Here is a 281801-nt window from a genome sequence, read left to right on the forward strand (position 1 = left end):
ATTGTTTATTGTTTTCATAGACACCTGCTCTAGGGCAAGGCAAGTGGCACTGGCCACTGACCAGATGCTTCTGGAAGCTTTGTCTCTCCACTTACTGCCAAACTCAGTGTTATTCTGACCTCTTTCACGCCACATCTTCACCCCTGAAGACCCTTGCAAATGCACTTTCCCCATGAATGGTTCCTGAGCACATAGTTTCAAGAGATTTCTCCCCCATTCTCTCTTGCCCTCTGACCCTCTCAGCCTGTGCTCCAAGCTCAGCCTTCATAGGGACTGTAGTTCAGCTCACTGAGGCTTGCAAGTTCACTCGTAAACTCCCAGTTGTGCTCTGAACTCCTCAAGGGTGTGGGGAACAGCCTTGCAGAGCCTTGAGAAGGCTTAGCATAACAAATAATAACAGGTACTGAATGATTACCTGGTTAATTTTTAGGAGAGGCTATGGGAGTCTCCTTTTTGCCTTCAACCTTTCCCAATCAGGGTCTTTTCCAATGAGTTGGCTGTTCGCATCAAGCGGCCAAATTATTGGAAGAGAAGGCATCAAGAGGATAAGATGGTTGGATGGCATCACCGATTCAATGGGCATGAACTTGGGCAAACTCTGGGAGATGGTGAGGGACAGGGAGGCCTGGTGTGCTGTAGTCCATGGGGTTGCAAAGGGTAGGACACAACTGAGCAAATGAGCAACATGGGAGTCTCTGTGATTCTCTTAGGTAAAGAAGTAAAGAAAACTCAGACAAGTGGCTGCTATCTCTGGCTCTTTCGCCAAGACTCACCTTTGCATCACATAATCCTACAGAGAATCTATAATCCTCTCCCCAACCTTCTGGAGGTCTCAGAGGAGATAGCCATTTCCCTGCACTAAATCCATGCCTTCAACCACCTGCCAGTCCTGGGCAGGGGACACGGAGTGGTAGGGGAAGCCCTGACCTGAGGGTTGGCTGAGCAGTCCAGGCTTTCTGGCAGCCTTGCCTGTTCCTTTGGCCCTTTCCCAAGTCTGGGTGCTCATACCAAGCACCATCCCAGGACTCCGTGATGAGGATCTAATCATACTGGTCACCACCAAGGCCTCAAATCTCCTCTAGGGACATATCTGCCAGCACAAACCCCAGTTCTCATTTCTTTCTTCCTGGGATCCTGCCTGATTCCTTTCCCCTATCTTACCATCCTTCCTGTCTGAGCACCTGTTTATCTCCAGCACCAACACCCACATGGCATGCCTGCTCCCATCTCTCACCCCTCCTCCCACCCCCAGGTCCCTGGGTCTTCAGAGTCAGCACCGACCCCCCACACAGCTTGCTTCCTCCCCTCCTTTTCTCCTGTCTCTCCTCCCAGCCAGGCTCCAGACACGGAGAGCATTGTGGCCCACTGCATGCCCTATCCTGGTCCCCAGACTGCCTGCCCACACCCGGGGACCAGACCTACCCCTGGCTCTGAGCATGCACCTGCCTGTCTCCCTCACTCAGCTGGGAGGACCCCAAAGGTGCCACCCTGTTACCTTGGTTCCTGATAACTGGCCCTGTGACCGTCAATCACCGTTAACTGAAGGTGGAAATGAATGGCAGTTGAGTTAATGGTGTTGGTTCTGTTCTCAATGCAGGAGATCAATCTACATTCACAATTAGGGGCTTCCCTGGTGGCTCAGTATTAAAGAATCCACCTGCCAGTGCAGGAGACACGGGTTCAATCCCTGGTCTGGGAAGATCCCACAAACCGTGGAGCAGCTAGGCATCTGTGTGCTACAACTATTAGCTTGTACTCTAGAACCCAGGAAACACAACTGTTGAGTCCACATGCCACAACTACTGAAGCTGCACACCCTAGAGCTCATGCTCCACAGGAGAGGCAACCTCAATGAAAAGCCCCCACTCTCTGCAACTAGAGAAAAGCCTGAACAGCACCGAAGACCCAGCACAGCCAAAAATAAATTAATAAAACAACATTCACAGTTCAGCCCCTGCCTGGAGGTCCCTGAGGCAGACTTGGAAGTATGGACTAGCAAAGGTGCTGTATCTGGAGGGCCCTAAGTCTACAAGACGAGGACCCAGACAGGGCAGTCGCTTGCCCAGGGTCATCTGGTGTGAGTCACAGATCAGACTGGACCCGACTCTCTGATTCCACCACAAAGGCACTGCTTCAGTCATGCCTTCAGAGTAGTAATATGCTTGCTTTGCTTCTAAAAGACCTTGTAATTCAGACCTGACTCTCCTCCCAGTGATTTCTAAATAGTGAGGGCTGTTCTTGGACTGCTAACTCTAGCTAGCATTGATGAATCCTCTGAGGAGGAATGCACACAGGCAGGCAGGGATGCTGGCATCCTGTTCGGTCCTGCAGGGTTCACAATCGCAACGTGTGCAAGGTTGAGATGACTTGAGGCATTCCACTCTGCCTCCCAGACCTGGCATTGTGCATCTCCCACCCTGCTACACCCTTCATCCACAGCCCGTTGGAGGCTGTTCTGGCTTCCCCCACCCCTGCCAGCATCATTCCTGTTGAACCTATTAGGGAGTTATTGTTTTTGCAGCAAACAGCTGATGCCTCCTGAAAATGTAGCATTTGCTGGTCTCTGCTCCATTTATCTTGTAGTTGGTACATTTTCTCTTCTTTATTAGCAGGGGCACTTACTGGAAAACTAGATCTCTGTCACTTAGTGGTTTCATCTGTTTCTCCTGTTCAGAACCCACCTGGAGTCAGAATCCCATCTCTGCGCCAGAACAATTGGTTGCTATGGAAACTACTGGACCACCCCGGGCACAGGCTTGTCTGCAGAGCAGCAGAGTTGCTGCACACAAGGGATGGGGGAGGGATAAGGTGTAACAGGATTCTGGACATGACCTGTTAGACTAGTGACTGACTTTTCTAGGTCACTCTTCTGCTCCTTTCCTCCCAAAACGCTGTGTGTGTGACTTCACTTATCCATACCCTGCCCCCAACACCCGCACCCCCCCCAGCCCCCACCACTAACCACTCCACCCAGATTTGAAAATCTTCCCCTACCTGCTCTCTTCTGCTGCCAAGTCCAGCTTAGAGCTCGCTCCCTCACTCTGTGGTTAACCGCACCTGAAAAGGCCTTCTTCAATCTAAACCTCCCAATGGCAGTGAGTTTGCATTTAATTTATTTGAATGGAATCACTTGCTTAGTTTCTCATTGTGCTATTTTTTTCCATCCTTCTTCTCAAGCTCCTATACTTTCTCTTCCCAATGGTATTCTGGCCCCGTCAGAGCACACCTGGGCCAGTTGTGTGCACCCTCCCACAGACCCCAGGCCGGGCTCTGCTGACCACACACACACAAGTGCAAGTGTTAGTCACTAAGTTGTGTCTGATTCTTTGTGACCCCACAGACTGTAGCCTATCAGGCTCCTCTAGCCATGGAATTCTCCAGGCAAGAATACTGGGGTGGGTAGCCCTTCCCTTCTCCAGGGGATCTTCCTAACTCACGGATTGAACCCAGGTCTCTTGCATCGCAGGCAGATTCTTTACTGTCTGAGCCACCAGGGAAGCTCTGCTGACCACAGGTTCTTGATAGATGCTACTCCTTGACTCCCAGAAAGAAGACAGACTCAGCCCGCAAATGTGTCCGATTAAATTTACCCAGTCTTATTTCTTGAGGATCAATAAGTCCGGAGTGATAGACAAATTGTATAGCTCTGGATATCATTTTGAACTTTTGACAAACGAATGAAAAGGAAAAACTCTAAAGCTTCAGTTGCCTGAAATACCCTTAGCTGATAATGAATGAAAAAGCAGTGCTTTGTTATTTAGAAACGTTTTATTTTTATGGGTTTTAAATCAGTTTCCTGTTTCAAGTTTTTCTTTGGTCTCATTTGCCTGTCACCTGGGACAGACGCAGGGAAACTCACCCCCGAGGCCCCGGACCACTTAGGTTGAACTGGCCAAACACCCTCTTCTGCATTTTCACGTGAAGGGCTATGCATGACCGCCCAGCCTAATGGCAGCTCCTTGTGCCTTGGAGAGCCTGGAACCCTTCCAGAGCACTCTTTAGATGAGGTTAAGCTTACAAACCTGAGTGTGGATTTGGGGTTACCCCTGTGTCAAACGGGCAACATCCCTTTATCCAGCGCCTGGGAGCGCAGGGCCAGTGAAGCCCGCTCTTGCTGGGTGTGGCTGCAGGTGAACAGACCTGTGCTGGATCACAGGGCGAAGGAGGCAACGTTGGATTTGGGGGTTCAATCTTTTTCCGGAAACTGCCCTCCAGTCCCCTGTGGTGGGAGTCAACCAGTGGACATGTCCCCCTTAGCTAAGAAAGGGGCAGAAGTCAGGGGGCCTCCAGGTGCGGATCAACCTTGGAGCTGGACGGAAGCCACTTCCCAGAAACTCACTGGAAGAACGCCAGGCACACAGGCTGCAGCTGCTAGGGAGGGCACCCTGCGCCCAGCAGTGAGAGCGTGGCTCTCCCAGCACTCATACCATGGCCGAGTCTGCTCGTGAAAAGAGGTGCTGCCCCTTGAAGGCCCCAGCACTCCAGAGAAGCTGGTTCGGGACTCTGCGTGAGCAATTACTCACGCCCCAGGAGAGAAGAGCCGGATGTGGGAGGGGCCTGCCTTTCCCCCACCCTCAGGGCTGTTTCCCTTGTTGCAGGGGCGGGTCCCCTGAGGCCTGAGGAGGTGTTGGCAAGGTGTCCTCACCAGGTGAAAGCCCAGGACAAACACCGAACCTGGATTCCTCTGGCAGTGGGGCTGCAGAAGAGCTGGCTTTGGTCCATGGCGGCTAGGAGAAGGGTCTCAGTCGGGGGGATACCCCTTTAACCCCAGGCTTGTCACCCCATGGGGAAGCTTGCCCTTCCCAGTGGGTGCGGAGAAACCCTCGCAGGAGTCTCAGCCCCTCTGCAGCCCCAGCTTGAGAGAAGGCCTCTGTTCCCCATGGGATGAGGGTGTGGGTAGTGACGTTGAGGTTCCCTCTTGCTCTGCCCTGACTGTAAGAGAAGAGGAAGTGCCCCAGTGGCATCGCCCATGGGACAAAGACCTTGCCCAGCCTCACTGCTCACGTTTATTACAGTTACTAAAGGGGTCTAGGGCACTCTCCAAAACTCACTCACTGCTCGAAGGAGAGGCCAGAACTCCAACTCAGGCTGTGTGGCCGCAGCTCAGGTGGTGCGGAGGCCACGGAGGGCTACTTCTGAGTTGGCCACTCCGGATACGGACCACAGGCTGGCTTTAGAGCCTTGAGGGGTGAGGGGCACAAGGGGGAATCCAAGACAGCCCGATTCCAAATGTTCCTTGAGCATCTGGGTGAGGTGCTTGGTCTTTTTCCAAAGAAATAATTTCTTTCTGGGAGAGAGGGAAAACAAAGCTCAAAAACCAGAGCCACAGAAATAGCCTGAGGCTGATCAGCCCTGACAGGCCAGTGGCTATGGTCTCCCACCGACAGCCTTGTCTGAAATAACAGAGGAGCCCGGCGCACCAGGCCCCATTTGCAAAATAGGTACCTTAAGCTCTGTCAGCCCAGATCCAGGAGTCAGACACTTCTTCAGATGCTGCTTCACGGGAGGGAGGGATGGAGGGAGAGGGAGAAAGAGAAAGAGAAAAAGAGAAAGGAAGAAGGAAAGAAAGAGCACAGGGAAGTGGAAAGGTGGGGCACCCAGCCAGGAGAAGAGGACTGGGCAACCAGAGTGCCTGGACCAGGTCTGGCTGGAGTTGGAGTAACTGCTTTATGGGAAAGATTGAAAGGTTAATATGAAACCAGCTGATGCTGAAAGAGAACAATTAGGAAGGTGTAAGGGGCTTTGTATTAGATTAATGGCTGCTGGAGGATAAAGTTTACAGCTTCCAGGAAAGAAGTGTGGCTCAGAAAAATCTTTTTCATTGACGGTTCTTGGTTGGGTTTTGCTGATATATTTTTTTCTTCTGGATAATTTAGAGAGAATGACCATTCATTCAGGTGAGATTCATTCTCTCCTTCCCTCCCCCACTCTCCCCTGCTTCTCTCTTTCTGTTTGGCAATGTCTAATTATCTTCAGGTTCTGGAATGAGTTTTAAGGTCCCACCTGTACCATTTCCCCCCAGCGAGACTTGTGATGCTCAATAAGAATATTCTCTTCAGTGCTGCTTGTGTTACGGGGGTATTTCAGGCCAGTAAGTGGTTTCACAGATCAATAGCTCAGCCCAGGAAAGATGTTCTGCATATGTGCTCAATTGCTAAGTCGTGTCCGACTCTTGGCTACCCCATGGACTGTAGCCCATCAGCTTCCTCTATCTGTGGAATTTACCAGGCAAGAATATTGGAGTGGGTTGCCATTTCCTCCTCCAGGGGATCTTCCCGACCCAGATTTTGAACTCGTGTCTCCTGCATCGCCTGCATTGGCAGGCGGATTCTTTACCACTGTGCCACCTGGGAAGCCCCAGAGATGTTCTGAGGTAAGACGTCAAAGAGCTAACTCAAGTGTGGGGAGCCAACGAAGGAGACTGGGGCAGGGGGTTCCCAAGCTTCTGCAACCCAGCAGCAACTCGGTTTCCCCCAGGGAGCTTTTAACATAACAGACTCCCAGCTCCACCTGGACCAACTGGATTAGAATCTCCGTAGGAGCCCTTGGGAGTCTGTATACAGAGTTCCCCAGGCAACCTCAAGACCAGCCAGTGTGGGAACCACTGGCCCAGGGGCACAAGGAAGAAAGGCAAGGGCCGGGGCCACTGGCCCTTTACAGTGTACTTGGTCATTTGTGTGACTTCCTAGGTCCCATCCCAGCTGGTGGGTTTCTTGGAACAGACACTGTGTTTTACTCATCTTTATGGTCCCTGCACAAGGCTGACCACATTCAGTTTTCAGGTTCACATTTTCAGAAGCCTGGATGGTAGAAACCCAGCTTGCACAAGACCACAGGATCCCTGAGATTGCAGGGCCCTTAGAGACCCTCCAGTGCAGTGGCTTGCAAACTGTGCCCTGGGGTCCCACCGCAGAACCCCAGAGACCACCACGAGGAAAGAGCAGAAGCCCATGGAGGGGGTCTTCAGGCTCCCCTCCACCCCCCCCCCCCCCCCGCAGCCTCTTCACCTCATACGGCTCTGTGTTACCTCTAAAGGGGAGCAGAATATGTCACCTAAAACATGCCACTGTGACCTATAGGTCATTTTGAATTAGGGTTTAAGAAACAGCCAGTGCAAAAAGACACCCTGACCCTCTTTTGTCCTCCTGAAAGCAGGAGATAAATCTCCCATTGAAAGGACCCTCCTTGTACCAGGAGGAAGGAAGGCATCCTTATCACCAGAGGCAGGAAATTTGGGGCCCAGAAGGCAGTATAAACAAACCCGGTTAGCTCTTCACCATTTATTCCCTTGGCTTGTCAACTCTTCCCAAATGTATTATTTCTTTATCCAAAAGGCCTAGAAGCTGCTTTTTCTGGTCGCTTCAGGTCTTCATTCTCCTGTGAAGACATTCATGTACATGTAAATAACTGATAAAATCCATATGCTTTTCTTTCATTGATCTGGCTCTGTCAGTTTAATTTTCAGACCCAGCCAGGCTCCCTAAGATGGTGAAGGAAAACTTCCCCTCTTGGTGCTTTTTTTTTTTTTTTTTTAAATAATGACCCAGAATGGAAACAACCCAAGCACCTCTGAACGGGTGGATACATTTTATTTATTTTTTAAAAATTTATTTATTTATTCGTGGCTGTGGCTACCAGTGGGCTTTTTTGAGTTGCAAGCCGTGGGGGCTACTCACTAGCTGCAGCGCACAGGCTGCTCACTGTGGTGGCTTCCCTTGCTGCAGAGCTGGGGCTGCAGGCGCGCAGGCTTCAGGAGTTACAGCGCTCGGGCTCAGCAGTTGTGGCACACAGGCTTGGTTGCTCTACGGCTTGTTCAGTCCTTCCAGACCAGGAATCAAACCCGTGTCCCTTGCATTGGCAGGATTCTTATCCACTGGACCATGAGGGAAGTCCTCCCTACGCTATTGCAATCACCTATTTGGCATTCCAGCTCCCACCCTCAGCAACCCCCAGTCCCAGTCCCATCTATTTTCCATCCAGTGTCCAGAATAATTCTGTCTAAACATAATGCTGGTCAGGTTGCTTTTCATTCAAGAGCCTACGTTGGATTTCCATTTCACTCACCCACAATCTGAGGTCCCATCCTTGCCCGGCTGCCCCTTGCTCATCTGCTCCAGCTACACTGTCGCCTTCGTGCACTGAACATACAGCCAGGCTCTAACCACACTGTTCCTTCTGCCTGAAACACTCTCCCCCCAGATGTCTGCCTTGCTGCTTCCTCTTTTCCTGACCACCACATACCATGAATGGTGCCCCATCCCATCAACCTCCAGTCCCCTCCTTTGCTCTGCTGAGTGTCTCCTCTACCAGGACATAAGCTCAAGGAGGAAAGGGACTTGGTTTTGTTCATACTGTATCCCCAGCACCGACAACAGTGCCTGGCGCATAGTTCGTTGTTGTTCAGTCCCTCAGTCGTGTCCAACTCTTTGCAAGCCCATGGACGGCAGCAAGCCAGGCTTCCTGTCCTTCACCATCTCCCAGAGTTTGCTCAAACTCACGTCCATTGAGTTGATGATGCCATCCAACCATCTCATCCTCTGTCATCCCCTTCTCCTCCTACCTTCAATCTTTCCCAGTATCAGGGTCTTTTCTAATGCGTCGGTTCTTTGCATCAGGTGGCCAAAGTGCAGGAGCTTCAGCATCAGTCCTTCCAATGAATATTCAGGACTGATTTCCTTTAGGATTGACTAGTTTGATCTCATTGCTGTTCAAGGGACTCTCAAGAATCTTCTCCAGCACCACAGTTTCAAAGCTCGTTCTTCAGTGCTCAGCCTTCTTTATGGTCCAGGTGCTCCATTAAATAAAGCTGTTTCCTGAAATAATCAGGTTGGTTTCCCATCTAAAATCATTCTGTATATTTTCTCCTTTATGCATGTCTATATTTTCTGAATTTTCTGCAGTCTATATCACTTTTAGTCACAAAGTGAGCAATAAATGAAGTCTTCTCCAGGACTGCTCTTTAGGGGGCCCTCTGGGGTCTGGTTGGCACCAGGTCTGTCCTTGGAACCATAAGGAAAACTAGGAGGAACAACTGGCTCCTGCTGGTGAACTGGGAACTTAGTCGTGCCAGGTAACAGCATCTTGTCTTGGAGTTAGTGGGAGAGCTGAGGAGGGGAGAGAGCAGTGAAAACATAACCAACAACAGCTGTGATACACACCCCTCTCTGCTCTGCGCAGTACACACACAGACACAAACCCTTCCAAGGCCCCAGCCCCCCAGGCCTGCCTCAGAGAAGGCCCTGCTGCCCTGGGCCGAGGTTTCGCTGGCACCACCTGCTTTCCTCCCTTGTCTTGTCTCTTTAGGGGCCCGCTCCGGGCCCGGTACCTGCCGCCTCCGCTCCTTTAAGCGACTTGAATCTAAAACAAAGGAGCAGCACTGAGGCTCTGGGGGCAGGTCTCAGGCCTGCGGGAGCCCCTCGTCTGTCTCTGTCAGGGGCCCTGCCTCCCCAATGTGGGTGGCACTCCCAGGTCGTCCCATGACTCGGATCCTGTTCACAGGAACTCAGCAGTTCCGGAAGAGAGCACAGCCTCACGCACTAGAAACGATTCCGGAAATGAAAGCTCCTTCACTTGGTCATTTTCTGGTGGAATGTTTTCTGATCTGCTTTCGTAAAGCCCATCTGAAACAGACGTCGGAAAAGAGAACTAGGAGGCCTCGTTTCCTCTCCAGCCCCAGAGCTTCCCTCCTGAGGGTAACTCAAAGTCCCAGAACCTGGCTCCTGCCTGTCTTCTTGTGAGGCACCAGCCAGGTCCCACCACCTCCAGGGACAGAGCTGCTGTCTCCTGGGCTAAGATGAGCCCAGGACACTAAAGAGCTCAGCTCTGTCAACTCCTACAGGGAGCCAGGTGGCAAATACTTTAGTCTTTCTGAGACACCTACAGTCTCATGTCTGTTGCTTCTGCTTCCCCCCCCCTCAAAACCATTCTTAGTTCTTAGAAATATAAAAACCATTCTTAGAAATATAAAAACCATTCTTAGTTCACAGCCCTCACAAAATACAGACTGTAAAGCTGGGCAAGGTACAGCCCTTGAGCCAAATGCAGCCCCCTACCTGCTTTTGTGAAATGAGGTTCTACGGGAACATAGCCACACTGGTCTATGTGGCCGCTCTCAGACTGTAGTAGCAGAATCGGGCAGTTGCAACAGAGTATAACTTTCCTGGTGACTCAATGGTAAAAAATCCTCCTGCCAATGCAGGAGATATGGGTTCAGTCCCTGGGTTGGGAAGATCCTCTGGAGAAGGAAATGGCAACCCACTCCAGTATTCTTGCCTGGAGAATCCCATGGACAGAGGAGCCTGGGGGCTACAGTCCGTGGGGTCTCAAAGGGTCAGACACGACTGAGCACACACACATACAACGAGAAGGCTGACAAAGCCTGAAATCGTTACTATCTGATCTTTTATAGAAGACATTTGCCAAGACCTGCTTCAGAGTGCTCATATAAATGACTCATAGGTATTCCAGCTTTTAAAGTACTTCACACACATTCCTACTTCTTACTGGAAACATTTTTTGACATTAGTAATTGTTCCATTTTACAGATGAGGAAACTGAGGACTAGAAAGGTTAAGGCTTGCCCAAGGTCACACTGCTCATGGGGATTTTGGACCAGACGAAGCTGCTCTGGAAAGAGCAATCTCTGAAGCCTGGAGTCTACCTTTTGATCTGCTCCATCAGGGAAGGAGGCAGTAAGCAGGTCCCTGGGTGCAGCCTCAGAGAGAGACACCAGGCATGGAAAGCAGCCGGGCTGGCCTGCACAGGCACTTCCAAGAGTCTCGTGAAATGAGCAGGGACTTCCTGGTGGTCCAGGGGTTAAGCATCTGCCTTACAATGCAGGGGACACAGGTTTGATCCCTGCTCTGGGAACGAAGATCCCACTTGCCATGGAGCAGCTAAGCCTGCAAATGCTGTGACTACTGAACCTCGGTGCTCCAGAGGCCCTGTGCACAGCTAGAGAGCCCGTGCTCTGCAAGGAAAGACCCTGAGTGCCACATTAATGAACAGAAAAAGTCCTCAACGTAAGTCCGTTTTGTGCAAGTCCTCTGCACAAAAAGTGCCGAGAATATCTTCAAAGGCTGTCTGTGTACAGGGAAGGCTACTGGCTGACTGGCTGGCAGGAAAGCAGCCCTTTCAAATCCACATTTGGCTTCTGTAAATAGTTAACAGGCAGTCACATCACTGTCAAGAGCAGGGAGCCGCAGCAATCCTCTCACAGAGTTCTGGAGAGGGCCTTGCACCCCACAGCCTCCCAGGACTGCTACTTCCCACAGAACTAAAGATGGCAACGCCATCACTGGCGTGAGAGAGACTCTCAGTGGACACTGGTGGCATTGCCACCCCTAAGAATCATTTCAGAAACACCCTCAGGTTCCTAGGAGCTCACTTCCTGGGCTGGGAGTATAAAGGGCTGGTGTCATCTTGGAGTAATCGTCCCAGTACACTCACTCACGTGAAACTAAATGATTGTTGTCCTACTCCAAACCCTCCCTGAGGAAGGCTGGTGTGTGCATGCTCACAATGCTGCCATTTCATAGAACGCATTAGGAGTGCTTCCTTAAAGACTTTGTGACCTTTCCTGCACCTTTGTCTTATCCATAGGGTGTGTCTGACTCCTGAAAACAGTTAGCCTTTGTGAAGCTTTGTTTGCATTTCCTTCCATCCAGCTTTGCTCCAGGACCTGTTTAGTGTGTCTCATGGAGTTGTTAGTTTTGGCTGTTGCCCTTGTTTATGGGTTTTTTTTTTTTTTAATTGGAATTAAACACCACAATTATAAATTAGGATCCCCAATATTTCTAGAAAAGTCAGACAACACTGGTTCTAAGTGTTGAAGTCAGTGGTGGAAACTAGGGAGCTGCTGCCCCTAGAAGGATTCTCCTGTTTGCCGCAGTCCTCACTGCTCCCTGTTGCCTCTTAGACACATGTGAGTACCATGACCCTCTCCTGCAGAGCACTCATTCCTCAGGGATGGAATTCCACATGTATTGATTTAACATACTCCTCAGAGGATGAGTTCAATGATGCCATCGTGGAGATATTTTAGTTTTCTATTCATTTTTAAAATCCTACTGCCTAGGTGCCTTAATTCATATTTGCTGAAGGAAAGCGGTGGCCAGAGGAGGAGGGAAGGGAAGAATTACTGATGACTTTCTGCAGCTGAAACAGAGAGAACTTAAATGACTTGCTCAGATTCGCAGAGCTAGCTAGTGACACAGCAGAAAGTCGGGCCCAAATTTCAAAGGCACATTTCTACTCCACTTTATCATTCTCTGTTCTGGTGCCTCTGCGGGCCCCTTTGGACTGTGAAGAAGAATTGCACCCTGAAAATTGTTATGGCTTTGGAGGCATGCCCGGCCTGGCACCTGAGAGCTGGTGTACTGGAACTGGGCTGCAGCTGGGTCCCTCTGCCACATGCAGGGGCAGCGCAGCCCTCTGCGCCCCCTCCATGTGGGCTCCTGGGGCACCATGGCCACACTTAGTGGACACGTAAGACCTGGGATCATCAATCTGTTGGAAGAAGAAATGTGACCATCTGCCACGTTCTTGGGATTCCCAGGCGACTCAGGCAGTAAAGAATCTGCCTGCAATTTAGGAGACCCGGGTTTGATCCCTGGGTCAGGAAGACACCCTGGAGAAGGAAATGGCAACCCACTTCAGTATTCTTACCTGGAGACTCCCATGGACAGGGGAGCCTGGCGGGCTACTGTCTGTGGGGTTGCAAAGAGTAGGAGATGACTGAGAACACACAGTATTAGGTTGATTTTGACATAAGACCTGTCAGAAGCATGTTATTCTCCATTTACAGACGAAGAAACAGGTCCAGAGATTGAGTTTCCAGAAGTCACACAGCCAGCGCTCCTGTCCTTAGTGTTGAGTCTCTGAACCCTGCTTCAGAGAAAGGGCCTCAGGGCGGGAAGGGAGGAGAAACCCGGTGTGTCCTGGGGAGGCGAGGTTCAGGAGCTCAGGCTTCCCACTGGGTGACTTTGGGCTCTTGTTCTGGAATTCAGTTTCCTCCCTCTAGAGGGAGGGGCTAGGTGGGATGGCCTCTTGTACTCTGTGGTTTTATGCTTCTCCAGCACAGGCCTGGGGTACAGGCAAGTGAGATAAGAACAAACACAATGGTGATCAAGGGTCATCCAAGAGATTGTTTAACCGATGACCCCAGAGCCACTGAATAGCCGAAGACCGTGTTTGAAACTTATCTCACCGGCATGTGCTTTGAACCTTGGGAGTGTCTCATTGTCCATGAGAAAAACGATTGTAGATGTGAATAGTCTGTGGGTGCTGTGTTAGCTTAATGGCAAAGGTCTGAGTGTCAGGCCCAAGCTCAAAAGATCAGGTCTTGGGTAGACGGCTGACCCTTTTTGAGACCCAGACGCCTTGTTTTTGGAAGATGCACACCTCACAGGGTGGCCAAGGGGTTAGATGAGTTTCCATAGAGGGAGCATCTAACACGGGACCTGGTAGGATTCCTACAAATCATCTGTCCTCCTCCCACTGTAGACGGAAAAAACCGAAGTGAAGAATGGAGCTAAACTGTGAATCCAAACTCAACAAGTGTTTGTGGAACCCCAGTTGGGTCCTGCCCTCCTCTTCCGCACATTGATGTGTTCACAACCAACTGAATAGGTACTGCTACTCCACTGCTGAGGGGCTTGCCAGGTGGCGCTAGTGGTAAAGAACCCGCCTGCCAATGCAAGAGACACAGGAGACGATCCCTGGGTCAGAAAGATCCCCTGGAGTAGGAGATGGCAACCCACTGCAGTATTCTTACCAGGAGAATCCCATGGACCGAGGAGCCTGGTGGGCTACAGTCCGTGGAGTTGCAGAGTCGGACACAACTGGATTGACTTAGCACGCACGCACACTCCGCTACTATTCAGAAGAAGACTGATGGTCAGAAAGGGCTTCAGCACGTAAGCAGAACTGAGATCTGAATGTTTGTCTGCTGGATTCGACCCCAAAGAGTCTTTTCACAGATTCTGAGAAACACCTCCAGGGCAGATGCTCTGGGGGCCAGGTCCCCTGGGAGGGAATTTAGCTTAGGGGTTGCTCTGGGAAGCTCCCCTGTTATATAGTTGTATTTAACATCCTCATATTCTTGGCATTGTGGAGGAAGGGCTGGAGCAAGGGTGCCCCTGCCCTTGGTTCTGGCTGGAACAACCAGCCTCAGGTCCACCTTGGGAGAGGGGATCTCTCAACTGCTTTCTATGGTTCAGTTCAGTCGCTCAGTCATGTCTGACTCTTTGCCACCGCATGGACTGCAGCACACCAGGCCTCCCTGTCCATCACCAACTCCTGGAACTTGCTCAAACTCATGTCCATTGAGTCAGTGATACCATCCAACCATCTCATCCTCTGTTGTCCCCTTCTCCTCCCGCCTTTAATCATTTCCAGCATCAGGGTCTTTAACAAAGAGTCCATTCTTCGAATCAGGTGGCCAAAGTATTGGAGTTTCAGCTTTAGCATCAGTCCTTCCAGGGAATGCTCAGGACTGATTTCCTTTAGGATAGACTAGTTGGATCTCCTTGCAGTCCAAGGGACTCTCAAGAGTCTTCTCCAACACCACAGTTCAAAAGCATCAATTCTTCAGTGCTCAGCTTTCTTTATGGACCAACTCTCACATCCATACATGACTACTGGAAAAACCATAGCTTTGACTAGACAGACCTTTGCTGGCAAAATGATATCTCTGCTTTTTAATATGCTGTCTAGGCTGGTCATAGCTTTTCCCCCTATGGTTAGTCAAGGCTTTTTTAGTATTGTCACTCCAGCTCCTCATAAGCATTACTATATATTTACATAGGATCTTGATGTTTACAGTGATTTCTCTTACCCACTGTGATGTGGGGGGAGAGTAGTAGTAATATTATCATCATTTTTCAGGTAGGACTAGGCTCAAGACGTCCCCTGACTTGCTGGAGGCCATGGCCCCCTCATCCACCTCTGAGAATCCTCTGCATCTTGCCAGCACGGCTCCTCTGCCCTTTCATTCTTTAGCCCTAAGGCCTAAGGGGTTCTTGTCACCCAAAGGTAGAGTTGAGGGGAGGGCTTACAGTCAGAGCACTCGTGAGTTCAGTGGTAACAAGGCTGCTCTTTCTTTCCAGGGATTGAGTCATTAATAGTTCCTTAAATATGCCCACCCTTCAACTTAGAGTGCCATTCAGTCTGCAGTGATCACTGCTGCCGTGGGTGTGGTATGAGAGGGTGGGTGAGTCACTTTACCCAGAGGCGTTCTCAGCCAGAGCAGTGTTCTGTGGGGGCTCACCAGCCCCGCCTGCCTGCCCTAGTCAGCCAGAGTGCTGAAACCTCTCCCTCTGGCCGCAGCAGTTCCTCAGGAAACTACCCCACCAGGCTGCGGCTTTCTGACTTTGCCTCACATTGTAACCCCTTCCTGGCCCAACTTGGAACACAAGTGTAGGCCTAAGCTCCAAGCTTCTGGCCTTGTCCACACCATTTGCTCCTAGATAATTCTCAGGCCCTGTCATCTATCAGCTAAGGTCTTAGGGTCAGGCACACCTGGGTTCAAATCTTGGCTCTACCACTTACTGGCAATGCAAATTCAACCATGTTGCTACACTGCTACAAATCACTGCTTTCCCATCTGTGTAATGGGAATAATAGTACTGCCTTACCTCCAAGAGAGGGGCGAGATGCAGCAGGCAATGTACTTAGCACAGAGACTGGCTCGTAGCAGATGTTCAATGAATTTCTCTGTGTATGTGTGTGTGTGACTGTATGTCTCTCCTGAGCACCCAGCTCCCCTCTACTGTGGTTCTGTTTTGTTTTTTTACCATATATCAATGTGAGTACCACAGGGCTAACCATTTGTATCTTCCCAAGCATCCTGATTTCACCCCTCCTTTTTCCTTTGGTTCTAACCTCTTCTATACCATTTTATTTTTCATAGCCTTTTGCAACTTTCATGCCCTCTGTCCGTTTTTAATGGTTTATAATAACAACATACTGTAGCAATATAACATTTTTCAGTCTTATCCAACAGGACAGGGAGTGGAAACTGATGGACTAGCTGTGAAACATTGATTGAAGCAATGAATTATTTTCTTTAAAAAAAGAATAAAAATTTGCAATTCACAGAAGAGCAAGTGCAGATGCTCAAAAAAATATGAAAAAGTGTCAGACTCTAGTAATCAGGGAAATGCAAATGTAAATAGCATTGAGCTGCTTCTTTACTTCTAACAGAATGATCACAGTTTAAGACTGATATTACTGGCTTGACCAAAAAGTTTGTTTGGGTTTTTCCATACTGTCTTATAGAAAGAACCCCCTGTATGAACTTTTTGGCCAACCCAATACCTATTGTTGGTAGGAATGCAGGGATAAAGGTTACTTTAATCATTGCTCTTGGATTCCACAGCTTTTGCAAATCACCCTGGCACCATCCATTAAAATTAAAAATACATAACATATACCTTTTGCCTAGCAGTTCCTGAAAATCTACCCCATAGAAATAAAAATATCAGAATATTTAAAATAAAAATAAAAATATCCTTATGCACCAAGATTTCTGACTATGTGCATAGGGATATAGAGTTAACTTTATATCCTGGAACTTTATATCGTGGAAAACAAGCAAAACCTAGAAACAGAGAAAATGCCCTTCGAAAGGGGTATTGTTGAATATATTATGACATGCCAGGGAATATTCTGCAGCCATTAAAAAGAATAAATTGGAGCTATGTCCCGTGACTCATGGGGATTGCCATGAATAATTGATGAGAAAAAGCAAAGTGCAGGACACTGGTTATAAAATTTTAAAGCTGAAATAATGCTAGTCTCCCTTCCCCACCCTCCCTACCCCAGATCCCCACTGTGCAAATGAGCCAATATACATGAGCATGGAGAAGAACATGGCAGTATCCTAACCCAGGGTCACTATGGTTTTGGAGGGGAGGATAGTTATATGGCAGGAGAGAGATGGGAGAAAGGAAGGGAGAACCCAATCTGAAGAATAAAGAAAAGAGAAAAAGACTGCATTGAAATGTATGTGTGTGTATGTATATATATATATATATTTAATAGGGGCTTCCCTGGTGGCTCAGATGGTAAAGAATCTGCCTGCAGTGCAGGAGACCTGGATTTAATCCCTGGCTTGAGAAGATACCCTGGAGAAGGGATGGCTACCCACTCCAGTATTACTGCCTACAGAATTCCATGGACAGAAGAGCCTGGCAGGCTACAGTACATGGGGTCACAAAGAGCTGGCCACAACTGAGCGACTAAGCACCGCACAGCACATAACATGTGCAGATTTATGTATTTATGTATTAATTAATCTGTGTAAGTAGATGTAAGAAGAAAATTTTAAATTATATATACAAACCTTGTATATTTTTGTTAACCTAAAGCAACCAAATGTACATTTCCTTCACCAATGGTGTCACAGACAGCCAAGATCTTTTCACTGAGAATAAGCCTGTTTTGGGGGGGGTTCGGCCCTTTCTGCCTTATGTACAAAAATCACACATTTAGTGCTTTGTCCTATAGTTTCTAATTTCTGTTTCTGTAGAGTGCAGTGAGAACCTGGACACTTGGAAAATAAGTTTGTACAGCAATCTTTTAGATATTATGCTTCCCCTTAATCTATTCAGTTCTCTTGCCTACACGCAATTCAACAGTAAACTTATTTTAGGATCTCACCTTTACTGTTTTCCCAAAACTGTCCCCTGGGTTCTTACAGAAACAATGATTCTCTTTCTCTTCTATTCACATTTCCTCAGTTTTGCGACATTTGTTAAGGTACAACTGGCATAAAACAGCCTTGGGAATACATACATCTCTCTGTAGGTGACATTCACGTGAACAGGCAGACGCCATTGTATGTGGCCTCCTGGAAGGTGTGGGCGCCTTCAGGTGGCATAGTCAATGTGCACCCCCACGTGCACTGAGAGAAGGCACAGGGCCATGGATCCTGGCCGGTAAGTTACCAGAAGCAGGACTTCATTGAAAACCCTTCTGTGCTGAATTGGTAATCCCTGCTGGATCACATCCAGCTCTCTGATCCTCACTCTGTCGATTATTCTATGACTGAAACGTCTAAGGTTGCACGTGGGTGTCGGAGTCATGGAAGTTTGCAGCCTTCTTCCTGCAATACATCCTGGAATGTTTTTGTTAATATGGCAAAACATCTGGGTCCAGTGGCCTGTCTAGGGTGGGCAGACCTCATGCTTACAGTCTTGTCTTGGGACAGGTGATGCAGGGCTGGGACAGGACTCTGGCCCACCTTCAAATCCCCTGACTGCCTGTGTAACTTTGGGAACGTCATCTTACATTACTACACCTGTGCCCTTGTTTGCAAAATGGTGTGATACTATTTAATTCACAGAGGCTCACATGAGATGAATGATTTTAAAAGTATTTGCAGAAGGATAAGATCATCTGGATTATTTTCATCTGTGTACACCCTATATGGTGTGATCACTCACCTAGAGCCAGACATCCTGGAATGTGAAGTCAAGCGGGCCTCAGGAAGCAACACTACGAACTAAGCTAGTGGAGGTGATGGAATTCCAGTGGAGCGATTTCAAATCCTAAAAGATGATGCTGTGAAAGTGCAGCACTAAATATGCCAGCAAATTTGGAAAACTCAGCAGTGGCCACAGGACTGGAAAAGGTCAGTTTTCATTCCAATCCCAAAGAAAGGCAATGCCAAAGGATGCTCAAACTACCACACAGTTGCACTCATCTCACACGCTAGTAAAGTAATGCTCTAAATTCTCCAAGCCAGGCTTCAGCAATACGTGAACCGTGAACTTCCAGATGTTCAAGCTGGATTTAGAAAAGGCAGAGGAACCAGAGATCAAATTCCCAATATCCGTTGGATCATTGAAAAAGCTAGAGAGTTCCAGAAAAACATCTACTTCTGCTTTATTGACTATGCCAAAGCCTTTAACTATGTGGATCACAACAAACTGTGGAAAATTTTTCAAAAAATGGGAATACCAGACCACCTGACCTGCCTCCTGAGACATCTGTATGCAGGTCAGGAAGCAACAGTTAGAACCAGACATGAAACAACAGACTGGTTCCAAATTGGGAAAGGAGTATGTCAAGGCTGTATATTGTCACCCTGCTTATTTAACTTATATGCAGAGTACATCATGAGAAATGCTGGGCTGGATGAAGCACAAGCTGGAATCAAGATTGCTGGGAAAAATATCAATAACCTCAGATATGCAGGTGATACCACCCTTATGGCAGAAAGCGAAGAAGAACTAAAGAGCCTCTTGATGAAAGTGGAAGAGAAGAGTGAAAAAGTTGGCTTAAAACTCAACATTCAGAAAACCTAAGATCATGGCATCTGGTCCCATCACTTCATGGGAAAGAGATGGGGAAACAATGGACACAGTGACGGACTTTATTTTGAGGGGGCTCCAAAATCACTGCAGATGGTGAGTGCAGCCATGAAATTAAAAGATGCTTGCTCCTTGGAAGGAAAGTTATGACCAACCTAGATAGCATATTAAAAAGCAGAGACATTACTTTGCCAAAAAAAGTCCATCTAGTCAAAGCTTTGGTTTTTCAGGTAGCCACGTATGGATGTGAGAATTGGTCCATAAAGAAAGCTGAGCACCGAAGAACTGATGCTTTTGAACTGTGGTGTTGGAGAAGACTCTTGAGAGTCCCTTGGACTGCAAGGAGATCCAACCAGTCCATCCTAAAGGAACTCAGTCCTGAATTTTTTTTTTAACTTCTATTCTTTGATGTTCATTTTTTTTTAAATTTTATATTAATTGGAGGCTAATTACTTTACAGTATTGTGGTGGTTTTTGCCATACATTCACATGAATCAGCCATGGGTGTGCATGTGTTCCCCATCGTGACCTCCCTCCCACCTCACTTCCCATCCCATCCCTCAGGGTCATCCCAGTGCACCAGCCCTGAGCACCCTGCTTCATGCATCAAACCTGGACTGGTGATCTATTTCACATATGATAATACATGTTTCAATGCTATTCTCTCAAATCATACCATCCTTGCCTTCTCCCACAGAGCCCCAAAGTCCGTTCTTTACATCTGTGTCTCGTTTACTGTCTCGCATACAGGGTCATCGTTACCATCTTTCTAAATTCCATATATATGCATTAATATACTTCATTGGTGTTTTTCTTTCGGGCTTACTTCACTCTGTATAATAGGCTCCAGTTTCATCCACCTCATTAGAACTGATTCAAATGCATTCTTTTTAATAGCTGAGAAGTATTCCATTGTGTATATGTACCACAGCTTTCTTATCCGTTCACCTGCCAATGGACATCTAGGTTGCTTCCATGTCCTGGCTTTTGTAAACAGTGCTGCAATGAACATTGGGGTGCATGTATCTCTTTCAATTCTGGTTTCCTCGGTGTGTCTGTCCAGCAGCAGTCCTGAATATTCATTCATTCATTCATGCTGAAGCTGAAACTCCAATACTTTGGCCACCTAATGCGAAGAACTGACTCATTGGAAAAGACTCTGATGCTGGGAAAGAGATTGAAGGAGGGAGGAGAAGGGGATAACAGAGGATGAGATGGTTGGATGGCATCACCGACTCGATGGACATGCGTTTGAGTTAACTCCAGGAATTGGTGATGGACAGAGAAACCTGGCATAGTGCAGTTCATGGGGTCACAAAAAGTCAGATACAACTGAGTGACTGAACTGAACTCAACTGTACTGAACCGAACACCCTATACGTTGTTTGTAACGACAGGATGGCATGAGGGACTCCATCCCTACAACAAGCAGCAAGATTTACAGCAAGGAGCCTACCCTTTGGAGGCAGATAGAGGGGATCTGGATGCACTTTCACCAGAATTTCACTGTACAATTTCACTGGTGCAAGCCACTTTATCTCTCTGAGCATTAGCTTTGTCATCTGAGAAGCGGAGAACAAGAATTGGAAAATCACATCTAGCTTGAGCAGTGATGGCGGTGGTGGTGGTGGTTTAGTCGCTAACTCATGTCCAACTTTTGCGACCCCATAGACTGTGGCCTGCCAGGCTCCTCTGTCCATGGGATTCTCCAGGCAAGAATACTGGAGTGGGTTGCCATTTCCTTCTCCGGGGTCTCTTCCTGACCAGGGTCTCCTGCATTGCAGGCAGATTCTTTACCAACTGAGCTACGAGGGAAGCCCAAAGTTGAAGAGAAACTGCCTATGGTGAGAATTATAGATTAGGGTCCAAAGATGTCTGGAACACAGGAGAGGCCAGACAGATGTCATTCTTGAGGACATGACTTAGTCCATAAGCTAAGATCTAAAAGAAACTTCATGTCTTTTAGTTTCTGTAACTCAAGTCATTTCTGACTCTTGAGTTCTCGTCTTGTTGGTAGAAAACTTCAACCCCAGCCCTTCTGGGGAGCCTCCCCACTCTGGCTCTGTGGACTGTGACTTTATGCTGAATGACCTGAGGGTTAAGGGTGCTTGACCTTGACCTTTTGCCCACACGGGTTAGGCTGGATCTCCTTTGCCCTGTCCATCTGACCTGTGGCTCTCTATTGCTTACAGGACACAGTTCGAGTGTGCAATTATCTTTGTGGCTTGGTACATAAAGCCAGGAAGCAGAGGAGTGCAACGCAATAGGAAAGAGTAGGGCCTATGGATAAAGCCAAGCCCATCTAAAAACATCCAAATCCGAAACAAATGGCTCACACCGTGAGGGCCAAACAAAACGAATGGGCCTCTCTTCTCCTCTGTAGTCACAGTGGGCCTTCCCTCACCTCAGCCTCGGCTGGGAATACTCATTCCCAGGGATCAGTTTTTCATCTTGTCCAAACTCTACAAGCAAGGCCTTTCCTCCCCATTTCTGGTGCTCCCTGTCCCTTCCTTGTTTTATTTTCCTCTAAAGCCCTTAGTGGTGTACTTTTCTTATTTATCCTGTTTAGTGTCGATTCCCCTCCATTAGAATGCAGACCCATGAAGGCAGGTTTTCATTTCTTTTATTTATTGTTATATCCCAACTGCCCAGAACAGTACCTGGCACATAGTAGGCACTCAATAAATGTGTTGAATGAAATAAAATGGATGGATTTTTGAACGAATGGACATACGGATGACTGAATGAATTCACTGTTGATTGGTCAAATTGGTTTCCTTTCTCCCCTTCCTATGATACTTGTGCTTTCAGAAGGTTCTCATCTGGGCTGCAACTAGGGTGAGGTCAGTGAGGCACTCACTTTGGGTACAAAACTTCACTGAGAACCAAAAAAGCTCAGCAATTAAATAAGGATATTTAATGCAATTGTTTGAAAAATCAAAATTAATGCCAAAAACTCTGTGATGAGCAAAATCTCAAATTTTTAAATGAAGACATGATCTGAAAGAAACTGCAATGAGCTAAACTGAAAATTATTAAAGATTGTCACTTGATCAAGAGGAATTCTCAAACATGGCAATGTTCTGAATTGAAAATAAGGTAAGCAAAGAGGCAGGATTTGAAAGTTTTATGAGTTTTTTTCATTAAAGCCAGAAAAGTAACAGTCTAATTAATTCTGGGGTAAGTAAAATATTTAAATGTAAAATAATGTTAGGTTTTAATATTAATTAAAACTTTTCAATTTTTTTTTTTTTTTTAAATAACACTGTGTAGTTTGTGAGATATTAGTTCCCTGACCAGGGATTGAACCCAGGCCCACAGCAGTGAAAGCAGAGAATCCTGGCCACTGGATTGCCAGGGAATTCCTTTTTTTCATTTTTTAAAAGCTGTTTTAATGTTCTGGAGAAATATGACTTGTTAAGAAAGACATGCACACATAGGAGCACGCATTTTTCTTTTGCTGTAGAATCTTATTTAGGTTGTTTCTCAGTAGATGCATGATCTCAGTAGACGCGTGTCAGCTAAGCAGCGTTATGAGTCATCCCTTCCCAACAGGCCTCCAGAGTTTTCACAACCTGAACTACTTTCATCTAAATGAGTAAGAGAAACCTCCATACTCTCCCCATGGTGGCTGCACCAATTCACATTCCCCCCAACAAGGTATGAGGATTCTCTTTTCTCCACATTCTCACCAACGCTTGCCTTTTTGATAATAGCCATTCTAATAGGCATGAAGTGATACCTCACAGTGGTTTTGATTTGCATTACCCTATGATTAGTGATTCTGAACATCCTTTCATGTGTCTGTTGTCCATCTGTATGTCTTCTTGGGAAAAATGTCTTTTCTGCTCCACTGCCCATTTTAAAATTGGGTGTGTGTTTTTGCTGTTGTTACTGTTGAGTTGTATGGTTTCTTTACAGATTTTGGATATTAGCGCCATACTGGATATATGATTTGCAAATATCTTCTCTTATTTGATAGGTTATCTTTTCATTCTGTTGATGGTTTCCTTTCTTGTGCAGAAGCTTTTTAGATTGACATAGTTCCATTTGTTTATGATCCAGCTCTCCCACTTCTGCATATTTATCCAAAGAATCTGAAAACACTAGTTCAAAAAGATATATGTATCCCTATGTTCATCACAGCATTATTTAAAATAGGCAAGAGATTAAAAACAACCTAAGTTCCCGTCAATGGATGAATGGATAAAGAAGATATGGTATATACACACACACACACACATATATAGATAGACAGATAGATACACACACACACAATGGAAAAAAATGAAATCTTGCCATTTGCAATAACATGGATGTACCTTGAGGTTATTATATTAAGTGAAATAAGTCAAACACAGAAAGAAAATTACCTATGATTTCACTACTATTTGGAATATAAAAACAAAAAAACCAACCAAACAAAAAACAAAATAAATAAACAAACCAAATCAAACACAAAGATATAGAGAATGGATTCCCTGGTGGCTCAGATGGTAAAGAACCTGCCTGCAACGTGGAAGATCTGAGTTCAGTCCCTGGGTCAGGAAGGTCCCCTGGAGAAGGAAATGGCAATCCACTCCAGTACTCTTGCCTAAGAAATCCCAAGGACAGAGGAGCCTGGTTCATGGGGTTGCATGAACACAACAGAGCAAGTAACACTAGGCTACCAAAGGGTAAAGGGTTGGGGGAAGGGGAGGACAAAATAGGTAAAGAGGATCAACTCTGTGGTGACAGATGGAAATGAAATGTTTGGTGGTGAGCATGCTGCAGTGTTTACAGAAGTAGAAATATGTCGTGCTCATGAATTTATGAATGTTATAAACTGATGTTACCTCAACGAAAAACACATTTAAAATAAATACTAAAAAGGGAAATGAGGGCTTCCCTTGTGGTTCCATGGTAAAGAATCCAGCTTTCAAAGCAAGAGACATGGGTTCAGTCCTTGGGTCAGGAAAATTCCACATGCCACGGAGCAACTAAGCCTGTGTGTCACAACTGCTGAGTCTGTGCTCTAGAGCCCAGGAACCAGAGCTACCGAGCCCACGTGCGGCAACTACTGAAGCCCACAGGCCTAGAGTCCGTGCTCCACAGCGTGAGAAGCCCCAGCAGTGAGAAGCCAGTGCCCGCAACTAGAGAGTAGCCCCTGCTTGCTGCAAACAGAGAAGAGCCTGTGACGCAAACAAGACCCAGCACAGCCAAAAATAAATGAGATACATTTTAAAAAATAAAAAATAAAAATGTAAGACATCAGAGGATCGCAGGAGTCTGGTGAAGGAGGTGGTCTTGATTGGGACACTTTTCAGTGATTCCCAAATCAAGACACATAGGCCGACGACTTTGATCATTAGTTTTCCGTTTTCAGGAAGGGATTTTTTTCCCTGATGTTTATTTATTTATGTGGCTGTATCGGATCTTTGTTGCAGCACACAAACTCTTAGCTGTGGCACGTGGGATCTAGTTCCTGGAGCAGGGATCAGACCCGGGCCCTCTTCATTGGGAGCCACTGGACCACCAGGGAAGTTCCCAGGAAGGAATCTTGAAAAAGAAATATTGAGAGAAAAAGAAAGACCAAGAAGAGGAAGAGCCTGGCAAAAGAGGAAGGGCTTTCTTACCACGCAGACGTCAGACAATAACACAGGCAGCCCGGGCAACCCACACACTTGCTCACTTTGCTCTCACTTCCACCATCGTCTATTCCTTCCATTCTGACCCAGAGGAATGGGTACCTCCCAAGATGACATGTGCCGCAACCCCACACAGGATGCTGAGCTGAGCCAGGCCCCTGACTACATGGCCCCAGCGGCCAGTGCCATGCTTCCTGGGGGTGGTGTACAAGCCTGACACTTGGTGAGGGGTTAAATCTGAGGGTGGATGTTAGGAGACCACCCTGGTGGCACCCAAAAGCACTGGAGCCAAGGCTGAGATTTCCGGGCTCCTGCTTCTGGCCCCTTCACTGGACTACCTGTTCAGTGGCTGGTCCAGTTCCCTTCCCTCTCTGAGCCCCAGGCTTTTCATCTGTCTAATGAGACCTGGGTTCAATTCCTGGGTCGGGAAGATCCTCTGGAGAAGGAAATGGCAACCCACTCCAGTACTCTTGCCTGGAGAATCCCATGGACAGAGAAGCCTGCCATGGGGCCGCAAGAGGTGGACACGACTTAGTGACTGGACCACCAATGAGACCTCTGAGGACCCCTACAGCTTTGAATCTAGAAGGTAGAACTCAGCATAATATTTGGTGCCTTTGATAGGCGGTCAACACAAGTGGTTAAAAGCAAGCCCTCCCTCTAGAGAATACCTAAATTATGGATAAATTTTTCCTTTGAGTGAACATAAAACTTGGAAAAGCATTTCCAGGGACTCCCAACTATATGTAGAAAATAGACCACAGGCACCTGTCTTTTCGCAGTGTGGTTGGTGGTCAAGAGGCCTCAGGGGCCACACTGCCTGGGTTTGAATCCTAGTCTGACTGACCTCAGACAAGTGCACGTCAGTTGTCTTGCTTCTGAGATAAGGAAAGTTCTAGGACCTGCTTGTCCCTTGGAGAGGGCTACCAGTGGAGACATTTTTTGGGAAGAGGGGCCAAGATGCAAAGATGGGTGTGACTAAAACCTAAGGTTGAAGGCTGAGGCTGTCGGGTAGACAGTTGATGGTGGAAAGGAGGTCCCAGTGGCTTTGCAAGAGGACGCCCCCAGGAGGAGGACAGGGGTGGGAAGCACGAGGCAGTGTGGAAATGGGAGCGCGGAAGAAGGCAGGTGACCGGGGGATGTGTACATGGGGCAGAGCCTGGCTGAAGAGGGAGAAGGGAGAGACACAATGGGACAAGCTGTCTCAAGATTCCAAATTAAACTCTGGTGTAAGGGGCTTTCATAGATTCACTTCAGCTAGTGTCTGAAGCTAGTTCTTTGCTCGATCTTCCAAACAGGAAGCTGCCTTTTGACCTGGTAACTTCAGGTTCTGGGTAGAGAAACATAGAGTCCCAAGAGGAAGAAGTTGCGTACATAGCCTTTCAGCCTCCAAAGAGCTGAGCCCAGGCTGAGGAGCCGATGGGGAAGTCCTGCTTCAGGGTAGGAGGCCAGTCCCCTTCCTATTCTTTTTTTTTGGGGGGCCAGCCACTAGGCTTGAAGGATCTTATTTCCCCGACCAGAGATCAAACCCGTGCCCCATGCAGTGGAAGCTCAGAGTCCTAACTGCTCGGCGTCTGATTAAAGCTCGGAGTCTTCCCCATCAGGGAAGTCCCAGTTCCTTAGTTTTTTTAGTAATGAGTTTTATTAGGACATAATCCACATACTATACAATCCACCTAATTTAAAGTGTACAGTTCAGTAATTTTAGTCTTTTCAGAGTTAGGCAATCACTTCTAGAAGGTTTTCATCATCCCCCCAAAGAAACCATGAGCAATCACTCCCTCCCCACACCCAACATCCTCCTCCCAGCCCTATTTGGAAATTTTGTATAAATATAATTGTATAACATGTGATCTCTTTTTAAAAACTGGGGCGAATGCATGTTCAGTTATGTCTGACTCTTTGCGACCCCATGGACTGTAGCCCGCCAGGCTCCTCTGTCCATGGAATTTTCCAGGCAAGAATACTGGAGTGGGTTGCCATTTCCCTCTCCAATATATTTGCTTTATAATGTTAGTTTCTCCTGTACAAAGAAGTGAGTCAGCTGTATGTGTACATATATCCCCTCCCTCTTGGGCCTCCCTCCTACCCCCCAGTCCCTCCCCTCTAGGTCATCCAGAGCACTGAGCTGAGCATGCCACACTGTACCGCAGGCTCCCACTAGTTAGCTATTTCTCACATGGCAGTGCACATGGGCTTCTTTCACTTAGTATATTTTTAAGGTTCATCCACTTTGTAGCATGAATCAGAACTTCAGTATTTTGAGTTTTGAAAAATGTTGTTTAATATTATACAAACACACCATAGGTACAGTCTGTTGTAAATATTATGTGGGTCAAGAAATAACAACGTTAACTCCCCTAAAGCCCTCAGACCCCTTCACAGTCAGTATTCCCTCCCCACCCGCCAACCACTTAGAGTAAGAATGACTTTTTCTTTACCATGTATCATCAAACATTTGCATTACTAAAGACCTTTGAGTATTATTCCATTGTATGGATAGACCACATTTCATTGGTCTATTCATCCATGTATGTGTATTTGGAGTATTTCCATTGTTTGGCTGCTGTGAATGATGACCTGTGAACATCCGTGTGCAAGTTTTTGTCTGGACGCATTTCTCCTGGGTATATTCCAATGGGTGGGATTGCTGGGTCTTATGGTTACCTCCTTCTTCCTTTGCATACACTTCCATTTTAAGACGTGGTATATATCCCACAAGTGGTCACAGGTCTGCCTGCTCTGCCACACTATGAGCTTCCTTCATCTTGAATACCCTGCCAAACCTAGTGCTTGTGTGTGTACGTGTGTGTGCAAAGTTACACAGTCATGTTTGACTCTTTGCAACCTCAGGAACTGCAGCTCACCAGGATCCTCTGTCCATGAGATTCTCCAGGCAAGAATACTAAAGTGGGTTGCCATGCCCTCCTCCAGGGGATCTTTCCGACCCAGAGATTGAACCTGCATCTCCGCATCTCCCGTACTGCAGGCAGATTCTTTAGCACTGAGTCACCAGGGAAGACCAACCTAGCACCTAGAGAGCACTAAACTATGGTAAGGGGCCCTCCACTGCTTCAGATGATGCTTACAGGCAAAATAAGAAGAGGTCTGTGAACTGACCATCCGATCTCACAAGAGGGTCTGGCAAACTTGATCTCAGCAAGATCTTGGTAAGCTTGGCAAGTAGTGAGAGTGAAAGCCTGACTGACCTGTGTTCAAGGAAGAATGGGGAGAGAAGAGTCAGAAAAAGAAAGTACAGATCATTCCTTTGAGGAACTTTTCATAAAGAGAGCAGAAAAGTGAGACAAGAGCTGGATGGGAAAGTGTAGTCAAGAGTATTTTGTTTTTTCTTAAAGATATGAGAAATGACAGAATGTATGATGTCATAGAAAGGTAAGAGCTGATGACGGGAGAGAGGGGTGGGCAAAGACAAGAGTGATGTCCTTATGTAGATGAGGAGAGATGGGATCCAATGCAGAAGCAGTGTGAATGATCCATCCCCTGAAAGTCACATTGAAACCCTAACTCCTGCTGTGACTATATTTGGAGGTAAGGGCTGGGAGGAGGGGATACAGGTTAAATGAGGTCATAAGGGGAGGCCCCCAATCCAACAGAACTGGTGCCCTTCTTAAAGGAACAGATACCAGATCTCTTCTCCCTGCCATGTGGGGACATAGCCAGACAGGAAGAGACCTTACCAGGAACCACACTGGCTGGCATCTGATCTGGGGCTTAGCCTCTAGATCTAGGACAAATACATTTCTGTTTTTTAAGTCACCCAGTCTATGGTATTTTGTTATGGCAGCCCAAGCAGACTAAGACAAGTGGAAAGATTGGTTTTAGGAGGAGTGAGACGAGTTCACCCACAGTAACAGGAGGGGAGGCAAGGCACATGGGTGCTGACGCAGCTGGGTGGGAGGTGTGGGAGGGTGGGGAGTGGGAAAAGGGGTCTCCTCAGTGCTTTTTTTCAGTGATATAGGAAGCACAATGAGAAGTTGAGAATGAGGACACAGCGTTATGGGTGTAAGAAGAGCAATGAGGAAGCAGCGAATGGACCAGCGTGATCCAACGAGGACATCTGAGAAACACTGGGAATCCCTTTGAGGTGTGCAGTCGCTGAAGTGAAACTCATCAGCCAGGTGGTTTGTTTTTCTCCAGAATGTTTAGCAGTTTGACTGGAGGGAAGGTAACTTGTACAAGTGACTATAACCGCAGCTGGGGGCTGGCCAAGTATAGGGGTAAAGAGTGAGGGTGGAGTTGTCCTGTTGAACACTGCAGACCCCAAAGAGTGAAGAGAAGGAGGGCTCAGAGGGGATGAGGGCCAGGGAAGAGGCAGGGTGGCCAGCTTGCAGGTCCTGGTGGGACCGCTGGAGTTTTGGATGAGGGCCCCTTGGGGGTGTGGTGTGGAAGACAGCAAGCAAAGAGGGCATGCTATCGCTAGTGAGGGGCTGCTAAGGGAGGGGGGGCTAAGATATTGAGGGGCTGCAATATTGCTGAAAAGGCCAGGAGCGGGGCCTAGGCGGTGCTGGGAAAGGAAGCTGAGATCCCTGGGGGAGACCATGCCAGGGTATTGGAAGCTGCAGGTTTTGAAAACACTCCAGTTCTGAAAGGGGCAGTGTTGAGAGTGGTTTCCACCTGGTGTTAAAATCTTCATGGCATGAGGAATAACAAAGATAACTCGGAAAAGGGCTATTGGGTGGTGTGGGTCTGCTGGCGTGAGCATCAGAGCTGGAGAAGGAGCAACGGTCTGGAAGCAGAGCTGAGCCAGGAGGATGCCGCTCCTCCCCTGAGCCCACTGTACAAAGCGCACAGGAGAGGAGTGCTGGCCCTCGAGATGGCTGCCAGGGCTCATGAGAACAGAAAGGGGATGTGGACATTCATTAAAGAGGATACAAGGGATTTTACTGGTGATAGATGGGGTCAGAAAAGTCCAGGGAGACCATATGGGGACCAAAGTCTGGAAGATGAAGGAAATTCTGGGAGTTGTTTCCCCATATATATACACATACTTACATTATTTACAAAGATTAACATCTCTAGAAAAATACAATTTATAATAAACAAGGAACAAGATAGCATCCAGTTATGTTCAGTGTGGGTGACAGAGTAGAAGCTAATGCCTGTTGTGTGTTAGTCCTTCTTTCTTCTAGGAAACATTACTTCTCATAAATGGTCCATTTCAGGCAGACTTTCAGAGTTTCCTCAAGGAGAAGGTAATATATGAATGGTAAATCAGATGCCTTCCCGAAGCGACTGAAATAACTTAATTACCATGTGTTCCATTTCATCTTCTGTTACTAAACAACAGGCACTATAAAAGAAATATCTCATATTAGAATAAAACACAGTCAATCTGTGCTGCAGTATATGAGTCTAAATGACCCTCTTATTCTAATGCAGGGAGCCCTTTTGTAATAAACCCATCAAAAGCAAGAGTTCTAGGGAGCAGAGGTGGAAGGAGACTGGTCTTGGGTCCTTATGGGATGGTAGCTGGAGATCTGCCAGGAGTGCTGTCCTGGTGCACAGCACAAATTCAGAGTCCCAGCTTCTCAAACCAACTCAGTCTTGATCTTTTTACACTTGTGCTTTTTGCATTTTGTTTTTCATCTGACATTTACTCTTCTATGTGACACATAAAAGGATTTTAACTTTTTGTTTCTTCAAATGTTTTCTAAGTATGCTGTCATTTTAAAAGTAACTTCTCTTCACTACTTTAAGATGGAGCTTTTTATCAGATGTGTAATTCCTGTACTAAATAGTACTTGATTATTATTTTCGTTATGATGTTTGCCAACTGTAGGATGGGAGAGAACTTATTTGACATCTTGCCATGTGCTGAATGGCTTGAAAGAGTAGACTTGCGGATAATGTGAGTGGAATAATGACGTTAGTGTAATTACTGAGCCTATGACATGAACTATTTCTTTTATGAAGAATTAGGGCTCATTTTCTTCATGCTGAATTGAATCCTGGTATCCCCAAATAACAGACCTGAGCTCGTAAGACCCATAGGTAAACCGTCACCCCTTCTAACAGCCATCTCCTTTGCCACAAGAATATCCTGGCCATGGTTTTCTTCTTTCAGCTTCTCTTCCTGATTATTCGTCTTTGTGGTGATGACAGAACACCCTTGAGTGACTCAGAGGAAATCAACTCAGCTACAGCCCTGCCTGACAAAGTTCCTTCGAACTGAGAAAAGGTCATTTCATGGCTTTTTTTTTTGGTCTTCCCCACAGTCTGTATTTCCATAGAACAGATCAGACCAGGGTTCCAAAAGACCTGCATGAGTCTGGTAAAAGGAGTTCGTAAAAAATTATTGCTGGACATGGAAAGATGTTCAGGATCATTAGTCATTAGCAAAATGCAAATTAAAACCACAACAAATTCTTGTTTTATATCTTCTAGTTTGGGGAAAGTTAAAGAAATTTGACAATAAAAAAAAAATTAGTGCTGGGATCAGAGGGGTTAGGTAAAGGAAATAGGCCTTTTCCTTACTAAGAATCTTATTGTTTAGTTTCTGAGTCATGTCTGACTCGTTTGTGACCCCACAGACTGCAACACGCCAGGCTTCCCTGTCTTTCACTATCTCCCGGAGCTTGCTCAAACTCATGTCCATTGATTTGGTGATGCCATCCAACCATCTCGTTCTCTGTCACCCCCTTCTCCTGCCCTCAATATTTTCCAGCATCAGGGTCTTTTCCAATGAATCAGCTCTTCGAGTCAGATGGTCAAAGTATTGGAGCTTCAGCATCAATCTTTCCAATGAATATTCAGGGTTGATTTCCTTTAGGATCTCCTTGCTATCTAAGGGACTCTCAAGAGTCTTCTCTAGCACCATAATTTGAAAGCATCAATTCTTCAGTGCTCAGCCTAATTCTTTGTGGTCCAACTCTCACATCCATATACGGCCACTCACAGAGATGTGACAATTTTGCATTTCTTTCTGGTTATGCTTGTCCCCCATTCCTCCCCCTGCCCTGCCCCTCCACCACATCTGTTAACCCTTTAATAACTGAGTTTAGGAAACTCCCCTCTGCAGCCACAGTGGGCTCTTTAAATCCAAAAGGCATTCTTAAATAGGTAAGAAACACACAAAATACAAAATCTGAACAGCCAGCAAAAATATACCAAGAAAAGTAAGCTCCTCTCCCGCACCCAGCCCCAAGCTACCTATTTATTCCTCAGGATGTTACCCTGAGATGTCAGTTTTCTCTTCCTAGCTCATCATCCCAGGGCAATATTTTTCATGAAAAATTCTCATGCCACAGAACCTACAAATGCCTCCCTACTCCCATATCACTCATTTTAATGCTCTTGACTTCCAAATATTTTCTTGCAAATATGGTCTCTTTCACCACTTCTTCAATTTGATGCAAAGCAGGCGGACCTCTTTATCAATAACGATGCTATGTTTGGTTCCCGCCTATGTCTCTGCCTCTGCTGCTTCTCCCAGCTGGAACGCCTTTCCCTCTCTGCTCTTGCTTTGAAGATCTAGCTCACATCGTACTCCTTTCAAAGTCTTCATGATTCTTGTTCTTCCCCTCCCCCTTGCTGGTTGCCTAGCCCTGATCATCCATTCCAGCCCATCACCATGGGCTTCTTGCCTAAGTCCTGTTTCTTACATGCCCATCCATTCTCCCCAGTGTGACCTTGTTTCTCAGAGGTAGGATCCCTAATATACGCTTTCTCTGAATCTCGTACAGCGTCTAGCCTCACTGGGTACACGGATCTCAAGGCATCGGCTCACACAGTGCCTGCCATCTAGTCATCTCCGTAAGAGTGCTTGTTGAAAGAATGAAGGAGCAGGTAAGGGAACGAGGCCTGGACTACCCCGTCACCTTTCTCAGTGGCCCTGGATGACAGCCCTCGCATGGACAACATGCCCTGTCACTGTTCATGAAGGCCACACCTCCACTGTTACCATCAGGATCTCAGCAGAGGCCCTGCCTAGGATCTCACCCTCACCTGCCCTCACAAGCACTGCTTCAGATCTGAACGCCTCCCCCACCCCACCGCCCCCGACCATAACCTCCAGGTCTTCTGCCGCTGCCCCCACACTGCTAGCTCACCTGCCTCTCACCTTATCCATGGGCTGTTGATCCCTTTCCACCCTCTCTCCACGGGGCCTCCTAGCCCACCAAGCCCTGGTGGCCTCAGTACCCCTGCCCAGCCTGCATCCTGCAGCTGGCTGAGCTGTCTTCTAGAATCCCTTGCCCCAGGCCTTCTGCAGTAGCTGACTTGCCAGGTGACTTGGTCACTGTCCTGGCCAGCAGCTGGAGAGAAACCTCCCAGTCCACCCAGTGGTCCAAGGTACCACTGCTCTCAGGCCAACACTGCCATGCAATGATGGCTCCATCACCCTACTCCAGCCACTCAGCCAGTGGCTTTCATGAAAGCCAGCCAACTCGCTCAGCCAAGCCAAAGGTCTTGGCCACCGCCCTCCTCCTTTGCCTCCCTGAGGCTCTAATGCATGGCCTCTTCCCTTGGATCCATAACGCGGTGCTCCTCCTGGACTCCTCCACCTCGCCCTCCACTTGAGGGCCTCTGGTTTCTATTTCTCGGTGACCTCAGATGCTCTGGCAAGCCGTTACTGTCCTGACAAAGGTGCTCCCCAACTTGTAACCTTAGCCCCAGCCCCTATAGCCACTTTTCCAATTAGGTGCTGGATATCTCTACCCACGTAATGTGCCTGCACCCCAAACTCGGCCTGACTGAGCACAAATCCACCTTTCCAAACAAGGGCTCCATCTGACTCCTGCTATGTCTGGCAGTGCTGCCAAGAGTTGAAATTCCTGTTGCTTTTGACTCCTTTCTTGAAGAAGAGCTATAACCAAAACAGCTATTTAGTGGGCACCATTATGAGCCAGTCCTCGTCCAGTGTGGGAGACCTAGGTTTGATCCCTGGGTTGGAAAGATCCCCTGGAGGAGAGGGCATGGCAACCCACTCCAGTATTCTTGCCTAGAGAATCCCATGGACAGAGGAGCCTGGTGGGCTACAGTCCATGGGGTCATCATGAGTCAGACACGACTGAGCTACTAAGCACAGCACAACATGAGCCAGTCACTCTGAAGCATTTTGATTACACCAACTTGCTTGGTGGCTTCCCTGGTGGGTCAGATGGCAAGGCGTCTGTCTGCAATGCAGGAAACCTGGGTTTGATCTCTGGGTTGGGAAGATCCCCTGGAGAAAGAAGTGGCAGCCCACTCCAGTACTCTTGCCTAGAAAATCCCATGGATGGAGGAGCCCCTGGTAGGCTACAGTCCATGGAGTCGCAAAGAGTTGGACACAACTCAGCAACTTCACTTTCACTTTCACCTTGCTTGTACATATTGTTATTTCTATGCTACTATGACCTAACCTATCATTATTTCTATACTACTGTTATGCCCATTTTCCACAGAAGAAACTTGAGGTGCAGTGGGGTTCCTTGACTTGTCCAAGTCCTATGAGAGATGGAGTTACCACTGAACCCCAGGGAGCCAGGTGCCAGACTGCATTCTCTGCTGAGACTCTGTTTATACAATATCCACACTTTCCCTGAAATCTATCCCTCTTTCATTTGTGCCACAATCACACTGATACAGCTTCTCTTCTGCTTGGCTAGATTAGTTCATTTATCCACTAACCAGTGTCCCCATGTTTTGCCTCTTGTCTGTTTATTCACTGTATGCTTTACCAATACAGACAACTTCCCAAAGCATAGCTCTGCTCAAAAATCCTCAGTGGTTTCCCAGAAAGAAATCACTGAACCTTTTGGTAGCTCTCTCTCAATATCCTGGCCTGGCTCAACCCCTATCCCATCAAAATATGTTGCCCCAAAAAGGGGTGACTTGCCACCCCAAACCCTGCCCTTTCCAGCCCTGAGCTTTACTCTTCCTCGAATTCCTAAAAGTCTAGCTCATCAGCCTCTGTCTCCTGACCACAGAGGGGATTCTGCAAGGACAGGGACTTCTGGATCTCCTTAAGGCAACTTCCTTCACCCATGGCAACCATTCATTGTGTTTGAATCCTATCTTTTGTTCATGATGCAGGCCCAGCTCTGACCCTGGCTCCCTAATGAACCTTATCCTTGGCTCCATTTTCCTGGGATGGAAGAAGGAGGGAGTATATTATTGGTGGTTAACAGGATAACCCATGGAGTCTGAAGACCTAGATTTGAGTCCCAGCGCTACCATTTATGAGTCACGTGACTTGACTTCTCCAAGTCTTCCATTTGATGTCTCTAAACAAGCTGTAACGATACCCCCTTGCAAGGCTTGATGAGAGGACTGAATGAGATGTTACATGGAAAGTGAATGGTTGGTACTTAATGAACTGTGGTGAGTAATCTGCTGATATTACTTATTACTGTTCAAGGCAACTAACTGACAGATAAGTAGAACCTGCGTCCCCAAGGAACAGGCCCTCTACATGGGGGTTGTTCTGCTTTTAATACATGATACATAACGTGCCCACTGAGCAGTCTATGGGTTACTTACCTAGGGCCCTGAGTTTCGTTGGCTACGACGTCCCAGAAAACCTACAAATGAAGACATTTTTGTCTCAATTAAAGAGCTGAAAAAAAAAAGCTGAAATGTGGGGTTGCTGGCTAGAGGCCTGAACTGGGAAAACTCAAGAACACAGCCCTGTCGAGCTGGTCTTTCCTATTCTCCTAAATGCTCACATCAAATTGGCTGCTGAGTTGAGCCAAAGAGTTGTTCAAAAATTGGTCATCAGATGATAGAAAAACAAAAACTGTCGATGAATGTTTTTTCCTATAGCAACTTTGCATGAAGCTAAAGACGGAGGGAAGGCTAGGATATCCTGGACCAGCGCTGCCCAATGGGGATATAATGTGAGCCACCTAAGTACTTATATATGCTTACTAGCCACATGATACAGTAAAAAGAAATGGATGAAATTAATTTTATTAACTACCCCCAATATATCAAAAATATTACCATAACATATAATCAGTATAAACATTATTAATGAGATACTTTACATTCCTTTTTAAATAAGAAGTCCTACAAATCTAGTGTTTATTTTATACTGATGGCACATCTCAGTTTGGACTCTCATATTTAACTGTTTGGAAAGCCACATGCGGCTACTATTTTGGACAGCACCAGTTTGGATGTTAAGATATGGTCTCACATGTATCCCTCAGTTGCCTCCCCATCAAAGGCACCAGTTAGCCTGGAGCCATGCTGATGATCCGGCAGCTGAGCCCACAAGGCTGAATGAGCTTGTAAAAGTGTCAACTACAACTAGCTGATGGAGCTGTGTACATTCAACTCTCTCCTGTTTTGATGGCTCCTTGCCAAATACCTTATCTTTCCAATTACTGGCTTTAGGATTGAGATGCTTGCTGAAGTAACTATTTGTTACTTTTGGCGGGGTGGGGGAATATATGGTGCTATCAGTATTGACCACTGGGGTAAGTTTCCTTCCATTGAATAAAGGTTTGTTTTTGTTTGTTTTAATAAGTTAAGTCAGTCAGTTGTTTTGGAGTTATATGGGTACACAGGGCTCTTTTTTTAGGCTCAGGAGTTGTGATCGTAGACATCTTACCCCCCACCCCCCAAAAAACACATATGAGTAGAAAATTATTTTGGTTTCTGGGTACCAATCTGTTAAAGACATTATTAACTATACTACTGCTATTTGGGGATTAAAAATAACTTTTTGAAACAATGCTTGAGTTCGTTGATGTTTTACTTATTGGTAATGATGCCTTAAAACCTTCTTCAGCTGATTTTTTTATAACTTGGATAGAGGAGATTCAGTTGACTGACAGTCGATTACTTAGAGATCTTCATGGTATTTGAAACCTATAATATAGAAATGGTATCTTTGGGAAATCACATTCTAGGGCCAATACCCCAGAACAGACTAGGTCAGTACTGGCCTATAATAGAACTTTCTGAAGTGATGGAATTGTTCTCTATTTGGTCTAACATGGTAGCCACTAGCCATCTGTGAGCACTTGAAATGTGGCTAGTACGACTGAGGAACTAAATTTTAAATTTTGTTTAATCTTCATTGATTAAATTTTGTATTTAGATTATTACATGTGGCTAGTACCACCATACTGAACAGTGCAGGTCTAGGGAAACTGAAATCTAGTTTGTGAACTTGATTCAAGACACAAGTATGAAATGACCTGGATCCAGGATGCCTTCACCTTGTGGAAACCTTACTCTTCAACAATCCGTATGGGAGCGACAAATTGTAAATTTCCTCTTGGCGAAGGCTGATACGGAAACTGTTAGGGCTTCAAGAACCCCCTAGTCTGAAATTTACAGACTGGTCAGCATCCTCTAGGACTTAAGCAGGGGTTTCTTGTCTCCAGGAAAGAATAGGCTGGGACAGGGTCACCAGTTCTCCAGGGCATATGGGTTGCCTTCCGGATTGGTCTGAGATCTCAGGAGGCTGAGGAAGGCAATACAGGTAACACCATGTCAGCTTTACCCTCTCCACATCACCTGACTCAATAAAAACTCCTTCTTACCTCGGACTTGCTTCTGGGTTGTAAGTCATGGGAATTATGACCACAGCAGCCGAGAGTAAGAGTTTTGCTTTTTTTTTGCAGAGCCTGGCTTGGAGACCAGGAGTGTAATGTACATTGAGACAGACCATAGACAGGAGGCTGTGGAATGGTCCAAGTATTATTGGCTGTGTTCCCACTCCTGTAATGGTCTCTACGGCCCAAGGATCCTACCGCCTCAGGATAATGCAGAATCTCAGGGAACCCCAGCCAACAAGTACAACAAAAAAGGTTTTGCGAAACAACTAAAATGTCAAACTTTGTTTTCATCTTCAAATTAATCATTTTCTGGCCTTGAAAAACCATTCCCATTTGAAAACTTTTTTTTTAAGGAAAAAAGTATACATACATTTTAAAAACAGCAAGCCACATATTACTGCTGGCAGTATGGCAAAAAGCACATACCTATGCCTTGCATAATCTGGAAAAAAAAAAAGAAATACAATTAGCTGAACTGACCAAAACAGATACAGCTGATCCTCCTTATATGCAGATTTCATATTTGTGATTTACCTATTCACTACAATTTATTTGCATTCCTCAAACCAATACCTGCAGTACTTTCATAGTCATACGCTGACACAGGCCACAAAATGCTGAAAACTGTTGTTCCCAACTGAGGGTCAAGGCGAAATTCTGCCCTCATGTTTTGGACCTTGTACTGTAGACACGATCCTACTTGTGATCTCTTTAGTGCCACGTGTTCCACATTTTGTGCTTTTTTGTTGCTTATTTCACCGTCTAAACTGGCCCTCAAAAACAGTGCTGAAATGCCAGAAGGACCATAATTGATGCTTAAATGAAGTTTATTTAACACATGTATTCTCTCTATAAGACACACAGTATTTCCCAAGCACAAGCAGGCTGTGTATGTCATAGAGAGAATACACATGTTAGATAAGCTTCATTTAGGCATCAGTTATGGTCCTGCTGGCTGTGAATTTCACCATTCATGCATTAATCACATATATTAAATACTGTGTCTTTAAACAGAAACACACATAAAACAAGGTTCTATATAGATTCCTTTTCAAACATGTGATCAGAGACTTACAGGAACCTAACCCTATATCTCCCCTGGGAGGAATGCTTCAATACTCACTAATTCTGTATTCACAGTGACTTAATAAAACAGAACTAGGTGAATAAGTGGCTTCCCTGATAGCTCAGTTGGTCAAGAATCCACCTGCAATGTGGGAGACCCTGGTTCGATTCCTGGGTCGGGAAGATCCCCTGGGGAAGGGATAGGCTACCCACTCCAGTATTCTTGGGCTTCCCTGGTGGCTCAGCTGGTAAAGAATCTGCCTGCAATGCCGGAGACCTGGGTTCGATCCCTGGGTTGGGAAGATCCCCTGGAAAAGGGAAAAGCTAGCCACTCCAGTATTCTGGCCTGGAGAATTCCATGGACAGTCCATGGGGTCGCAAAGTGTCGGATATGACTGAGCGACTCACTTCACTTTCACTGTGAATAAGTAAATTTATATGCACAAGGTTGATACATATCAGGTCCAGTGCTTTTTATTAAAAGCAGCAAGTATTTCACTATTTGGCCATCCCATCCTGCCACTGGCAGCACAACTTGGCATCGTGTGCTTGGCAGGGCAATGTGGCAGCCGTGCACAGCAAGCCTTAGAAGTGTTTGCCATGGAGCAGCTGACACTGTGCTAAATGATGTGCCTACAGTCTCCCTGAATCACTGCCACAACGCTGGATTAGTGAGTGATCTAATGTTTCAGAGACTCAGGTTTCTCTCGACCTGAGAAATATGCCTCCTGGGGCAACTGTGAGCATTAATTGAATCAATACATGTAAGAGGTTATTAGCTATTGTGTGCTTAGTTGCTCAGTCATCTCCAACTCTTTGTGACCATATAGACTGCAGTCCACCAGGTTCCTCAGTCCATGGGATTTCCCAGGCAAGAATACTGGAGTGGGGTGCCATTTCCTTCTCCAAGGGATCTTCCCAACCCAGGGATTGAAGCTGAGTCTCCTGCATTGGCAGGTGGATTCTTTAACAGTGCGTCACCTGGGAAGCCTGTTAGCTATTACCATTAACCTATTGGAATCTCTACTAATGTCCTTTGATTCTGCAGTTCCATCTCTAAGATGCTAACCTACAGACAGAATCAGTGATGTGCCTCTCTTCTCCGTCCAAAAAAGGCACAAAGATATTTACTACAGCCTTACAATATCAAAAAGATAAAACAACCAAAGTGTCCACAACAGAAAATAATGATGGTTCATCAGGTGGACTCTATCCACCTACCAAAAATCTAAGGGCAGAACACAGAGGATATGGCAAAACCACCACACATTGCTAAGGGAGAGGGTAGGGTCACTAACAGCAAATACAACATTGATAAGAGACAGGGGAGAGGAGGGGAGGGGAGGAAAGGGAAGAGGAGACAGAAAATGAATGAATGAATGAGAATATGAACACACCCCCTTTCCTCTTAGTTGGAGCACAGGTGGGTTAGAATGAATAGGCACTGGTTTGATTTGAGAGGTTCCTGGTTAGGAACTGTTAAGTTGTCCCACACACCTATTCTCTCCTCTTTAGTAAAAGAATTCAGATTTGCAGCTGGGCGTACTGCCACTCACCTAAAAAATTAGTTTCTCAGCCTTTCTTGTAGTGAGGTTTAACCATGTGACAAGTTTTGGGCAATGAGATGCAAGAAGGGTTGTGTGGTATTTCTCAAAAGCCTCCCTGGAAGGTGTAAGACACACTATTTTTCCCTCCCTGGGTCCCACTCCTGAGATAGCAGGGGAGGTGGCAGGAGCCAGACCATACTTGGGTTTCTGACAACTGCATAAAGCAGCAATGTGTGCCCAAGGCTGCCTACCTTCAATTATTATTATTACCTTTTTTAGTTGAGAAAAGTTAATCATTTATCCTTGCTTTCCATTAAACTGAGTTGACTCATTGGAAAAGACTTTGATGTTGGGAGAGATTGGGGGCAGGAGGAGAAGGGGATGACAGAGGATGAGATGGCTGGATGGCATCACTGACTCGATGGACGTGAATCTGAGTGAACTCCGGCAGTTGGTGATGGACAGGGAGGCCTGGCATGCTGCGATTCATGGGGTCGCAAAGAGTCAGACAGGACTGAGCGACTGAACTGAACTGAACTGAACTAACTTAAAATACTGTGTTAGTTTCAGGGATATAGCACAGTGAATTAGATACATATATAAAGGCTGAGTGCCAAAGAATTGATACTTTTGAATTGTGGTGCTGAAGAAGACACTTGAGAGTCCCTTGGACTGCAAGATCAAACCAGTCAATCCTAAATGAAATCAACCCTGAATTTTCACTGGAATGACTGTTGCTGAAACAAGCTCCAACACTTTGGCCACCTGATGCAAACAGTCAACTCATTGAAAAGACCAATGCTGGGAAAGATTGAAGGCAAAAATAGAAGGGGGCCAAAGAAGATGAGATAGTTAGATGGCATCACCAACTCAATGGGCATGAATTTGAGCAAACTCTGGGAGATAGTAGAGGACAGAGGAACCTGGTGTGCTACAGTCCATGGGGTGGCAAAGAGCTGGACATGATATAACAACAAACTTTGTATCAATGAAAGGGATGCTATTGTGACAATCTTTTCTCAAGGTATCAACAGGGAAAAGCATCTTACTTGAGCATTCAATTCTAAGGGCAAAGGTTAAAAGAAAACTGTGGGAGGGGAAAATGCTTAAAAATCTTAAAATAGCCCACATAATTCTATAAAGGATTTTATTTAGAAATTATTTCCTTCAATAATAGTAATAATAATATTTCCTTCAATATTTCAAAGGTAATAGAATTATTTCCTTTGGCCACCTGATGCGAAGAGCTGACTCATTTGAAAAGACACTGATGCTGGGAAAGATTGGGGGCAGGAGGAGAAGGGGACGACAGAGGATGAGATGGCTGGCTGGCATCACCGACTCAATGGACTTGAGTTTGGGTGAACTCTGGGAGTTGGTGATGGACAGGGAGGCCTGACGTGCTGTGATTCGTGGGGTTGCAAAGAGTCGGACACAACTGAGCGACTGAACTGAACGGATTTCCTTCAAGTATATTGACTCTTTGAACACCTGAAGCTTTTCAAGATTTCAACTTGCTTGTTCATTCTGTAGACAGTCAACTTCTTTCTCCTTGGTGGCTGTGCACACTGCACACACGTCAAAGCCGAAAGCGCATTGGTTTTGTTTCTTCTTCTCAGTGTAAAGCACACAAACTGCATTTCCACGCTGTACACCCTGGGTATTATGCAAAACCCGATAAGTGGAAGTAATGAAGGACTGTTTGCTCCAAGTATAATAACTGTCCTTAACTCTGCAAATGGATTTTTAATATTCTTGGCAATTGTGTTACTTGTATAAATGCTTCGAAAGACACCTCTGTGGGCTTGGTCTTTCCTGTTTTTAGAGACCCAATCTATCAGTTACGAATTGGAAGCCATTTCATACTTTTTCTGGAAGCATTTGTTTGTTTTACTGGAGAAGTCACACTGCTTTGTCTGAAAATGATATCATAACCTTAATGGCTTTATATCATTATCTGAAAAGTTTTTTAAAAGTTCAATATGTGGGAGACTTAGGGAGAATGGCTCAGGAGCCAAATAAAATTCAAACTTGTTTATATTCATTTGTTGGAAGATATCATTAAAAGGATGTGATTGTAAGTTGACTGGAGAACTGGACCCAGGCCATCAGAGGCCCAGCACAACCACTCCTGTGCTTGAAATGTACATGCTCCGAGCTAGTCCCACCATGTGAATGGTTTGTAAGGATGCAGGCTAGAGAGAGAACTTCAAGAGTTGTGAGACCATCAGGATGGTCTATGTGACTGAATCGTGATCTCTATATGAATTCTAAGATTTGGCAGGCAGACACAGAGGTCTATTCCTCTTGAGGTCACCCAAGACAAGCCTCCTAAGTGAGCTTCCTTGCTTATTAAACCTGCCACCACTAATCTGGAGTGGCTGCCTTCTTCCTCAGTCTCTCCTTGCCCTTTATGAAGGGTTATGACCAGTGGGCCAATTTACAAACCAACATCATTATATTCATTTTTTGCCTTTTTCTGTTTCATTTGTTTAGAAAAAAAATTATGCACAGAATCACCCTGCCCCAGCCTAAGGAGACTCACATTCTCTTGTCTGCCCTAGAATCCAGTCCACACTTTACAACTGTGGTATTATCCTGAAATACAGTATTGACTATACATTTCATCTCTTAGGCTTTAATGAACCACTTTCAAATTACTGATCCCTCTGTAAACTGGAAGTACAATATAAAAAATAGATAAGGAGAACTGTAAATTACAAATATACATGAAACTTAAGCAACATAAAAAGACCATAGCTGAGACAGATTGTCACGCTGTTAATCAAGTATTAGCCTACACAAGCATATTGAATATACTTTCTTGTGGCACATGTGCAAACTTGAAGAACATAATGGTTATGAAGAATATTAGGAAGCAGTGAATAAGTGTGAGTAATTAAGAGAATGGACTCTGAAGCTGGATGGCCTGATTTCAAAATCAGGTTCTACCACTTACAGGTTTGCGGCTTTGGACAAGCACCTTAAACTCCCAATCACATCTTGGTTTCCTCCATAAAATAAGGATAATTATTAGATTGTGTGGGAACAGAATTAACATACGTATTAAAATGGTGCTTGACACAAAGTACTAAAAAATACTAGATTTAGGTCTAAAAACAAAGTGGGACTTCCCTGGTAGTTCAATGGCTAGGACTCTGCGCTCCCAGGGAAGGGGGTCTGGTTTCAACCCCTGTTCAGGGAATTGGATCCCATGTGCTGCAAGAGTTTGAATACTGCAATTAAAAATTCCATATACTGCAACTAAAGATTCCACATTCTGCAACTAAGACTCTGTGTAGCCAAACAAAAAAAAAAATTTTTTTAAGTATCTGTGAAAACTATAACTCATTTTATGTTTCAAATTTGTGAAGTGAGAGTTAGCCACTAATCTGTGGTGTGAAATTCATGAATCACCAGTGGTCCGTGAACCCCATTTGTATATAGGACCTCTACCATAACCCATGCAGTCACTTACTCACCCTCTGGCAAACAGGTTGACAAAGAGACGGAAGCTGATGTTCTGAACAATGGATTGCTAACGATACACTGAACATTCTGTGAAAGATCACTTTCCGCTGAGACAAAGGCTTCAGATGAAATCGAGCCACGGTGACACTGTATTGTTGGCGGACATTCCCACAAATACCGTATTAGGTCACTATCATCGAGCTCTTTGGGGTCACCTTCCGGGATCGAGCAGGTGAGAGTAATATTTCCACCCTCAGTCAAGAAGCAAGATGCTGACGGTGTTGGAGGAGGTTCTGGGGGAAAAAAGGGATGTTTAGTACAGAAAAGAATAATATTTAAACTCCTCATCCACAAATTCGCAAAGAACTCCCAAACTTCCTTACGAGCTTGAAAAGATAAGCAGACTACTCCTTGAACACCAAGGGGAGAAAATTCTATTTTCTTCTGGATCAAATTCAGTGCAGATATGGGCCCTGAATCCCTTATCCTCAATTCTGAAATCCAAAGATGTCTGAAAGCCAAATGATTGTTCACAAATATTTGTCATCATGTTTTACTAAAAATACCTGCTTGAGTATAAGGTGCTCCCCATTAACTAAGTGAAGTGCTTCCTCACATACACAGAGATCATTTACATCAGCTTTCTAAAATCTGAAAAAGGCTGAATTCCAAGACATCTGACTCAAATGAGTTTGCTCAAGGTTCTGGGGAGCTATATTGTGGGCTGGTCCCACTCAGAGGTAGAGGAGGGTGTGGTACGCGTCACATGCCTGCCAGTCTAGAGGCATCACCCCCAGGTTTCTTCTGGAAACGCCTGCTACTGGCGAAGGCAGGTGGGCCTCTGAGGATGAGTAAGACACAAGTCATGATGCCCCATCATTTCTCTCTAAAGCCTCAAAGCTAATCAGCTGACCGTATCAACCACTGGTTTATTTATTAATTCATACCCCTTCTTGCATCTCTCCTTTCCACCTAAAACCAATCATAAGAGATTTGAGAAAAGATGTAAAAATATATCAAATATACAAAAAGCGGTCATGGACACACTTGGATAATAAAATTTCAATACCTTATAAGTTGCATGTGGATAAAAAAATTTCAATACCTTGGAAATACTAAAAAGCAAAGTCAAGTCCATCAAGACGACACGATACTATACTGTCACTTAAAATATCTTCTAAGACAAAGGAACTCAAGCTCCGACTAACAATCTAAAAAATAAACATGTACAACTCATCTTGCCCTCGTCTTCTCCGTCTATTTCTGGCTCAGTTAAATAAAACACCCAGCCTGTCTTGTTAGACCCGAGTTATACATGACTTTCCTTTCTGCTTGGGGGCTTCTTCAAGGTTTAGGTTTAATCTAGCTCTATTATTCATTACATGCTGTCTTAAGGTTTGTTCTTTCGTTAAAAGAACTCATACACACACACACCACACGAGTGTGTATTCACTGCAGAGTACCTGCTATCAGTAAGCAGGGTGACACATGGTGAGTCGTGGCAGAAACAGGCATCAGTAAAGCGTGCATTCAAGGGCAAAGGGATAAGGAAGGTGAGGGGATGCTGGGAAGGCCCAGAAGCCATGCTTCATGATTTGGCCAAGAACAGGTCCTGAGCAGAAATGACAGCGGAACCCAGAGCTCAAGGAGTCAACCTGGAGCCTCTTCTAATAATCACTTCAGAATCCCATGGTCTACTGGAAAACCACAGACCATCCTCACCATGGTCATTCAAAATCACATTTGCAGTCAGCCTTAAAAGAAAGGAAATTCAGACACATGCTACCACAGGGATGAGTCTTGAAGGCATTATGCTAACTGAAATATGCCAGTCATGAAAAAACAAATCTTGTACAATTCCACTTATAGGAGGTTTTTAGAGGAGCCAAATACTTAAAGAGACAGAAAATGGAATGATGGTTACCAGGGAACAGGGAGACAGGAGGGAGGGGGGAATTAGTGTTTAACGGGCACAGAGTTCTACTTCGGAAATGAAAAGTTCACCATGTTCTGTTACAGACTCTAGTTTCTGATCTAGTTCAGCCAATGTTGGGTCTTTCCAGGTGGCACTGGTGGTAAAGAACCCTCCTGCCAATGCAGGAGACATGAGATGTGGGTTCAGTCCCTGGGTGGGGAAAATCCTCTGGTGGAGAAAATGGCAACCCATTCCAGTATTCTTGCCTGGAGAAGCCCAAGGACAGAGAAGCCTGGTGGGCTATAGTCCATGAGGTCACAAAGAGTCAGACACGACGGAGTGACTGACTACACTCAGCCAATGTCTCGCTGCCCACAGGACTTACCACAATTATAATCTAACAAACATTAGTTACATCTGTCCCTTAAACAACCAGCAAGAAATGTGCCTACTTCATCCATCGGACAACTTAGTTAATTGATATAGTTATGAATTAAGAACACACTATTCTGTAAGAAATGAGAATTTCTTACACATATCTGGTGACATTTCTATATTTTCATACATACACCTTAATAAAAAGTCATATACCAGTCCAGACTTATTAAGGACAGAGCAGTTAATCCTATTTATATGAACATTACCAGCCCCCATGCAATAAAGGTTGTAAGAGGATGGGGAAGAACTATGAAATGTTGATGGTGGCAATTTTAAGGGGACTTTGAAGGAAGGAGGAAAGCCAGATGCTCACCTCTAGAAAAGCACAAAGATGCCCTGAACTCAGGAGGTACCAGGAAATCCCCCTGTCTAAAATATCTTTTCTGAAAGGTTCTGGTGTCTCCGGAAGGCTACTGAGTCTTATTATTTTAGTCTTAACAAACCCTCATGGAAGTATGACTTCCTCATTTCTAAAAAAAAAAAAGTAAAGTGTGACTAATCATTTTGACATTCAGATGTATATTTTTATAACCCAAATCTAAATTTTATTAACTCTAACTTGGAAATACCTTCTGGTTCTTTCCTTTCCAAACATCTGCTACCAACACCTCTGTCTACCAGGATGATCATGATAGCTTCCAACCTGGGGTCTCCTCTTCCTAATCCACCATAAGTTGCTATCATCTGATTAACCTTCCAAAAATACATTTCACTAAGGCACTTCTCTGCTCCAGTATGAGACACAATGGCTCTTGACTGCTGCTGCTGCTAAGTTGCTTCAGTTGTGTCCAATTTTGTGCGACCCCATAGATGGCAGCCCACCAGGCTCCTCCATCCCTGGGATTCTCCAGGCAAGAATACTGGAGTGGGTTGCCATTTCCTTCTCCAATGCATGTACACGTGCTAAGTCGCTTCAGTTGTATCTGACTCTGTGCGATCCCACGGACAGCAGCCCGCCAGGCTCCCCTGTCCACGGGATTCTCCAGGCAAGAATACTGGAGTGGGCTGCCAATTCCTTCCCCAGGCTCTTGACTGCCACAGGCTAAAACCCAGATTCCCAAACCAGAACTTGAAGTCGACACATTTAATATGGAAGCAATTGATCTGGATGGTGGGATATACAATTGATAGAAATGGGTGCCCTCAGACTGGGTGACTGGTTTGTCCAGGAGATTATGAACTCCTTTTAGATAAGTGAAGCTTGTTAAGGTGTGCAGGCATCCCCTTAGAACCAGTTGAGGCCAATATTACTCACTGCTTCCCGACTGAAACTCACATGCCCTGCATCTTACGCCTCCCCAGGCCTTTGCTGAGCTTCCTAAGAACGGTCCACTTGGCTTAATTATCAGAATCAAGCACCATTGTTGAGTTAGCGGGCAATTTTAAAATTTTAATTATTTTTAAATTATATTTTTAAACATTTCATGAAGTTTCAAAAAGAGAAATTGTTTTGAACTCAGGTTTATAAACTCTATAAAAGGGCTCTTAAGAAGCATTCAATTCTAATTTAAATTCTGAGCCAATCTTTTCATTTGTTTGCTCTCTAAACTGCCAGATCCCCAACTTGCAGGTTTTAAAGATTCTGTTTCTTCAGTGGCATCAACTGGTTCTAGGGGGATGCCTGCACACCTTAACAAGCTTCACTTATCTAAAAGGAGTTCATAGTCTCCTGGACAAACCAGTCACCCAGTCTGAGGGCACCCATTTCTATCAGTTGTATATCCCACCATCCAGATCAATTGCTTCCATATCTGTTGAGTGCCTATTACCGATTTAAGTCCTTTGTTAGGCTCTGAAGTCACAATAGTGACCAAGAGAGAAATTCTGTCTTCTTTCCAATGTCGCCAGCACTCAGTAGTTGAACTGGTGAGTGACAGCTGTTCATCCAGTTAGTCATCATATCCTGTTCCACTGAGACCACCACAAACAGGAGGTAGGGAGCTCAGACCTGAACTGTTATATTGCTCTCTTGTCTCTACTTCACCCCCTGGAAACCATCTTACACACTTTGTCACCGGCTGGATCTTCCTAAGACAGCCTTTAACCTAGAGGAAGTAGGCCTAGAACTATACTCACACCTCGGATAAGATGAGCGGAAACTGTGATGCATCAGAGGGGAGAGATGGGAATGGGTTGAGCTGTGCTATGCTGCAGCACAGAAAAGGCAGCTATGAGACAAAGCATTACTAGGACATTTGAGAACAGCAAGGGAAGATGAATGTTAATTGAACCTACTGTGATAATCATTTCACAATGCATGTGAATCAAACCACCATGCTGTATGCGTTAAACTTGTACAGTGATGAATGTCAATTATTTCTCAATAAAACTAGAGGAAAAAAACAAACATGTAGGTGTAGCCATCAGCCTCTGGAAGCCTGTAACAAGGCAAGTGCTTTAGAGATGAGGGAAAGAGAATAACCAGGAAGCATTCATGAGAAGCACAGAGGAACCTGAATCCTATCCCCAGTTCCAGTTTAAAGTGATAAGAGGAGGGAAAATAAAATCCCACCACATGTGTGGGGTGCAGGAGGAAGCAAGAACTCCAATTCACAGGTGTTCAAAGAGTTCTGAGCTCATGTTGCCACTACACCCTTTTTCAGAACATTCCCTGCGAAACAAGGGATGCTGCTGCTTCTCTCTACCTCAGTCACATACTCTCTTCACTGAGAGGATGACAGGGAGCTGAAAGTGGCTCCTGGGCACCAGAAAGAGAGAAAATCCCTGACAACACGTGATATAACTCATTGTTTTATTTCCCATAAACCATTGGTTAGTATTAGTCTCTTAAAATACTTGGAAATTTGCTATTTGAACAAACAAATTTATGGATACTCACCAATCACTCTGAGGTGGAACTGGGAGCTCTTTTTAACACTTGGGGATTCAATTTCATACACATCTTCATCTAATTTTGTTAACCCGGTGATGGTGAGGTTACCTGACACAATGTCTAAATGAACTCTATTTTTAAAAGACTGAAAAGCTTCGAGTCCAGATGTTTGATCCCATTCTACAACTTTATCCTTCCCCTTCTTCCACATAATCTCTGTAAACGGTTGAGACTCTGAAACGTAAAAGGTTACATTCCCATTCATAGCTCCATAAATATCTTGGGAAAAACAGCTGATGAAATCTAGAGAGGAAAAAAAAAAAAAAAGAAATTGATTAGGAAAAATAATATGACTTGATCAAAAATAGGAAACTAGCTTCCAAGATGCCTTTTTGGGAAAATGATTAAGTTTAGTGGTAAAAATTATTCATTAGCTACTTTTTGTACGAAGCTGATAAACTGCTGATAAAAAGTACAGGAAGTAGAACATGCTTAACCCTGTAGAGTTTATTCTTTAATGGGAAACGGGGTGGGGGGCCCTTCCTTGGTAGTCCAGTGGGTGAGAATCCACCCAGCAATGCAAGGGGATACAGGTTCGATCTCTGGTCTGAGAAGATTCCTACATGGTGCAGGGCAGCTAAGCCCATGCGAGGCAACTACTAAGCCTATTTGCCTAGAGCCTGTGCTCCACAGCAAGAGAAGTCACCACAATGAGCCTGCACACTGCAACGAAGAGTAGCTCCTGCACACCACACTAGAGAAAGCTGGCGCCCAGCCATGAAAACCCAGCAGAAGCAAAAGCAAAATAAATAAATAAATTTGAAAAAAAAAAAAAAAATAGGGAACTGGGGTCTGCCCAAATCCAAGAAATAGATTCAACATTTCTGGAGCACCATAGGTGGTTCAGCTGGTAAAGAAGCCACCTGCAATGCAGGAGACCTGAGTTCAATTCCTGGGTTGGGAAGATCCTCGGAGAAGGGAAAGGCTACCCACTCCAGTATTGTGGCCTGGAGAATTCCATGGAATGTGTAGTCCACAGGGTCACAAAAAGTTGGACATGACTGAGCAACTTTCACTTTCACACCAACTACATGCCAGGTACTGCGGGCCATGCTGGGAAAAGGGTGGCAAACAAGACAGGTATCGCTTCAGGCTCTCAAGGGAGAAGACACTGAGCAGGCAAGGAGAACCACCCAGACAAGGGCCTTTCCTAGGAGATCATGCTGACCTGACACAGGATAATAAAGCACTGGAAGATAAGAGGAGCCAGCGAGATAAGAGGAGGGGTAGGAGAGATGATCCAGCAGATAGGAGTCAGGGCATGAGTCAGGAACATGCTTGGCATGTTGGAGGAAATCAAAGCAGTTCCAAATGGCTGGAAGGCTTCCCTGGTGGCTCAGATGGTCAACGTCTGCCTACAATGCAGAAGACCAGGGTTCGATCCCTGGGTTGGGAAGATCCCCTGGAGAAGGAAATGGCACCCCACTCCAGTATTCTTGCCTGGAAAATTCCATGGACTGAGGAGCCTGGTAGGCTACAGTCCATGGGACTGCAAAGAGTCGGACATGATTGAGCAACTTCACTTCAAATGGCTGGAACAGAGCAAGGCAGGGGAATGGGTGGGCAATGAGGCTGGAGAGGCAGCCAGGGGCCAGATCACAGAGTCCGGGAGTGAGGGGCTGGGCAGAGTCAGGCAAGATAAGCTAAGGATTTGGGATTTATTGTAACTGCAAGGGAAAGTCACAGAAAGGTTTTAAACAGAAGACTGGCATGATATAATTTAAATTTCAGCAGGCTGACTTTGTCTGCAGGGTGGACGCTGGTTGATGAGCAAGTGTGAAGGCAGAGAAGCCAGAAGATAGGTCAGTGGGGTAGCAATGAAAGAATGGTGGGTCGGGAGACCAGACTAGGCTGCTGGCAGCGGGAAGGGACAAGTGGACAGACTTGACATTTGAGAGAGAAATGAACAGGGTTTAGTGATTGGATGACAGGGGCTAACTGTGACTGTCAGGCCTCTTTCTTGGCTGACCACTAAATGAAATCAGAATGACTAAGAAGAAAGTTGGGGGATGTGATGAAGTTTAAGGTCTCAAGGATTGAGCGCAATGGCACGCCGGAGCCAACTGTAGGTATCCCTGCAGGACTCCATTCAGTGAAGTCTGGTTGATAGCTTGAAATCCACCACAGTGGGAGTATTTACAGCAAAGAAATTGACTCATGCTTCAAATCAGAGCCTCCCGCCTCCTCCACATCAATCCAGTTGGCAAACATTGACTATCACTATTAGATTGGGATATTCTTGATACCCCCAAACGGGCTTAAAAACATCTTGTTCCAGACTTGACTTTCTTAAGAGAGAAAAGCAGCTGTTAAGGGAAAGACATTCAAGACAAATTAAAACTTCACTGTTTGAAATTTTTGGAGGTGCAATCAGGATAACTGAAAGAGTACAAGAAAAATAAAAAAATAGTAAATGGACCAATTGTGGGCTTTCTTGGTCAAGCACTATTTCTCCCACACAACCAGAGCCCGTGAAAAGGCATGAACAGGAGTAAGATTTGAGGTGTGAGAGTCTATCCACACACAACAGCGGAGGCTGGAAATGTCTTGTAAATGAACAAACGGATGAGAGTAAGCAGGGTGGTGGAGGAAGAGAAGAGGTCTGAGTTCAATCGCTTCTTCCTGGCTGCATAATGCTGCCTTCTGTCTTTTCAGGGGCGGGGGGTGGGGGGGGCAGTGTGAGGCAGGGGGGTGTTTCCTGGGGTTGAGCACAGGAAAAAGAAAAGTCAGAAATGGAGCTAATGGTGGAAAATGGGGAGACCAGTTGAGGAAAAAAATCACAGTCATTTTGAGTTGAAAGAAATCCCCATGATTAAATCACCCCCATTTCACAGGTGCAATGACAGGGAACTAAGAAAAATGAAAGTGTTACTGAGTGCTTACCATTTGCCGTTACATGTTCACGTACTCTTGTGTCCCTTTTTAATCCTCTCTACATTCCTGTGCAGTCGTGTTGCTAGTTCTGTATCACGGATGAGGAGACAGGGACCAGAACAGACCTGACCTGGCCCAGCCCCTCACTCACTCACAGGGGCCAGACACTGTGATCTGACCCCTGTCTGCCTCTCCAGCCTCATTCCCAGTCCGTTCCCCTCTTGCTCTCTTCCTTCCAGCCATTTGGAACTGCCTTTATTTCCTCCCACATGCCAAGCACCTTCCTGACTCAGGGCCTGCCTTCTTGGAGGCACTGCTTCCTCTACCTGCTTCATCATTGCTCCTCTCCCGTCCTTACCCAGCCATCAACTGACTGATGGATGCTAAGCAGAAGCAACTGATAAGACATCCACATGGAGCTGTCCTGGGTCCACAGGTCTGGGGCTCACAGGGGAAGGTACAGATTTGGGAATCATCACATTTGCAGAGGCTAGTCTACCCTTTCCTTCCTATAGTAAAGACTTTTCTGTTGCACCTCCAAGACTGATCCTAAAGTAAGTTACTAATACAATCATTTCCAATGAAAAAGGACAGGAGAAAGGAGAGTGAGTTTTTCCTCAAGGTAACACACTGTGAACAAATGAATAAATGAGCAAACATCAGCTAAGGAAAGGAATCAGCAGTGAGTTGATTACTTTGCTGATAACAGTGAGAGGTTAGAAAAGGGACCACTGGGATGCTTATCTTACTATGCCAGAGGGCAGAATGAAAAGAGCCCCAACTTTCAAGCCAGATGGACCCAGGATAAATACTTAAAAGTTCCTGCCATGCTAGATTTCCTCAGCCTAAAATGAAAATCATAATGGCTCCCAGAAAAGATTGCTTTGAGGTCTGAATAAGACTGAGAGAAAAAATAATAATAATAAAATAAATAAGACTGAGAGTCTACACAATGGCTAAAAAAAAGTAGGCTTTCAACAGGGTTTTCTTTCTTTTTCTTTCACTGATTCACTGTGAGACTGTGTGAGAACTGGGCATAGAGTGCCTTCTCGCTGTTGCAAAGTAGAGAGAGATAGAGGGAGAGGAAAAATGCATCAGTGATTGCTTAAACAGATATTCTATACTAGACAGATTTTTTTTTAAACTATTGGAGATGTATTTGTTTTCAAGAATATTGAATGATATTTTCTTTGTAAGATATGAACATACCTAGTACCAATATGTAGAGTGGTAATTTCCAATTGCAAAGACTCTTGTAGTCTTACAAAGTATCATCATTACACCCAGTTTGGTAGTTCTCATAGGGCTATAAGTCCAAAGTGGAACTCAAATATTTTCAGACAGTGACATGATTTTTTATTTAGAAAATATAGTCACCATTAACTACTGGGTTAATGAAATGGGCCTCCCCACCCCCCTCAACTCCCAGCCACAAAATCCTTTGCTCATTTTTACTTGAGTCCTGAGATTCAGGTTGACTGCTATTTTCAGTTTATTTAATCAGACAGTTCTATAGCACTTACTATCTGCTGGGCAGTTGGAAGAGCTCTACAAATATGTATTCAGAGAATCCTCTTAAAAACAATATTAAGCAGGTATTGTTTTTAAAAGCCTTTGACTGCATGGATCACAACAAACTGTGGAAAATTCTTAGAGAGATGAAAATACCAGACCACTTTACCTGCCTCCTGAGAAACTTGTATGCAGGTCAAGAAGCAACAGTTAGAATAGGATATGGAACAATGGACTAGTTTCAAATTGGGAAAGGAGTCCATCAGGGCTGTATATTGTCACTCTGCTTATAACTTCTATGCAGAGTACATCATGTGAAATGCCAGGCTGGATGAAGCAAAGCTGGATATTGTTTTAACCCTGTTTTGCAGACAGGCACACAAAGATTAACTGGCTAATTAGGTAGTGACACTGGACTTGAACTCTGGCTGACTCTTCACCACTGCTTCTTCCTTGGCTCGTATGTGTGTGCTCAGTTACTCAGCCATGTCCAGCTCTTTGCGACCCCATGAACTGCAGGTTGCCAGGCTCTTCTGTCCATGGGATTTCCCAGGTAAGAATGCTGGAGCGGGTTGCCATTTCCTTTTCCAGGGTATATTCCCAACCCAGGGACTGAACCTGCATCTCTTGAGTCTCCTGCTTTGGCAGGCAGATTCTTTACCACTATCTAGGAAACCCCTTCATAATTGGCTTGCTGTATGGTATAAGGTTATTAAAGACAGTGCCATGATACAGGGTATCTCAGGATGTAATTTCTAGAATGTATTGGAACAGCAGTTGTCAGGAATGAGAAAGTCAAACCATTCTAGTTGGGAGTCAAGCACATCTCTAAAGCCTACAGGTAAGGCACAAACTCAGGGGTCCCCAAATCACTGAATGTCAGGGCTGGACAGATCCTCAGAGAACCATGCCCTGTTCCACACCCATCTTCAGATACATGAGGAAATTGAGAAGGTTTGCTTGAGCAAGGTATCAGTGAGCCCAGATCTTCAAAATGTTCCATGGGAACCCAAATTCAAACCCAAGTTTCACAATGCTGTTGCTTTCAAAAAAAAATTTAGATATTCAATGAGAAATAAGACAGGGCTTCATAATTAAAGACCAAGGGAAACTAAGTTGAAAGGAAGGTCTAAGAGTCTGTACTTCTCACATATGATAGCAAGGCATATGCGACGTGTGAAAAAAGTAAGGAGGGAAAGGGGACGAGAGAGAGAGAGTCAAATGCAGGAAGGAAGAAAAGCCAAAGGGGGCATGCAGGGAGAAAACAAGGAGCAAACAAACAAGTCATAAGGACACAAAATCATAGGAGCCACTGAGAAGCCTTTGAGAGCTGGCAAATGAAACCCTGAAATAGAGACCAGCGATTCAGCAGAGAAGCCATGGACAAGCCAGGTGTGATACAAAAGGGACAGGTGGAGACGACAGACCCAGCAAGCCTGGCTCATCTAGACAGGGCTCCTCAGCTCCTCCCCGTGTGGCACGTGGAAATTGCCAGATTTCCTCAGTTTCCAAGAAATGTTGATGCTCAAATTTTACGTGAACATAAAAATCAAATTTTATGGAACGACAAATTTTATGGAATTAGTTGGCAACTAATTCCAATCTGAGTGGAGGGCTGAATCAGGTCAGCCCCAAAGACAGGGTCATTTTCTATCTCTGCTGCATCCCCATTGCCCAGCACTTGAAGGACATTCAGTAAATAAATATTTTTTGAGTGAATTAACTAAACTGATTTAAATATAACTTTAATGTAATACAAAACGTAGGGCTTCCTGACAGAATCACAAAATTTAATAGTCACCCCAAATCCTGAGATTTTTGCAAGACCCCATATCATTGTGGATATCAAGACCTTGGTGCTGAGAAGGATTGAAGGTGGTGGGGGGGAGGGGGACAACAGAGGATGAGATGGTTGGATCTCATCACCGACTCAATCAACATGAGTTTGAGCAAGCTCCGGGAGTTGGTGATGGACAGGGAAGCCTGGTGTGTTGCAGTCCATGGGGTCACAAAGAGTCGGATACGACTGAGCAACTGAACTGATATCATTGTGCCAATGAAGAATCAAGACTCGGCAAGAAGAGGTGGAGATGGTTAACTGAAGCTGTGGAATAAATGGCCTGGGACCCCTCATACGCAATCAGAAGAGACCTCTTTCCTCCTTACTGTCTGCCTCCAGCACCAAAGCAAGACTGGAAGGTCTGTCAGCTCCCCACTCTCCATCCCCTTCAAGTTTAGCTAGGTTTCACCTACCACATGTTGTGGGCTTCAGGGCACTGCACCAGATAAGCATACCCACTCAGGACATCAGCCCTTAATCAATGTTAACACCTTGTCTGAGGTTTGAGGACATGCAGTTTTTTTACTTCCATTATTTAAACACAAGCTAACAAGTCTTCTGGATTTTGAAGAAAGGTGTTTTTCTGGGTTTTTTTTTCTTAGAAACGAACAATATGATTTTAAAATACTTCCTTCTCTTCCTAAAATTTTTTCAAGGTTCCACATGGCTGCAGATTTTAGCAGTTAAAACAAAAATTCATTTGATGAGTAGAAAAAAAAATCCCCTGAAAGTTTCAGTACCCAAACATATAAATCTTGGTATTTCCCCCTGTATGTATGACATCATAACGACAGTTCAGTTAAAGATTCATTCAAGCCAGGAGCTAGGAGGGGCCTGGGCATTTTTGTACCCGAGTGAGCAGCTGGATGTCTCCAGCAGACGAGCTTGTGGCCACGACCTTGTTCCTCTCATTTCAGCATCAGAGCACACTTTCAGTTGACACCCATTTAGGGTAGTGCAACAGCGGCAGCTGGGAAACTAAGTCTCTGGAGACATGAGCACACATGCTCACAGTACAGAGAGTGGCCACCCTCCTCAAATGTCTTGGTCACTGTGATATCGAATAATCTGCTCCCTGAAGTCCACAAAAATTCTATTCATCAGCCCCATGCCCCAGTTCTGGCATAGGAAATATGCTCACTGGATACAAAGCTGTTGTTGTTCAGTTGCTAAGTTGTGTCCAACTGTTTGGGACCCCATGGACTGCACATGCCAGGCTTCCCTGTCCTTCACTATCTCCCAGAGTTTGCTCAAACTTATATCCATTGAGTCAGTGATGCCATCCAACCATCTCCTTCTCTGTCACCCCCTTCTCCTCCTGCCTTCAACCTCTCCCAGCATCAGGGTCTTTTCCAATGAGTTGGCTCTTCGCATCCGGTGGCCAAAGTATTGGAGCTTCAGCTTCAGTATCAGTCCTTCCAAAGAATATTCGGGATTGATTTCCTTTAGGATTGACTAGCTTGATCTCCTTGGAGTCCAAGGGACTCTCAAGAGTCTTCTCTAGCACCACAGTTTGAGATACAAAGATAATCAAAAGGAGAGCATAGTCTCTTCATCTGAGGAAGTTTAGTGCAGCTCATTTCTCTAACCTAGCTCTTAATAAATTCAAACTGAATGAGCCCTAGATATTAACAACAGATCATCCAAATAAGCCCTAGACCAGCTCAGTCTCAATAATAATATTTGACAATAGCAACAACATCAGCACTTCTACTGAAGGCTCACTATGTGCCAGGTACTTGTTCCAAGACATAGATAGATATGTGAATAGATAGGTAGATGGATAGGTTCATTAAATCCTCAACTTAACTCTGCAAGGTAGGCCTTACTCTTCATTTATTCACTCACCAAATATTTATTGAGTTCCTCCTATGTCCCAGGTACTGTACTAAGCAGTTAGGAGGATACAACACTGAACAAATCAGCCAGAATCCTGCCCTCCTGGAGTTTACATTATTGGTGGGGGTTAGGGGTGGGGGAAGGGGAAGAAAACATTAAATGAAAAAGTATATTAGGTGGTATTAAGTGCTATTGAGAAAAATGAAGCAGCGTATGGGGAGGATGATTAATAATGAGAAGAGAAGTTACTGTTATATGTGAGGTAGTTATAGCTGGCAAGTGAGCAAGGCCCAGAAAAAGTAAAGGAATGAGCTTGAGCATATGGGGAAGAGCATTCAAAGGTAACTGGAGCTCAGAGAGGTTCAGAAGCTGACCAGTCACCCAGCTGGTCCATGACAGAGCTAGTAACAGACAGGCAGCCAGCTCCAGAGCCCATGCTGTTAGCTACAATGTGAGATGCCTAGATCTTTCCTTGTCAGTTCCACCTACATCCAGTCCCAGTCAGTGATTTCTCTGTTTCCATGATTTCCAAAGGCAGAAATCTACTGGTCTTAGCTATACCACCACAGCTTCCCTGTCTTCATCTACTTCAGACTTTAACTGCAGCCCCCTGCCTGCCAACAGACAATAACCCCCCAGGCTCCCCAGTTCCAGAAACTCCACAGAACTCGCCTCACATGTGCTCTCAGCTGTCAAGCTATTTCTCTTCTCGTAGATGAGTTCAACCAGAATTAAGATGTTTGTTCTTTAAACCAACTTCCTTCTGAGCTTTCCTGTCTCCTGTCATGCTAAAAATATTCTTCTTTTTATTCCTTATTCTTGCACTTGAGAATGCTTCTCTCCCCAGGATGTTTCCCTCTCAATCTGTGCAGTCCATTTCAACAGCCACTAGCAACACGTGGCTCATAAGCCCATGACATGTGGTTAGTCCAAATTGAGATGTATTGTGAGCATAAGACACATACCACACTTTGAAGATTAAGTACGAAAAGGGAAATGTAAAATCTCTCATTAATATTTTTTATATCAACTACATGTTGAAATGAAAATATTGTGGGTATGTAAGGTTAAATAAAATATACTAAGATTAATTTTACCTGTTTCATATTATGTTTCTATTTAACAGCATTACTCTGGCCTGCTCTTTCAATATACCCATATCATATCATGCTCAAAAATCACATCTGCCTTTGATTGTTCTTGTCTTGGATAGTACCTACAGCATGCTTTGGAGAATAAGGTTCTTACTAGAGCCATTTAAGATTCTGAAAGTCTTTTTAAATCTATTCACCAAAGTTTGATTAAAGGTATTTCAATACACTATTGGTTATTTCATTAAAAATTTCTTTATAATCCCTATTATTTTTTCCAAGTACTCAACTCATACTTGAGAAACTCTATTACAACAAATTTATGATGACAGACTTATTAGTTTCTTATTAATATGGATTTCTTATTATAATCTGAATGTGCACATTAAACTTTTTTTTTTTCCTACTTTTTAACTGTTACATGGGAGAAACATTCAGAAACTACAGACCAGATAGCCTGATGGAAATTCAGACACTGATCTTGACAGACATTCAGGGAACATTAGGGAAAATGAAGGTCACTTGGGGGTTATTCCCTGGTGGGCCAGTGGCTAAGACTCTGTGCTCCCAATGCAGGGGGCTTGGGTTCAATCCCTGGTCAGGGAACTAGATCCCAAGTGCTGCAATTAAGAGTTTACATGCCTCAACTAAAGATCCCACAGGCCACACCAAAGGACAAAGATCTCGCATGCCACAACTAAGGCCTGACATGGCCAAATAAATAAATTTTTTTTTTTAATGAAGGTCACTAGTAACCAAAATGGGTTCATTTCCTCAGAACAAGCCTATCAAAATAATTTGGTTTCTGAGTTTCTGACCTTTACTGGAGCAGGGGACATGAGGAGTAAGGTGTCTACGAGATCGTGGTCTTACATGGCTTGAGCTTCCCAGTGTGGCTTTAACCAAGAGAGCAGATCCAGCTGAACTTAAAACAATATTTTTGAAGTATGCAAGCACTGAAAAAACTGGTGAATTTTTCATGTCTCCCAATGACTTCGTCACCCGATATTTGAACATTTTTGGAGAAAGCCAACCTAATCCAAAGACTATGGAACTTTTAAGTGGTGTGGTGGATCAGACTAAAGATGGTGAACCTCTCTGGGTGTCCCTCAATGTGGAGAAACTTTTCATCTTTAACCTAGATGTTTTATCATCGGTGTTGTATAGATGGAGAAGTCTTGAGGCTACTGTAAAAATAAAACTGAAAACCAGAAGCAGGAGGCTTAAGTCCAAATCCTGAGAACATCAGAGAACTCCTGAATCCAGGGAACATTAATCAATAGGAGCTCATCAAATGCCTCCATACATACACTGAAACCAAGCACTACCCAAGGGCCAACAAGTTCCAGAGCAAGACATACCACACAAATTCTCCAGCAACATAGAAACACACCCCTGAGCTTCAATATACAGGCAGCTCAAAGTTACTCCAAAACCATTGACGTCTCATAACCCATTACTGGTCACTCCATTGCACTCCAGAGAGAAGAAATCCAGCTCCACCTACCAGAACTCCAACACAAGCCTCCCTAACCAAGAAACCTTGACAAGCCACTGATAGAACCCCACCCACAGTGAGGAAACTCCATAATAAAGAGAACGCCACAAATTCCCAGAATACAGAAAGGTCACCCCAAACACAGCAATATAACCAAGATGAAGAGACAGAGGAATACTCAGCAGGTAAAGGAACAGGAGAAATGCCTACCAAACCAAACCAAAGAGGAAGAGATAGGGAATCTACCTGAGAAAGAATTCTGAATATTGATAGTGAAAATGATCCAAAATCTTGAAATAAAAATGGAATCACAGATAAATAGCCTGGAGACAAGGACTGAGAAGATGCAAGAAAGGTTTAACAAGGACCTAGAAGAAATAAAAAAGAGTCAATATATAATGAATAACGCAATAAATGAGATCAGAAACACTCTGGAGGCAACAAATAGTAGAATAACAGACGCAAAAGATAGGATTAGTGAAATAGAAGACAGAATGGTAGAAATAAATGAACCAGAGAGGAAAAAAGAAAAACGAATTAAAAGAAATGAGGACAACCTCAGAGACCTCCAGGACAATATGAAACGCTCCAACATTCGAATTATAGGAGTCCCAGAAGAAGAAGACAAAAAGAAAGACCATGAGAAAATACTTGAGGAGATAATAGTTGAAAACTTCCCTAAAATGGGGAAGGAAATAATCACCCAAGTCCAAGAAACCCAGAGAGTTCCAAATAGGATAAACCCAAGGCAAAACACCCCAAGACACATATTCATCAAATTAACAAAGATCAAACACAAAGAACAAATATTAAAAGCAGCAAGGGAAAAACAACAAATAACACACAAGGGAATTCCCATAAGGATAACAGCTGATCTTTCAATAGAAACTCTTCAGGCCAGGAGGGAATGGCAAGACATACTTAAAGTGATGAAAGAACAGATTACTGTACCCAGATTACTGTACCCAGCAAGGATCTCATTCAAATACGAAGGAGAAATCAAAAGCTTTACAGACAAGCAAAAGCTGAGAGAATTCAGCACCACCAAACCAGCTCTCCAACAAATGCCTAAGGATATTCTCTAGACAGGAAACACAAAAAGGGTGTATAAACCCGAACCCAAAACAATAAAGTAAATGGCAACGGGATCATACTTATCAATAATTACCTTAAATGTAAACGGGTTGAATGCCCCAACCAAAAGGCAAAGACTGGCTGAATGGATACAAAAACAAGACCCCTATATATGCTGCCTACAAGAAACCCACTCAAAACAAGGGACACACAGACTGAAAGTGAAGGGCTGGAAAAAGATATATCACGCAAATAGAGACCAAAAGAAAGCAGGAGTGGCAATACTCATATCCGATAACATAAACTTTAAAACAAAGGCTGTGAAAAGAGACAAAGAAGGACACTACATAATGATCAAAGGATCAATCCAAGAAGAAGATACAACAATTATAAATATATATGCACCCAACATAGGAGCACCACAATATGTAAGACAAATGCTAACATGTATGAAAGGGGAAATTAAGATTAACACAATAATAGTGGGAGACTTTAATACCCCACTCACACCTATGGACAGATCAACTAAACAGAAATTTAACAAAGAAATGCAAACTTTAAATGATACAATAGACCAGTTAGACCTAATTGATATGTATAGGACATTTCACCCCAAAACAATGAATTTCACCTTTTTCTCAATTACAGGAGAAAAACTATTAAAAATTCCAACATATGGAGGCTGAACAACACGCTTCTGAATAACCAACAAATCACAGAAGAAATAAAAAAAGAAATAAAAATATGCATAGAAACTAATGAAAATGAAAACACATCAACCCCAAACCTGTGGGACACTATAAAAGCAGTGCTAAGAGGAAAGTTCATAGCAATACAGGCATACCTCAAGAAACAAGAAAAAAGTCAAATAAATAACCTAACTCTACACCTAAAGCAACTAGAAAAGGAAGAAATGGAGAACCCCAGAGTTAGTAGAAGGAAAGAAATCTTAAAAATTAGGGCAGAAATAAATGCAAATGAAACAAAAGAGACCATAGCAAAAATCAACAAAGCCAAAAGCTGATTCTTGGAAAGGATAAATAAAATTGACAAACCATTAGCCAGACTCATCAAGAAACAAAGGCAGAAAAATCAAATCAATAAAATTAGAAATGAAAATGGAGAGATCACAACAGACAACACAGAAATACAAAGGATCATAAGAGACTACTATCAGCAATTATATGCCAATAAAATGGACAACGTGGAAGAAATGGGCAAATTCTTAGAAAAGTACAACTTTCCAAAACTGAACCAGGGAGAGATAAAAAATCTTAACAGACCCATCACAAGCAAGGAAATTGAAACTGTAATCAGAAATCTTCCAGCAAACAAAAGCCCAGGTCCAGACGGCTTCACAGCTGAATTCTACCAAGTTTAGAGAAAAGCTAACACCTATCCTACTCAAACTCTTCCAGAAAATTGCAGAGGAAGGTAAACTTCCAAACTCATTCTATGAGGCCACCATCACCCTAATACCAAAACATGACAAAGATGCCACAAAAAAAAGAAAACTACAGGCCAATATCACTGATGAACATAGATGCAAAAATCCTCAACAAAATTCTAGCAATCAGAATCCAACAACACATTAAAAAGATCATACATCATGACCAAGTGGGCTTTATCCCAGGGATGCAAGGTTTCTTCAATATCTGCAAATCAATCAATGTAATTCACCACATTAACAAATTGAAAAATAAAAGCCATATGATTATCTCAATAGATGCAGAGAAGGCCTTTGACAAAATTCAACATCCATTTATGATAAAAACCCTCCAGAAAGCAGGAAAAAAAGGAACATATCTGAACGTAATAAAAGCTATATATGACAAACCCACAGCAAACATTATCCTCAATGATAAAAAATTGAAAGCATTTCCCCTTAAGTCAGGAACAAGACAAGGGTGCCCACTTTCACTGCTACTATCCAACATAGTTCTGGAAGTTTTGGCCACAGCAATCAGAGCAGAAAAAGAAATAAAAGGAATCCAAATTGGAAAAGAAGAAGTAAAACTCTCACTGTTTGCAGATGGCATGATCCTCTACATAGAAAACCCTAAAGATGCCACCAGAAAATTACTAGAGCTAATCAATGAATATAGTAAAGTTGCAGGATATAAAATCAATACACAGAAATCCCTTGCATTCCTATACATGAATAATGAGAAAGTAGAAAAAGAAATTAAGGAAACAATTCCATTCACCATTGCAATGAAAGAATAAAATACTTAGGAATATATCTACCTAAAGAAACTAAAGACCTATATATAGAAAACTATAAAACACTGATGAAAGAAATCAAAGAGGACACTAATAGATGGAGAAATATACCATGTTCATGGATCAGAAGAATCAATATAGTAAAAATGAGTATACTACCCAAAGCAATCTACAGATTCAATGCAATCCCTATCAAGCTACCAGCGGTATTTTTCACAGAACTAGGACAAATAATTTCAAGATTTGTATGGAAATACAAAAAACCTCGAATAGCCAAAGCAGTCTTGAGAAAAAGGAATGGAACTGGAGGAATCAACTTGCCTGACTTCAGGCTCTACTACAAAGCCACAGTCATCAAGACAGTATGGTACTGGCACAAAGACAGAAATACAGATCAATGGAACCAAATAGAAAGCCCAGAGATAAATCCACACACATATGGACACCTTATCTTTGACAAAGGAGGCAAGAATATACAATGGAGTAAAGACAATCTCTTTAACAAGTGGTGCTGGGAAAACTGGTCAACCACTTGTAAAAGAATGAAACTAGATCACTTTCTAACACCACACACAAAAATAAACTCAAAATGGATTAAAGATCTAAACATAAGACCAGAAACTATGAAACTCCTAGAGGAGAACATAGGCAAAACACTCTCCGACATACATCACAGCAGGATCCTCTATGATCCACTCCCAGAATTCTGGAAATAAAAGCAAAAATAAACAAATGGGATCTAATTAAAATTAAAAGCTTCTGCACAACAAAGGAAACCATAAGCAAGGTGAAAAGACAGCCTTCTGAATGGGAGAAAATAATAGCAAATGAAGCAACAGACAAACAACTAATCTCAAAACTATACAAGCAACTTATGCAGCTCAATTCCAAAAAATTAAACGACCCAATAAAAAATGGGCCAAAGAACTAAATAGACATTTCTCCAAAGAAGACATACGGATGGCTAGCAAACACATGAAAAGATGCTCAAAGTCACTCATTATTAGAGAAATGCAAATCAAAACCACAATGAGGTACCACTTCACACCAGTCAGAATGGCTGCGATCCAAAAGTCTACAAGCAATAAATGCTGGAGAGGGTGTGGAGAAAAGGAAACCCTCTTACACTGTTGGTGGGAATGCAAACTAGTACAGCCACTATGGAGAACAGTGTGGAGATTCCTTAAAAAATTGCAAATAGAACTGCCTTATGACCCAGCAATCCCACTGCTGTGCATACACACCAAGGAAACCAGAATAGAAAGAGACACGTGTACCCCAATGTTCATCACAGCACTGTTTATAATAGCCAGGACATGGAAACAACCTAGATGTCCATCAGCAGATGAATGGATAAGAAAGATGTGGTACATATACACAATGGAGTATTACCCAGCCATTAAAAAGAATACATTTGAATCAGTTCTAATGAGATGGATGAAACTGGAGCCTATTATACAGAGTGAAGTAAGCCAGAAAGAAAAACACCAATACTAACATATATATAGTATATATAGTATATAGTATATATAGTATATATAGTATACTATATAGTATACTAACATATATATGGAATTTAGAAAGATGGTAATGATGACCCTGTATGAAAGACAGCAAAAGAGACACAGATGTGTAGAGCAGACTTTTGGACTCTGAGGGAGAGGGAGAGGGTGGGATGATTTGGGAGAATGACATTGAAACATGTATACTATCATGTAAGAAACGAATTGCCAGTCTATGTTCGATGCAGGATGCAGGATGCTTGGGGCTGGTGCACGGTGATGATCCGGAGGGATGGTGTGGGATGGGAGGTGGGAGGGGGGTTCATGTTTGGGAGCTCATGTACACCCGTGGTGGATTCATGTCAGTGTATGCCAAAACCAATACAGTTTAAAATAAAGTCTTAAAAAAGAAAAAAAATAATTTGGTTTCCTGAGATGGACACTTGCTTGATAAAACATATCAAGGTCACAACTTTGAACTGACAGTTTCCAACTGCAGGCAGACAGCAGACATGAATTTCTTACAGTATTTCTGGGAAAGAGGTGCCCTCACTTTCACTGGTTTCATTTTGAGCCCCACAGTCCTTGGGCTAAGAGCTCATCAGCACAGGCACAAGCAGCATTGAGAAGGAGAAGGCCAACAAATGCAAGGGAAAGGGATTGAAAACAAGAAAACAAAGAGGCCAAAGGAGAGAATCCCATGCCCATAAAGTACCTACAAGACATTCTCCTTTGAGGCTGGTGGATGGGTATCGAAGGCTATCTCCAAAGAGGAACTGCTTGAATGTCTTCCAGCCCTGTTCTGGGGACAGGATCATTATTTTAGTCACACTTCATATTCAAACTTGTCTGAGCAAATGGAAAAGGTTGTATCCTGGTTTCACCTTCAGTCCTGAGATGGAAGCTTTTATCTGTAACTGCACAATCTAAGGTGCTGCTGCTGTGCCCTTCAGTAAAAACTTCAAAAAGCCTTCTGTACTCGAGAGAAAACATGAGAAGAAATCAAAAGACAGAAAACTTGGGCAAACAAGGGCTGATGCATGCAGGCAAACATTCTGCTTTTAAAGAGAGAAAGCAATGCCTACCCTCAAAGCTTGTATTAATTAAAAAACACGAGTGTAAGTCATGCTGGGACCCAGACTCACCCTGCAGCAGGCCAGCAGCTTCCACACCAGGTAGGGCCTGGCAGCCAGTGGAGTCAGGGGGGTCAGTGGAGCCGGCTGCCCACAGTGTCTGACTGTGCCGCAACAGAAGGGTGCATGCAGCCCACATGGGGGCAGCCCTGGAACATATAGTTCTAGTTACCAAAAGGGAGAGAGTGCTGATGGGCCAAGAGCTCACCAACACAGGCACGAGAAGCATTAAGACCAACAAGCACAAGGGAAAGAGATGGAAAACCAAGAAGACAGGACGTCTCCTACACAAGGCCGCTTCTCCAAGACCAGGAGCCATAACCGGCCCACTCGCTCCATAGAAAAAACCCAGAGAATTAGGCAAAATGAGGAGACAGAAATATAAAACAAACAAAGGAAAAAGACAAACCCCAAAAGAAGAACTGAGTGGAAAGAAACAATCCATTTATCTGATAAAGACTTTAGGGTAATTCAATGAACTCAAGAGAAGAATAAACAGTGTGAGAAGTTCACCAAAGAGTTAGAAAATAGAAAGATTCAAACAAAGCTGAAGAATACAATAACTGAAATTTTAAAACTACACTAGAAGGAATTAACAACAAAAACTTGATTGGAAAATAGGCAGGGGACCTGAACACACGTTGTCTAGAGAAGGCAGAGATGGGCAACAGGCCTATGAGAAGATGCTCAGCATCACTAATAATCAGGGAAACACAAATCAAAATCACAATGAGATGCCACCTCACACCTGTCAGAATGGCTATCAGCAAAAGGGCAACAGATAACAAGAGTTGCAAGAATGACGTGAAAAGAAAACTCTTGCACTGTTGGTGGGAAGGTAAATTGGTACAACCACTATGGAAAACAGTATGGCAGTTCCTCAAAAAATTAATAGAAACTGCCATACAACTCAACAATTTCACTTCTGTAAATTTACCCAAAGAAGAAAAAAGCACTTATTATAAAAAACATGCACACCAATATTCATTGCAACATTATTTACAATAGCCAAGATGTGGAAGCAACCTATGTGTCTGTAGATAGATGAATGGATAAAGAAGATGTGGTATTTATAAACAATGGAATATTACTCGCCCTTAAAAAATGAAATCTTGGCTTTTAGAACAACATGGATAGATATAGCAGGTATTGTGCTAAGTAAAGTTAGTGAAACAGGGAAAGACCAATACCATATGATTTTACTTATATGTTAAATCTAAGAACAAACAAACATTCAAAAGAGAAACTGACTCATAGATACAGAGAACAAACTAGTAGTCACCAGAAGGAAGGTGGGTAGAGGGAGGAGTGAGATAGGTGAGGGAGATGAAGAAGTACAAACTACCAGTTATAAAATAAGTAAGTTATGGAGATATAATACACAGCATAGGGAATATAGCCAATAATATTGTAATGACTTTCTATGGTGACAGGTGATAACTAGATTATTGTGATCATTTTGTAATGTATAAAAATATTGACCCACTATGTTTACACCTGAAATAATGCAATATTATGTCAATTTAAAAAGGGAAAAAACAAATAACAGTAATAAAGTATACAATTAAACAATTCAATTTTTAAAAATTATAGTAAAAAGAGGGCAACAAAACAAATTCCCAGATCCAGTTCTTTAAAAGTAGTTGTAAGTCGTTTTCAAAATTCCTGAAAGATACTTGTCAAAGATAAAACAGCAGCAAAGGAAAAAAAATGTGATATTTGATTAGATCTTGGTATTTTAAAAGACATTCTTGTGACAATTGAAGGAATCTGAATAAGAGGAGAAGTTAAGTGATATTATGAAATTATTGTTAATTTCAATATTAATAAAATATTGTTAATTTATAAATATTATATTATTGGGTTTATGCCAAAGCATCTAGGAGTAAAGTGTGAATGTATAAAACAGTATAATTATGGTAAAATATTAATAAATGAATACATAAATAAACCCCCATTCTTAATTCCATGGCCCAAAGAAAGTTCCTCCACCCCTGCGTTGTAGACTACAATATTGACTACAATCTATGTGACTGGTAATTTGCTGTTTTATATCATTTTACCTGCTTTGACAACATTACATTGGACAATATATACATGTTATAAGAGATCAACTATGGTTATACCAATCATCAAAAAGTTGCTTATCTGGACTTCCCAGTGGCCTAGCAGTTAGGATTCTGGGCTTTCACTACCTTGACCCAGACTCAGTCCCTGGTTAGGGAAAGATCCCACAAGTCACATGGTGCAGGGGGGAAAAGTTGGTAATCTCTTTTGGGCTGGGAACACATGGACTTTGAGTCATGGACTAAGTGCCAGCAGGTTCTATTACTTCTCTGCTGTGTGAACTTTGACATGGCACTCAACATACCTCAACTATTTCTCTCCTCTTTAACAGTCTCTATCTTATAAAACTACTACAACAATTAAATGAAAACAAAAACTTAAAACTCTAAGCACAACACTTGACACAGAGCATGTGCTTAATTCATGGCAACTCTTATATCCACCCCATTATAATACTGGATCTAGTTGGTTTTTTTAATAGGAATACACAACATTATTTTGACTTGGATTATCTTTCCTAAATAAAAACACATAGACTCTCCAAACCTTAAGTCAAACAAAGTGTATGAATAAGTTTCACATAACAATGAACTTCCCCTTCCCGGGTGGCTCAGCAGTAAAAGAATTCACCTGCTAATGTAGGAGCCAAAGGAGCCACAGGTTCAATCCCTGGGTCAGGAAGATCCCCTGGGGAAAGTCATGGCAACCCACTCTAGTACTCTTATCTGAAAAATCCCATGGACAGAGGAGCCTGGTGGGCTACAATCCATAGGGTCGCAAAGAGTTGGACACGACTGAAGCGACTTAGCACACACACACACAACAGTGTGAGATAACATAAGAATTTAAAATGGAGAAATGTTTGACCAATACTTTACCATCTAATGTTCAGATTCAACAATCTGTACTGTTAAAAATATTAAAATAAATCAATGAAAGAGGCATTTTATTAAGTATTATCTGATTTGGTTCCTGTGTACAAAGATCTAAAATCTAGTTGGAGAGATTAGGTCAACAAGAGCAGAATAAGGCAAGCTCCACTAATAAGAGCAAACTAACAAAATCACTGTCTGGGGAGGCCTTATAAATAGCTGTGAAAAGAACAGAAGTGAAAAGCAAAGGAGAAAAGGAAAGATATTCCCATCTGAATGCAGAGTTCCAAAGAATAGCAAGGAGAGATAAGAAAGCCTTCCTCAGCAATCAATGCAAAGAAATAGAGGAAAACAACAGAATGGGAAAGACCAGAGATCTCTTCAAGAAAATTAGAGACACCAAGGGAACAAACATTTCATGCAAAAATGGGCTCGATAAAGGACAGAAATGGTCTGGACCTAACAGAAGCAGAAGATATTAAGAAGAGGTGGCAAGAATACACAGAAGAACTGTACAAAAAAGATCTTCACGACCAAGAGAATCATGATAGTGTGATCACTCACCTAGAGCTAGACATCCTGGAATGTGAAGTCAAGTGGGCCTTAGAAAGCATCACTACGAACAAAGCTAGTGGAGGTGATGGGATTCCAGTTGAGCTATTTCAAAGCCTGAAAGATGATACTGTGAAAGTGCTGCATTCAATACGCCAGCAAATTTGGAAAACTCAGCAGTGGCCACAGGACTGGAAAAGGTCTTTTCATCCCAATCCCAAAGAAAGGCGATGCCAAAGAATGCTCAAACTACTGCACAATTGCACTCATCCCACACGCTAGTAAAGTAATGCTCAAAATTCTCCAAGCCAGGCTTCAGCAATATGTGAACCGTGAACTTCCAGATGTTCAAGCTGGATTTAGAAAAGGCAGAGGAACCAGAGATCAAATTGCCAACATCCGCTGGATCATCGAAAAAGCAAGAGAGTTCCAGAAAAACATCTATTTCTGCTTTATTGATTACGCCAAAGCCTTTGACTGTGTGGATCACAATAAACTGTGGAAAATTCTGAAAGAGATGGGAATCCCAGACCACCTGACCTGCCTCTTGAGAAACCTGTATGCAGGTCAGGAAGCAACAGTTAGAACTGGACATGGAACAACAGACTGGTTCCAAATAGGAAAAGGAGTACGTCAAGGCTGTATATTGTCACCCTGCTTATTTAACTTATATGCAGAGTATATCATGAGAAATGCTGGGCTGGAAGAAGCACAAGCTGGAATCAAGATTGTTGGGAGAAATGTCAATAACCTCAGATATGCAGATGACACTACCCTTATGGCAGAAAGTGAAGAGCAACTAAAAGCCTCTTGATGAAAATGAAAGAGGAGAGTAAATAAGTTGGCTTAAAACTCAACATTCAGAACACGAAGATCATGGCATCTGGTCTCATTACTTCATGGGAAATAGATGGGGAAACAGTGGAACAGTGGCTGACTTTATTTTGGGGCTCCAAAATCACTGCAGATGGTGATTGCAGCCATGAAATTAAATGGCGCTTACTCCTTGGAAGGAAAGTTATGACCAACCTGGATAGCATATTTAAAAGCAGAGACATTACTTTGCCAACAAAGGTCCGTCTAGTCAAGGCTATGGTTTTTCCAGTGGTCATGTATGGATGTGAGAGTTGGACTATAAAGAAAGCTGAGTACCAAAGAATTGATGCTTTTGAACTGTGGTGTTGGAGAAGACTCTTGAGAGTCCCTTGGACTGCAAGAAGATCCAACCAGTCCATCCTAAAGGAGATCAGTCCTGGGTGTTCACTGGAAGGACTGATGTTGAAGCTGAAAACTCCAATACTTTGGCCACCTCATGCAAAGAGCTGACTCATTGGAAAAGACCCTAATGCTGGGAAGGATTGTGGACAGGAGGAGAAGGGGCCGACAGAGGATGAGATGGCTGGATGGCATCGCTGACTCGATGGACATGGGTTTGGGTAGACTCCAGGAGTTGGTGATGGATAGGGAGGCCTGGCATGCTCGATTCATGGGGTCAAAAAGAGCTGGACACAACTGAGCGACTGAACTGAACAACAGTTCCTATTTTTGAGCTTGCTACTTGCCCAGCACTACCTAGGTCCTGTCCACATGTAACCCTACTGATGCACTCCACTGCTGAATCCTGCCAGCCCAGCCTTCAAAACACCCCGATAGTTCCTATTCCTCACCCGACTCCGTCATTTCTTACCCATCCCCAGCTAGTCATTGTTCCCACAGCTTCCTAGCTGGTCTCCCTGCTTCTCCTTTTTCATTAGCAAGGACTATTCTCTACCCAGCATCTAGAATAATTCATCACAATTTCACTCCTGTTCAAAACTCTGAGACTTTCTACTTCACTGGGAATTTAACAAGTTAGTCTTTAAGGGCCCACAAAAATTTATCTCTAGAATCCAGCCCTGACTACTTGTACAATTTCATTTCCTATTTACTCTCCAGCACGGTGGTCTCCTCAAAGTTCCTTAAATGTTTGAAACCTATTTCAGGGTTTTTGCTGCCATCCTCTCTGTCTGGAATCCTACTCTCCCAGTCACCTCGCCTGCTCCATCACTTCCTTTTAAGTCTACACTCAACTGTTTTCCCTTTTAAAGAGACCTCCCCTGACTACACTGTATAAAATACTAACTACCAGAGAGTGACTGAATGAAATATACCTCCATCCCACAGAGCACTATGCAGCTGTAAAAAAAAAAAAAAAAAAAAAAAAATGAGGATGATTTCTATGAACTGATATGGAATGATTTTCTAGACGTGGTTAAGTGACAAAAGCAACCTATAAGAGGGTACATTGAGCATGTTACCTATTGTTTGAAAGAGGGAGTTAGAAACAAACATATGTATCTGTTTGTATCTACAAAAAGAAACAGGAAAGACAAAAACAAACAAATGATACCTTGTTGCGGGAGAGATAGGGATGGAATGGAATTTCTGAGCATTTTTTAAATGGTCATCCCTCAGTGTCCACAGGGTATTGGTTCCAGGATCCCAGTGGATACCAAACTCTGAGGATGCTAAAGTCCCTTACATAAGAACGGCATAGTAACCTATGCACATCTTCTCATATACTTTAAATCATCTCTAGATTACTTGTACTATCTAATACAATGTAAATGCTGCTTACATAATTGCAAATACAACATAGTTCAGTTCAGCTGCCCAGTCGTGTCTGACTCTTTGCAACCCCGTGAACCACAGCTCATCGGGCCTCCCTGTCCATCACCAACTCCCGGAATCCATCCAAACCCATGTCCACTGAGTCGGTGATGCCATCCAAATACAACATAAATGCTATTTAAATAACTGTCAGAATACAGCATATTCAAGTTTCGCTTTTTGAGATTTTATGGAATTTTTTTCCTGAATATTCTTGATCTGTGGTTGGTTGAATCCAGAGAGGCAGAACCTGCAAATATGGAAGGCCAGCTGTGTTTGGTTTCTATTTGAACCATGTTAATAGCTTCCATATTTAAAAATTAAATTAAGGTGGGGGAAACCCTAAAATTGAATAGACAGAAACACATTGATTTAACTATGTATCCATTTGATAACATAACCACACAGAAGAAAAATTAAGAATTCAGGTAACTTGAAAATACAGTGTTCTGTACATATTTAGTGGAATATTTGGAAGAATAAAAGTTTCTAACTATATTTAGTAAAACTTGTGCTTGGGAGTAGTATTGGCACAGGAATTATGGGACTAGTTTGTGGTTTAATGTAGATTAGGCAAATATACTAATGCTACTAAGAATAGAATTCTTAGGAGGAAATTCTTAGGGAGGAAACAGAAAAACTGAATTTTTGGATTACTCTGCGGTAACAAGATAAACGCATGACTTTGTGAAAGCTATTTCCTAGCTCTGAGAACTGACAGGGCCTAGAAGCTGTGACTTCAGGAGCCTTGAGCACACCTAGTCTTAGTCACGCTCAGTCGTGTCTTACTCTTCCCGACTCTATGGACTGTAGCTCATCAGGTTCCTCCATGGGGTTTTCCAGGCAAGAATACTAGAGTGGGTTGCCATTTCCTTCTCCAGGGGGTCTTCCCAACCCGGTGATCAAACCCGTGTCTCTTATGTCTCCTCATTAGCAGGCGGATTCTTTACCGCTGAGCCACCTGGGAAGTCCTTAGCACATCTAGCACCCAGATCTTAAATTCTAAATACCATTCCCCACTAAAAGAAAAAGGGGGTCTAATGAGTCCAAGGCTGAGGCAGGAAAGGTAAAAAAATGAGTCCAGAACATCTTTCTATGCCAGCAAGGAAGGCAGTGCTCACAACTGAAGCTTGGAGGGGTTCCCAGTGACCAAATTCAGAATCACCAAGCATTAGAATGGATGACAGGAATGCTGTCATAATAGCAGAATCTTAAATAGCAGAAGGCAATGGCACCCCACTCCAGGACTCTGGCCTGGAAAATCCCATGGACAGAGGAGCCTGGTGGGCTGCAGTCCATGGGGTCGATAAGAGTCGGATACGACTGAGCGACTTCCCTTTCACTTTTCACTTTCATGCATTGGAGAAAGAAATGGCAACCCACTCCAGTGTTCTTGCCTGGAGAATCCCAGGGATGGGGGAACCTGGTGGGCTTCCGTCTATGGGGTTACACAGAGTCGGACACGACTGGAGCGACTTAGCAGCAGCTATCTTAAATGATACCAATGAGTCCTTACTAGTACTAAAAAATAAAATAGAAAAGGAGGTCCCAAAGCTCTTTGTTACTGAAGACTGTCAATAAAGTATATAGACAAATAGGGATAGAAAATTGCCATCTGCAACAATTTAGGGATAATGGACTCGGGGAAGAATTGTCACTGAGTGCTAAACCACTGGGTGAAAGATTGTTGGAGGGCGGGATATTCACACAATCTCAAAGTGTTACTTAGTGAATCACATATTACAGACATACCTCATTTTATTATGCTGCATTTTATTGCACTTTGTAGATACTGTGCTTTTTACACAAACTGAAGTTTTGTGGCAACTCTGCATTGTCAGGCAGTAGTCAGCATTTTTTAGCAATAAAATATTTTTTTTATTAAGGTATGTACATTTTCTTAGGCACAATGCTATGGCACACTTAGACTACAGTATAATGTAAATGTCATTTTTAAATGCACTAGGAAATAAAAACTCATATGACTTGCTTTATTGCGATATTTGCTTTATTGAAGTGGTTAGGAACTGAGCCCACCTATCTCCTATATTTACTCACCTCTACAATAGAGAAATCTGATGGACCTCACCTTAACCAATCAATCAATATCAACATCTCCGATAATCAGCAAATGGACTGCATCTGCACCCTGATGAGATGGACACCTGTGCTCAGCAAAGTCCACATCAGAATTTAAGCATGCACTCCAACACTGAGGAACATTTATATAAAACAACTGGTCCAGACCCTTCAAAAAGACCAATGTCATAAAGTTTAAAAAAAGAAAAATGTTGGCAACAGTTTAGATTTTTAGATTCGAGGGGACTAAAAAAGCATGGTGCTTCCTTGGTAGCTCAGCTGATAGAGAATCTGCCTGCAATGTAGGAGACCCTTGTTCGATTCCTAGGTTCGGAAGATCCCCTGGAGGAGGGCATGGCAACCCACTCCAGTATTCTTGCCTGTTGAGTCGCCATGGACAGAGGAGCCTGCCGGGCTACAGTCCATGGGGTCGCAGAGTCGGACAGGACTGGGTGACTAAGTATAGCACAGCACAAACAGGCGTGAGTACCAAACTTGTATGATCCAGGACTGGCTTCTGGACCCCATCTGAAAACAGTCTTTTATCCATGCTATACTTCCTGACTCTGAAAATGGTGCCAGGGCTTCCTGGAGACATATTATTCTTACAAGACCTATGTTGAAATATTTAGGGTTAAGGTGTTGTAAGAGCTGCATTTCTCAAACGGTTTAGCAAAAAAACAACAAGAAAAAGTAACTGGGTAGGTGTGGGTGTTTGTCTCTATAAAGAGAGAGAAGTAAACCAAATGTGATAAAATGTTAATAACTGGTGATTCAAGGAGAAAGGCATGCAAGTGTTCACTGTACTGTTTTCACAACTACTCTAAAGATTTTAAGTTTTCCAAAATTTAAGAAAATTAGTAAGAACTATTAACCACTTCCATTTCCCTTGCTCTGCACTGCTAACCTCTGTATTAGTAAATGTTCACAACCACCCAACAACTGCACACTTACTGCTTTCTTTCTTCACTGTCTCTCCCCCACTCTAATAATTGTAAGCTTCCCTGTGCCGACATAGAGCTGACAGTAAGTATGTGTTGAATTACTGATGCTCACCATCATTCTATGAAGCAGATGTTAGTATCCTTTCTCTCACGTGTGTGCTGCTCTCTCTTCAAAGGCAAAGATACAGAGTCACAGAGAAGTGAGGTAACTTACAGAAGTTTTAACCGTGAGGGGCGGGGCCAGGATCTGAGATCCAATACTGTTAGTCAGTTAGGCAGCTTTCCCCACTGAGACCGGCTTGGTACCCAAAGGGCTCACTATCTGCAGAGCTATAGAGTTTTCCTTAGCGCAAAGCCTATTCAGAGTAGGTAATATTCATGTCTGCAGAACCAAATGACCTCTGAATAAATAAATGAATTAGGTGGGAGAGACCATCATGAGGGGACTGTTTTTAGAGAGTCTTCCTAGAAAAGGTGTGGCTAGATCGGTAGACTGTTTTCAGTGGAAAAGAGCATAGCAACAGGCAGTGGTGGCCAAAGTTGCCTTCTGAGACCAGGGAGAGACCTGCACATCTGAAGGAATTACCTCATCCGTTCAACCTCGGTATGTGCTTCTTCCTCGTGCTGACAGCTCTGGCCTATGAAACCCTCACAGCCTTTGGCGCCTGTGATGGTACCTGTCCTGGCCCCCTCTGCCTCCAATCCCTCTCAACTACAATCTTTTCTCTTCACTGCTGCCAGATTATTCTAAGTGGATGGGTCTGCTCCTGTCAGGCCCAGAAACAGGTCTGCTTTGCCTGCAGGAGAGAATCCCAGCTCCCAAAGGGGACTTTCGGGGTCCCCCATGGGGCCTCAAGATCCCACGGGCACACCGACTCTCCAGTGACACTGATGGCTCCCTACTGCCAAAGTTTTCCCTCTACATTCTCCTCCTCTTTCTTTCTTGATCTCCTCCTCCTGGCACCTTTTCCCACATCATGGCATGATACCACCTGTCCTCCGAGGCTAGGTTCACACACCCTCCCTTCCAGGAAGTTTTTCCTTCACGAAAGATATTTGATTTCACCAAAGATGTGGCTCTCTTCCCTCTGCACACCCGCAGCACTTTATATTTACCTCTTACAACATTTACTTCTGTGCCTTACACTGTAGGTACTTTTGAGCACATGTCGACCCCCACCCACCACGACGACCCCCACCCAGGCTGTATTCCATAGACGCATGCCTCCACAGGCACTCAACACACTCTGAACGCAAAGTGGAGAGGAAAGGCTGATCAGATGTGTGTGCTAAAGGGCCAGCAGGGGGATTTTCCCAGTACTAATTAAGGGGGCTGTTACTATGCTCCAGGGGTTTGGCTATGACTTAACTACGAGCCTGTGTGGGAAGAGGTTGATGATGTGGGTGAGGAGGTAAAAAAATGGAGACAAAGATACCTATCTTATGGGGCTGTTGTGACAATTTAACTGAAGAAGTGTGAAAAGGAGGAACACAGTCCTAGACACTCACACATTCCTCCTTTTCTGTTCCGAAGGGAGGGGAAAGCAGCACCAGCCACACTACTTAGAAACTCCGAATCGAGGCCCACTCGTTCCTGTTGCGAGGCGATTCTGAACCACCGCCATCAGCCCAGGGCGCGGCCGCGGGACAGGCGCGGTTGCACTTGGCTTTGGCCGCGGGGCGCCCATCCCAGCGCAGAAGCCGGCGCGCGCGCACACAGCGCGATCCACTGCCAGTGGGGAGGCCCGCCCCGGACAAGCTCGAGGGCTGCGGAAGCAGTAAAAAAAAAAAGATCTGCTCAAGTTCTGGACGATGGCGTCTCGGGAAGTGGTAACTTAGTCACTGGGGTCGCGCAGAAAAGGCACCCCTTCCAGAAAAACACGGGGTGGAAGACAAGCGGGGTTCGGGGATCGTGGGAGTTAAGAAGGACTCCCAAAGGGAGGGAAGAGCGCAGGGAAGGAGAACGAGCCGGAGTCTGGTTTCTTTTTCCCAGACCTCAGAGCCTGAGGAGCAAGTTTCTTACTGACCACCCTATGGTGATTTGTGGATGACACGACCAGGTCCCGCGCGCGTGCCCCCCGCCACCTTCGCCACCCGAACTTGCAGCCGCCTTGGGCCGCGCCCGTCCACCGGGCCCGGAGCCCGGGGGCCACTGACACCTCGCGCTACCGGTCCCTGTGGGCTCCCGGAGGAGGCCTCCACTCACCCAATTTGAGGAACAGGCAGACCAGTCCAAGGGCCCCCAGGGCACACCCAGGGGCACTCCCTGCGGCCATGGCGGTCCAGGCAGTTTCTGCTAATGGGTCGCAGCCGCACAACTCGGCCTGGGCCTGCCGGAGAGCCAGCCCCACTGCGCTCCCCGCCCCGCGCCCCGCCTCGCGCGCCCCGCCTCCCCCGCGGCGGGCTGGCACCGGATGCAGTCTGGGCGCCGGCCCTTTCCTCTTTTCCCGGACTAAGTTCGGGTCCCAGTCGTTCCTGCCATTCCGCAGCCACCCGCTTTGCTCTGTGGAGCTCTTTAGCAAAAGTGGCGTGCGTTTTTACAACCAGGTTTATCCTCGTTCCTCTCGCACTTTTCCTTGGCATTAGGAACGCGATGGAGGCGCCCCCGCAGCTGGAGGTATCGGACTGTCGGTCCCCGAAAGCTGCGTCCCACTGGGCGGGAGGTGACAGGAGAACTCCGGTGGGACACGGAGGTTCCGAAGCGCTTTATTCTTCCAGCGCTTTCCAGCAGCTGCAGCAGCGCGGAAGTTTTGCCTGCAGGTTAAGACGATGAAGAACTTGCCCACAATGCCGGAGACCCGAGTTCAATCCCTGGGTCGGGAAAATTTCCCTGGAGAAGGGAACGGCAACCCGCTCCAGTATTCTCGCCTGGAGAACCCCATGGACAGAGGAACCTGGCGGGCTACAGTCCATGAGGTCGCAAAGAGTCGGGCACGACTGAGCGAGTAGCACACATGCCCCATTGATGACTCTAGATAAAACAGCCTCTTTGAAGCACTCTTTCCTCAAATACTCGGAGAAGGCAATCAAATACTAAAACGAAAGGAAATGGGACATGCTAGACAACTGCTAGAATGTGTACAGTTCCCTGGTGCAGCCCCAACCTCCCCACCCCTCTCAAGTGCCTACCTTTCCTCATTGCAGGGCAGTCATCTTTTCCTTAAGACTGACTCCCACCCCAGCACTCCCCTACTCAGAGCTGGGATTTCCAGCCTCGGGTTTCTCCCTTCTCCATTTGCTCTGTTTCACTCTTCCTCCTAACCCTCAGGCTGAGGAGTCAGACCTGTTCACTCCCTCAGTGTTTGGCCTCCCCAAATCTCTGTCCCTCGAGCTGCAGTAGGGACTTGAAATCTCTATCTTATTGACTAGTCCTCTTGCCTCAAATCCACCTGCTCCCAGGCTCAGTTACTACTGTATTCCCAGAACCAGCTCCTGGCATGGGCTTCCCTGACAGCTCCTTTTCTTTCAGACAGAAGCACCAGAGTGACCTCTGCTCAGCCACTGAGGCTCAGGGAACTCTTCCTTACTATGTGGGCAGGAAACTCCTCCCATGAACTGGACTCATGAACTGGACCCTCTGTTGTCCTAACAAACACCAACCTGTTTGCCAGTTGTGAAAGAGTGGAAATGGGCTTTATTCTTGCTGTGATTGCCATCATCCTCAGGTGGGGACCCCCAAACCACTCAAGATACTTGAACTACACTGTAAGAATCCATAAATTATTTCTTAAATTAGCCATGAAATTGTAAAAGGTGTCTCTATCTGTGAAATTCCTGGGACCAATGTACGATAAGGCAGGTACAAGTGTGTAGCATAGAAAGTGAGAAGGTCAAGTTTCTCCTCTACTCTGGGCTGGCAAGAATTCAGTTTAACTTAGAAAGGTAAGATGGAGTCAGAACTTTAAACTCTGGGGAGCCCCTCAAAACCCCTCAAAGGTTTTGAACTGGGAAGTGATATAACAGCAAACATCTGTTGAGTACTCAAGCCCTGTGTTAAGTGCATTGCCTGCATTAATCTTAATGATGTCCCTGTTTTTACAGATTAGGAAACTGAGGATCAGAGAAGGTAAATGACTTGCCCAAGGACACACAGCAAGGCACAGAACTGGGAGTCCAACCAAGCTTAAGTCCAAAGCACCACTCTTACCCTTTCGTATAGGACGGGCAGCTATACTACTGTTTGGACTGGGCCAGCAAAAGCTCTCAACCCCCTCTGAGCAGGGACAAGTAAAGGACCACCAAGTCACCTGGGACCGGGAAACATCTCCAGGTCATGGTCTCCAAGTACCAGGTAAGGAATGGTTCATTAAGTCTTCCTTGGTTGGCCATGTCTCTGGCCAAATGAATGATGCCAGCTCTTTCATTAAGAGACATGCTGTGGTTCCAACAAACATTTTCAGATACGCCTATATATGCCTGGTAGCAGACTTCATGAATCAAACGTGGCTCAGAAAGGCTGGATCTGCAGTGTAGCAGGCAGATGGCCTACTGAGGACTGGGCACCAGAAGAAGGGCTGGATGTATTTTACATCCTGTGGCCAGTGTGGAGAGGTCCAGTTTTATCTGCTTGTCACTGTAAAGAAACATGGCCTAGAAGAAAGGAGGGCTTGTTCAGTCTGCCTGTGTGGCCTGGACAGGCTGCTGCTCTTCCCAGCATGTCACCCTCTGGTTCTCTGGCTGTAGTTCCTGCCAAACTTGGAACCACACCCAGGAAGCTTAGGAATCCTAGAGAGAACAAAACACTGCTTCTAATCCTGCATACATGAAAATGGTCCTTGCCCCATGTGGAAGTGTAAATTCACTTTATTTAAATAAACACTGGGCACGTTAGCACCAAGAGGGTGTGTGTGTGTGTCGGGGTAATTTTTATTCTGTAATATTCTGTTTCCCTTTTTCAAATGTTCCCCAGCAGAAAAGACAGCATTAGGAGAAAACTAGGTGAAAATAATACATAAGACTTAACATGGAACCATTCCGGGTACCCAAGAGATAAACAGTCACATTTCAACTCCTGGCCAAGCCAGCAGCTGCAAGAAGTTGATAAGCATGCAGAAAATGGGGCTGGGAAGCAGAGGAAAGCACATATTAAAAGCCTTTGAAAGGCCTGAGTTTTAAAAAGAAAAGAAAAAAAAAAGGAAGTACCTCCTTTTGCTTTTCACCTCCATCTAGTTCCTTCTGCACATTCTGTGAATTTTGAAGAATTACAGTTGGGTTCTGACTAACCACGTGTCACTGCTATAGCTTTAATCATGCTATCATTCTTCCCAATTTGCAGATGTGGTGAACCCCCCCCCCCCAAACCTCCCAGCATTTGAGTTGTGCAGGGAAGAGATGGGTGTGCCATGTGGCCTCACTGCACAGGAACCCACAGCTCTTGGGTTTTCTTCCATTCTGGAAAAGGTGTGCTGAGCATTTGTGGTCAAGACAATACTAGCGTTGGAAGAAGGTGGTGAGGTCCTGCTGCCAAGACCAAGCAGAAGTTTGTCCCAAGTTCCTGCTCTCTTCTGTCAGTTTCCTCTTACCATGTCCTGTCTCCCTACCTCTACCCCACCCACCCCCACCCAAAAGCAAGCTAGATTCTGAACTGGCCTATCTGGCCTCTGGGTCTGTGTGCTGAGACGACTCTGGTCTTGACAGTCAGGGTAGATGTCTACCCATGCATGCTTGTGCATGCTCAGTCATGCTGGACTATTTGCGACCCCCTGGGCCACAGTCCATCAGGCTCCTCTGTCCGTGGGGTTATCCCAGCAAGAATACTGGAGTGGATTGCCATTTTCTACTCCAAGGGATCTTCCCAACCCAGGGATTGAACCCGCATCTCTTGCATCGCCTGCACTGGCAGGCGGTTCTTTACCACCAATGCCACCTGGGAAGCCCTATCACACATACTTACATACATACACATACATTTACTCTGTCAAATATACATATGTATATGTGTGTGTGTGTATATATATATATATATAAACATACATTTTTTAGCAGCTGACAGTAAAGTGTCTTGAGGAAGGGTTGCTTTTTATCCTGTATACAAAGGTGCCACTTGGGCTGGGAGTGGGGTGTGATAATAAAGGCCACAATTCACAAACCCTGAGTTTAGCAAGCCAATGTCAGGGGCAGAACTCCAGGCCCCCAGGGCATAGTTCCATAGCCAAGAGTGGCTGATTAAGTGACCAGAAAGGATGACAGTGGACTCAGTCAATGTAAACAGCCATATTGTCAACATAATTTACTACAGGTCTCTGAAGTGTATATAAAACATTTTAGTGCAACATCTTACAAATAGTTTTCTTTTAAAAAAAAAAACAAACAAAAAACAAATCAACAGCTCTCTACATCATGCATGGGTAGTCTGTCTACCCTACTTTTTTTTTCTTCAACAGTAAACGCAGAGAAACCATTGTTTGAAAAAAACATGAAAACTTGCTACAGAAACCCCCTAGGGAAAGAGGGTATGGTCATAGCCATGTCCTGGAATGGGCCTAGCACAGTGTTGTTTTTTATTAATGCAATATTGTCGATGCAGATAAGTCAACAGAGCTGTTGGCCGTTTTCCTGTCTGGGTCTCTCCTGTAGGCAACTTGCAATGAGGTCTCCCAGCCACTGGAGGCCAGCATTACCACTCAGCAGATGCCACATATCCACAGAAATGGCCGAAGAAAGAAGGTCCTTGGGATGTTCATACAAAGCAGAAAAGCTCACCCTTTGAGCTCACCCTTTGATGGTACCCCCTGGCCCAACAGAAAATGCACAAGAATTAAAAAAAAAAGACAATTATTAAAATACTGGCTTCGGTTTCTTTTTTCCTTTCAAATCTCCTGCAAGTGCTTCACTTATTTATATGCAGCACTGGCTTTTCTTTTTTCCATGAACCTATTCAAACTCAAATCTTCATTAGATGTCCCAGTTCCAGCCAGCCCTCCAGCATCTTTCCATTCAGACGGATGGAAAGTACATCATCTTCTCAGGTTGACTCAGTCTATAAATGAGGGGCTAGCAATTTCCCACCGAAAGTCCGCACCCTGACATGAAGAAATGGGGCCGAAGGCCATCTGATTTCCTCACCACTCCACCTGTTCTGTGCCTCTACAGCGTTGATGCAGCACAAGAAACAGGGATGAGCGTGTGAGGCATTGGTGGGATTAAGGTGGTGGTGTCTACACAGAGTCGCAGGAGAGGACTGGCATATCTTCGAGGGAGAGAACGCAGCCTATGCAAGCCCTTCAGAAAACAGCCAGGCAACGGTGTTGCTTTCCCTTGGCTATGACACATCAAAGCATCTGCCAAGCACCCAGGTAAGGGTCAGCGTCCACATGGCCTGGAATCCCACAGCCTCCCCTGGCGTCTGTTCAGCCTCAGGATTGGGTTCCACACTCATCTCTCGGGTTAGACTTAGTTCCAGAACTCCTGGACACTTTTTCCAAAGGGGGTTCTCCCTTGGGATTCAAGCTGCACGTTCATAAGAAAGGGAGACGGCACTTGCGGCCAGCGAAGTATGAGGAAGTGAAGTGAATTCGCTCAGTCGTGTCCGACGCCTTGTGACCCCATGGACTGTAGCCTACAAGGCTCCTCTGTCCATGGAATTTTCCAGGTAAGAGTACTGGAGTGGGTTGCCATTTCCTTCTCCAGGGGATCTCCCCCACCCAGGGATTGAATCTGGGTCTCCAGAATTGCAGGCAGACACTTTACCGCCTGGGCCACCAGAGAAGTGGCCAGCAAAGTATGAGGAAGCCAGGCAAAAAAAAAACAAAAAACAAAAAACAAAACCATCTTCATGGAGCAAGCAAAAGGAAGCACTTGCAACTGAGGATGCTCCGGAGCCCAGGATCTTGCCCAACAAGTGAAAAATAACAGGTGACATTGGCTTCACCAGGCTTTAAGGGACATCCAAATAAAAAGTCAACAATAAACAACCAAATCACCTAAAGCCGCAAATAAGATCTAAGAAAGGGAAGGGTACAAAGTCCACGCATGTGACCACGTTCTGCTGAGATGGGGTAATCCATAAGGATTACAAAGGGCTGCGTCTGGGCTTCCCCTGGGCAGATATTCTTATGGCAGTGAGATGCAGGTCAAATGGTGAAGAAGAAAGACATCAATATCTTTGAGAAAGATGTAGTCAGAAGGAAGAAGGAAAACGTCGTCTTCATACCTCCAGGGAGGTAGCTATTCCTCCCTGTTCTCCAGCGCCAGGCTCTGGAAACCACTGCTGGCTACTGTCCCAATGTTCATGAACCTAAGCTGTCAGCCGGCTCCTGTGCCTTCCGATGGTGTATGTGGTGGCTGCTTGAGCCCCATGTGTTCAGCTCAGTTGCTGGCCCCTTTCTAGGCTCACTGGCCACTTGCCCTTAAGAGTTTGATAAAGCACCTGGAAACAGAAGCCCACCTGCTCACGGTTATCAGAGACTGCCCTTGCAGAACAGACCAAGCCAACAACCAGCCTTATTTCCTTCTTTCACTAATTGCTGACTTTGATCAATCTGAAAGTCAGTAGCTGAAAGTAACCTTCTGCCCACTTTAACTTGCAAAGTATGTACTGTTCAGAGTTTCTGACTTGTTCTCCAACCAAGTCTGCTTATTTTTTGGCAAGGATAGGATGAAGCCTATTGCCCCCCAAGACAGATAGGCTGGGCTGGACACTACCTACTCCTAGTGGGGTTTATACGCAGGATTTATCTTGTACACACAGTTCTTTGAAGCTAAATTCAATGCTTTCATCTTGACTACAAAGTGGTTCCAACAACTCCAGCTGAGGGAAAAGATAAGATACAAATTGGGCCCATACTACACATAATTTTCAAGTCTCATTAAGGAAGTAAAAAATGTTGGAGTACATTTTGATCCATGGGTGGGATTTTCAAGTGTGCAAAAATGAAAAAAGCCTTGGAAGAGTCCTTTGCACTATAAAGTCTGTCCTTCCTTTTGCCACCACTGGTAGTTCAGAGTAATTCATCCACAACATCATGGAATCCAAAAAGGGTAAACCAAAGGGATTGAAAAAGAGTCCCTTACAAAGAATAAGAACCCCTGTAACATCTATATCTGAGAATACTATATAAACCAGCGAGTAGACGTGCCACCGGGTGCTACTCACCACATTACCGAAAACAAAAACAAGAAACCTAACTGGCAGGATGGCGCCATCTGCTCGAAAATAGCTAACCGGCCAAGACTGCCACCTAGCGGCAGTCTGCCTCTGACAGATGGGCGACTCTGAACACTTCTGAAGTCTGACTGTGTTCTGCGAGGGCGCCCCAGAGGTCGGGTGCTGTCCGCTGCCTGGTGGTAGAGCAAGATGCAGCGAGGAGAGCCTCAGCTCCTCCGTGGTTTACGATCACCTGCAGTCCCCTTAGTCTATGGCTCCTGGGTGGATACTGAGCACGGGGGGCTCCAGGCAAGTTGGGGAGTAGTTGAGGTGTGGCTCCTTGATCCACAACAGGGGCACGCCATTCTTCCCCTCGGAGTTCTTGCTGGAGTTCCGGCTCTTGAAGCGCACCAGCAGGATGGTGATGATAAGGATGCCAAAGATGGGGAAAGGGTAGAAGAAGACGAAGTAGAAGAGTGCGTCATTGGAGCAGATGATGGACTGCAGGGTGGAACCTGAAAAGGACAGACAGGGAGACAAGACATGAGGGCGGAGAACCTGCACGGTTGCTCACTCCTGAAGACCCCACCCAGATCCACAGAAGTGACTTGGCAGAACTCCCATACCCACGCTACCTTTCCCCTCTTGCTACTAATGGAGGGCGGACTACCTATGTTGTTTTTTTTTTTTTTTCACTTTATTTTACAATACTGTATTGGTTTTGCCATACATCAACATGAATCCGCCACAGTGTACACGTGTTCACAATCCTGAACCCCCCCTCCCACATCCCTCCCCTCCCCATGTATTCTTGTTCTCACACTTGTGTCTCTTCGAATTCATAGTTGGAAGTTCAAACAAAGCCAGGCCTCCATTTCCCACTGTGAGTCAGTATTACCACTTGGAAAGCCACATAAGACAGTGTAATTTACTGATTATGTACTCCGCTGTATCTGAGATGGTGAAGACGCCAGCTGCACTTCAGCTTGAACCACCTTGTTGGTTCTATTTTACATGTCCTTTGCATTCGGTTCTGCTGCCAATGTCCTTCTTTGGGATAGAACACATTCTCTACCTACCAGCTTCTGAGAGCAGGTTTACCAGAATTGATGGTTATTTGATTAATGTTACCAATTAAAAAGTCATTATGGCCCACTTACACATGTCTGCAGTGTATCTGTGGCTGCACAGAACACAGTGTTAGTTGTTCCTGGGTACAGAGGAGAATGAAACCCCACACCTCTCACCGCATCAAGGCCTGCTCTGGACTGGAGCCTGGGCTCTAGGAGACTGCATTTTCTCTGTAAAGTAAGGCTGCTGGATGATCTCTGTGTTCTATAAAGCTTACTAAATTTGGATAGCCACAGTGGGCAGATAAAATACGGTCTAATCACTTTCCCTTGTGCTTTTGGTCAGTGGGTTATTCAGCAGATCTTCAGAGGGTCTAAAGTACATACAATTCAGGGGGTTGGGTGGTTTTGTTTTGTTTTGTTTTTTGCTTTCTACTGAATAGCTGTTGTTCATCATTATTAAGAAAATTTAACACACACTTACATGTATCAGATTTCCAAAGTATATGAGACTGGTGATATTAACCACTTTTGACCAATGAAACCTCAATTTCATAAGTTCTATCTAATAAACAGGAAGTTATCAAAGAAAAGAAAAAGCTGATGAAACTCAAAATTATCTGATACAATGTCATGGTGGGAAAAAAAGCTGAAATTTCCAGCCTGTTTTTTAACTTCTACATCATAGGCTAATTCTACTGTAACAAACATAATTTTAGGTTGATCAGTTCCATATTTTGATAGAAGATCACTCAAAAGACTTCATTAGAACTAATAATTCAGGTCAGCATGATGAAAACATTGTGTTCTGGACCATTCTGCAGCAGCAGCTGCTGGTTAACTGCTGCTAAGCTCTTACCAGATGTTCTATAACATCACTGCCCTTCTAGGCTGGTCTTCCCAACTAATCATGCAAAATCCACCTAATCCTCCACGTCACCCTCCAAAATAAAAATGACCCAGGAATTTGAGAAAAAGCAAGAAGGCAGTGAGGTACTCAGACTTCATTTTCTTTTCTTCTTCCCCTTCAGTTCAGTTCAGTTGCTCAGTCATGTGCGACTCTTTGTGACCCCATGAACCTCAGCACGCCAGGCTTCCCTATCCATCACCAGCTCCTGCAGTCTACCCAAACCCATGTCCATCAAGTCAGTGATGCCATCCAACCATCTCATCTTCTTTCATCCCCTTCTCCTCCTGCCCTCAATCTTTCCCAGCATTAGGGTCTATTTAAATGAGTCAGCTCTTCACATCAGGTGGCCAAAGTATTGGAGTTTCAGCTTCAGCATCAGTCCTTTCAACGAACACCCAGGACTGATCTCCTTTACAATTGACTGGTTAGATCTCCTTGCAGTCCAAGGGACTCTCAAGAGTCTTCTCCAACACCACAGTTCAAAAGCATCAATTCTTTGGCACTCAGCTTTCTTTATAGTTTAACTTTCACATCGTACATGACCACTGGAAAACCATAGCCTTGACTAGACGGACCTTTGTTGGCAAAGTAATGTCTCTGCTTTTTTTTATTTATTTATTTATTTATTTTTTTAAAATTTTTTAGTTTTTTATTTTTTAAATTTTAAAATCTTTAATTCTTACATGCATTCCCAAACATGAACCCCCCTCCCACCTCCCTCCCCACAACATCCCTCTGGGTCATCCCCATGCACCAGCCCCAAGCATGCTGCATCCTGCGTCAGACATAGACTGGTGATTCAATTCACATGATAGTATACATGTTAGAATGTCATTCTCCCAAATCATCCCACCCTCTCCCTCTCCCTCTGAGTCCAAAAGTCCGTTATACACATCTGTGTCTCTTTCCCTGTCTTGCATACAGGGTCGTCATTGCCATCTTCCTAAATTCCATATATATGTGTTAGTATACTGTATTGGTGTTTTTCTTTCTGGCTTACTTCACTCTGTATAATCGGCTCCAGTTTCATCCATCTCATCAGAACTGATTCAAATGAATTCTTTTTAACGGCTGAGTAATACTCCATTGTGTATATGTACCACAGCTTTCTTATCCATTCATCTGCTGATGGACATCTAGGTTGTTTCCATGTCCTGGCTATTATAAACAGTGCTGCGATGAACATTGGGGTACATGTGTCTCTTTCAATTCTGGTTTCCTCGGTGTGTATGCCCAGAAGTGGGATTGCTGGGTCATAAGGTAGTTCTATTTGCAATTTTTTAAGGAATCTCCACACTGTTCTCCATAGTGGCTGTACTAGTTTGCATTCCCACCAACAGTGTATTCTGCTTTTGAATATGCCATCTAGGTTGGTCATAACTTCCCTTCCAAGGAGTGTCTTTTAATTTCATGGCTGTAATTATCATCTGCAGTGATTTTGGAGCCCAGAAAAATAAAGTCAGCCACTATTCCCACTGTTTCACCATCTATTTGCCTTAACGTTGGACCGGAACCTGGGGGTCTAGAGTCGACGATAAGAAAGTGAAAGAGAGAGAGCCAGAGGGAGGGGGAGAGAGAGAGAGAGAGGGAAAAAGACAGACAGACACGGGAACACAAGCTCTGATGGAGCAAAGGTGCTTTAATGATCTTTCGGTGAGTATATATAGGCTGTTGTACAAGAAATTTCTTTCAACAATGATAAAGATCAGAAAACCAAACGTACAGCAACCCTTACCAAGGGAACGAGGGATTAATAATGGTCACAAGATCAGAAGACAATCCATATCTCAAGAAAGGGGATCGGGACTAAGCACTTTTGCCGTAAAGAGAATGTTTACTGAAGGAGACTCAAGCCTGTCTCACGTAATGACCTCAGTCCTGGGAGCAGCTTGCTGTTCCACTAGTTTCTGACAACAGAAACTGATAGGGAACTGATAAGATTTATGAGAAACAGCACGCAGGAATCCTCCTGTTAAACATTCCCTGACAATTCCCCTTATTTATTAATATTTGCAAAAAGGGTTCTGACCATTAGAGTGTCTTTAGTTTTAACAATTTTTGCATGAAGGCAATGGTAGACAACAAATATAATTGTTAAGACAATCACCAAAATTACAGTTCCAGACCTGATGTTGTAATGCTTTGAAACCATCTGTGTGGGTCTAGCCCATATCAGCTAGTTGTTCAGCTAAAGTGTTCAAATTAGTGGAAAAGGGCAGATTTTTAGAAAATGTTTCAAAGATTTTTAAAAAAATAACTGTACATTCAGAGAGGCATTATTATGTACGTTTTGTAAATGAAATTTCATTTGTTCCCAGTTGTAGGCACTATTATTGAACTGAAAGCCTTTGACTTTGTGGATCACAATAAACTGTGGAAAATTCTGAAAGAGATGGGAATACAGACCACCTGACCTGCCTCTTGAGAAATCTGTACGCAGGTCAGGAAGCAACAGTTAGAACTGGACATGGAACAACAGATTGGTTCCAAATAGGAAAAGAGTATGTCAAGGCTGTATATTGTCACCCTGCTTATTTAACTTATATGCAGAGTACATCATGAGAAACGCTGGACTGGAAGAAGCACAAGCTGGAATCAAGATTGCCGGGAGAAATATCAATAACCTCATATGCATATGACACCACCCTTATGGCAGAAAGTGAAGAGGAACTAAAAAGCCTCTTGATGAAAGTGAAAGAGGAGAGTGAAAAAGTTGGCTTAAAGCTCAACATTCAGAAAATGAAGATCATGGCATCCGGTCCCATCACTGCATGGGAAATAGATGGGAAACAGTGGAAACAGTGTCAGACTTTATTTTTTTGGGCTCCAAAATCACTGCAGATGGTGACTGCAGCCATGAAATTAAAAGACGCTTACTCCTTGGAAGAAAAGTTATGACCAACCTAGATAGCATATTTAAAAGCAGAGACATTACTTTGCCAACAAAGGTCCGTCTAGTCAAGGCTATGGTTTTTCCTGTGATGATGTATGGATATGAGAGTTGGACTATGAAGAAGGCTGAGCGCCAAAGAATTGATGCTTTTGAACTGTGGTGTTGGAGAAGACTCTTGAGAGTTGCTTGGACTGCAAGGAGATCCAACCAGTCCATTCTGAAGGAGATCAACCCTGGGATTTCTTTGGAAGGAATGATGCTAAAGCTGAAACTCCAGTACTTTGGCCACCTCATGTGAAGAGTTGACTCATTGGAAAAGACTCTGATGCTGGGAGGGATTGGGGGCAGGAGGAGAAGGGGACGACAGAGGATGAGATGGCTGGATGGCATCACTGACTCGATGGAAGCGAGTCTGAGTGAACTCTGGGAGTTGGTGATGGACAGGAAGGCCTGGCGTGCTGCGATTCATGGGGTCACAAAGAGTCAGACATGACTGAGCGACTGAACTGAACACAAAACTGAGTAGAATTCCAATCATAGTTTAGCATCACCTGTTTTTGTACATCTATTAATTAATCTCCAACCCATTTGATGGCTGTTTTTAGTTCCTGTATTTCATCTTGAACATCCTCATCTATCTGAGCCTGCGTGGGCATCTTTAGCCCAATTTTGAATAAAATTATGTGTTTGAATTGGGGTTTGTAAAGCAACACCAGTGATAACAGCAGTGGTGCAAATAGCTATTAATCCCCAAATGCCAAAAATCCGCCATCCAATGAATCGTTTAGATCGCCAGAGCAATTTAGCAAGTAACCGGGAAGCAAGTCCACCCACTGGATCTCCTTCCCAGGGTCGTTGGAGATTTACTGGTAACCACAGATTATGGAGAGATCGAAGAATCAAAAGGGATTCATTTCTTAAGGAAATAGAAGAGTTCAGGGGGTGGTCCTAAGATGGTGGAGGGATAGGATGGGAGGACCACTTTCTCCCCCACAAATTCATCAAAAGAACATTTGAATGCAGAGTAAATTCCACAAAACAACTTCAGAACACCGGCAGAGGACGTCGGCACCCAAAAAGCAGCCCATTGTCTCCGAAAGGAGGTAGGAACAAATATAAAAGATAAAAAGAGAGACAAAGAGGTAGGGATGGAGATCCATCCCAAGAAGGGAGTCTTAAAAAAGAGAGAGGTTTCCAAACACCAGGAAACACTCTCACTGGCAAGTCTGTAGTGAGCTTTGGAACCTCAGAGGGCAACATAACTGGGAAGAAAAATAAATAATTAAAACCCACAGATTATGTGCCCAACGGTAACTCCCAGCAGAGAAGCAGCACTGACACCCGCATCCGCCACTAGCAAGCAGGTGCTGGGCAGGGAGGCGCCGGCTGCATTGCTTAGAGTAAGGACTGGGCCTGAATGCCCCGAGGGCAATCTGAGGGAACTACCTTGAGATAGCAAACCAGACTGGGATAGTTACCACATGAAAACCGGCTCACAGAACAAAGGACTGACTAGAGCTAGCCAGCTGTGGACCGGCCCATCCCCCACCGGAGACAGGCAGGCAAAGGCAGCCAGAGCTGGAAAGGGGGCAATCATGGCCCCAGAGAGGCATTATCTACCAAACTGCAAACAGGTTTCATTGCTAACCGAGACTTCTTGGGATTCTGGATGGTCAACATCCGCCTGAGATGGTGCGCCGGTTGCACACCCAAAAAACCAAGCAGCAGGGACGGGGGAGGTGATAAGTCACAGCTACCGTGCTCACCAAACACCTGATCACCTGAGCTGCTTGGACCTGGGAAGGGCACAAAGCACAGGCCCAACCAAGTCTGTGCCTCTGAGGAGTACCCGAGTGCCTGAACCCGAGAGGCTTAGACCTGGGAAGCGCATACAATCCAGGGCCGGCCTCAAGACAGTTCCCGTCAGAGCAAACCTACAGCCTAAGCAATGTATACGGGGAAAGCACACATGCTGTCAGCAGAGGCAAACTCAGTGTGGCCGAGACACTGCGAGCACATGCCAGTGATATTTGTTTGCAGTGTCCCTCCCTCCCCACAGCACGACTGAACAAGTGAGCCTAAAAAAGCGTCCACCACCGCCCCCTTGTATCAGGGCAGAAATTAGACACTGAAGAGGCCAGCACACAGAAGAAGTGAAAACAGAGGGAACCGCCTTGGAAGTGACAGGTGAAATAGATCAAAACCCTGTAGTTAGCAACGACTACATAGGAAGGGGCCTATAGATCTTGAGAAGTATAAGCCGGATCAAGAAACTATCTGAAAGTGAAGTATAGATGGAGAAGTCTTGAGCTGAATGTAAGAATAAGACTGAAAACCAAGGCAGTAGGCTTAAGTCCAAATCCTGAGAACACGAGAGAACCCCTAACTCCAGGGAACATTAATCAACAGGAGCTCATCAAATGCCTCCAAACCTACACTGAAACCAAGAACTACCCAAGGGCCAACAAGTTCCAGAGCAAAACATACCATGCAAATTCTCCAGCAACACAGGAACATAGCCCTGAGCTTCAATATACAGGCTGCCCAAAGTCACTCCAAACCCACTGACATCTCATAACTCATTACTGGACACTTCATTGCACTCCAGAGAGAGAAATCCAGCTCCACCCACCAGAACACTGACACAAGCTTCCCTAACCAGGAAACCTTGACAAGCCACCTGTCCAACCCCACCCACAGCGAGGAAACTCCACAATAAAGAGAACTCCACAAACTGCCAGAATATGGAAAGGCCACCTCAAACACAGCAATATAAACAAGATGAAGAGGCAGAGAAATACCCAGCAGGTAAAGAAACAGGATAAATGCCCACCAAACCAAACAAAAGAGGAAGAGATAGGGAATCGACCTGAGAAAGAATTCTGAATAATGATAGTGAAACTGATCCAAAATCTTTAAAACAAAATGGAATCACAGATAAACAGCCTGGAGACAAGGATTGAGAAGATGCAAGAAAAGTTTAACAAGGACCTAGAAGAAATAAAAAAGAGTCAATATATAATGAATAATGCAATAAATGAGATTAAAAACACTCTGGAGGGAACCAACAGTAGAATAACAGAGGCGAAAGACAGGATAAGTGAGGTAGAAGATGGAATGGTAGAAATAAATGAATCAGAGGGGAAAAAAGAAAAATGAATTAAAAGAAATGAGGACAATCTCAGAGACCTCTGGGACAATGTTAAACGCCCCAACATTTGAATCATAGGAGTCCCAGAAGAAGACAAAAAGAAAGACCATGAGAAAATACTTGAGGAGATAATAGTTGAAAACTTCCCTAAAATGGGGAAGGAAATAATCACCCAAGCCCAAGAAACTCAGAGAGTCCCAAACAGGATAAACCCAAGGCGAAACACCCCAAGACACATATTAATCAAATTAACAAAGATCAAACACAAAGAACAAATAATAAAAGCAGCAAGGGAAAAACAACAAATTACACACAAGGGGATTCCCATAAGGATAACAGCTGATCTTTCAATAGAAACTCTTCAGGCCAGGAGGGAATGGCAGGACACACTTAAAGTGATGAAAGAAAATAACCTACAGCTCAGATTATTGCACCCAGCAAGGATCTCATTCAAATATGAAGGAGAAATCAAAAGCTTTACAGACAAGCAAAAGCTGACAGAATTCAGCACCACCAAACCAGCTTTCCAACAAATGCCTAAGGATCTTCTCTAGACAGGAAACACAGAAAAGGTGTATAAACTCGAACCCCAAACAACAAAGTAAATGGCAACGGGATCATACTTATCAGTAATTACCTTAAATGTAAATGGGTTGAATTTACAACCCATGGGTTCAATTTACAACCAACGGGTTCAATTTACCAAAAGACAAAGACTGGCTGAATGGATACAAAAACAAGACCCCTATATATGTTGTCTACCAGAGACCCACCTCAAAACAAGGGACACATACAGACTGAAAGTGAAGGGCTGGAAAAAGATTTTCCACACAAACAGAGACCAAAGAAAGCAGGAGTAGCGATACTCATATCCGATAAAATAGACTTTAAAACAAAGGCTGTGAAAGAGACAAAGAAGGACACTACATAATGATCAAAGGATCAATCCAAGAAGAAGATATAACAATTATAAATATATATGCACCCAACATAGGAGCACTGCAATATGTAAGACAAATGCTAACAAGTATGAAAGGAGAAATTAACAATAACACAATAATAGTGAGAGACTTTAATATCCCACTCATACCTATGGATAGATCAACTAAACAGAAAATTAACAAGGAAACACAAACTTTAAATGATACAATAGACCAGTTAGACCTAATTGATATCTATAGGACATTTTGCCCCAAAACAATGAACTTCACCTTTTTCTCAAGCGTACACGGAACCTTCTCCAGGATAGATCACATCCTCCACCATAAATCTAGTCTTGGTAAACTGAAAAAAACTGAAATCATTCCAAGTATCTTTTCTGACCACAATGCAGTAAGATTAGATCTCAATGACAAATTCTAGCATATGGAGGCTGAACAACATGCTGCTGAATAACCAACAAATCACAGAAGAAATCAAAAAGAAATCAAAATATGCATAGAAACAAATGAAAACCCAAAACCTGTGGGACACTGTAAAAGCAGTGCTAAGGGGAAGGATCACAGCAATATAAGCATACTTCAAGAAACAAGAAAAAAGTCAAATAAATAACCTAACTCTACACCTAAAGCAATAGAAAAGGAAGAAATGGAGAACCCCAGAGTTAGTAGAAGGAAAGAAATCTTAAAAATTAGGGCAGAAATAAATGCAAAAGAAACAAAAGAGACCATAGCAAGAATCAACAAAGCTAAAAGCTGGTTCTTTGAGAGGATAAATAAAACTGACAAACCATTAGCCAGACTCATCAAGAAACAAAGGCAGAAAAATCAAATCAATAAAATTAGAAATGAAAATGGAGAGATCACAACAGACAACACAGAAATACAAAGGATCATAAGAGACTACTATCAACAGTTATATGCCAATAAAATGGACAATGTGGAAGGAATGAGCAAATTCTTAGAAAAGTACAACTTTCCAAAACTGAACCAGGGAGAGATAGAAAATCTTAACAGACCCATCACAAGCAAGGAAATTGAAACTGTAATCAGAAATCTTCTAGCAAACAAAAGCCCAGGTCTAGACGGCTTCAGAGCTGAATTCTACCAAATTTAGAGAAGAGCTAACACCTATCCTACTCAAACTCTTCCAGAAAATTGCAGAGGAAGGTAAATTTCCAAACTCATTCTATGAGGCCACCATCACCCTAATACCAAAACCTGACAAAGATGCCACAAAAAAGGAAAACTACAGGCCAATATAACTGATGAACATAGATGCAAAAACCCTCAACAAAATTCTAGCAATCAGAATCCAACAACACATTAAAAAGATCATACATCATGACCAAGTGGGCTTTATCCCAGGGATGCAAGGATTCTTCAATATATACAAATCAATCAGTGCAATACACCACATTAACAAACTGAAAAATAAAACTATATGATTATCTCAACAGATGCAGAGAAAGCCTTTGGCAAAATTCAACATCCATTTGTGATAAAAACCCTCCAGAAAGCAGAAATAGAAAGAACATACCTCAACATAATACAAGCTATATGTGACAAACCCACACAAACATTATCCTCAATGGTGAAAAACTCAAAGCATTTCCCCTAAAATCAGGAACAAGACAAGGGTGCCCACTCTCACCACTACTATTCAACATAGTTTTGGAAGTTTTGGCCACAGCACTCAGAGCAGAAAAGAAATAAAAGGAATCCAAATTGGAAAAGAAGGAGTAAAACTCTCACTGTTTGCAGATGACATGATCCTCTACATAGAAAACCCTAAAGATGCCACCAGAAAATTACTAGAGCTAATCAATGAATATGTTACAGTTGCAGGATATAAAATCAACACACAGAAACCCCTCGCATTCCTATACACTAATAATGAGAAAATAGAAATTAAGGAAAAAATTCCATTCACCACTGCAACGAAAAGAATAAAATACCTAGGAATATATCTACCTAAAGAAACAAAAGACCTATATAAAGAAAACTATAAAACACTGGTGAAAGAAATCAAAGAGGACACTAATAGATGGAGAAATATACCATGTTCATGGATCAGAAGAATCAATATAGTGAAAATGAGTATACGTCCCAAAGCAATCTATAGATCCAATGCAATCCAGCTACCAACAGTATTTTTCAAGCTACCAACGGTATTTTTCACAGAGCTAGAACAAATAATTTCACAATTTGTATGGAAATACAAAAAAACCTCAAATAGCCAAAGGAATGTTGAGAAAAAAGAATGGAACTGGAGGAATCAACTTGCCTGACTTCAGGCTCTACTACAAAGCTACAGTCATCAAGACAGTATGGTACTGGCACAAAGACAGAACTATAGATCAATGGAACCAAATAGAAAGCCCAGAGATAAATCCACACACCTATGGACACCTTATCTTTGACAAAGGAGGCAAGAATATACAATGGAGAAAAGACTATCTCTTTAACAAGTGATGCTGGGAAAACTGGTCAACCATTTGTAAAAGAATGAAACTAGAACACTTTCTAACACCATACATAAAAATAAACTCAAAATGGATTAAAGAGCTAAATAAAACCAGAAACTATGAAACTCCTAGAGGAGAACATAGGCAAAACACATTCTGACATAAATCCCAGCAGGATCCTCTATGACCCACCTCCCAGAATATTGGAAATAAAAGCAAAAATAAACAAATAGGACCTAATTAAAATTAAAAGCTTCTGCACAACAAAAGAAACTATAAACCAGGTGAAAAGAAAGTCTTCAGAATGGCAGAAAATAATAGCAAATGAAGCAACTGACAGAATTAATCTGAAAAATATACAAGCAACTCCTGCAGCTCAATTCCAGAAAAATAAATGACCCAACCAAAAAATGGTCTAAAGAACTAAACAGACATTTCTCCAAAGACATACAGATGGCTGACAAACACATGAAAAGATGCTCAACATCACTCATTATCAGAGAAATGCAGATCAAAACCACAATGAGGTACCACTTCACACCAGTCAGAATGGCTGTGATCCAAAAGTCTACAAGCAATACATGCTGGAGAGGGTGTGAAGAAAAGGGAACCCTCTTACACTGTTGGTGGGAATGCAAACTACAACAGCCACTATGGAAAACAGTGTGGAGATTCCTTTAAAAACTGGAAATAGAACTGCCATATGACCCAGCAATCCCACTTCTAGGCATACACCCCAAGGAAACCAGAATTGAAAGAGACACGTGCACCCCAATGTTAATCGCAGCACTGTTTACAACAGCCAGGACATGGAAGCAACCCAGATGTCCATCAGCAGATGAATGGATAAGAAAGCTGTGGTACATATACACAATGGAGTATTACTCAGCCATTAAAAAGAATACATTTGAATCAGTTCTAATGAGGTGGATGAAACTGGAGCCTATTATACAGAGTGAAGTAAGCCAGAAAGAAAAACACCTATACAGTATCAGTTCAGTTCAGTCGCTCAGTCGTGTCCGACTCTTTGCGACTCCATGAATCACAGCACGCCAGGCCTCCCTGTCCATCACCAACTCCCAGAGTTCACTCAAACTCATGTCCATTGAGTCGGTGATGCCATCCAGCCATCTCATCCTCTGTCGTCCCCTTCTCCTCCTGCCCCCAATCTCTCCCAGCATCAGAGTCCTTTCCAATGAGTCAACTCTTCACATGAGGTAGCCAAAGTACTGGAGTTTCAGCTTTAGCATCAGTCCTTCCAAAGAAATCCCAGGACTGATCTCCTTTAGAATGGACTGGTTGGATCTCCTTGTAGTCCAAGCAACTCTCAAGAGTCTTCTCCAACACCACAGTTCAAAAGCATCAATTCTTCTGCACTCAGCTTTCTTCACAGTCCAACTCTCATATCCATACATGATCACAGGAAAAACCATAGCCTTGACTAGACGGACCTTTGTTGGCAAAGTAATATCTCTGCTTTTGAATATGCTATCTAGGTTGGTCATAACTTTCCTTCCAAAGAGTAAGCATGTTTTAATATCATGGCTGCAATCACCATCTACAGTGATTTTGGAGCCCCCCAAAATAAAGTCTGACACTGTTTCTACTGTTTCCCATCTATTTCCCATGAAGTGATGGGACCGGATGCCATGATCTTCGTTTTCTGAATGTTGAGCTTTAAGCCAACTTTTTCGCTCTCCTCTTTCACTTTCATCAAGAGGCTCTTTAGTTCCTCTTCACTTTCTGCCATAAGGGTGGTGTCATCCGCATATATGAGGTTATTGATATTTCTCCCGACAATCTTGATTCCAGCTTATGCTTCTTCCAGCCCAGCATTTCTCATGATGTATTCTGCATATAAGTTAAATAAGCAGGGTGACAATATACACCCTTGACGTACTCCTTTTCCTATCTGGAAGCAGTCTGTTGTTCCATGTCTAGTTCTAACTGTTGCTTCCTGACCTGCATATAGGTTTTTCAAGAGGCATGTTAGGTGGTCTGGTATTCCCATGTCTTTCAGAATAATGCATATATATGGAATTTAGAAAGATGGTAACGATAACCCTGTAAGTGAGATAGCAAAAGAGACACAGATGTATAGAACAGTCTTTTGGACTCTGTGGGAGATGGCGAGGGTGGGATAATTTGGGAGGATGCCACTGAAACGTGTATATTATCATATGTGAAACGAATCACCAGTCCAGGTTCAATGCATGATACAGGATGTTCGGGGCTGGTGTACTGGGATGAACCAGAGGGATGGTATGGGGAGGGAGGTGGGAGGGGGGATTCAGGATGGGAAACACATATATACCTGTGGCAGATTCATGTCATTGTATGGCAAAACCAATACAATATTATTAAGTAATTAGCCTCTAATTAAAATAAATTTATATTTAAAAAAAAGAAGAGTTAAAACAAGTATATAATTTGCAATTTTATTAATTTTCCTGATTTGGCCTGACATTTGTCCCAATGAACAAGGATTATATTTAAAGATCTTATTAGTAAACCTTTGCATAGTGTTCTTTGTTCTTTCCCTAATTGTTTCCCTAAAGTTTCAGTAGTATAAACATGGTTCATGGACAAAGAAAGGGCAGTAAATAATCCAAGCAATGTGTGGAAGTTCTTTTTTGGAGGCAGGACGAAAGCCCAAGTTTGTCGATTAACATTAATACATAATTTTATTGGGCCCACGTATAAAGGAAGGATTTCGTAGCCTAGAGAAATGTTAATTAATCTTCCTTCTTCCTCAGGATGAGAGGGCCCCTCCAAGCTCCAAGGAGGGGGCATATGTGTTGAGTCATTAGTGGATACAATTGGTCCTATATCTGTCCATTCTGTAATCTATAATAAAAAGGGGGCGGGGGTTAGGCCCCCACTATAAGCTCAATAAGTGTGATCAATAAAGTCAGCCTGAATGCGGGAAGGAAAAGCAAGCAAAGCAAACATAGCAAAGAAAAATATTCTCAGGATTCCGAGGTGTTCCCTGTTGAGAAATCAGATTTTCAGTAAGGGTTTTTATCTGTCCCCAAATAGGGAGATCATGAGGTCGGTGACGTCGAGTGTGGTTTTATGGAAATTTTTAAAGCTGCCATGGCTTGTATTGGAATTTCTTCTTCCTGGGGTTTTTGTTGTTTGGTCTCTAGTTTGAATGTTGTGTGCCCCCTTAGGTTTAATCTTCCGAAGAGGAAGCCATGTGAGTTCGTTGGATCCATCTGGAGAAATAGAAGCATACCCTTTTCCCTGTAAGATTAGTTTCTTAGATTTCCATTGATTAATCTGTCTTGATACCAAATGGGCAAAGGAAGGGAGGTGTCCTTCAATGTCTCGAAATGTTTTTCTGCTTTTGTCAAAATATCTCCTTGCGGTAAGTTTAAAAAATTTATAATAAATAAAGCTATATTAACAATAGTTACAGAAAGAAAGGAAAGCGATAATGATGAAAACACTTTTAGGAAATATTTTAGTCCAAAAAAAATCTTCTAGAGATCTGTTTGGGGCCTGGTATTTGGTTGTGGTATTGAATTAATGGGTTGATTTCTTCCTCATTCAGTGCATACATTTTTCTTGATATAAAAAGAAATGGGATCTGACTGTGTTTTAAGTGGTTTGTGTTATCTGGGGGCAAAGGATTAGGAGCAAACAGTCAAACATTTTTTCCTAAGTGAAATTACTGAAAAGCTGATGCAGAACAAGTTGACAAATGAAACGTTGCTCACACCCAAATACCTGACCTTGTCCCTGGAAAAAGAAATGCAACCTGGCGGTTGTTGAAAGTCTCTGTTCAGTCTGTTAAAGATGATGATTGTACTTTCACGACAGACTTGAAAAGGTGAATATTTTGTATTTTTGATATTCTTAGGAACAAATAACTTATTTGGCAAATGGTGTCTTTTTTAATGTTGTTTTCGTTTTGTACTGTGAAATAGGCAGTGAGGTTGATGTTATTTTAAGAATCTTACAGACTGGAAACAGAAATAAAGCTATAGTAATAATAGTTATAGGCTTAAAGAATATATTGCACTAGAATCTGGTAAAGTCTGTTCTGGATAAGGAAGATAAAAGTGTTTCTGTGTATTTCTTATTTAATTTTTTACTTGCAGTTACAGTGTGTAATGTGTTTAATTATGTCATGTATTTGTGGATTATAAGGAATGTCTGTAATCTGTTTAATAGAGAATGAATGTAAAAATTGTTTGAGTTTGCTTAGAAATAAAGGCAGGCCATTGTCTGTTTTTATAGAATTAGGTGTTCTCGTTATTGCAAAGTAAGTTAATAGGTGGGTTATAATATGTTGTGTAGTTTCACCTCGGAGAGGTGTGGCCCATATAAAAGAAGAATTTATATCAATCGAGACATGTAAGAAGGAAGAGGAAAAAAGTTCAGGGCAATGAGTTACATCCATTTGCCATCAAATTTTCTTTCATTTGTCTTAAACCTTTTTTATATTTTCATATTCATTTTGCCATGTCTTATATCTTTTTATTAAAAGCATGTATCTTACTTTTCTTTAGCAACTATGAAGTGTCTTGTATGTTAGCATTTTATAGATTGATGAATATAATATATATATTTATTTTTATTTATATTTATTAATAGTCTAAAATCTCTTTAGTATTTTAGTAAGAAAAAATTTTTTGTAAGAGGAAGTTAGCGTTCAGTAATTCATGTTTTAAAATCTTACTTCATTTGGAAATGACCTAGCTATTTAATAAACTTTTATTATTTAGTTTAGTGTATCTCCAGAAACTTAAGTTACCCCAATCCTAAGAGATTATTTTAGATTATTATAATAGATTATTCTATTAAAAATATAATTATTTTTAATAGTTTATCTAAAAGTTTTCATCTCATTTATATATTTATATATATATAAAGAGTTACCTTCTTGTTGACAAATTTAGTTTACCTTAAACCTAGGCACAATAAAAGTATTATATAATGTTGATGACTTAAGACATGTCTTAGTTAGATTAGCATATAATTATATTTAAATTATATTTATATTTAAATAAACATTATATTGAATATTGAATATTTTTCAGTTCATGTGGACTTGAATTTAAATAGAGCTTATTAATTTCATATTATCTAAAAATAAAGACATATATTGAGACATAGATAATTTTAGATAGACAGGCATAGTTTTCCGCTTGAAATTTACAATATCTGTTTGTTTTTTTTGAGTTCCACCAATTTGTTTATGGCTGGAATCCTAGATAGAGTGGGCTGTGTATCCCAAGGACATGATAAGAGTTAACTTTAGGTTTTTTCTTAGGCCTGTTTTTGTTTCCCAGGCAGAATTGGAGTTCCAAAAAATTTTAACAAAAGTTAACCTTTTCCTAACTGCACATGTAAAAAGAATCGGTTTTGCAATTTCAAAAAAAAATTTTATTTTAATCAGTTTTCTCTGGAGTCTAAAGCAATCTTGTAAATCAGCAATAATAATGTGCCAATAATAGGTGATGGGATCTCCGGTTGTAATGTATCCATAGGTTTCATAGATGCGTTAACCTTTTTTAAGGTCTGTTAAGAGAGGTCATTTGTTAGATTTCTTTTTTATAACAAAAATAGGAGAGTTTCAAGGAGCAAGATTCCTCAATATGTTTTAATTCTAACTGTGTCTATAAGTTCTTTAGTAGCCTGTAATTTTTCTTTCGTAAGGGGCCACTGCTCTGCCCAAATAGACTCGTCATTCTTCCAAGTTATTTTAATAATTGCTTTGTTTGTTAAATGAGCAGTGGCCCTTAGGAAAAATATGGAATGTATATCTGAGTTTGCCATAGCATAAGTCCCTTCCTATTAGATTAAGGGGTGCATCTATCACATAAGGTCTTAATGTTGCAGGCTGGCCTTTTGGTCCTTCATATGGGTAGATCTGAACATTTTGATAAATTTCTTGTACTTTGGTTTGAGAAATTCCTGCAATTTGGCAAGAGATTTTTTTGTATAGGCCAGGATTTGGGCCATAAGTGTTTGGAAATAATAGTAATATCAGATCCAGTGTCGAGGAGACCAGAAAATCTTTTACCATTAATTTTGATACTTATTTTTAGTTGGGCATATTCAGATACCAATGATGTCCATAAGAATTGTTTTTGATCTGTACTGTTGAATCTGCCTGTCCGTGTATCACTAGAGGAGTTAATAGAAGTGTAAGGCAAAAGAAGTAACTGAGCAATTTTGTCCCCCATTTTGAATTGCCATAGAACCTGAAATGACATCACAATTTGAATCTCTCCTTTATAATTTGAATCCATTATTCCCGGGTGAACATTAATTCCTTTAGAAGTCAAACTAGATGGGCCAAGTAAAAGACCGAAGGTTTGTGGAAGCAGAAGTCCAAAAAGTCCGGTAAGTACTCTTGAAGGGACTGCTTGAGGGTAAAGGAAAAAATCATTTAGGGCTGGTATATTGATGGCAGCATTGCCGGATGTTGAGAGTTTGAGGGAAAAGATAGAATTTGCCCCTTGTTTTTGTTCTAGGGGACCTAGGGGGTCCCCTGTTTGGAGTTTCCTGGAATAGGTTTTCCTTCATTATCAAATTTAGATTTACAATCTTTGGCCCAATGCATTCCTCTACGGCAGCGAGGGCAACTTCTTGGAGGATTTTTATTAGCCTTCTCAGGGCAGTCCCTTTTTAAATGATTTTTATCTCCACATGTAAAGCATCCTTCATTTCCCTTTTTAAAGATAGAAGCCATTGTCTTAGCTAGCATTTGCGTCTTTTAAGTTTCTGATCACAGATTGTGACAAGCCTTCAAATAATCAATATTAGTCCCGGTCTCACGAATTGGAGGGATAGTTCTTTAACATTCCTGATTTGCATTCTCATAAGTAAGTAATTTCTCTAGCTGTTTCTTGGTTTCTTCTCCTATTACAGTATGGGAAACAGCAGTTTCTAGTCTAGCTAAAAAATTAGCATAACTTTCATTAGGTTCTAACAAAGGAGAGACTTTTGGAGTTGTGCCTCTTGGCACAGGAGGAGCATTTGAAGCAGCCGGGGCAGGGCTAGTAAGAAAATTTTGAAATATTTTACATTGTTCTAATTGGGCCTTTTGTAAAGTTTTATCATCTACTTGATATTCATGCAATAAATGTTCAGTCTGTTGTCGAATATCGTGAGGGCTAGAATTACCTTGAAATGAATGGCAGAATTACAGCTTTCATGAGAGCCCATAGGGGCCAGAAATCAATTGGAATATTTTTTCCCTGCCTGGTGGCTCGTTCAACATTTTCTTTGACCTGGTGTCAAATTTCTAAATCAAAACTGCATTTATCAGAGAACCAAGGATTATATTTAACCACTGTTTGAAAGCAAGCCTCTATTCATTGACGCGAAACTAAAAATCCCTGAACTTTAAACAAATAGTGAAGTAAAGCAGAGAAATAATGGGGCTTTTCAGCCGTTTGACCCGTGTCTTAGTACTTACCGACCTCAATAGGCCCTGACCTCAATAAGCCTGGAGTCACTCCGTCCGAAATGCCACATATACCAGTGTCCATGTTCTGGGTGCCACTTGTTGGGGTCCTTTAATGGACCTGAACCTGGTGGTCGCAGTCGACAATAAGAAAGTGAAAGAGAGAGCCAGAGGGAAGGGGAGAGAGAGAGGAAGAAAGAAAGAAAGAAAGAAAGACAGACACGGGGACCTAAGCTCTGATGGAGCAAAGGTGCTTTAATGATCTTTCGGTGAGTATATATAGGCTGTTGTACAAGAAATTTCTTTCGACAATGATAAAGATCAGAAAACCAAACGTACAGCAACCTTTACCAAGGGAACGAGGGATTAATAATGGTCACAAGGTCAGGAGACAATCCATATCTCAAGAAAGGGGATTGGGACTAAGCACTTTTGCCGTAAAGAGAATGTTTACTGAAGGAGACTCAAGCCTGTCTCACGTAATGACCTCAGTCCTGGGAGCAGCTTGCTGTTCCACTAGTTTCTGACAACAGAAACTGATAGGGAACAGAAGATTTATGAGAAACAGCACGTAGGAATCCTCTTGTTAAACATTCCCTGACACCATGAAGTGATGGGACTGGATGCCATGATCTTTGTTTTCTGAATGTTGAGCTTTAAGCCAACTCTTTCACTCTCCTCTTTCACTTTCATCAAGAGGCTCTTTAGTTCCTCTTCACTTTCTGCCTGAAGGGTGGTGTCATCTGCATATCTGAGGTTATTGATGTTTCTCCCGGCAATCTTGATTCCAGCTTGTGTTTCTTCCAGTCCAGCGTTTCTCATGATGTACTCTGCATATAAGTGAAATAAGCAGGGTGATAATATACAGCCTTGACCTACTCCTTTTCCTATTTGGAACCAGTCTGTTGTTCCATGTCCAGTTCTAACTGTTGCTTTCTGACCTGCATACAGATTTCTCAGGAGGCAGGTCAGGTGGTCTGGTATTCCCATCTCTTTGAGAATTTTCCACAGTTTATTGTGATCGACATAGTCAAAGGCTTTGGCATAATCAATAAAGCAGAAGTAGATGTTTTTCTGAAACTCTTGCTTTTTCGATGATCCAGCGGACGTTGGCAATTTGATCTCTGGTTCCTCTGCCTTTTCTAAAACCAGCTTGAACATCTGGAATTTCACGGTTCACATATTGCTGAAGCCTGGCTTGGAGAATTTTGAGCATTACTTTACTAGCGTGTGAGATGAGTGCAATTGTGCGGTAGTTTGAGCATTCTTTGGCATTGCCTTTCTTTGGGATTCTTCCCCTTCTGTTGCTGATTTGCTAAAAAGAGACTAAGCTGGATATTCTAATGAGTCACAAGGTAACATCTAACAATATACCTGTATGTGGTTGTTGTCGAGTTGCTAAGTCATGTCTGACTCTCTGCAACTCTATGAACTGTAGCACACAGGCTTCCCTGTCCTTCACTATCTCCTGGAGTTTGTGCAAACTGTGTCTCTTGAGTCAGTGATGTTAGCTAACCATTTCATCCTCTGCTGCTCCCTTTTCCTCCTGTCTTCAGTCTTTCCCAACATCAGGGTCTTTTCCAATGAGTCAGCTCTTCTCATCAGGTGGCCAAAGGGTGGAGCTTCAGCTTCAGCATCAGTCCTTCCAATGAATATTCAGGGTTGACTTCCTTTAGGACTGACTGGTTTGATCTCCTTGCTGTCAAAGGGGCTCTCAATTTGAGTCTTCTCCAGCACCACAGTTCAAAACCATCAATTCTTTGGCGCTCAGCCTTCTTTATAGTCCAACTTTCTCATCCGTATGTGACTACTGAAAAAAACCATAGTTTTGACTATATGGACTTTTGTCAGCAAAGTGATGTCTCTGCTTTTTAACACACTGTCTAGGTTGTCAGCTTTTCTTCCAAGGAGCAAGTATCTTTAATTTCATGGCGGCACACACTGTCCGCAGTGATTTTGGAGCCCAAGAAGATAAAATCTGTCACGGTTTCCCCCTTTTCCCCATCTATTTACCATGAAGTGATGGGGCCAGCAGAGATATTACTTTGCTGACTAAGGTCCGTCTAGTCAAGGCTATGGTTTTTCCAGTGGTCATGTATGGATGTGAGAGTTGGACTGTGAAGAGGGCTGAGTGCCGAAGAATTGATGCTTTTGAACTGTGGTGTTAGACAAGACTCTTGAGAGTCCCTTGGACTGCAAGGAGATCCAACCAGTCCATTCTGAAGGAGATCAGCCCTGGGATTTCTTTGGAAGGACTGATGCTAAAGCTGAAACTCCAGTACTTTGGCCACTTCATGTGAAGAGTTGACTCACTGGAAAAGACTCTGATGCTGGGAGGGATTTGGGGCAGGAGGAGAAGGGGACAACAGAGGATGAGATGGCCGGATGGCATCACTGACTCAGTGGACGTGAGTCTGAGTGAACTCCAGGAGTTGGTGATAGACAGGGAGGCCTGGCGTGCTGCGATTTATGGGGTTGCAAAGAGTCAGACACAACTGAGCGACTGAACTGAACTGATGGGGCCAGATACCATGATCTTAGTTTTTTGAATGTTGAGTTTTAAGCCAACTTTTTCATTCTCCTCTTTCACCTTCATCAAATATATACATGTATAATGAAATCTAACTAAAATTTAATCTGGTGGAGAATCAACTTTTTTATAAAAATGAGAGGGTATATGATCACTTTAATTCCTATCGCCATTTTTTTTTTTTTCACAAGGGCAATCAAGAGTCAGTTACTTAAACTGGTGTGTCAAATCCTAAACGCCTGTAACAGGCAAGAAAACAGCTTAGCAGTCCCCCATCAAGCTCTGATTTTTCTTCCAGACACCTAGAATCAACAGTGTGACACTTTCCCCTGAAAACTTAAAAAACTTACTTGTGTCCAGAACGCGGATGCCGATGGGGGCCGACTCCTCCTCGGTCAGCCGGTACCATTCCTTTTGAGGGCTGGGCAGCCACTCCTCCACGCGGCAGGAGTAATTACCCGTGTCCTGGGGGCTGGCCTGCAGCACGGTGAGCCGGTAGAGGAGCGGGGAGAGCATCTGAAAGCGAAGCCTGCCCTCCCAGGGGCTGCCCTCTGGGCCAAAGACAGCATCTGCGCCCACGCTCAGCAGGGCTGTCCGCTCTGTGGGGTCCTCTTCCTCCTCTTCATCCACCTCCACTTCCTCCTCCTCCTCCTCCTCCTCCCCATCTTCTGGCCCAGGGCTACCCCTTTTTCCTCCAGCCTTAGTCCTCAGGGAGTACCAGGCCACAGCGAAGCGGGAGTCCTGGCTGGAGCGAGACACGATGCTACAGTCCAGCTGGAAAGCTGCCTTCTCGAACACCGTGGCATTGGGGACCACTGTGTCCACCTGCAGGGCAGCATCTGGGGGAGACAAGGCTGTTTTAGTTTCTGATCAAAACAACTAAATGTCCACCATTAAGTATGTTTTAGGAATACAGTAACATACAAGAGAGTTCCATGCATCTATTGAAAGGAATGAGGGGGCATTGTGTACAGACAGGAGGAAGGAAATTCAAGAAAAACTGTTAAGAGTACGGCACACTGTGTACTCCGGATGTCACTCTGCAGAAGAAAATGTGTGTGTGTGCTCAGATGCTCAGTTATGTCTGACTCTTTGTGACCCCACGGACTGTAGCCTGCCAGGCTCCTCTGTCCATGGGATTTCCCAAGCAAGAATACTGCAGTGCGTTGCCATTTCCTACTCCAGGGGGATCTTCCTGACCCAGGGATCATACTCGCATTCTCTTGAATCTCCTGCACTGGCAGGTAGGTTTCTTTACCACCAGCACCACCTGGGAAGCCCCATGGAAGAAAATAGAAAATACATTTTATTCTATTTGCTTGGAATATCTGTGGAAGAATTCACAAGGAGCTGGTAACATGGATGCTTATAGGAATCCAGAGGGAGAGGGGCACACTTTTCACTGTGATCCCTTGTAGTGGTTGAATAGATTTCTGCCCAAAGTTATGTCCACCTGGACTCTCTGAATTTCCTTAATTGGAAATAGGATCTTTGCAGATATACTTAGTTAAGATGTGCTCATAACTGATTTGGGGCAGGCCTACATATCAGGAGGGAAGAGGGTACACAGAGACACATGGAGAAGGACACAGAAAGGCAGAGACAGACTGGAATGATGTAGCCACAAGCCAGGAAACACGGGGCCATGAGAAGCTGAAAGAGACAAGGAAGGACTCTTCCCTGGGAACTTCAGGGGAGCAGGGCCCTGATAACACCTTGATTTTACCCTTCCAGCCTCCACAACTATGACAGAGCAGATTTCTGTTATTTGAAGCTACGAAGTTTGTGCTAATCTGTTATGACAGCCCTTGGAAATGAATTCACCCCCTTAGTAGCTTTTGAATTTAAACTGTGTGTGTATCGGTTTTGTTGGCTACAACACAGGAAACCCAAGGAAGTAAACATTCTCCAAGGATTGAAGCCAATCACAGACAATAAACCTGAAAGGGCTCCTTACTCCAAGTATGGAATCCCCAGGAGGATAACATGGATAGTGTCCTCTCAATGGACGTAGGAGATTGAGATAAGAGATAACCACTAAGAGATAACTGAACAAGTAAGTCGTATCCCACAGACGCTACCAGACGGCTCTATCTGTTTCTTTTGCAAGTTTGGGCTCTCTAGAGTAGGTTCTAAATGTGTAATTCACTCCCTACCTCCTCCCTTTGGCTCAGTTTATGAAATGCTCACGCAAAATGCCAATGTAGCATCAACAAAAATAGACCGAACCGGATTCTACTTGGATGACAACCAAATAGGAACCATTCCCAACTACTGTCCTGGGCTTTCAATGAATGGGCTGAATTGGCTTGCAGGTGAACACAAAACTGGTTATCGCCACTAACTTGGGGCTCTGCTAAGCCCCTCCACATTCCTCTCTGCACATCTGGAATCTCGTGTGCACCACTGGACACAAAGCTTAGGAACCAGCTATAGGTGATGGGCACGGTGCATCAACCCACCTATCACCAGGGACGCGTTGGGGGGCAAGGTGGAGGGGGGCAGTGATGATGGTGGCAGGAGACGCTGGAGGGGCCAGAGGGCAGAAAGTGGCAGGACAGGAAATCGGTCTGCTGGCGACTCAAACTGTCTCACTCATCAGCTTACCCCTCCAGGGAGCACAGCTGATGTGCCAACAGAGAAAGGCTGCACTGGCCCGAGTGAGGCATTGGACCCATCATGGCAAGGTGGTCAGGGGCTGTGAACATTCAGTTCCCCAGAAGGGCCTCTTCCATCTAGTATCCCTTTCTGTCTTCTAGTCTAAGGCTCACAATTTTTTGGAGCCCCTTCAAGGGGCTTCCCTGGTAGCTCAGAAGGTAAAGAATCTACCTGCAATGCAGGAGACCCAGGTTTGATCTCTGGGTCTGGAAGATCCCCTGGAGAAGAGAATGGCTACCCACTCTAGTATTTTGCCTGGAGAATCCATGAACAGAGGAGCCTGGAGGGGACTAACACTCAAATGCCTTGTTTACATTAATCACTCAACACAAGTTTTTTGAATAAAATTAATTTTTACCTTCCCACAAGCCCAGTCCCCTTAACATGCATGCCTCTCTACCAATTTGGTTTTCTGCATCTGTCCCCTTCTAGAAAAGGCAAAACCATCTCCCGGGTCAGCCTTTAACACTCTTTCCTTACTTTCCCATGTTTAAGCTACAAGAAAAAAAGTTTGCCCCTGCCCCACCCAGAGGTCATGCTGATACTTCCAAGCTGTGACCTAGACCAGTGACTCTGGTCTGTGGTCCCACTCCTGGGGAGCAATGTGGTTTCCCCTCTCCCCTGGTGAACCAAACACAACTACTAATCTATTCAGCAATAGTCCCATCCTGAAGAAGCACAAGCTGGAATCAAGATTGCTGGGAGAAATATCAATAACCTCAGATATGCAGATGACACCACCCTTACGGCAGAAAGTGAAGAGGAACTAAAAGCCTCTTGATGAAAGTGAAAGAGGAGAGCGAAAAAGTTGGCTTAAAACTCAACATTCAGAAAACGAAGATCATGGTATCTGCTCTCATCACTTCATGGGAAATAGATGGGGAAACAGTGGCAGACTTTATTTTGGGGGGCTCCAAAATCACTGCAGATGGTGACTGCAGCCATGAAATTAAAAGATGCTTACTCCTTGGAAGAAAAGTTATGACCAACCTAGATAGCATATTCAAAAGCAGAGACATTACTTTGCCAACAAAGGTCCGTCTAGTCAAGGCTATAGTTTTTCCTGTGGTCATGTATGGATGTGACAGTTGGACTGTGAAGAAAGCTGAGCCCCGAAGAACTGATGCTTTTGAACTGTGGTGTTGGACAAGACTCTTGAGAGTTGCTTGGACTGCAAGGAGATCCAACCAGTCCATTCTAAAGGAAATCAGTCCTGGGTGTTCATTGGAAGTTCAGTTCAGTTCAGTTCAGTTCAGTCGCTCCGTCGTGTCCGACTCTTTGCGACCCCATGAATCACAGCGAGTCCGTAATGCCATCCAGCCATCTCATCCTCTGTCGTCCCCTTCTCCTCTTGCCCCTAATCCCTCCCAGCATCAGAGTCTTTTCCAATGAGTCAACTCTTCACATGAGGTGGCCAAAGTACTGGAGCTTCAGCTTTAGCATCATTCCTTCCAAAGAAATCCCAGGGTTGATCTCCTTCAGAATGGACTGGTTGGATCTCCTTGCAGTCCAAGCAACTCTCAAGAGTCTTCTCCAACACCACAGTTCAAAAGCATCAATTCTTCAGGGCTCAGCCTTCTTCACAGTCCAACTCTCACATCCATGCATGACCACTGGAAAAACCATAGCCTTGACTAGATGGACCTTTGTTGGCAAAGTAATGTCTCTGCTTTTCAATATACTATCTAGGTTGGTCATAACTTTTCTTCCAAGGAGTAAGCGGCTTTTAATTTCATGGCTGCAGTCACCATCTGCAGTGATTTTGGAGACCAGAAAATAAAGTCTGACACTGTTTCTACTGTTTCCCCATCTATTTTCCATGAAGTGATGGGACCAGATGCCATGATCTTCGTTTTCTGAATGTTGAGCTTTAAGCCAACTTTTTCGCTCTCCTCTTTCACTTTCATCAAGAGGCTTTTTAGTTCCTCTTCACTTTCTGCCATAAGGGTGGTGTCATCTGCATATTTGAGGTTATTGATATTTCTCCCGGCAACCTCGATTCCAGCTTGTATTTCTTCCAGCCCAGCGTTTCTCATGATATACTCTGCATAGAAGTGAAATAAGCAGGGTGACAATATACAGCCTTGATGTACTCCTTTTCCTATTTGGAACCAGTCTGTTGTTCCATGTCCAGTTCTAACTGTTGCTTCCTGACCTGCGTACAGATTTCTCAAGAGGCAGGTCAGGTGGTCTGGGATTCCCATCTCTTTCAGAATTTTCCACAGTTGATTGTGATCCACACAGTCAAAGGCTTTGGCATAGTCAATAAAGCAGAAATAGATGTTTTTTTGGAACTCTCTTGCTTTTTCCATGATCCAGTGGATGTTGGCAATTTGATCTCTGGTTCCTCTGCCTTTTCTAAAACCAGCTTGAACATTAGGGAGTTCATGGTTCACGGATTGCTGAAGCCTGGCTTGGAGAATTTTCAGCATTACTTTACTAGCGTGTGAGATGAGTGCAACTGTGCGGTAGTTTGAGCATTCTTCGCATTGCCTTTCTTTGGAACTGGAATGAAAACTGACCCCTTCCAGTTCATTGGAAGGACTGATGCTAAAGCTGAAACTCCAATACTTCGGCCACCTCATGCAAAGAGTTGACTCATTGGAAAAGACTCTGCTGCTGTGAGGGATTGGGGGCAGGAGGAGAAGGGGACAACAAAGGATGAGATGGCTGGATGGCATCACCAACTCGATGGACATGAGTTTGGGTGAACTCCGGGAGATGGTGATGGACAGGGAGGCCTGGCGTGCTGCGATTCATGGGGTCGCAAAGAGTCCGACACAATTGAGCAACTGAACTGAGTTCCTTCAGTTGCCATATTTCATAAGCAATGCCAGGCGATTCTTAACTGTTAGAGCTCTTTTATTTCCAATCTTCTATATGTTCAACTTATATCAGAAAAAAAAAGCTCTGAGGTACATCTACATAAAGAATCTTAGGCAAGCAGTAAAAATGGTGGTCATGAAATTCTTTCAATGACATGCGGAAAGGCTCACAAAAGAATGCTGGGGCGGCAGAGTGGGAATCATATGAAACAGTAAGATGCTGACTTCATTTAGAGAGAGACACACACACAGAGGGAATATGAAGATATGTTGTTTACTCGCTAAGCTGTATCTGACTCTTTGCGATCTCATGGTCTGTAGCCCACCAGGCTCCTCTGCCCATGGAATTCTCCAGGCAAGAATTATTGCAGTGGGTTGCCATTTCTTTCTCCAGAGGATCTTCCCGACCCAGGGATTGAACCTGCATCTTCTGCCTTGGCAGGCAGGTTCCTTACTACTGAGCCACCAAGGAAGTCCATGAAGATATACAGACAGTGAGATTACAGACTTTTTTTTTTTTTTGGCCACACCATGCGGTAGGATCTCAGTTCCCCCACCAGGTACTGAACCAGTGGCCCCTGCAGTAGAAACTCGGAGACTTAACCACTGGACTGCCAAGAAAGTCCCTACAGATAATTTTTTATTTCAAAACTGTATTTTTCTGTTTTCCAAATGCTATGTTATTAGTATGATCACCTTATATAATCAGAGAAGGAAGTGAGGCAGGCAGACAGCTGGTTAATCTAGGCTACTCAACTGGCTAGACAGGAGGCAGACTCAAGGCTGACGATTTAGGGGCCACACTTTGAGCACACAGGGTGGCAGGAGGGAAACCTGGGCAACCCCTCAGTCTGCTCAACATACTGGCAGTGTGACACTTCTCATTAGGCTTTGGTTCTCTCCAGAGTACCTACACTCAGGGCCCTGGTGAGGACTGAACATGAACCTCCCCTCTGTGGCTGGGAGGGATGCAGCTGGCTGCCTCCTCCCATGCTGCCTGGGGCCTCATGTGGGGATCTACAAAATGGGTGGGAGGAGGAGGGAGACAGCGATCAGCTGCTGGATCTACCATTTGTCTTTGGGGAAAGACATGCAGCACATTCAAGGCAAGGGGGAAAGGGGAAGAAAGCTCATGAGCAATACATCTCAAAGCAGAGGCAATTCCCTCTCCAGCTTAGGCAAGACAGGAGGGCAGAGATAGTGTCCCTCTCCTATAACAAAGGCTGTATCTGCTCACTGAAGTGTGTGCCATGATGTGTGGGGCGGGCATAACCGTGAGGCTCCAGGATTCCACCAACAAAAAGAGCTGCTCTACTTAGATGTGAAAACATCATGAAAGCTTCCCTCGGCACCAGTGACCACAAACAGAACCCTGGGATGCTCAGAACATAAGACATATAAGACCTGTATCCTCTGGATACAGGTCCCAGTGCATTTCTGCCCCATGTCCTTCAGGGGACTGTCCTTAACTGACCTGTGGTCTGATAGGGATGAGTGATGACATGGTGTTTCAGAGGACAAAGGAATCCTGCACATCTTTGCTTTAATTATGTGTTTGAATATGGAACAATAATTCTACCCAGTAATTATGCACATTTGGGTACTTTAGAACCAACAATAAAGAAAACCATGAGGCTGCACAGAATAGTCATTAGCACCAATAAAATTATTAGGAAGTGAGAGTGTAAAGGCTACAGCTACTTCATTTTCTATTTAAATCGTGTGAATCAATTCTTTTCCACTGAAAATCCACAAACTGAATTTTCAGAACCACATGATTATACTGTTTCAAGATTTTTGCCACCTGTCTGAATCTGAATGTACTCTTTGAAAAGAAAATATTCTAGTCTGTAAATGGGCTTCCCTGTGGCTCAGTAAGTAAAGAATCCACTTGCAACGCAGGAGACTGCCTACAACGAGGGTTTGATCCCTGGGTCGGGAAGATCCCCTGGAAAAGAAAATGGCAACCCACTCCAGTATTCTTGCCTGGAAAATCCCACGGACAAAGGATCCTGGTGGACTACAGTCCACGGGGTCACAAGACTCTGACGCAACTGAAGCAGCTGAACACTGCTCTGTATAACAAGCTCTAGATTCATCCACATCACCAGAACTGACTCAAATGAAGTAAGTCAGAAAGAGAAAAACAAGTATCATATATTAACACATCTATATGGAATCTAGAAAAATGGTACTGATGAACCTATTTGCAGGGCAGAAATAGAGACGGCGACCTAGAGAACAGACTTTACGCAGCGGGGAAACAAGAGGGTGGGACGAATTGAGAGAGTCACATTGAACATACATTACCATATGTAAAACAGATAAGCTGATGGGAAATTGCTACATAACACCGGGGGCTCAAGCCAGTGCTCTGTGACAACCTGGAGGGGAGGGATGGGTGGCGGGCAGGACGGAGGTTCAAGAGGGAGGGAACATATGTATACCTATGGCTGATCCACGCTGTTGTGTGGCAGAAGCCAACACAATATTGTAAAGCACTCATCCTCCAATTAAAAATAAATTTTAAAAAGTATTCCAGGCTCTGGAATAAGTGACAAATGTTATTCTAGTTAAGAAATGGAATCACCTTAGGCCAAAGCCAGATGTGCAGTTTTTCACTCACCAGGGGAAAAAAAGATCTCAGACACCGTGAATGCAAATGTAAAACGTAAATGCTCATACATTTAACTGCAAGTAACTAATTAATTGTATTAATTTAATTAACAATGGGTTCATTTTGAAATTAATTTTATGCAACGCATAAACGATCACAGAGGGGAACCACCAAAGGGAGAGGAGGCCTGGGGAGGTTAACTCTCACCTGGTCGAGTGACGCGAACAGCCATCTGGCCAGCGGTGTCCTCAGCCTGTTTGTACCACGTGCCACTGGGGCTGGGCAGCCACTCCTCCACACGGCAGCTGTAGGTGCCGCTGTCCTGCACGGCCACGTTCTGGATGAAGAGCCGGTACACACCCGGGGAAGGGCTCTCCAAGTGCAGCCGGCCCTTCAGGTTGTTCTTGGCTGCCTGCTCTCCGTAGTGGAAGGTGGCATCGCGACTCAGGCGGGCCACAGTCTCCCGCTCTGGCTGGTTGGGCTTCCACACAAACCATTCCACCAGCAGCTGTGAGGCTGCGCTCGTGCGGTTCAAGACCACGCACTCCAGCTGCACCTGCCGCATCTCCAGAACCGACAGGTTGCCCTGTGCTTGGCTGAGCTTCAGGCGGCTGTCTGCAAAAGTGAGGAAAGAGAAGTTGCCAACAGGCAAACAACGAGCCACTTGCATGCAACCTTTCCCAGTGGACGTTGAGTGCATGACTTCCAAAGACAGGACGACAGTGGCAGGCTCAGGTGTGCACTCTTGAGTTCTTGATCATGGGTCTGAGTTCCTGAGTTTCAAGGAATTTGCTGTTACAGTAGCAGCTGCCCCCAAATTTATAACCCTCATAGATTCAGATGCTTAGGAGAGGACAAGCATGCACGGTAGACGACTCCACGTCCAAGTGACAGCAGAGCATGAGGAACGTGGCCAACTGGAGGGGTTGGCAGGGCAGAGATGGAAAGGGCATGGTGAGAACCCTGCTGGAAGTAACAGCAAATGTTCAAAACTGACCACATATGGCCAGAATATGCTGAGCCATCAACCTCAGAGGAACAGCAGGGGAAAGCCAGCTTAATATGTACACCAGTTGGTCCTAAGAATTGCAGTTCTTACCTTCTCTACCAAAAAAAAACAAAAACAAAAAGACCATAAGGGTTTCCTCTCAAGATGGGAGCAGAACTGATCTAACATTAGTAAAGAAAAGACTGATATGGATGGTGGTTTGAAACCTCAGCCAATCAGATTGTTCTCCAGAGAAAAAGGTCATTAAATATGGTCATTAAACATGCTTTGATGGCATCCCTGCCATTTCAGAAGGGCCCAAAGAGCCTCTCTGGACTAAACGGGTTAAAAAGCTATGGAACTGCAAATGCACAGAAGCCCCTAGAAAGAACACCTCCTGAGTCAGGGAGGGGGAGGAACTTTCACTTTTCACTTTTCCACTTCAACACTGTCACAATATTTTATAAGGCACATTTATTCCACTTTTGTAATAAAAGGTCAAAAAATTTAAAAAACAACTGAATATTTTAAATAACCAATCTCTGAAAATATACACATACTCTCATCTCAAGGTTGAAAGATTATTTTCTCCTTTGTGGTTTTTAGTATTTTCCAAAAGTTCTATGAGTGTATGCTTTCTTATTAAAGGGGGTGGGGGGACTGGAAGAAGTAGGGGAGGGGAAAAAAAGAAAAACATACAAACTAAAAATCTCAACTGGGGACCTCCCTGGCAGTCCAGTGGTAAAGATTTCACATTCCAATGCAAAGGGTGTGGGTTCAATCCCTGCTTGGGGAACTAAGATTCCACATGCCTCATGACCAAACAACAAGAATGCAAACAATAAAAACAATACTATAACAAATTCAATAAAGACTTTAAAAATGGTCAACATCAAAAAAAATTTTTTTTAATCTCAACTAAAAAGGGGGAAGGTGTTGTTTTAATCTGTGTCCTGTGAGTTTTCTGTTTATAGTGTTAATATTCCCCATTAACAGAGATTTCACTAGCTGTGTTTTGACAAGGATCCTTACAGCCCTTGTGCCCCAGTTAGCTTGCTGCTGAGAGTCTGTTATCCCCAACAGGGAAATTCCCTTGATAAATTTAGGCTGTACCAAGAACTTCTCAGTTTCAGCACAAACGAGAAAAGGGAAAGGAGGAATGATGACTAAGAGGAAACACATGCTGGGGGAGGGCTGAACGGCCTCCCGATGGGGAAAATGGTCAGAACTGAACACAGACACGAAGAACAGAAACCCAAGAGAGCATCTGTGGGGCTAATGGCAATCTTCAGCTCTCAAAAGCCCCAGGGACTGGCCTGCAGGCAGGGCATAGGTCACTGGAAATACCAACAGGAATCATTGAGACTGGAGTTTCCTGTTTTATGCCTCAGAAGGGGTGGACCATGAGGCAGATGAGAAGCCCAGGACCGGGTGGCCTGAGAAATACAGTATCCTGAGCAGAGGAGGGGACCAGCCCCATGGCATTCGGCCTGGGCCAGGCCACCCCTTCTGCATCTGCTTTCATTTGCTTACAGAACAAACTTTTATGGAGGTCTCCTGGGAGACAAGCCGTGAGAATAGCATGGTGCGGAAAACAGGACCTGTGCTCACTCGTGGGGCTTCCCGCCTACTGATTCTGAATATATAAATAGTAAACAAGTAACACATAGTGACTGATGATAAACGAATGTCCGCAAGTACAAACACGAACAGGCAGTTCATAATGACTTATATACAAAGAGCTGTTGCAGGTGGTGACGTGCTCTGAAGAGGCTGGAGAAAGGAGACACGGAGTGATTGTTGTTGTTCCGTCGCTAAGTCATGTCCAACTCTTTGCGATCCCGTGGACTGCAGCACACCAGGATTCCCTGTCCTTCACTGTCTCATGTTTCACGTGCACACATGAGCTTGCTCAAACTCATGTCCATTGTGTCAGTGATGCCATCCAACCATCTCATCCTTTGTCGTCCCCTTCTCCCCCTGCCCTCAATCTTTCCCAGCATCAAGGTCTTTTCCAATGAGGTGATTAGGGTACCATTTTAGTTAAAATGAGCTAGGAATGCCTCTCTGAGGAAGAGTGAGATAGATGGACATCTATGGTTAACATGTCCTAGGGTGAGAGAATAACAAGCACAAAGGCCCTGGGGGTGTCAGGGAAAGCAACCAATATTTACTAAGGGTGTCATGCCAGTGGCTGGGGATCCAAAGGCACAGCACCTGTCCTCTAAGTGCTTACAGCATAGTGGAGAAGAAATGAAAACACCTATTATACTATGCGTTTTCTGTGGAACCCCTGGTGACACAGGAGAAACCAGAGAAGGCTTCCTGGAAGAGGTGCTGAGTGAAGTCTTAGAAATGGGCTAAAGACAGGGGAGAAGCGTCAGGGGAGGTGCACTCCAGGAGAGAACAGCATACGCAAAGGCATGGGGGGCAACACAGCATCCCACAGCCCATCGGGAAGCACCAGTAGTGGTAACGGTGAACTACAGGGCACGCAGGAATGCGGGATGGAGAGGAGCGCAAGGCCACATTATGTGAAAAGCGCAAAGAACTAGAACTTTTCAACAAGGAGAAGGGGCTCCCTTCACATATTTGAAAGGGTATCACTTAGACTAATCTCGGGTTGTTGTGGGACAGACCTAACACTGAGAGGGAAATTACAGGGAAGGGGACTTTCTAACGACCAGGGCCACCCAAAAGTGGAACCAAGTGGGTGGAGGCAGTCAGTGCTCCCTCCCTGGAAACGCGCCAGCAGAGGTCAGGGAGCAGAGCATAAACAGGATAAAGGCCACACTTACAGGACCTGAGAGGGGCCAAGGGGTGATTCGGTCCGGACAGGAAGGGCTCACTCCTGGACTGGGATTGGGTGAAAAGGAAGAAGGCAGAAGCAGATGAAGGCCACCAGAAAACGCCTTCCGGGCAGGAATCCTGGGTATGGAGCTGGCACCAGCCCGAGATCCGGGAGCACCAGGGGCCCTGCCTTGCTGCCCCTTGCGACCCTTGTCTGTCCCTTGGGCTTTTCCCTGGTGAAGATGCTGTCTACAACAGCAGAGTCAAGAATGCACCTCTGAGTTTGCCATCAGTACCAGGACCCATGAGGTAAAGTGGACGGCCCACAGTGTACTAGGCTGACACTCTGTGCCACACTTAATCCAGCATGAACCTGCAGAGCCTGCCACCCCCAGGCAGTCTCTCTGCGCTCCGCCCACTGCCCAGGCTGCACCCCTGCTCTTACCTGGCCGCTTCACAGTGACCTCTGTGCGCCCTGAAACCTCCTCTGCCAGTTTGTACCAGGCATAGTTGGGGCTCAGCAGCCACTCTTCCACATGGCAGTAGTAGCTGCCACTGTCGCTGACCTCGGCTCTCTGGACAGTGAGGCTGAACAGACCTCCGGACGCGTGCCTCTCAAACTGCAGCCTGGCTCTCAGGCCCTCCTCCTCGGCATAGGTGCCATACTCAAAGGCAGAGTTGTGGGTGGTTTTGAGGATGAGCTTGCCGTCAGCATCCGAGGGCTTGTGAACATACCAGAGCACAGCGAAGTGGGAGTTCTGGCTGGTCTGGGACTTGACTGAGCAGTTCAGCTGGATGGGCCTGTTTTCCACCAGGGTGAGGGTCCGCTTTGATTTGCTCACCTGCAGATTTGTCACTGCAAAGCAAAAGGGGGCGCTTTAGCAGAATCACCACATACTCCTGGAAATGCGGCCTATCCCAGGTCCTGCCTCCAGGTTCCCCGTCTAGCACAGTTCCTAGAGGACCCAACACTGACGGGCTTCCCTCAAAGCATGGCTTGACATAAGGAAGCAGCACAGACCCCATCTCACCCCAAACAGCCTCTCCTGCCTCTGCCTCTGCCTTGCCTCGCCCCCAGCTCAGGTCCTCACTGCCTCTCCTGGCTGCTAAGCCCGTCACAGAGCCTCCAGGGAGAGTTGGCAAAAACACACACCTGCCCATAGCATTTTCCTGCGGAAGCAGTTAGCAGCTTCCAACTGCTCATCCTGTTTAGAGTATGCCCGCTCCATGTCCCTCATGAGGCTAAAGGTAGGGGTGCTCTGAAGAATAAGACGGTCCTGCCTGGAGATGCTCTCATCACTGCACCCCCAGATCTGGGCTTCGGAGAGCACTCACTCACTCAATGTCTTCTGGGATATGTGAATGAATGAGTGGGTGAGTGGGTGAGTGAATGAGAGTGAGCGGGAGAAATATGGTAGCAGTTGGTGGGAGGATGCTGGGGTGCTCTTCTTGGAGGAGGGGGAAGGAGAAGGTAGAGAAAAAAATGATGAACAATGGGACAGAACAGAGCTAACTCCAGCCCCCCTTCTCCTCTCTCCTGATCTACCCTACCTAATTAATTACCGTGCTCTCCTTTAAAGTGCCAAGAAGCCATGGTCTAATGAAATATATCTTATGAAGGTAACTGGAGATTTCACCCACTTCATCATTATTATACTTGGCTCTGCTTCCCCTACTCACCATCCTCCCCTTACTGAGAAAGAGGGAAAAAAAAAAATCACAAATTTTAGTTTCCCTTAGGAAGCTAAAAGTAAAAACATCATTTTACCCTCACCCTTCTCTTTATACTGTGTGTGTTGAGGACCAAATCAGCTAAGAAAGAAACTCAGGACAAGGCACAGACCCTGATAGGGAGAGCAAGCTGGGCTTCCTCCAATGAGTCTGCCCAGAGGTAAGGCCAGGGCAGGTTGGCCTGGGCCTGTCTCCAGCATCCCCGCTGATCAGTCTCTTGATCCAGACACAGGACTGAGTCCACTGGTCATGCCTGGGTCTCTCTGTCAGCTCCAGCCGACTGGCTCTCTTAGAGCTGAGAGTGGAAAGGCAGGATCAAGGTCCAAGTCCCATACCCCAAGGCAACTGAAACTTTCGAAAGCTCCAGACTGTCACCTGGACACCCGGCTAAGCCACAGACAAAGGTTCTGAGTGACTGAAAGGATTCAGCAAGCTAAGTATAGCAGAGTCCAATACACAATACCATGACTACAAAAGCAACTCTCAGGCTGTGTCTTCCGGTGCTAAATCAGGTGACACTCTTCACGAAGCCGAATTCACATACCTACAGACCTTCTCAAGGCATCAACACATGTGGTTGAAATAACCTGGGAGAAATCCCCTGGGCCACGACCCCACCCTTCTGGTTTCATCTTTTTTGGGCAACAAGCCCAGTCTCCTGCCTTATTCCTTCTTCAAACGCACAACATCCCCAGGGCACTGGAATCCAGGGCAGGCTTCACCAACAAGCACCCAAGCTCTGGAAACTAGATTCACGTTAACCTGCCAGTCGACTTTTCAGATCCGATGCCTCTAATACTTGAAACAACCAGCTCCCTTTTCATTCCTTTCCAACCCGATTCACTGCATGCAAATGATATCTATATCAGAGCAAATGACACCACCTGAATTGTCTGGTGCTTGGCCAAAATAACTGGGTTGTTCAGTGTAGAATAGAAAGAGATTTAAAATGTATTATTAATTGGGGCCAGATTATTTTTGCAACTGTTACTAAGGAAACCTCCATTGCTATAGTAACTGCATATGTTAAACTGTATTCCTATGACTAAACTTCAACTAGTCACATGGTCTGAGAACAAGAATCCAAGGAAGAGAAATGTTTCAAAGCATTTCAGGTGTTTTTTTTTTCTTCCTTTCCACGTCAAAATAGTGTGAAGTGTCGGAAAGCTTGAAAGAGAGGCATTTTTGAAATCTGGTGCATGTCTGACAGGCGGGCAAGGGGTCAGCTCCATGCCTACGTTCTGAATTTCCTCTCGCGTCTCAAGGACAGAAAGGACCTTTCCTGAAGCCCAGGGGAGATGGCAGCCTGCACCAGTAATTAGGAAACACTCTCGCATCCCACCCGGCACTGCCCTGGGCGATGTGCGGCCAGCTGGCACCACCTTCCTCTATGGGGTGGGGAGAGCCCAGCCCCCTTAAGAATCGGAGGCATTTTCATCTGCAAGATGAGAAACATCACAGCATTCACCTCCGAGGAATGTTGTGCAGATTAAAAAGCAATATTCTACAGAAAGAAATTAGCACAGAGCCTGGTATACAATAAACATACAGAACATTTTCACCATTCCCCTTTCTTTTTGGTGTCTGGGCTCAATCCCACATTCAAAGCTCCCTACTAAGTCAAGAACTGCCAATCGTAAGTTGCACACTTCCTACGGAAACTACTGTCTGCAGACTGGGAGCATCTGTGTCGCCTGGGAGCTTGTTAGAAATGCAGATACACAGGGCCCACCTCGGGCCTCCTGAACCAGACCCTGCCTTTTTTAAAACAAGATCCCCAGGTGGTTCCAATGCACCTGAAAGCCTGAGAAACCTTTCAGTTGCGTGAGTGAATGGAATGGAATTAGACAATAAACACAAAGGTGAAAGAAAAGTCGCTGAGGACTTGGTTAATTCCCAACCATGAGTCAGCAGGAGGAAAAGGTAGGAAGATGGGTGAGAGGCTGCAGGCCAGATCCTTCCCACACCCCACATGTCTGCACAGATACCAGGCACTTCCCAGCTCCCAGAGCTGGACTGTATGCTGTTGGAGAGAAAGGCTCTTTCTGTACCTGGAGAGTCTCCATCTGACGCCTCTGATTACCTGTTGACCTGCAACATCAGCATCATGTGGGGTGAAGACACTGACTTACACTGTGCCCGAGGCCCAGCGACCTGTGGTTTCAGGAGCCCTCCAGGTGATTCTGATGCACCAAATTTGAGGAATCACTGGTGTGGCACCGAGGTGGCTGCAGGTAACTCTGGAGATAGCAGTTTCTGCACAGCAGCGTGAGCAGTAGCCAGAGGGCAGCAAACAGGCAGTGAGGAGCAGAAGGAGAGAGGGATGGCTCTGTCTTTGTTAGAGATCTGTGACAGTCATCAGTCATGTTAGGACTACAGGGGGCAGTAGCTGGACAGCAAGGGTTTTTCAAATTGAGGGACGTAAGTCAGCCAGGAGACTGGGAGAGAATGAAGGAAGGGCTGCAGGAGAAGTGTGTGTGTGTGTGTGTGTGTGTGTGTGTGTGTGTGTGTGTTGTATGCACGCATGTGCAAATCCTATCCATCTTCAAGAAGGAGGGGGACTTCCCTGGCAGGGCAGTAGATAAGAGTCTGCCTGCCAATGCAGGGGACACGGGTTCAATCCCTCGTCTGGGGAGACTGCACATGCCTCGGAGTAACTAGGCCCCTGCGCCATAATTGCTGAGCCAGAAGCCTGCAACTACTGAGGCCCGTGCACCTAGAGCCTGTGCTCCAACAAAAGCTACCACAATGAGAAGCCTGCCCACCAAACGAGAAAGCCCTCACAAAGCAACGGACCCAACTCAGAGAAAAATAAGTAAGTTAAAACAAAACACTACGGCTAGAAACTTCTGCAACCAACTTCCCCCAACCCCCATAAACAGAAAGGAGGGGGCAAAGGCACCTGCTAGTCAGCAGTTACCACACCTTAGAGTCCCTACAGCCTTAATACCACCTTAGCATCCCTCCCTTCCCTCCCCGTGCTCATACTGGTTGAGCCCCTAACTGTCTCCTTCTCAGACCTTATACTCCAGCCTCAGTCTCACCAGGGAGAGCCTCCTAGGCTGCAGACAGGACCTCGCTGCTCCCAGCTTAGGGCCTGCCTGTCGCTCCCCACATTGCAGTTCTCAACAGGACAGCAATGCTCTCAGGGACACCAGGGAAATTGAGGTTGGGGGAGGGCGGCGGAGGGAGGGTACAGAATATGAGATGGCCTAAAGCCAGTAGATTCTGTAAACCAACCTGGGTTGACTCTGCAAGAGGTCTCTGCCTCGTGTCTCGTGTGACTTTCACATGACATTAATTGAAGTGAAAACTTGGTGGCTAGTACCTAGCACTTTTCATTTTGCTATCAGCACGATACTTTTTGTTTTTTTCCACAGCTTTAACATATGCTAGGCAAATCAAGGGAAGGGTTTCCTTTGCTTTGTTCAGCGTTATCTCACGAGTTGCTCAGGATCTTGGAAACCGGTCCAGACAGCAGTGCTGCTCAGAAGTGGCACCACTGACACAATCAGGCGGAGCAATGGGGTGGGGAGCAGGGCCTCTGCCTGGCAGCAGCAGGAACTGGGGACCGATCCTCCCACAGTCGCCACCCCCGAGCACTGACACAATCAGGCGGAGCAAGGGGGTGGGGAGCAGGGCCTCTGCCTGGCAGCAGCAGGAACTGGGGACCGATCCTCCCACAGTCGCCACCCCCGAGCACTGACATGTTAGAGTTTATTGCTTTATTACAAACTACTAAAAAAATTTCTCCATTCTGCCACCATAAGGGCATTGTAACATCATTGACTCAATGGACATGAGTTTGACCAAACTCCGGGAGCTGGTGAAGGACAAACAGGGAAGCCTGAAGTGCTGCAGTCCATGGGGTAGCAAGCAGTCGGACACGACTGAGCAACTGAACAACAGTGAACAACAACAGCAACAATTCTTAAGGATTCCATGAATTTTATTTTAGAGTAGGAAAGGGACTACTACAAACTGTTATTAAAAAAAGGAGAACATAATAAGTGCAGTCCCAAGTCTTATCTGCCCAGTTTAGAATATTCTTACTTCACACAATTATGCGAGCCTTTCTATGTGCTAAGCAGTGCTCTAAGCCTTTTATAAATATTAACTATCTGGTCCTCACCAGACCTATGCAATAAATATTATCATCCCCAGTTCTATAAAAATACTTGCTCAAAGTCATACTTCTGATAAGTGGTAGGGCCAAGATTCAAACCCAGGCTGTCTGCTCTGTCCTTGCTTCTAACCTTCATGAACTCTGACACTCCACGCTGTCTTGTAGAAGTGGGGCTCCCCTGACCCCTGCCAACCCAACCTCTCCCCAACCCTAGGCTTCAGTCACAAGCACGCTGCTGCCTCCCTTGTGATGTTCTTTACTCACAACTCTGAGCCTGAAAGCTGTGCTGCTCCTTCCTGCCACCCACCCCCATGCAAACTGATTCTCCGCTCAACCCTGTGCCTACCCCCTGGACTAGCCTCTGGCCAGCCTGAGAGGCAAGCCCTGTGACACACCCATCAGTGCAGCTACAGCACCCAGCACAGAAGGTGGCACACAGCAGGTGCTCAAACATGCTCGTAGAAGGCACTGGGAGGGAGGGGCAAGGAGAAACCAGCAAAAGTCAGGAGGTAGAAACAGCTAATTAGGGTAACCTAGACATGCCCTGTCTGCCTTACCTGTCTGCAGATAGAGCACTGACCCTTGCTCACTGGCTCCAAACGGGTGTACCCGGTGTAACCATGACAACCAGGCCCGAGGCACAGGGGGAGGGCCGGGGCTCCTCCAGGGCGCTTGCTCTCATGCTCGCTCCTGCTCTCAACACCCACTGGGCAGAAGCCACAGGCACACGAGATGGAAAGAGAGCCTCAGGTTCTCCTGAAAGAAAGGAGGGGCCAACCTCTCTGAAGGACAGGACAGCCTGTCACCTACTAGCCTGTGACAGGCACAGCCACTGTCACAGGCCCCGGACTCAAGGAAGTCAAAGAAAAGAGCCCTCAGCTCGCCCAACCTGCCAGGTCAGCAATAAGAAATTGGAGAAAACGGATTTGGCAGCATCCAGAGGGTATTAAATATTCATCCCAACTGCCCATCAGCAAAATCCCTGCAGAATACACCCACTGACAAGTCAGCTTTCTACACCGGAGGCTGTCCTCCTAGAAGCTTGTTTATTGCTTTGTCAATTTTAATGCGCAATATTTAACAGCCAGACCAAGATACGGTTGTAAATATTTGGAAAATGAGTGCTGACATTTCCCTTATTGCTTCTGTATTTAGGAATATGTAATTGGAGGGTATTTTGGGTGCTAAAGAAAATCAGAAGGAAGCAAAGCAATGCTTCAAAATTAAAAGGAAAAATAAGTGATTAAGAGCTAAGAATCAAATATGCTGAACTAGCTTAAGAGTCCTGCTTAATGCCCCTGTGGTGTCACATCTGCTTTCAATGGTAGTAAAGGCTACGCTAAATCAACAAGACAGGAAGGGTGACGGGATTCCTTGAAGAAGCCCTTATGGATGTGCCTTTGGAACATGAAGTGCACCTCGGGAATGGTCAGCGATTGGATCCACACGTTTATCATGCCATCCAGCCAGGGATTTCAAAGAAACAAAGAGCCGCGGTGCGGCCCGGTCAGTCAGGGGCCCTGACAAGGACTGGTCTAGGGCACAAAGCACACAGTCTTCTTGGGAGCAGGTGACACCAGCTGTAGAGGGCTGATAAAAGGACCTCCATGAGTGAGCCAACAGTCCCTGGGTTTCTACGTCATGCTGTTAGAACAAGCATATTCAACAAAAGCATCTTCTAAAAGGCCGGGCAGGGGGACGATGATGTTCCTGTGGAAAACACCAGAGCAGGGTTAAGAATCCATGGTTTGAGAGGCAAGACGTGGAAGAAGAGTAAAAAGAAGAGAAGCCAGCACTGGATTGAGCTCTGGTGTCCCAGGCCTTAGAGCCATCTGGTGGCAGAAGTGAGAAGAAACAGAGGTGCTCAAGGAGGCCCAATTTAAACTCCTTCACCATGAGCAAATTGTGTCTGGAGGAACCTCTACAGAGACTTTGTGATTCCAGTTTAAGAAAACAAATTTAACAGTCTGCTAAAGGGGTTCAGGGATGGTAAACCTGAGAGAGAGGGTGGATTAAATCAAAGTATATGTTACCAAAGAAGATTCCTGAGGCGGGGGGGCGGGGGCAATACTATAATAGAATTAAATTAAGAGCCTGGGCTCTGGAGCCAGACTGCCTGTCTGGATTTGAATCTTGCCTCCGCCACTTATTATGGATCGCTGGGTAATTTATTTACCCTCTGTGTCAGTGTCCTCACCTATAAAACGGGTGAAACCAGCACCCCCTCGTGGAACTGCATGGACTAAGAATGAAGAGCATTATTGCATATAAAGCATTCAGGGTGGTGATGGGCACGCAAGAAATGCTCAATAGAGATCAGCTGCTATCACTACTGCAGTTACTTCTTCCGTCACCAGTGCTGAAACACCTCCACACAGCACTCTACAAAGAGAAACTGCTTCGGTAAATGAGATTAACTGAATGCAGAAAGGATTTGGCGCGGGGGGGCAGGGTTGGGACGGGGTGTGCTATGCAGCACACAGGATCGTAGTTCCTTGATCAGGAACGGAACCTGTGGAAGCACAGGCTCCACAGTAGAAGCACAGAATTCTAGCCACTGGACCACCAGGGGAGCTCAAGAAAGGATCATTTCTGATACGGTCTAAAAAAGGCCAAAGTCTCCCTTTATCATCCACCCCAACTGCTTCTGAATGACATTCATACCTGGATTCCCACCCCTATTTCCCAGTTTTTGGACTCTGGCGAGTCCTGATCTCTCGGAGCCTCAGATATTCCATTTATAAAACGGGCAAGCAGTATTTTCTTCTCAACGCTGCAGGAAAGGCGACTGAGGCCCATCCACACCAAGTGTCCAATACACGCTCTGACTCGTGGCCAGCCCTCTGGAATTTCTCCACTCCTACTTCCCCAAATAAAAGCTCTAGTAACAACCAGGGTGTGTGAGGAAAAGAGTAAAAATGAACACAAAGCCCTTTGGAAAATATTAAGTGCTAAGTGCATAAATATTTGATAAGGAGCGATCAGAACACTTAAGGGGGATGCACTCTCTCTGGTGCCGCAGTCCCTCCCAGGAGCTGCGCACGCTCAGCCTCAGCTCCCACCTTGCTCTCTGCGGCCCCCAGAGGGCCAGCCAAGTGCATTACCATGCTGCTCTGAGCAGAGGCCAAGCACCCGGGCACTTGCTCCCAAGTCTCCCATGCCAGTCGCTGCTTGTTCTCGCTTCATGGTGAAATTACAAACAAACTGACTCAGTGTAAGCCATGTGAGAGTTAAATATATAGCCCTCAGAGCAGATCCTGGGTCCCCTAACTCTTCAGGGGGCAATAAAATGATATAATGGAAAATGGAGGTATGTGGATATCAGAGCAACCTAGGCTCCTTGTTCCAATCTGTTTTCCATCTAACAAGCAAACTGTCCCTATCAAGGCTCCTAAACACTGGGAGCCTGGGTTTCCTCATTAGCAAAATGGGCATAAAGACATCTATATTATTTCACTGCTGGATGAATATGAAAAGAAAACAGAGGTATTAAGCACAAAGCCTGGCACCCAAGAGGTATTTAGTACATTTCTGTCCCCTTTCCCCTTTAGCTGTTATTGTTTCAGTTGCTAAGCCATGTCTGACTCTTTGCAACCCCAGGGACTGTAGCCCACCAGGCTCCTCTGACCATGGGATTTCCCAGGCAAGAATACTGGAGTGGGTTGCCATTTCCTTCTCCAGGCGTCTTCCCGACGCAAGGATTGAACCCACATCTCTTGCATCCCAGGTGGATTCTTATCACTGAGCTACCTGAGAAGCCCTACTTCCCTTTTAGTAGCACCAGAATTAATCCAAATCCAAATAACTAGAATCTTCAATGAACAAATTCTTTTTTCTTTCCTTAAGTAAATTCCGTCTTAGCTTCTAAGTAATAAGACAAGCAAGCAAATATTAGGAATTTATTTGAAAAGGCAGCACCAGTCAAGGTCCTAGGGTCAGTACCTCCTCTGCCTTCTATAGCTGGAACCACGTGATGGGCACTGAGGGGGTTCACAATCTGACCGTGAGGACAGAGGAGACCACAAAGGATGCAATTATTCAGAGAAGCAGACAAGCAGGTCCCTCAGCATCTTCCACAACAAGGGTTCACACAAAACAGGGTCTCTGCTTAACCCCCCATTAACCTGCAAATCCACTTCAGCAGAACAGCCTCTGCCCTGGCATCTTGCTGTCCAAGTTTCAGCTCTAATTGGCCAGGGAACCATCCCATCACTTATCCAAGTCATTCATTCCAAACAGGACCCTGCTATGGGGCTAGAAGAGGTGAAGGATAAGCCCAGATGTTGCCACTTTGTAACCTCACGTTGCTGAAAATAACAAACACTGTGATCATTTGCAGTGGTGGCACAGATGGGGTTTGGGCGCACACCATGGCTGTGAGCCATCAGAAACACCCTTTTTGCATGTTGCTCAAACCATCTTTGCAAAGTCGGTGAGGTATCTCTGCAAAGTCTTTGCAAAGATCCCACCCTTCACTGCATGGCTGCTGGTGCTCTCCTGCTCAGGGCCAGGCTCCTCCCTCTGCCTGCCACCAACCTAACTGGAGACAGGTACAGACAGAGAGAAAGAGCAGCAGAAACTTACCCTCTCATTAGAGGAAGAGCCTGATCAAGGTGAGAGTGTTTGCACACTGCCCCCTGACTAAGGCTCCCCAAATGAGTGTGTCCTTACAACCTGATGCAAGAAAGATCCCACCTGCCCAGGAGAGGGGAGCTCTCAACTGCTCCAATCCAGGGCAGGAGGGCAGGGCCTGGGTCAGGCAAACAGTGTGGGGGAAACGATTCAAACATGGCTCCATTTACCAGCTACATGACCCTGGGCTGATCACTTGACCTTTCCTGGGGTTGTTGTGAAATTTTGATAAAATAATCCCAAGCACCCCGTGCAAAGCAAACATTCAGTAAGAGCCTGTATTCTCCCTTTCGCCTCTGAGGTTCCTGTCTGCAAACAGGGGACAATGGGTACCTTGTTCACAGCACTGTTGCAAGGATCATAGGAGACGACATTAAGAGACAGAGCTTTCCACAAACAGTCAAGTTGGCCTGCATACCCCACGGATATCAACATCGTCTCACATACACACAAACACATACTCATACAAGCGACTGGGGAAGTGTTCTGGATTAAAGGAATCTAAAGAGACATGGCAACTAAATATGATTGTGACCCGTGACTCAATGCGGGTTTGGAAGGAGGAAACACTATAAGAGGCGTTTTCAGGACAACTGGCAAAATGCTAGCACTGTCCTATAATCGTGTTAAATTCCCAGAGTCTGACAATGCTGTTGTGGTTCTAGAGTGTCTGCGTGCACTCAGCCGTGTCTGGCTCTTCACTATCACATGGAATTCTCTGGGCAAGGACACTGGAGTGGGTTGCCATTTCCTGCTCCAAGGGATCTTCCTGACCCAGGGATCGAACCCACGTCTCCTACACTGGCAGGCAGATTCTTTACCACTGAACCACCTGGGAAGCCCGCTATTATGGTTGGGTGGGACCCAGTCCTGATCTTCAGAGACCCACACTGAACTATTTAGGAGGAAGTGTCCTGATGCTGGCAACTTAACTCTTAAGTCTCAAAATCGACAAAAACTGACACACGGAGGGAGAAACAAACACGGTAAGATGTGAACAACTGGTCATCACAGGAAGGGAATACGGGTTTTGTAGCTTCCTGCACACGTGAAATTTCTCAAACTAGAAAGCTGGGAAATAAAAGCAGCCCGTCCAAGGGCTCAGCACTCGACTCGTCCTGCCTCCCTGCATCTCAACAGCTGGAAGAGGCACGTGGGACCCCCCCAGGACCCTCACCTGGCTGCAGCACCCGGATCTCTAGCAGGTTGGAGGTCCTCTCGGCCAGCCGCATCCAGCTGTTGTTGTAGTTCCTCCGCCACAGCTCCGCCACACACTGGTACTTGCCCGCCTCCGTGTCGCTGGCTCGGCTAATGCTCAGCCGGACGTTGTTGCTGGATTCTGCCTTCTCGATGGCCGTCCGGGTCCGGAAGCTGGAAGATCTGTCCCCCCACTGGACTCCTCCATCCCGGGTGAAGGTCACCAGATCGTGGAACTCGTTGGTGCCCACCGGCTGGAACCACCACGTCACTGACACAGGGACCCGGGAGAGATAATGGGGTTTGATGATGCACTGCAGGTCGAAGGACTCGTTGTAGGTTACCCCCGGTGTGCGGGAGACGGCAGTGACTGAGAAGCCCGTTTCTGGAGAGAGAGCAGAGAGAGGAAGATAGACACATCCATCTGCATGGAGACAGACACTTGGCTTCCTCAGGGCAGTGGGACGCAGTGACAGCTCCTGGCAAAAGCTAACAGAACAAAGGCTCACACACGGGGCTGTTTTGTTTTTTTTTTTAATTGGAGGCTATATACTTTATAATATTGTAGTGGTTTTTACCCTAGATGTCCATCGGCGGACGAATGGATAAGAAAGTTGTGCTATATATACACGATGAAATATTACTCAGCTATAAAAAAGAATGCATTTGAATCACTTCTAATGAGGTGGATGAAACTGGAGCCTATTATACAGAGTGAAGTAAGTCAGAAAGAAAAACACTAATACAGTATATTAAAGCATATATATGGAATTTAGAAAGATGGTAACAATGACCCTGTATGCGAGACAGCAAGAGACACAGATGTAAAGAACACGGGGCTCTTTTGATGCTCAGGCCAGTATTACTTCTGCTAGCGTGCTGACACACAAACCCAACAATTCACAGGACCTCACAGAAAGAGGCTGGCGGTGATTATCCTTAAGCAGCACTAGCAAACCCTTCCCAATGAAACGTTCAGTTGGATTTCTGTCGCGTCGATGCCCACCGCACCCCTGAACAGCAGAGACTGAGTGCATGGAGGCGGGACCATCCCTAGACAGCTTGGATTCCACGATGAAACAGGAGAATGAAGCCCAGTGCCGACTGCCTTCAGGCCTGGCCCATCAGCGCGCTTCTGATGGAGAAGCGGGAGGCAGGCGGGGCAGGTGCCCTTGCTCCCTGGGCAGGGCAGCTCGGGCTGGCTCCCCAGTCTGACCTCCATCTCCTCATGGAATCCAGGGAAAAGAGGCAGCAAAGGACCCACAGCAGGAAGGACCAATCTTCAGAACGGGGGACCTTGGGCAAAGCGGGGCCCTGCAGGTGTGCTAGGCTGAGTCTCTCCATATTCCAGCATCCCTAACCCCAAATACTGACTCCTCAGGACGGGTGATTAGAGTCCCGTCAGCCCTGACAGTATGATGGACCATTAACACATTGGTTACGATCCTACAACTGAGCAGCCAGAATTTCCTGAGCACTATCTGTGTGCCCTATCTAACACTGTGCAGGAGACGGGGATCGAGACCATCCCCATGGAAAAGAAATGCAAAAAAGCCAAATGGCTGTCTGGGGAGGCCTTACAAACAGCTGTGAAAAGAAGAGAAGCAAAAAGCAAAGGAGAAAAGGAAAGATATAAGCATCTCAATGCAGAGTTCCAAAGAATAGCAAGAAGAGATAAGAAAGCCTTCCTCAGCGATCAATGCAAAGAAACAGAGGAAAACAACAGAATGGGAAAGACTAGAGATATCTTCAAGAAAATTAGAGATACCAAGGGAGCATTTCATGCAAAGATGGGCTTGATAAAGGACAGAAATGGTATGGACCTAGCAGAAGCAGAAGATATTAAGAAGAGGTGGCAAGAATACACAGAAGACTGTACAAAAAGATCTTCATGACCCAGATAATCACAATGGTGTGATCACTCATCTAGAGCCAGACATCCTGGAATGTGAAGTCAAGTGGGCCTTAGAAAGCACCACTATGAACAACGCTAGTGGAGGTGATGGAATTCCAGTGGAGCTATTTCAAATCCTGAAAGATGATGCTGTGAAAGTGCTGCACTCAATATGTCAGCAAATGTGGAAAACTCAGCAGTGGCCACAGGACTGGAAAAGGTCCGTTTTCATTCCAGTCCCAAAGAAAGGCAATGCCAATGAATGCTCAAACTACTGCACAATTGCACTCATCTCACACGCTAGTAAAGTAATGCTGAAAATTCTCCAAGCCAGGCTTCAGCAATACGTGAACCGTGAACTTCCAGATGTTCAAGCTGGATTTAGAAAAGGCAGAGGAACCAGAGATCAAATTGCCAACATCCACTGGATCATGGAAAAAGCAAGAGAGTTCCAGAAAAACATCTACCTCTGCTTTATTGACTATGCCAAAGCCTTTGACTGTGTGGATCACAATCAACTGTGGAAAATTCTGAAAGAGATGGGAATCCCAGACCACCTGACCTGCCTCTTAAGAAACCTGTCTGCAGGTCAGGAAGCAACAGTTAGAACTGGACATGGAACAACAGACTGGTTCCAAATAGGAAAAGGAGTATGTCAAGGCTGTATAGTGTCACCTTGCTTATTTAACTTATATGCAGAGTACATCATGAGAAACGCTGGACTGGAAGAAGCACAAGCTGGAATCAAGATTGCCGGGAGAAATATCAATCACCTCAGATATGCAGATGATACCACCCTTATGGCAGAAAGTGAAGAGGAGCTAAAAAGCCTCTTGATGAAAGTGAAGGAGGAGAGTGAAGAAGTTGGCTTAAAGTTCAACATTCAGAAAACTAAGATCATGGCATCTGGTCCCATCACTTCATGGGAAATAGATGGGGAAACAGTAGAAACAGTGGCTGATTTTATTTTTCTGGGCTCCAAAATCACTGCAGATGGTGACTGCAGCCATGAAATTAAAATACAGTTACTCCTTGGAAGAAAAGTTATGACCAACCTAGCATATTTAAAAGCAGAGACATTACTTTGCCAACAAAGGTCCGTCTAGTCAAGGCTATGGTTTTTCCAGTGGTGATGTATGGATGTGAGAGTTGGACTGTGAAGAAAGCTGAGTGCCGAAGAATTGATGCTTTTGAACTGTGGTGTTGGAGAAGACTCTTGAGAGTTGTTTGGACTGCAAGGAGATCCAACCAGTCCATCCTAAAGGAGATCAGTCCTAGGTGTTCACTGGAAGGACTGATGTTGAAGCTGAAACTCTAATACTCTGGCCACCTGATGTGAAGAGTTGACTCATTGGAAAAGACTCTGATGCTGGAGAGATTGGGGGCAGGAGGAGAAGGGGATGACAGAGGATAAGATCGCTGGATGGCATCACCAACTCAATGGACATAGGTTTGGGTAGACTCTGGGAGTTGGTGATGGACAGGGAGGCCTGGCATGCTGCGGTTCATGGGGTCGCAAAGAGTTGGACACGACTGAGCGACTGAACTGATCATGTGCCAGGCATGGTGCCAACTGCTTCACTTTCACGTCACTTCACTGAATCCTCAAAACAACCTTGCAGGACAGGTGGGCTTAGCACTCTTTTCTTACAGAGAGGAAACAGAGGAGGCCCAGAGAGTGTATATAAATTGCCCAGTATCAAGCTGCCAGTAAAAGGCAGTCAGACTACAAACATGTATATCACTGATTCCAGGGACTTATTAGGTGGCTTTACTCCTGGGAAGCATAAGGCAGTAGTTAGGTTAAAGGCACAGACCCTGGAGCCAGATGCCCAACTTCGACACTTTCTACTTGTGTGATGTTGAACGAGTTACTTAATCTTCTGCCTCTATTTCCCCACCTGTAAAATGGGTCTTTGTGAAGACTGAATGAGTTAGTATATGTAAAATACTTGGAATAGTACCTTCCAAGGTACTATTACAGTATTACTGCATTTTGTTACATATATAGTAATACATTGTAATACTTATTATTACATATATAGTTCGTTTTTTTTTAAAAAAAGACTTAAAGGAAAGTATTTTAAACTCCATTGGTAAAAGACAAGGTACGGAATGAAATCTTTTGGCAGAGTTAGGTCAGAATCCCTTGGTAAGTCCTGGCTGTGGGAACCACAGATATACGATGAATATGAAAACATTTCAGAGGACAGGGACATCACTGGTGGTCCAGTGGTTGAGAATCAGCCTTCTAATGCAGAAGACTGGGTTTGATCCCTGGTCAGGGAACTAACATCCCACATGCCATGGTGCAGCTAAGCCTGTGCCCCAACAAAGACCCAGAGAAGCCAAAAGGTAAAAAAACAAAAACCATATACACACGGTTTAAAAAAAATTCAGAGGACAACCTGATGCTATAAAATTCCTTCTACCTCTAACCACCCCTCAAGACATTCCTAGCCTCACAGGAAGGAGAGACGCCCCCTGTTGGACACCCAGGACTCTCCTCATAGGTTCCTTTCCCATATGTCCACAGAGGATGCTGAGCAGAGGTTCAGGGATTGAGCTGAACAGGAAACTCAACCACTAGATGAGGTTTCCAGACACAGAAATCTGAGCTGCATGGTGAGTGCAGAAAGCAGGTCAGTCTTTGGGATTAAGCTTTGGAAAGGAAAAGTAGTTCTGATCTGGGGCGGGTGGTGACACAGGGCTTTGGTGAGGGCAAAACCACTTGGGGCTGCCCCTTCCAGTGGGGTGTGCCCAGAAACAGCAGCAGCCCTCCCAATGAGGAAGGTGAGCATGGTCCAGGGGTGGGATGCGAAATCGCTGAGGACAACTGATGTCACAGTCTCTTGGCAAACAGGAACACCTAACATGACAAGGTACCTTCCCAGCAAAGTAGCTGACTGGTCTTGTAAAATGTAATATACAGATTCCATTAGGCAGATAAATGTTGATGGAAGCCTCTTTAACTACCCCATGAAAAGGAAATCTAATATACCCTGTTTTAGCCAGGGTATCAAGGTATCTTAATTTCGTGCTAATCAGGAAATGGCTTTCTTTAGGAAGAGCTGTATGGAGGAAAAGATAAAAACATAGGCTTTGAAAAAAATTTTAAGGCAGATTGCTGGCTTCCTGGGTTCAAGACTGTGGGTTTGTCATTTAAAAGCTATAGCCCTGGGCAAATGAGTTATCCCCCCTAAGGAGTCTCCTTGTAAAATGACAGTGTTTACTTATAGGCTAGGTGAGGATTCTAAGGGACAATTAAACTTTATTTACACTCAGCCAGGAAGGGTAGTAAATGGTAAATAAATGGTGAAAGGTTTTGTCCTACCCTTCTCTGCCAGGCTCTAAACTGCCAGGAGGGCTGAGCCCCTGCTTCCATTCTTCTAGGTTAGTTTTAGCAGTGGTCTTTGCTCCTCTATCTGGGACCACCCAGGCCAGAATGCTTACAACTTCATTCCTACCACCCAGACCCAGGAGTAGTAACAGTGCCCGGTTGTCACCCATCCCCTGGGCCCACCATGCTGAACCACTGTTGGTTCCCTGAACCCCATCCATACTTCATCAATGCTTTCTTCAATCAAAACCTTTGGAAGGTGCTGTACATTTCCCATGTGCTTCCCTGGTGGGTCAGATGATAAAGAGTCCACCAGTGCAGGAGACCCAGGTTCGATCCCTGGGCTGAGAAGATCCCCTGGAGAAGGAAACGGCAACCCATTCCAGTATCCCATGGACAGAGGAGCCTGGCAGGCTGTAGTCTACGGGGTGGCAAAGAGTCAGACACGACTGAGTGACTTTTTCTCCTAAGTGTCTTGATACGGGAGCATCTCCCACAACGGTCCCACCAAAAGACAGCAGAGCTTACTTACCGAGAGCGGTGATGGAGACAAGAGTGCTAGCCCGGCGCTCCCCCACGATCTGCCACTCGTTGTCCACGGCCCGCACCCATTCGGTCACGTGGCATTCGTACTGGCCCTCGTCTTCCTTCCTGGTGTTGAAGATGCTCAGGCTGAACGAGTTGGGCTGGACCTGCTCCATCTGGACGCCCCCAAAGCTGCTGCGCTCCCAGTAGGATGTGCCGGGCTCCACAGTGCCGTCTCGGTCCAGCCACATGATGTTGCTACGGCGGTTCTGCCGGTCCACCAGCTGCCAGATGACGGAGAAGCGGCTGGGTGGCCGGCCCGTCGTCCGGATGTTGCAGGTAAGGTGCAGACTGTCGCCCTCCAGGATGACGCTGGCATTGCTGGCCACATCCACAAAGATGCTGCTCTCTGGGGAGAGGGAGAGAGTGCCACGCTGGGGCTTTCTGGGCTCCACTGTGCCCTCCCCACAGACGTCACAGGAGAAGGGGTACGAATGTCACTCTATTCAGGTACAGGGGACCTGGGAGGATGCAAGCCCTCTGATGCTTGCTGCCACGAGCCCTGGCTGGCTCTGGGCTTTGCTGCCTGGGATTTTAGACCTGATAACCTAGGAGGGCCTTTGCTGGGTACAAAGATAACATGTGGGACATTGAGGGCCTAAGACCTGAAACTGAATCAGAACCTAAGAAATATGTCATCAAACATTACCCTTAGGGCATAAAACAATTTATCAGGTACAGTCAGCCCTCCATATCCATAGGTTCCACATAAATGGATTCAACCAACGGTGGATAGAAAAGATTAAAAAAAAAAAAATCCAGAAAGTTCCAAAAAACAAAACTTGAATTTTGGCAAATTGGCAGCTTTACATAGCATTTACATTGTATTAGGTATAAATAGTCTAGAGATGATGAGTGTAGGTTATATGTAAATCCAAAAAGCCACCTTGTATAAGGGACTTGAGCATTCTCAGATTTGGGGTGGTCTTGGAACCAATCCCCTCTCAGAGTCTGATGGATGGCTAGAATGTGTTCAGCAGGGTTAAGAATTTTTGACTTGGATTTTCAGTGAGTTAAATAGCTTGAAAATTCTACTTCACCTCATCTTCCCATCATTTAGGGCTACAGCAGTCAAATGAAAGCTGAGCAGTCATATATGCCATTTGAGTCTTTCAGAGCAATATCAGGAAGTAGGAAAAAAAGTGCCAGGAAGTATTTGGAGGACAGCACATGCTTTCTTCCTTGGCTGTGAGCAACAATGCAGCGGCAATGGCCTCATTTCACAGAGCGAGTGGCGAGCAACTTTTCAGGCTTTCATCAACAAAGAGGAACAGACCGAAGGCAGTGGCTCGCCTTCCCGTGGCCATCCACCTCGCCCAGGGGTTCTGCTGCTCTCGACCCTGACTTTCTGCCAATTAAACTCCAGGATAAGGATTCTACTCCCTTTATTCCTGTGCTACTCACTTAGCTATCTGACCTCCTCCAATGGAATTATTTAAGCTCTACATGCCTTCTTCAATGGGCTAGGTGGGGAGAGTGTTATTTATATTGTGAATTTTTTAAAGATTATAAAGTAAATAAGCCAATGTCTATAAATCACCTAATACATAGGTTTTCAAAAACTGGTCATCATGATAATTAATTTTACTATTCCCATTAACTATTTGTTTTTCATAAAGACCTTGGGTATTTTAATCTATCTTGATTATGCATATATTATTTTGTATAATTATCTATAGAGATCAAAAAGCAAGGCATAAAAAAACAGAAAGCACCAGATTAATCTGGCTCCAATTTTCTGGGCATCATCCACATAAAACATATACAATTTTGAATCAGTCAATCAATCTAATCCCAGATCAAGGGGCACACCCAATTACTGAGGGGAAAGGCATATCCATGACCATGCATTTGGAGTCAGTCTTAGCCCTGTGTTTTCCCCACAGGCAGAAAGAGGCAAAGATAAGCACTGAGCCCGGGCATGGAGCTCTTGCTATAGTGAACGTGTCGGCCACCCATTCTGGATAAGCTTGTTTCACGTGAAAAATAGACAGAGTGGGGAATAGGAATTTTCCCAGGAGCCACACCAAGATGATTCATGGTGATGATAGATCTCCTAAGTAGCTACCTCTACAGCACTCATGTCTAAAAACTAGGATTTGGAGGCAGACAGACCAGGTTCCAGGCCCCAGTCTACTGCCCCCTAACCCTGCAGTCTTGGGGCTCTTACTTAATCTACACAAGCTTTCACTTCTCCTGTGCAAAATGGAAGTACTAATAGTCCTACTTCTAAAGGTCATGACACTGAGAGTATCAGATCAGATAATTATTTTTCATCATTGTTAATAGTAACAATATTCCTCTTTAGATTAAAGACTCATTAATGACTCACTTCCAGTGCTATCAATTCAAAGCGAGAAATTAAAGAAGGGCAACTTTGGCATCAATGGAAAAACAAAGTCTCCTCTTGCCTTAAGCAGAATGACTTACAAGGCATCACTCCCACCCACTACTATCACCCTAATGGGCTCTTCTATAAGCCCTGGCTCATTTGTTATGATGGCTGCTGTTTGGGAATCTGCTATTTGAGCAAGCCTGAAAAAACCAAGCAGTTAGATGTGAAACTACAAGGGGAAAAAAAAAAAAAAACATTCTGCAGCCCAGGCAAAAGCAAATACAGACACAAAGCTAACTGCCCATTAAGACTATTTACAAGTGTTTCCAAGCTTGAGAAAAAGGCAGCCAGCAATTTAAAACTCTCTGGATTAAATGAAAACCAGGACAGAACTAATGAGAATCTAAGTGCATGGTCACAGCGAAATTCCAAATCAGGAGACTGATGGTGGAGCACAGGCTAAGCGCAGAGCAGTCGATCTGGAGTTAGAAGCAGATATTTCTAACGCAATGCAAGCTTGACCACTAAACGGAATCGGCTTAGCCACTTCCCAGTATGATGCTCTGGTCTCTTCATTCAGAGGATGGACAGAATACTATTGGATTGGAGGGCTGGGAGTGGAGGAGGAGATGAGATGCGCAGAAGCAGTTTGGGCTCTTGGGAGATAAAGCGCCATTAAAATCCAGGTCTTTACTATCACCATTACCGATGTGATTCACTGTGTTCTTTGAGACTTACCCACGTGGCCTTGGGGCAGGATCTGGTGGTGCTGGGGAACTCTAACTACCCAGTTATCTGCTGGAAAAGCAATATAGCAGGCCACAGATCATCAAACAAGTTCTTGGAAGGGGACAGGGGAAATCGCTTAGTACAAAAAACAGAGCAAGGACACAGTGTGGCTGTCCTTCACTGGATCCTTAGAGAACAATGAGGAATTAGTCGCAGATTTAAAAGTAGAGAGTCCGTGGTTAAGGCAAGCAGATTTAAAAGTAGAGAGTCCGTGGTTAAGGCAAGCACAGACCGACAGGAAAATAGTAAAGAAGGGGCATCCAGTTCAACAAATTCCATTCTACAAATATTCAGCAAGCATCTACCCTATGCAAAGCACCATGCTAAGCATTGCAGGGGGAAATAAGAAAGAAAAGAACTTCAAGACAATGAGATGTGTGTCAGAGAGCAATTAAAAAAAAAAATAATAAGCACAAAAGAAAGCCATCCTGTTGGTGAGAAAAGGAAAAAAAACAGCGGCAAGACCCCTGTTGTCTGTGTTTTTCTTCACACTTTAAACTGTATTAAAGATGTCAAAGTGTAAATAAAAATATTAAGGGAATCATTACAGGCCTAAGAGAAAGAACAGTTTGAGCAGTGGAGAAAAAGGTTAAAGGTTAGTTTAAAAACTTCACCATCTTGTTTAAAATCAGAGCATTCTAAGGTTTCTCTTTTTACTAAAAATAAAACTATGAGAGAAATGAGATATTAATAAGGACATGCTGATACTATGAATGATTAAACCCAAGATAAGCAAACACAGGCAGTCCCCTAATCCCGCAGTCCTGACCGATACCCACCCAGACAATGCCAGCTACAAGCAGGCAGGGAGCCCACCTAAGCAACCCTGGAAATGATCTAAAGCTTTAAAAGCCTCTGCTCCAGGATGATGTGAGAGGTCCCATCCACTGACTTTTAAAAGCCCACTTCCAGAAGGGAAGAGACAATTAGGGAAATGCCAATCCCTACACCCTCAAACCCAGAAAGCAAATCTCTCCTAATAATGCTCTTCAGGATTTAAAATCCTCCCATAAAAGACCAACCCTCTTAAGTGAGGTTTCAAGACAGGCACCCACCCATTTCTTCTGGGATTTAATTCCCACATGGGAGTGAACAGCTGTGCTGGAGTCCTGGTTGGTCTCCAAACTGAGCTGGCACTGTTGGCATTTTTACAGAGCTGCTAGCATTCGGATCTGCCAGGCCCCTCGCCAGCCTGCAAACACACACCTGATGCTCTGCCTACTAGAGGGGCAAGGTGGCAGGGTGCTAAGTGTGGGCAGGCGAGCTGGAGAAAGGAGGGGGGTTTTCTCTGCCAGCTGCTGGAACCTGCCCTGCCCTCCCCACAGCTCTTCTCTTCTCCCCGAACTTCCCTGATGATGCTAGCTCTAGGACCAGACCAGTGGGAGGAGGGGAAGAAAGCGGTCCCTCCCTATACTTACTGATGGGGAGGACAATGATGGGTATGTTCTTGGGACGCTTGCTCTCCTTGTCGATGAATTCCCCGGTCACTGTTTTCTCCCTCTCCGTCACACGACAGTTGTATTTGCCGCTGTCCTCCTGGCGGAGGTGGTAGATCTTCAGCACGAAGACACTGTCGCTCTCCTTGACCACTTGGAGCTCGCCCCTGGCCTCCCGATGGGCGAATTCACTGTTGAGGACTGGCACGGCGTTGGGCCCCATGCTGGCGATGAGTGAGCTGTTGAAGGCCCAGGAGACAGCGAAGTAACGGTCAGGAATGTTCTGTGCCTCCAGGATGCATCTGAACTCCATCGGCTCTCCCACCGTGTACAGCCGCTTCTCCGTCTCCAGCCGAACGGTGAACTCTTTGTCTGAGAAAACAAATAACAAAGTGGACGCATTACAAAGTGGACGCATTCTGGGTGACCAAGGGCCCCAGCGCTCCAAGCTGCATCAGCAAATTCCCACCGTCGCCACCTTCTCAACAAGCTGACTACTGGGAAGGCACTGCCATACCTGTCTTAAGAGAAAACTCTCAAATATCTCAGAGGAAACTCAAAGGTAGCCAGACCCAGAAAGTTTAAGGGTCTTGTTAATCCCAATCAAGATGACGAAGCTCTGTCTGCAGCTTATAATGCCTTAGATTTCACTCCCAGAGATCAGCAAGCAATATCACTCCTAATTTTACTTGCATGGCAGATTACAAAGGTCCAACCTTGATCTATATGCCCAGAATTCCATCAAAGCATCAGGAGTACAAATATTTTCAGTAGATATTATAGACATTACCCTGCTAGACTTGTGAGACAAAATTACCCCAGGTGCTGACCCCAATCTTAATAAATATTCTTTCTCTCAGTCTATTTATCTATCTGGAGAGAGAAAAAAAATGTCTATTTTTCTCAGTCTATTTATATATAGAGAGAAAAATGTCTCCCACCCTCATATGAATACTGGAAATAAAAACCCCTAACAAAATTGCATAGGAAAAGTGAAAACTAATGTCTTTTCACTAGACCATCATCCTTCGGATCAAATCTCTAGAAAGATGGAGGGGGCAAGTACCTACTTCCGCTGACAGCCACATGACCTCTAAAACAGTCAATGAACCCAAGCACCCTTCAAAGAACCAGAAGCTTAATCAGGAATGAGGGGAGGGGGCAGGGCAATGATCAAAGAAGGGCTCACTGCCACTAACTGTCCCGCACACCATGTAATGGTGTGTCTGTCAATGCCATGAGACAATTATCGTGTCTCATGGGCACTGGTGGCAGGGGACAAAGGAGTGAAGGGCTGGAGAAGCTTCTGGAAACAGAGTCACAGAGCCTTGGGTAGGGGAGGCTGTAGCTTCCCAGTTCCAGCTCTGTTCCTCTAAAGAAAACACGGAAGGGAGAATCTCATCACAGGGATGTTTGAATTCCTTGTAGAATCATAAGCTCCAATCTCAACTGTCTTCCTTACACTGGCATTCCCAAGTCTTTATGTCTATTATTAGTGCCTTTGCCTTGTTCTTTTTTTCTTTGGCCACCCTGTGTCGCACGTGGGATCCTAGTTACCATGCTGCTGCTGCTGCTAAGTCGCTTCAGTCGTGTCTGACTCTGTGCGACCCCAGAGACGGCAGCGCAGCAGGCTCCCCCGTCCCTGGGATTCTCCAGGCAAGAACACTGGAGTGGGGTGCCATTTCCTTCTCCAATGCATGAAAGTGAAAAGTGAAAGGGAAGTTGCTCAGTCGTGTCCGACTCCTAGTGACCCCATGGACTGCAGCCCACCAGGCTCCTCCGTCCATGGGATTCTCCAGGCAAGAGGACTGGAGTGGGCTGCCGTCGCCTTCTCTGTTAGTTACCATGACCAGGGATGAAACCCTCGCCCCCTGTGTGGGAAGCACAATCTTAACCACTGGACTACCGGGGAAATCCCACCTTGCCTTGCTCTTATCCCCTATTCCATGCACTATTCAAGCAGATGAGAATCCCGTTTCCCTAAAAACACAGGAATCACAAGAGTGCTTGCTTCCACATTACCCTCCTCGTTTTGTACCCACCCATTCCTCAGGCTCTTCATCTCCTCCCTTCCCACCGGAGCCAGTGTCTTGCCCCAAATACCTATCTTCTCCAGTGAATCAGCCTCTTCCTTTTATCACCCAAACTTGCTGACAAAGTGAACTAGACCCAATGACTCTAGGGTCTCACTTCCAAAATGACACCTGTTGCCTCCGCTTCCCCTCCCAAAAGACCAACCTGAGAGATGTGGGTTTCACTCTGCCAGCCTCTGTCTAGACACACCCACCCACATGGGACTGAACCCATGTCAGCTGCCAGACACTAGCTTTCTGGTCAACCACACTGCAGTAACTTATAACTCAACGTCAGTGATTTAAACAAACAAACAAAAAAAATCACCCCTTCCAAATAAATGCCACCAAAGACTTACAAACAGGCCCCCCAGACCTCAGACTTCCCACTTCCTCAGAGTGAGGCTGGTTGCAACAGTGGCAGTCTTCCTTAGAGTCTTCTGATCTCATGGGAATTCCCCCTCCTGACATGGTGAAGCCTTCACATTGCCAGGTTAAGATGAGATTCCTCCTTTCTGCCCAGCAATTTGCCCTTGATCTTCCCTAGTCAATTAAACCTCTGATTTATGCTTTTTCCAATCCCCTCTCCCTCCTCAGCTCACTGAAATTTTGCTTCTGACCTTCTCCCACACTTCACTGACTGAGCAAATATCTCCAGTGACACCCCCGCCCCCCAACCCATCACAGCCGAAGGCTTAGGTTCTAGCCTCTGGACCAGCTCTCCTACTTTGTGTCCATACCACTTTCCTTCCTGCTTCTTGCCAACTGGCCTGACCACTCTGTTTCTCTGTCACTGGGACTTGCTTCCTTGACCGCCTCTCACTGCCACAGTTCTCCTGGGTCCTTTCCCAATTTCATCCCACGGGCTTCTCCTGGGGCCTCATCAGTCCCAAGTTCAAGCTCCAACTGAGCTCCATGTCTGATGACATGCTGGCTGCTTCACACACAGAGCATCTCCATGAGAGTCTGCTTGCAGGATGGCCTCCTTGACCAAAACTGACAAGAACAAAAGAAAAGCTAACCAGTGCTGCCACCAAGGGGAAGCAGAGGCCTTCAAGTCTGACTCGGCACATTACCTCATCCCTCCTTATCACAGTTCAAGGCATCACCCTGAGCCCCAGCCTCAGGGCTCCCAACAGTTGCGTTCCTCCTTCCCTAGTACGCTCCATCCTGTCTGCCCCTGGCACCCACTGCTCCCTTCCCAGGTCAGCGCCACTGACCCAGCTGCGGCCTCATCAGCCCTTCCCTCCCTGGTCTCCTGACTTCTGATCCAACCTGTCAGGTCAACCCTAGGTGGCCTCCATGGTTTTCCCTTTCTCAAACCCAGTCTGATTGTGCCACTGATGTGTTTACAAATCTCTATTCCCTCCTCCAAGTGTCTACAGCAGTGGTTTTCAGACTCTGCTTGGGCAGAGGAGAGGGGGGGTCTTCCTCTCCACATACAAAGTCTTTTATTGCCTGATACAGAAAACATTTGGTTGAGGCAAGGAGGGGACACTGTAGGCCTCACATGCCTTCCTTCAGCACCTCCCACCATGGCATCTACGCACGCACACCAACACACACACACACACACGTCCACCCACAAAGCGACTGCTCAGGCACCTCTATGGGGCTCCTACGAGTCCAAGGAGAACAGCTTGAGAGATGCTTGGACCAGAGAGTCAAAGCCAAGCTCACATTACAGCAGATGGGGCTTCAGGCCATCTTTCCTATCTCCTATCTCTTATCTCTCACCACTCAGATCTGGAACTCAGCATCTGCCTACCCTTGATTTCTCTGTGCTTGCCAAACATGACAAATAATTCTGTACCTTTATGCTTCTCCTCCTGATGCCTGCTCAAGCTTCAAGCCTCAACTCAAAGTCACCAAATGTGTTGGTTTTCCTGACTCTGCTTTAACGACCCCATCCAGGGAAAACACTGTTGTCAGAAGAATTATATTCACTGTGTCCCCAGGGCACCCCATCCACCACACCATCATCACACTCACTGCCCTCCACTCAGCCCCTGGCTTTCATATCTGCAGTTCCCTAAGGCAGGGACCAAGGGTTCTTCAGCTCTGAGTCCCCGAGGCCTACCACCCCACCTGCAGTGCTGCAGAGACTTACTAAATGTGACTGAAATGAAGTAAGAGAAGGGCAACACTGGGGCCACAATCACTGAACCAGAACATCACTAGGACACGGAGTGAAATCATCGACTTTTTGTTTTTTTTCACCTGGTTTTCCCTTTGCTTAGTCTGGATACATTTGCTGAGCAAATTCCAAAAAAAAAAAAAAAAAAAAAAAAAATCCTGATTCCAAATTGGCAAGATTAAAATAAAGAAGATTAACTGATGCAACCTAATTTAAAAGCATTAAGACTCAAAATGTGGCCCAGACTTCTGAAGCTGCTCTTAAAACCAGCCAGGAAGGGAAGGGATAAATATGAAATAAAGCGCCTTCTGTGGATTTCTTAGTACCAGAAGTTTCAGAAGCTGCTAAATACTCTGGATCCTACAGAACAGATAAAGTGCTCCCAGTCCAGGAGCCTAACCCTCCTTGTAAAGTTCTAACATCCATCAGGCAGCCAGAGAATCGCTTCTGCCCTGTTGGCTCTAGAGCTGTGCTTGACAAAGCGTAGACTGTCTACACTGGAAGTATACTGAAAACTCAGCTTCCCAGGTCCCAACCCGGAATCCTGACTCAGAAATTTGTACTGCGCAAGCCTGGGCATCTGTGCTATTAGGTAAGTCAGAATGACAGAACAAGTGGCAAGAGAGCTATGCAGAGACCAAGACCACCACCATTTAACTGGAGCAAATGGGGCAGGAGAGTCAAGAGACAGGTCCTGAAGAGAAGTCCCCCCCACAGCCTGTACTTCAGGCACTCCAGCTCATCTCCCACAAACCACTCCTCTGATTGTCAGAACAACGGCAGCCCCTCATTAGAGGTGAGCGGCAATGCAAGGACCCTTGGGCACTTCCTGCATCTCCATGCCGACACAACCATACCCTCCAACCAAAATTAGTGGACTGAGTGCCCACAGTACGCCTGCCCCCAGCCCAGCTGAAGCAGCCACCAATAGCTGTCAGCTCTAATCTGAAGCCCAGCTGGACTCAGGGGCTGGGAGAGCACAGGGAGAGAGGGTCAGGGCTTGGGATACCTGGCCCCTAGGGACCCAGAGTACTTGCAGAGTCATCAAAGGAGTCTGCACCACCTCGCACCAGACAGACTCACCAGTGGGCTGGACGTTGACCACGGTCCCCTCAGAACGCTTTCGGGTCATGGGGTACCACGAGCCGTCCGGGTCCTGGATCCACTCAGTGGCCTCGCAGTAGAACTCGCCCTGGTCGAAGGGCTGCAGGTGGAAGATGGTGAGGCGGAAGGTGGTGCTCCCCAGCTTGTCCAGGCGCACTTCACCCAGGCTCTGCCTCTGCGCATAGTCGTTGCTCGACTGCAGCACAAAGTTCCGGCTCAGGGCGATGACCTCCACCGGCTTCTCACCGCCCCGCTGCCGGAGCCAGGCCACTGACACGTGGCTGTGCTGCAGTGTCTCCGTGGACGTGTCACATGTGAGCTCCAGGCGGTCCTGCTCCACTCTGTGCAACGTCTGGGGCACAGAGGTGGCCTGCAGGGTGTCCGGGATCACTGCAACACAGGAACCGCCCCAAGCACGGTCAGCAGGCCACAGATCTCACACTCGAGGGGCTGAGTGCCAACCCACCCAGGCTTCCACAGTTCTGTGGGGCCACGGAGGACCGTGGGCAGCACAGAAACAGAACGAGACTTCTGCCTGGGTTTGGACTGCAACTATTTGGCACTTATGCTTCCTGTCTGGTATTTCAATAACACTCGGATAAAAAAGTGGGTTGGGAGCAGAGGGATAAATTGAGAATTTGGGATTAACAAAGACACACTATATATATAAAACAGAAAACAACAAGGGCTTACTGTATAGCACAGGGAACTATATTCAATATCTTATAATAACCTATAACAGAAAGCAATTTGAAAAAGTACATATATATTTATGTGTGTGCGTGTAAGTGAATCACTCTGCTGTACACCTGAAATATTGTAAATCAGCTACACTTCAATTAAAAAATTGTACGTTTGTAGACATTACATTTCATTTTACACAATAAATGAACTCACAGAAAATAACATGTCAAAGAAATTTTATGTCAAGTGAAGTAAGACTTTGTTGTTCAAGGTGAAATTGCTTTCAGAACTTTAACTTGGCTACTGACTCATCTTCAAACAAAAGGAGTTTCTGGAAGTTGGAGCGTCACATTTTCAATACAACTTACTCATTTTCTCCTTTCTAGCCACTCCACGCCCATGTTCCCCCAACTCACGTCAGCAATGCAGTGCTCTAAAAAGCTATTTCTTCTTTTTTTTTAAAAAAAGAAAGGGTTGTGGTAGACAGAAACAGCAGGATCCTCGGTTTTTTAGTAGGTTTAATTTTCATATAACTCATGTGTCAACATGTGTCCGTGGGCTGGAAGGAAGCCATGAAATGGGGATGAGTCAGGCAAGCGATAAGATTACCTCTGTGGTCACCTGGTCAGCATTTTACTCTGGAGACTAAACACCATCCTCTTCTCTGATTTGAAGGGTGGAAATTTTGATTTCCAGTTTCTATTATCTTAAGTAAGCCTGGAAGTTATGACTTGGACAGAAAAACAGAATGGCCTTGATATTTCTGACCCTTCACACTGGGAAACACTGTGGCCCAGAGCCAACCACACGGAAATCTCCCTCCCTCCTCCAGCTCCCTCCATCAGCTGGGGAGCACAGGGGTAAACGGAGGCTGGTGCACAAAGAGCTGGCGCACAGTTCCTTACTCTGGCACCAAAGGACACACAGACCCACTCCAGGTCTGAGCAGAGTCCTGCAGCCACACTTGCTTCCTGACACAGCAGCACCCCCAGGTGGCTCAGAGACGCCATCTAAAGGCCCATCATTTCCTGGAGGTTTGGCCTCTTCCTGCAGATGACACATGCTTCATCTTCCTCATCAGTTCTTCAGCTTATCAACCACAAATGTCCTTGCCCTATATTTTTATATCCCCTTTCATCAGTTAGAGAGGGTCAATTAACCTCCTCAAGTTCTTAACATCTGCATTAGACCTTCTTCTTTAAGTTGCAGCTTCAACCTTCTATTTACAAGTGAACACACAAAACTTGCTTCACCTATGCCACTTGGTGACCTCTAAAATATCTGGGGAGCTTTGGATTCTTCTTTTAAAGTCAAATGCTATGTTATGTGCTCAGCTGCTCAGTTGTATACGACTCTTTGTAGCCCTGTGGACTGTAGCCTGCCAGGCTCCTCTGCCAATAGAATTTTCCAGGCACGAGTATTGGAGTAGGTTGCCATTTCCTACTCCTGGGAATCTTCTCAACCCAGGGATTGAACTTACGTCTCTTGCATCTCCTGCATTGGTAGGCAGATTCTTTACCACTAGCGCCACCTGGGAAGCCCTAAAGAGTCAAATAAAACTGTAGTATAAAAGAAGTGACTTAGTGTTATGGACTGAATGTTTGTGCTCTCCCCTGTCCCCCAAATTCCTGTGTTGAAACCCAATCCCCACTGTGTTGGTATCTGGAAATGAGGCCTTTGGGATGTGATTAGGTCATGAGGATGAAGTTCTCATAAACTGGATTAGTGCTCCTTTAAAAAAATTTTTTTGGCCACACTGCCTGGCATATGGCAGTTCCCCAACTAGATCCTTAGTTCCCCAACCAAGGATCTAACCTGAATCCCCTGCACTGAAAGCACAGACTGCCAGGGAAAAAGATTCAGGGATTAGTGCCGTTATAAAGGGACCCCAGACAGCTCTCTTGTTCCCTTTCTGCCACGTAAGGAGACAAGAGAGAGTTAGTACTCAGCAATCCCCATGAGGGTCCTCCTCAGAACTGCCCACACTGGCACCCTGATTATCCAGGCTTCCAGCCTCCAGAACAGTGAGAAGTAACTGCTTGTTGTCTAAGCACCCAGTCCAGTCTATGATAATTTATTTTAACAGCTCAAACTCACTACGACACTCAGGTAGAACACCAGCCACATGAACACAGTTATCTCCTTACCCACGACGGTCGTCTTGGCGCTGTAACTCCCGAAGTACCGCTCATCAGTGCTGGGTGTGTGGCACTCGTACACCCCGGCATCCCGGGTCTGGAGATCAATGATGTGTAATAAGGCCAAGTTCCCCTGGACCCTCTCCACGTAGATCTGCCTGCTGCGGACACGCTGCGTGTAGATGGCATAAGAGAAGGTGTCGTCCATGGTGCTGACAATCTGGATCTCGCGTTCCGGGGCCTTGGGCATGTAAATGGACCACTGGAAATTCTGCTCAGAGGGCCCCTGGAAGCCGCTCACGTTGCACCAGATGGTGATGTGAGAGCCCTCTGTGCGGTACAGGGGTCCTTCCTGGATGCTGACTTGCCGCTGCGCTGACACGACACCTGTGGGGGAGACACACACAACGGGCTCTCTCACTTCTCAGACTAAAATGCAAAGCAGGCAGCAATCTACAAAGGGTTTGTTATTCAAGTGACATGATAATAATATAAATAACTTAGCGGCCCTTTCTGAGGCGCTCTGTGATTTATAAATATTAATTAAAACATTCCATGGTAAGGCACTGTCCCTAATTTGCATATATGAGAATGTGATCGTGCAAGGACATGGTCCTGTTATTTATTCAATGGCTGACCCTTGGGAATTTCATTTAGTCTCTCTGTCATTTAGGCAGCAGTTTTATATCTACTTATTAGTGCTCTTTATAAAGTTTTTTAATAAAATGAGCACAGAAAGTTGCATCCTTGGCACAAATTCAGAGGAGAACAAAAGCAATCACCTTGCAATCTGGCGGAAATTAAATGCTCCTTTCTTGATTGGAGAGCTGGAAGGAGGGAGTCCTGGGTCCTTTCTTTGGTTCCACACCCTTATTTGCAAAGGTAGCTACTCCCAGGCCACCACGGACACATTCCTTACACCCTCTTGCCTCCACACGTGGAAGTAGAACTGAGCTCCTAAAGGCTGCTGTTCACATCAACAGAAATGGGAAGGGCTGACGCAGAACCCTGCAGCCCAGATGCCCACATACCACCGATGGGGGCAACTGTCAGTGCCACCCCAAGTCAAAGAAGTTTCCAGGCTGCCCTGGAAACTGGGCTCTGGTTCACCAACGGCTGCCCCACGTCCTGGCTGGGATCTGCTTCTCCCAGTGGCCTCTGCCTGCCTTTGCTACGCTCTTAACATGGTCTCCCCTTGCAGACTTGGGGACAAGAGAGATAGTGAGTTTGCTTTCTTATTCCACGCCAGCACAACTGACTCTGCCTGAGCCACTGAGAAGGCGGCAGGGGACATGACCCTGCGGCAGGTAACGGCTAGTTGCAGCTCTGCCAGGAACTGGAGCTGGTGTTGCTGTCTGGGACAAGCGGCTTTTCCTTTCTGGACCTTGATCTCTTCATCCATAAGATGATTTCTAGGAAGGCTTTGGAGGGGACTAGCATGTGTGACTAGCTTTGTCACTTATTACCTGTGACCTTGGATAAGTGACTTAACCTCTTGAAGCCTATATCCTCATCCATAAAATGGGGATAATCATGTGTGCCTCACAGAGTTATCAAAAAGACTGAATAAGACAAGATCTGTAGCGCCCCTAGCATAGGGTTAGCCCCTAATTAGTCCTTAAAGAAGAGCTGCTTGATCAAACCAGTCTATCCTAAAGGAAATCAACCCTGAATATTCATTGGAAGGACTGATGCTGAAGCTGAAACTCCAATACTATGGCCACTTGATGTGAAGAGCCGACTTATCAGAAAAGACCCTGATGCTGGGAAAGATCGAAAGCAGGAGAAGAAGGGGATGACAGAGGATGAGATAGCTGAATGGCATCACCAACTCAACGGACATGAGTTTGAGCAAGCTCCGGGAGTTGGTGATGGACAGGGAAGCCCGGTGTGCTGCAGTCCATGGGGCTGAAAAGAGTCAGACAGGACATAGCAACTGAAGAACAACATAGGAAGAGCTCTGGCTAGAACATTCTATGGCTCTGGATCCACAGGGAACAGGATTTTGGCCAGTGATCCCTCAAGGTCAGGCCAATGGCCTCTTGACAATGACACCATCTCTGGGCCACCCACTTCCACCCACAGCTGCAGCCCATTCCCATTTCCATGAAAACTTCCCCCACTCCCCCTCTGAAAGGCAATCACGGCTGCCCCAGTGTAAACGTATCTGAAGTGGATCCAGCTGGGGAACAGCTGGGATGGCTCAAATCCTAGTGGGAAGCAGCTCTAAGCCCAGCCTGGGGGGTGCCTGGGCCTTAAAGCAAACTGATCTAATCTAAAACAGACCTTACAAGGAAAGGCCTGTGGCCTATAAACTTTTATTTATGCAGAATCTTTTCTCCCAAACAAACTCTTCCATGGAATGCCATCTTGGCTTAAGCAACAGAAGCAAGGAAAGTGAAAAAGAGGGTAGGAGTGTGGCAAATCAAATCAAAGTGGTATGTGGATTCACTTGACATATTCCGGTTGACAGCATTTACGACTGTATTCAAGATGGTTGACAAACAGCTCGTTAGTTATCTTCAGTATGTTAAAATGCAGTGTGTTGCGTTTTTACTATGTATATTCTTTCTCTGACAACGTAAAAAAACAAACAAACTATATATATATATATATATATATATATATATATATATAGGCTTCCCTGGTGACTCAGATGGTAAAGAATCCACCTGTAATGCAGGAGACCTGGGTTTGAGACCTGGTTGGGAAGATCCCCAGGAGGAGGGCATGGCAACCCACCACAGTATTCTTGCCTGGAGAATCCCCATGGACAGAGAGGAGCCTGGCGGGCTCCATGGGGTCGCAAAGAGTCGGGCGTAACTGAGCGAGTAAGCGCTATATATATATATACATAGTGACACTTGAGCCAAATGTTTGAAGCCCTCTGGAAATGGAGAACTTTGAAAACAATATAACTACATTCATAACATTTAGGTCTCCCTGCATTTTAGTGTTATATGACAAAATAGCCTCAACCAGTCCCCACCTGCTACAAAGAGGACTGGACACAGGTCAAGACAAGCCAGCATCTTTCTTCAAGGCAGGACTTAACCTTAGACCTGCACTGGAATCACCCAGAGAGCTTTAAAAAATAACAGGGCCTGGACCCCACCCCAAGTAACTGATCTGGTGTGCAGAAACCTGGGTATTAGGGTTTGTGTTTTTTTTTTTTAACTCAACACAGAGCAGTGTCAAGATGTCTCTATTGATAGAGTGTCAGCCAGGGGCTCAAACAAAAAGACCAGATACTGATTTAAGGCTCTCAATAGCTTTGAACTCCTGCCTTCACCGATCTGGGTCAAGAAAGTTTTACTCTCCTCCAGTGAATGGGCAACAGAAAGCAGCTGAGGCCCATCAGACACTGGCTGCGGTGACACAATGCTGAGTCCACGAAGCATGCATTCTAGTTACAGACCTTACGGAAGCACTACATCAGGGGAGCATACACATTATTCCCCAGAAAGGTAAACAGTGCTAAGTGGCCTGAATGAGCCAGGGCACCAGGGTCAAAACAACTTGTCTCCTGTCGGAAGCTGGTTATAAACAGTCCTGGCAAATAAACAAACAGAGAGTAGACTGTACTTTCACCACACACATTCAGCTACACCTGCTTATTAAATATCTCCTTAATTTCCCTCCCACCACACAAAGGGCCTTTGAACCCTGAAAATAATGCTGTTCTTAGGAAGTGGGCCTTAGCATAGAAATAGAAATGAACTTTTTCTTCTCAGTGGTCTAATTCCCCTTCCATACCCCTCACCTTCCCCATTTCCTTCTCTGGGCACTGCCCCTACTATCCAGATCTCATTCTCCTAAAGCTGTGCTGTGCTAAGTCACTTCAGTCATGTTCAGCTCTTTGCAACCCTATGGCCTGTATGTAGCCCACCAGCCTCCTCTGTCCATGAGATTCTCTAGGCAAGAATACTAGAGTGGGTTGCCATGCCCTCCTCCAAGGGATCTTCCCAACCCAGGGATCAAACCTGCGTCTCTTATGTCCCCTGCATTGCTAGGCAGGTTCTTTACCACTAGCACCACCTGGGAAGCCATTCCTAAACACTGCTACCTTCAAAAAGACCCAGGTCCCCAACCCTGGCCAAGGCATCCCCTAACTCCACTGCACCTTTCATCTTCCCTCAGCCCACAACAGAAGGTTCCTCCGGGCTGGGATCACCTTTTTCTTAAGTAATATTTTTTCTTTGGACATTTCTGCACTCTCTGAATTATTTTGCAATAAGCAAGTATCACTTTTTAAATTAAAACAATCCTAAGTATTATATATAACTGTATAAAAAGGACTAGACAGACACAAAAGACAGTAGAGTGGGAAACAAAAATAGGAACAAAAAACAAGGGCAACAAAAAATATTAATGAAAATGGTAGATATTAATTCAACTATATCACAACAATCTAAATGTACCAATTAAAAGACTGAGATTGTCAGAGTGGATTGAAAACACGACCCAGCAATATCTTACCCACAAGAAACCACTTTAAACATAAAGACACAAAGATTAAAAATAAATGGGTGGGACTTCCCTGGTGGTTCAGTGGATAAGAGTCCGCCGGCCAGTGCAGGGACACAGGTTCAGTCCCTGGTCCACAGGCCTCAGGGCAGCTAAGCCTATGCACCACAGCTACTAAATATGGGCCTAAAGCCTGTGCCCTGTGACAGGAAAAGCCACGGTGATGAGAAGCCCCACTCATTGCTCCTAGCTGAAGGCTCCACTCAGCAACGAAGCCCAGTGCAAACAAAGACAAGAAAAGTCACTGAGTGGAGAAAAATATACCATGTTAATTCTAATCAAAAGAGCTGCAGTGGCTATCGTAATTTTAGACAGACTTCAAAGTAAGGGAAATTATCAGCAACGAAGAAGGACATTACGTAGAGATTTTAAAAAAAGAGTTAATTCTTCAAGAAGATATAACAGTTCTTACTGTGTATGCATATAACGACAAAGCCTCAAACTACATAAGGCAAAAAGTGAGACAACTGTAAGGAGAAATAGACAAATCCACTATCATAGCTGATGACTTCAACACCCTTCTCTCAGAAATGGACAGAATCAGCAAGCAGAAAACCCATAAGGAACAAAGCTGAACTCAACAATATCTTCAATCAGCTGGATACAACAGACATCTACAGACTTCATCCAACCACAGCAGAAGATACATTCTTCTCATGCTCACATAGAACATTCACCAACATAGACCACGTTCTGGGCCACAAAACACCCCTTAACAAAAAACTCGTAATAACTTCTTTTCATTTGTTTGTTTATGTGGCTGCACTGGGTCCGAGCTGCGGCACATGGGGTCTTCCACTGCAGCACGCAGACTCTGCAGGTGCGGTGCCTGGGCTCAGGAGCATGTAGGCTCTCTAGCTGTGGTGCAAGGGCTTAGTTGTTCCGAGGCATGCGAGATCTTAGTTCCCTAACCAGGGATCAAACCCATGTTCCCTGCATTGTAAGGTAGATTCCTAACCACTGGACCACCAGGGAAGTCCACCCTTAACAAATTTTTAAAAATTGAATGATATAATATCTGTTGGCAAACCAAAATGGAATTAGCCTAGAAATGGCTAACAGATAACTGGAAAACAGCAAGCTATGCGGAGATTAAACGACACACTTCTAAATAACACACACACACAAAATCTCAAGAGAAATAAATTTTTTATCTAAATGAAAATTAAAATACAACTTATCAAAAGCTATGATATTCAGGGAAAGCAGTGCTTAGAGGAAAATTTATAGTATTAAATTAGAAAAGAAGAAAAACTTTAAATCAGTAAGTTTCCACCTTAGGAAACTAGGAAAGGAAGAGTAAAGTAAATCCAAAGTAAGCAGAATAAATAAGAATTAGAGCAGGAAAAAAAAAAAAGAATTAGGGCAGAAATCAATGAAATTAAAAACAGAAAATCAATAGAGAAAGTCAATGAAACCAAAGGCTGGTGTTTTTAAAAGATCAATAAAATCAATAACGCTCTAGCGAGGTTAACAAAGAAAAAAAGAGAATGTAAGTTATTAGTATCCAAAATGAAAGAGAGGGAATTATAAGATCCCATGGAGATTAAAAGAACAGTAAAGGAAAGCTATGAACAACTCTGGGCTTCCCAGGTGGTGCTAGTGGTAAAGAACCTGCCTGCCAATGTAGGAGACATAAGTGATGCAGGTTCAGTCCCTGGACTGGGAAGGTCCCCTGGAAGAGGGCATGGCAATCCAGTCCAGTATTCTTGCCTGGAGAATGCCATGGACAGCAGAGCCCAGTGGGCTACGGTCCACAGGGTCGCAAAGAGTCAGACACACCTGAAGTGACTTAGCAACAGTAGCATGAACAACTCTGTGACCACAAATTTGATAACCCAGATGAAACAGACCAACTCCTTGAAATAAACAATCTGCAAAAGTCACATAAGAAGCAAAGATGACCTGAATAGGTCTATACCTGTTAAGGACAGGCTTAATAGTATGGGCTTCCCTGGTGGCTCAGCTGGTAAAGCTGGCTCAGCACCCTCACCTGCAATGAGGGAGACCTGGGTTTGATCCTTGGGTTAGGAAGATCCCCTGGAGAAGGAAAAGGCTACCCACTCCAGGATTCTGGCCTGGAGAATTCCATGGACAGAGGAGCCTGGCAGGCTGCAGTCTATTGGGTCGCAATGAGTCAGACATGACTGAGCAACTTTCACTTTCACTATACCTATTAAAGACATTACATCAATAATTAAAAACCTTTCAAAACAGAAAGCACCAGGCCCAGATGGGGTCACTGGTGAATTCTACCCAACGTTTAAGGAAGAAATTATACCAATTCTCCACAATATCTTTTTTGGGCAGAAACAAAGGGAACAGCTCTTCCTAACTCATTCTATTAATATCAGGCCAGCATTACCCTGATACCAAAATCAACAACGGCATTATAAGAAAAGAAAACTACAGACCAATATTTCTCAAGAACACAGGTGCAAAAATTCCCAAGAAAATATTAGCAAATCAAATCCAAAAAGTATAAAAAGACGTATATACTAGAACCAGTGAGATTCATCCCAGGTATACTTATTCAATATTGGAAAATCAACTAATGTAATACATCATATCAAACTTTAAAAAGGAAAAACCACATGGTCATTTCAACAGATGCAGAAAAAGCATTTGACAAAATTCAACACTCATTCACTATAAACTTGCAGTAAACTAGGAATAGAGACTTTCTCAACTTGACAAAGACTACCTACAAAATACCTTTAGCTAACATCACACTGACCGGTGAGAAGCTCAAAACGTTTCCACTAAGATCAAGAACAATGCAAATATATCCCTTCTTGCCATTCCCTTACAATAAGGCAAGAAAAAAGAGTGTACATATTGGTATACTCTTAAAAGGTCTACATAGTGGGGAGGAAGACAAAACTCTTTGCTTGCAGGTGACATGATTGCCTGTATTAAAATTAAAAAAAAATTATTGCCAAAATACTACTGAACTAATAAGTGATTATAGCAAGATTGCAGGATACAATAGGTTAATACAGAAGTCAAGTGCTTTTCTACAAACCAATAATTAACAAATGAGAATTTAAAGTTAAAAGCATAATAATCACTTACATTAGCATGATAAAATTTAGTCAACTGATCTCTGACACAAGGCAAAGGCAAAACAATGGAATAAAGATAGCCTCTTCAACAAAGAGTGTTCAAACAACTAGATACATGCCAAAAAAAAAAAAAAAAAAGAATCTAGACACAGACCTTACACACTTCACAAAAATTAACTCAAAACAGATTACGGACCTAAGTGTAAGATGCAAAACTGTAAAACCCCTAGAAGATAACACAGGAGAAAGTACAGATAACCTCTGATATGGTAATGTCTTTTTAGCCACAACACCAAAGGCATGATCCATGAAAGAAATAATTGATGAGTTGGCTTTCATTAACATTTAAAATTTCACCTCTGTGAAAGCCAATATCAAGAGAATTAAAAGATAAGTCACAAACTGGGAGAAAGTATTTGTAAAAAACATATTTGATAAAGAACTGTTATGCAAAATATAAAACCAAATCTTAAAACAATAAGAAAAAAAAACCTGATTAAAAAATGAGCCAAAGATCTTTAATGGATACCCCACCATAAAAGATATACAGATTGGAAGTGAGCATATGAAAAGATGTTCCACACCACACGTCATCAAGGAAATGCAAATTAAATCAACAAACGAGAATGGCCAAAATCCAGAACACTGACAACACCAAATGCTGGCGACTGTGTGCAGCAAGAGGAACACTCATTCATTGTTGGTAGAAATGCAAAACGGTACTGACGTTTTGGAAGACAGTTTCGTGGTATCTTGTATCTTTCCGTACAATTCAGCACTTGTGCCCCTTGGCATTTACACAATGAAACTGAAAGCTTCTATCTACACAAAAACCTACACATGGATATTTACAGCAGTTCTCTTCATATCTGCTGAAACGTCGAAGTAAATGAGATGTCCTTCAGTAGGTGAAAGGATAAACTGTGATACATCCAGACAACCAAGTATTGTTCAACAGTAAAAAGAAATGGGCAATCAAGCCATGAAAAGATACAGAGGAACTTGAAAATACATATTATTAAGTGAAAGAAGCCTGTCGGAAAATGCTATACATTGTATGATTTCAAGTAAATGACATTCTGCAAAATGCAAAACCGTGGAGACAGATCCGTCTCCATAAAGATCACTGACAATGGAGGGCAGGGATATGAACAGGCAGAGCACTAATATTTTTAGGGCAGTGAAAATACTCTGTATGATACCACAATGATGGACCCATATCATTATGCATTTGTCCAAACCCACAGAGTGTATAACACCAGTAGAGAACCCTGAGATAAACCATGGACTTTGGATGATTATAGTATGTTAACATATTCCTGGTTTAAAAATTTACCTCTCTGATGAGTGATGGTGATAATGGGGCAAGTTATGCATGCCTAAGGGACTAAGGGTATATGGAAAATCTCTGCATCTGCCTCTTAATCTTACTGTACACCCAAAACTGCGCTAAAAAAACCAAAGTCCTTATAAAGAACTCATACAACTCAACAGCAAAGAAACACTCTGATGAGAAAATGGGCAGAGCATCTGAACAGATTATTTTTTGCAAAGAAGACACACAAACGGCCAACAGACACCTGAAAAGATGCTCAACATCACTAATCATCAGGGAAATGCAAATTAAAATCACAATGAGGAATCATCTCATACCTATTAGAATGCTACTATCAAAAAGACAAGAAATAACAAGTGTTGACGAGGATGTGGTAAAGGGGAATTTTTGTGTCCTGTTGGTGGGAATTTAATTGGTGCAGACACTATGGAAAAAAAGAGAGAAGGAAGAAAAAAAGAAGCTAAAGGCAAAGGAGAAAAGGAAAGATATATCCATTTGATTTTGGAGTTTCAAAGAATAGCAAGGAGGGATAAGAACAGCAAGGAGAGTTAAGTGATCAATGCAAAAAAAATAGAGGAAAACAATAGAATGGGATAGACTAGAGATCTCTTAAAGAAATTTAGAAATACCAAGGGAAGATTTCATGCAAAGATGGGCACAATAAAGGACATAAATGGTATGAACCTAACTTATTTAACTTATATGCAGAGTACATCATGAGAAACGCTGGGCTGGAGGAAGCACAAGCTGGAATTAAGATTGCCAAGAGAAATATCAATAACCTCAGATATGCAGATGACACCACCCTTATGGCAGAAAGTGAAGAAGAACTAAAGAGCCTATTGATGAAAGTGAAAGAGGAAAGGGAAAAAGTTGGCTTAAGGCTCAACATTCAGAAAACTAAGATCATGGCATCCGGTCCCATCACTTTATGGCAAACAGATGGGGAAACAGTGGAAACAGTGGCTGACTTTATTTTTCTGGGCTCCAAAATCACTGCAGATGGTAACTGCAGCCATGAAATTAAAACACACTTACTCTTTGGAAGGAAAGTTATGACCAACCTAGATAGCATATTAAAAAGCAGAGACATTACTTTGCCAACAAAGGTCCATCTAGTCAAGGCTATGGTTTTTCCAGTAGTCATGTATGGATGTGAGAGTTAGACTATAAAGAAAGGCGAGCACAGAAGAATTGATGCTTTTGAACTGTGGTGTTGGAGAAGACTCTTGAGAGTCCCTTAGACTGCAAGGAGATCCAACCAGTCCATCCTAAAGGAGATCAATCCTAGGTGTTCATGGAAAGGAATGACATTGAAGCTGAAATTCCAATACTTTGCCCACCTGATGCGAAGGGCTGATTCACTGGAAAAGACCCTGATGCTGGGAAAGATTGAGGGCAGGAGGAGAAGGGGATGACAGAGGATGAGATGGTTGGATGGCATCACCGACTCGATGGACATGGGTTTGGGTGGACTCCAGGAGTTGGTGACGGACAGGGAGGCCTGGCATGCTGCGCTTCATGGGGTTGCAGAGTCGGACACAACTGAGCGACTGAACTAACAGAAGCAGAATATATTAAGAAGAGGTGCCAAGAATACACAGAACTACTATACAAAAAAATCCTCATGACCCAGATAACCATGATGGTATGATCACCCACCTAGAGCCAGACATCCTGGGGTGCAAAGTTAAGCGGGCCTTAGGCAGAATTATTATGAACAAAGTTAGTGGAGGTGATGGAATTCCAGTTGAGCTATTTCAAACCCTAAAAAATGATACTGTTAAAGTGCTGCACTCAATATGCCAGCAAATTTGGAAAACTCAGCAGTGGCCACAGGACTGGAAAAGGTCAGTTTTCATTCTAATCCCAAAGAAGGGCAATGCCAAAGAACGTTCAAACTACTGTACAATTGCACACATCTCACACACTAGCAAAGTAATGCTCAAAATTCTCCAAGCCAGGCTTCAACAGTACGTGAACCATGAACTTCCAGATGTTCAAGCTGGATTTAGAAAAGGTAGGGGAACCAGAGATTAAATTGCCGACATCAGTTGGATCATCGAAAAAGCTAGAGAGTTCCAGAAAAACATCGACTTCTGCTTTATTGATTATGCCAAAGCCTTTGACTGTATGCTGCTAAGCTGCTGATAAGTCGCTTCAGTCGTGTCTGACTCTGTGCGACCCCATAGACAGCAGCCCACTAGGCTCCTCTGTCTCCGGGATTCTCCAGGCAAGAATACTGGAGTGGGTTGCCATTTCCTTCTGCAACGCATGAAAGTGAAAAGCGAAAGTGAAGTCGCTCAGTCGTGCCCGACTCTTAGTGACCCCATGGACTGTAGCCCACCAGGCTCCTCAGTCCATGGGATTTTCCAGGCAAGAGTACTGGAGTGGGGTGACTGTATAGATCACAACAAATTATGGAAAATTCATAAAGAGATGAGAAAACCAGACAACCTTACCTGCCTCCTGAGAAATCTGTATACAGGTCAAAGAAGCAACAGTTAGAACTGCACATGGAACAACTGACTGGTTCCAAATCAGGAAAGGAGTATGTCAAGGCTGTATATTATCACCCTGCTTATTAAACTTATATGCAAAATGCCAGGCTGGATGAAGAACAAGCTGGAATCAAGATTGCTGGGAAAAATATCAATAACCTCAGATACATAGATGACACCACCCTTATGGCAGAAAGTGAAGAAGAACTAAAGAGATTCTTGATGAAAGTGAAAGAGGAGAGAGAGGAGAGTGAAAAAGTTGGCTTAAAACTCAATATTCAGGAAACTAAGTTCATGGCATCTGGTCCCATCTCTTCATGGCAAATAGAGGGGGAAACAATGGAAACAGTGATAGACTTTATTTTGGGGGGCTCCAAAATCACTGCAGATGGTGACTGCAGCCATGAAATTAAAAGATGTTTGCTCCTTAGAAGAAAAGTTATGAGCAACCTAGACAGCATATTAAAAAGCAGAGACATTACTTTGCCAACAGAGGTCCGTCTAGTCAAAGCTTTGGTTTTTCCAGTAGTCATGTATGGATGTGAGAGCTGGACTATAAAGAAAGCTGACCACTGAAGAATTGATGCTTTTGAACTGTGGTGTTGGAGAAGACTCTTGAGAGTCCCTTGCACTGCAAGGAGATCCAACCAGTCCATCCTAAAGGAAATCTGTCCTGAATATCCATTGGAAGGACTTAAGCTGAAGCTGAAGCTCCAATACTTTGGCTACCTGATGCGAAGAACTGACTCATCGAAAAAGGCCCTGATGCTGGGAAAGATTGAAACGCGGGAGGAGAAGGGGACGACAGAGGATGAGATGGTTGGATGGCATCATTGACTCAATGGACATGAGTTTGAGTAAGCTCTTGGAGTTGGTGATGGACAGGGAAGCCTGGCGTGGTGCAGTCCATGGGGTTGCAAAGAGTTAGACATGACTGAGCGACTGAAGTGAACTATGGAAAATAATACAGAGGTTGTGCAAAAAAATTAAAAACAGTACTACCATATGACTCAGCAATTCTACTTCTGGATATTTACCTGAAGGAAACAAAAATACTAACTCAAAAACATACATGATCATCTATGTTCACTGCAGCATTCTTTATCACAGCCAAGACATGTAAGTAACCTAAGTGCGCATCAACTGATGAATGAATAAACAGCATGTGGTACATAAATACAACGGAATATTATTCAATCATAAAAAGGGAGGAAATCCTACCATTTTCAACAACATGATAGACCTTGGGGGTGTTATGCTCAGGGGTGCAGAGGTGGGAAGTGGGTGAAGGTGGTCAAAGGGTACAAACTTTCAGTTACAAAATAAACAAGTCCTAGGGATATAATCTATAGCATGGTGACTACAGTTAACAACGCTGTACTGTATATTCGACATTGCTAGGAGAATAAATCTTAAAAGTTCTATAACTACGTGTAGTTAACTAGTTAATGTTAATTAACTAGATTTGTGGAGGTAATCACTCTGAAACCAAGCAGGATCCTGCCGGCCCTTCCTGGGTACAAAAGCCCCTCTCTGTCCCCCATTTCTTGACTACAGAAAGAGGCTTTAAGTCTTCCTAGGCCTTCCCCATGTGGAGAAGGTGATGGCACCCCACGCCAGTACTCTTGCCTGACAAATCCCATGGACGGAGGAGCCTGGTAGGCTGCAGTCCATGGGGTCGTGAAGAATCGGACACGGCTGAGCGACTTCCCTTTCACTTTTCACTTTCATGCATTGGAGAAGGAAATGGCAACCCACTCCAGTGTTCTTGCCTGGAGAATCCCAGGGGCGGGGGAGCCTGGTGGGCTGCCGTCTATGGGGTCGCTCAGAGTTGGACACGGCTGAAGCGACTTAGCAGCAGCAGCAGCAGCAGCAGCAGGCCTTCCCCAGGTTCCAAAGAGCAGACTCAAGCAGTAACTAGTTAGAGAACTGAGGAAATGCGGGAACAAGGGAAAAGCAGTCTAGCAAGAAAAGTAATGACAGCTTAAGCAAAAGTGCAGAGACCAAACAGAGACACTGGGCTCCTACTTCCTCCTCAAGAGGCACCTATAACAATCTGATGCATATCTCTGAGTTGTTCTGCAGGAACCAAGACCCTTCCCACCTAAGGTGGACGATGGAGACTACATGCTGACCACAAGCACTAGACCCCAAACTGGTTAGAACCAGAAGGTTGATGGTTAAGTTTTCCAAAACAATACCCCATTACCTCACCACCAACCCCTGAGAAGAAAGGTCACGAGCTGATCACACATTCTGCAACCCTCACCTCTAATGTTGCCTTTGAAAACTCTTCTCTGAAAGCCACTGGGGAGTTTGGATCTTCTGAGCGTTAGAGGCCTTGCTTGGTGCCTGCAATAAGCACTGCGCTTTCCTCACCACAACTAGTCAGTAGACTGGCTTTGTAGCATGCATCTGGCAGGAGACCAGAGTTTGCTTTGGTAACAATTTTACCATACATACACTTGAAACTAATATAATGTTATATGTTAATTATATTTGAAGAAACATGTTTTTATAGAGAAAAGAAACTCATAAACAAATAAAAGGACTAGAAAGAAAATCCTGGGTGAAAAAAATGGCAACTGATTTTTTTCTTCTTTATTTTTACTTCTTCCCTCAGACCTCTGCAAATAGTATAATTAGGAAAAAAACATTTAACCAAAATAAAAACAATGCATGATTACAAAATTTCTTCTGTTTTGACTCATGTGCTATATGAATAATAATGAAACAGAGCAGGACTCTATGGGGCCCTCCTGGATACAAATCCTTTTCAGGTCCCCTGTTTCTCATTCATAGGAAATAGGTTTCATCCAGCCTCCTTGACCTTCTCTGAATTCCCAAGGGCAGGTTCAAAGAGTTGCTCATCAGAGAATTTAATGACCAATTTGAGTAAACTCAGGGAGACAGTGGAGGATAGAGGAGCCTGGCGTGCTATATAGACCATGGGGTTCCAAAGACTAAATAACAATCAGAGAAGGGAGAGAAATGTAGAAATTGAGAAGAAACAGTCAAAAAACAATAGTACCACCATGGGACAGGGTCTGGATTCTTCCTCAAGGATTACACAGAAACAATGCCTTTGAGGGCCTTCCCTGGAGGTCCAGCGGTTAAGACTCCACACTTCCACTGCAGGGAGCATGGGGCACAGGTTCGGTTCCTGCTTGGGGAACTGAGATTCCCCCATACTTTTGTCGTTGTTATGTGTTAGTCGCTCAGTTGTGTCTGACCCTTTTCGACCCCCAGGACTATAGCCCACCAGGCTCCTCTGTCCAGAGAATTCTCCAGGCAAGAATACTGGAGTGGGTAGCCAGTCCCTTCTCCAGGGAATCTTCCCGACCTGGGGATCAAACCTGCATCTCCTCCGTCTCCTGCATTGCAGGCATATTCTTTACCATCTGAGACACCAAGGAAGCCCATGCCATGTGGCAAAACCAAAAAAACCAAACAAACCAAAAAAAAATCAATAGTTTTGAATTCTGCAGGTACTAAGCCCCCATCCTGCTTCCCTGGTGGCTCAGACAGTAAAGAATCCGCCTGTAATGTGGGAGAACTGGGTTTGATTACTGGGTTGAGAAGATCCCTTGAAGGAGGGCATAGCAACCCACTCCAGTATTCTTGCCTAGAGAATCCCATGGACAGAGGAGCCTGGAGGGCTGTAGTCCGTGGGGTCCACAAAGAATCAGACATGACTGAGCAACTAAGCACAGCACACAGCACAGGTACGAAGGCCCCCACCCACGTAGAGGATGGTAACTTCAGCTTATGCTGGAGATTCCTGGAGCACCACCCTATTACCTCACCACCAACCAATGAGAGCCGGAAACGACTAAGCAACTTCACTTTCTTTTTTCTTTCTAACCAATGAGAAGAAAGTCTGCACACAGCTGAAGATAAAGAAGACTCTGACCACCCTGCCAGATGACTTTCCCTTTCATGGTCAAGCAGAATCTTCGGAGTTGGGAGTTGGGCATGAATGTCATCTCCCCAGGTTATCAACCTCCTGAATAGAGTAACCTTTCCTTTCCAACCATACTCGTCTCTTACGTGGCTTTCAAGCAGCAAGCAGCCAAACTCAAGTTCAGTAAAAATAAAAACTATGTATTTGGTTTTTGTCACTGGTTCCTGACCCAGAGCTCCTAAAACTCTTAGAATTTCCTGAGTTACAGTGTCTTCTGTCATTCACAAGGAGCCTCTGGGAACAAACAGAAGTTTATGCTAATGAGGTAATTCAAGGTGAGTCATTAGTTTCAGAGGGACTGGTCACGCTTGGAGGGGTGGACCTTACAGCCCCACCCTCTAAAGTTAAAGGAGGAGAAAGGGTTTGGAAGTAGAGTTTAATCACCAGTGGCCAAAGATTTAATCAATCATGCCTATGTAGTAACACCACACACAGCCCCCACTGCTCTGCATAAAAACCCTAAATGACAGGATAAGGAGAACTTCCAGGTCAAAGTGCTGGGAGGTGGCACACCTGGAGAGCTACTCCCTCAGACCTGCCCTCTGCACTTAATAGAGCTAACACCTGTGACTAACAGGAAATGCAGAAACAACGGAGTGTGACTTCCAAAGCAAAAAGACACTGGGGTTTCCGCCTCGCTCTATGGGCTCACATATCCTGAGGAAAGCCAAATGCCCTGTCACAAAGACACCAAGGCAGGCCTATGACCAGGCCCACATGAAGCCGAGTGCCAACAACCAGCCACGGTGGCCGACAACTAAGCCACCTTGGAACCGCCTCCTCCAGCCCCAGACAAGATTTCAGTGACTGCAGCTTCAGATGACATCTTGACTACACCCCTTCCTGGGAGCTCCAGCCCCAGAGCTAAAGCTAAGATGCTCCTGAATTCCTGATCCACAGAAACTGTATGAGAGAATAATGCTTACTATTGTTTTATACTCTGGGTTTTTTGTTTGTTTGTTTTCGCTTTAAGAATTATATTCACAATTGCAGTAACTAGTGGTTCAGCAGAACACTGTTTCTCCGATCAAGATTTTTATTTTAGGACAATTTTTTTAGAGCAGTTTTACATTTACAATAAAAATGAGAATTTACTGTTCCTTTAAGTTTGGAGATAATTTTTTTGTACCAACATATGAATGATAAAGACACCAATGGGTCTTAAAATGGAATGAAAAATTATATTACATGAACTTGTGTAATGTTCTTCTAGAAAAGAGTTCCATACACTTCAAGAGATTCTTGAAAGGTTTCAAGATCCAGAAAAAAAAAGAAAAAGATTAAGAATCATTGCTTTAGACAATAAATAGTGGGAAAGGCTATGTCCTTTCAGATTAATTTGGACAGTTTCTACTCACACAAATACGTGACATAGCTTAACTAGCTTTTCAAGATACTGCTCATTCATGTTTGCTCCGACTTTTTCCTTTGTGCTGAGTCCTAGACAACCTGGCTAGGGGCAGTATGATTCAGGAGTTAGTGAGCAGGGAGGGGCGGCTGCTGTGCCTGTGAAAGTCAGCTTCTCATGCATTTTTGGAACATGCCTGGGCTGAGAGACTCACATCTCTAAGCACAGGATCTAATGTCTAATTCAAGACACGTAAGCGAGAGTGTCAAAGTGTCAGAAGGATCTAGCTCACCATCCCACATCTATTTCAGTTGTGACCTCTATAAACCTCAGAGCTCAATCAGCACACAGCTTTTACAAATTCTACATGTGACTCGGCCACATAAGTATACGTCTTTACCTGTAAAATGGGAATAATGTAATACAACATATATCCAGCTCAGAGGTAATCCTAGAGATCAAATACTACTGTGAAAGTCATCAAATGAATATTTAAAAATTTCTTCCTGGTTCTATCAACATGAGATAGGTACCAATCCAAAAACAGGAAAAGTTTTTCTAAGTACAAAACCATTAAAGAGAATATTAATGTTTGAATTTCAGTTAAAAATGCAAAACTGCACAGGCAGTAAATTTATGTTAAAAAAAAAATACTGTACTTAGAAAAATGACCAAGCAAAACATTGATACTGGGCTGAATCTGAGTGGTGAGTGATTTCCGCCCCCCTCTTTTCCTTTCCTCTATTTTACCATTTTTTAAAAATAAGCAAGCATGTGTTTTAAAATGAAGGTTAATGACAAAGACGATAAGCACTCTCGTGTGTCAGACAATATCCTAACTTCTCTGCATACATCATCTTATTTGATTCCTACAACAAACAAATGATTTCATTTAACTCTGCAAATCTACTCAATGTCTCTTGGCCTTACTTATCTATTTTTTATTTTTTATCTTTTCAAATAGGCTTCTCTTACCGCAGAGTGCGGGCTTTAGAGCAGGCGGGCTCTCTCACCCAGCAGCAATGTGGGATCTTAGTTCCAGTTCCCCGACTAGGGATTGAATCTGCATCCCCTGTATTGGAAGGCAGATTCTTAATCACTGGACCATCAGTGAAGTCCTCTAAGGGGGATTTCATTATAGCCAAATTTACCAGATGAGGAAAGGGTCTTCCAGGTTAAATCACTTTCTCCAAGACAAAGAACATGATTAATGGTTTTCTGAATCTGTAGTTCATACTGAACATGCCTAGTGAATATCAGTGATAAGTGATGACAATCTACCCACTGAGCTTCCTTGCCAACTCGGTCCTGAAGATGTGATGGGGTATCTGCAGGGTCTCAGGTTAAAAATGCCAAACAGACCGACCATGGAGTGGAGACCAAGCCTCCCAAGGGCCTCACAGAACTGAAAGGCTCCGAGACAGCAATGAGGAAGGCCACTCCAATGACAAGGCTGGAGATTCCCACTTTCCAGCCTTCAGCCAAGGCAGGATAAGAAGGGGCACGAGCTAAAAACAAGCTTCGTTTGATCCCTTTCTGGACAGACAGACACTGAGCCTGGCCCTGCCCAATGAGAGCCAGCACTTGCTGGGCCCTGATTTCGGACAGTGAGCTATATGTATTAATTTTAATGCTCACAGCAACCCAATAGGCACATCCTCTTAGGGACTCACCATATAGAATCAGAACCTGAGACAGGAGTTGGGGTGGGGAAGGGGTTAATGGAGCCAGGCTGCAGACACCTACTCTATGGAAAACACCTTAACAAAGATGGTCAATGTCTCTGCCCTCCAAGGGCGGCCTGACCAAGGTCCAAACACAGCGGAGCCACAGAGCCAGGATGGCTCACAGTTCAGCTTCCCTAGACCACCAGCATAAAGACCTGCATCCGGGTCCTTACTTTCATCAAAACATCCCTTGAAGCAGCCATCAACACCCACGTGATATGTGCAGTGGCACAATCCAGCAGCAGACCTTAACAATGGAGCTACTTCCAGAACCTTCTCTGTCCCTGATCTCTCCAGCATAGGCAGGAGCTGTGAGACCCTGGCTGGTTACTCAACCTCCCTGTGCCTCAGCAACCCTCACCTCTAAAGTAATATATTCTTCATAATGTTGCTGAAGGCAACTTACCTGCACTTAGTCCATTTAAGACCCTAAGTGCCTGGCCCATCGTAAGCACTCAATATGCATTCAACCTGCATCTGTAGTAGTAACAGTAGTGTGCGCTGAGTCGCTTCAGCAGTGTCAGACTCTGTGCGATGCTATGGACTGTAGCCCTCCAGGCTCCTCTGCCTGTGGGGATTCTCCAGGCAAGAATGCCGGAATGGGTTGCCATGCCCTCTTCCAGGGGCGCACCCCAACCCAGAGATCAAAACAGAGCCTCTTTCATCTCCTGCATTGGCAGGCCGGTTCTTTACCACTACCGCCACCTGGGAAGCCCCAGCAGCAATAGCAGTCAGTGATATTAGCTCCTGCTGTCAACTAACCTCTCCCACATCACCACCACAGGTTCTATTATCCAAACACGTGCATGTGTGCGAAGTCGCGTCAGTAGTCTCCGACTCTGCGACCCCATGGACCATAGCCGCCAGGCTCCTCTGTCCATGGCATTCTCCAGGCAAGAGTACTGGAGTGGGTTGCCGTGCCCTCTTCCAGGGGATCTTCCCGACCCAGGGATGGAATCCACTTCTCTTATCTCTCCTGCATGGGCAGGCAGGTTCTTTACCACTAGCACCACCTGGGAAGCCCCATCCAAACACAGCAGTAATATCTCCTGCCCCACGTGCTCTTCTGCAGCAAGACTAACAGATGAAGTTTATCATAACCTTTCCCTTTGAATCCAGGCAGGTTTGTGACATGGTGTGCCTTTCAAGGCTAGGTCATAAAAAGCGATGTGGCATCCGCTCTGCAACCTGAGGCCATCATGGAAGAAGACCTGAGGCTGCCACGCTGTGAGGGAGTCCAAGGCCCAGGAAGAGGGCACGAGGAGGGTACTCCAGCCCAGAGTCCCAGCAGAGCTCACAGTGAACAGCCAGTGCCACCAGCCAGGTAAGTACAGGAACAATACTTCAAGGTGCCAGGCCTGAGCTGGGAGCCGCTATGATCCCATCCTCGGGACCCTCTCAGCCGAGGCCCTGGACACTGTAGAGCAGAGAGAAGCCACTCCTGCTGTGTCTGCCCAGATTTTCAACCCACAGACTCTGTGAGCATAATAAAGTGATTATTTTAAGTCACTGAGTTTTGGAACAATATGTTACATGGGAAAGATAACTAGAACTCTCTACACTTTCAGCTGACACTTTCTGAATACCTGTTACAAGAAGGGGACTAGTATGGAGATTGTGAAGGAGAGATGAATAAGACATAGTTTTATCCTAAGCTGACAATCCCAAAAGAAAATAAATAAACACTTTAAAAACAAACAAAAAAACATAACTCCCCTCAAAAATACATGTAACTAATTAATACTATACAAGAGGCTGTGATGACAGTGAGGTGCAAAGTACAAGGTTAAGACCTCTCAAAAGGAGAGAAAGTAAGGCCAAAAATGTTTTACAGAAGTAGTAACATGGGTCTTGAAGCAAGCAAGGAGAGGTACATGTCATGTGAAAACATTGCAATATGTCCCAGAATTAGCCAGAGGTGTACCAAGGTCTCTTGTGCCCCGTGACTGTGGGGCATATCACAGCCAGGTAGGAAAAGGCACTGAAAGCCACACTCCTAAAGTCAAACCCCTCCTCTGGGCCAGAGGAAGCTGAGAAGAAGGAAGCAGGAGACAGATCAGATTCGTGTTTCTGAATCATCAGCCAAGTGGCATGGAGGACAGAGCAGAGGGCAAGACTGGAAGCAGGGAGACCAAATTAAGAATCAGGTGAGACAAGATGAGGGCCTGACCTGGTGTTAAGTTCAAGGACAAAAACATCACTCATTTATTTCTTCGTTCTTTTTTTAATTGAAATCCCCAGTGGTACCTAAAAGAGATGTTCTAGAGACAATGATGAATAAATGTTAAATTATTGATGCCACTTCTAAAGTGTGACTACCAGCTCCAGAACAAAGAAGGCTGCATATGCAATGAATCACTTCATCCCAAACCAACTTTGATCTCCGTGACATCCGCACAGCTGAGTCACTAGGCTGCCTCACATCCCAGGACATCTAGCTAATAAGCCCCTGGTAGTTTGAGCTTTTGCCTAATTTACTCATTGCTAAATGTTAAAGCTGCCACCTTACAGGACTGCTACAAACTATGACTTCAAATGTTTTTTAAACATTCTAATACTTACTTTAGACAAAACTTTAAAAAATTTTAGTTAAAATATAACAAACCTTTAAGCAGTTATGACCAACCTAGATAGCATATTCAAAGGCAGCGACATTACTTTGCCAACACAAGTCCGTCTAGTCAAGGCTATGGTTTTTCTAGTGGTCATGTATGGATGTGAGAGTTGGACTGTGAAGAAAGCTGAAGGCGGAAGAATTGATGCTTTTGAACTGTGGTGTTGGAGAAGACTCTTGAGAGTCGCTTCGACTGCAAGGAGATCCAACCAGTCCATCCTAAAGATTAGTCCTGGGATTTCTTTGGAAGGACGGATGCTAAAGCTGAAACTCCAGTACTTTGGCCACTTTATGCGAAGAGTTGACTCACTGGAAAAGACTCTGATGCTGGGAGGGATTGGGGGCAGGAAGAGAAGGGGACAACAGAGGATGAGATGGCTGGATTGCATCACTGACTCGATGGACGTGAGTTTGGGTGAACACCGGGAGATGGTGATGGACAGGGAGGCCTGGTGTGCTGCGATTCATGTGGTTGCAAAGAGTCAGACACGACTGAGCGACTTAATTGAACTGAACTGAACTGAACTGCTTTGGCTATAACGAACAAACCCTTCTTTTTTTCACATGCCTTCAATTTCTTGTCCTCTCCTCACCTGAATTTATGACATCTTCCAGCTCCTCTATCCTTGACTGTTTAAACAACAGGGAAGACATGTGTACGTCCAGGATGGCCCTTTCATCCCACGATGTCGTTGGCATGAGGACCAGCCCGGAAGACCGCACCTCCCTGCTCTTCCACCTGGGCTCCTCCTCTCCCGTCACTTACCTCTTGCCGATACCCTCCACCCCTTTCCCTAAAAGGCAGGGATAATGCTCCAGAGTCTTACCCACCCCATAATATTCTTCACCTGAATCACCCCTCACCCCAACCTAAGGATGGCATGGAAACCTCTGGAAGGACAGGCAGCCAAGGGGTAGCCCTGTAACCCTGCCAACCATGCCCATGGCTATGAGACAGATCCTCTCCCAGTCCCATCATGTTTCAAGGCAGCAAACCCAGTGGAAAATGGTTATAATGGAATATAAGTACCAGCATTTGCCTTCTGCTTTCCGGAGGGGAAAAAAATTTAAAAGATGGAATCATATTACTTGCCTGTAAATGCTCTCCCTGTAATTACTCTAGATCTACTGACCACTGTTTCCCTCCATCCGGTCTCAAAGATAACAGAAGTGGACTGAGTGTCAGGCTGATTCTTTTTAATAACAAGGTGGCCTCATGGCACAACAGCCCCTGCCAAGTCCAGGGGCCTAGAAGCCATAAGCTTACCGTGAGTTCTAGTAAAGGAGCATCACTCACAACCACTGACTGCCTTGGTCCTTCCCACAAGCCTACATCTCAGAACTGTTGCCATGCTGCTATTTTAGGGTGCATTTCTGGACCAAAGGTGTTTCAGCTGCTCTAGATTCTGAGTCTGATCAAGAGGTGTCTGCTGGGCTTCACAACAGTGTCTTCACTCTCTGCCACACCCTCCCCTCACACAGAGCAATTTCTCTTCAGCCGCCCTCAACTCATCCTCCTGCCCTTCCTCCTGGAAGCCGGCAGGTCCCATCAGGAAGAGGACCACTGAGCCCAGATCATTCCTGAACCATCTCAATGGGCTTCTTTGGGCAGCATCAGGATGCCTGCTCACCGGGGCAGCAGAGGGAAGCAGAGGACCTTTCCAGAGGGCTTCCCTGGTGGCATCAGGAATAAGACGTGATGTGAAGGGATGGCCTCCGCGTCAGGAAGCTCACAGGGGTCAGTCTGCCATGTTCCTAGACACATGCCCTGCCTTCTGCCTCCCAGTGCCCGGACTAGAAAGCGGGGGCTGTCTCGCTGCCAAGGGTGTGAACCCAGGCCTGCAGGGGACCTCGCACCAGTTTCCCACTCCTGGCACAATCCGCCCCGTAAGCCCCCTCATGCGATATATGAACGCTCTTCTCAAGTCCACCCAAGGCCCCTGCCCCAAGCCTTCTCCTCCTCCAGGTCCGCTGGCCTCTCCAGGCTGGAGGCCCTAAACAGTGAGTGATTGTGTCACTATCTGTGCTGCCCTGGGCAGCGCTCAGCCAGGAGAGATTTCTGTAAACATCACGGATGTGTGAGTCGATGACTCCAGCAGGGCCCTGGCTCCCAGTGTCCACTTCTCCACGGTTAGGTAAAGCCCTAACAGTTGGTTCCAGAGGTTCCCAAGCAGTGTCCCTTGGAAAAGGACGGGCAGCTTTGGGAGCTGGGCTGTCTGCACAGGACAGGAAGGGCAGCGGCTGGGTGGGCAGCAGAGATGACCATCCTCCTGGACCACGACCACCTCCGACACATGTGGGCCACCCTGTTAGGATAATCACAGGAAACTGAGCCCATTCAACTAGCTCTAGTGTGTCAGCAGAGCAAAATGAAGCGAGGAGTACCCGCAGAGTGGACGCTGGCTAAGCCTTGGAGGGCCCAGGACTGAAAACTTCAGGGAGGTGCTTCCCATCCTTGGCCTCAGCTTCTGAGCTCCAAAAACACGGCCTACAGGTCCCTACTGTTGCTGCTGCACTCACCGGCAGCTCCCCGCTATGCCTCTTGATGCAAATTCCCCAGCAGCAACCTCAATGGCTGACCAACTCTTAACCAGCCCTCCCAAACTGGAGATTTGAGCACCAGTCATGACATACATGGGCTTCCCAGGTGGCACCAGTGGTAAAGAACCCGCCTACCAATACAGGAGATGCAAGAGATGCGGGTTCGATCCCTGGGTCTGGAAGATCCCCTGGAGGAGGGCATGGCAACCCATTCCAGTATTCTTGCCTGGAGAATCCCATGGGCAGAAGAGCTTGGCAGGCTACAGTCTACAGAATCGTAAAGAGCCGGACACAACTGAAGCAACTTTGCACACTTGCACGTGCGCATGACACACACTTTCATCCCACGCAGGCCCACTAGGCTTGACCAGATACAATCTGCGCTCCAAAACCTGGCATATAACCACGCAGAGCAGCAAGGACCATGCAGGGAGGGGAACGCCCTCTGCTTTAAGTGTGGACAGCCAGGCACCCTATGCATCTAGCACGCTAAAACACCGACATCGACACTCAACTAAAAATTCATAGTTAAGCGCACTGACGTGGTTTCCGGGGATTCCCTCTCTGCCCCCCCAACCTGTTACGCAGAATATCAACTTGTGGCCCCGCCCCCTATCTCAGCTTTAACTTTCCCTGTTGGTGGTTCAGTCACTAGCTCTTTGCCCTCCTCTGTGGGCAGCCCTGGGGTTGCATATTGTTCCCAATTCAATTAGAGGAATATGATTTGAGCAGGACTGTGAACAGGTGGTGGGCAGCGAGCCCTACTTGTTCTTAATGGGGGCACAGATGCATAATACAGAACCATGAGAGTGGAGATTAATTCTGTAACAGCCCTGAACAGAGAACTGAGGAGAAGGAACCTAGACACATTACTGGAATGTGGAGGGCTATGCAGGCAAAGTGCAAGACCCTTCCAGGAGGAGGTAGATGAATGGGGCAACACACCCTGGGGCACTCCCAGAAGCTGGGACAGGCCTACCTAGAGACTGGGTTAATTACAGCACTGCCCCATGTGGTGAAATACTAGGCAGCCACTAAAAATCACAGAGAAAAATAATGACGGATGTCAACACTGTTGAAGGCTCATTACTAAGTTACGGGAGGAAAAGGCTCTAAAAAGGTTTGAAAGTATTTCTGTAAAAAAAAAAAAAAAAAACGCCCCCACACTCCCACACACATGGGTGGGGAAAGTTCCGAGCTGACACACAGGAAAATGCCAGAAGGCAAGAGGGTAACCGATGACTGTTTTCTCTCCACTCAGTGGGGTTTTCTAACCATTCTGTGCTCTGCATGGATTACACTCATAATGAGAACAAATGGTCCTAAATCACCTTCCTCCTCACTGTCCAAGAAAGCAGTCAAGACGGGCGAACATTTTAACACAGGCCAGAAATTGTGTAAGTTGGTGGGGGGGTGGGGGGGTGGTGGTGGATAGGGCTGGGGTGCTGTAAAATAGGGAAGGGGTTGAGATAGAAACTAATGCAAAAATGAGCTAGGGCCAGACTGGCCAAGTGGCCTGGCAGGTGTGTGATGCGTCACGTGGTTCATCAGTTGCCTCCTATTTGAGCTACGTTCTGCTCAAGGGCCTGGTTGAACAGGTTTGACCTCATCTCCTTTTTTCTAAAGCTGTTTAGTCACTTCCCTAAAACTCCTTATTTTCCAAGTTATTAAACTTTCCATTTCAGGTTGATCTCTCTAACGTTATCTCTTCTGCTTCTTCCGACTAGACACCTCTGTGCAGCATTAACAGATACCATGAGCCTTGATGACAAATTTATCCTTCCAGGGCACAAAGAAGGTACCTGAGTGACGGAGAGTTGGAGAAATCCTGAGAAAGAAGTTCAGGCATTAACATGCAGGCAGCCACTGTTACACAGGGCTGTTTCTTAATCCCTACTGAACGCAGCAGGTGTACTATCCAAGGCCCTGGAGAAACTTGTGAGGCACAAGATCTGGGTTCTGAAGATTTGCTGAAAGTGAAGTGAACGTGTTAGCCACTCAGTCGTCGTAACTCTTTGCAACCCTGTGGACTGTAGCCTGCCAGGCTCCTCTGTCCCTGGAATTCTCCAGGCAAGAATACTAGAGCAGGTAGCCATTTTCTCCTCCAGGGGATCTTCTGACCCAGGGACTGAACCTGAGTCTCCTGCACTGCAGACAGATTTCTTTACTGTCTGAGCCACCAGGGAAGCCCAAACACTTGCTGAGGCCCCCACAAAGTGAGGAGGGCTCACACACCTTTGCCCTGTGGTGGCAAACCCAGCCCTCTTTCTATAAGGAGCCCTGGGCACACTCTCCAAATAGGGACAAGATGAGAAGGCCGCTCTGAGAAGGTAAGGATGAGACTTGTCCTGAAACTGAGGGTTCCGCCTCACTGTCAACAGAAGTGGACAAGAAGGACTGAGTCCCTCCTCAGCTCCAAGCACTCAACAAATGTGCCCCACACCAACTTTTTTCCAGGTGTCAGGTCATTTCAGCTTCACAGCCATCTCATGAGATAAGTGTAATGACCCCATTTCACAGATGAGACAAACTGAGGCTCAGAGAAATTTGCTGTCAGTGGATGCAGAGCCAGCTTTCTTATTCATTCCACAAATATGGATGGTGCTCTTCTTTGCCGGGCACTGTGCAGACCCAAACCCCCAGTCTAGGAGGGGAGACAGATGCGTACACGCAGGTTGCAATATGCTTGAGGGGCTGTCAAGGACACTTGGAGGACACGGGGGAAGGGTCCCTTCTAACCAGGGGAAGTCAGGAAAGGCTTCAGAGAAGGAGTTTCCTTGAGCCAGGTTTTAATTAAGTGGAGTGGGCATCCTTGCTGGCTGAGGGCAGGAGGGTATTTCATGGACCTCAGCACAGAGCAGCCCATGTTGTACGCAGGCCTCCAGGAGAGAGCCGGAGGGGCCAGAGTGATGGAGCAGTTGGCTGACAGGTGAGGAGGAAACTGAGGGGCAAAGGAAGCCCAGGGTGTGGCTGGAAAGAGACTTTGGCCCATGGACCACAGGCAATGGGGAGGGGTGTAAATAAGAGAAAATCAATCAATCAATCTTCTGAATCATGTCTCAGGAAGATGGTCCTAGCAAAGATTCCAGCAGTGACCCAGATGAGAGCTGCTGAGGTCCCAGCTAGAGCAGAGCACAGAGAGTGGAGTGGGGTGGTCTGGCAGGAAAAATTCTAAGGAAATGACGTCAGAAGTCAAGAGTGCACGAGGATGTCTAGGGAGCCGTCCAGAACAACCCCTGTAATCTTAGGCAACTGAGTGGGTATGCAGAATGGGGACAGAGGAGGCTTAGGGGGGAAGTGGATGATGTCATCATTGGACAGAGAATTTATCCCTGGGCCCATCCAGCTCTCCAGACCACCCCAACATGTAGAGCTAGAAATCATCTCCTCCAGCCAGCCCCTGGCAGGACAGAGGGAGCGGAGACCAGTCACAGAGCTCATGGATGGCAAGCACTCAGATGCGAGGGGCCTGTTAGGCCATAATAAACCAGCGATCAACTGGAGAAAGTTGCCAAAAGACAGTGAATTCCAGGCTGCTCCCAAGTACTCGGCATTCCATCCTCAACGTCTCCATCGGCTGCAGACCCCACAGCTCCCAAAGCGGGCATCATCACCACAAAGGTCAAGATGTAGCAGAAGTCAACAAGGGCAGAGCCTGTTCCTGGAAAGCAGTCAAGGACTCTAGACTCATGCAACTTAATCAAAGATGGAATGATGGACGGAGAGAGGAAAGACAACCAACATTCAAAATAGAAAGCGATCCCAGTAGCATAGGCTCTGATGATATAGCTGTGAAGGTTATCACTTGGCTAGAGCTGCACATGGAGAAAATCAGAAAATGGTGACTATCCCCAAAGGTCTCCACCTGGTGCTGATAACTGGAGTAAGCAGTTGCCTTTTGTGGTGCCCAGATGAGACAAGGATCTGGTGTGGTGGTGGGCATGCGGTGTCAGCATCTCTTAGCACAGCAGACTGTCACTGCACAGTGACATATCCCCCAGGACTGAAAAAGCGTCTCAGAAACCACTTTCAAGATCACTGTGGAATAACTAACCACACAACGTGACTAGTGAGGAGCCCCTGCAGGTGGAGAGGAGAACAAATCCAGAAGGCAACAAATGGGCAGGTGGATGCTGAAGGATTAGTTTTTAATCCTGCCCAGCAATCCTTTTTCAGCCATATATTTCTGTTTTCCCAAAGTTAGGAAGGACTTTAAAGGAAATCCATCCTCCAGGGAGGGAAGAGATGGTACTCATTAATGCAGAGCCATCCTTGTCTGACACGATTAACTCACCAGACCTGCAGAGCCCAGAGAACAGGCCCCGGTGCATGAGGGCAGGGGGAGGGGGGCATTTGGAGAGCAAAGGACCTACATAAATCCTGTTTTCATAGAACCTCCAAGCAAATCCAGAAAAAATAAAGGACTACAGTGAGTAACAGGTGAGGCACCAGATAGAAAGGGGCTTTGAGAAAGTTCTAACTCCTGGTGCGTATGGACTGTGCCATTAGTGTGTTTACAGAATATTTGATTCACTTGTTAAGGCAAAATTCCAGAAGTATGAGGCCCTGGGAGCGGAGAGGAGCATTTCTTTACTGCAGCTCTCCTTGACAGGCTCATTGTAAAGTAATGAATTTTGTGGACACTCAGAGAGAAAAAATAGCCTCAAACGCTCCGGATCGATGCTGCGCACTGCAGAGAGACCGCCTTGGGTTTCTATCAGCTGCATCTCAGCCCTGTGCAGAGTTCAGTGGCAATCTGTCCCTTTGAAAGTAGGCTAAGGAGAAGTCAGCCCCAGGCCTGCACATAGCACCAAACGTCTCCATGCTTGGATCAGCTGGAATACCCTAGGTTCACGCATTTTTGTCCAGAGCTGGACCAGGAACTCCCCACTGCCTGCTCCAGGGAACTGAGAGGTCTCAGCAAGTGACCATCCCCACCAGGATGTAAAGCAGAGTTGGTCTGGGGTTTTTTGTGCATTTTGTAGAGCAAGGGAGCAACTTTAGGTAATATTTTAGTTTCCTCTCTAGTGCTAAATTCCCTATATGCAGAATAAAAAAAATTTTTTTTTAATTTTAAGCACAAACAAAACACAAATGGGAAAACACATAGACAATCTCAAAGGTCCCTTTTCAGACTGAATAATTTTGTGATACAAAAATCCAAAGCCTCAGGACCTCCCCTAATTATATATTTTTCCCCTTTCAAGAAATTTTACATGTAAATGATAGAACAGAATGAAATATCTGAATCACTATCTTAGGAGTAAAAGAACACTTAGAAACCACACAAAGCAGAAATGAAGCCACCATGAAAGGAATCTGACTTAAATTAGAAGCAACATTTAAAATTATAGGTTCAGAAAAGCCTGAACAAAATTCAGGGTGAAGTCAGCCCTGAGTCTGCAGGCCCTGACTGCTTGTGAAGGTGGCGGGATTGGTCTGGAGAGGAGGTGCCGGCTCATGAAGCACCGCCCTCCCTACCCCATCCCTTGCTTTGGAGGCTGAAATGGACACCAGGGAGCAGAAGTCTGCAGTCAGCATCACAGCAGCAACTCAGAATAGTTTCTGAAGAATACCTACGAAACCAGTCACAGCTACGGTTTTTCCACTAGTCATGTACAGATGTGAGAGATGGACCACAAAGAAGGCTGAGTGTCGAAAAATTGATGTTTTTCAACTGTGGTGCTGTAGAAGACTCTTGAGAGTCCCCTGGACTGCAAGGAGACCAAACCAGTCAATCCTAAAGGAAATCAGTCCTGAATATTCATGAAAGGACTGATGCTGAAGCTCCAATACTTTGGCTACCTGATGCGAAGAGCCAGCTCATTGGAAAAGACCCTGATGCTGGGAAAGATCGAAGGCAGGAGAAGAGGGCGACAGAGGATGAGGTGGTTGGATGGCACCACCAACTTAACGCACATGAGTCTGGGCAAACTCAGGGAGGTGGTGAAGGACAGGGAAGCCTGGCGTGCTGCAGTCCATGGGGTTGCAGAGTCAGACACGACTGAGCGACTGAACAACAACGTGCAACTTAACATCAGTGACCTCAGCAGGGACAGGATGAGAAGCAGACTATTTTCACAGTCTACCTCCTAAGTCATCCTTTTAAATTAACTGGATGGTGGTGTTACCTATTCAAAAACAAATGAATAAAAATGCACGCCCTACCAAAATAAAATAGGAAAACAATTTTTAAAAAAGGCAACGATAATTTAAAACTTCTCCTAATGAAATGTCATTTCGAAAGCTAAGGGGGGAAATGGGGCAAGGGGCGGGGGGGAGCAGAGGGCTGGAGCTAGTGAAGAAAACAACTGATAAGCAAGAGCCATATGTCCTGGCCAAACCCGCCGCTCTCCTGTCCTCACTGTTCACATCTGCCTTGGAGTCCCCACAGCAAGCCCAGCTGTGCGCCCAGAACATCTGGTTCTCCTCCTCCACCCCTGCCCACATCTCCTCCGTCACTGGCTGCGTCCCCTCCTGCCCCCTGCCCAGAGACTCAGGCTGCCCACCCGGGTTGTGCCCCCACTCCCCTCTGCTCGTCGTCACACTATTAGGGAGTTCACCTGTTCCAGAAGCACTTGAGCACAGGTGTTATTTCCCAAAGTTGTCTGCAACACGATCTCCCATCCCACCAGCTCCGCTTACATGACTTTGACATTGTTCCCATAAAGAGATGGGATTGGTGTTTCTTCCCCTTTAATCCGGCTGTGCTTATGACTGTGGCTTATGACTGCACCCCCTGGAGAACGAAATGGCTACCCACTCCAGTAGTCTTGCCTGGAAAATTCCATGGACAGAGGGGCCTGGCGGGCTACAGTCCAGGGGGTCCCAAAGAGTCAGACTCGACTGAGCATGCACACACGCACACATGACTGTGGCAGTCGTGACCCTCTGTGACTTCACCTGGAGCTCTGAGAGCCACGTGAGCAGCCTGACTGCTGAGCACCGCGTCTTGAGGATCCCAAGCCAGCGTCCAGGAGTGACCCCATAAAGGCAATTAGATGGTAGCCCTGCCATTCCAGGTCAATCGATACTGGCCCAGTCCCAGCCACTGGCTGACCACCACCCCATGAAAGAACCAAGACTTAGTCACCACTCAAGCCCTTCCTGGAGTCCTGAGCTACAGACAACTCCTGAAAAATAAAATAACTTTTAAGACACTGAGATTTGGGATGACTGATTACAAAGCACTGCTGCTGCTAAGTCGCTTCAGTCATGTCCGACTCTGTGCGACCCCATAGATGGCAGCCCACCAGGCTCCTCTGTCCCTGGGATTCTCCAGGCAAGAATACTGGAGTGGGTTGCCATTTCCTTCTGCAATGCATGAAAGTGAAAAGTGAAAGTGAAGTCACTCGGTCGTGCCCAACTCTTGGTGACCCCATGGACTGCAGCCTACCAGGCTCCCCCGTCCATGGGGTTTTCCAGACTAGATAACTAATAAGCTACCTCTAACAGCGGAATTCCAAAGACCCATCTCAAACTCACTTTAGGTGCCCACTTCTTACTGATTCTAAGGCACTGAGCTTCACTGAGCCCTTGAGCCTCCAGTTCCAGAAATTTGTTTAAATAAATTCATTGTATCTTCCCATAACATCTGTTCCTCCAAAACTGTCCCACTGATGTCTGCCTTTCTAAGTTCTCTTCCTGGCGTTGAGGAGGCCAGGCTCTCCTCCTCTCCTTGTTGAATTTCACCCCCACTCATGGAACTGTCCCTAAACTCTGTATCCGTAGGAGCTCTTAGACCCGATCCTTCCTCGCCTCTCTGCACCCACATCTACGTCCACTTTCCCAGGCCTTTACCCGGGGCTGCATCAGCCACCTCCCCATCCCTATCCCTCAGCCTTCCCACCTCCCCACACACAGGGCAGGAAGGACTATTTTGTTTGTTTTACACCCACGATCTTCCAGAAAAGACTCCAGGCAGCTTGAGCACCAAGAATTCTCATCCTCAAACACAGGGATGATCATTCCCTTTGGGGAGAACTGAAGCAGTCTAGCCCCAGCATTCCAAGAATCAAATGAACACCCTCTGGTTATGGGTCCCTGGCCTCCACCCACCACACGGAGCTGAACTCGGAAAGATTCCAAGGCTCCTCCTCTGGAATGGCCTTTTCTCTCCCCAACACCCTACCAACTCCTGGTCACACTTGGAGGCCCAGCTCATTTGTCATCTCTGCTGGGAAGCCCTACTCACCCCCGTGCGCTGTCAGTCACTTTCTCCACGCGTGGTGCCTGCCCAGCAACAACGTTTATCTCTGCACTCACCCACCTCGCAGACCTGGAGCACCTTAAATCAGGGCCTCACCTTAACCCATCTCCTGGTTACTGCTTGTGGGATAAATCTATTGGTTCTTCTCCAGGAACATCCTCTCTGTGCAGCGCCCCTCCTCACAGGGGCTGACATCACCCCACACCCACTCTGAGGCCTCCCTCAGCCTCTCCTTGAACAAAGCAGGACCCCTCATGCAGCTGAAAGCCCCACTCCACAGCCACCTGTCCTGGGAAGAATGCCCCATCCCAGGTTTACGATTCCTCCCATGCTCAAAGGCGCCTCTAGAAGCATCTGTTCAGCTGGCCAGGCCTTCGCAGCTTGATCTTCACACACTTCCCAGTCAGCCCTAGTTCCCCTTCAGGCTTCAAGCACATCAGCAGGAGGGCTGGTCACAACTTTCCCAGCTCAGAACAATTTTCCCTGCATATGGTTCTTATGCCTGGAGGAAACGCTGCTCTCCAGTAACATTAGTGAAATGGACGGTGATGTTCTTAGCGTCCTAGGTCTTAGAAAAAGCATTAACACTGCTGAATCCCCAGGTTCGAGAATGGCGAGTGTTAGTTGCTCAGTCATGTTTGACTCTCGGCATCTCCACGGACTATAGCCTGCCAAGCTGCCCTGTCCATGGGATTTCCCAGGCAAGAATACTGGAGTCGGTTGCCATTCTCTTCTCCAGGGGATCTCCCTGACCCAGGGATTGAACCCAGGTCTCCAGCATTGTAGGCAGATTCTTTACCATCTGAGCTACCTGGGAAGCCCTTTGAGAATGATGCCTGACACTTAACAGGAGCTCAAAATTATTAGTTCAATGAATGAAAAAATGACCAGTCAACCAGCTCAGCCCTGACCTGAAGCAGCTCTGGTCTGCCAGGCCCCTCCACACCAGGCACTGAAACCCAAGAGGTTGTACAGCTCCCCTAAGGTCATGAGCAAGCCACTGAGGGAAACTGGAACCCCCGTCTCTTGGCTCCCAGCACATGGCCCTCCTTCTGCCCAAGTGGGTAGCATCCTCACCACCCACCCCTTCCACATTCCAAAGACAGCGTCTCCACAAGCAGTTCTGGATGGTATCCAGGAGTATTTTTCTTCCTGGCTTTAAAACAAATTGTGACAAATGGCTCTGCAGATCTACTGGGCCATGAAGCCAAGCAGATGGGACTGCAATTCACACTATTAACTTAAATTCCACTTGATGCTAATTTCAAATTAGGGCATTTTATCTAGAAATTATAAAAAGCACTTTGAGGGGGGATGTACTTGTAAATAAATTTGCCAGCAGATTCTTTTACAAATCTAGTTGTTCCTGGCCACCCCTCAGTGATCACAGATTTTTCTTCCCTACTCCCCCTTACTCTCCTCCACCAAAAAGTCCTGACTCATGTAAACAATGATAGATTCTTGGGGTCCACTGGTCTAACCGCCCACCTAAACTTGACTCCTTATGTCTGCGGACCCTCTCCTGGCAGAGACACGTCACCATTGATAGCAGCCCAGGCGGGAAAGTTCTATTGCAAAGTTCTCTACTTTGAACTGAAAGTAGGCTCCAGGATCCTGGACAAGCCCAGTCTATCACTCATCCATTCAGTGGGTAATAACTGAGCATATTCTAGGCACCAGACACTGAAGAGGCACTGAGGCTACAGACGCACAGAATAATCCTGACCCTCAAGGAGCTTGCCACCTAGAAACTCAAGCTTCTCGAATCCCGGGCTGAAGAGCTGGCAATCTTTTGCGGCTGTGCATGACATGGATTTGGTCTCTTTCCCTGTTTCTAACAAACAGGCTCCAGTTCACCTCTGTCCCACCAAGGGTGTGGCCCAGAACTTCATGCCATTTCTGAAACACGTGGTCTGGCCAGCACAGGGCATGTAGACTATCATACCCCAGTTCTAGACACCACATTTCCTTTAGCTGCAGACAAGACAGCTTTGTTTGGTGGCCATATCACATGGTTGATGCCTGCCAGCATCAACCCTCCATCCTTCCCACAGCCTCTCACTCCCACACTTGGGCTGCTGGATTCAAAACCTTCCAAGTATCCCTGTCCATCCTACTGGGATCCAGACCATCAGCCCATCTCCTCCTTCATGATCAAGACACATACTTGCTGTCCGTTCTTGTTTTAAAGTCAGGTACATAACTTTAAATCATTTGGAAGAGTATGACCTCTACCTTCATCAAAATAGACTAGAACAATGCAAAAAGGTAGAAGACTGAATCCTACAACACCTATCCCAGCCAGAGAACTCTGACGATGATGCTTGGAATATTATTTCCCCACTTTTGTCTTGCCTGTAAGTATACGAGGTCACAGTGCCTCTTGCTGGCATCCACAGTAGGTATCAACAACAAATACACCAATTTGATGCCAAATTCAAAGCCATTCCACACCTGGTGGCTCAGACGGTAGAGAATCTGGTTGCAATGCAGGAGACCCAGGTTCGATCCCTGGGTCAGGAAGATCCCCTGGAAACAGAAATGGCAACCCACTCTAGTATTCTTGCCTGGAGAATTCCATGGACAGATCGGGCTACAGTCCATGAGGTCGAAAAGAGTCAGACACGACTGAGCGACTAACACTTTCACACTTCCACACATATTAAAAGTAAAAATAAAGTTTAAAAAATGTTCTCGTTGCTATCTTCCCTCTTTTGGTGGCTTCCTGCAGAGCAACTGGTGAGAAATTTGGCGCTAGGCTGCAGCTTGCCCTGCCCTCCTCCACCCTTTCACCTGAGCCCTGTCCCTTCCTCGCCAGAACCTCTCCAGTTCCTCCGCCACCATTACCAACCCGATCCACCTGTCTTCTCTTCAATCTTAAAGCTCTTTAGCAAATCTTAAAACTTCTCCTCCTGCCACTCTCCCTCTCTGCTCCAGTCAGTTCACTGCCACTTAAGTCCGCTGTAGCAGTTTTCCGCCATATGCATAATAACCGCACCACTCGGCCCACCCCTTCAAGCCCAAACTCCTCCTTTTGGGCCTCAAGGTTTCCAAATTCTGGCCCCTCTCCCCCATCTATCTAATCTGACTCCCACCCATCCTTCCAAAATTTGCCTTTTCCCCCCAAGTCTGCTATTAGTCATTCACACCTGTCTGCTCTTGGTCACTGGGTGTTGCTTCCCATGTTTTCCATCTTCCAGTGTTGAAGAGCTACACAATAAGGGAAAAAGAAAGAGGAAGGAGGGAAGGGAGAAGAGGAAGAGTGAAAAGAAAGTGAAGAAAAGAAGAAAGCAGAAAAACGACGACACCCTGCCAGGCCCTGCTATAAATGCCAGCACACAGGACAACACTGAGCCTTGACAGCAACAGGAGGCAGCTGCCATCCGCATCCTCACTTGCAGATGAGAGTGGCACTGAGAGGTTAAGTAATCCGCCCGGGGCAGCCATCGAGCCCGTATTTGGAACCACTCCACCTGCGTAAGTGTAGGAGATAAGCGCGGAATTAAGCACCACCCAGACAAGGAGCCAACTGTGCTGGGGCAGGCGGGGTCAGTCTAGAGGGTCAGGGAGGGTGTCACGTGGAGGTTACCTGGATCCGAGTCTTGGGAAGCAGGGGTCGGGCAGGCAGCCCAGGCAGGTATGGGGAGGCACTTACGCCATGTGAGAAGCCAGGGCACGTGCAAAGCCAGAGGACAAAGGGTGAGCTCACCAAGAGGGCCGGTGAGGGCTCCGGCTGGAAGCAGGGCTGGGCTGCCTACTGAGCAGAGATGAAGATGAGGTGAAGGGACCGGATCTCAAGAGGTCTGTCTAGCTATAGTGGGTGCATGCTCATTCATAGCCGACTCTCCTGCAACCCCATGGATTGTAGCCCGCCAGGCTCCTCTGTCCATGGCATTTTCCAGGCAAGAATACTACAGTGGGTTGCCATTTCCTTCCCCACGGGATCTTCCTGACCCAGGGATCGAACCTTGCTCCTGCATGGCAGGCAGATTCTTTACCACTGAGCCACCTAGGAAGCCCCTTGTCTCGCTATAGATGGGCCCTTAATCCTGAGACACACCAGATCAACCACTTCTCTTCTCATTATCTAAACCCTCCCTCTCCCAAGGCCTGTGAGCCCTACTCCAGTGCAAACCAGGTGTAGAGACAGGTGCTAAGCAAGTGCAGGTTCTGTGGGACCAGTCCACACACAGGCAAGGCAGGATGCCCTCCTCAGCCTCTCTCTCACACTGTCCTCACCTTCTGCAACAAGGAAAAGAAAATACAATGCAACTGCTTCTTCTGCAAGCTTGGTAAGTCAAATCCTTAGGACTTCATTACTTGGCTTTTTCTAACTATCAATAGAAGCGTCTGGAAAATACATGGAGTCATGGACTTCTAGAAATCCATTAAATTTAGGGGGCAATCTGTGATCTAGTATCACTAAATGACAAAGGAAATAAGCATTTTCTCAGGATTGGACAAGTGTGTTTAGCTTCAGTTTAGATGCTGACAACATCAGGTGACACAATGGCAGTCTCAGGCTCATCACGTGAAAAACAATTACATTCAACTTTTGAATGAGGAAGCATTTAAAACATACAGAAAATGTAGATAATAATAAATACCTGTACACATCAAAGACTGTCAAATGCTCATATTCTGCCTCACTGGCTTTAGATTTTTCTTTCCAGAAAGAAGGCATTAGAGACACTGATTAAGTCCCTTATTTCACTCCCTTCCCAATTCTGTTACCCCCACCAACTCCAGAAATAACATCCTGAACTTGGTATTTATCACTCTCATGCATTTTTATGCTCTTACTATATATGCATGTATCCAAAAACATAGTTTTGGCATGATTTAAAACTCTTTAAAATGGCATCACACTGTAAGCACTCTTGCATCTTTCTTACTCGGCAAGACATTTTTGAGAGTAATCCTTGTTGACATATGTCAGTCTGGTGAATTCGTTCTGATTGCGGCAGATCACAGATCACTGTAAGAATATTCATCGTATGTATCACAAATTTTAAATTCATTTTTCTGCTGATGAACTTTTCAGAGATTTCCAACATTTCACAGCAGTAAATGTTCTTGTAAATGTTTGTCTAGAGGTATCCTCAGTCACAGGAGATTTGGCCCAAATGGCTCTGCAACACCGATGCACCAATTTCATATTCTCAAGGTCAGTGTTTAAGTACTCTTTCTGTATCTTCCTCAACTCCTGGTATTGTTCATCTATTACACTATCACCAATCTGACAGGGATGAAATGTTATCTCCTTGCTATTCTGCAAATTAATTTTAAATGAGAAAATAATAGGACTGATGCTGAAGCTGAAGCTCCAATACTGTGGCTTTCTGATGCAAAGAGCCGACTCATTGGAAAGGACTCTGATGCTGGGAAAGACTGAGGGCAGAAGGAAAAGGGGGCAACAGGGGATGTGATGGTTGGATGCCGTCACCGACTCAACAGATACACGTTTGAGCTAACTCTGGGAGATAGTGAAGGACAGGGAAGCCTGGCGTGCTGCAGTTCATGGGGTCACAAAGAGCTGGACATGACAGACACTGAACAAGATCAATAACATAACTAATAAATGCAGCTTCGTGGGCAAGAATTTTCCACAACATGTGGGAATAGAATGTGTGATCCTTGGATTTGCTGGAAAATAATACAGGAAGGATAGGGAAGTGAGAGAGGGTACAAATAAAACAAGATTGGCCATAAGCTGGTAATTGTTAGAACTGGGTGATAGGTGTGTAGGGGTTCATTACCCTATTTCCTCCACTTTAGTCTATACTTGAAATTTTCCACAATAAAAAATTAAAATACAGAAAAGCAGTTACAGCATCCAGAGCAAAGAAAATGTGAAGAAGAGGCGCCTCTGTGACAGTGGACGGAAGGCAGCCTTCAGAAAGGGCAGAGCCTGGAGCTGCAGGGAGCACAGGACAAAGGGAAGCTGGAGAGGGGCTTTGAATTGTGTCGTAATTCAAGTCAGGAACATTATTTACGAGATTAGTGTTTTTGATGACCCTTCACAAATAATAAAATGTTATCACCTAATAAAATGTTATCATATTTTATTTTATTTTGAAGGAAACAACTTTTATTTCAGGTACATGGAAATGTCATTTCCTCCTTCTGATACTCAGAGGTTAAGTGGCAGGACAACTGAGGGTATGGACTTTGGAGTCAGAAATACCTATAAAATGTTATCAGATTTTACATGTACAACTGATACAATGAGGACCATTCAAAAATCACTCAAGTTTTTGTTTCATGAAATTTTACTCTGAACTATAGAATATTTGTTTTCATACTCCCAAATTTGTTGTTCAATATGTGAAAACAGGTTAAACGATGTAACGGGTTAAATGATGTGACCTATTACATCATTAAAAAAATTTTTTTAATGAAAAAAAATTGGCTTTTAAGTCTAGAATGACTTCAGTAAGGATAAGATGTCATACTGCATGTATTTGAGTGAAACTCCAATCATGATGAATCGTATGAGAGCTCTGAATGCTTCCAAACAGGTAGACCTGAGTCCCCACGCTTAAGGGGCAAAGGGTCCAGGTCAGGATGCCTAGGATGTAAAAGATAAACCCCCAAAATACACAGAGTGGGATTCTAGACAAACCAAAATTTGACCAGAGAACTAAAAATTCTTGTCACACAGAAAGAGGCAGATTAGCTCAAATGGGTTAAGGAAGTGTGGAAAAGGAAAAGCCTCAACCAGAGGTACAGCTAGTGGTTCAGAACCAGGACTCAAGGCATCTGAAGCATCTTGAATGGCAGGCACGGGGCAGAGGCCCCACTGCAGTGTCATCAATCACAGCACCAACCAGGCCTCAGGAGCTCAACTGGCAGGTGTCAGCAGGGGGCCCCCAGGGCCACCTGCCAGCAAGCCCAGGGCAAAACCCGCTTAGCCAAGTCGTTTCCAAGTTCCTCTGCAAGTTGCTGCCTGAAATCATCTCACCTTGGTGGAACTTGTGTCCCCCATGTCTCCACTCGCAGTCCGCACTCCCCCACTTCTGCCCTGAAGCAATTATTCACTAACCACAGGGATCTGCCAGCCAGTAGCCAAGGCTGGGGGTCCAGAAAGCACAGTGTGAACAGTGAGAGGGGCCGAGGTTGTGGCGCCAGCTCCTCTGCGGAGGCAACGCGTTCCAGAGCCCACCATCCGGTCCCATCCCCTCCTTTACAGGAGAGGAAGCTGAGGTCAACCTGTCCAAGGTCCCTTGACCAGTTGCCAACAACAGGGCTTAGTGAAGCCAGATTCCCAGATCAGGGCTCTCATGCCTCCCACAGCGCCTCCCTCACCTTTCTTTTTTTTGGCCATGTGGCATGGGGATCTAGTTCCCCAACCATGACTTTCCTGTAGCTCAGACGGTAAAGAATCTGCCTGCAACCTAGGAGACCTGAGTTCGATCCCTAAGTTGGGAAGATCCTCTGGAGAAAGGAATGGCAACCCACTCCAGGACTCTTGCCTGGAGAATCCCATGGACAGAGGATCCTGGCAGGCTACAGAGTTGGACATGACTGAGCGATGAACACTATTGACCAGGGATCAACACGGTGCCCCCTAAAATGGAGGCAAGGAGTCTTAACCACTGGACCACCAGGGAAGTTCTGCGTCTCCCCTTTCCAAGCATCCTCCTGGTACTGGAATCCTGGCATTGGTTCTGTTCACACCCAGGGTCACCGAGGCCTCATCTGGATGGACACTCGTGGCAGGACCTTCAGAGGCCTTGACTCACTCCCCTGCAGTGTCCTCGACTCCAGGCTGATTGTCAATAGCTCTCTTCTCTTTTGTGAACCTATTCCTGCCAGTCTAAGGGAGCAAGCAGGAAATTCCCAGGCCTGGTGCTCAGACCCTGACCATTCTCAGCAGACACTGCCTGGTGGTAGCCTGCCCCAGAGGCACCCATCCATGCCTGGTCCTCCTGAAGGTGCCAGGAAACAATCAGATCCAAGAAAGGGGAAGGGAAGGGGGCCGAGGCCAGGCCTTCATGCACTCAGGAGGCTTCCCCATGGTCACCGAAATCCCCAGGCAACAGGGATGCTATTCCTACTCCACTGTGAGGAAGCTGAGGGCTAAGGGGTCAAGGATTCACCCAAGGTCATGAAGTCAGCAGGAGTCAGGGAAATGGCAACAGCCAGGGCCTCCCACTCTGAGGGCAGGGCTCTTTCTGGCCCTGCAGGCAGGTTCACCAGTGGGCTCTGATCTCCCCAGACTTGTGACCCCGATTCACAAGTGCACATGCTACAGGACGAACAGCCGCACGTTCTCACTCCGGATATCACTGCTTTAGAAAGGATGACCCGTGCTTCCTTCCATGGACCCCTACCAAGAACACCGTTCAGGAAATGTTGCCACAAATAAAAGAAAAAAGTAACACCCAACCACAGGTCCTCAAACTCCTCCTCTCCATTTCCCCTGGAGGTCACATCAGCACAAACTGCACCCGCCTCTACCGTTCACCGGCTTGGTCAAAACCTCAGCACATAACAAGAAAACAATCCAGGACCCTGCAGTCATTGGACACCTGTTCAGGAGCATCCTGGGCGAGCTCCAGTCCTGAGATGCCTATGAAGTATCAGCTCCCACACAGCCACCCGGGCCCCAGCAGACAGCCCACCAGAGCTGAGCCCGCCCACAGCTCCCAGTGGCTCCTGCTCCAGCACGGGCCGGCAGCCATCCTCCTGGGGCCACGATGGCCAGGGAAGTGAGCAGCACAGGTGTGGAATGCTCCAGTGTCCACACTGCCAGGGGTCCCAGTTACAGCAGGGAATCCACAGGTGACTCCTAGTTGTTAACCAGGTGCGGTCTGAGGGGAACGTGAGCAGAGGATGCCCACGAGGCATCGGGCTGTTAGAGGAGAAGGCCGCCCTGGCTGGCTGGAGGGCACCTTGGGAAAACCTCTCCAGCATCAACTGGAAACCTCTCCTGACATCCCCTCTTACAAGGGCAGGCTCAGGACTCATTAATGTGACTATCAGGCACTAACGCCTCAGCAGCAAGTGACCATACAGGATAACCAGAAAGGCCCAAGATGTACCATTGTACAAAATCAAATGTACTAGGTCCCCTTCACACTCTGCTCATGGGAATGTGAGATGCGCATCACTTTGGAAGACAATCTGGCAGCTTCTTAAAAAGTTAAACACACACTCACCATATGGCCCAGCAATCCCGCTCCTGGTGTTTACTAGAGAGAACTGAAAACCTACGTCCACACAAAGACATAACACAGAGAAAAGCAGCTTTATTCATAATAGCCTCAAACTGCAAACAGATCAAATGTCCTTCAGCTGAGGAGTGGAGAAACAAATGGTGATACAGCCATACAAGGGAATACTACTCAGCAATAAAAAGGAATGAACCAGACACACACAATCACGTGAATGAATCTCAGAAGCATTTTCATGAGAGAAGCCAGATTCAAAAAGCTTCATCCTAAAAAACATTACTAAAAATTTTTTTAAAGGCTTCATACTACAGGATTCCATGTGGCCCACATTCTGGACAGGACAGAGCTGTAGGTACAGAAATCAGATCAGTGGTTGCCAGACCTGGAGGTGTAGGGAGGGAATTTTGGGGGGTGATGGGAACACTCTATATGTGATTGTGATGGTAGTTTTCATAATTGTTTACATCTGTCAACATTCAGTGAGGTATACACTTAAAGCTGGTAAATTCTGTTGTATGTAAATTACACCACCATCAAGTGAATTAAAACAACACTAGGTTCCTTTTGCTTAACTGGAGTTCAGAGAAGTGGCCTGGGCTGGTTGTGACTTGGAGAAATCACAAAGCCTTGCTGCGCCTCAACTGTGCCGTCTATACAAGGGCTGCGTCACGGTCCCCTGGCTCAAAACTACGAGGGTGAAGTTGGAGGATGGGAGTGAATGCACAGAGCTGGCATGAAGCGGGGCTCCCTAAAGCCAGCTTCCGCTTCCCCCATCAGTGCAAGTGAGCGACTCTGCTGATCCATAGGCCTTCAACCAGCCCCGGACAGGGATGAACTGCAGCCCCTGTGACGAACTGAAACACTGAGGGGGGTGAGGGACAAAGACCCCAGCCCGGTGGGGTGGAGGAGGGTAAGGGGAGGCCATGGACGTGGCTGCTGGGGGCAGGGTTGAGACCAAAGACAGCACAGAGGCTGGTGGCGGAGCCCAGCACTCAACCAATTTGCTCAAGGCCAGCCTGGCTGTGGCCTGCAGGCCTCTCATTTCCTCTGGTTTAACGAGGGGCCACAGAAGTGCTTTCCCACAACTGCATCACCTCCCTATACAACCGTCAGAATAAACACAGAGCTGAGCCGGGGCAGGACAAAGTCTCTGTTACAACACACTGCGGTTCATTTCCATCCATTGAACCCTTGGGCACAAGCTCTGGCTGCTCCCCGTCCCTTCCCACAGGCGCCAGGACAGAGCATTCTTCTGCCTGGCTTCCGGTTAAATGCCACTATCAGGATTTTTAGAAGGAAGGTGGGGTAGGGTTTGGGGCAGGGGAGGGGTCAAAAAGAAACAAATGGATCCAAAGGACTTTCCAGGAACTTTAAAAGCTTGGAAATTCAAGGTGTGGTTCTCTACCAGGTCTAATTTTACTTAGAAAGTTCCTCTAAGCACAATACACTTTCCAGCCAAGACAGGGCTAGTTTTGGCTCCTAAGTAATGAAGGTGGGAGCTTCCTCAATTCTCTGAAGAGAGCTAGAATGAGGCAGAAAGCGGCCATAGAAAAGCATCCACAGGAAACTAGGATTGCCAGAGGCAGAATCAAGTGAGCTGTCAGAGGTGGAGTGCAAAGAGGGTAGACAGCTAAGCTGGGCACCACGGGAAACTGGGCACAAAAACACAGCTCCCTCAGGAAAGCCTGGCAAGTCTTCTTGCCCGCTCCATGCCCTTGTTTCAGGTGCCACCGAGCTAGGCAAGGCCACCACCTCCCCAAACCGTCCCCGCCACCCAGTGATAAGCAACTCCCTTTCACCAGGACAATCCAATTACATCCTCTCTGCCTGGCACTCACAGGGCCAGGGCAGGTTCTCTTGAGCAGCAGTCCCTAACCCTTCTGGCACCAGGGACCAGTTTCGTGGGAGATACTTTTTCCATGGGGGCGGTAGGGAATGGTTTCGGGATGACCCAAGTGCATTACACTTACTGCGCACTTTATTTCTGTTGTTATCACATCAGTTCCATCTCTGATTACCAGGCATTAGATCCTGGAGGTTAGGGACCGCTGCTCGAGAGTGAAGCCCAGCACGGTACACAGAGGACGTCAATGCTGCTCCCCAAAGGACCAGGTGTGCCTGCGCTCTGTTGCTCAGTCATGTCTGACTCGTTTCCAGCCCAGCCAGGCTCCTCTGTGCATGGGATTTCCCAGGCAAGAACACTGAAGTGGGTTGCCATTTCCTACTCCAGGGGACTTTCCCAACACAGGGGTTGAACCCCATGTCTCCTGCACGGGAAGGCAGACTGTTTACCGCAGCGCCACCTGGGAATCCCGAGTAAAGTACCAGGAGACCCTGAAGAACAGGCAAGAGACAGCAGTGCCAACAGGAACAGGTGCTGAGGAGATGGAGAAGGGAATAGGGAAGAGTGGTGGGCACTGTGGAGACATCAGAAGCAGGGAGGTGGCAGGTGGCAAAGAGGTGAAGTGCGGGGCAGGAGAGACCCAGGCAGCAGCCCCCAGACAATGCGGGGAGGACCCCTTGGAGCCACCTTAGCGTGAAAGAACCTCAAAGCTGGGGAACGCCCAGGGGCCATCTGGTCAAAGGCCAGGAGATTTCAACTACAATAGCGTCGCCAAGGCTGAAACAAGAAAAGCAAGATAGCCCGAGAGCGGTGTCAAAGTGGTCCAAAGGTAGCTGTGCGTTTGTTTATGGCTCGCCACTATGTACTGTGGCCTAAATCCAATCTCCAAACGACATGTATGTCTAACGAAGGCAATCTGTGGCTGTCAGCTGACTAGGGTGGCACCCTGGTCCTGAACAACGATGAGCAATCACTACAACTTATAGAGCCTTTCCTACACAAAGACTGTCTCCCGATGGTTCCACTAAATTCACCCAACAACCCAAACGAGCGGCTCCCGTCATTTTCAGATAAGGAAAAGGGCATTTAGAAGAGTTAAGTAATTTGCTCCAAATCACACTGCTGGCTCAATAACCAGTGCTTATCAACGGTGATCAGGTGGATGGAGGGATGGATCACTGGATGGACTGATGGATGAAGGCAAGGCCAGGCTGACAGACAGCTCCTCCTGCGACTAGACGTGGGCCTTCTGGGCCTGCCAGAGGGAGCAGGGAGAGCTGTGAATAAACCGAGCCCATGAACAAGGCATCATTCACAAATATATATGACAGCCCTAGTCTGCTGAAAGCGGAGGAAAAATAAAAACACCAACTACCCATGAAACAGAGAAAGAGCCCCTCGCTGTCCTTAAATTTTCAAGTCATAGAGAAACACCCCAGTGGCCCAGGCCAGCTGTCCCCAGGTCTGAAGGGTTTTCTTCTAAGTGTCTGTACAGTCAAAGTCTCCAGTAAAAGGAGAAACAGGACACAGCAGAGATCACATCGAAGCAGCAGAGACCCTGCACAAAGGCCCTTCCTTTGTGTCTAGCTGTGCTTTGTTTCAAGCAAAATCAGATTCAGCATCTGCACTTTTACTCGCTGCCTGACGAAAACCAGATGCCAAATGCTTCCCAGCGCTGCACCGGGGCCCCTGCCCTTAGGAAAACAACTTGAGTCAGCCAGGCCAGTGCACGCAGCCTCGAACAAAGTGCGCCTGTGCTCTCCGGGCCAGCTCGGCACTCCTGAGCCTTCAAGCAAAGCACATTTGGAATCTCTGCAGACTAGGAAAGGTAAAAAGGACTTCAGACCTCGTTCTTGGTCTAGTCTAGAAGTCTGGAACTTTTTCCCAAAGCTCTCACCTTTAGTCAGGTGATTGAGATGCTCAAGCTGGTCACCAGTTAGATACCAGTCACCAAAACATTCCCCTCTGAAAGCCAGACATCCTGGTGACCAGCGGGCAGGGCAGTCATCTTGCTAGCACGGCTCAGGGACAGGGATCCCCTTCCTGGAAAGCTAAAGGGCCTTGGGGCAGGGGGTGGGGGGAAGTAAACTCACCCTCCAGAAATACCGAGAGCCCCAGAGAGAGAAGGAAAGTCAGTCAGCATGCTCTAGCCCCTCCAACACAGATTTCTGAGCAAATCAAGTCAGAAGTCGGTGGCCAAAGTATAACCTGAAGATCACTTATCACCCAGGTCACACAAATAGCAGTTAGAGTGCCACCCTGTCACAGCTCTCGAAGGATTCCACAAAGATTCCCTGACTAAAGGTGAAGCAAAGCAAGTCTGGAAGGATGGCCCTCTTCCCCTTGTGGCCACATCCCCGGCCCCCGGCCCCCGGCCCCTGGCCCCTGGCCCCAAGAGTGCTGTGGCACAGGAGGAGGAAGTGAAGAAATATGGGCTTTTAGCTGCCTCAGCCAGAAGATGACACCTGTCACCTCCTCACCCATTTTATTGTCTCACATTAGTCACACGGCCTCAACACATCTGCCAAAATTTGAGGAAGGTGCGCATACCTGGTGAGCTGATGCCTCCACCACCTCATCTGAAGCCCTGACCTCTCATTCCCAAGGTCAAGCCCCTATTTTCATATGAATTCAAAGTCTCATTACTTAGAGCTTCCATCATTACCTCAAACCCCACGCAGCGGCTTCCTAAATTCAGTCCCCTCTCCCGAATTTCCATTTTATGTCAAGTCATCACACTCAAACTCTTACAGTCATTTTCTCGATGCAAGATTCAATCACCCCTTCATTCACTCCTCCCTTCTTTTCACAGTTACTTTCCTTTACAATTTTCCTTTGATATCTTCTGCCATGTCCTCCTGCTTTCAACTCACATCTCATCACAAACAACTGAATCATTCCAGGAGCTTAAACTGGTCATTCAGCTTTTATTTTCTTCCCTCTGATCGACCTGCCAAACCCTTCCTTCCAATGGCCGCTTTCTTAGTTTCTTCTCTGCTCAAAAGCCCACAGTCCCTGCACCGCATAAATCAAGGGTCACCTTCTAAGCCTGCAATTTGCAGTGCTCTAGAATCTGCCTGTGGAATTAGGACATAATCTCCCTGTTCTCTGCCAGAGCCTCGTCCACTCCTGTCTGCACAGGTCTGTTCATGCCATCCGCTCCTCACTCTTTCTACACAAATCCTAATTCTCCCTCAGGATCCATTCAAATACAATCTCCTCACTTGAGTCCCTCCTACTAACATACTTAACCTCTTTCTCCTCTGCTTTACCACAGGGGTGAGCACTGGCTCTGAACACTGTGCCTTGTGATGAGAACCTTCCTTGTTTTATAAGAGAGAAAGAACCTTTTATTGTTTTATAAGAATAAATCCTATTTCCTGCTCCCTTGAGGGAGTATCTAATACAGGTTGCCTTCAACTCTAAGCAGTGGGAAACATCAATTCTGTTACCCAAAAAACTAGGTTTACCTCTTGGTGGATGCTGAGCCAAGAAAAACACAACCACGCCAAAGATTAGGAGAAGAAAGAATTTATTATTGCAGCAAGTAAGGAGACCACGAGAGGTCTTTCCCAAGGCAGTGTCACCTTGACCAGCAAAGTTAGGCTAGTTTAAAGCTAAGAGTACATACATATTCATGGAGGCTTGAGAGTCCAAGTTTTAGTGGACTGAAATCACAAGGATTAGAAAAGGTCAACACCATCATCCCTTTTTGGTTCAACTCTCACATCTATACGTGACCACTGGAAAAAACCATAGCTTTGACTTTACGGACCTTTGTTGGGAAAGTGATGTCTCCGCTTTGTAATACACCGCCTAGGTTTGTCATAGCTTTTCTATGAAATTTGCACCATAAAGAAGGCTGAGTACCAAAGAATTGATGCTTTCAAATTGTCGTGCTGGGGAAGACTTAAGAGTCCCTTGGACTGCAAGGAGATCAAAATAGTCAATCCTAAAGGAAATCAACCCTGAATATTCATTGATAGGACTAATGCTGAAGCTGAAGCTCCAAAACTTTGCCTACCTAATGTGAAGCACTGACTCATTGGTAAAGACCCTGATGTTGTGAAAGATCGAGGGCAGGAGAAGGGGGTGACAGAGGATGAGATGGTCAGGTGGCGTCACTGACTCAATGGACATGAGTTTAAGCAAAATCTGGGAGATAGTGAAGGATAAGGAAGTCTGGCAAGCTGTAGTCCATGGGGTCACAAAGAGTCAGACATGACTTGGTGATTGAACAACATTATCCCTTACATTCCAGTTGATCTGGAGGTTAAACATTTCAGGCTAATCTTCACTACTGAAAGAGAACTGGGAGTCTTTTTAACTGATATACTATCTTTGCTATCCTTACTTCTCTTGCCTGATAACAGTTCTTGCATTCTTTTGTTCTCTTATGATCATTAACTACTGAGATCTGTTCCAGGACAAGCACGGTGGCCAGGCTTAGATCCAAAAATAACTCAGGCCAAAAATGACTTCTCTTATGTCAAGAAAGCCATGCCTGGTTCTCTTTCTCTGGTGAGCCGCTACTCTATCTGCTTGTAATTCCTCTGGCTGAACCAGTGACAACAGAAAGTGCAAAAATCGGCCTACTCAGCCTTCAGTGGCTCTGTCATTAAGGACCCTGTTTCTTCCCATCTTTACCCCTCTGGCAGCCTCAACAGATTTGCTTTCCTCATGGTGACAAAATGGCTGCTCACTTCTAAGAATTTAACAGAAGAAGCTGCCCCTTCTGTGTTTCCTTTTAAGGGAGAAGACATCTTTCCCAGAATCCACTCCCTTCCCTCCCCAGAGGACTTCTCATATCTCACTGGCTAAAATGATGTCACATGCCCATATCTAGATCATGGGCATGGCTTGAATCAATCACCTTTCACCCTAGAGCTGGAAGCAGAGCCACTTTTCCCTTGAGTTGGGGGGTGGGAGTGGAGAAGGGAGGCATGACATTCAAACTACATCAGGGCTCTGCCAACAAGAAGAGAGAGAGGGGAAAAAAAATGGCTGCCGTGTAGATAACCAACAGTGTCTGCCACAGGCAGGACCCAGCGTCATGCATCTTTGTGCTTTCCCTCCCCCGCCACTCCCATCCTGTGCTGGCACATATGGCTGCTCAACAAATAGTGGTGGAATTGAGCCGAACGAGGAATTATCCTGTGGGTGTGAGAAAACAGTGAGCGTTATAATAGTGTGGCACAATTGGACATTTGTGCATAGAAACTGGAAAGAGAGCCATGAAATCCAAACAGATGCAAAAAAAAGGATTTAGCAGAGGAGGCTGGGAAGCCCTAGTCCAAACCCTAGGCTGGGCCTGACTCCCAGTTCCACAGCCAGGGAGCAGGCCCCAGGCCAGAGTGCTGGACCTCTCCCAGCAGGGCCCAGCTGGGCTTTTTCCTCATTTCAACCCTTGCCTCCACTGGGCCAGGGTCTACATCCAGCCCGTAGTGGCTCAGGCACAAAGGAGGCTCCCAGTGAGGTCTGCAGCGCCTAGCCAGTCACTGAGCACACTGTGGGCACCTCAAATCCATGGACCATGAACACCTGAGTGCAGTAAGTCTGGGCTGTGAAAACAAGAGCTCCCTTCACTCAGGATCAGACATGGCTCCATCAACAGGGCTCATGGGTCTCTCTGCCTTCTTCGGGCCACCTTATCCCTGTCTTTGCCATCCAGCCCAGCTTTCCAGCACACCCTCCCAGATTCTTCAGGCTACTGACAGCACTCCAGACCCCAAGGCACACGCCTCCATCTTGGGCTGGAAAATGCACCAAGAACTGCAGAGAAAATCTACTGAATCCAAGGCTCTTAAGTCTCAAGCCTCACGAATGCCCTACCTCTGCATCACGAGTCCACACGTTTTTAGCTATTGGCAGTTTTAGAGTTCCTTTTCAAATACTGTAGCTGGGATCTCACTGGCTACAGAAAACTGTGTTGGGGACTTCCCTGGTGGTCCAGGGGCTAAGATCCCGCACTCCCAATCCAGGGGCCTGGTTTGACCCCTAGTCAGGGAGCTAGATCCCCCATGCTGCAACACTAAGAGGTCACATGCTGCAGCCATGATCTGGCACAGCCAAGTGAAAACACAAAGATTAAAAAGAAAGTAAAGCAAGAAAACTGTGTTAAATGCAGGCATCTAAGAACTCTTCAATTACGATACATAGTCAACATTCAATGCACAAAGATGGCACAATATTAGGTTGAACTGTGTGACCTAATTGCTGATATTCGACTGTTTTTGACCTCTAAACATGGCAATGTTACACAGTTCAACCCAATATTTACACTATGCCAGGCAATAGGCTAAGGACGGGCTTGGGACCCCAGGACCAACTACAGAGCCATAATTCCTGTCCTGATGGAACTTACAGTCTAGTACACGAAATCATTAAATTAAAAAGTCACCTCAGACACTGTCACAATGAGTGAAGTAAGTCGGACACAGACGACAAATATCAAATGATATCACTGATAAGTGGAATCTAAAAAAATGGGTACAAATGAACTTCTTTACAAGACAGAACTAGACTCACAGATGTAGAAAACAAACTATGGTTACCCTGGGGTGAAGGGCAGGGAAGCAATAAATTGGAAGATTGAGATTGAAACATACACATACTATTATACATATAATGTGTGTGCTTAGTCGCTCAGTCAACTACGATTTATAAAATGTGTGTGCTTAGTCGCTCAGTCGTGTCTGACTCTTTGCAACACCATGGGCTGTAGCCCGGGAGGCTCCTCTGTCCATGGAATTCTCCAAACAAGAATACGGGAGTGGGCTGCCATTTCCTTCTCCAGGGGATCTTCCTGACCCAGGGACTTCATGAACCCAGGTCTCCCGCATTGCAGGTGGATTCTTTACCCCCTGAGCCACAGGGAAGCCCATATGTATATAAAATAGATAACTGAGATAACTAATTAGGACTCACTGTATAGCACAGAGAACTCTACTCCATACTCTGTTAGGGTCTATATAGGAAAAGAATCTAAAAAAAGAGTGGATACGTGTATATGTATAACTGATTCACTTTGCTGTGCACTGTAACTACCACAACATTGTAAATCAACTATACTCTAATAAAAATTAATAAAATAAAAACAAAACTGTTCCTATAGTAAATCTGCTCACCTTTCTTCAATACTGTCTAAAGGCAGTGTTTGACTATGTGTGTTCAGTCTGACACTGTCCAAATTATGAATGCCATATATTTCCCCCCACATTATATGCTGTAATGTGCATCCCTGGGGTCTCAGACAGTAAAGAATCTGCCTGCAATTCAGGAGACCCAGGTTCCATCCCTGGGTCGGGAAGATCCCCTGGAGGAGGGCGTGGCAATCCACTCCAGTATTCTTGCCTGAGAAATCCCATGACAGAGGAGCTTGGCAAAGAGTCAGACAGGACTGAGACGACTTAGCATGCACACACACACAAACCACCCAAGGATGGCTGTGTCTCCTCTACATAACACACACACACACACTGTTAAACTTATTAGTTTGTGTTACAGGAGACAAGTGCTGGTACTGTGGAAACATTTGTCTAAGTGATCTAACTAATTTTGGGAAGTTAAAGGTCACCAACTTGGGGTTTCTGATATTGCCGAATATTCTGAATTAGGCCTTCGAAAAACAGGTCCTTACACCACATATAAACCGCCAGCAGTATACACACATGGGGTTTCATGGGCCCTATTCAAAACATTTAAGAGAACAAACTACTTTCAACCACAATCCCAGTGTCTCAGAAACACCATTTACATAAACAACTGGTATGTTAATTGCAAATCAACCTTGCTTCTCTCCTAAAGCAGCATCCCCCAAGGATCTTTATTAGGTGTTCCGCTAGCCTAGTCTGAGTTATGGTATTTACTTTAAGTACCAACAGTGAAGTTCTTGAGAAATATTTGGTAACTCAGACACTTTCCTAATTCAAACTAATCTTCTTCATTAGTCTCCGTTGTTAGGGATTTTACCACCCCATTAAGAGAAAGTAGCGAAGACTGCGCTTGGTGTAATATTCACCAAATTCTTCTACAGGACACTTCTGGTAGTGAGAACCAGAGCTAACCTCAGAAAGTGGGTGGAGGGACTTCCCAGGTGGTCCAGAGGCTAAGATTCCGTGCTCCCAATGCAGAGCCTGGTCAGGGAACTAGATCCCACATGGGGCAACTAAGAGTTCATATGCCTCAACTTAAAGATCCCATGTGCCGCAACCAAGACCTGGTGCAGCCAAGTAAATACACGAATAAAGAGTAAAAAAAATGTTTAATGCACCCATAAATAAATAAAAAAGAAAGAAAGTGGGTGGGGGAAAAAGGAAAATGACAATTGGGAGAGCAGCTGCAATCCAATTCAGTCTAATACACGACACCTATACAAAGTCACACTGGGGTTCCAAGCAAAGCACATGAGAACTTTAGACCCTGTATCCCTGATCTTTTGATTGATCTGATGTAATTTACTAAAAAAATGTCAGTGAACAACACGAACCAGCAGGCCTCCTGTCTATTCTGTTGCATTTCCGTGAGAGCCAGCCCTGCACGTGCTGTACAGACATCAACGAGCTTGGATGGCATCTTCACACGAGTTCAGCCTGTCATTGTTCGCTGTACCAGCACAGAGATTCAGTAAAACACTAGTCACATTCATGGAACATCTTGAACTCTCTTGACATAGCAAATGATCAGCAGGCCCTGTTCCCATGCCAAAGGCAAACAAACCCTGTCGCCAGCAAGAAGGATGCCCAGCCTCTCCGAAAGATGCCAAGGCCCCTATCCGGTCTCCTCTGCAGAACCTCGCCAATCTCTGGGATGCAGGCAGGATGATCAGGGACCAGCGGAGATTACGCTCTGACTGTCTTAAGAGATTAGTTACTTAAAATCCTCCACATGACTTCAGTCATCCCCCGTTACAGATGACAGAAGCAAAGCCTACTTGATTAAAGCTGAATGCCTACACATTTGAAAACGGGAAAATACACAGAAGAAAACAAGAGTCAGACTGCTGATGGGCAGAGCACCAGCTCCAGGACATCAGGGGCTGCTGAATAAATGATGACAAGGAAGCACATACATTATCCATAGATATACCATAAATACCACAGCCCTCGCGGCACTTACAGTTACTTACTTTTCCCCAAAGCACAGACTGAGTCTGGCCTTATCCTCAGACGTGGCCTGGCCCTCCCGAGATTCCAAATATGGGAAATTACAGCTCTTCTGCGGTGGGGTAAGAAGGGGAAGGCAAATGTTTGTATTGCATAGTGTTTTAATTAAAACAAAGGTGACGTACCCCAGAGCCTCTTTCTCTTCTGCTGGGAGAGTTTTTCCAGGCCTCCTTCCACTCTCTCCCCATGCAGGCCATCAGTTTCTCCCTCACCTAAAAAATAACTCCCCTTTAAAAAAAGGGGATTATGCATAAGATCTGCTAAGATTTTTCTAAAGTGAATTCAAGTCCAGAGGCACAATCATTGTCTTACCTAGTTTCAACCTTCTTAGCAATCCACCCTTGCGGGGTGGGGGTTGGGGTGGAAGGACCAGGATTCAGATTCAAGTATGAGAAAGGAAAGGACTGCCGCTCCTCCCAGTTGAGAGGTACAGGGACACCCAGCTAAAAGCCATCCCCCATCCTGTAAAGGGCAGGAGAGCGACCTCGGCCGGAGCTCCGAACGCAGTCTGGCTTTCCTGTAATGCAATACCAGTAGACAGATTGCAAAACTCGTCAGCAAGCTATCTTACTGTACTGGAACATCAGAAGACATTAAGAAACTGCTCAGCAAATCATCTCTAAACAGTGTCACAGAGGGTTGTCTAGCTTGGGGATGAGCCGAGAACAAATCTATCTGCACAGTCACTCCTCTAATAAACTAACAGACGTGTCCATCTGCGAGGCAGAATCCCCAATAGACCATCCATCTCCAGATCAACACAGAATCAACGCAGAACAAAACCACTGAGGAAAACCAGAAAGGCTTCTGAAGAAAGCTGCTGGTGGAGAGAAGGCTGGCCCGGCACACAGGGTCCCAGGAGCAGTACTGCCTGCTATGGGGCTCAGGCCAAGGTCACCAGGCACAGCTTACAACCCCCGCCTGGGACCTTCTGGCTTAGGGGATGAAGCAGGGAGAAACACCAGGGACAGGAGAGAGAAGCGCAGGCCAGTGCTGTCCAGGGATCATCCCACATCAGGGAGGGCCTCTGAAAAGGAGCAGACCTGAAAGAGTCTGCCCCACCCACCTCCCACTGAGCTGACCCAGCAGCTTCCAGAAAACAACAGTGGTGAGAGCTCCAGGTTCTGGGACTGAGTACCAGGTGTGTGCGTGTTAGTTGCTCAGTCGTGTCCAACTCTTTGAGACCCCATGCACTGTAGCCCGCCAGGCTCCTCTGTCCATGGGATTCTCCAGGCAAGAACAGTGGAGTGGGCTTGCCACTCCCTTTCTCCAGGGGATCTTCCCGACCCAGGGATGGAAAGAATGCAGACCTCTGGCACTGGCAGACAGATTCTGTACTGTCTGAGCCACCAGGGATAGGCCCAATCTTCCTGTCACCACACCCTCAACACCGAAGTCTTCAGGAGGAAGTTTGGTATGGATGCTGTCTCCTATCTGATGGCAAAGGAAGTGATCATTCTAGTTTTTGTTTGTTCTGTTCCGGTGGGCTTCCCAGGTAGCACTAGTGGTTAAGAATCCACCTGCCAACACAGGAGACACAGTTCGACCCCTGGGTCGGGAAGATCCCCTGGAGAAGAGAATGGCTACCCACTCTGGTATTCTTGCCTGGGAAATTCCATGGACAGAGGTGCCTGGGGGGCCTACAACCCACAGAGTGGCAAAGAGCTGGACACAACTAAGCGAATGAGCAGAGCAACAACAGGAATTCAGAGCCAAGTATGAAAATCCCAATTCCAATACAAAATTCCCATCAGTTAATAAAGGCATTCCATATATCCAGGACTCGGGATATTTGCATATTTTCAAAACAAAGAATTTGCCCTTACCTCTCCCCAGCCCCAGTCTCCCACCAGCATTGGTATTGTCTCTTATTTCTAAGGGCTCTTTACCAGGACTGCCCAGGGTATGTGTAATTCATGGCTGCTAAAGAAGAGCTGAGAACAAAACAAGATTTAAGAAACAGCAGGAAAAAGATTTTACCTTAGGGACAGAAAAGAGTTCCCTAACCTCAGAGGTGTTTTTAGTTAATGTTTCTATTTATCAGAGATTAAAATACATACCAGGTGACTACTTAAAATGGTCATTATGATGTTAGCTTTTAGTTCTCGGTATTTGAGATAACAGAACAATGAGTGCTTGTAGAAGGCACTCAAGTATTTGTTGAAGGAACAGATCAAAGTCTTCTCAGGAAAAGACTGTAAGGAGGCTCTAACACAACAGGGCTGGCTCTCTGGATGGGTGGCAGCAGGTCAAACCCTGATGTTTAAGAAGGGCTGGCTGTGATATGTGAATTCAACAACCATCCCTCCAAAATACCAACTATTTTCAAAATCAGGTCTAAAGGTGAACCATCCAAGAAATCTGTTTTTGCTCCCAAGGTTTTAAAGAAAGTTCATACTAGTGAACTTAAGAAGTAACCCAACACTTTGAAATGATAATCTTTTTACAGCAATAGCTGCTCCAGCAGGACTAAAAGAAAAAAATTATCTTCCTTTAGGTTAAGGTCTTGAATGTCTGGTAGCCAGCAACCTTAAAGGTTACTCCAGTCCAGTTCACTCTAAATGGAAGAATCATTTGGGAGCTGAAAATGCAGGAAAACGTCTCATTTTTTTCCTAGTCTATGAACAAATAAGAGCAGTTGATTGACTTGGACACAAAATCTAGTATTTACAATTGTCCTCTCAACAAGTTTTAAATGGGCTTTATTTAATTCAAGATTATAACTAAGATAGTCAATAAAATACGGGTGTGCTTAATTTGTTAAATGTCTGTGTTTCTAGAGAAAATATTCAGAATGAACAAGTCAATTATTTCTCTTAAGTACATTAACACTTAAGGGCAGTGTTTTCATTATGACTGTTGCTCTTGATACCACAAGACAAAATTATTCTGTTATATGGCTATTGAGTAAGACTTGCTGCTCCCTAATGACTGTACCAATTACAGCTTCTACTAGCTATAAAATAACAAGATCAGTTCTGATATGGGTATAAAATTAAGACTGAAAAAAGAGTGGAATAAATCACCCCTTGAGAATCAAGTTGTTGAAAAATATGTTCTTGTCAGTCCATTTATATCCAAAAAAAATCTATATTTGTGTGGGTATATGAATAGGAATGACAGGGAAAAGCCTGGGAGAATATAGTGCATCAAACTATAAAGAATGTTATTTCAGAGTCAAAGAGGGACGCGGGGCAGGGAGGGGAACTTCCCCATTTTACTCTGTCTGTGCTCCTAAGTGTTAGTCACTGAGTCATGTCCAACTCTTGGTGATCCCATGGATTGTAGCCCGCCAGGGTCCTCTGTGGAGGATTCTGCAGGCAAGAATACTGGAGTGGGTTGTTCTCCATTTCCTTCTCCAGGAGATCTTCCCGACCCAGGAACCTGGGTCTCCCACCTTGTAGGCAGATTCTTTACCATCAGAGCCACCAGGAAAGCTTTCTGTCTGAACTCTACTAGATTTTTACAACAGAACTATACTCATACAGCACTCCACCCAAACATTAAAAGTCAAAGAAATAAAGCAAGCATACATAAGCTATCTTATGAAACTGCAACCAATAGCTCATCACCCTTCTTTTTTATAACATTTTACCCTGAAGCACTTTATTTGTTGTTTTAAATTATGACTTAAATCAGTGAAAATCAAGTCTTCCTTCCCAATATATGTGTTGCATCTAAAAGGCTGCAAAGTTTCCTTCTGGGAGGTCTTCAGAAAAGGGGCGGAGCCGTGGGGGGAGGGTATGTGGCCAGGACAGGGAGGCTTGGTTTGCCCTGGAGCAACAAACAGTTACTCACACAAAGATCTCCCATTCCTCCTCCTACTCCTCCAAGCCCTTCCTACCAAAGTCAAATCAAGGTCGCCAATGCAATCAGTTAATTTTACCTAGGAGCAAACACATCCTGGTTAAATTACCCAAGCTCCTTACAGCTCTTAAAGTAACACTTGAGGGTGGAGAAGCTGGCCACCTTATGTTTCAAAAACACCTAACCATGATACCACTTCCACTAAGGTACAGACACAGGGCTAAGATACCTAACGGATGCAGGCTATGTGTGAGCACCAAGCTAATTTTGCTTTAAAACCAGACTACTGTACCAAATGTGAGGGATCACACTGTTTGTCATGTAGAAAAAACAGATTAATACTACTTAATAAATGCTGCCTTTCTAGGAGACAGAAGATTTCAAATTTATGGGACTCTTGGGGTAAGGGGAGTTAATGGAAGGGATCCCTGAGAAGATAGGCAGCCCATCTCTTGACATGGCTCCATTATCAACAACACAAACAGGATCCAAGGCCCAGCTGAGAGCAGAGAAGGTGTTTGCAGAGGTCGCCATGCAGAAGGAAGAGCAGACCATACCCCAGAGTAAGGGGAAATGGGTGTTACGAACAAAACAATCAAACACATGAAAATAGCTCCAACCTTAGGCAATCCTGAACAGATCCCACTACATCAAAGAACTATAACGGAAAAGAACACATAGCTAGTATCAGATTTCTTCCCTGCTTTAATAAAGGAAGGGTCTGGGGACCTGTAAATTGATGGCAACAGGTCCCCACAAGAAGACTAGACACTGATCTCTTTGAGTTGTTTTGTTAGGATTCTGATGAACAAAAGCTCGTCCTTCGGTACAGAAACAGGCCCCCTTTACTTCCACTCAAGACCCCCACCTCCAGTAATGTCCCCTACCCTCTCTGTCACTTCTCCTATCTACACACATCTACAGCTCTCTGGTATCTGCCATCTGTCCCTGGCCCAAAAACCTACACCAACCGACAACTCCAGTTCTTCCAACCAGCACCTTTAGGACCCAGGCCCACTGACACTAGGGCTTCCCCACCCCTTCAGAAGTCTTCTTGGGACTTCCTGGTGGTCCAGGAGGTAAGATTCCGTGCTCCCAAAGCAGGGGGCCTGGGTTCGATCCCTGGTCAGGGAACTAAGATCCCATATGCCACAACTAAGGGTTCACATGCCACAACTAAGACTCAGTACAGCTAAGTAAATCAACAAATAAGAAATCTTCTCAAAGCATCCCCTTGTGTCCTGGTGTCCTCCACTCCACAATTCTGCCAGGACCTCACTCTCTTATTATTTAAAAAAAAATTGCCTAAAATTCCAGCCCATCCAGAAAACCTTTCCAGATTGAGCATTTGAGGGCTACTCCAGTCACATCCCTGGACAAAGAATTCCCTTTACTTCTCCTGCTTAGCTGAAAGCAAGAACAAACTTGCCTGGCCTCTCCTTCCCCAACAAGACAACAGTCCTTGGAGAGTCTGTGGTTGTCCACTGGCAAAGTGATTTACCACCCTTTTTTTTTTTTTTTAACCCCCGGCTTTAGCTTACCCCCTCCTCGAGGGCAGGAACATGGTTGTGCAAAACCTGGATCACCCGAACGAAGGGAAATACAGTATTCAGATGAATTTCATTAGAGGGTTGGGCAGAAACTTTGCTTCAACTCTCATTATCATAAAGCCTATTATAAAGCTTTTTAAGATCCATCTGACCACTTCCCAGCCTGAGTGGAGTTAATATAATTTAATCTTTGATTCAGAATCTTACAGGGCCCCTAGGCTCATCCTTCTCTTCTGCTACTATAATTAGAGTTGTGGAAGATGGAGAGACTGGGCTGACAGTGGCCTGGAAGCCAGTTTTTAGAATCAATCCCTGCTGCTGCCATCTTGTGATTTCACCTTCCTGAAAGTGGAGTTCAAAAATAAAAGCAAAATCCCACTTAACTGGGGTTCCAGTTAAGGGAGGCCCACTGCCACGGTCTCTGTTAAGTGTCCGCCACTGGGGTCCATGATTAGTCACTTAATAAAGGGGTCTTGATGAGGGAATTTGGCAAAATCTGATTTTCTACACATAACAAGCTTGATTTTGATGCAACCACTCATTTCTCTGAAAATTAGGGGCATTCACACACAGGTGTCCTAAATTTCCTTAAATTAAAATCCAAGCCTTTACAAGGAATAGCTGTGCTCACCTTGAAGCAGCAAAGAAACAGGTGTCCAATCACGGTGAACAAGGAACTCCCAAAGGAACCTACAGATACTAATCAAGGTGCCACAGCTCAGAGTGCCCAAGGCCAGGCACCAGGAGAGGCCACTAAGTAGAGCCACGCCTTCCAGTTCCTAGGCCAGGGCTCAGCAGAAGTGGTCTGCCTGGGCTCCAGGGACCCAGTCTAAGCCCAAATCCCAAACTCAATTACAATCCAAACCAAATCTCTGTGTCCGGCATCACCCCACATGAACTGGCCCCTAAAATCACTGACAGTCATTTATCCAATCCCTAAAGGGCCACTCTGCCATCATTCTGACTGCTGATGCCTCTGCATTAGCAGGACTCTCCTGGGAAGAGAACACCCTCCTCAGTCAAAGCCCACCCGTTGCTGAAAGCCCAGCCCAAGACTTGTTCCACAGGGTTTTTGCTGACAACTACTGATTACACTGAACTTTACTTTGAACTTCACAGGGGTCTGTGGACAGAGTTCAGGAGATAGATGAATTTGAATGAGAAAAAAACTGCATCCTTATTTTCACTGATCTCTTAAGTGAATGTTGGGGCTTCCCTGGTGGCTCAGCAGTAAAGAATCCGCCTGCAACGCAGGAGATACGGGTTCAATCTCTGAGTTGGGAAGGTACCCTGGAGAAGGAAATGGCAACCCACTCCAGTATTCTTGCCTGAAAAATCCCATGGACAGTGGAGCCTGGCGGACTATAGTCCATGAGGACGCTTGAGTCGGACACATGTTAGCGACTAAATGACAAGAAAGTAAATAGCTGTTCCTTTGATTATGAATGTAGGTGAGGATCATGGTAATATATTCAAGACCTGTGACTCTGTCACAATACAAACCATACATACTTTCCTATCACATCACAGTGGACGCAGATACCTCAAAATATCATCTGCACCCTTCACTACACCAAAACTACACAACTGTGGCTGCTGCTGCTGCTGCTAAGTCACTTCAGTCGTGTCCGACTCTGTGCGACCCCACAGACGGCAGCCCACCAGGCTCCGCCATCCCTGGGATTTTCCAGGCAAGAACATTGGAGTGGGTTGCCATTTCCTTCTCCAATGCACGAAAGTGAAAAGCGAAAGTGAAGTCGCTCAGTCATGTCTGACTCTTCTCAACCCCATGGACTGCAGCCTACCAGGCTCCTCCACCCATGGGATTTTCCAGGCAAGGGTACTAGAGTAGATCTTGTTATTTAATGTGTTATTAAAGAAGTTTAGCGCTATGTTATAAATTTGTTTTTGTTAATAGTTTGGTGAGGGTATTTCAATAAAATTGATTTTCTCTAATCCTATGTTATTTATTTACGCATTTGAGAACGTTACCCTAAGAAGAGGTCGATAGACGTCAGCAGCTTGCCAAAAGGATCCATGGCACAAAAAAGGTGAAGAATCCCTGTTTGGTGGAGTAAAAAGCACAAGCACTATAGCCAGACAAGGCTGGATTCAAATCCAAGCTCCGTCAATTCTGAGCTCTTTCCTTTTAAGCAAAATGATTTAAACTCCCTGAGTTTTGAATTTCCTCATCTTGATCAAGGGAGCTGTTACAGAAACAACACCTACCTTGTGAAATCATTCATTCATCAAAAAATTAAATGAACAGCTACTTCGCTCCAGGCACACGGCTGAGTTCTGGGGCTACAGTAATGAACATGACAGAGATGGTCCCTACTCATTTTATGCAGAAGGTCATGCTATAGAAAGTGTTTCAGCGACTGGCACCTAAGCATTCTATAAACACAATGCTACCACTAAAACCACAACTCTGAGTGTCCAACTCCATGCTGATTTGTGTCGCTTCACGTAACAGCTGGTTTATCTAGCTCTTGTCTTCCCATTAAGGATTCAAAGAGGCCAGGGGAGGGGCCTCCTACTCAGACAGACAACTTGTAGGATGAAAGAACATGAACCAAGTGGTCCTGGTTTCAAAACCCTGTTCTGCCACTTCCTAGCTTTGTAAGTGTGCCAGAGACCAGCACCTGTCCCTGCTAAATCTGTTCTCTCCTTCCCCTGTAATAAGAGAACCCCAGTTTTTGGCTGGACACTGAGAATTAAGGATATTTCCAAGCCTTCCTTGCAGCAAAGTATGGTCATATGACCAAGTTCTAACCAATGGGGATGTAAGCAGAAGTGAGGGGTACACTTCTGGGAAATGTCCTTAAATTAAGAGGGCATGCCCTTGACCAATCCTTTCCTCCTTCCTGACGGTTGGGGTTAGCACAGCCATCTTGGACTATGAGATGCTCTTGGGAATAAAGGCACACACTTGAAACAAGACAGAAAGGGGCTGGGTCCCTATCGCTGTGGCGCACCATTTCAAGCTGGTACAGTCATGTAAAGAATTGATGCTTTAGAATTGTGTGCTGGAGAAGGCTCTTGAGAGTATCTTGGACAGCAAGGAGATCAAACCAGTCAATCCTAAAGGAAATCAACCCTGAATATTCATTGGAAGGACTGATGCCGAAGCTGAAGTTCCAATACTTTGGCCACCCGATGCAAAGAGCTGGACTCACTGGAAAAGACTCTGATGCTGGGAAAGACTGAGGGCAAGAGGAGAAGGGGGCAACAGGGGATGAGATAGTTGGATGGCATCACTGACTCAATGGACATGAGTTTGAGTAAACTCTGGGAGACACTGAAGGACAGGGGGTTGTCCTTCACTGAAGCTCATGGGGTCGCAAAGAGTCGAACACAACTTAGTAACTAAACAGCAACGGTCATCTACCTCCAGGTGAGTTCCTTAACCTTCCTGGACCTCAATATCCCCAACTACAGAAAGATGATAATGTCAGGGCTCTATTTGGCAAGACTGAGGACTCAAAGAGAAAGGACTTGCTTCACAGTAAGGGCTAGAGTTGGAAGAGGTGGTAATTCTGCTATTCTCTTGCTGCAATAACAGACGTAGGAGACTGGGATATCTTAACACAACCCTCAGTACCCAGGGGTGGCTCAATGACTCATACAGTTGAAAGGCATCTTAGCTAGCCTAGTCCTGACAAGAATTCCCTTCTCTGGCACCCTTGTCAAATGGTCCCCAGGAAAGGGAAGGGCATTGTTTCTGGTGAAACTGTTGGGACAGTGGTGTTGGCTCATCCATAAATCACAATCCTTGTCTTCTTCCATCAGAACCTTTTCCCTGACTGCTCCTAGCCACCTTGCTGCGTTCCTCTGCCTACTCCCTCTCCTCAGCCTTTGATCACCCCAGTCCTGCCCGTGAGCTCACTCCCACCAGAACATCAAAGTTCCTCTCAATCTCTTTTGGAAGCACTCTCTGGCCTCTCCCCTAAGAAGCCTTCCCTGACTGGGAAAGAAGTGATCGCTTCCTCAGTCCAAGGTATTCAAACAAGAGGGTTTTCAAACCCTACAAATGAAAATTCTCTCCCACTGGAGAAGAGCAAGAATGCCCATGAGCCACTCACGAGTTCTCTGTGTCCATCCGGGGATGTCCCAGTCTCCTACAGTTTTCACTGTGAACACTTTCAAGCGATTTCATCTTGTTTGCAACATCAGCACTGGTCTAGAAGGCATCACTCTTCATGGTTATGCAAAATCGAAATTTGCTTTATGTGCCTAAAGCTTATATTCATCTCTCCTGATTACTCCCTTCCTGCTCTCACAGCCACAAATCCTATTCTGTCTGCCCCTGACACTGCGGTCACCTCCCCATGTCTCTGGCACTCATGCAGGGCTGCTCCCAGGCACGGGCACAGCTGCAAGCAGCCTCTCCTCATTCCCTCTTTCACACTCAAGCCACATCCACACCAGCCCCTACTCTCTCTCCTCTTCTACTCCTCTGGCTCCACCCATTCTCAGTAGTGGAAACTTTACTATCCTCAATCAGGCCCATGCTTAAGACGGCTACAGAATCGGGACAAGGGTATCCATAGCAGCTGATGGTTCCCTAGTTAGGTGGGCACTCAGAGGTGCAGAAGGAAGAAACAAGACACAGGGGTCAAGAGGGCAGGAATTGGTACCCAGGCAAGCAGAAAAGGAGAAACTGGACCTAAATCCTAGACAGTGGCAAAGGAAGGGAGCAGAAACCATGGGTCTGATGATGGCGAGGGAGAGACAAGCATCTTGGATTTACCCTGTTTACCCCTTACACACTGTCACAGGGATTTCTAACTCAAACTGCCACTTCTGGAGGCTAGCAGCACCTGGATCAGTCTCAGTTTGCAGAACACTTAACCTGATTCTACTTTTTACAAACAAAATTTTATTCCAAGCATGTGACCCATCTGGACACAAAACCTTGAGCATCTTTGCTATTTTCAATTCATATTACACATTAATTTTCATTACACAGCAAGAATGATGATGCATGAATCAGACCACACCAGGCTGCAAGCGGGTTATAAGACACCAACCTAGGTTTTGTTCCCTCCACAAAGACCTGCTGGTCTCCAAGGTTAAAAAGTAGTAGTCACTCCCTCCCCCTGCCATGCTGCCAATCATCAAGTGATGAGAAAAGGTGAGATTTCACCAGTAGGGATCAAAAAAACCAGGGCCCTCCACAGCTCTAAACCTCCCCACTCTCACCCAGGTGTGGCCTTCTGCCACCACTCCCCTTCAGCACCACCGTCGACACTCACTTTCCCCCATGGCACCTGTTCACACTTGAGGCTGGGAGTACAAGACAAAAGTGGCCCAAGCTCCACTCCACAGAGCAGCCCAGAGGGGAACAGCAGGGGGACCAGCTGGCAGCCGTACATTTCTGGAGCAGCCAGGAGAAGCAAAAGGCACAAATGCCACATTTCCTTGTCTTCCCATCAGTGGTTGCATCTCCTGCCCAGGGCCCCACCCTTCCACTCAGCCCTCTTTCCTGCCTTAGCCACACCATCCACCCCACACCCAAGCTTCCTGGAGGGCTTTCCCTGCTTGTCTCTTGAATCCACATGAGTCACTAATTACTGATTTTAAACCCAGACACTAAGTGAATGGCAAATACCAATACAATATTTAGTATTGGTGAATGGAGAGCTGCCCGTCTTCTTAATTCTGCCTGAGCACACGAGACAGGGAGACACTGACCCACAGCTGAGCCAAAGGCTGACTAAACTTGCCGCCAGACGGGGTGTCTGTGTGAGCGCTGGGGAGGGGAGCGCAGAGCTGGCTGCGGTGAACCCACTCTCACCCGCTGGTTCCCTAACTCGGCTACACATTGGAATTACCTAGGACAGCTAAAAGATACATGCCTGGGTCGTCCTCCCAAAGAACCTGGTTTAACTGGTCTCGGGTTGCTGCCTGGACATCGAGATTTCTTCAAAGCTCTCCCAGCGATTCTGGGCTTCCCAGGTGGCTCAGATGGTAAAGAATCCGCCTGCAATGCAGGAGATCCGGGTTTGATCCCTGAGTTGGGATGATCCCCTGGAGGAGGAAATGGCCCCCCACTCCAGTATTCTTGCCTGGAAAATCCCACGGACAAAGGAACCTTGAGAGTTCCCCCAAAGAGTTGAACACGATCGAGCTCAAAGGCACACATTATGTGCCCTAGACATTTTTCAAAGCAGTCAAGACATTTACAATACCTTATAACCTTTAACTGTCAGGACAACCCTTGGAGGTATCACTCGATTTTACTGAGATTCAGACATCAGTTACTGTCAGGCTGAGATCTGACCTCGGATTCTCCCATCTCCAAAGTCCACTCTCTTTCTGCCCCTCTGTGAACTCTTGCAAGGGTGTAGACGATGGATGAAAGCAATCTCCACTGGCAGCAGGTCACAAGTCCCATAAATGCAAGACACCGAGATGTGGAGATGGAAACCCCACAAGCAGCAGTGATGTCCTCTTCTGAATACAGGGGACTGAGCCGTACCCAGAGAGCAGAGGGTGTGCTCAGCTGTGAAGTCTAAGGAGTTGGAGGGACAGGATGTACCACATTCTGGCCAGGGAGCTTATCCTCAACCCAAGATACCGTATTTAAGATTAAGACAGCATTCAAGGGCATGGAAAGCACTGCTGAATCTGAGAATATTGGGCAAAGGGTTGGGGGGTGGGGAGGGCTCTTCAATGGGAGAGAATCCTTAAGAAAGGTGTCAAGGGTTCACCTCTCAAGCCAGAGTTTCTCCATCCAATCTAAGCATCCTGACCTTCCGTGGGGGCACAAAACCCAATCCAAGCACAGCCCCTATCAGGCACCATTCCTCTAGTCTCTCTTCGTCCCAGAACTATGATCTTAACTTCCTTGGGGAGGGGACTTATGACTAGACCCTCAAACATTTTGTCTACAGATCACTTACATGAGGCAAAGCTTCAACCCTTATTCCACCCATTCCTACTTCCCCGCTCAAAAAACCACCATCATTGTCAACTTTCCAAACCAACTTTCCCAAGAGGGGGAGTAATGTCGCCACTTCAGATTAGGAATTCATGTGGAGCAACACAGACGAGAAGAGGAAGACGCTGAAGCACTATGTTTAGCAAATACAAGAAACCAATCCATAATCCACATGGAAGTCCCTAAACATTGACGGAGATGGGGGGGTGGGGGGCGGGCGGTGCTGGTCAGGGAGGGGTGGACCCCACAGCAAAGCCCAGGACAGACACTAAGGACAGCAAACGTCCTTCTTCAAGACAACAAACAATATGCCTCCCGGGTCAGAAATGGGGCTCTGGGTACTCTAGTCCAACCTGTGACACACACCGCCGTCTCCTGCGGTCCCCCCAAGCCGTGTTGATGGGAAAGAACCACAAGGAATTACAGGAACCAGGAGCAGGTTAAACTTTCCATCGATCACTCTGATAAGCAGCACCACTTACCCAGCACAGCCAGACAGCCCAGCACTGGGAGAAAGCACTTCATGTCGGCAGCCAAGAGGAGACACAACACACGGCGCTTCCTCTTCTCCCAGCTCTTAATCTCTCCTTTCTGGCAATCCACTTATAGCTGCAGAGGACAGTTTTGGAAACAGAACTCAATTCAGGGAATGAGAACAGGTTAAGGAGCTCATCAGGAGGGAGTGTAGGGGCGAGGAGGGGCGGCGGGTGGCAAGTGGTAAACTCCTCTAGGCTAAAAAGGAAGGGTCCAGAACAACTCGGAAGGCTCTCTCGAGGCTCCTGCCACGTCCTGTGCCTTGTGGCTTCCACTGGAATTGTAGATTGCGGTGGATTAATCCTCAAGGAAAAGGAAAAAGAGAGTCTGAGAAAATCCTTTCATCCACTGATTATACAGAAATGTCCTTGGCTTCCCGGTGAAGGTGTCTGTAATCTCCCTCATTCGGATTCCCCGAAAGAGAACACGGCAGGTTTTGTCAAAACCTTTGACAGCCAAATCGCCCTGGCTGACATCGCCTGCTCTGGGTTTCTTCATCAAAAAGTCTGTCACCATCCATGACGGGGCTGCCACCTGCCCTAGACCTGCCCGAAACACACGAAGCAAGTTGGCGTTCGTTCGGCAGCCCTGAAGCGGTCCCACAATGCCAGCAGATTTCTAAAACAAACACAACAGAGATTTATCCGAGGCAAGCACGGCTGCCACACAACCGAGAGAGACTGAGCGACACCTGGGTCCCGATCCGGGATCAGGACGGTCCACCTTTGCGTCTGACCTTGGCTAAGTCGCTACCTTCGCCTCCGCCTCAGTTTCCCCGCCCAGAGTAGAGCAATCCTGGGAAGCCCGATTGTTCCTGCAGTACTTCACCAAACGCTTCACTCCAGGGAATTCCCTCCGCCTCCCACCGAGCCCCGGCGCCGCGAGTAGCCCCACCCTCCGCGGGGGCAAATCTGGAAGGGGCTCCGAGGTGGGGCCGCCACTCCCGGTTCCACCCTCGGCACCCGCCCCAAACGTGGGAGCTCGGCTCGCGCCGCGTCCCAGGTGGCCCCGCTATTGTTTTACCTTCCCGGGTGTTTATTTTTCGCTGACTGGAAAGAAAAGAGGAGGGAGAAGAGATACCGGGGCTCCGCTTTCGCTGCCGGGGCGCGCTTGCCGCGCGTCCGACCGGCCCGGGGAGGGGTCTCGCGCCGACCCCCGAGCGCAGCCGGCGCCGGGCCCGCCGCCGCCGCCGCCCCTCCCGCCGCCCTCTCCCGGGCTCCGGCTCCCTTCGCTGCCGCCCCTCCCCGCGCCGCCCGCGCGCCCACCGGATACCAACCTCGCCGCCGGCCCTCTCCCTGCGCGCGTGGGTCCGTCGGTCCTTCCGCCCGGCGCACGCCTCTGGGGACGCACTGCCTCCTTCCTCTGCTCCCGCAGCTACACCGGCAGCCGCGCTCCGGCCCCTCCCCAGGCCCCGCCCCCTTCACCCGGCCCGCTGCACCCGGGCCAGCCGAGCGCGGGGAGAAGGCGGCGGCCTCGGCGAGAGGCACCGCCCCCGGGCCCGCCCCTTCCCACCACCCCTTCCCACCACCCCTTCCCTACCCCCCGACCCACGGAGAAGGGCTACAGCTCTGGGGGCCGGCCTTGGGGCTCCGCGCGCAGCTGGTGGCGCCTCACCCGCACCTGCGGGTGGCAAAGGCCACCCGAGAACCTGGGCGCAGCTGGCGTGGGGGCCGGGCAGCTCTAAAAGTTAATCAGGGGTCTCACCCGCACACTACCCGGCCACCGACAGGATGCACAGGCCCTTCCCAAAGCCCAGCAGAGGACCCCGGAGCCTGCAAGAGGGCGGCCGGGGGCGCGTCCCCTCTCTGGGAAACATAAACAAAGCCCTTTGCAGGAGACTTGAATCTGCTCATGTAGTGGATCCCCACACTGCACTTCACGCTGAGACAGAATTTCCTAGACGTTGCGATCGAACTGGACTCTGGAAGCAGTCTGGATTCTAACCCTGGCTCCTCCACTTCCCCGCTGCCCATCTCCGCCGAGTTATCTAAGAGCCCTGTGCCTCAGTTTTCCCCCACCTGTTATATGAGGGAAATGGCCTGTGCTTGATAGGGTTATATGAGATAACACACTTATAAAACACTTAGGATGGTGCCTGCTACATCTTAAGCACTCAGTAAAATGTAAGCTATAATTATTTTATGAGGAACACTCCAAGCAAATACAATTTCATTCATTCAAAACTTGTCCAACACACATACTCAGGTACTGGGTGAGCACAGACTAAAGGTGACCAACGTGAAATAGGACTGTCTTGCCCCTGGAGCTTGCAGGCTAGTAAGGAGATCATGTTCAAGAAGCCCATGCAAGGTCCCTGAATCTGTGTTGAGGGGCCAAGGCATGAGGAGGATGAGTGCTTTATCCAGTCAGGTGCAGGGAAGGCTTCTCAGAGGAAATGAACACCAGGTAGAATCTAAAGGAGCAGAAGGAGGCTCCAGGGGCAGAGAAAATGGGGAGGGGAGGGCTGACAGGCTGCTGAATCAATAATCTCACGGGCGGGAGTGGAGAGACAGTGGTCCAGTTAAGGGACCAGAAATCTTTGTTAGGCCCAAACTTGTCTGTAAGAAAGAAGTGACAGCGACTTCCCTAGCAGTCTAGTGTTTATGCAATCACCTGCCAATGCAGGAGGCACCACTAGAATCCCTTGTCAAGGAATTAAGATCCCACATGCCTCCGGGCAGCTAAGCCTGCCTCCTGCAAGGAAGACCCAGTGCAGCCAAAAATAACTTCAAAAAGAGAAGAAGGAAGTGACAAGAAATAGGAAGAGAAGAGATCAGGTGTTGGAACCTGGAGGGCTTTGTCTGGTATGTCAAGGGCTTCGGACTTAAGCCCGGAGCCATAGCAAATCCCCTGAAAATTTTGTCAGGTAGTATTGACATCAGACTTCCCTGGTGGCACAGACGGTAAAGCGTCTGTCTACAATGCGGGAGACCCGGGTTCGATCCCTGGGTTGGGAAGATCCCCTGGAGAAGGAAATGGCAATTTCCTGGAGTGGCAATTTCCACTCCAGGACTATTGCCTGGAAAATCCCCATGGACAGAGGAGCCTGGTAGGCTACAGTCCACGGGGTCAAAAAGAGTCAGACACGACTGAGCGACTTCACTATATCATTATATTGACATCGGATGTACATTCTAGAAAGACCACTTTGGCCTAGGTGTGGAGGATGGAGGGAGGGGGAGTTCTACGGGAGGCTAGCCATCTCCAGACAAGAGATGATGGTGCCCAGGACCATAGGAACAGAATGAGGGGGTGAGGAGCTAGGCTCTGTGGAATACCAGGTTGAGGGTGAGGAACAGGGCAGAAAAACCAGTGCAATCGCAGCAACTGAGATGAGAATACGTAGGATCAGGGTGGATGTACTGTGTTAGAAATACTCAAGAGGCATGCAATGAAGACGTCCAAAAAGTAATTGGAATGGGATGATGGTAGAGTGGAGTTCCAAAGTGAGAAACAGATATAGGTTTGTAAGGTATTTTTCACCTCATTGGACAGTACGACAGTAAAAGTATTTAGTGAAAAAATAGTCTGATAATTCACTGATACAAAAAAAAAAGTTAATTACCCCTCCCCTCTCCAGGGTGCAGGCAACGAAGGACACGCTATGGAGATGCAAAAATAACTAAGGGGTCCTATTTGCCCTCACCCTTCTCTCTTGGCTGTAAATTTCTTGTGGGCAGGATCTGCCCTTTAATTATCATTTATCCCAAACAACTCTTGGCATTGTGATCTGCATACAATAATTACACTATAAATACTTCAACTGAATTGAATTAAATTAAATTTTCATCACATCTGCCAAGTATTGCATTGAAAATCTCTTCTTGTGTTAAATATTACCTCTTTCCCCCAAGATAACCATGACTCCGGCATCTCTCACTTCTCCTTATCTGCTGTGAAAATGGTTCAGTCGTGTCCGACTCTTTGCGACCCCATGGACTGTCCATGGAATTCTCTAGGCCAGAACACTGGAGTGCATAGCCTTTCCCCTAGACACGTTCTTTTATTTACTGAGCGTCTACTATGTGTCCAGAAAACTCTCCGTTCTCATGGTGCTTACATTCTCACGGGAAACACAGACAATGAGACAAATACATGAAACAATATGTGTTCTGAGGAAGAATGAGATAAGGGAATTAAGCATGTATGTTTGGGGCTTAAGGGGAGTGACATTTGAGCAGAGATCTGACTAGAAGAGCTTCCCAGGTGGTGCCAGTGGTAAAGAACCCGCCTGCCAATGCAGGAGACATAAGATACACTGGTTCGATCCCTGTATCAGGAAGATCCCCTGGAGAAGGGCATGACAACCCACTGTAGTATTCTTGCCTGGAGAACCCCATGGACGGAGGAGCCTGGCAGGCTATAATCCATGGGGTCACAAAGAGTCTGATGCAACTGAAGTGACTTAGCATACAAGCACGCTGATTAGAAGGAATGCATAAGCCCTGGAGATCTCTAGCGAAAGAGCATTCCAAGCATAGGGAATAACAAGTACTGGCTCCCTAACATTCTTTGATAATAGGTGTGTTCATGTGCCTGAAATGGCATGGGAGAGAAGGAGAAGGAGAGATATGAGCAGAGAGGTTGCAGAGGCTAAATCTTGTTCAACTTTTAGGCCTGGGGACAATTTAGCTTGCGGAGGTAGAAGTGGAAGATGGACATTGAAAAGGTAGGAGAGGACCATGGCTCAGACTAAGGAGTAGAGATATAGGTTGTGAGGAATGGGTGGTGTCTGAAAGCATTTTGAAAATAAATCCAATGGAATTTTCTGGAGTACTAGATATGGAAGTAAAACAGGAGGGAAAGGGGCAGGGCACAAAGTTTAAAAGAATGACATAGCCCAGGACATGGCATAAACTGAGTGAAGTGAAGTTGCTCAGCTGTGTTCGACTTTGCAGCCCCATGGACTGTAGCGTACCGAGTTCCTCTGTCCATGGGATTGTCCAGGCAAGAATACTGGAGTGGGTTGCCATTTCCTTCTCCAGGGGATCTTCCCGATCCAGGGATTGAACCCAGGTCTCCCGCATTGTAGGCAGATGCTTTACCCTGTGAACCACCAGGGAAGTCCAATATAAACTGAGTAGAACCACTAATTCAGGATGGCAGCCAGTCAACTTCTACTAGACCTTGAGCCTCAGCATATTCTCATTGTAACATATCAGCAAGCTAAATGACCCACCCACCAGCAGCACAACAGCTCTGAGGCCAATCATTAAAGGCCAAGAAGTGAGCAGTGGCCCAGTTCCTGGAAATCCTTGCCTCTTCCCCAGAAATAGTTGGAATAATCCACCCACTCATTAGTCTATGAAATTACCCAGCTCATGAAAACTAAACCCATCATATTTCAGGACCACTCTCTCCTTCTGAGGAGGCCCATGTTCTATCTGTGGAGTGTGTTTCTCTCTAAATAAATTCACTTCTTGCCTATCACTGTGCCTCTCACTAAATTCTTTCTGAGATGAGACCTCAATAACTGCAACTTCTATAAGTCCTGAAACCAGGTGTGTGATCTCAGCTAAAAGACCATGGGTCCCAATCTGAGTTACATGGTTTCAGAGGGGAGCAAGAAAGAGGAGAGTCAAGGAATCTTCCAGAAGATCCACCTCAGTCTGAAACGGAGATGTCAGATCCCCCCCGGCTGCCCAACTCCTTCTCCAAGGCCATACTTCCTAAGCACTCTCTCCCCAGGTCTCTGCCCAGGCTACTTCCTCCATCCTTGAACCCTATACTCAATTATCCCTTCTCAACCCAGCCCATCTCCTACCACATAGACCCCTGGGGTCAATGCCAAATCAAATCCCATAGACAGAGTTTTGGGTGAAGTATAAAAGGATAGCTTTATTGCTTTGCCAAAGGAGGACACAGCAGGCTAATACCCTCAAAACCAAAGATCCCAACTTGGGGAAGATAGTGACAGTCTTATAGTAAAAAAGGGTGTGATCAGCTTGTGTATATTCTTCTGAAGGGTTGGTGGTGAGGTAAGTAGGAGTCAACATCATAAACCTCAAGTCCAACTGGTCTGGGGTCTACATGCTTGAGGGCAGCATACCATAACTTCTCCCACCTGGAAGAGGTTTCAGTATCTGCAAAATAGCTTAAAGGTATTGTTGTGTGTATCCGTTGATGGGGAAACAGGACATTGTCCTGAGGCTGCTCTTGACTGTTTCTCCATGATCTCACATCCACTCCCTTCTCTAATTACCAATAGATTGAATCTGCCCATTGGACCTCAGGAAAGATCATGGAGGCTGAATGAAGGCTGCTTCCTAGAATCAAAGAAATAGGGGCACAAGGTCTTGTGCCCAGGAGCCCCCCAGGACCCTGCATGGTATCACATCCCTCTGGGTGATCTGTCAACTTTGGATTTCCATCTGCACCCCAGGTACATTGTGGCCAGCTCCCAGCCTAGCATCTTTCCAATTTCCACACTAATGGACCACCTTAGACCGTCAAAGGACAGTGCCAACTGTAAGGTGGAGAGAGTAAAGTACAATTACAAGAATGACTTTGCCCTTTGGGTGGAGGAACAAGCAAGTGTTAAGTAAGCACTGAAGAGCTGCCCTTTCAGGAGATAGTCCTCACATAGAGAAAGGCTCAAGTCGTAAGGGAAGGGGAAGCACCCACGGAGGAGCAAGGACTGCAGTCCCCAGGCAGCAAATCTGTCTAGGTCCTGGGCTAAACAGGAGCAGCATGCATCTCCTGGACTGGCCTGGAACCAGGCGAATATTTTGAACGTTTCTGAAGACAGTAATCTTCCCCCTCAGGAAAACAGACCCTCCTGAAGCCTGCAGAAGGCTGCTCTGGGGAACAAAGGTCCAGTGTTGCCTGATTTTCTTACTTTTCAGGAAAATCAGGAAATCCAGACCTTAGCTGAATTCTTCCTGATTGTATTCACTGGAAGCTAGTGTTTAAAAACAAACGTTGTTGGAGAATACAACAGCACCAAATTTGTTTGTGGATAAAACACGAACAAGGGGTTCTATCTGTTCTATCTGACGTCTCCAGACCCATTGTGGCTACGATCAAAAGACTAATATAAAACCATAATTGGTAGAATTTTCTGCTTTAAAAAAAAAAAAGGAAAAAAGAAAGGAGGCATTAACCTAGTTGTCTTTTGTCAACTGAAAGAAAGTTGAGGGCAAGGCATTTTGCTTAAAGAGAGCCTGACACTGTGTGCTCGCAAGCAGTGATGTTGATTGTTCCTAATATGTCAGGAATGCTGGGTGGAAACAGCACTGCTCCCAGCTCACTGAACAGCCAAATCAGGGCTCAGAGTGCCACTAAACAGCCCTCCTGATAGAAGCTTCCTTCTCGGTGATTACCCTTCTATGCAGGTGAGGATCCCCAGAGCTGAAGACTAGGAATAGCTTATGCAGGGCACCATCTGTCTTTAAAAAATACAGTTGACTCTAATATCTTGAGATCAGGCTAGTGAAGGGGTAGGCCCCTAAAACTTTCTCCACAGGTGGGTGCTCAGAGGGGCTTCCTAGAGGGCTCAGTGGTAAAGAATCTGCCTGCCGGTACAGATGTGCGTTTGATCCCTGGGTTGGGAAGATCTCCTGGAGAAGGAAATAGCAACCCATTCCAGTATTCTTGTCTGGAAAATCCTATGGACAAGGGAACCTGGCAGGCTACATACAGTCTATGGGGTTGCAAAGCGTCGGTCATTACTGAGCATGCATGAATGCTCAGAACCCCAGGGATGCCATATAGTGATAGAGAAGTCTGAATTTGCCCCCCAGTCCCATGGGCTTCCCTGATAGCTCAGCTGGTAAAGAATCCTCCTGCAATGCAGGAAACCCTGGTTCGATTCCTGGGTTGGGAAGATCCACTGGAGAAGGGATAGGCTACCCACTCCAGTATTCTTGGCCTTCCCTGGTGGCTCAGCTGGTAAAGAATCCGCCTGCAATGCGGGAGACCTTGGTTCGATCCCTGGGTCGGGAAGATCCCCTGGAGAAGGGAAAGGCTACCCACTCCAGTATCCTGGCCTGCAATTCCATGGACTATATACTCCATGGGGTGGCAAAGAGCTGGACAAGACTGACCGACTTTCACTCTCCGTGGGCTTCCCTGGTGGCTCAGGTGGTAAAAAAAAAAAAAAAAAAAAAATCTGCCTGCAATGCAAGAGACCTGGGTTCAGTCCCTGGGTTGGGAAGATCCCCTGGAGAAGGAAATGGCTACCCACTCCAGTATTCTTACCTGGAGAATTCCATGGACGGAGAAGCCTGGGGGATTGTAGTCCATGGAGTTGCAGAGTGGGAGAAAACTGAGCGACTAACACTCTACTTTGTTACTTTTATCATGCAACTCTGAAGGCTGGTTTATTCCAGAGGGAAAAAATTAGATTCTATTCAGCGAACGTTCTCCTTCCTCCACAAAACCCCACAGCTGTGCTCGCTTATTCTCCGGCTGACAGAGAACAGTGGGTCTGGAGAAGAATGCCTGGGTTTGTGTGATCTACGCTTACTGACACTCAACTCTGGCCAAGTTAGTCCGTTTCGCTCACCCGAGGTTCTTGGTTTGTGAAAAGGGATCACAATAGCACCTGTCTTCACAAGGGGCTTGTAAGGATTAAATGAGCTGATGTATAGAAAGAACTTAGTGGGGACTTCCTTGGTGGTCCAGAGGCTAAGTCTCTGTGCTCCCCATGCAGAGGGGCCCAGGTTTTGATTCCTGGTCGGAGAACATAAATCCTACATGGTGGACGATGCGGCCAAAAAAATTTTTTTAAGAAAGAACTTAGCAAAATGCCTGGTACTTAGTTCTCAGTATGCATTAGCTATTCTCCTCTCTCATCATGAACCTCACACAGTCCAAGGAGCCAGAAATTCTAGCTTTCAGTCCAGACTCTACTGTTTATGCTGTCTTTTGACCTTTCTGAACCCAAATTTCTTCTGTAAACTGAGATTGGTCAGATTAGTCAGAAGGTCCCAGAATGCTGTGCATGAATTACTCCAGCAGCATTAAAACACAGATTCTCCAGCCTCAACCAGGCAATTCCATCTCCAAGTATTGCTGTGAAACTGGACTAGATGAGTTTTAAGGGCTCTTCCAGCTCGAAATTTTATGATGAATTTTCACAAATTCATGATGCCATCTCCTCTAAGTCCATTTCTGATTTTGGTTGGGAGGACTCTCCACTACAATAGCATGACACCTAGCTCAAAAAAATTAGAAGAGCTTGTCATTTCTACCATTATTCTATTCTAAAACCTGCATGTGTGTGCTTAGTTGCTCAGTCATGTCTGACTTTTTGTGACCCTTTAGACTGTAGACTGCCAAGCTTCTCTGTCTATGGAGTTTTTCAGGCAAGAATGTCGCCATCTCCTTCTTCACGGGATCTTCCCAAACAGGGATGGAACCTGTGTCTCCTGTGTCTCCAGCATTGCAGGCGGGTTCTTTACCCTTTGAGCCATCAGAAAATCCCATGTTCTAAACCTAATCCTGATCATTTCAAGAGCACCCACCGCATCCTTCTCACCCCAAACCTTGAGCATTTCATTGCTCTCCATTCCTCCTTTCCAAAAGTCTCAGCAAATCCTAATTGTTTTTTTAACCCAACAACAGCCTTAGATGGGCCTTTTACACTCAGTTCTGGCTCGCCGCCTGTGCTTTTCTCTCTCTGCACTCCGTCCCTTTGGTAAAGAATGGAAATAACCCAGCGCCCGTGGGCAGGCAAAGATTCTGAGCTCAGGCTGAATGCCATGCACTCGTGTTGGAGCGATTCCTCTGAGCTAGATTGTCTGACCCCAATCTCTCTCTCACTCTCTCAGTGTCCCAGGGCACCCAGGCTTGCTGCCAGGGCTGGCTGCCACTTTCAAGCATGCTGTTGCCCAGGTAGAAGACTCTAAAGAATTTGGCTTGGCCTCTCTGGTGTAAAAAACAATGTTAGTTTGATCACAGAGCCTCTGTCTCCTACAGGGGAAGGTGTGTCACCAGAGACCTAAGATTCGAAGAATGAGATGGACCATGAGCTTAGAGCAGAACAGAGCCTTCTGGATGTGGGGGTGCTCTTTCTGAGACATCTGTTATTCCACTGATCACCCAGGCTGTTTGGCCTGATCTGTCTGGCATGTAGCCTGTTTCTATAAAAGAGTGCAAAGACATTGGCAAATCTCACCCAAATATATATGAGCCCAGCTGACAGTTTCCAAAAGTTCACTTGGAAGTTAATTATTTGAAACTCAGAACATATTTCCCTGTAAGAGTGAAATAATAAATGGTGATTATATTTCCAGGCTGACACACAAGTCTATTTAACCCTTTATAAGCTTCAAATGCTGCATATTTATGAGGAAAAAAGCAGCCAACCAACAATACAGTTGAAACACCAGGGATTAAATAATACTTAAAAATAACATTGGGACAAGGATTTTTTTTTTTAATGTAGCACATATGCAGTTAACATAAAGAACTGTTCTATGCCCTGAAGTGTTAGAGAAAGCAGGGGAATTTACATTTATCCTCAGGGGGATTTATATTGCTTTGATTTTTCCGTTCATGGTCCTTTTTCTCCTGAGAATGTAAGCTCCCCGTGGGCTGGAATCTGGTCTGCCTTGTCCTCTAGCGTATGCTTCAACACCTAGCATAATGCCTGCCACAAAGAATGTACTCAATAAATATTTGTTGAATGAATGAGTAAATAAATTCCAGTCAGAGAGAGGCAGTAAACAAGTAAGCAGATACATATGTGACCAATGTCAGGTGATAATAAGTTCTATGAAGAAAAATAAAGCAGAGAGTTCAGGGATGGGGATGACTATTTCCCACGGGGTCTGTGAAAGGCTTCTCTGAAAAATGATACCTGCATGGAGATCTGAAGGAGGAACTGACTCAGGAAAGAGGTCAGAGAAGGAGGACTCCCGCTTTTGGTGTCAGACCAGGACATCTGGACCAAAGTTCCCACAGTCAACTAAAATGCCCGGACAAAGTTTAAATAGTATTAAAAACAGAGTTATCAAAGTGGCAAGGAATTACTAGGCAAAAGGTAGGAGAAAAAGATAACCGCTACTCAGAGCCATTGTTATTCTGAGGACACCTGTGAATGCGCAGTAAACATCTGCCAAACTGAGCTGAGATTTTGGTGGCCTCACAAGCCAAGGGAGACAAACACCAAAGCTCAAGAAGAAGGGAGGGGCTTTGAGCTTGAAGCTGGGGAGACCTTGAATTTCTGTTAAAGGCGTTACAGATGGAGACCAGCACCGGGCAGCTTCTAGAAGCAAATGAAAATCCTTTCAGATCCTATCACTTTGGGCCTCAATTATCTTAAAGTGACATCTCCCACATGTAATCAGATATAAGCAGAAAAGAACACCATATGAGTGAGAATCAGCAGAAAACTAAAACAGATTCACAAATCCTTACGATATTGGAGTTATCTGACATAGCCAATAGAATAACTATGCTTACTTTTCTCAAAAAATAAAATGAAAACTTGAAAATTTTGTCAGAGAACTGGAGGTTGTAAAAAGATCTAGAGAAAGAGCAGCCCAGGCTGAGAGGAAAACAAATGCAAAGGTCCTGCGGCAGATTTGAGAGAAAAAAATCAGTGTGGCAGAAGCAGAGTGAGCATGATAGAGAGAAAGGTAGAAGATGAGTTCAGGAAAGGAGGCCCAGGCAGTTCACAAGGAGGGTGGGAATTTTATGTTGCAGTTTTGTTTTTTTTTTTTTTAGAATTTTTGGTTGTGCCATTTGGCATGTGGGATCTCAGCTCCCTGACCAGGGGATCGAAATTATGCTCCCTGCATTGGAAGGACAGTCTTAACCACTGGGCCACCAGGGAAGTTCTGAGAATTTGTCTTTTATTCCATGTGTCAAGAGAAACTATTGGAAGGTTTACAGCATTAAAGTGACATGATTTAATTTACATTTTTAAAAGGTTAGTTTGGTTGTGTAGGAAATAGGCTCTAGGAAAGGAAAAGTAGACACAAGGAGACCAATTAGATCATTGCAAGGTCCAGGTGAGAGATGATGGAGGCTTGGTCTAGGGTGGGGGAGATGGAGGTGGTGAGAAGTGTTTGTTGTTTAGTTGCTAAGTCCTTTCCCTCTCCTTGTGACCCCATGGGCTGTAGCCCACCAGGCTCCTCTGTCCGTGGAATTTTCCAGGCAAGAGTATTGGAGTAGTTTGCCATTTCCTTCTCCAAGGACCCAGGGATTGAGCCTGCATCTCTTGAGTCTCCTGCATTGGCAGGCAGATTCTTTACCACTGTACCACCAGGGAAGCCCCAGGTGAATTTGGAATATACTTTGAAGGGAGAGTTGACAAGCTCTTCCTGATGGATTGGGCATGGGATGTGAGGAAAATGTCAGAATAATTCCCTACCCCTGTGTACTCTCTATATGACCCTGTTCTCCCCATCCACACATGGTCTCTCCTTCTCTCTCAGTAGACAACTTCCTAATTGTAATTTTCAGCCCAGTTCTTTTTTCTGAGCGTTATCCCTATGAAGCCAACTGCCTTTTGAGATGTTCTGCCTGGATGTCACCAGACCTTAGACTGAACATGCCCCAAACTTAGCTCATTATTTTACCTGCTAAACTTTTTATTTTTTTCCTCATCAATTTCCTCGGTTAAGGATATTACTTTTCACTTGATCATGTAAGTCAGAGAGTAGGCATTAATTTTAGACTCCTCACTTTCCATGTGCAACTGGTAACCTGGAAAGCGTCTTGTAAACCTGTATTTTCGATGGACTTCCCTGATGGTCCACTGGTTAAGACTCTATAATTTCTAATGCAGTGGGCATGGGTTCAATGTCTGGTCAGGAAACTAAGATCCCCCTTGCAGTGTAACCCTTCCCCTCCAAAAAAAGCTGTGTGTTCCTTTCTGTTTTCATGCCTTCTGTCCTTTCTTTATTTAAGATTAAAAAATTTTTTTCTGTATTTATTTTTGGCTGTGCTGGGTCTTGATTGTTGTCCATAGACTATCTCTAGCTGCAGTGAGCAGGAGCTGCTCTCTAAATAAGGTGTGTGGGCTTCTCATTTCATTCCAGAGCACTGGCTTTAAGCGCCTGGGCTCAGTAGCTGTAGCCATGGGCTTAATTGCCCCGTGGCGTGTGGGATCTTCCTGGATAGGATTGAACCTTGTGTCCCCTGCATTGACAGGTGGATTCTTAACCTCTGGGCAATCAGGGAAGTCCCAGCTTTTTTGTTTCCACTTGTGCCCAAGAGCCTCCTCTTTAGTTCCATCCACACAGTCCCCTGGCAAGGGCCATATACCCTCTGTCCCCTCTACCCTCTTCCACTGCCCGTTTCCCTGGAATTCCCAAGTTTTGCCTAGTCCAGACCTCATGGCCCTTGGGACTCAATGAAGGACAGCATCTCCAATAAGGCTTTGGCTGAAGCTGACACCCAAACGTCCTATGTTTAGGAGCCCACATATGTGTTTTAAGTTCACAGCACAAATTACCAAACATGGATGTTAGCAAGCTTCCTTCATAATCACTTGTGATTTCCACACCACTTCTATGACCCCCTGTCCTCTTTCCCTAATTTTCTTCACTTATAATTTTCTATTTTTGGACAAGAGGGATGGGGGGGCGGCAGAAAGGGAAGAAAAGAACTTGAAAAAGAGAGAATGAACCAAAGAAGAAAGATAGGGAAGCAGGAGGAATGAAGGAAGAAGCAGAAGGGAAGGAAAAGAAGAGAGAAAGAAAGGGAGAGACAAAGAAAAGAAGGGAAAAAGAAAGAAAGAGACCCTTAAGTAACCGCACATGTGTCTGAGGCATACATCTGCAGTATCTCTACTTAAACAGCAGGGACCTCATGGCAGATATTACACATTTAATTGACTAAAGAAACCAATCATAGAACAAAGCCCCTTTCTTTGTGAGATGTCATATGATAACCCAAACACAGTAGTTGCTGTTTTTCTCCAGACACTATCAACCACAGCCGTCTGTCTTGGTCCTAGACTGTTTAAAAAAAATTTTTTTTTTATCTTTTAATGTGTGCGTGTGTGTATCAGTCACAAGACCAAAGTACCCTCCGTTGCAACAATGGCCGCCCTGTGGAATTCAGCTGGGCTCTCCCAGCCCACAGCCCACTCCTGGCTGCCAGATGTCAGCCAGCCCAGAGGTTCTCTTTCATCCTCACCCACCGCAGAGCCATTTTGGTCTGTGCTGTGGTGGGGGCTGACAACCCTTGCAAGCTCCACCCCAGATCTGAGGGAGGCTTAATCTTTCCTGAGGCCCGCTGTGGGGAGGGGGAGGGTAAAGAGCAAAGCCTCCTGGGAACGGAGATGGGGTGGGTTAGATTTGTTCTCAAAGTTCAGCCACTGCTGCTTATTCAAAGGCTTATTTTCAACCTAGGAATCCAGTCCTCACCGTGAAGGAAAACCAGGACAGATCTCGCTGACAGCTTTAAAAGAAGCACCATGAGCTGCAGACATGGAAGGGAGCACTCATGAGTCCTCCTCCTGTGGCTCTTCCCCGGTGGTCCTGTGTCCTACTCTCCAGGCAAGAGGCAGTTGGATGGCTCCGGACTCCACCACATCCACCACCTCCTTCATCCCTTTCTCTCTGGATGCTTTCTTGTTCTCCTCTTCCTCCTTTTCCTTCTCTTCTTCCTTCTTTTTCCCTTGCACACTGCAGATTTAGAATAGCCATGGGACTCCAGCAAGGCGGTCGGAAGACTCACCCCCGCAGAGATGCTGCCCAGAGGGCCCCAGAACTGCCAGCCCCACTTCTGATCTGTAAGAAAACGCAAGAAAAAAGTTTCCTTGTCTGCAAAATGGAGATAATAGCACTTGGTTCATGTGAGGAGCTCTTGTCATGCTTCGTTTACAGGGTCAGCACAGAGAGTTCAGGGATAAGATGCTGTCTGCAATCTGTAGCATGTAGTAAATGCTCAACGAATTCAGTCATTTAACAAATATGATTCAGTTCAGTTCAGTCGCTCAGTCGTGTCCGACCCTTTGCGACCCCATGAATCACAGCACGCCAGGCCTCCCTGTCCATCACCATCTCCCGGAGTTCACTCAGACTCACGTCCATCGAGTCAGTGATGCCATCCAGCCATCTCATCCTCTGTCATCCCCTTCTCCTCCTGCCCCCAATCCCTCCCAGCATCAGAGTCTTTTCCAATGAGTCAACTCTTCACATGAGGTGGTCAAAGTACTGGAGTTTCAGCTTTAGCATCATTCCTTCCAAAGAAATCCCAGGGCTGATCTCCTTCAGAATGGACTGCTTGGATCTCCTTGCAGTCCAAGGGACTCTCAAGAGTCTTCTCCAACACCGCAGTTCAAACACATGAATTCTTCGGCGCTCATGATTAGACAGCTACTAAATCCCAGGCTCTGTTCCAGGTGCTGGGGGAACAAAACAGACAACAACAAGATCCCAATCTCACGGAGTTAACTTTCTAGGAGGAAGAGAGAAATGAGAAACAAGTAAGTAAAATAGGATGTCAGATGATGACAAGGTCTGTGAAAAGATTAAAGCCAGGGAGGGGATAAGAGTGCTGGAGTGGGAGATGGAAGGTGGGATTGCAATTTTAAATTGAACAACCAATAGTGATGTTAAAATAAAGCACTGAAGGAGGTTAACGAGCCCAGCCTGTGGGTGTCTGAGGGAAGAATATTCTGGGCGGGGGGACAGTAAGTGCAGAGGCCTTGAGGCCAGAGTGCACCACGTGCAGTTGAGAAGCATCCAAGAGGCTGGTGTGGCTGCAGTTAAATGGGGATGGGAGAATAATTGGAAATGAGGTCAGAGAGGTAAAGGTGCATGTGTGCAGGAGGGAGCAGGGGTGGCAGGCAGTGCAGCCATGCAGGGACTTGTTGACCATTGTAAAAACTTGGGAGAGTTTTATGGGGAGGAGTGATACAGTCTGATGAAGATTTTAATAGCAGTGCTTGGGCTGATGGGTGGAAAATAAACCAGTGGGGTCAGAATGGCAGCAGGGAAACCAGTTAAAGTCCAGTGCAGTAGTTCAGGTGAGAGATGGTGGTAGCCTTGACCCAGTGGTAGAAAGGAGGTGATGAGAAGTACGTTGGATTCGGGATGTATCTTTTTAAGGAGAAGCTGACAGAATTTTGAAGATGGATTCCATGAGGAGGGTGACAATAAGGAAGGAGTGTTAGAATGTCTGTAAGATTCCGGGCCCGGATGAAATTGCCCTTTTGAGTGAATGCTATGAATTTTGTTTCGGACATTGTGAGAGACTATTGCCTCAATAGTCCCAATGAGTCACGTGTGGAGGCTTGTACACTGGAGCTTGCCCTCTTCGAAGACTATCTCAGACATGTAAGAAGCCCAGGCTGCCCTGCTGCAGAGGCATAGGGAGGACAACCAAGAGCTCCAAATAATGGCCAGATATAGAAGTGAGGGCATCTTAAGCCATCCAGTCCCAGTGAAGTCTCCAGAGCACTTGAGTCTCATGAATGACCCATTGGTCCAGCCACTAAGCTTTAGGGTTTCTGACGAGCCACAGTTAACTGGTACAATCTTGTGAAATTTGAAATGTCTTATGGGTGGCATGAATGGTAAAGAACCCACCTGCCAATCCAGGAGACATAAGAGATGGAGGTTCAGTCCTTGGGTTGGAAAGATCCCCTGGAGGAGGGCATGACAACCCACTCCAGTATTCTTGCCTGGAGAATCCCGGACAGAGGAGCTGGGCAGGCTATGGTCCATAGGGTCACAGTCATGGTCCGTAGGGTCACAGTCAGACACGACTGAAGCAACTTAGTACTCAAAATCGCATCAGTTCAGTTCAGTTCAGTTCAGTCCAGTCACTCAGTCGTGTCCAACTTTTTACGACCCCATGAATTGCAGCACGCCAGGCCTCCCTGTCCATCACCAACTCCCGGAGTTCACTCAGACTCACGTCCATCGAGTCAGTGATGCCATCCAGCCATCTCATCCTCTGTCATCCCCTTCTCCTCCTGCCCCCAATCCCTCCCAGCATCAGAATCTTTTCCAATGAGTCAGTTATTCGCATGAGGTGGCCAAAGTACTGGAGTTTCAGCTTTAGCATCAGTCCTTCCAAAGAACACCCAGGACTGATCTCCTTTAGAATGGACTGGTTGGATCTCCTTGCAGTCCAAGGGGACTCTCAGGAGTCTTCTCCAACACCACAGTTCAAAAGCATCAATTCTTTGGCGCTCAGCTTTCTTCACAGTCCAACTCTCACATCCATACATGACTATTGGAGAAACCATAGCCTTGACTAGACAGACCTTTGTCGGCAAAGTAATGTCTCTGCTCTTTAATAAGCTATCTAGTTTGGTCATAACTTTCCTTCCAAGGAGTAAACATCTTTTAATTTCATGGCTGCAGTCACCATCTGCAGTGATTCTGGAGCCCCCAAAAATAAAGCCTGACACTGTTTCCACTGTTTCCCCATCCATTTCTCATGAAGTGATGGGACCGGATGCCATGATCTTCGTTTTCTGAATGTTGAGCTTTAAGCCAACTTTTTCACTCTCCCCTTTCACTGTTATCACACAGGCATAGACATTCAAATTGGGATGTCAAGTAGGCAGTTGAGTCTAGAATCCAAGAGATTTCCAGGCTGCAAACACATCTTGAGAATCACCAGCGTTGTCAACAGTAGTTAATGCCATGAGACTGATAAGAGCACTAAGGGTGTGACTACAGGTAGAGAAGGGGAGGAGTCCAAGGACTGAGCCTTGGGACACCAGAACATCTAGCAAGGAAAAGGAGTTGCAAATGTGACTGAGAAGGATCAACTGGTGCAAAAGGAGAAGAACCAGGCATGAATGGTGTCCTGGGAGCCAAATAACAGATGGTGTTACTGGTAGAAAGAAGAAGTCAATCATGTCAAACACTGCTAACTGATTCAATAAGATGAGGGCTGAGAACTGATCATTGGATTTAGTCAAGGAATGTCTTTAGTGGAGTGGTAAGTGGCAGCCTGCTTACAAGGAGTTGAAGAGGGAGTGGGAAAAGAGGAATTGGAGCCATGGCCATAGACATCCCCCTTGAGAGATTCTGAGATAAACAAAAATAGGGAAATGGATTCATAGAGGTAGAAGGGTGTGCAGTCAAGGAGGACGTCTGAAGGTTGGGAGCATGTTGCTTATGGATGGGGATGATTTGGGGAGAGAGGAAAATTAAATGATGCAGGAGACAGATTGGCCACACGATGTTCCTGAGATGCAGGGTATAAGTAAAGGCACCGGCCTTAGTGGGAACAAGAATGGGCCATACATAACAAGGGGGAAAGGCAGAATACATGGGCACTGATGCACACTGGTGAGCAGATGTTGGCAGAAGTATGTGGAATTTCACTGCTTATGTTTCCTCGGCAAGCTCGTTGGCTGAACTTGAGGATAAGGAAAGAGGTGTTAGAAGGCTCAAGAAGGAGGTGTGTAGAAATGAGTGGTGGCCACTATATGATATATCTGTGGGAAGTTAAGGTTCTCATCCTTCCCGTTACTTTCCAGGACTAGCTCAGGATTCTGGGAGAGCCAGGATTTGTATAGCCTTAATGTCAACTGACTTTGGCGGGAACTATAGCGCCCAGACAAAGCCATTTTTTAGTTCCTCCATGACACAAAAGCTAGTTTTGTTCAGCTCTGTGGCAGCCATGTTCTTCAACCCAGGGGGTATCTTTTCCCCAGTCAATGCTATGAATCTTAATTAGCGTGAGCTGATCAAGATAATTCTGTACCCTTTACCAGCAACTGTTTTTGGGCTGGACATGTGTTGCAATTTCTGGTCAGTAACATGTGAGGGGAGACCTGGTAGCAGTCTCTTAGAAAAGATCTTCATAAGATAAAATAGCTCAGACAAAGAGTGAGAAACGTTGGACGAGATCTGTTATATGCAGAATCTAAAAGGAAATGAGGCCTTACAAATAGCTGTGAAAAGAAGAGAAGCGAAAAGCAAAGGAGGAAAGGAAAGATATACCCATTTGAATGCAGAGTTCCAAAGAATAGCAAGGAGAGATAAGAAAGCTTTCCTCAGTGATCAATGCAAAGAAATAGAGGAAAAAAACAGAATGGGAAAGACTAGAGATCTCTTCAAGAAAATTAGAGATACCAAGGGAACATTTCATGCAAAGATGGGCTCGAAAAAGGACAGAAATGGTATGGACCTTACAGAAGCAGAAGATATTAAGAAGAGGTGGCAAGAATACACAGAAGAACTGTACAAAAAAGATCTTCATGACCAAGATAATCACTATGGTGTGATCACTCATCTAGAGCCAGAAATCCTGGAATGTGAAGTCAAGTGGGCCTTAGAAAGCATCACTATGAACAACGCTAGTAGAGGTGATGGAATTCTAGTGGAGCTATTTCAAATCCTGAAAGATGATGCTGTGAAAGTGCTGCACTCAATATGTCAGCAAATTCGGAAAACTCAGCAGTGGCCACAGGACTGGAAAAGGTCCGTTTTCATTCCAGTCCCAAAGAAAGGCAATGCCAATGAATGCTCAAACTACTGCACAATTGCACTCATCTCACACACTAGTAAAGTAATGCTCAAAATTCTCCAAGCCAGGCTTCAGCAATACGTGAACCGTGAACTTCCGGATGTTCAAGCTGGTTTTAGAAAAGGCAGAGGAACTAGAGATCAAATTGCCAACATCTGCTGGATCATGGAAAAAGCAAGAGAGTTCCAGAAAACATCTATTTCTGCTTTATTGACTATGCCAAAGCCTTTGACTGTGTGGATCACAATAAACTGTGGAAAATTCTGAAAGAGATGGGAATCCCAGACCACCTGACCTCCCTCTTGAGAAACCTGTATAGAGGTCAGGAAGCAACAGTTAGAACTGGGCATGGAACAACAGACTGGTTCCAAGTAGGAAAAGGAGTATATCAAGACTGTATATTGTCACCCTGCTTATTTAATTTCTACTATGCAGAATACATCATGAGAAATAGTGGGCTGGATGAAGCACAGGCTGGAGTCAACATTGCCAGGAGAAATATCAATAACCTCAGATATGCAGATGACACCACCCTTATGGCAGAAAGTGAAGAGGAACTAAAGAGCCACTTGATGAAAGTGAAAGAGGAGAGTGAAAAAGTTGTCTTAAAGCTCAACATTCAGAAAATTAAGATCATGGCATCTGGTCCCATCACTTCATGGCAAATGGACGGGGAAACAGTGGAAACAATGGCTGAATATATTTTGGGGGGCTCCAAAATCACTGCAGATGGTGACTGCAGCCATGAAATTAAAAGATGCTTACTCCTTGGAGGGAAAGTTATGACCAACCTAGATAGCATATTAAAAAGCAGAGGCATTACTTTGCCATCAAAGGTCCATCTAGTCAAGGCTATGGTTTTTCTAGTAGTCATGTATGGATGTGAGAGTTGGACTGTGAAGAAAGCTGAGCGCCGAAGAACTGATGCTTTTGAACTGTGGTGTTGGAGAAGACTCCTGAGAGTCCCTTGAACTGCAAGGAGATCCAAGTCCATCCTAAAGGAGATCAGTCCTGGGTGTTCATTGGAAGGACTGATGCTGAAGCTGAAACTCCAATACTTTGCCCACCTGATGCGAACAGCTTACTCATTTGAAAAGACCCTAATGCTGCGAAAGATCGAGGGCAGGAGGAGAAGGGGACGACAGAGGATGAGATGGTTGGATGGCATCACCGACTCAATGGACATGAGTTTGGGTGGACTCTGGGAATTGGTGATAGACAGGGAGGCCTGGCGTGCTGCAGTTTATGGGGTCAAAAGGAGTCAGATAAGACTGAGCAACTGAACTGAACTGAAAAAAGGAATTATACAAATGAACTTATTTACAAAGCAGAAACAGACTTACAGACTTCGAGAAGGCTCTTATAGTTGCCAGATAAAGGATAATAGGAAGAGATAGGGAGTTTGGGATGGACGTATATACACTGCGATATTTCATATGAGTATCCACTTAGGTCCTACTGAAGAGCAACATAGACTCCACTCATCATTCTGTGGCAGCCTGGATGGGAAGGGAATTTGGGGGAGAATGGATACATGTATATGCATGACTGAGCCCCTTTGCTGTTCACCTGAAAATATCACAACATTGCTAGTTGGCTCTACTCCAGTACAAGATAAAAAGTTTAAAAAGAGAGAGAGAATCATAGGAAGAATGATTTCTCTTCTTAGCTTCCCAGGGTTATCTGTATGTAGAACCTGGGACTGCAGCAGCCGCACAGAGGTCAGGTCTAAGGGTGGCCCACATGGAAGAGGGGAGGGCTTTCAAGACATCACTGAGCCACTGAATTCAACCTGGGAGCCTCCCTACCTCCTGATGTCTTAATATGTGAGGTATTATTATCTATTTTCCTTATTGATGCTGCCCTTTTGTCTTGGTTCATCTGTGTTTTGCAACTGGAAGAATTCCAATACCCAGTGTATCAGCAAGATAGATAGAGAATTCAGCATGGCTGTATTGAGGATATCAATTCAACTCAATGCAATATAGATAAAATGAGAACAATGTACCAGGCACAGTATTAGACACAGATGAATACAACTCCCTTGCCATAAATTACTCATAACAAATCTATGTGTGTCTGTATTAGGGGAAAGGCAAATAAAATACAGAATTAACTATTCTGGAAAGCAGAATATACGTGCCTTGAAAGAGATATAGAAGGTCAAAAAAAATAGTGATAATATCAGTTAGGGGAAACTGGGTTAGTCTCCATGAAGGAAGTCGAATAAAAGCTGGGTCTTGAAAAGTAGTAGGATTTTTGGAGACAGTGTGAAGAGCTTCCCAGGTTGGGAAAGACAGGAAACGGTACTAAAAGGCAGAATCTGGTGAACTGAGTCTAAATTGAACTGGTCTGGAAAGCCAAGTAGTACATTTGGTTCAGCTGGCTTACGGAGCCCATGTAGCGGAGGAGAGGAAATAATGTTGAAAAATTACACTGGGTCAGATTTGAGACACCTTAGATAGCAGGCCAAGCCTGGATGGGAAGGGAGTTTGTGGGAGAATGGATACACGTATATTTATGGCTGAGCTGCTCTGCTGTGCACCTGAAACTGTCACTGCGTTGTTAACTGGCTATACCCCAATATAAAATAAAAATTTTAAAAATAAATAAATAGCAAGCCAAGAAATGAGGGTCTGTTTAGTTTGCAAATGGTGGGCTCTGGAACTTTTCTCAATGGACAGGTCACAGAATCAGAGCTGAGTGTGAGAAGGTCCATTCTTAGTAGAGGGACCAAAGCCTGTTCCATTTTTTTACCCCAAAATAACTGTTTCAATTATTGCCACACCCTCAGTACTCACAGACATTAACATCAGTCAGTTCAGTTCAATTCAGTCGCTCAATCGTGTTCGACTCTTTGCAACCCCATGAATCGCAGCACGCCAGGCCTCCCTGTCCATCACCATCTCCCGGAGTTCACTCAGACTCACGTCTATCGAGTCAGTGATGCCATCCAGCCATCTCATCCTCTGTCGTCCCCTTCTCCTCCTGCCGCCAATCCCTCCCAGCATCACAGTCTTTTCCAATGAGTCAACTCTTCGCATGAGGTGGCCAAAGTACTGGAGTTTCAGCTTTAGCATTACTCTTTCCAAAGAAATTCCAGGGCTGATCTCCTTCAGAATGGACTGGTTGGATCTCCTTGCAGTCCAAGGGACTCTCAGGAGTCTTCTCCAACACCACAGTTCAAAAGCATCAATTCTTCGGCGCTCAGCTTTCTTCACAGTCCAACTCTCACATCCATACATGACTACTGGAAAAATCATAGCCTTGACTAGACAGACCTTTGGTGGCAAAGTAATGTCTCTGCTTTTTAATATGCTATCTAGGTTCGTCATAACTTTTCTTCCAAGGAGTAAGCATCTTTTAATTTCATGGCTGCAGTCACCATCTGCAGTGATTCTGGAGCCCCCAAAAATAAAGTCTGACACTGTTTCCACTGTTTCCCATCCATTTGCCATGAAGTGATGGGACCAGATGCCATGATCTTCGTTTTCTGAGCTTTAAGCCAACTTTTTCACTCTCCTCTTTCACTTTCATCAAGAGGCTTTTTAGTTCCTCTTTACTTTCTGCCATAAGGGTGGTGTCATCTGCATATCTGAGGTTATTGATATTTCTCCCGGCAATCTTGATTCCGGCTTGTGCTTCTTCCAGCCCAGCGTTTCTCATGATGTACCCTGCATATAAGTTAAATAAGCAGGGTGACAATATACAGCCTTGACATACTCCTTTTCCTACTTGGAACCAGTCTGTTGTTCCATGTCCAGTTCTAACTGTTGCTTCCTGACCTGCATATAGGTTTCTCAAGAGGCAGGTCAGGTGGTCTGTATTCCCATCTCTTTCAGAATTTTCCACAGTTTATTGTAATTGACACAGTCAAAGGCTTTGGCCTAGTCAATAAAGCAGAAATAGATGTTTTTCTGGAACTCTCTTGCTTTTTCCATGATCCAGCAGATGCTGGCAATTTAATCTCTGGTTCCTCTGCCTTTTCTAAATCCAGCTTGAACATCTGAAAGTTCACGGTTCACGTATTGCTGAAGCCCGGCTTGGAGAATTTTGAGGATTACTTTACTAGCATGTGAGATGAGTGCAATTGTGCAGTAGTTTGAGCATTCTTTGGCATTGCCTTTCTTTGGGACTGGAATGAAAACGGACCTTTTCCAGTCCTGTGGCCACTGCTGAGTTTTCCGAATTTGCTGACATATTGAGTGCAGCACTTTCACAGCATCATCTTTCAGGATTTGAAATAGCTCCACTAGAATTCCATCACCTCTACTAGCGTTGTTCATAGTGATGCTTTCTAAGGCCCACTTGACTTCACATTCCAGGATGTCTGGCTCTAGATGAGTGATCACACCATTGTGATTATCCGGGTCATGAAGATCTTTTTGTACAGTCTTCTGTGTATTCTTGCCACTTCTTCTTAATATCTTCTGCTTCTGTAAGGTCCATACCATTCCTATCCTTTATCGAGCCCATCTTTGCATGAAATGTTCCCTTGGTGTCTCTAATTTTCTTGAAGAGATCTCTAGTCTTTCCCATTCTGTTGTTTTCCTCTATTTCTTTGCATTGATCACTGAGGAAAGCTTTCTTATCTCTCCTTGCTATTCTTTGGAACTCTGCATTCAGATGCTTCTATCTTTCCTTTTTTCCTTTACTTTTTGCTTCTCTTCTTTTCACAGCTATTTGTAAGTCCTCCTCAGACAGCCATTTTGCTTTTTTGCATTTCTTTTCCATGGGGATGGTCTTGATCCCTGACTCCTGTGCAATGTCATATTATGAACTCCTTATTGTCAAATTCAGGCTTAAGTTGAAGAAAGCAGGGAAAACCAATAGACCATTCAGATATGACCTAAATCAAATCCCTTATGATTATACAGTGGAAGTGAGAAATAGATTTAAGGGACTAGATCTGATAGACAGAGTGCCTGATGAACTATAGACAGAGGTTCGTGACATTAACATAGATGCACCTAAAGCCTCAGCAAGAACAAACGAGAGAATTGCTTTCTCAGACTCACGCAGTGGGAAGCAGGACTGGGGACATATCATTACCCTGAGCTTGTACAAACCTTTCCAACCCTCCTTCCTAGATACCACCACCTTTTAAACTCCCTATAATAGAAAAGAGTCCCCATTCTGTTTAAAATGTGCCTCCAGAGCCCACGCTGACACCAGGGGTACAGTGGTTCTCTAGACTCTAATGTTTTATACAGTGGATGGCTTCCCTGGTGACTCAGATGGTAAAGAATCTGCCTACAATGCAGGGGACCTGGGCTGGATCCCTGGGTCAGGAGGATCCCCTGGAGGAGGGCATGGCAACCCTCTCTAGTATTCTTGCTTGGAGAATCCCATGGACAGAGGAGCTTAGTGGGCTACAGTCCATGGCGTTGCAGAGAATCAGACGCAACTGAGTGACTCATACTTTTCACTTTCCTCCTATCAATCATGGTACACTTTGAAGGACATCATGAAATATTGATGTGTTTAAGTCCAAAATACAGCCTATGGTTTAGCACAAAATTACGTATTTAGCTACTATACGCTTAAGTTGCTTAGAAATGTTAATTTTAATTAAATTTACAGACACTAACACACAATATAAAACCACAACCATAAGCTCAAACACCTGTCCATAGAACAAACAAGCTGTCAAGCTCAGCACTGGCGGCTATGTCTGTGTCCATTAATATTCATTCGCTACTTGCTAATTCTCTCTGTCATCTGCTAGCACTGGCCAGTGGACAAGCAATAACAGGTGCCAAAGATTTAATAAAAATGTAGAGAGAAAAAAACAAAAAGCTGGAGAAATTCTATCCATTAACTTAATTTTTCTGGGAATTAACCTGTTTCTTCATTTACTCAACAAAGATTGATTGAGCAGTTACTGTATGCCAGGCATGATGCCAAGTGGAGGAGACATGCAGACGTAAGGTGCAAGCCTACCTTCCAGGAGATGTCTGTTTGTGGCTACGGTCAAGAAAATGCTAACAGGACAACAGGAAGTAGATACTGCGGTGGAAACAGAGCAGAGACCATAAAGAGTCTAGAGCCCGTGGCCAGGCAAGACATCCTGGAGGATGAGCCACGAGAGATAAGTCTTCTTCAGTTTTTAATCTTATATAGAGTTTGCATTTATCTATTTGTTTCTTTGTTTGCTGCGCCCTTTGGCATGGGAGAATCTTAGTTCCTCTGACCAGATATCGTACCCACGCCTGCTGCAGTGGAAGCCCCAAATCTTAACCACTGGGTTGCCAGAGAAGTCCCAAGAGGCAAGTCTTGAAAATAAGCCCAGGTTATCTCAGCCAGTGCTGGGCAGAGACCAGTGCAATGTTCATGGAACCATCCGGGAGGGCAGGGCCACTACTGGGTTACCAACTTTTACACTTGGTGAGGCAACGATCATTCAGAATATCATCTGCCATTTTCATAATGTTATGGATGAAACAGCCTTTTAGTACCCGAAATTTAAAAAAGAAAGAAAAAGAATCTGGAAGTGCATAACTTCAGGAAAAAGGATTGTCCCATACGTGGTATAATTTTAACTTTGTGAAGAACTCATCACATTGTTCTTATTTGTCTCGTTTTGCTGCAGATTCGTGAAAGCATGAGTGCTGGAGCTGCAGTGGGGAGAAAAGCTGGATACGGCGCTGCAGCAGAGCAAAGCAGCTGGGACAGAGGTGCTGAGGCGTCTGGGATCTCAGCTTCTGGGGCTCCCTGGGTTTGGGGGAGGGATGTGGGGCAACCTAGCCCCCAAGGCTGCATCATGACCTTCCAGGGCTCTGGACGTGCTTTCCCTGGGTGGGGGGCGAGGGGGTGAGGGGGTAGTGAAGTGGGCAGGGCTTCTTCTATAAAATTATCGCAAATTATATTTTTTGATTGTATCAGTATGAAGAATATAACCTTTCACCTGAATTGTTCATTCTCTTCCCTCTGATGTTAAAAGAAGTTTAAACATTTCTGTGGGCCCCTAAAAGTATTGCGGGCCCAAGGAGCTTTGTCCACTGTGCCTAACGGATAAATCAGGCCTGACAGTCCTAAAATTGGGGGCAGTATCCAGTGATTCAGGGCACCAGAGGGCATCATCGGGCCCACACTGGTTCTGCCTATGGAAAAATCCGGTCCTGCCTGAGGAGCAGGAGTGTAGCAGAGGAAAGTTGAGGAATAGCGACAAGATGGCCAGATCCCAAAGAGGCGTGTGGATCTGGTAAATGAGCGCAGCCAAGACTGGACACCCCAGAGGGCAGAGCGCCACTTGCCAATGGCCAGTAGGACAGACTGGCCTCTTCCGGCTTCAGGGACAAGAAGCAGCAGGGACCAGCCCTTCCTAGAAATTCTGCCAGATGGTCTAGCATCCTGGACTTGGCCTGATGTACATTTCATCAGTCAGGGCCAGACAAAGCTTTCAGTTCAGAGGCCCCCCTCCACCACAATCTCACCCACCCCCACCCCTACCCCCACCCTTTCTGTGAACTGGATAAACTGAGGCTAAATTTTATTCTCACTGTCCTTTTTTTGTGTTCAAGTTTCGGGTGTGGGTTTGTGGGAGGGACGCATTGGGGTTGTGACTGACTGGTTGTTTTTTGCTTGCTTCTGCTCAGAGGAAGTCTTATCTAGGGTATGCAGGGCTGGAGGGCAGGGACCAACGCTATTTAAATGCATAGGGCACTTGAGGTCACCCGGTGGGAAGACAAGAGAGAGAGAGGGAGGAGGGACAGCAGGAATACATAACAGGAGCCCAGTTGATGCTTTTGAAAGAATGATGTCTCCTTACATGTATGTGTGCTCTGATACAGTCTCCCAATTTTTCTACTCTAGCCTACGTAAAAGGAGTGTATGATAATGAAAGTGGAGTGTATGATAATGAAAACTGAGAGAATAGAAATGGACGAAAGGTAAATGTCTAACTAGAATAATGTCTAAACGAGTAGATAGGATTTTCATGCTGTCTGCTGATGTCTTTCTGCCCAATATTTTATAGTGAAAAAGCTCAAAGCTACAGAAAACTAGAAAGAATAGTACAGTGAATATTCATGTACCCCTCCCCCAGATTCACTAGTTAGCATTTTGCCACATTTGCTTTTTCCTTTTGGGTGTATGTGTGCCTGACTGTTGTGCATGGTGTGTGTGTTTTCATACGTGTATTTGTGTCTGTGTGGGTTTTTTTCTTCTAAACTATTTTGAAGTAAGTTATAGATACCATGACATTTCACTATGTAACACTAGTTACATTTTAGGAGAGTGTCAGATATCATTATCATACTGAAAATATTTGACATTAATGCAATAGTATTATCTAATATAGAGCCCAATTGTCTAAAAAATATGTTTTATGGCATTTTTATAATCCAGGATCCAATCAAGTTCGCTCATTGCAATTTGGCTCTTGTCTCTCCTGAATCTCCTTTAATTTGAAAGAGACCTCTGCCTTTTAACTTCTTTGTCTTAATGACACCGTATTATTAAAGAGTTCAGCTGGTGTTCCATGGAATGTCCCACGGTCTGGGTCTTGTTGACTGCTTCCTCATGATTATATTTAGATTGAGTGTTTGAGGCAAGAATACTACACAGGTGAAGCTCTGTGAACCCCACTGCCCACAACAGGAGGCCATAACATCAGTTATCAGTTACCCTCAATGTTTGTGATGCCGAGCCTGAAAGGCTGCAGTCCATGGGGTCGCTGAGGGTCAGACACGACTCAGTGACTTCACTTTCACTTTTCACTTTCATGCACTGGAGAAGGAAATGGCAACCCACTCCAGTGTCCTTGCCTGGAGAATCCCAGGGATGGGGGAGCCTGGTGGGCTGCCGTCTATGGGGTCGCACAGAGTCGGACACGACTGAAGTGACTTAGCAGCAGCAGCAAGAAAATGTCTATCAGCTCTCTCTCCATTGTAAAGACAACTTTTGACCTTTGTAATTAATAATTATACTGTGGGTGTTAAAGTCTTTTTTCTTTTTTGCAGCCAAAACCCACCTACTTTTCCCAGATTAAAAAAAAGTCTCCCCTCAATTGTCACATCAAAACCCCTCACTGACAGTATGGTGAACTCATATTGGCATCCAAGAGGCTGCTCCTATAGCAGGAAGCTTCATGATTGTGATAATGAATACTCATAACATTTCCTAAAGTTTTTGTAGCATTTTATAGTTTGCAGAGCATTTTCACACATATTACAGCTTTTTATTTTCCCTTAATTTCCTTTTCCTTCAATAAGAAAGGAGACTGTTTAGAATCACTCACTCATTCATTCACCCACCCATCCCTTCATCCCAGTCACATCCAGGCATTGAGCTAGAGGCAGGGGACTTTCCAAGATGAGTGAGGGGATCAGGACTAGGTGAGGAGATGAATACATAAACCGCAGTAGAGAGACATGATCTGGTATATAGAATGTGGGGAGGAAAGTAAACCGCCCCCACCCCAACAAGAGAGAATCCCAGGCAAGTGGAAGGGGAGCCTCCAGCCTGCCCTAGACATTGCCATGTGGGAAAACAAGTTTCTTCCCCTTTAGTGTCCTCAGTTGGGTTTTCCGTTGCTGTTGCCAAATGTGTGCTAAGTGAGGATACAGTAGTCTCACTTGCAGATGGGAAAATTAAGCCCCCAGAAGTAAAAGAGTTTGACCAAATGACATTTCGCTTATAAGTGCTTGGTTCTTGATCCCGGGGGCCTGATCCCAAGCCCCACGTCTATGCTGGTCCCCTAAGGGAAGAGACAAGAGGATCTCCTGTGGTCTGAGCCTTGGTGCACTCCCTGACTCCCCTATTCTGCATGCAGAGCAGAGACGGCCAGACAGAACGTATACTTATTCAGGCAGTATGAGCATCAGTCACTTCCTTCCAGGCACTGAGTGATGGGCATTTCAGAGCAGGGAGCACTTTTCCTAAGTTCTGCACTGTTCACGTGGACGGATGCAGTGGGGTAGGGGTGGGGTTACACAGTTGATCAGCCTGCACATGAACAGACTATCTGAAGGTCATGAAGTGCCCTGTGTAAACACAAATCCAATGCCTACATTTTGGAGAGACTGAATGGGTGTGTAAAAAAAAAAAAAAACCTGAGTGGCTCCAGGAACAGGGTTAATGGGTGGGAGGACTCTACTGGACTTGGGGCAGGAGAGTAGGCTCACTGTAGTAAAGAGTAAGGCTCAGCAGCCAGCTGTGAGTTTGAAGTACCAGGGCAATTAGGCATGAGCTATTTGCAGACAGAGAAAAGGTGAGCTCAGCGGCTCAGTTCCAGGTGCAGCCTTGATGCTAAGGATTGTCACCCTCAATAGAGGCTGTGAAATGAGGCACAGGGTTATCTTTGTGAGCTCAGGGCCCAGGGTTGGAAGCATTTAAAGTACATCTTCTGAGCTTTAAAAGAGACACCATATATTTAAACACGAAAGTCACGAATTCTGAACCACTGGCTGCTAATTGTCCCATTTCCCTTTAAGTTTTAGTAGAGTCTGCTGATGCAGCCTGTATTTGTGGTGGTGGGGTATGTGTGTGGGGTGGGGGAGGTAGTGAGAAGGGGGAAAATGTGGCATTTTTGCCAGCATTTGCCTTTTTTTTTTTTATTTTGGTCTTTTTTTCCCTGCTGTTCTCCACCCCTACAATAAGCTGAAGCAGTGTAAGTTACAATTTATTAGCTGGTTGCTATGGGTTACACCAGTGCTCCACAGATATTCCCTTCAGAAATAGTAACATTTAATGTAATGTAAAACAGAACTACTGTCTCACCACTTGGTTGGCTGCTGCTGGCTTGCAATATTATATCCTTCCCTGCTGAGATTGAAGCCTCGGGAAATTAGCTGGTGCCATTATTTTATTACGATGATGGGTGTCTGCCCTACCCCTTGTTTCATGAAAAAGAGAGTTTGCAAACCAAGAGTATCGGCAGGATCTGGGATGCTAACTTGCAGGGCCACGCAGTGTCTGGAGACAGAGAGTCTGTTTCATCTTCCTGTTCATTATTTAAGGCCGTCTTCTCGAAGCTGAATCCCTGTAAGCCCAAGGCCACTTACCATTTCAGGGAGGCTAATCGTAACTACTGATGGGTTTTATTTAGTTTGCCATCTTTATAATATTTGTAGCAGACTGATTAACAAAAATTTGCGGGCTGGTAAATTTTTAGGATAATATTTAGCTGTGATGGTGATTTATAAGGAAATTGTTAGGAGATGGCGACCCCGACTAGAGTCTTAAAATAAACCCAGTGTAAGAGAGAGAGGTATTTCCAGGTCACCTATATTCTCTTTTCTTCCTTCTGTCTCCGTCAACCACCCACCTCATCACTGCTCCATCCAGAGCACACCGTCTACCAATTGCTTCTTGCTTCTGCTCACAGAGCCGTGTCTCTTTCACATGTGGGTTAGTGGGTCAAAATGCGATTGTGTAGGGTTTGCTTCTGCAGGAAGAGTGCTGGGGTGATAGAAGGAACGTGGACCTAGAGCCGGATGCACCTTGTTCAAAGCCGGACTCTGCAACTTTCTGGCTGCACGACATTGAATAAGTCTCAACTATTGGGAGCTACAGTTTTCATATGGAGAAACAGTATTTGCCTTGAATGGACATCCTTAGGAAGAGAGGGGGAATGTATGTAAAATCACTTAGCATGGTGCCGGCTCATTGTACGTATTTTAAAAGTGGTCCCACTTACTGTTTCACGTCTCTGGAATGCGAGATATTACCGTTCCCTCTGCCATACTGTCCATCTGGGCAACTCTTGCTTTTTGTTCGAGACTAGTTCGCATACAACCTCTTCCGTTGTCACCCTCCCATCTCCTGCTTTGAGATGCCGTATTCCTCCTGCTCTCAGCTCTGAGTGGCACCTCATGTACCCTACCCCTGCTGTACCAGGTGCCTTCCGGATTGCCAGTCTGTTCACAGGCCTTCCTCCCGTAGGCTCTAGGCTCCTTCAGGATCAGGACCTTGCCTCCTCCATCTCTCTTTCCAGCATAGAGGTTTTCTTTCTTTCTTTTTTTTTTTTTTTAAAAATATGTGTATTTCTTTGGCTGCACCGGGTCTTAGTTGCAACACGCAGGATCTTCGATCTTTGTTGCACCATGCAGAGTCCTCAGTGGCAGCACACGGCATCTTTAGCTTCGGCATGAGATCTTGTAACTGTGGCGTGTGGGATCTAGTTCCCTGACCGTGGATCGAACCCAAGAGCCCTGCACTGGGAGGTCAGACACTTAGTCTCTGAACCGTCAGGGAAAAAACCCAGCACGGAAGTTTTCAATGAAGTCTGTCGGTTGTATGGCTGAGGTAAGGAAAGACTAGTTCTTAATTCATGTTCACTTGACACTCCACCTAGGGCAGCCACTGGGACCAAGGAACCGCACATGCTATAGTCGCTATGGCTCAAAAGCCTTTGGCACCAAGTAACAAAAGATGCAGGAGAAGGCGATGGCACCCCACTCCAGTCCTCCTGCCTGGAAAATCCCACGGACGGAGGGGCCTGGTGGGCTACAGTCCACGGGGTCGCAAAGAGTCAGACAGGACTGAGCGACTTCCCTTTCACTTTTCACTTTCATGCATTGGAGAAGGAAATGGCAACCCACCCCATTGTTCTTGCCTGGAGAATCCCAGGGACGGGGGAGCCTGGTGGGCTGCCAGCTATCGGGTCACACAGAGTCGGACACGACTGAAGTGACTTAGCAGCAGCAGCAACAAAAGATGCCGCTTACAGTGACTTAAAAATGAGAACATTTATTTTGCCCCAGCACAGGAAGTATTGTTCTTCGGTAATGCCATGGAGGACCCTGAACCTTCAGCTGCAGAAGGTATGGTATTTAGATCAAACAACAGGATCTGCTGCTCTTTTTTAATGAAGCAAAAACCTTTTTCAGAGCCTCTGGCCCTCACCTAATAGACTTCTGCTCAAGTTTCTGGTCAAAATTCTGTCAGTTATCCTTCTGAAGCCAATTACTGGCATGGGTTAAGGGACACCATAACAGCTCATAGCTCATGTTAGTGAGCAGCAAAGGCTGTCAAACAACACTGAGGTTCTGTGAAGAAGGGAGAAGCAGAGGGGCAAGGTTATTGTGGATAAGCGGCCACCGAGCTGCTGCAGAAGCGTCCATTCATTCATTTATTCATTCGACAGATATGTGTTAAGTGCCTACCATGTACCAGGAATGGCGCTGGAAGCTCTGAATAGTTGTGAACAAGAAACAAAAGACCTCTCCCTGCAGAGCGCTACCATTCCCGTGGGGAACGGGACAGTGACCGTGTCAACAGACAAACAGGAGCATTACAGATTGTTGGGAGTGTCAACAAAGAAGTAAACAGGCGGTGGAGCGGAGGGACAACAAGGGTTGCAGTAGCCTGGGTGGTCAGGAAGGCCTCTCTGAGAAAGCGACATCTGACGGAGCAGGGAGCACAGGTCAGGGGGAAGTCAGGAGGATAAGTAGTCCAGAGAGAGACAGCAAGTGCACAGGCTCTGGGGCGGGAGTGAGGTGACTGTGTGGCTGAAGCAAGGTCTGTGCCTAATGGCCGAGCAAATGTGCTTCCTGGAACCCAACCTGGCTCTCCCCCCTGGCTGGAAACAGATCACTGGCAACAACTCGGCTTCCCAAAGCCTCTCCTGCCCAGACTTGCAGCCCCTCCCAGGCCAGAGGCACAGCTGCTGAGGCCACAGGACAAGAGGCTCAGGTGTGGGCTCCGCCTGTGAAGTGAAGGGAAGCCACCGTGACTGTGATGAGGGACCCACCCGAGGCGTCCGCCTAAACTGCGTAGCAGAGACTTCCTTGGCCACATGTCCCTGCCGACATGAGGACGGGGCATGAACAGACAGGGGCAAGGTAAACATAGAACTGCTTTCTGTGTCTCCCACGGGCTCACGGGCTTCCCCCTCGTGGCAGGGCCGGCCCAGCTGCTCTTCCCACAAGTGGAGGCAGGACAAGCCTGCTGCTGGGTGTGCCAGCTCCGTGCCATGAGGCAGTGTTGGCGTAGGGATCTCTCCCACCTTTCTGTAGATAGCTGTGCCTCTGACCTGGCTTCAGGGCTGCTGCAGGGAAGGGTGGGGCTCAGATCACCCCATTTCCACAGGTGGGCCTTCTGGAGTGGCTGAAGCTCCTACTCCTTGCCCCCTGCTCCTTGGAGCAGAGTTTCAGGAAGCCAAACGGGCTTTTGGCCCAAGAGACCAGACACGAAATGAAACCTGTTTTCCAATGGCATTCTTCTGGCTTTTCCTTCAAGTGGGATTTTTGACTGTAGGATTGGGTTTAAACACTGAATTTCAATTTTGTACACACACACCAAGAGGCCCTGGGGCAGTGGGGGCGTTGGAAATGAACACCAGCCTAAGTCCTCTACCTGCCAAGCGTTCGATTAAGCTGCTTAGGTCTGTTTCCACCATCCTGTCTTTCAAATATTTATGTGGCAGATTATAGGCAAGCTTCAAAGGCAAGGAAATGCAAATCTGTTCTATAAATCATAGAATAACACAGCTGCTGTCTTCCTCGGAGTGACAGCTTACGAATGCCAGCATTTCTGCCTGTGGAAGGGTGGTGGGAGATGGGATTCTTGCCCTCAGCCAGGCCTGGGTGTGTGTGTGTGTGTGTGTGTGTGTGTATGTTGGAGATGGTGGAGGGAGTGGGAAATTCTTTGCCTTTTTGTAGAATACCAGGTTTTATGTGTGTGTGTGTGTGTGTGTGTGTGTGTGTGTGTGTTTAAACTGCCAAGGGATAGAAACTCTCCAGGGATCTGAGGCACTGAGGAACCTACAGATGGGGGTGGCTTTCAGTTTTGGGGAAAATGTACCTAAATGGGCTTCTTCAATGGCTCAGCAGGTTAAAAAAATCTGCCTGCAATGGAAACACAGGAGACATGGGTTCAGTCCTTGGGTTGGAGGAGGAAATGACAACCCACTCCAGTATTCTTGCCTGAAAAATTCCAGGACAGAGGAGCCTGGCAGGCTACAGTCCATGGGGTCACAAAGAGCTGGACGCAACTGAGGGACTAAGCACACGTGTACCTAGAATATGAAGTGGGAGTGGGGAAAATCAACAAGCAATAACTCCAAGAATTCCAAAATGAATTTAATTTAGTTGAAATGAGTAAAATGGAAATTGTGCATTGCAAATAGTCATGCACATTAAGCTCTGCCCCAGGGTCTTAACAATCTGCCAGGAGACGCCCAGTGAGCGGAAGATTAGACTTTTGTGGCTCTTTTTGGCTGTTGCCATGAACACACGGATTTGGTACACTGGTGTTCAGTGACACATTCACGTCCATCCAGACCAACGCTGGGGTTTATGGTCCTTGTCCTGAAGCTGGTTCTGGCCTGGTGTCATGCTGGGGATGCACCTGGGGAAGGCTTCAGTCAACAGGGTGCAGAGGCCCCAGGGAAGTGATGTACATGAGGAAACGTGTTGGGAAAAGGTTTGCTGGCTATTAGTCAGAGTTCTGCTGAAAGTGACTCAAACTCACTTAAGCAAGAGGGGAATTTTCAGGGTCACAGAAGGGAGTGTTTAATAACCAAATCATGGGGAATGAAAGGGGTTGTAGCTGGGTTTGGGAATAGTTGGAAGAGTTGGAACACTGCCAGAGCTCTGTTCTATCACCTGTCTTTAATTTTCCTCTGTACTGGTTCTAACACGGCTGGCAACAACTAGCAGATTCTGTACCTAACACCTTTACCACTATAAAAACAATTCTGTACGAATTACTTTTGCCATGAGTTACCTCGGGCATGCGTGCTACATCGTTTCAGCTGTGTCCAACTCTTTGCGACCCCATGGACTGTAACCCGCCAGGCTCCTCTGTCCATGGGGTTCTCCAGGCAAGAATACTGGATTGGGTTGCCATGCTCTCCTCCAGGGGACCTTCCCCACCCAGGGATTGAACCTGCACCGCTTATGTCTCTTGCACAGGTGGGTTTTCTATCACTAGCACCACTTGGGAACCCAACGTTATCTCAGGGAAGAACTATGACTGACCCAACTGGGATCCAGTGTTCATGCCTGGACCAGTGAACTGTAGGGAGGGTCATGGGGTCATATAAAAACATGGCAGTTCTTATGGACCTCATATTGATAAGGAGAGGCCTTTTTAGCAAAAGGAATGGTTAAGCTTTTGACAGACAATCCATCAACATTACTACAGCCAGGAGAGGACTGGAAAAGAGACCAGGGAAGATGATGTGATGAATGAATTCTATATTGGAATTCCACTAACCGCCTACTTGAAGGTCAGTATTCCGTAGGAATACTTAAGCCACTTATGCCTTAATGCAACTAAATCCTCCTGATTCTTCTTTTTTTCCTCCCTATAGCTCTATTTTTTTTTTTTTAAAATCCCTGGTTGCCCTGGATCCTCCTCTTCTCTGCATTAAGATTTTCTTAAGACTGAAGGCCCTTTACAGTCTTGCCCTAGAAGAGACCGTAGAGTCCTTCTTTCCATGCATAAAAATCACTCCCTGTCTCAACCTTCCCCTTATCTTCCAGAAGAAATCTACACATAAATTTCTGCTAGCTACTCAAAGCTTGCTCCTTGAACCAGCCATATCAGAATCTCCTGGAAACTTCTTAGAACTGCAGAAATTTGGGACTTGTCCCAAAACTACTGAATCAATCTATGTTCCAGCAGGATGACCTGGCAAAGTTCATGAAACTGAAACACGTTGCTTTAAGCAATTGCAAATTGATCACAAAGCCTTTCTGCTCTCGACTGCTAAATAAATATTTCTTCACAATTGTCCCATGAGGTCGAAAGCAACTGTATCTAAAAGCTCATACTCACAATAACACTCAGCCTTACTTTTCTCAATCCCTGTGTTTCCTGCCTATATCCAGCCCATCTCCAACTGGCACCCATTCATCCCACTGTCTCATTGGCCTGCTTTTCCTAATCACCTAGAGCAGGCTCCAACAATTGCAAATGCTGCTCATGTATAGAGCAGGCCTAGGGACTTCCCTGGTGGCCCAATGGTGGAAACTCTGTTCCTCCAATGCAGGGGGAGTGGGTTTCAATCCCTGCTCAGGGAACCGGATCCTGCATGCTGCAACTAAGACCTGGCGCAGTCAAATAAATAAATTAAAATAAATATTTTTTTTAAAAAAACAGGCCTAATAGTACTATCAAAGAAGGCAATGGTACCCTACTCCAGTACTCCTGCCTGGAAAATCCCATGGACGGAGGAGCCTGGTGGGATGCAGTCCATAGGGTCGCTGAGGGTTGGACACGACTGAGTGACTTCACTTTCACTTTTCACTTTCATGCATTGGAGAAGGAAATGGCAACCCACTCCAGTGTTCTTGCCTTGAGAATCCCAGGGACGGGGTAGCCTGGTGGGCTGCCGTCTATGGGGTCACACAGAGTCGGACACGACTGAAGTGACTTAGCAGCAGCAGCAGCAATAGTACTAGCCTAATTTACATATTTACATACTATACACACTTAATGTGCAATTATTTTCATCCTGCTAAGAGCATTTTCAGCCACAGCTTTGTGAACAGCTGTAAGGGATATTGCAAACAACATTTTGTTAATTATAAGGTATCATAATTTACAATTTATATTCTTCAATACGTTAGATGGGATTAAAGATTATTTCTAAAATTATTCTAACCAACCTGCATTCTAATGCACTATAAAAGAAATATACAGAGAAATTGGTGGAATGATATCTATTGGATCAGGAATTGTATATAAGAGTATGTCTTATATATAAACATCATCTTGGAGAAGGAAATGGTAACCCACTCCAGTGTTCTTGCCTGGAAAATCCCAGGGACAGGGGGAGTCTGGTGGGCTGCTGTCCATGGGGTCGCACAGAGTCGGACATGACTGAAGCGACTTAGCAGCAGCAGCAACACAAGGGTCAGAAAACTCTGTATAAGGATAGATAGTGAACATCTTAGGGTTTGTGATCCATATGGTCCCTGTCACAGCTATTCAACTTTGCCGTTATAGTGAGAAAGTAGCTGTAGACAATATATCTTGATTACAGTAGCTTTAAAACAAGCCTTGAACTCAGGTAGTTTCAGTCCTCCAACTTTGAATCTCTTTTCCAAAATTGTTTCGGCTACTATACAATTTAGTTTTGCATTTCTGTATAAATTTTAGGTTTAGCATGACAATTTCACTTTAAAAATCTGCTCATATTTTGTTTGGGATTGTATTGATTCAATTTAAAGAGAAATGACAGCTTAATAATACTCAGCCTTCTAATTCACAGGCATGGTGTATCTTTGCTTTTCTCTCATAAATTTTTTATTTATAAATGTTTTCCAAAATGAAAATAGGTCTACCAGAAAAATGTCCCTCACTGAGGAGAGCCCTTGCTCCTGCATCAGGATGGGAAAACCTCGGGCCCCTTCCCTGCTTTCTAAGGGAGGGGGACTCCCATGGCCTGGGACCTCCTCTCAATTTTCCAGGCCAGGGCCCTCACCTGGGCAGAAGAATCAGCATGCCAGGGGAAGGGGTTGGATGGAAGGAGGGACCAGTGTACTCAAAGGTAAAACCTTCCTTCTCCTGTAGAACCCATTTCTCCTAGCCAGACTATCAGCCGATATAGGTGCCCTGCCCAAACTCAACAGTGATGGCTTTGGGCTCCTCGTGCATCTGGAACCATACTGTGTATTTGGTGTGGAACTTCCACAGCTGCTTTTTTAGGACTTTGGCTGCCAGGTACTGCACCTTAGGGCCCTCTGGATAGAAGAGGATGAAGTAGAGCATCTCCATTCACAGGCACTGGTAGAACTCTGCAGTGTTCAAGTGCAGGACAGCATCTGCTGGTGCTGGGGGATTCTGTCAGGAGCTCCCGGGGAAAGAAGCTTCCCTGGGGGCTCAGATAGTAAAGAATCTCCCTGCAAAGTGGTGGGACCCAGGTTCGATCCCTGATTTGGGAAGATTGCCTGGAAAAGAGAATGGCAACCCACTCCATATTCTTGCCTGGAGAATTCCACGGACAGATGAGCCTGGTGGGCTACAGTCCATGGGGTTGCAGACTGTGGGATGGGCTCAGAGTCTCAAGGGTGGGGCATGTGGTGCCAGGTGGGTTCTTCTATGGCCTGCTGATTGAGCTGTCTTTGGTGAGGGCTGCAAACCCTGGTGGACACACACCCAGCAACAGCCATGGAACTGCCATGGTGCTGCTCAGAATGATGTCTTGCTCGGTTGGGTGCATCATAGGCAACATGGGAACTGAAGGATGCCAGCTCTGCCATGGACTTCAAAGAGCTCAGAGGCAAGGGGCCTTGAGCTCCAGGGCAGTGCTGAGCTGCCTTGGCCTCGCCAGGGTTAGGCTTTGGGGAGTTGGGAGGATTCACAGGTATTAACACCAACAGCCACCTCCTCCTACCCCAAGTTTTCCCTGATTCTGGGATCACACAGCACTGAGTTCCTTTGAAGTAGTTGTGGGGGCCAGGTGGGGGACCCACAGCCTGCCTACTGGTGTTTTTACCTCCATGGTTGCTGAGGGTTTTCTTTTTTTTTTTTTTGTACTTTTCACTTTCATGCAGTGGAGAAGGAAATGGCAACCCACTCCAGTGTTCTTGCCTGGAGAATCCCAGGGACGTGGGAGCTTGGTGGGCTGCCATCTCTAGGGTCGCACAGAGTCGGACACGACTGAAGCGACTTAGCAGCAGCAGCAGTGTACAAGTCACATACATGTTTGGTTAAATTCATTCTTAAGTATCTTACATTTTTGGTGCTATTGCAAATTCCACTTGAAATTTCCTGTTCCACATTTGTTGCTAGTATACAGAAATACGTTCAATTTATTTTGTATACTGATCTTATATTCTACAACCTTATAAACTCACTTATTAATGTAGGAAATATTTTGTAGACTTGTTAGTATTTTTTAGGTACACAGTTATGTCCTCCGTGAATAAAAGTTTGACTTTTGTCTTCTCAGTCTGTAAGACTTTTTGTTTATTCTTTCATGGGCTGGGACACAAATACGATGTTGAAAAGGGAGAGAGTAAACATTTTGCCTTGATCTTATTAGTGAGAAAGTAGTGAGTCTTTCAGTGTTAAATTGTAGTGTTTGCTCAGATTTTTCATAGATTCCTTTATTAGACTGAGGTAGTTTTTTTTTTTTGGCTGAAGTTTGTTTTTAACTGCTACTGGACATTGAATTTCATCACATGATTTTTCTACATTTATTTAAATGATTGTATGATTTTTCACCTTTGTTCTCTTAATATAGGAAATTATATTGATTCATTTTCAAATGTTAAATTAACCCATTCAGTCATAATGTATTATCATTTAAATTATATTCCTGGATTTGATTTGCTAATATTTTAATGATTTTAAAATCTATGTTCATGAGGGATGTTGATCTGTAGTTTTCTTTTTTTTTAATTACATGTATTCTATTTATTTTTAATCAACTGATGTGTAATCTTCTGTTAATGTCATTGTCCAGTTTTGGTATCAGAGCAATGGTGACCTTGTAAAATGAGCTGGGGTGTGTTTCCTCCTCCTTTTTTCTCTGAAAGATGTTGTTTAAGAGTGGTACTATTTCTTCCCTTGATGCTTCCTTGTTTAATCCATCTAGGCCTGGAGTTTTTATTATCAGAAGATTTAAATTATGAATCCAATCTCTTTAATATATGTAGGACCACTTGGATTTCCTATTTCTTCTTGTGTCAATTTTAGTTATTTGTGTTTTTGAAGAAACTGTCCATTTCAACTAATTTATCAAATTTATTGGCATAAAGTTGTTCATAATATTCTCTTGTTTTTTATATGTCTATAAGATTTGTAGTGGTGCCCTTTCTATTTGCAGTGGTGTTTTGTGTTTTTTGCGTTTTCTCCACCTTGATCAGTTTCACCAGAAGCTTTTTTATTTCACTGCTTTGTTTTCAATGGAGTCATTTTTTGATTTTTCAATTTTCTTTATTCTTTGCCTGTTTTCTATTGCATTTATTTCCTTTATTATTTTTATAATTTCCATTAGTCTGAGTTTTAATTTACTCTTTTTTTTTTTGACCACACTGCATGGCATGTGGCATCTTAGTTCCCCACCAGAGAACGAGCCAGTGCCCCCTGCAGTGGAAGCGCAGAGTCTTAAGCAATGGCCCACCAAGGGTAGTCCCTAATTTTCTCTTTATTTTAATTTCATAAAGTAGAAGCTTAGATCACTGACCTTCCTTTCTTTCTAACATAGGCATTTTCTTTTAAGCACTTCTTTAGCTGTATCCCATGTATTTTGAAATCTGGAGCTATATACCTGTTAAATATAATTATCATGTTCTAATTTCACCAAATATATTCTAATTTGATGCATAGGTTATTTTGAACTGTGCTGTTTCAGTTGCAATATTTGTGGATTTTGCAATTAATTTTCGGTTATTGATTTCTAATTTAATTCCAATGTGGCCTGGTCAGAGAATATACTCTGTATAACATAGATATTTTTAAACTTATCGAAACATGTTTTCTGACCTAGTATGTGCTCTTCTGTGAACTCCAAGATAAATATACTCTGTATATTTGAAAAGAATGTGTATTTTGCAGTTGCTGTATAGAGTGTCCTACAAATACCAGTTAGGCTCAATAAACTGATAATGTTGTTCAAGCCCTTTATATCTGGACTCATTTTCTGTTTCCTTGTTGTATAAATTACTGAGAAAGGAGTGTTGAAACCTCCAAGTACATTTTTGTATTTGCGTATTTCTCCATTTTTACCCTGAATTTTGTTGCATATAAATTGAATATTATTTATCTTCTAGATGACTGGACCCTTTTATCATGATGAAATAGTTCTCTTTGTCTCTGCAAATATTTTGTCATGCTTTCTCCTGTGTGGATATTTTGTGATATCAAAGTAGCCACTCCAACTTTCTTAAAATTAGTATTTGCCTGATTCATCTTTTTCTATCCTGTATATGTATCTTAATAGTAAAAGAAACAGTCTTTTAAAAAACATATAGTTGGGCCTTGCTTTTCTACCCAGTATGTCTACCAGTATGACAATATTTGCCATTTAATATATTATTTTAGTGTATTTATATTTCGTGTAATTATTGATATGGCTGTTGTCAGTTAATGATTTATTTGTTCCATCTATTACTTTTTTCCCTTCTATTTCTTTTTTTCTTTTGGACTGAAAACGTTTTAGTATTTCAGTTTATTTCTACTATTTTATTAGCCATACTTTTTTTTTTACTTTGCTCAAAAAAAGGGTTCACAGATTACATCTTTTATATATCATAGTTTACCTTTAAATACTTTATCACTTTACATATAATGTAGAAAACTACTTATTTTCCTTTCCCCTTTCCTGTGTGGTTTTCACTGAGTTTATTCTGTCCAGGTTTCACTGAACATTTCAGATCTGTAAGTCTATATATTTTTAACTAAGTTTGGAAGATCACAGTCTTTTTTCTTAAAGTTTTTTTTTTTTTTTTCCCTATATTGCCACTCATATCTCTTCCTTCTGGGAATTTTGTGTTATAGGTTACTGAAGCTCTGTTCATTTGTTTTTTTTCAGTTTTTCCCCTCTATGTGCTTTAACTTGGATATTTTCTCTTTACTTTCTTCAAGTTCACTGATACATTCTTCTGAAATGTGCAATCTCACGTTAAGCCTGCCTAGTGTGTTTTTTATTTCAGGTGTTGGGTTTTATTTTTTAATAAGCTCTAGAAGATTTATTTATTAATATTTTATAATTTCCAGCTACCTCTTCATTATGTTCATGTTTTCCCTTAATTCCTCAGACATATTTACAGTGGTTATTTTAAAATTCTTATCTATTAATTTCTTCTTTGTGATTTTGAGATCTGCTTCTATTGACTGATTTCCCCCTTCATGATAGGTTATATTTTCTTGCTTTGGTCATGTCTAGTAATTGATTCCGGAGAAGGCAATGGCAATGGCAACCTACTCTTGCCTGGAAAATCCCATGGACGGAGGAGCCTGGTGGACTGCAGTCCGTGGGGTCGCTAAGAGTCGGACATGACTGAGGGACTTCACTTTCACTTTTCACTTTCATGCATTGCAGAAGGAAATGGCAACCCACTCCAGTGTTCTTGCCTGGAGAATCCCAGGAATGGGGGAGCCTGGTGGGCTGCCGTCTATGGGGTCGCACAGAGTCGGAGAGTCGGATTCGACTGAAGCGACTTAGCAGCCTCATTGTAAATGTTACATTGTTACATTTTCTTGTATTCTTTTAAAGAGTGTTGAGTTATTCTGATAAGAAGTTCATTTAATTTCAGATCAGTTTGATCTCTCTGAAGCTTTTTAACTTATTTAACTGCTTATTTAACTTATATGCAGAGTACATCACCAGAAATGCTGGGCTGGATGAAACACAAGCTGGAATCAAGATTGCCGGGAGAAATATCAATAACCTCTGATACGCAGATGACATCACCCTTATGGCAGAAAGCAAAAAAAAACTGAAGAGCCTCTTGATGAAAGTGAAAGTTGGCTTAAAACTCAAGATTCAGAAAACTAAGATCATAGCATCCAGTCCCATCACTTCATGGCAAATAGATGAGGAAACAATGGAAACAGTGAGAAACTATTTTCTTGGGCTCCAAAATCACTGCAGATGGTGACTGCAGCCATGAAATTAAAAGACGTTTACTCCTTAGAAGAAAAGTTATGACCAACCTAGTCAGCATGTTAAAAAGCAGAGACATTACTTTGCCAACAAAGGTCCATCTAGTCAAACCTGTAGTTTTTCCAGTAGTCATGTATGGATATGAGAGTTGGACTATAAAGAAAGCTGAACACCAAAGAATTGATGCTTTTGAACTGTGGTTTTGGAGAAGACTCTTGAGAGTCCCTTAGACTGCAAGGAGATCCAACCAGTCCACCCTAAAGGAAATCTGTCCTGAATATTTATTGGGAGGACTGATGCTGAAGCTGAAACTCCAATACTTTGGCCATCTGATGCAAAGAACTGACTCATTTATAAAGACCCCGGTGATGGGAAAGATTGAAGATGAGAGGAGAAGGGAACAACAGAGGATGAGATGGTTGGATGGCATCACCAACTCTGTGGACATGAGTTTGAATAAGCTCTGGGAGTTGATGCTGGACAGGAAAGCCTGGCATGCTGCAGTCCATGGGGTCGCAAAGAGACATGACTGAGCGACTGAACTGAAGCTTTTTAAGTTAGGACCTAGAGTAGCTTTTGCTCTAGGACTAGTTTAATCCTACTCGTAAGATGTACTGTTTTTGGAATTTCACCTGAATGCTTCAGGTATTCCACAAAGTCTTTTCATTTTGTCTCATCTGAACTATAATAAAATATCTTCCAACCCCGTGTGAGCTCTGGTAGCTGTTTAGCTTATAATTCCTCATAGTTTATCTTTCTTTGTTAGTTATTATTTACCTAGGTTTGTGGAGTTTAACCTCAAATATATAAATCTTGTTATTCAGCCAAAGATTCACAGGGATCTTCTGCAGATTTCTGAGGCACTTTCTCTGTGTTGCTCTTCTACTCTGGAAGGCATCACAACTTCCAGCTGTCCCAACCTTACCAAACTCTAATCTCTGACTCTTCAGCTCAGTGAGACTTCCATACTCTGTGTGGATCCCCCCTTCCTGCATCCTGGTCCAGAAACCGTATTAAAATAAAAGGCCAAGGTTATGGTAGAGTTCACCTCACTCAATTCTCTTCTCTCAGGAATACTGGTCCTGAAACACCTGATGTTCAACATTAGCAAAGAATTCTTTCATATTTTTTGCATAGTTCCCTAATTCTTTACACTTGGTGGACTAATTGTGTACCACTTTCTTCCTATGACTAGAAACAGCTCTTTAAAATTTAGTTTTTATGCTCTCTTTCATGAACACTCCGTTCCAGACAATCCTAAACTGTTTCCTTTACACAATTTGATGTTCTTCAGTGTGTTTGGATCTTATATGCCTTCCTAGAACGTACCTTCCCCTCTCATTTTTGTGTCTCACCTGTTACAAAGGCTATCTTAAAATTCATCCTTTCCAGAAAACCTCCTGTGGTTAATCTATCCACCCAGCTTTATTCATGAGTCCTTTGTCATAGTTTGTAAATAGTTTCTAGTAGATTAAATTACACATAAGTTCTGTAAAAAATTTTTGGCATTTATTTTATATGTGACTGTTTTGCTGATGTTTATAAGCAAGAGCTTATAAATGGAAGAAGTCTGTCTTCCATTTATTCCCATTGTTGCAAAGCCACCTAAGCCAATTTGGCTGTCCTAAATTAAGTAAATATTAGTTACCCTCAATAGTTTGGTGCAGAGTCAATGTACTATGAAAGAAATGAAACTAAATATGAGGTTTTTCAATTAATGGGCCTCTTCCAAGATGATGGGAAGGTCCCTAACAACCTGTTTACTTGATGAATGTTTTAATACATTTTGTGAAGGACATATATTTGAACCACAATCAGTTAAGGAACTCTCTCATTCCTTTATGGATTTTTTTCCCCAGCCAATCTCTCCTTTTATCAGGTGGTATTTAAGGGCATTAGGGGGATGTAGCTAAAGAAAGTTGAACAGGTTTAGTTTAGGTTTGGTGGGATATATTAGTATGGTTTGCAAACATTTCCAGATATAGTTAACTTATTCCTATTTGTCCTGTGCAGGGATAGTCTTACTATCCACTGGGCAAACTTACCCATTGACATCATGGGAAGATGCAAACCAGAGAGCCTACTGCAATAGAACAGGTTCTATGGCATTGAGTATGGACATGAGAAAGGGAGGGATACAAGGTTTTAACTGTGCAAAGCCAAAAGATAATCTGTGAAGTTTCTCCCAATCGAGACATATAAAGTTGTGATTGGAGCATTCAGTCCTCATCAATAATAAGAGAAATTTTGTTAAGAATATGCTCTATAAACAGTATATACAATTATAAACATTTCATGAATTTTTCCTTTTTAAAGAAATTATGCCAAATCAAACTGATCAGAATTCCTTATTTACAGGGCACAAGTCCTGTATGAGAGCTATAGTGAACGTATCCATTGAAGTTGTATATTGGTGCATTTAAACAATAAAAACAAAACATTTTGATCAACAAGTTAGAGGAAGGACTTAATTAGTTTATTCTCTATTGAAACTATTACAGAATAATTGTCACATGAAGAGGCTATCAGAGAATATGTGCTTAGTCACTCAGTCATGTCTGGCTCTCTGTGACCCCATGGAATATAGCCCACCAGGCTCCTCTGTCCATGGGATTTCCCAACAAGAATACTGGAGTGGGTTGCCATGCCCTCCTCCAGTGGATCTTCCCAACCCAGGGATCGAACCCAAGTCTCCCACACTGCAGATAGATTCCTTATCTCTGAGTCACCAGGGAAGCCCGTCAAAGAGTACACAGCCCCCAAATGTAGGAATATAATTCTAAAGCTGCTATTAGATATTAATTAATTAAAATATCATGTTTTTTGGATTCTTTGTAACCCTTATTAACTTTTTAAAATTCAAAATCTATTATGATTTTTCCCATTTTGTATACATATTTAGTTTTATATCTAATTTTGTATTTATAATTTTTAATGTTTTTTCTCAAAAAAGACGCTCAAGAGACATGTCTCAGGCCTCATAAAAGTCGTACTCAACATTAGATGGGTGAAGATGTTTGCTTTTCCCCTTCACGTTTCATTTTCCCCCTGTTACGTTTAAAGCTCTGAAAACCATTGCTGTAGCACTAAGCACCTCTCTTCCTCTCCAATGCTGCTTGTTGCTATAATGAAAGTGCAAAGATGTTTGCACTTTGCTACCAGATCACAGCAAAGGCAACAGTCAGGTTTGGTTCTATAACAAACTTGCATTATTAGGCAGGCAGAAGGACCATCACAAAACTTGTTTTGTAATCTTAATGGGGACCCAAGTCTATGTCCTTTCAGGTGCTCTGACAGGACATTTCATGGAAAACTTGTATGAAGCAAATGATAATATTCTAAGGCTGAATGCTGCTGAGCATCCCATTGGAGTCAGACAAACAGGAATCCTCAGAATCAGCATCTCTACCCATGATGGTATAGGAATTGAGCCTGGGTGAAAAGTAAGCACTTGCTGGATTCGTGTATCCTGTTCTTACAATGTGGGGACTCTCTACAGTATTTTTTCTAATTCTCTTCTCTGGATCATCACTTATATCACCAACAAAAAGCATTTCTAATATTCATTATACTAATTGCCAAACTGCTGATAATTGCTGGAGATGATGATACCTGAAGAACTCAGAGTTCTTGCCTCTGAAGTGTGGCTTTCTTGGTAAATATTAGCTAGTCAGCCCTGGGTATGCATCCCCAGTCCGAGCAATCCTTGGGTGCAGATTAAATCTAAATCACACACATAAACAAGTCACACTGTCAATGCTGAGCCGTTTCAAAGGAAATTACAGAGAATGTAACATGTCTCTTCTGTTACAGTTGCTTTTTCATTGAGTGTTCCCAAGCAGCTCTGCTCTTGTCTGTTCTGTATATTGGGGTTCTGCATGCTGCTTCTTTTGAGATAAATACAGTGGGTCCTGTTGTGTTTAAAGCTTTGAAAACCATTGTTCGAGCACCAAACACCTCTGTCCATGTTCAATGCTGCTTGTTGCTGTAATGAAAGTGAAAAAATGTATTTGAGTTGGTTTATGCTAGTGAGAATGTGGGAGACTTGGTCTAGACCAGCTGAGCTGGGTGTAACAACTGTAATGTCATCTGATCTTCTCCTGTCTCTACTCTCACGCCCCGTCATTTCCAATACACGCTCCCACCACATTTAACCCACAAAGACCTTTTGGTACTAGGGTCCAAATCTCCTTAATCAGGTTACTAAATCTGATGGTTAATTTTAAGTGTCAATTTGACTGGGCCACAGGGTGCCCAGATATTTAGCTAAACATTCTTTCTGAGTACATCTGTGAAAGTGTTTCTTGGAGAAACTAGCATTTGAATTAGTGAATTTAGTAAAGCAGATTGCCTTCCCCATTGTGGGTGGGCCTTACCTAAGCCACTGAAGACCCAAATAGAACAGAAAGAAGAAGTGGGAATTCTCTCTCTGTCTGCTTTGACTGTTGAACTGGGATATCAGTTTTCTCCCGCTCTTGAAATCATCTCTCCTGGTTCTTAGGCCTTCAGACTCAGATTCGGCCTTCAGACTCAGATTCAGCCTACACCATCAGCTTTCCTAGGTATCCAACTTGTAGACTACAGACTGTGGGATTTCTCAGCCTCCATAATTATATACATTAATTCCTTATAGTAAATATTTTTATATATAAAATAAATCCTCCTCCCCCTCTCTTTCTCTCTCTTATTTGCTCTCTCAAGAACCCTGACTAATACACCAAGGTAGAATTGCATCTAGTCTTCTGGATTAGAAGAGCAATACTGGGAAGACAGCTTAAAGGGGAACTGATGGGACGGCCAGAGCCAGCATGTATGTAACCTTGGTCTATAGTGGACATCTGTCATTTGCCCGCGATTACCCCTTCTTTTCTCTGGGACCAGTCATCTGCTTTTTAGAACTGCCCCTCCCACTCCTAAAGATGAGGTTCTATAAGTCCTTTTCTAGGTTTGTTCTTGGTCTCAGGGGATGACCCAGTCACTCAAGACACAAACCTGGTGCTTCCAAGGATTTTTTTCTTAGCTGAGAAGCAAGCCCTGCCCTGTCCAACAGCAAAGCTAGAATATGTGAGACTGGAGTTGCTGGGTGGAAGGCCCCTTGAACAGCACATCTCTGCCTTGCCGCACAAAGGCGAGAGGGAGAAAGAGAGTCCTGAGGGCCTGGGCCCTGCCCTAGTCATCGCTGATGCCCAACACTATTCCTGTCTTGCCCATTTGGGTTACACGAGTCCGTAAATTTTCTTCATGCTTGAGCTTGTTGGAATTGAATTTCTCTTTTGTTTTTTTTTAACAAGGGACATCCTAAACAAAGCACCAGCTAGGGCAGCAAAACCATAGAACCTGATAAAATAAAAGACACGGAGACAACAAGGAAAATGGAAGAAATGTATGATAATTCTCAGAAAAAAAATGAACAGTGAGAATCAAATTTGCAGTCTTGGAAGTCTGTACCTCAGGGTAGAGAGAATGGGTACTGAAAAAGATAACCTTGAGATCTGAGCCCAGAAAGGCAGATGTAACTTCACTGGTTTCATTACCTTGGAGGATGGGATGGGTGGGATAGGGTAGGGCGGGATGGGATGGAAGCAATGGGAGAGCTCTGCTTTTCGAAGTGCTTGTAGGAAAGGGAGTACAAGGGGAACGCGTCACACAGATATGAGCACATCTGCATGGATATCCACAAACCGTGAGTGTAGAGAGAATGACGGAAAAGAGAGGAGAGGAAGGGGCTGCAAGGCTGGCATGAGCTCTGGGCTGTGCAACCAGAGAGAAGAAATGGAGGATCGCTCTTAAGAAGCTTCACAGCCCGTGTGCTGGGCTGGGGCGGGGGCGGGAGCAGGGGCATGTCTAGCTCCCTGGAAGCAAGGATCAAAGTCTTGGAAGACTAGCCAGCCAGGCCAGGAAACAGCCAGGTACGCACTGGGGGCAGAAGACACACCAGATGCAAAATGGATCGAATCAAGGGTAGACAGATGCAGACTCAAGGCCAAGCTAAGGGCAGAAGCCAGGTGATGGGAGTGAGTCAAACCTAGAGAGTAAGACACAGTCTGAGGTAGGAACCCAGGAGCAGAGGCCAGAACCTGGAACCGGATGAGCTGGGTGGGAGGTGAGCGGTTACAAGGCTGCAGACAAAAAGCCTGAAATGGAACTCCTCCTGGTGGCCATCTGCTGCTGAGCTGTCACTTTCATGCCTGTTTATCCACATGTGGTGGTGCTGCCCTCGGGGCTCCAAGGCCGGAGCAAGCCTTCTGACAGCGGGGGCAAGATAGGGGAGGGATGGTGTGGGAATCTCGCTCTACTGGACACAGGATGTCAGATACGTTCTCCTCGAACTGCTGACAGCTTCATCTTTCCTAATTGGAGGAAAGAAACGAGAACAGCTCTCCTGCACCTGACTCTGGGCACCCTGCTATGCGGAAGTGCAAGCGACAGGGTCCCTGAGAGGAGCCGGCCTTTGCAAAGGCCTGGCCAGATGAGGGCTCTGAACCTGTCGGGAAAGCAGATTTTAGAAATGTCCAAAGAAGGGTTGGGTAGGTCTCTGTGGGCAGAGGCTCTCAGTGAGCGGACAGCTCAAGAGGAAAAGGGGGCTAACTGGGACCAATTTTATTTTTTAACAGATGATGGCAAGAAAGCAGAACTCCTCAACTAATACTTTGCCTCCAAACTCTCAGCCAAGAAGACTGATGTCCAGACTGGAAAAGACAGAATTAATGCTGGTTAGATGGGGATTCCCAGGTGGCTCACTGGTAAAGAATACACCTTCCAAGCAAGAGGCACGGGTTTGACCCCTGGGTCGGGAAGATGCCCTGGAGAAGGAAATGGCAACCTGCTCCAGTGTTTCTGCCTGGAGAACCCCATGGCCAGAGGAGCCTGGCGTGCTATCCCCATGGGGTCACACAGAGTGGGACGCAGCTGAGCACGTGTGCAGACGGAATGAAGCCGCAGAGAATCTGACGGGCAGACTCCACATGCCCGCTAAATGCCCAAAGGTCTCCGTGGGATTTAGCCCCCTCAGAGTGCTCCTCAGATATTTCTCAGATGCCCAGAGTGCCGGGATCCAAATGTTTGTCCACTACCCCAAATCTCTGCCTGCTGCTGATGATACTCACAGACTGGCCATCTGCAGGCCACAGCTAGTTCACTCTACTGCTGCTACCATCAGGCACGCCTTCAGCAAGGGACGCCGTGCTCCCTAATGCCTCCCCACCAAAGCACAGGACACAGCAGTCCCTACACGCCTTCGAGCAGGACTGAGATTGATCAGTCCTTCCTTTACAACATGAGCTGCACACTGGCGGGGAGTCTGTCTGTTCTGTTTTCCCCACTTACGCATCCCCAGGGTCTAGAACAGTTCCTGACATAGAGATGGAGCTCATTAAATCTCTAATCTCAGCAAGTCTTGACTACACACTCCAAAATATAAGAACTAAGTGGAGAAAAACTAACAACAGTTAAAAGATGTTGCTAATTTCACCATTCTCAGGCCCAGATTTAGGAGTTCTTTTGTATAAATAACAACAAAAATACACCCCACCCCCGCCTGCCTCCACCATGAGCAGGCCATGGCTTTGCACATAGAAGATACTTTCATGGGAAGTAAAGGGTGTGTTCGGCTGATGAAACAGAAAGAAAGTATCCCCTGTACCTTCCCAAGAAGGAGACCCCGCAGTGGGCATGGCCCGTGGGCCCCTGGGTCAGTAGGTGGTACCTTTGTGAAGAAGGCTGCCTTCTCTCAGCAGGCGCACCCCACACCGAGGTGGACGTGGCCCTGTTCTTGGACACACAGCTTCGTGTCACCCCTTGGCCAGGCTCTTTGCTCCGTGGACAAGTTGCTTTGTCTCCTTATGTGGCTCCCATCCTGCCGGCTGGCAGGAGTCAGTGCAACTGCCCATTTGCAAGTGCCCTGGAGTCAGGCCTGCTCTGCCTAGAACCCACCCAAAGCCCAGAAAGAGCCAGCCTCCCTGTGCTCACATCCTGTCCCAGCACCTGCTCTCCTCTGTGATTGCTGATGGCCGACCCCTTCCCTTGGAAAATTCGGCCCTCACACCAGGCCCGGCATCTTGCCCCACAGTGACCAGTGGGACAGTTCCATCAGAACACAGTAATCCAAGAGGTTGGGAGGACGTCAGTCTCCAATAATGCCATGTGAAGGACAGGAACGACCCACCCCAGTCACGCTGCTTTGGGCATCCTTAGTTCTCTTCTGGGAAGAGAGGACTATTCTGCCTGAATGTCCCTTGTAGTCCTCTGGGCCTCAGCCCCTCACAAATGATTGCTCGGGGAAAACATCCTCTCAACTCCGCAAGAATAAGCAAGTACTGTAATTCATTGCATTCATACAGAATTAAGAAGTATTTTCCCTTTCTATGAAAGTAAGGTCATAGCAACTCAGCTCTGGCTCCATCATATACGAAAACGCACACTCTCAAAATAAAGCATTAATCATCCAAACCTAAAACCATATCCAGATTAAAGATGACTTTATAATTATTCCAAAGAGCACTCACAGGGTACTTGTTTGCATGTGTTCATTACAAAATGACCCACCAAGTGTGATCAGATGGATTCAGCTCATCCTCTTTTTTTGGACCAAAATGGACGCAGGTTTAAATGACAATTGCCTCACATTCTACTCACACGGTTCTCAAAAACACACACACACACACACACACACACACACACACACACACAAAACAGTAGGTTCCAGTTTCAGCCAGGACACACTCATGAGAAAAAATAACTTCAGGGAACTAAAAGACCTTCTTACTGTTAGAAATGGTGCCAAGTTTCTTGGCCTGAAACCATTTAACCTTCGAGGTTGAATGCTAAGAGGTCTTGCCAATGTCATTGCTGAGTTCTGTGGAGAACAAAGCTGGGTGCTATAGACTAGACCCAGGCAAATGTCCTGAATGCAAAAAATAGAAGCTGAATTCTGAGAACCACAAATGGTAAGCAACTTGGATCTTGGGTAGTATTTATGAAAGAATTGTTTAAAGGGAATTTATGAGCATCTATAAAAGGAGGTAGTGAGCACTAGGAGCCAGTATAGGTTCACTCCTATTGTGAGGCGTAGTAACCATTTTTCTCTTTTTGAGAGGACTGTCAAGGGGATTCTGAGCCAGGATCTGTGTTTCAGGAAGACAGCAAGACTATCCACTCCATAGCTGACCCCATAAATTAGAAATTACAAACCTGTGGTCTGTGCCTCCCCGTGTTTGTCTCTGCCCAGCTTTTATGATGCTCTTGATGCAGGTGCCGGTGGTCAGAGACGGGGGAGGGGGAGATCATTTCCTTCCACCCTCCCACTAGTGGTCTCGTGAACGGTGATGCCTCCCCGTGGGAGGTCGGGGTGGGTGGGCGCTCACCCTTCTTCCCAGTCACTCAGGCTTGGCCAGGACGCTTGCTTTGGCGGACAGGGTGCAAGCAGAAGTTTCCTCTGCTCCCCGGGAGCACTTCTAGGACCTGGTCTGCTCTTCAGCCTGAATCCTTGAACAAGAGGAAACAAGTAACAAGAACAGGAATGAACCTTTATGGGACTTCCCTGGCAGGCCAGGGGTTAAGACTTTGCCTTCCGATGCAGAGGGTGCACATGTGAAAGTGTTGGTCGCTTAGTCGTATCAGACTCTTTGCGACCCCATGGACTGTAGCCCACCAGGCTCCTCTGACCATGGTGTTCTCCAGGCAAGAATACCAGAGTGGGTAGCTGGTCCCTTCTCCAGGGGATCTTCCCCACCCAGGGATCAAACCCATGTCTCCTACACTGTAGGTGGATTTTATTTTATTACCATCTGAGCTACTAGGGGGAGCCCAAGATGTCACATACCTCCCTGCCAAAAAACCAAACATAAAACAGAAACACTCTTGTAACAAGTTCAATAAAGGCAAGAAAACAAACGACCTTTACTGTTACAAGCCACTGATACATTGAGGGCTGCCTGTTAGCACAGCCTAACCTAGAAAAGGTGCCAGAAGAGATAACCCATGAGAATCTGAGCCTTGCACTTCCCTTTAAGAATCAAAAGATCCAGTGATGGCCTCCAGGGCCCGTGGCAACAAATGGCTGAAGATGAAGAGCGGCTCCCCTTTTGCATGGAGGCCAGTCACCATCTGCCCACTTTACTCATTTGCATGACTTGTTGGCCCTTCTAAGGGTCTAACTCACACTCCCATGCCACCCTTGTATAACAAGAGCCACAGAGAGTTAGACAGACACTTAACCGCCTGAGCCACCAGGGAAGTCCTTGTAACAGCCGAGCAATAAGGCCCCGGTCCAGCCACTTGTCGCATGTTCCACATGGCTTCCTTTGCTTCCGACCTCACTCACACTCCTACCTGCAGCCTAGCAGCTTCTCCAAGCTCCTCAAACACAGAAGGCTTGCTCACAGCATAAACCATGTGAGGAACCACGGCTGACCTGACCCTCTCCCAGCTTTCATGAGTCGTTGCAGGAATCCATGAGCACTGCAGTTCACCCACTGCTCAGCTCCAACACTGGGAGATCCCATCCACCCTCCTCCCATTCCTGGAAACTTTGGCAAGCGCTTCACAGCAGCGTGTGCGTAAGGGTGAGGTCAGGAGAGGACGGAAATGAACATACCCAGAGTCCTACTGCTGGGTGGCTGCTGCCGCATGGAAGCCACCAAGTGACTGGGAGCAGACCACGAGTCTTGAAGGTCTATTGGCTGACATTTGGGCGGTTACAGCTGCCCTCTGGCGGCTTCCCAGGTGGTTCAGTAGTAAAGAGTCCACCCGCCAATGGAGGAGACATGGGTTCGATCCCTAAGTCAGGAAGATCCCCTGGAGGAAGGAATGGCAACCCGCTCCGATATCCTTGCCTGGAAAATTGTATGGACGGAGGAGCCTTGCGGGCTACAGTGCATGGGGTCACAAAGAGTTAGACACGATTGAGTGGCTCAGCTCACCCAACTACTCCCTGCAGACTTTCCCTGTCTAACCTGGGCTCTCCTAACTGGAGAATGCCAGCCCCGTGCGTCTGAAATGCAGTTGCATCATCTAAGTGTCTCCTCTCTGGACACCCCTAAGGTGCCAAGTCTCTAAACACTTAGGTTATGACATGGCAGACCTGAGTGCCCAGGGGCATCCCAAATATCCTCTGTTCAGATAGATCCTGAGACTCTGGGCACATTCATGCTGCTGGCTTGTGGCAGGAATGCATCAAGGTCCCCCATCCCTGCAGGGTCCCTGCTGGGTGGCGAGGGAAGGTAGGATGCAGAGCTCAATACGGATTCAGAGATGCCACTGCCTTTCCCTGGAACTCATGGTTATAGGAAACTAGACCCAGATAGAACCCACCCCCTCACCTGGCACAGGGAGGAAGAAAGTGGAAACAGCTTCCCAGGCTCCCATTGGCTAGAGCGAGGCCATGTGGGCTGTGTTGTCTTCCAGCTGAGAGGGGCTGGGATCCTGGACCACCCCAGGGCATCACTGAGTAGTTGCCTCACCCGGCCTCTAGTCTCACACCCTTGCCAAGCCCATTTACAGGCTGCTGCCAAGAGGAGCCTCATAAAATGCACCCCTGATTACGCCATTCTCCTGCTTGGCCTTCTCTTACGTGGTTCCCATGCTTTCCGGATATAGTTCAAGCTTCTTAGCATAACAAGCAAGTCTGTTCACGGTCCGGCCCACAGGCCTTTCTGCCCTCTCCCACTCCCACTTCCCTCCTGCCCCTGAGCTCACACCACAGCAGACTGTTCAGGGCTCCTCACACCCCCCAGGCTGTGGCAAGTCTTCTGTCTTCTGTATGCCAGAATCTCTCCTTCCAGCTTCTCCCAGCCAGTTCTTTCACATGTCACCTCCTTAGGCAAGCTTCCCAGAGCCTAATTTTGATACCCATCCCCTGAGATGCCGAGCACCCTGGACTCTCTGTGACAGAGCAGCCCTCGCAGTCTGCTGCTGCCTGTCCTCACCCCCACGAGAGCAGGGGCTTCACACATCACGTCTGCATTTACTTTGGCATCGATTAATACCTTGCTCGGGCTTCCCTGGTGGCTTCAGTGGTAAAGAATCTGCCTGCAATGCAAGGGACATGGGTTCGATCCCTGGGTTGGGAAGATCCCCTGGAGAAGGAAATGGCAGCCCGCTCCAATATTCTTGCCTGGAAAATCCCATGGACAGAGGAGCCTGGTGGTCTATAATCCAAGACATCACAAAGGGTTGGACGTGACTTAGTGACTAAAACGACAACAATAACTTACTCAGTGTTAAAAACTGCAAAAGGAATCATCCCACATCCTTTCTTCTCCCCCACCCCACGAATAAAAACCTTAGTGTTTTACCCACTGATCCTTGAGATTGTTGGTCTGTCCATTCATTCATTCATCAGACGTTTATTGAGCCGCTACACTGCAGCAGACACTGTGGCAAGCCCTGAAAACACGTCGCACTGAGCAGTAAGCTAGAGAACAGAGACGGTGTCGGAGGACGGCGTGTGCTATGAAGTAAAATAAAACAATACACGCAGGCAGAGAGTGCTGCGGTGGCGGGTGATCTGCTTTCATCACCCGAGAAAGCCTCTCGGTTAACATGGGGTTTGAACAGAGACCTGAAGGAAGTGGAAAACCACATAGATAGCTGGGTAAAAGCTTTTCAAGCAGAGGGAACAGCAAGCGCAAAGGCCCTGTGTTGGTCCAGGTGATGCAGTCATGGCAAGCAAACCTGAAACCCCACACTAAACGGGTGGCACAACGAATGCTCCTTTCCTGCTCATGTCCCAGTTCCATGTTAAGCTACTGGTGATGGGCCGTCTTCATCTGGGTCCAGAGACTCAAATGCCTTCTATTCTGTGGCTTTCCTGTTTCCCAGGGTCTCGACGACCACTCCATTAAGGGGTAGATGGGGAGTGCAGAAGGCGCAGACCGTTCTTAAGACCTGAACCCGCAGTGGAAGTGACAAGCACAACTTTCTATCACTTTCTATCAGAGAGAACCAGTCAGGAGGCCACCCATGGATGCCAGGGGTCTGACTGGGTTGCCCTCTACTGGCAACAAGGCACATTGCGGACAGGCATTTTGGGGCCAGCTGGCCATCCCTGGGTGAGTGGAGACACGGGCTGGCAGTTCAAGGGTGAGTAAGGAGACTGGTGTGACTGGGGCAGGGGAAGCCAGGTTGAGTACGGTAGGTGGTGGTGGGGGTCTGGCAGGTTGTCCAAGGACTTTGGACTTGACTCTATGAAATGGGCTTCCAGGCGGCACCAGCAGTAAAGAACCTGCCTGCCAGTGCAGGAGACATCAGAGATGTGGGTTCAAGCCCTGGGTCGGAAAGATCCTCTGGAGCAGGAAACCCACTCTGGTATTCTTGCCTGGAAAATACCATGGACTGGACAGAGGATTCTGGTGGGCTGCAGTCCATAGGGTCGCAAAGAGTCAGACACTACTGAAGCAACTTAATGTGCACACTTTCTATGAAATGGAAGCCCTTGGAGGGCTTTGAGCAAGGCAGGGACAAGAAAGGGTTTATGTTTCAAAAGGACATTCAGGCTACAGGGTGGCGAATAGACTGTGGGGGACAAGGGGGATGCAGGTAGGTGGGAAGTTGGGCAGTCACACAGGGGCAAGGTGATGGTACCCTGGACCAGGTCAGGGGCAGGGTCAATGAAAATCCTTCCAGAGGGACATCCAAGCAGGATAGGATTGAGACCTCTGATCTATCCCAACTCCCGCCTTCTAAGCCAGGGGAAGGAGCAGACAGTATTTTAGGCTTTATAGGTAGTATCTGCAGCAACTACCCAGCTCTGCTATAGTAGCATGGAAGTTGATATAAACAATGTGTAAACAGGAGCTTCCCTGGTGGCTCAGGCCGCCTGCCAATGCAGGGGACGTGGGTTTGATCCCTGGCACAGGAGGATCCCGTGTGCCTTGTTGCAACCGGGCCCGTGTGCCGCAACTGTTGAGCCCATGCTCTGGAGCTAGGGAGAGGCAAGTACTGAAGCCCTTGAGCCCTAGAGTCTGCGCTTCACAGCAGGAGGCCGACGAGCAGCAGCTAGAGACTGGCCCCTGCACACAGCAGCTGGGGGCAGGAGGGCAGGGGGCATGTGCAGCAACGGGGACCCAGGACAGCCAAAAATAAATAAATAAAAATTTTTTAAAAAAGAGAGAGAGAGAAAGTTCCAGGGCAAAGACTAAATAAATCATTTCAGGCCTGTAATTTAAAACAAAGACAATGTGTAAATGAATGAGCATGACGAATCTCCTGATAAAGCTTTATTTGCAAAAACAGGAGGTCCAGCCACGAAGCTTCCTGACCCTGATAAACCAGTCACAAATGGCACCATTCTTCTCCTGGCACACCTTTCCAGTCCAGGTGTTTGTGGTGGCTGCAGAACACGGCTGAGAACTCTGTCACTGCCTAAAGTCTGTGCAACAGCCACTCCCAATGAACTGAATTTCTTGTAGTAACACTATGGCAGGGGGATGAATCACAGCTTTCCACTGTCTCTGAGCAAGTTCTCTCTTGACAAAGGAAATGGCGTTTGGCAAGACCTTTTTATGATAGTGCAGGCTCATCAGCTATTCTTCTCCAACTAAATACCTTTATTATGTGTAATTAAAGCAGCAACTGAGAAAAGATGCAAATGTGTTCTTAAAAATCTGACTTTGCAGCAGCTGGGAGCTTTGCAACCTTTTAAAAGAGCAGGTTTAATGAAAGCACATTTGGCATGTGACAAAATGGGAAGCGGGGGGGCGGGGGGGTGGGTAGGGAGGGTGGGGAAGAAGAGCTAAAGAAAGGAGGGGAAAATAAGGAGGCTGCAGCTTAGTGCTCAGGCCAGCCTAGCAGTCACCCTGTGAGCTGAGCTGACTGCAAACTCCACCCGAGGCCGGCTCTGCCCTCCACGGTGGCTCCTCAGCCCCAAAGCTAAGTACTGTAGCAGCGCAAAGGTCACACACCACCACTTTTCCAACTTGCACCGATATTTTCCTTTGCAGAATTTCTTTCGTTCTTTGCAAGGGTAAGCTGTATGTGTAACAAGATGGGGCAACAGAAACAGGAAAGGAGGCCAGAGAAAGGATGAGAATATATCATCACCTTATTTATGATGAGAGCTGAAATCCAGGAATGATCCAATTCCTGTAGCCCGAGGTGGTCCAATCGAACTGTCTGTGAGGTTGAAAATGCTCTGCATATTCACTATCCAATCTGGTAGCTACTAGTCACATGTGGCTACTGAGCCCTTGAAATGTGGCTAGTGGGAACTGCGTTTTTAATTTAATTCCATGTAATTAATTTAAATCTAAATGTATTGGTGGCTGGCAACCACCGTTTGGGACAGCACAGCTGCTACTGTATGTGTATGTGTGTGTATTAGGCTCCAGAGTCAGACAGACCCGGGTTTTGACCCCAGCTTCCCACTTACTAACTGTGACTGGGCAAGATGCTTATTGCCACTAATCCTTGGCTTCCTCATTTGTAGGCTGGGTAGAGTTGCGCCTACCTCATGGAGTAGCTGTGAGACTGAGGCGAGAAAGTGGAGATAAGGCACTTCACACAACATCTGGCAAAAGGTAAATCCTCAACAAATGTTCACTATTTTTGTTATTCCCTAGAAAACTCATTAAAGGACCCACAACCTCCTTCCAGGAATTTCAGAAAGGTAGCTCCTAGGGTATCTGTACTGATCATCCCCATTGAGGCTGCTTGTTATTGATATCTATAAACCTGCAGAGGGCTGATGGCCACCGAAGCAGACCTCTTACTACCTCGAATTATCTTGAGAGTTCCTTGGGGAGGCAAATACTGTAGCTTCCCACTCCATATTTGAGCGGCAGTGTGCCCAGCTAAAAGAACACAGTATCCCAGGCTGTCCTGATATTAAAGATGGTCAATAAGATGTAAGCAAACATTGTTAAGCGCGACTTTCAGGAAGTCTTAGGAAGGCAGCTTGTGTGTGCCCTTTTGTCCTCTGTTCTTTCACTCTTCCTCCTATTTCCTTTCTGGAATGCAGACATGATGGCTGGAGCTCCAGCAGCCTTGAAGAAATGCCCTTGTAGATAGAAGCCTGAACTACTAAGGACGGCAGAGTGAAAACAAGAGAGGCTTGGGTTCACGAACACCATGAGACTACCGTACCAGCTGGGACTGCCCACCTCCAGATTTCTTTTATGTAAAGGAAAACTCAGTGTTATGTTTACGTCATTGTTCTTTTTGTTTTCTCTTATATCAGGACCTCCGTCTAGTCAAGGCTATGGTTTTTCCAGTGGTCATGTATGGATGTGAGAGTTGGACTGTGAAGAAAGCTGAGTGCCAAAGAATTGCTGCTTTTGAACTGTGGTGTTGGAGAAGACTCTTGAGAGTCCCTTGGACTGCAAGGAGATCCAAGCAGTCCATTCTGAAGGAGATCAGCCCTGGGATTTCTTTGGAAGGAATGATGCTAAAGCTGAAACTCCAATACTTTGGCCACCTCATGTGAAGAGCTGACTCACTGAAAAAGACTCTGATGCTTGGAGGGATTGGGGGCAGGAGGAGAAGGGGACGACAGAGGATGAGATGGCTGGATAGTGTCACTGACTCGATGGACGTGAGTCTGAGTGAACTGTGGGAGTTGGTGATGGACAGGGAGGCCTGGCGTGCTGCGATTCATGGGGTCACAAAGAGTCGGACACGAGTGAGCAACTGAACTGAACTGAATAACAGCTATGGCTAATTATTCCTGAGTAGTGATTAATTGTGTAATTCCAGGTTTTTATGGCATGAACACTCAGTGCAAAACAAATTCTACAGCCACCGGTTCTGCAACTGTGGGTTCAACCAGCCATGAATCAAACATGTTTTTTTTTTAACTCCAGAAAGTTACAAAAAACAAAACTTGCATTTGCCTTACAATGGAAATTACTTACTTAGCATCTGCACTGTATTTACAACCGTTTACACAGCATTTGCATTGTATTAGATATTGTAAGTAATCTAGAAATGATTTAAAGTATATGAAAGAGAGGATGTACATAGGTTATATGCAAATACCACACCCCTTCATATAAAGAACTATCGCCTCTCCAGATTTTGGTATCCGCAGGAGATCCTGAAACAAATCCCCCTTGGATACCGAGGGACAACTGTATCTGAGGCAACTGAGAGCTGGAGAATCAGTTCAGTTCTTATTCCTCTATCTTGCCTGCAGGGGGCGCTTAAGCCTGGGAGTGACATTAGAAATCATACAGTCAAAGTTTTTTTTTAAATCATCAGGCCTGTTTATTACTTTTTTCTTCTATGGATCCTATGTTTCAAAATAAAATTTTCTCCACTGATTAAATCCAACTGATCTATTCATCATGACAAACATTACAACCGTTGTGGATATCTACCATTTGGGGGGCTCTTCAACAACTGATCCTGTCTCTATATTTGGGAGATTTTCCTAATACGATGGAGTCTCTGAAGACCTGATGCTAGCAAGTATCCAGCAAGTATCCCGGTCCTCTAGCAGCTGGACACAGGCACAGAAAGTCTGAAATTAGCCCACAGGATGGTCTCACCTGAGACCTTGCATCTGGAGTGACGCACAGCAACCACCATGGTTTAGAATTCATCCCACAGCGTCCTATGCCCTAGAATGGTGGTTCCTGTGGGTCAGTGTCTGACGTCCAGTGGCACCCCCGCTGGGCTGCTTCTTTGATGGGATCTTAGCTCAGCATCTCATTGCTCAGCTTTCTCTGGCTACTGCCCATTTCCAGAGCCCGGTTCTTCCACTTCTTCTGGAGCTAGCTGACATCTTTCCAATGCACTTATTTTTTGCTGTAGTCAATCAGACTAGGTTTCTGTTCTTCATGCGTATGCTGAGCAACATGACTGTACCGCACAGAACTGACATCGCTCTACCTAGATCAAGAGACAGTGTTTACATGGACCAGGGCAGCCTTAACTGGGTAAATGTACACTTAAAAAAAAAAAATTGTTCCTTTATTTTATTTATTTGGCTACGTTGGGTGTTAGTTGTGGCAAGGCATGTGGAATCTTAGTTCCCCAACCAGGGACTGAACCTGCATCCTTCACGTTGCAAGGTGGATTCTTAACCACTGGACCACCAAGGAAGTCTTGCACACTTACTTTTGAGCTCTTAAAAGCATTCAACGTAGTTTTCTCCTTTTCTCCATATTTCCCGCTGTGAATCCCTAAGGACTAGGAACTCCAGCCTGGAAACCACTAATATATTTGCATTTTCTCATCTTACAGATGAATGGAGAATCGAAATGACTTCCTCCATATGTCAAGCTGCAGAAGAACTTCCCAGGGAGGGTCACTAGCCATTCATTAAAGTACCATGTTTGGCCTGTGGGCATGAGTTTTCAAGGAACTCGGAGTCAAGCAGGAGAGATGAGTGATTTGAGTGAATGCAAAATCCTACCCTTCTGAGGAAGAACTTTGGGGATAACAAAAAGGCTCAAATAATCTGGAAAACGGCATGTAAAGATGTTCAGAAGGACACATGTAGATGACGGTGAGAACAGAGGTGTATACTTGGGGCTTCAGAAATTCAAGCCTGCTGGGTAGAAGCTGCAGGTATTATCTTCTGTTATGGACCAGATGAGAAGATCTGTCAGAACAGGGTGGAGTCCAACCGCAGAACCCAAGATAAAGTTTGGTAGAAGCTTCCTAAATCAGAGAGTGAAATCAATATATGAGGTGTTCTGCTTTAAGGATGTGTCAACAGAAGAGTTTGAGGTGCTTCCCTGGTAACTCAGATGGTAAAGAATCTGCCTGCAATGCAGGAGACCTGGGTTTGATCTCTGAGTTAGGAAGATCCCCTGGAGAAGGGCATGGCTACCCACTCCAGCATTCTTGCCTGGGAAATCCCATGGACAAAGAAGCCTGGCGGGCTTAAGTCCATGAGCCACAAAGAGTCAGACATGACTGAGTGACTAACACATAAACACACACACACAATCAGAAATGTCTGAATTTGCAAAATAGATTTTTGAGAAGATTATTCTCTTTTAAAAAGGATTCTCCACTTTAGAGACAGGAAGAGGTATCTATTTCCTGGGTTGCAGAGATTTTAGTTTGCTTAGTTATTTTTTCCAACAACATTTGAGGCAGCATTATTATTCCCGTCTCATGGATTAGAAACCAAGGCCCATATAGATTAAGTAACCAGTAAAGGTTACACAGCTTGTGAGATGCAGACCCCGACCTGGGTAGTTTCATTTTCTGGCTCCAAAGGCCCAGTGTTTCCCATTCTACCAGGCCGCCTCCCACAGAGTGCCTCAAAATAATGACACTTGAAATGCATTTGGAAGGCACTTCTAATTGAAGAGACTCAATTTACAAAGATTAGATTTGCACACAATTTTGAGAACACATCCATCACACAAAGCATTATGCAACAGTATAAGGATAAATAGCATGGATCCCATACAAAAAAAAGAGGAAAATAATAGAGGAAGTGTGGTTAATTAATGCAGTAGGAACTGAAACAGAAGCAGAAGGAGCAGAAGAACATGCACTCCCGGAAAATGATACAATAAGCAGCTTCATTAGGAAGACAATTTATGGGGTAGGAGAGATAATAGCAAGAGAGGAAAACGTAAAAACAAATTAGCCTACTAGAAAACACTGATTTGAAAATATTTCGCCATGATTGATTTGGAAGGAGCCTCTTGGAATCTGTGGAATTCCAGCTTCCAGAGATGTTAAAAAAAAAATAGGTCAGCTTTTTGTCTCTGGGTTGGACAGCTTTAGGTGTGATCTCTTTAGGGAACAGGACCAGCTGGATGTTTTCAAAGGCTCCCCTTTAGTTTATGATTCTAAGGTTCTGCTTATGGGCGCTTTCTATGACTGTTTTTTTTTTTTTTTTTTTTTAAAGCTGGTAACTCGGTGGCTTTATTTTTTTCCCCTCTAAATTCCCTACAGGGCTTTAACTAAATCAGACCACATTTGGAGTCTTGCGTCACCTTCTGGGCACCACATTTTAAAAGGGACATTGACCTGATCTGCCTCCAAAGAATGGAAGCAAGACAAATGGGTGGAAGTTGCTCGGAGATAAATTCCAACTGAATACAAGAAAACCCTATCTCCTGCTTTCAGAGCCCTCCAACAACTGAGCTGGCTCTATGTTCAGACAGTTTGCTCCCAGCAATTGGAAATGCTGAAGCAGAGGGTGTTTTAACAGCTGTCAAGTTGCTCTGGAAGAGATTGGGTTTTTTTTTTTTCCCACTAAGTTTCTCTTCAGTTCTAACAGTGTGTGATTGATTGATCATGTAACTCTTCAGTATGTTTTGCCAAGTCGACAGCTCCTTTTAAAGTTCTTGTCTTGATCATTAGACTCTCGTCTCCCCACCAGTGCGTGAGTGCCCGCATGCATGCTAAGTCGCTTCAGCCATGTCCGACTCTTTGAGACCCTGTGGCCTGCAGTCCATCTGGCTCCTCTGTCCGCGGAATTCTCAGGCAAGAATGCTGGAGTGCCTTGTCACGCCCTCCTCCAGGGCATCTTCCAGACCCAGGGGTTCAACCCATGTCTCTTATGTCTCCTGCAGTGGCAGGCAGGGTCTTTACTGCTAGTGCCACCTGGGAAGCCTGTCTTCCCACCAGAAGGGGGATAAAAAGCAAGTTGGTAAAGATATAGAAAGACAGTAACAGCCACAATTTCTGGGTTTTATTGTCTGACGGTGCCTCTCTCCCTCCACTGGGAAAGCAGTGGCCATGAGGTGTCCTGTTGAGGATCACAGTGGAGGTCTGGAGGCCAACCAGGGCACCACTGGCACCTCCAAATGGTCCTTGGCAAGGTCCATGCACAGAAATGAGGGGAGCTGAGGCAGGGTGAGGCCACAGGCCTCTCAGGTCCCCACCTCGATTGGGGGCACCTATGACTGTTGTAGTCACTTGCTCCGGGAAACAAACTCACTCAGAAGGACAATGCAGATAGTGGAGTGTAGTTTATTACACGGGTGAGCCCAAGGCAGAGCCTCCTCTTAGCCAAGGACTCCGGCCAGATTTTGTGAAAACTTTATATACCCTAAGTGTATAAGGTTCCCTGAAACTAGTCAGAACAAAAGGAAAAAGAAGGATACAATCAAAGTGATTTTGGAGCCCCAAAAAATAAAGTCTGACACTGTTTCCACTGTTTCCCCTGTTTCCCCATCTATTTGACTGAAGTGATGGGACCGGATGCCATGATCTTTGTTTTCTGAATCATGGCTTAAAGCCAACTTTTTCACTCTCCTCTTTCACTTTCATCAAGAGGCTTTTAGTTCCTCTTCACTTTCTGCCATAAGGGTGGTGTCATCTGCATATCTGAGGTTATTGATATTTCCCCTGGCAATCTTGATTCCAGCTTGTGCTTCTTCCAGCCCAGCGTTTCTCATGATGTAGTCTGCATAGAAGTTAAATAAGCAGGGTGATAATATACAGCCTGGACGTACTCCTTTTCCTACTTGGAACCACTGTATTGTTCCACGTCCAGTTCTAACTGTTGCTTCCTGACCTGCATATAGGTTTCTCAAGAGGCAGGTCAGGTTGTCTGGTATTCCCATCTCTTTCAGAATTTTCCACAGTTGATTGTGATCCACACAGTCAAAGGCTTTGGCATAGTCAATAAAGCAGAAATAGATGTTTTTCTGGAACTCTCTTGCTTTTTTGATGATCCAGTTGATGTTGGCAATTTGATCTCTGGCTCATCCGCCTTTTCTAAATCCAGGTTGAACATTTGGAAGTTCACGGTTCATGTATTCCTGAAGCCTGGCTTGGAGAATTTTGAGCATGACTTTACTAGCGTGTGAGATCAGTGCAATTGTGTGGTAGTTTGAGCATTCTTTGGCATTGCCTTTCTTTGGGATTGGGATGAAAACTGACCTTTTCCAGTCCTGCGGCCACTGCTGAGTTTTCCAAATTTGCTGGCATATTGAGTGCAGCACTTTCACAGCATCATCTTTCAGGATCTGAAAGAGCTCAACTGGAATTCCATCACCTTCACTAGCTTTGTAGTGATGCTTTCTAAGGCCCACTTGACTTCAGATTCCAGGATGTCTGGCTCTACGTGAGTGATCATACCATTGTGATTATCTTGGTTGTGAAGATCTTTTTGTACAGTTCTTCTGTGTATTCTTGCCACCTCTTCTTAATATCTTCTGCTTCTGTAAGGTCCATACCATTTCTGTCCTTTATCGAGCCCATCTTTGCATAAAATGTTTCCTTGGTATCTCTAATTTTCTTGAAGAGATCTCTAGTCTTTCCCATTCTGTTTTTTTCTTCTATTTCTTTGCATTGATCACTGAGGAAGGCTTTCTTATCTCTCCTTGCTATTCTTTGGAACTCTGCATTCAGATGCTATATCTTTCCTTTTCTCCTTTGCTTTTTGCTTCTCTTCTTTTCACAGCTATTTGTAAGGCCTCCCCAGACAGCCGTTTTGCTTTTTTGCATTTCTTTTCCATGGGGATGGTCTTGATCCCTGTCTCCTACACAATGTCACGAACCTCCGTCCATAGTTCATCAGGCACTCTATCTATCAGATCTAGGCCCTTAAATCTATTTCTCACTTCCACTGTATAATCATAAGGGATTTGATTTAGGTCATACCTGAATGGTCTAGTGGTTTTCCCTACTTTCCTCAGTTTCAGTCTGAATTTGGCAATAAGGAGCTCATGATCTGAGCTACAGTCAGCTCCCAGTCTTGTTTTGGCTGACTGTATAGAGCTTCTCCATCTTTGGCTGCAAAGAATATAATCAATCTGATCTCAGTGTTGGCCACCTGGTGATGTCCATGTGTAGAGTCTTCTCTGTGTTGTCGGAAGAGGGAGTTTGCTATGACCAGTGCGTTCTCTTGGCAAAACTCTATTAGCCTTTGCCCTGCTTTATTCTGTATTCCAAGGCCAAATTTGCCTGTTACTCCAGGTGTTTCTTGACTTCCTACTTTTGCATTCCAGTCCCCTGTACTGAAAAGGACATCTTTTTTGGGTGTTAGTTCTAAAAGGTCTTGTAGGTCTTCATAGAACCGTTCAACTTCAGCTTCTTCAGTGTTACCAGTTGGAGCATAGACTTGGATTACTGTGATAGTGAATGGTTTGCCTTGGAAACGAACAGAGATCATTCTGTCATTTTTGAGATTGCATCCAAGTACTGCATTTTGGACTCTTTGTTGACCATGATGGCTACTCCACTTCTTCTAAGCGTTTCCTGCCCACAGTAGTAGATACAATGGTCATCTGAGTTAAATTCATCCATTCCAGTCTATTTTAGTTCGCTGATTCCTAGAATGTCGACGTTCACTCTTGCCATCTCTTGTTTGACCACTTCCAATTTGCCTTGATTCATGGACCTGACATTCCAGGTTCCTATGCAATGTTGCTCTTTACAGCATCAGGTCTTGCTTCTATCAGCAGTCACATCCACAGCTGGGTATTTTTTTTTGCTTTGGCTCCATCCCTTCATTCTTTCTGGAGTTATTTCTCCCCTGATCTCCAGTAGCATATTGGGCACCTACTGACCTGGGGAGTTCCTCTTTCAGTATCCTATCATTTTGCCTTTTCATACTGTTCATGGGGTTCTCGAGGCAAGAATACTGAAGTGGTTTGCCATTCCCTTCTCCAGTGGACCCCATTCTGTCAGACCTCTCCTCCGTATTGGGAGGCTCCACAGGGCATGGCTTAGTTTCATTGAGTTAGACAAGGCTGTGGTCCTAGTGTGATTAGATTGACTAGTTTTTTGTGATTATGGTTTCAGTGTGTCTGCCCTCTGATGCTCTCTCGCAACACCTACCGTCTTACTTGGCTTTCTCTTACCTTGGACACGTGATATCTCCTCATGGCTGCTCCAGCAAAGCACAGCCACTGCTCCTTACCTCGGACGAGGAGTATCTCCTCACTGCCGCCCCTCCTGACCTTGAACGTGGAATAAGTAGCTCCTCTAGGCTCTCCTGTACCTGCGCAGCCACCCCTCCTTGGAGGTGGGGTTGCTCCTCCCGGCCGCTGCCCCTGACCTCGGACGTGGGGTAGCTCCTCTCGGCTGCACCTATGCTGTTGCAGCCTGGCACTCCCGGCCGCCGCCCCTGACCTCGGACATGGGGCAGCTCCTCTTGGCCGTGCATGTGTGCCATCACAGCTGCCTGTGTAGTTAACAGGGGACAATTATCAATAGGCCTGTGGTCATACCCCAATAAGCATAATAGAATTTATGATTCTATTTGGTTACACAGATAATTAGGGTGTCCTTTAGGCAATAGAGAGTCTAGTTATGAGCCCTGGGGCTCTTCCATCCAGGGAGCCGGGTTTTCCAGCTGGTATGTCGTTTCCATAGATACTGGGCATATAGCTCAAAGTCCACAATCCGGCCCAAGATGGAGTCCTGCTTTCAAGATGGAGCCTGTTCTGTTTCCTCCTTCATTCCCCGCTCCTGATGCTCTTAACTCATAGTATGAGCATCATTCATAGGAATACATTGCACCCTGACTCTCTGACCTCCAGTTTGGGAGAACGACATCAACCTTTGGGTTGGTTACAGAGTTCATAATGCATTGTAAAATAAAGGGTCCATAAAGCAGACCTATCAAGGCAACTATAACAATGGTAAATATAGTTTTTCACCAATCACTCTTCACCCAAGATGGGACCAAAGTCCAAAAAGGAAGGTTATCATCAGACATAACTTTTACCTGACCTTTCATGTCATCTAGGGTGGCTGATATATACGGGAGGGGGCCTCCCATACACAATTTTGTATGGAGAAGAGCCATGTGGGGTCATCCTGAGTCTGAGCAGAGCCATCGGAAACAAGTCCACCCAGGAACAGTCAGTCTCTAAGATCCACTTGGAGAGTGTCTCTTTAAGTGTCAAGTTGGTTCCTTCCACCATCCCACAACATTCAACTTTAGTTATAGCATAGCCCTCTTTGTACTGAAACTATGGTTAGTCTCAAGACGATACCAGCAAGTCCTTGTAGCAGCAGTTGATTGTAGAGCTTCATCTCTGTTTCTTCTTTACGATGATCTTGGTTTCACGGGGATCAGTGGAATCCTTTTGTGTGGTCTGCTCAGTGTCCTCCGGGTCTGCGTGGTATGCCCTCTTCACACTTGTGTGGAGGATCCAGGGAGTGACACCTGCAGCTTTAACTCCAGCAGGGCTGGTTCAGTTCAGTTCTGTCGCTCAGTCGTGTCCGACTCTTTGCGACCCCATGAATCACAGCACGCCAGGCCTCCCTGTCCATCACCAACTCCCGGAGTTCACTCAGACTCACATCCATTGAGTCAGTGATGCCATCCAGCCATCTCATTCTCTGTCGTCCCTTTCTCCTCCTGCCCACAATCCCTCCCAGCATCAGAGTCTTTTCCAGTGAGTCAACTCTTCACATGAGGTGGCCAAAGTACTGGAGTTTCAGCTTTAGCATCAGTCCTTCCAAAGAACACCCAGGACTGATCTCCTTTAGAATGGACTGCTTGGATCTCCTTGCAGTCCAAGGGACTCTCGAGAGTCTTCTCCAACACCACAGTTCAAAAGCATCAATTCTTTGGTGCTCAGCTTTCTTCACAGCCCAACTCTCACATCCATACATGTAGGGCTGGTTAGAACAACAGTATATGGACCCTCCCATTGTGGGGCCAAGGAGTCGTGTTTCCAGTCCTTGACCACATCTGATGCCTGGGCACAAATTCGTGAATCTATTCCCCAAGAGGGAATGGCACCCTTCCTTGTACAAGCTTCGTTACCTGATTTACTACCTTACCCAGTTGTTCCATCTGCTCTGAAATCTCATCTCCCATTACCTGAGTCATATTTGTTGACACCTGTTTTATATGGGAGGGGACCTCCCATACACAATTTTGTACGGAGAAGAGCCATGGGACTGTGTGGTCATCCTGAGTCCGAGCAGAGCCGTCAGAAGCAAGTCCACCCAGGAACAGTCAGTCTCTATGATCCATTTGGAGAGTGTCTCTTTAAGCGTCCAGTTGGTTCCTTCCACCATCCCAGAACCCTGGGGCCTATATGCTGTATGTAATTTCCACTTGATGTTTAAAGTTTTGCTTACTTGTTATACTAAATCAGCTACAAAAGCCAGGCCATTGTCCGATCAAATGCTGGTAGGAAATCCAAATCTGGGAACCATCTCCCTAAGCAGGCACCAGGCTACTTTTGATGCTCATTCAGTCCGGGTAGGAAAAGCTTCTACCCATCCCAAGAACGTACATACCATGACCAGCAGGTAATGGTAGTGTTGGTGAGGTTTCATTTCAGTGAAGCCCACTTCCAGGTGTTCAGAGGGCAGCGTGCCTTTTACCTGAACCCCGGGAGGTTTCTGTCTGTGCCAAGAGGCAGCATTGACCTGTGAGCAGGCGGTGCAGTTCTGAGATTCTGTCCCTTTGACAGCTGGAGGACCTTCAGCTCCCTTAACCGCATTACAAAAAGGGCTGAAGTGTGAGCCTGTTCTGTTTCCTCCTTCATTCCCACCTGCTTGGCTTAGGTAGGGCACCTGCCCTTCCTATCCCAGGTCAGTGGAGCTTTCTCAGGGAGGCCTCCCTGATTGTCCTGGTCCTCCCACCTGGATCCACGGTCACAATGCCCATGCCTCTCCTTTCCAGCACATCTTCCCTTGGCAGCTGTCCCTTCGTTCCTGGGGTGATCTGAGCCTCCTGTGAGTCGCTGGTCTCTGGGAGGGCAGAGTCATGTCTGTGTGCTCAGCTGGCACTTCCTTGAATAAAGGAAGGTGGGGAAGAAGGTGTATGAGGTGCTGTGTGCTTCCAGGGGCCTAAGGGCCATCTGGACACAGCACGTGGTCATTCACAGGGTGCTCTCCAGTCCTTGAGGTCCCCACCCCACCCAACTCCCTCCAAACCTCTATAACCACCAAGTCAGGAAGTCCATTATTTGGTTAAGCCCTGACGTCACACTTCAGCCCTTTTTGTAATGCAGTTAAGGGAGGTGAAATTTCCTAATGCTTGAGTTTAGCTAAAAGTTTAATCTATTTTTAAACACTCTCTCTAGCAAGAAATATTTGCGCTGCAAGAGAATGTGAGGCAGCAGGAGGAAGGAGAT

The 281801-nt window shown here is 45.5% G+C and overlaps 2 protein-coding genes and 1 long non-coding RNA gene across 28 annotated transcripts; 1 reads left to right on the forward strand and 2 right to left on the reverse strand.

Moving 5' to 3' along the window:
• Positions 1-7570: 7570 nt before the first annotated feature.
• CD58 (CD58 molecule) lies at positions 7571-76828 on the reverse strand. Of its 10 annotated transcripts, none has more exons than XM_042253073.2 (8): positions 65380-76828; positions 65119-65207; positions 64954-65031; positions 48728-49024; positions 43547-43828; positions 37823-37894; positions 35423-35463; positions 27203-30254 (listed from the first exon to the last, which is right to left on the reverse strand). In XM_042253073.2, the coding sequence occupies exons 3-7, from the start codon at positions 64958-64960 to the stop codon at positions 35423-35425; spliced, it is 699 nt and encodes a 232-aa protein (XP_042109007.1). In that variant the 5' UTR covers positions 64961-65031; positions 65119-65207; positions 65380-76828; the 3' UTR covers positions 27203-30254. The 10 variants fall into 10 exon arrangements, 8 of the variants coding, with proteins under 8 accessions (XP_027829335.2, XP_027829311.2, XP_060257641.1 ...); XM_060401654.1 differs by having other exon boundaries at positions 64954-65036; XR_009597210.1 differs by lacking the exons at positions 27203-30254; positions 64954-65031; positions 65119-65207 and adding exons at positions 7571-9104; positions 10053-20481 and having other exon boundaries at positions 37879-37894; positions 76737-76828.
• Positions 76829-80734: 3906 nt separating this feature from the next.
• On the reverse strand, positions 80735-213282 carry IGSF3 (immunoglobulin superfamily member 3). 17 transcript variants are annotated; one of them, XM_042253039.2, is made up of 12 exons: positions 213208-213282; positions 211880-212006; positions 147086-147463; positions 144234-144644; positions 138924-139313; positions 137455-137514; positions 134329-134730; positions 128543-128947; positions 117322-117732; positions 113306-113713; positions 105349-105837; positions 80735-84130 (listed from the first exon to the last, which is right to left on the reverse strand). In XM_042253039.2, the coding sequence occupies exons 2-12, from the start codon at positions 211920-211922 to the stop codon at positions 83880-83882; spliced, it is 3648 nt and encodes a 1215-aa protein (XP_042108973.1). In that variant the 5' UTR covers positions 211923-212006; positions 213208-213282; the 3' UTR covers positions 80735-83879. The 17 variants fall into 17 exon arrangements, with proteins under 17 accessions (XP_042108973.1, XP_027829343.1, XP_060257587.1 ...); XM_027973542.3 differs by having other exon boundaries at positions 211880-212549; XM_060401565.1 differs by lacking the exon at positions 80735-84130 and adding an exon at positions 102704-103298.
• A 31348-nt stretch (positions 213283-244630) lies between these two features.
• Positions 244631-255548, forward strand: LOC132658115 (uncharacterized). The gene is made up of 2 exons (XR_009597212.1): positions 244631-245116; positions 254550-255548. It is a non-coding gene; the product is annotated as an uncharacterized LOC132658115 (long non-coding RNA).
• Positions 255549-281801: the final 26253 nt, after the last annotated feature.

The sequence above is a fragment of the Ovis aries genome, chromosome 1 (assembly GCF_016772045.2).
Source record: "Ovis aries strain OAR_USU_Benz2616 breed Rambouillet chromosome 1, ARS-UI_Ramb_v3.0, whole genome shotgun sequence".
Taxonomy (NCBI): Eukaryota; Metazoa; Chordata; class Mammalia; order Artiodactyla; family Bovidae; genus Ovis; species Ovis aries.

Bases quoted from the DNA above. Each gene is read 5' to 3' on its own strand.
- IGSF3 (XM_060401565.1), bottom strand. From the start codon at position 211,922: ATGAAGTGCTTTCTCCCAGTGCTGGGCTGTCTGGCTGTGCTGG. The intron at 117,733-128,542 runs GTGAGGGTCCTG...TTTGCTTTGCAG, and splicing joins GATCCGGGTGCTGCAGCCAG to TGACAAATCTGCAGGTGAGC. The intron at 113,714-117,321 runs GTAAGAGCAGGG...TCACTTTTGCAG, and splicing joins GGTCACTGTGAAGCGGCCAG to ACAGCCGCCTGAAGCTCAGC.
- CD58 (XM_060401647.1), bottom strand. From the start codon at position 76,806: ATGGCCGCAGGGAGTGCCCCTGGGTGTGCCCTGGGGGCCCTTGGACTG. The intron at 49,025-76,736 runs GTGAGTGGAGGC...TTTCCTCTCTAG, and splicing joins CTGCCTGTTCCTCAAATTGG to ATTTCATCAGCTGTTTTTCC. The intron at 37,895-43,546 runs GTGAGTAAGTGA...TTTTTTTTCCAG, and splicing joins GTCAACCTGTTTGCCAGAGG to ATTATGCAAGGCATAGGTAT.